This window comes from Anabrus simplex, chromosome 6 (assembly GCF_040414725.1).
Source record: "Anabrus simplex isolate iqAnaSimp1 chromosome 6, ASM4041472v1, whole genome shotgun sequence".
Lineage (NCBI taxonomy): Eukaryota > Metazoa > Arthropoda > Insecta > Orthoptera > Tettigoniidae > Anabrus > Anabrus simplex.
Window position 1 is genome coordinate 196,982,287 of NC_090270.1, and position 288,358 is coordinate 197,270,644.

The window sequence follows — 288,358 nt, forward strand, 5'->3', positions numbered from 1 at the left end:
CTTGCTTTCGAAGGGATTTCTTATTTGTTATATCAGCTTTGTGTTAATGTGTCAATCATTCATTTGAAGTTAAAGCTGCTTTGAGGCGTGAGGTTATGTTCTCAGTAACATAGTATGCCATACAAACTAGGGGTATCAAATCATTATTTACAACATAGTAAGTACTTGAAAATAAAAATATATGAATTACAATGTATTGGGCATGGAAATAGTAGAACTGCATTCTAATCGACGAATGGCAGGGGGTGGGGGGTGGGGGGTGGGGGGTGGCGGGTGGCGGGAGGATGCAGGGAAGGTGTTGGCAGGGGAAGGGAGGGGGCTTTAAGCATAACCGGATGTGCGTCACTGCGCCGGATGTTAATTCTCCGCGCTATCTGTTGATAGTAATTCTAAGGTATTGGACCAGAATGCACACTGTGGCGCTATCTCGGAAAAGAGACTAAAACTACTAGCGCCAAGTGGCTTGGAACCGAAATTTATCATTGAGTTTCATCTCTATTCTATTCTATCCTCTTTGCACAATATTGTGAACTACAACGAACACACGAGTTCGATAAAAAGAAAAGCTCCCAGGAAGAAACGACAAAATCCAAACAGGAAATGACCGCCAGATGACCTTCAGATACTGGATTGCCACGTAATCAGTACAATGATATCACCATGCGTGTTGCTTAGCTTTCGTGACTTAGTTCGCAAGCTCTCATAAGAGACAGATTCTTATTGTTATTTGACCACACGAGGCTGTGTGAACCCCACTACAGCCCTCAGTGAAGAATTAAAAACACCTAGACTGGTCGGGAATCGAGTTCAAGTTCTTCGAATAAGAAGGAGGAACGGTTCCTCCACGTTTTTATGCCATATATGTGATATAGTTTGAACATAAAATTAAAATAAATCGTACATCCTCTTCATCTTCATCTTCTTCTTCTTGTTCTTGTTCTTGTCTGTCGAAATGACTCCTAATGATTTAGCAAAACACTGTAACTAAGAGTTTCTGCTCTGTGTACAAATGCTGGCACAAGTAAGTGAGAACAATGGCAAGAGAGTATTTTAAATTATGAAGTAAAGATAACATTCAGAAAGAAAACATTTATAATCTTGAGTCTAAGAATCATCTTCGGTGTTGGTCCCATATGAAGGAAATGGTCGTCGATCTTTCTTCGCATTTTTCCAATTAACCGAGATAGTAGGCGTGCTCTTAGGGTCGCGCAGCAGTAAGCTTGCATTCCGGAGATAGTGAGTTCGAACCCCACTGTCGGTAGTCCTGAAGATGGTTTTCCGTGGTTTCCCAATTTCATACCAGCCAAATGCTGGGGCTGTACCTTAATTAAGGACAAGGCCTCTTCCTTCCCATTCCTAGCCCTATCCTATCCCACCGTCGCCTATCTCTGTCGGTGCGACGTAAAGCAAATTGAAAAAATCCCAATTACTTGGGATCCGTACAACAAGTGGCTTAATCTCAGTTTTTATGTTATTCAAAATGTGTATTAAGACAACTAGAAACACGTATCCCTCGAGCTAGGGGAACTAGATGCGGCCCGGCCTTGGGGCCCTCTGAATCGAATCCCACTACACTGACCATTCATCCAAGAAACTGAGTAAGGGAATGGTTGATTGTCGATTGTAGGTTACCACATAATAAATTGACTATCAGGGAAGTGGCTGTCCACTTCGTGAAGGAGCGAATGGCATGAACAATGTATACTTCACTGCAGACCATTCTCAATTACATGCCTAATTAATTCACCCTTCAAGTAAGACACAAGATATACACAGGTTGCAATTCATTGTGTAAATAACTTAGTGAAGAGCTTTAGTGGATATTTTTTGTTCCATTTTGCTTCCCTGGGAAAACCGCAGTTTTGTACTTACGAGAATTACTGTACTTGCGTGACTAACCAATGTCGACTTTCTTCGTATCGTTTACCTTTTCAGAGAGCCAGAAAACCAGCCACCGTTTGCCACGTTCCTCGTTAGTCATTTACTAATATCTCATTATGATTCTGACAACGAAATATAAGGATTACATAGTGGTGAACACAGCTATGGCCTAACATGGTTTAGAGTGATGTAATCCGTTGCTGGGTGGCAAGACCTTGTCCTTGACTCTCCTGACAGCGTGAACATAAAGATAATGGACATGTGCACTTAAGTTCACCTGAGATTTTGAAGTCCTAATATTGTTCATGTTTTAATAATAATAATAATAATAATAATAATAATAATAATAATAACCGTGTTAGCTTGCATTAGGTAAATGGTGGGTTCGAATTCCACCGTCGGCAGCCCTAAAGATGGTTTCCCATTTTCACACCAGGTAATTAATTAAGGCGCCTTAATTAAGGCGACGGCCACTACCTTCGCTCTCTTAGGCCTTCCTTATCCTCACGTCCCCTAAAACATTCATTGTGTCAGTGCGACGTTAAACCAGTAATAATAATAATAATAATAATAATAATAATAATAATAATAATAATAATAATAATAATAGACGTAGGGATGTGGCGACCCTATCGCCCAGTGGGAAACCACTGCAATTAGCCACCCGGGTATCGGTGGGAAAACCATAACTTGTTGGGTTTGGAGGAAATGCCAATCCAAAACCAAAACCGTGAACATCTTTGGTAAACATTGGCCCAGAGGTAGCACCTGGAAAGAGTGGGGTGGACAGGGCTCCTTATCCGTAGTGAAGGCGACCTGTCTAAGGGTGATAACCCCGAATAAAAAGCCTCCCAAGATAACAACATGGGTAGTATCTTGGACTGTGGCTCGCCACTGTCCCACGAAGAATGATTTTCGACTGAGCATATAGGAAAGTTTCGCTAGTCCGCACCGACATGCTTTAAGGATTAAGGGGAGTTTGAAAAGCCTATCCTGCCAATGTTAAATAAGCCAAGATTATGTTCCTATATTTTTGGAACCAATTAAGATACGACTCTGAATTTTTTACATCTGACACTTCTATTAAATTTATGTGGACTGAAGCAGAAGTAAAATGTAGAATCCAAAAGAACGAGATATATCAATTTTGTTTTAAGGTGCCATTTTTTACACAAAATATTTGAAGATGGACACCCCTTACTTCATGTCTATGGAAACCTGTGCTATGATTCTGCTTCAGTAAGGACAGTAAGATATAATAAAGCATCTCACAAAGTTTCATGTATGTATCACAAGTAGTTTTTCAGATACAGGAACATTAATTGTAAAAAAAAGTCATTTTGAGAAAATCAGGTTTAAAACTTGAAATTATAAGAACTCGCTCAGATTTTTAAATTAAGGCTCAAAAGTACCCCGCAGCATAGTCAGTATCCTCTTCCTAGTACCCTTCCTTCTCTAAGGACATTTTCCTTCGCGATGACCTTGCTACTTTTGTGTTGAACTCTGCTGAACGCTGTGTCATGGCAATTCTTAATTTGTCTAAATGTTGCAGTCCCTTCATAGTATGACGGCCAGGGTTGATGCTGAGATGAAATAACACCCTTATTCTTCCCAAGTTCCCACCATTAAATATTAATACAGCATCACTGAATCCCCATTTCAATTAATACATTTTTGGGTACTCGAGTCCAGATAATATCGTTGAAAGATTCGTTGGGATTCAGAGTGCGCCCATGTACACACTTTCTGAGAAGGTCTGCATGAGCTAGGTCTCTGTAGATTGGCTTTATAGCTTCCATAACTGCTTCAGGTATAGAATTATTGTGCTCAAAATACTCTCTTGTAACTTCAGCCCTCCGGATCCCAGTTCTTCAAAATGTTTACCTAATTTATATTCACTTGCACTGGTAGGGGGCGTGTTTGTCTTCTTGTTTGGTGTCACATTTTGACAATCTCTTTTTCACTGTTGGCGGGTTCTGCCTCATGTGAACCACATGGTCTTGTGTTTTAAGTAAGCTGGTTGCCACGAAACTTACGTTTCCCAAATAGACTAGCACTTATAGGCATATTTATACTTTGTTTATCAAAATAAGTGCAATCAAACTACACGGAAGCGCTTCCAGAGACACTAATTTACACGAAATTCAACACTCTTTACACAAAAACAAGCATAGCGGCAGACATATTTGAAACAGAAGAGTAACGGAAATTGAGCGCCGAGTATTCTCTGTCGATAGGCGAAAATCACAACCTTCTACGTGCATTAGTTTCAGAGATATTCGTAAATAAAGGGATGCATGTCCAAAATCAACCAGCCTGACGGATATGCAAGCAATGTTATAAAATTAAAAATAAAATACTTCTAGTAGTCACACAGAGATATTATATACCATTTTATTCAAGAAACACTAAATAATATTGTAGGACTTATTTTGAAAAATGTCAAAAAATTCACATTTTTGCCTTTCAAACTCCCCTTAAGTCGGAACATCCTGAAATCACCGGATATAAACTCAGATCAAGACGGCAAAGTTTCTTCGCAACTGCTAAAAGTGGGTAAACTGAAACATCTGACTGATTCACTAACACGATAAAACATAGTAGGGCCTACTGAAGGCAGTACAGAAAACCAGATTTACGGACGAGCATGCCTTCGAATCCCAAGGTTACAGAATCCTGAAATGAGAGGCATATATCACTGAGGTTCACTCAGCCTACACCAAAAATGAGTAACAGGCTAATTCTTATGGGAAAGGGCTGACCTACGATAGAGCTAACTACTCTATCCTACTTAGTACTGAGATTACGGTTTGTGGAAGCCTTTTCTTTCCACTCCTCCAAGAGCGTTCATGGCCTTTACTGGTGAGATTTTGCTTCTTCCGAGAAGGTAGAAGTGCACAGTCTGCAGTGACAGTCGAGCTTGCTTCATGGAAGAAATTTGTCTTGCATATTTTGTGACGGTAGCCGTGCGCACCCAGGGAGTTCACTGGTTCGCATCCGCCAATGCTCTGTTGATCATGGCTTCAGTCGAGTAGAACTCTATCTAACAAACGTCTTATGTACGCGTAGGTGGCTGTGGTACAAATCCAAGCCAGTGCCTAGGAGATTTTCGAAAAGGAATGTCACGTATGTATGGGCCATACTCCAATTAAAGCTATATTTACCGCGACTTATGATCAAAAGAATTAAAGTTAAAACAGCAGACGTGCAGTGTCTATCCCTCAGAGATATGCCTAGAGTATTTGTGACGCATCACGGGGAGAGATACATTTAAAATGTTCAGGGGAGCCAAATATAGTGTTGAAGAGTCTAGTAGTGTCGTAAGTCAATTCTGACAGACATGAAAAGATTTATCCCATTTCACATTATACAAATTAACTTGTTCGTAACACTGGTTGTGTCATTCTGTTAGAGTTAACTTTGAATAATGTGAAACTTAACACGCAATTTTCTTAAATGTTACTTATTCCCTCTTTCTAATCCTGATGGAATATATATTTTCCTTTGCCTATTTAACATCAAATACATAATTCTATACATATTTATTTTCCTATTTTTAGTAATACACAATAACTCAGCTGTGACCTGGGTGAACATAAGGTCACAGCTCTGGGTCATACATGCCTGATAAATGGGAGGATAACACAACACAATTTATATCCCGATGGCCATTTCCTATCCTCATATCAAAATTAATTGCACTTGCTCGCACACACTCAGAGATACCACAGAAATATAGATATCAACTATCTCATGCAGTAATGAATTTATTTAACAGTGAACAGTGGTAGAGACACCAAGGTCGTGAGTTCGATCTTGACCTCGCCGACCTCAGATGTGCATACAACTAGACATTATCCTTCTGTTTTAGAGATAACCGGTTCGATACCGGCTCAAATGAGTAGCATCCCCGGGATCATAAACACTACTCCAAGTCGTTAGCTTCCTACATGTTAAAGAACTGTTGCGGAACGCGTTTCTGACACCTCGACCTCCGAAAATCCATATTGGGTCAAGTGAATTCAGGGTGACGTCTATAACACGGCAGTGATTTTGTCATTAAATAAATAAATAATAACACTAATTTAAATACAACGACGGATCTCTAGAATATAAAAAGAGCCTTGCAAGGAAAATCGCAGCGATAAATTATTTCTTCCGTGAAGGATATTTCTGCAGAAGGGTAGCTAAGAAGTCAGGAGCTGAAGAATACCAGGCAGGCCAGGAAAAAGGGATGAAAACACCTTGAGGAAGGAATGAAGGCTGTAATGTGTATATGTATCCCTCAGACGCCTGTGTAAATATTAATAATGATTTGTCTCACTCTTCTCTCTCCGTGTTCCTTCCCGCTCCACTGAAATAAAATGGCTTCTCCGCATTCCCCACACTCAGCACTCAATACTTCAACGATCTTTCCTAATCCACCTCCCAACTCTCTTTAACACTATTTGAAACGGTATGTAGCATAGTGGCGAAAGTATTTATTTTTCTTCTTCTTCTTCTCCTTCTTCTTCTTCTTCTTCTTCTTCTTCTTCTTCTTCTTCTTCTTCTTCGCGAATGGGTCACCTAGGACCACGCGGAATCAACATTTATCGGCCTTCTATTTTGTCCAGTAGTTCTTCATAGTTCCCCGTGTTTGAATGATGTTTCGTATTTCCTTTCGATCTTGTAGGTTTGGTGGTCCTAATTCAGTGAGGGCTTTCTCTAATAATTTGTATGACTTTGGTCTAGTGGCCTTAAGAAATTTGTAAATTTGATTTGAAAGTCTATTAGGGTTCATTCGTTCCATATACCCTACAAATTGGATTCGTCGCATTCGAATTGCACCTGTAATTTTGGAAATGTGCTTGTATATTTCACTATTAGGTTTAGGGTAATGAGTTCCGTTTATGATTCTTGGTCCTAAGAATTTTCTCATGATTTTTCGCTCTTTAATTTCTAATTGTTCCTTTAATCTGTTTTGAAATAGGTTGAGATTTTCCGCAGCGTAGAGTGCTTCTGGTTTAACTACTGTATTGTAATGTCGTATCTTATTGTTCCATGAAATACAGTACCTTGTTTATTGTAAACGGTTCTTGTTAGTTGAATTTTTCAAGTTATAGATTTCCTTTCATTACAATTTTCTGTAATCCATTCACCTAGTTATTTGAATTCATTCACCCTTGAGATTTTGTTAGTACCAATGATAAGTTTCTGTGGTACACTTTTTATGTCAGTCATATATTTAGGCTAGACAGTCAATTTTTACACCTTTATTCTTATGTCCTAAATGCTTTCCTCCATTCTCTGACCACCTTTTCAAGAGTGTAAGTAATTTTTTTTCATTCCTTTAAAAACATAGTTTTATCAGTGAGTGCACAAAAACTCATGGAGGTATTAACTATCCTAAGGAATGGTATTAGTTGATGTATCTGATATTCGATAATATTATGAATGATTTGCACAAATGTGTACAGTACGTTCAAATATATGGTAGGGTACAAAGCTTCATCATCCGTGAGGAAATAGATATTTACTATCCAATATTAAAGTACAACAACAATAATAACAACAACAATGTAAATTCATCTACCAAATAGATATACAGCATGCCTTTAAATAACTAAACTAACTGATGTTATTCCCGATACACATGACTGGATTATTGGTGAGTTTATCAGATAATTTAAACCCTAGCAATCACAAACCACAGCTTATCCACCTTAACTCCGTACTATATTAGAAATGTTTCTAAAACACCTCTAAAAATGTAATAGTGAAAATTGTAATTCATTACGTACATTACAAAAATATTTGAGGTTGTAGGCCTAACTTCTGAAGCGAGTAACAAGTAGAGTCTACCTGCATGACGGTAATGTTATGAGGTTTGCGTAGACATTAGGGGTTCTAATGGGCCGCTTCAGTAAGTTTACATTCTAACCTATTACTGTATAAACATCCGTGCCCTAGCAACCAGCATAAATAACTTATTTCTCTCAACGTAAATTGAAAAAGACGTGGATGTCAACTCTCTTTCTTTCATGATTTTCTGCCTCCATTTCAAACTCGGGTATCACCGCAGTGATCGAGAGTGACTGCGAGAACTTCGCCCAACCTTTGCGGCCTGTGACGTAACCACGACGTCAGTGTATCTGAACAGCATAAGCTAATCGCTTGCCCGTCCGCCCGGTTACAGTGTTGAGTAGTGATGGGCTAGCGACGGAATCGAGTAGAATCGAGTAATGTGCTCTTAGAATCGGTATACTCGACTCCAGACTCGAGAAAAGCATACTAGTGTCGCTATCTGTGGACATGTCTTAGAACTATAATCTATTGTACTGGATTGCACGGCATGCAAGGTCACTCACAATATTTTTGTGATGTGGGTTGGAATATGTTTGCTGCTGATGATTGGTTTTATTGAGTCATCGGTCGTCAATAATTTTATTGTTACGATAATTATGATCACCATAAGCAAAATATTTATGACTTACTAACAAACCGTCAACCTGAAATATAGACACGTAGGAGAGAAGAGACAATTTCCACACTGTGGTGGGGACCTTTTCTAATGTCGATAACGGCAGCGTTCTATGATTATTATTATTATTATTATTATTATTATTATTATTATTATTATTATTATTATTATTATTATTATTATTATTATTATTATTATTACCTTTATTACTGTGCAGCCTAGAAGTAGCCACCAGGGATTTGTTGATAGCTATGAAATATTATTCCCGCGACGTCCTTGTAGGAAAACGTGTAGTAATATTCGGCGAAATAATGACAATATTACTGCCAGAGAATTTGTTTCAAAGATACATGTGTACGGCGTTCAGAAACATACATGTGCTGTAGTGTCACTTATTGTTATTGTCCAACTCGTTGCCGAATGGTCAGAGTACTAGCCTTCGGATCAGAGGGTCAGGGGTTCGATTCCCGGCCGGTTCGGGGATTTTAATCGCTTCTGATTAATTCTCCTGGCTCGGGTATTTGTGTCCGTCTCAACACTCTCCTCTTCATATTCACACAACACACTACACTACAAATCACCACAGAAACACGCAGTTCGGTTAGGGGCGCGCGGCTGTGAGCTTGCATCCGGGAGATAGTGGATTCGAATCCCACTGTCGGCAGCCCTGAAGATGGCTTTCCGTGAGTTCCCATTTTCACACCAGGCAAATGCCGGGGCTATACCTTAATTAAGGCCACAGCCGCTTCCTTCCACTTCCTAGGCCTTTCCTATCCCATCGTCGCCGTAAGACCTATCTGTGTTGGTGCGACGTAAAGCAAATAGCAAAAAAAAAGTACTGCTTACATCCCGCCGCTATTCTTCGACCTTCGCTCAACTTCTAAAGACTACACTCGGTTTTGTTCCTTTGCACAGTCATGTGTTGCAATGATAAGCGTCAAAACGGAGGGTGTATTTTGTTAATTGCGTTCATTGTTTAGCTAGAACAGAATGACGTTCTGTCTGATGATTTGCTTCGTTTACACACATCACATTCCGGACGCCTAATCTTAATACTCTATATTATATCTGCCGAAAGTATGATGTAAGTATAAACTATTCGCCTGTCCGCTCGGACGATTGTAGGCATACCGTGACAGTAAAAAAAAATGAATTGGCGTATGGCTTTTAGTGCCGGGAGATCCCAAGACGGGTTCGGCTCGCCAGGTGCAGGTCTTTTGATTTGACTCCCGTAGGCGACCTGCGCGTCGTGGTGGTGGTGGTGGTGGTGGTGGTGATGATGATGATGATGATGATGATGATGATGATGATGATGATGAAGCAACACATACACCCAGCCCCCGTGCCAGGGAAATTAACCAATGATGGTTAAAATTTCAGACCCTGCCGGGAATCGAACCCGGGACTCCTGTGACCAAAGGCCAACACTCTAACCATTTAGCCATGGAGCCGGGCACCGTGACAGTGATTTCTAAATAATAATAATAATAATAATAATAATAATAATAATAATAATAATAATAATAATAATAATAATAATAATCATGTTATGAGTTGGATCCCTTCCTTTTTTCTCTCTGATTAGTGTTATATAGAGGATGATTGCCTAGTTGTACTTCCTCTTTAAACAATAATAACAACCACCACTTTTACGTCCAACTACGTACATTTTTATGGTTTTCGGAGATGCTGTGGTGCCGGAATTTACTCACCTAGGAGTTCTTTCATGTGCCAGCAATTCTACCGACACGAGGGTTACGTATCTGAGCACCTTCAGATACCACCGGACTGAATCAGTATCGAACCTGCCAAGTTGGACTGAAGGCCAGAGAAGCTATCATTATAGAATATAGGGCATATTCAGTGGAATGGGTGAGAGACGCCGTGAACCGATATGTTCATACTTTATTATGCGTATATAGTTGTAGTATTATCTTTCGCAAGTCATCATCAAATTCAGATTATTTATTTTACTTACTCATTAAGAATATTTATATCGTACCGGTCCATCGCAATCCCATAAAACCTCGGTGACCACTTGTACATTATGCTCCATCCATCCAACAGCGGGCGAGAGAGCGGACGTGTGACGTCATGCTGTCATCGAGTCTTCGCAAGCGAAACGAGCCCGAGCCTGGACTCGAAAGAGTCGAGTACCGCGATTCCAGGCATCACTCGCGCACATCACTAGTGTTGAGTACCCGCGGGACGAAATGCTCAGCGTGAGCACCTCTGATGAAGACTAAAACACACAGTGTCAATTTCTAGACATCAGCCCATGTTTCAACTGAATCACACTGTTATAATTATTTGCAATGAATTGCATCTGACTGACGTCTTACATTATAACCTTGCTGTTCCATATTGTTTCCCACGCGAAGTGTTTCTTGTAAGATTATTGATCTCTCTCCTCAGGTCGCGAAGCTCTTCTCATATTCGTGGACGATGGGTGCATTCCTATGCAAGGTGGTACACTACATGCAGAGTGTGTCCGCCATCTGCTCCGTGCTTACTCTCACCGCCATGAGCCTCGAAAGGTAAGTGTAGAACTTCTGTCGCTTACATATTACTTTGAGAGTAGATAACAACAGTGATTTCCTACTCTGTTTTCTAAAGTGTTCTTTACTTTCTAGATGGTGTATACAAATTGGAGTCAAATATTTTGGCGACTTATTCTTAACAAGCAAAATATATTAAAACTTTCAGATAAACATGCTACTGCAAAAATGTTTGGTATACTTTACACTACTTCATTTCTAACAAAGAATGTAATAGTGCAATTGACACTACTAAACAAATTATTATAAACATACGAACTTATTATAAAATGTACACAAAGTGTCCTCCTGCGTTGATACATTCCCTGAGCCTACGTTCAATGCAAATTTTCTTGCACTATCTGACGGATATTTGTCCACATTACGAACTCGTTCCTCATGCTCACAATTTCACACCTCTGTCTGTGTTCCAACATATAAAATATTATTTGCACTTTTTCAGTCCCTACTGAACGTCGGTGAATTCATGAGAATGTTCATGCTCAGGGTAAATGCTTGTTAGGGTACCTTTCAGCATAAAATTCACGTATTCTTGATGCATTCGAATCTAAGTAAATATCTGTCATTTAATTCACTGACTACGGTTTTGTTTCTGCAAAATCTGTAAACAACCACAAAATCAAGAGATAAATAGGAAAGCAAATCTCCTGGTCTGCTCTAAAGAAACATGAAAGCAATTTGACTTGATTGCTAATCAAGGATCTTTGCGAGGTGAAACTTCTAGACAAACTCAAAAATTGTTTCCAGGACGAAGTACATAAAATATTTTTCAATAGTTTAGTTGTTAGGAATATGTACTCAAAATATTTGAAACCAATTTTCATACACTCTCATTATGTATAAAAATAAGTTTGTTTTAATATCATTTGCGCTTTGATTTTGGCCGATTCCTTCCTACTCAGCGGTGCATCTCAGCTTGATGTCACCATAGTGTTCTAGAGCTGAATACGATCTGGCTACAACAATATAGAAGATGGAATGGAACACACCCACTAAACACAATAGGAACCTTTCAGGGAAGAGAACCAGGAGAGGTTAATCCAGGATTTGGAATGAGGTGGCCTACCTCCTGGTATTCGCCACGAGTTAAAATGGGATACCACAGAAGGATACTTGGAGGGCGATCAAAATGAGAATTTACAATAACTTCGGTTCAATAGTTTTCACGCGCCTGAGTGCACATTGTGTCATTCTACAAGCCAGAATATTCTTTCGGGACTAGAAATAGAACTCGGTACCTTAAGAACCAAGATCTCAATGCATACAACGAAATCACTAGTTGACTCTTGGACGGACGGACGGACGGACGGATTTCTTGGGCACCGGCTAGTTCTGAGACATAGCGTGAGTAATGACGGGCTGAATTCATTGTGTTATTTCACCCACTTACTTGAACCAGGACCCTCTCTTTCATTTTACCTGTTGACCTCTTGCAGTCAACTCTTCTTTTCCAAGCTTAACAGTTTCCTGCCCTTCCTTTTCTTCTTTTAGTCAAAATCCTTATTCTTCAAGAGGTCAAATCTCTCCCTGTTTTCCAAATGGTCTGGTAACTTCGTTGTCTTCCAGTCATCATTATGTCTGCCAGCAGAAGGCACGTTAACATGGAACCATGCAGGTCAAATATCATAACGTGGGCTTTTCAGTTCGTCTGATGCAATTAATTTAGGAATTCATTGGACGGGTCGCCGGTTTAAAAAGTACACGTTGGGTACTCGTGAGCATGAATAAAATAACCGTTCTATCTGTACTTTGGCCAGAATTCATAGGAAACATGGTATTTTAGTGTCGGTCATATCAAGAAGAAATAAAATTGCACCTTCTTAATTTCCTTCCTTCCTTCTCTCTCTCTCTCTCTCTCTCTCTCTCTCTCTCTCTCTCTCTCTCTCTCTGTGTGTGTGTGTGTGTGTGTGTGTGTGTCCAGAAAAAATGGCTGAACAGAATTGAGTGAAAATCCGTATATAAGGTCCGAGTAGAAGGCACTATAGTTTATGCTATGCTGTGAACAATCTTATTCACACTCGGTGAAATAGTAGTTTAGGAAAAGGTTAGAAACTAACTACAATGAATAAACTTTTAATGTCCACCTATTCAATACAATAATAATGTTGTTTATAGATGTAATTACAACATTCTAATTATATTCAGCCGGACTGAGTGGCTCAGACGGTTAAGGCGCTGGCCTTCTAACCTCAACTTGGCAGGTTCGATCCTGGCTCAGTCCGGTGGTATTTGAAGGTGCTCAAATACGACAGCCCCGTGTCGGTAGATTTACTGGCACGTAAAAGAACTCCTGTGGGACTAAATTCCGGCACTTCGGCGTCTCCGAAGACCTTAAAAAGTAGTTAGTGGGACGTAAAGCAAATAACATTTATTATTATTATTATTATTATTATTATTATTATTATTATTATTATTATTATTATTATTATTATTATTATTATTATTATTATATTCAGTACTGGTTTCGACCCACGTTTGCGTCATCTTCATCTGTACAAAAAATCGGAAAACAGGCAAATTATATAAAACTCATGATAGATATTGAATTTTGCATGATATAATAACCCTATGAAATCTACATTAAAACAATGACACATAATAAAACTTTATTGAACAAGTTAAAGACTTGCGAGTCAAACATATACTGAATGCTGAATAACAGTTCTCAAGTTGATGCATGTCTCTGTGGATATACAGAAGTAAGCTCAATAAATTTGGTAAGCGATTCACAATAATAAAATATCTTGTGTTTTAAAACATTTCTACACCTTAATTCAACTGCGGTTCATAAACTGTGGAGTCCTCTTAAAATAATCGTGAATATTCTTGAATAAAATTTTTGTATGGCGGAATTCTTCTATATCTAAGGCCAATAAGGTCGAAACATATAAATAACTCCTTAAGATGTAAACAGGAACTATGTTTCTCAGTTCAAATATGGAACCCCACACGGCCGTAGACTGATCGTAATGTAAATAACGTGCAGCATCATAACTTATTCTAAAGCAGATTTTGAACAATGTACTTACAGTTTCACCCAGTGACGCTTCGTGATGGTACAGCCATGGTTTTCAAGAAAATACACTGGGACTAACTATTTGTTTTTACTTAAAAAGCTTAATCTAAACTAATCAGTAAAATTTAAGCGGTATTTTTTACCGTCATTGAAGTTTTATAGTTTCACCCGAATACTGAGTGTACGTGTATCAACGATAAACCAGGGAAAATATTTGACACGACGTATGACACACGTTATATTCATAAAGAATGCCACAGAACTCGCGAAACCTTCACCTGCAATCCAAGGGGAACACTACAAAAATTCACTGTATACCACCATCACAGACAACCATTCGCGCTTAACTCTGTGTTCATGCTGGGCAACTTAAATACTTTTCAGCGCCTATCGGAACACATACGCTACACGTGCCATCAATGAATTGCTCGAAAAAACTGTATACATGCCGAAACCCAAGACTAAAATATATCCTTCTATACTACAATTGATTTCATATACTGGCTCTATTTTTATTAGCAAGACAATGTGCAAGTAGCTATACTGTTAAGATGCTGATATTTTTTTTTTGCAGTCTCTAGTGTGTGGCGCGGAAGACTTCGAGTGTCAAGTATTAAAACTAACACCCTTTACCTAAGCTAAATTGCTGTCAGGGGAGGAGCCATAGCTTTGCCTCGAGGAAGCTTCAAGTGCATGCGTCACCCAAGCGACTTTAAATTTCGCTGGGGGTAGCTCTCTATCGCGCAGGCAAGGAAAAAACCCTGCTCGTTTGAGAAGCTGAACTGTGGTAGTGCGAGAGGATTGTCGAGACAGCTGTACTTGGCTTGGCTTAGATGTTCGCAATTTTTTAACAATATAAAAAGCGCTCTAAGGAATAATTAGAAAATGTTAATACAAAGTTGTTAACCCCACCAGCGCTGGGGTAGATGGGGTTCAGTGCACGCCACTCGGTAATTGATACCGATACTTGAATGATTTTCTGTCCACAAGCGGGCCGTGAGCGGAAGTCTACATGACGTGTGACCTAGGGGAGTTACCTCGTTAAGTTTAAGAGCCTCTCTGAATATTAGCGAGGAGGAGCTGAGAAGTTAGATATTTTTCTTTTTTTTAATCTTGCGATTCCTATGGGTCATACATTTCCTAATAACTACAGAATTTGACACACTGGTGCATTACAATATTAAAGCTATTCGATCCGTTCTGTAGAAATGGGGAGCTCACGCAATAAACGGAACACAACAGAGCACTCTGCACCGCTGGGTGTGACCAATTCATTCCAGCACTAGAACGTTGCACTGGTAGACCGCAAGTGTTATTTTGTTCGTTAAAAGCGAGGATCTATGTCGCTTTTCATCTGATTTTTTAATTCACGTAAACCCCGTACATGGCCAACCTTTCGAAGATAGCGATAGCTAGTACAGTTGTTAAGAATAGTGATATAAGATTTACTCAGCCTACACCGAAAATGAGTACCAGGTTAATTCCTGGGGGCAAAGGCGGCCGGGCGTAGAGCTAACCACTCTACCCCATCACGTGCCGAGGTTAACAATGGTGGAAGCCTTTAACTTCCACTCCTCCAAGGGCCTTCATGGCCTGTACGGAGCTGACTTTGCTTTGCTTTTTTGATATAAGATTTAAATTTAAGACTGTCATATTACTCAGATATACAAAACTGGTAAGCACCTGGATGGAATATTCACCAGCAAATTAGTTGATATAGGAATATTAGGCGGCCGGGCGTAGAGCTAACCACTCTACCCCATCACGTGCCGAGGTTAACAATGGTGGAAGCCTTTAACTTCCACTCCTCCAAGGGCCTTCATGGCCTGTACGGAGCTGACTTTGCTTTGCTTTTTTGATATAAGATTTAAATTTAAGACTGTCATATTACTCAGATATACAAAACTGGTAAGCACCTGGATGGAATATTCACCAGCAAATTAGTTGATATAGGAATATTGTTAGGGGGAGAATAGTAAAAGGGGTTACGTATTTCTATTTTCAAGCAATAATCTTCAAATACGGGGATAATTAATTCCAGTATTAATTATGAAATAACTAGTCATATTATTAATTACAACTGTCTACAGTATGCTTATGAATGTAGTTACTGTGGTGAGGACTTCAAGAACTATTAATTGTTGAAACAATTTCAAATTCTTGAGCGTTACTGGTTAGATAATATGAATGGTTAACTCTACAAAACAGAAATTTCTCGTGTACTTCCGTTGAAGTCTGCTACGTTGTGGCACCCCGTTGGTACCTAGGTTTAAATCCGTTGCTCCTAGCAATATCGGGCGACACAAAACTGTACGGATGTCAGGTTATTGTACTGAAGCAAGCACACAGAGTACCACAGAGGGTTGAAATTTATCGAAACCAAAAGAAAAGTCTTTATTTGTTCAAGGTTCACCATACATACTGTCTATTCATTATCGCTATGGCTATAACAGTAAAATATGTCTTCCTTTTCCGTGGCAATTCATACTGAATTTCATCTCAATCTTCCTTCGTGTCAACATATTTTTGAAAGTTAAATTTCCTCTATGGAGAAGTGTATCTCTTCGTAAACATCTGACCCAACCGGAGATACCATGAAATTCTACCATACATAACATCATCGCTATGACTTAAATCGATCAATAGTCTAACGTAAATGGACGCTCTATAGCTTCTAACATCAATAGCCCCATGTTCATTTTCATGCTTTTTCGTCCCAAGTTATTAGACATGTTATTATTTGGTTTTGTGCCATGAGAAAGGTGTTGACTGAACAGAAACTTTGTCATGTCATCTGTAATAATAGCCTGAGAACGTCAGATTTAAGGTCTACATTGCCCTGTTCTTCCTCTATCGAGGCATACTAACCAATTAGAAACATACGATGAGAGGCCCTTTGGTGACACTTTATAGTACTCTTCCATCCATCCTAAAATTATATCACCGGGTGAATTGGCCGTGCGGTTAGGGGCGCGCGGCTGTGAGCTTGCATCCGGGAGATAGTGGGTTAGAATCCCACTGCCGGCAGCCCTGAAGATGGTTTTCCATAGTTTCCCATTTTCACACCAGGCAAACACTGGGGCTGTACCTTAATTAAGGCCACGACTACTTCCCACTGCTAGGCCGTTATTATCCCATCGTCGCCATAAGATCTATTTGTGTCGGTGCGACGTAAATCCACTAGCAAAGAAAAAATATATTGCGTAGTTCGCAATATGGTCTCGCACACAATGTTCGAGAGACAAATGGAAAGAAGGTGAACATTCATCACCGTCACGTTTCTGTCAGTTTTGCAAAGCAACCTAACATGGAAATCAAAATTGTGCCAGTCAAATTTAATTTCCGTCAGCCAATTCCATTTGTTTAAGGGGTCACTAGCGCCACCCTGGCAAATATTTTATTAAAGGTGGGAGATTGTTTCCGTGATTTTACGTGACCTCTCAGGTAAAAATCCCACCCTACCATCCATTAGGGTTCGAAATTCAGCAATTGTAATGGGAAGTCTCGAAAGCTAAGCCACTACACTGATCGCATTCCCATTCAACTGGTGTTTGTAGACCATTTAATTTGCACCAGTGTATTAATATAGTCACATAGCCTTCTTTCCTTACTCAGTACACCAGCTCAGTCTATGTCATACGGTAAGTGTCAAACGTGATATCGGAACTGACGTTTCGTGGTGTTTCATCGTATTTCAATAAATATGAATATTGCATTTTTCTTCATAGCATGAATCATATCTTTTCAAATATCAATATTTGTATCATTCCCGTTACCTTTCTGTTATTCTAACAAAGATTCCTCAACTGTTTACCTAGATTTGAAACCCTGGTATATACTATCGACAAACTTTTGACATATTTCACTATTTACCGGGCGAGTTGGCCGTGTGGTTAGGGGCGCGCAGCTGTGAGCTTGCATCCGAGAGACAGTGGGTTCGAATCCCACTGTCCGCAGCCCTGAAAACGGTTTTCAGTAGTTTCCAATTTTCACACCAGGCGAATGTTGGGGCTGTACCTTAAGGCCACGGCCACTTCCTTCCCACACCTATGCCTATCCTATGCCATCGTAGCCATAAGACAGATAAATAGATAAATAGGCTAATGACTCACGCAGCGGAGATTAGAATAATTTATCGAAATGTGATCAGAAGGACTTGTCGGTGCGACGTAAAATAAATTGTAAACAAAACCACTATTTTGAAAGCAGCTTACACTTATCGAACTTTGACGTAGTATTTCATTTTTATTTTTTTTTACTTTCAAATATTCTCACTTTCTGAGTTTCAGTCAACTGTCCATAACTCTACCTTTCCCCTTTATCTCTAATAAATACCACTTTCTGAAATAGAATTGTTACTCTCATGAGTGATTTCTCAGATTTATTTATTTCGCGTATGGCACATAAAAATCATTAAATTATCATTATCAAACACATGAAATTATGCAAACGTTCCGGCTATTGAAGTATAATTTCCTACATATATTTATAGACAAATATTCAAGTTCTTTATGTAGCATACAGCATCCGTTGTAACTGTTAGAAAGTCCTTGAAGTCCCCACAATATGCATAGTGATGATTTGTATGTTTCTCAGCACCACAGTCACATTTTGGTGACGAGCCTTTTCCCCAGTGGTGGAGAGCACCTAAACATATTCCACGGCCAGTGCGCATACGACTGAGGCCTGCCCATACAGAACGGGATTGATAAAATCCTGTTGGTTTTGCCAGGATACAGGGTATGTTACGACTTCGTTCAGGGCAGTGAAAGCAATTCCAGGACTCGCCTAACTTCACCGTGGTCGCCAACACACGCTCCAAAGTTCAGAGCCTCTGGGGCCCCTTTTAGTGCCTCTTACGACAGGTAGCGAGTACCGCGGTTGTTTTTCTACCGCCCCCACCAACAGCGGGACCCAAGAGCTGAAGTTCGTAGTGTGTCTGCTGAAGATCCCCAACCAGTACCACACAGTTTATGTAAGAGGTTATTCCTGCTCCTTAATTGGCAGCCATCTTCGTAAGATGTTCCTTGTAGGAAAATGTCCTATCCAAAATGACCCCTAGATATTTAGGGCACATCTTATGATGGAGTCTGTTTCCCTCAAAGTACACATTGAGAATTCTGTTTGAAAATTTATTCGATAAATGGAAGTAGGCTACTTCTGTTTTAATTGTTTCGGGTTGTAGTCTCCACTGGCGAAAGTACTCGCCTAACGTATCCAAATCTGAAGTTAGGACCTGTTCAGTTCCTTCAAATGTACTGTACTGTTCTGAGTAGCGATGGCCCAATCATCTGCATAACCAAACTTTTTAGATTTTGTTGCTGGAATGTCAGATAAGTACAGGTTTTAAAACAGAGGGGTAAGGACAGAACCTTGAGGCAAACCATTGTTCAGTGTTTTCGGAGAGCTGACATACTTTTCGATTACTACAGTAAAATGTCTTTCATTAATCATGTTGTCAGTTAGTCGTGTTGGTTTTTGGCGTGGGATCACCTGTAGTAATTTATACAGCAGTCCATATCTCCAAACTCTACCGTTTGCAGCACTTAAGTTTATAAAGGTAATTGATTTTTGAGTTGTGAGAGATAGGACGTGATCAGTGCATCTGCGGTTTGGGTGAAAGCCAGCTTGTTCAGCAGGTAGCTTCTCCAAAACATCTTGAAAAATTCTGTTGTACAACAGCCTCATTTCCCATAAGTGATGGATAAATGATATAGTTGCTCCAAATAATAATTTTGTGGTATGCCTTACATGTAATGGTATATTGCTTGTAGGATGGATGTGCGAATTCATTTATATTTTTCTCGTTGGTATTGTGAAGATTTATTATTTTAAAATTATTCACTCAATTTACCAGCATTAAGAAAATTACCTCAGATATAGATGTTCATATTGGAAAAATGTTTTTGAAGAATTTTGTTTGGAGCGTGGTACATCTAAATAGAAAGCGAAATAAAGACTGATGCTTAGGGACGAGGATAGAAGAATGTTGAAGGTGAGGAGTGTAGGTCGGTTCACAGATAAATAGAAAAGAATCACCCTGCGGAGATTAGTAGTGAAATGTGATCAAAAGAAGAGCTAAATTGATAGGACAAATCCTGAGACAATAAGGACATATTCATTTCTGCTTCGGAGGGACGTTTGGTGGATAAGAGTAAAAGGGAAAGCCAGGAACTAAAGATTACAAACTGATTAGATTAGTTGTAACACTCGAAAGCTTAGAAGAAGTTCAGCATGAGGTAGGGTGGCTTGGAGGGCTGAGAAAAACAGTCTACGGATTCATGGCCTAAAAGACTACAACATTATCTTAATTTGTGATGAGTTTCAAGTGAGGCATATTCATACAACGCTTGACGACTGTTAACTTATATGATTTTCTTAATTTCTTCAAGTCAGAGAGAGAGCCAGAGAAAAGAATAGCGAGGGTATTTTTAAGTAATCAGTTTAATGAGTGGTTCACTAGTTTATAATTAACTTATCACAAGTACCTGAATAAACCTTACATCGCGGGAAGTTAATTTAACCGGGAGTGTTATATTATTGCCTTTGAATGGTTTGATTAATCTAGAAGAATAGTCTAAACATTACGCAAGCATGTTTCAAACCAGAAATATAGAATGGAGAATTTTGTGATATATTTTACCAGCTTATATTTTTACCGGTCTAACGAAAACAGTCTGGCACAGTGGGAGGTAGACTAACAGACAACGACATACAAAGTGAGCACAACGCCGGCGCACAGCCATGTTTGATCACAGTATTATTTTATACGTCTGTATTTCTGTTATTTGTGCAAACAGAGAAAGTGTAACGTTGATCAAATATAATCAATAGGGCAATGACACAGCAGTCACTCGAATAAAGTGCTTGGCAATAAATTTTAAAATGACGAGAATTTGAGAATTCGTGTTTCATATGTGTATCCATCAAATGTATCAAGAGTTTCAAACAAATAGAGACAGTATGATCTTTTTGAATGGGGTCATCCTTCAGGAAAATAAATTATTATATCCAAAGGAAACAGTGAACGTTGGACAAGAAGTAACAAAAATTGACGGAGCAAAACACAATTCACATGATACCATTACCGCCACGTCAGATGACCAGAAGAAAGGACTAGTATAAGAATTTGTCGAAGCAATCCTGATGTACAGAGAAGGAAAAAAAAGTCTGTGATTCGATTATTAGGAGATAATGCAGGAAATCTGAGAAGATCAAGGTGAAACGATATAGATTAGCAGGGACAAATCGTCCGGGTCCACGGCTAGCTAGTTAGCTTGCTGGCATTACGTCCACGGGGTCCCAGGTTCGATTTCCGGACATTTTGTTTATTTATTTATTTATTTATTTATTTATTTATTTATTTATTTATTTATTTATTTATTTATTTATTTATTTATTTATTTATTTATTTATTTATTGACCTTAGCAGTGGCGAAGTTAGGGCTCGTGGCCCTCTCTTACACTTAACCACATAATTGATCTACAGATAATACATATATAAAAGGAATGTACTATTCTATCATAAAATCAAAGATAAGCTAAAAATTACAGATTTGGGCAACATATAATGAAGAAAGAAAGCAGAGTTCAACGAACAAAATAGAATAAAATTCGGAGCGTATAGATAATGAGAGACAAAGTCATAATGAAAAAGTAAGATACAAACTGAAAAAAATAAGCAATGCAAAAAGAGAACACAATAAGTAATAAAGTAATTGGAAATATAAGTATGGCCATAAAAGTTATCTATGTACATGAGTAAGAAATTAAAATTATGTACATTACACTATAATAATAATAATAATAATAATAATAATAATAATAATAATAATAATAATAATAATAATAGAAATCACAATCACACAACCTATCATACGTCATCATACACACGAAACAATCACACGAGACACGAGGATTTTAACTTTCATTGGTTATTTCCTCTGGCTCAGAGATTAGGTGTTTGTGCCGTCTTCAACGTTAGATTAAATTCCATCGAGGAACCCAACCTCATAGACATGCATGCCGCCGATGGACGGAAACTTGGAAGTTCTGCACCAGGACTCTCCGGAAGCCACGCGCCATTATCCCTATTATTATTATTATTATTATTATTATTATTATTATTATTATTATTATTATTATTATTATTATTATTATTATTATTATTATTATTATTATTATTATTATTATTATTATTATTATTATTATTCCTTCGATCTGGCTAGTTTCTGACCACATGAAGTAACTTCGTGATTTTTCTTCCTCTACTTATCTCCCTGTCTCTCCAGTACTTCTTCATTCTTTCAGTATGTTCCCTCCTTCTATCCTCCGTCCGCACATATTTTTGCTTCTTCTCTTTCTCCTGGAATCTTCAAATTCCTCAATAACCTTTTTCTGAAAATCGCTGTATCAAATATCTCGTTTTGTGTGATACCCCAGTTCAGCCATATCATGTTTAACTTCGATGAACCATCCGATTTGTGTTTTGTGACATTCATAAAAATGATCAAATATTCTCTCACGTTAGCCTCTCTGGATTCATGTCCATAAAAGGTGATCCGACATTTTCTAATACTCTCACAAAAGGTTTTCAGTTTTTAAATAAAGTTCTTTATTCTTCCTTTCCCTTTATTCATTTTCATATTTTTTGACGCAAGATTTTTCTTAGATCTTTCTTCTTTTTAATTAATTAATTTAATTTCTTTCTTTCTTTTCTTTTCTTTCTTTCTTTCTTAATCTGTTTTCCCTCCTGGTTTGGTTTTTTCCTCGGACTCAGCGAGGGATCCCACCTCTACCGCCTCAAGGGCAGTGTCCTGGAGCTTCAGAGTCTGGGTCGGGGGATACAACTGAGGAGGATGACCACTGACTCGCCCAGGCAGCCTCACCTGCTATGCTGTTCAGGGGCCTTGGTGGGGGATGGGAAGATTGGAAGGGATAGACAAGGAAGAGAGAAGGAAGTGGTGGTGGCCTTAAGTTAGGTACCATCCCGGCATTTGCCTGGAGGAGAAGTGGGAAACCACGGAAGACCACTTCCAGGATGGCTGAGGGGGGAATCGAACCCCCTCTACTCAGTTGACCTCCCGAGGCTGAGTGGACCCCGTTCCAGCCCTCTAACCACTTTTCAAATTTAGTGGCAGAGCCGGGAATCAAACCCGGGCCTCCGGGCGTGGCAGATAATCACACTAACCACTAGACCACAGAGGCGGACTAATTAATTTACTGCATCCGGGAGATAGTAGGTTCGAATCCCACTATCGGCAGCCCTGAAGATGGTTTTCCGTGGTTTCCCATTTTCACACCAGGCAAATGCTGGGGCTGTACCTTAATTAAGGCCACGGCCGCTTCCTTCCAACTCCTAGGTCTTTCCTATCCCATCGTCGCCATAAGACCTATCTGTGTCGGTGCGACGTAAAGCCGCTAGCAAAAAAAATTAATTTACTATTTTAATTTAAGACCAAACATTCGTCTCAGGTATTGTGGTTTTATGGCGGTGTTGTAATGCTCGCTTTGGTGATTTCTTTGTTGTTCCATTTTTGTAACGTTGTTTCCTTTGATTGTTTGTCAAGATAATTAGGCTGAAATATTTCTCAGGGGTTCTTAAATTTGTTTAAATGAAAATCAATAAAAACATAGAGGGATTAAAAATAAAATTATAAATATTATTGTTATTAGGGATAAATTTAGTGGAGTATTATCTAACGTGATAGAAGAAAATGCCAAACTATGAGGTCTGTATGCAGGAGAAGAGGAAGAAATGTCCCATAATTAATTAATTTCGAAACAATATATCGTCGTTGCGCCAGCCCTGTGGTGTAGGCCTAGCGTGCCTGCCTCGTACCCGGAGGTCCCGGATTCGATTCATGCCCTGGTCAGGGATTTTTAACTGGATTTGAGGGCTGGTTCGAGGTCTACTCAGTGTACGTGATTACAATTGAGGGGCTATCTGACGGTGAGAAGGTGGTCCCGGTCTAGAGCGCCAAGAATAAAGGCCGTGAGGATTCGTTGTATTGACCACACGACAGCTCGTAATACTACAGGCCTTCAGTCTGAGCAGCGGTCGCTTAGTAGGCCATAGCCCTGCGGGGCTGTTGCACAATAGGGGTCGGGGGGTTATGTCGTCGTTGCGGCTGCAGAAACCAATATGTGAAATACTTTAGTTTAGAACCTTGGTCGGTAGGGTTCTGTCATTAAAGGTTCAGTATTGTGCGAATATTGTCAAGAAATTCTCGCTCGTCATAATGTGTGTGCTGCGGGTCAGCATTTCCCCAAAAATGTTATGCCATAGCGGTTTTCGCAGGCGCAACGACCAAATATGTGTATATTGGTCTACTGATCTGACATAGAACCATAGAACTGACTGAAACTCTTGACTGGTCTGTAAACGTAAGAAATACATGTAGAATGATGTACGCGACGCTGGACCCTTTGAAACGACATAAGGACATTTTGCAAATAGACGTAAAGATTAAAATTCTCCAAACTTTGATATTAGCAATGCATTTTCCACGTTGATGCAACCCGTGAACAAACTAAGAAACATTAACGAGCATTGAATGTTTGTCCTCGATTTACTTTTAAGGTGAGTTATTATGCTCACATAAACCCTAGGTACACAGCTCTTTTCTGGGTGAAACTCGAAAGGCGACGGAAGTTTGACATACTTACATTGATTTATCGAAATATGAAGTCCGGCTCCATGGCTAAATGGTTAGCGTGCTGGTCTTTGGTCACAGGGGTCCCGTGTTCTATTCTCGGCAGGGTCGTGAATTTTAACAATCATTGGTAAATTTCCCTGGCACGGGGGCTGAGTTTATGTGTTGTCTTAATCATCATTTAATCCTCATCACGACGCGCAGGTCGCCTACAGCAGTCAAATCAAAAGACCTGCACCTGGCGAGCCGAACCTCTCCTGGGATCTCCGAGCACTAAAAGCCATACGCCATTACACTTTTTTTTTATCAAACTCTGAAGGAAAATCTACCCAAATACATTTCTTCAGAATTCCATTTATTATCCTCATTCCACAATGGTAATACTAGATCTGGCATTTCCCTCGCTATTCCATCAATGACTTTTGAATGTATAATAGATCCTTCTCTGTGGCTGGGTCACGACTTTGGAATTCACTTCCAGCTGCTGCCAGGAACTATAAGTCAATATCAAAATTGAAAACTGCATGCAAATAATAATTGTTGAATACCGCTGATTGTTACGTGTGATTGGTGAAGTATGATAGGTTGCGTGATTGTGGTAAGTAGACTAGTAACACGGTTGCTCTTATAATTAATATTAGGTTATTATTATATTTTTATTTTTATAGAGTAAATGTACACAAATTTAGCTTTTGACTCTTGCATATAAGTCACTATTTACAGCCATACTTGTATTTCCCTTACTTTATTATGTATTGTGTCTTGTTTATGCATTGCTTATATTTTCAGTTTGTATGTAACTGTTTTCAGTATGATTTTTTCTCATTCATTCTTACTTTTATGCTCCAGATTTCTTCCTATATTATTTTTATTTGTTTAGATTTTCTTTCATTCTTCTTTATATGTTATCCATATCTGTTATTTAGCATAGTTATGCTTGATTTTATAATATAATAGTACATTTCTTTCAAATTGTAATTTGCGTGGTTAAGTGTAAGAGGAGGCCACGTGCCCTAATTTCGCCAATAAATAATTCTATAAATAAATAAATAAATAAATAAATAAATAAAACTGGTTTCTTAAGAATTTCTATGCCATATATACCAAATGTATATGCACATTATTGTTTAAGTCGTTTGCAATTTAGGAGCTTAATAGTCGTGTGACATCGTCTCTGTCTTCACATAGAGGTTGTCGTGGTTCACGTCTCATTCAAAGCTCGTAGGATTTTTGAATCGAAACTCATTTCCCTGTGGTATAGATTTCACGTAAAATTTGAGATCCCGTGGCTATGATCAAAATATCAACAGTCACGTTAGACTAAATGCCGCTTGGATTTTGTTAGCAAGATTTTTACTGTGAGGTTCTTCAGTTTGTCGAAAATCTTTCAGTATAGCATAATTAGAAAATACCTGTAAAAGAAAATCTGATCGTGTATAATGTGTTAATAAATGTTAACTAAGTCTGACTATGATATTTGATGATATTTGCGACATCGTTATGAATTTGAAAGACATTTTCAGTATGGAATGGGCTGCTCTCGCCCTTGGGAACTTAACTGAGAAAGGATGGTAGCTGGAAATCTCGCTCTCAGCGTTACCAGTGCTAGTTTTCCATCGGTCTGCAGTTCAGTGGAGATTGGTAGGATGACACTTAAGCAACGGACAATGAACATTTCCTTCGTAATCCTGTTCTCGAACATTTACAAACGCAGACACATCATCCACAACAGATGACATATGCTCTAACTGGACGGAGCTTTTACGAATCTAAATAGGATTTATCCATTAACGTCCACTGTTACCAGTTTTTAACAGCATGACGTTTCGTTGCACCTTGCACTATCTGGAGTAACTGTTCAGAGGCCCTGAAGAATTTTAATCCTCCCAGAAAGCTACGTGTTGACCCCTTTAAACAACGAGCATCCTCATCATAAACTAAGATTGTATTATTATACTGTACACGCCATTATAATCACACCATAGTTAACTGCGTATTTTATTATGTATTAAGCTTCATATTTTATTATTGAAACCATCCTTAAAGGCAATATTTGTCTCCAAAACATCTTAAAACCACATTATTTTTGAGAATGGTTGCCCACTTTTACTTCCTCTTGAAACAGTTATTATTGTTTCAGAAATACCATTTATACAGTTCGATTATGCATAACAAACATAACATCCTACTTAAACCTGGAAAAGAGGGCACAGATCCGAAGGATTTCACACTTATAGCGCTTTTGTGTCACCTCTACAAAGTGTTCGAAAGGTTGATTTTAAATCGTATTTACCTGCCAATAACCCATTACTAATACCACAACATTGTGGTTTTAGTCCTGGCAAGAGCTATACCGGACATTTACTGAACCTAACACAGTTTATAGTGGATGGATATGAAACCAACAAGATCACAGGTGCAGTCTTTGTGGATCTCTCAACAGCATATGATACTGCCAACATTCAAATACTTCTAGACAAGGTCTACAATCTGAAGAACGATAATAGTTTAACTACACTCATACCGGCAGTACCAGCACCACCAGTTCATGTGACACTGTTACCACGAACTTGATAAGTTACTGGTAATACTGGCAATATAATAAATCATAACTTACGTGCTACCGGAATATCTCAACACAGCTCTGTCTGTCCATAGAAACGTGTGGCGAATATGGATGACCGTATTTGTTTTGAAAGGTTGTACCATTAGAGATGAACAACGAGTTAGCGTAAATGTCTGACATATTCCTCCGACGGTGAAACCCCTAGCAAGTAGACGGACTGAATCATACTTTTCGAATGCTGGTGTCCGACTGCTGGTCAACTGACAAAACGTGTGTGAGCCTACGAAAAAAAGACCGGTAAGAGCGATTTGTGGAAAATATTTTGCATTGTAGATATTTAAACAGGAAGGACACAGGGTACGTTCGATGCAAGGTGGTGAATTGAATTTTGTAACATCGAAGAAAGAAGTAAATTAATATCACGCGTCGAAAATATATAAGTAAACAGGTAAATGGATATAAAGATATCCAAAGAGGTCAAAGAGGACATTATGATGGCGAATGTGAAACTGTGCGCAATTCGCATTCGGCCCTTTGCGAGCATCGGTAGAAGGGGGCAAGTGACGCAGAAACTGATTAACTGTCGTGAACAATATGCGTCGGGTTCAGTATCCAGCATAATTTCAAGGCGTGTCACTGTTTGTAAAGAAGACGTGGAACGAAGTATTCACAGTGATATCTGAGGTGTACGGTAATTTAATTGCTGTCAAATTATACTTATAACAATGTCTAGACTACTCTTCCCTTTCTAATTATGATTTCTCTGATACTTCGATGTAATCCGTCTCCTAGTTAAGTTCTGTGCGGGTCGAGTGTAGAAAAGGAGTACACCTACATGAAGACTGCTTGGCAGAGATATGCATTGAGCCTGAACGGGTCTCAAAACTCTACACCTGTATAAGCCTGAGAATGAGCCTCAACCAAACAAATCGACTCATACGAATCAGTAAGTGGCTTATATGGGCTTGAGTCTGTCTGACCCTGCCGACCTCGTTGAGCCAGGCTCACTGAGTGGATGGGTTAGATGAGTCCCATCGAAATGAGTTTCTGGAACGCTCGTGGGTCAGTTGTTGCTCATAGTTCTGAAATGGATTTAAACACACAGCATTGTCAAATCAAATCATACACTCAGCGCATATTAGTAGAATAGCCATCAAGGCTATAGCTAATGTCATCGTCTGGTTTATTTCTGAAAGAATTTCGATATTTCTGTGACTGTAAAATGTGCTTTATAAATACAACTCTCGGTACTTACAATTAGAAGTTGAATTGCAAGTGCAATTTTCCTTCCTTTAAACTTTTATTTTCCAAATAAAGTTGGTCTTCTCTGGTTTTTGATTACAACTTTTCAATATATTCAAGACAAGCTATAAATATTATTTAAGAGGCATTTGAGATGCGGTGCTGAAGGAGGATGGAAAAGATCTCATGGACAGAAAACTCACAAATGAAGAAATTCTTAGAATAATAGGTGGAAAAATCGTTAATATCAACATTAAAAAAGAAGAGTCCCATTAATTGGCCATCTCAACTGGCTCAATAATTTTAGCTGGTGGATTTGCGTTGCACCGACACAGATAGGTGTTATGGCAACGATATGATAGGAAAGGGTTATGAGTGGGAACGAAGCGGCCGTGGCCTTAATTAAGGAAACCACAGAAAACCATCTTCCGGGCTGCCGAAAGTGGGATTCGAACCCACTATCTCCCGGATGCAAGCTCACAGCTACGCGCCCCTAACCGCACAGCCAACTCACCCGGTCAATAGTTTTACAGTTAATGTCACGGAAGGAATGATTCAGGGCAAGAGAGGAAGAGGAAGACTTATATTGGAATTAGACAGATCAGCGAAGATGTAGGAGTAAGCTCATATGAAGAAATGAAGAGATTAACAGATTATCGAGTGGAAGAGAATTGCTGCCAACCAACATTCGGATTTAGAAATAATAATAATAATAATAACAAGAAGAAGAAGAAGAAGCTAACTAATATAAAATCATTTTGAATATGGTAATATTATTTCTCTTTCGTGTTTTGATGCTAAAGAGATCAATTAAAACTTAAAATTTTATTTAATATGTATTTAAGGAGCAAACCACATATAAAAGCATAGATATATTCATCAGGAACAAAAATATGCCTAGAAGTTAATGATCTGTACGTGCGTATATGTAATTAAATATCAGTGTGAGAAAATTAAAACTAACTGCAAAACAAAATTTGTTTCTCCATGAAAATAAGGAAAGGCTGTAAAGTTAATATGATTTTTGTGTGTGAACGCTCACGTAATCAAGTTATTTAACCAAATTCTGCCCCTTTACTAAACGATATTCTACGCGGTGCTGTTTGGGGTGATGGCAGAGGATGGGAGGTAGAATTAGAAAGTTCCAACTGTGAGTCAGTAAGGTAACCTGGAAAGTGACATTTGAGAATATTAAAATTCTTTGAAAACTGCAGAAAGTATTTGCTTGTAAGACACTGGTTGCGTTCAATGGAAATCGCAGTCAATGCTTCTTTTCTTCCCTTACCAGGCAGAGGCAACTGTACCCACAAACTGACGCACATGACATTTCTCGCGAAGCAGACCGAGATGAAGAAAGAAAGGGCACAACACCGTTCTAGTTTTGTGGACATATTCTATTAACAATTCCAAATCGGTATATATGTATACGTTGAGATTTTAGCAGTAAAACGATCTGGTTGTCATCGATTGTAGATTTCCGATGTTATTTTAAATTTGTGAAACCAAGAGGGAACCAAACCAAATGGATCGTTGCTTCGTTTTCAGCTCCCAACTGGTCATTAACTTGAAGTGAAGAAGAAACTTGATCACTTCCAGCTACATTATCGTTGTAACTGACAAGCTTCTCGCTTGCTCCGACGTCTTTCATAACGCATGTGCTCCGTGCTCGTGCACGAACAGGAGTGGACGTGCTTGCTGTTCCAGCTGGTAACTCCGTACTTGAGAACATTTTTCTATACTTTCATTACGTGATTTAGATATGCTACGATATATTTTACAGCAAGCAGTGATGCTCGTATTAACGGCACGTTCAGTTTTAATTCCTGAAAACGATATTGACAACGTGGGTGCTCCGAGGCAACCGTGTATTGTTTCGTAAGGCTTTCTTAATGTTAGAGATCTTAGAGGCAGACTCTAACGTAGAGACCCAGAGATCATTGCAGGCCAGGGTGGGGGCGTTAAAATAACACGCACGGTATACCCTGCCTGTCGTAATAGATGACTAACAGGGATCAGAGTCACTCTAGGGCTCTGAATTTTGGGAACATGGATTGGCGAGCACGGAACCCTTAGCTGAGTCCTTGCATTGCTTCCACTTACTTGTACCAGGCCCCTCACTTCTATATATGCTATCTGACCTCCCTTGGTCAACTATTGTTCGTTTTTTGTCCCCGAAGCTAATAGAGCATACGAGGTTTAGGGAGTCTCATTTCCACGCCCTTCGTGGCCCTTGTCTTTCTTTGGCAGATACCTTCATTTTTTCTATGCGTGTTATCCCTTCCATATTTTCTCTCTGATGAGTGCTATATACAGAATTGTTACCTATTTGTACTTCCTCATAAAGCAATGATCAGTACCACCTCACCTCACTGACTCTTACTCGGCTGAACCAAGGTCCAGTCATCGTACATGAGAACAACTGAAAAGCTATTTGATGGTGAGATAGCGACCTCGGCCTAAGGCTAGCCCTTTGAATTAAGAGATTTTTTTTTACACTTTTTGAGCAGTAGGGTAATTTGTAGGTCATCGCAATATTTTCTTCAGTTTTCAATCACCGCTAATACGATGTGAAGCCGTTGCAATATAGTGCCACGCGGTCTGGTTGAATATCCATGTCTCTGTGGTCATCGCGTATTGTCTCCTTTCGATACCTGCTTTTAGATTGGGATAACTTTCACCCGTATTCGATGTGTCACTTGAGCAGTACTTAGCGCCACGGTGGGCAGAATAAAACTAGTCCGGGGAAGATTTACAATAGGACTGGCGTAGGATTGACTCCTATCTATGAATATCACAGAAGATGATAAAAATATCCTCATCTGAAGAAATTAATAACTGAGGATCCGAATGTCCTGACTCCACTTCAAACACAAACCACCGGCAGAACTTAACGCATGCAAAACAGTTAATGTGTAAGGATACAGATGCAGGTCCTTTTGACAATATTTCGACACGACGAGCTCTTACTTCCCACTTGCACAGATGAAATGAAATGAAATGAAATGAAATGAAATGGCGTTTGGCTTTTAGTGCCGGGAGTGTCCGAGGACAAGTTCGGCTCGCCAGATGCAGGTCTTTTGATGTGACAACCGTAGGCGACCTGCGCGTCGTGATGAGAATGAAATAATGATGAAAACGACACATACACCCAGCCCCCTGCCAGCGAAATTAACCAATTATGGTCAAAATTCCCGACCCTGCCGGGAATCGAACCCGGAACCCCTATGACCAAAGGCCAGTACGCTAACCATTTAGCCATGGAGTCGGACACTTGCACAGATAAACGCCGTTGATATTTTGTTGGACTTCGTTCCAGGCTTTTCTTCATGCGAGCAATGTTTTCTGGCGTTTGAATTCTTTTCGGATAGTTAGTTTTATTCGCTACACACCCAGTCCCACGCCATTTTTCCACTATTTTTTTTTTTTTTTTACTGCAGACTTTGCTACAGGTTTTACCAAACGCTTCCGGTCTTAAACTTTTGCGCAAACATTTCCGCAAAGATTTTCCACGAATTGTGATTCGCATAACACTCGACAAGGAACACGCGCTCTTTTGCGTGAGTACCATTTTGTGTTGCATTCAACTGGTCACTAAACACGTCTGCTCCTCTCATTCACACAGAGCGCCGTACTCGAGAGATGCGCATGCGCAGACACGTGACAGCAACCGATTGGTGCATCAAAGTCGCGGTTTCTAGCATTTCCTGTGATGGGCAGTTCTGCCGTTCATTAACAACGGTCAGTTCCGCGTCAACCTTATAAATCAGTTCCGGGTAAAAGATAGCATTACAATAAATCAGCGGTGTCGTGTTTGGTTTTTTTTTTTTTTTTTGCCATACGTTGCACCGACTGCACCGACACAGATAGGTCTTATGGCGACGATGGGACAGGAAAAGCCTAGGAATGGGAAGGAAGCGGCCGTGGCCTTAATTAAGGTACAGCTCCAGCTTTTGCCTGGTGTGAAAATAGGAAACCACGGAAAACCATCTTAAGGGCTGCCGACAATGGGTCTCGAACCCACTATCTCCCGGATGCGAGCTCACAGCTGCGCGCTCCTAACCGCACGGCCAACTCGCCCTGTCGACATATCGCGGCTTGCTGCCAAGGCCAATTAAGAGGTTAACCAAATCATAGAAACATGGATACTTTATATTAGTGAGTGGACGGGCATCATTGCTGCAGATGATACTACGGCAGAGACGGCATGGTTTGGACTCTATGGCTACTACAGCTGCCGGTGAAAGTGGTGCGGTCGTAACCCTGGCAGTAGCCACGATGCACAACATCTATGAAATGAGAAGTACCTAAGTTCAATTTACATGTAGATGTTGCATTAGACATGACCTGTTGACTTGGTACTTTCACCGCTAACAACATCAGCATTACAACTAATCCTATATCTTCACCGTCCAACAAATGACGACAGTCCCGTCGCTCAGTATTTTCCAGTATGTATCCTTTTTTCATGGAATTTGAAGTCGAGAAGTATAGGATTTAGTGCAACGAAACATGGCCTGTGAAACTACCACACATGGAGTAACCATTTCTCTAGAGTATGACGGTCTTTTTGATAAATGAGCCGTCTATATGCCTCTCAGTCCTTGCCATCGATCAATACTCCACATCTCAGTCTGCAAGATTACATCGACCATATGTACTCTAACGCCCCTCTTTGATAATACGGCCCTCAGTTATGGCCATCCATCAATACTCCACATCTCAGTCTGCAAGATTACATCGACCATCTGTACTCTAACGCCCCTCTTTGATAATACGTCCCTCAGTTATGGCCATCGATCAGTCCTCCACATCTCAGTCTGCAAGATTACATCGACCGTATGTACTCTAACGCCCCTCTTTGATAATACGGCCCTCAGTTATGGCCATCCACCAATATTCCACATCTCAGTCTGCAAGATTACATCGACCATCTGTATTCTAACGCCCCTCTTTGATAATACGTCCCTCAGTTATGGCCATCCACCAATATTCCACATCTCAGTCTGCAAGATTACCCTACCTGCTACCATTAGGGATTTGCGTTCTCGTAGGAGATTTAAGACGGATTGCCGAAATCACTTTCTGAATACCTCTAGCTGACTTTCGATGTGTGTAGTGTGAATGAGTGCGTGAATGAGCATATATTCATAAAAATTAGAAATATATTTGCTAGTTATAGTTTTTTTTTCTTCTGTGTTTCCGTCTCTTATTATCACTAGTGTTAGTTTTATATTTATCATCATGTACACTTAGATTGTAGTGTTGTCCATTCTATAATAGTTTTTTTATTACAATCTCAAAATTTTCTATTAGTACCATATTATTTTAAAAGATCTGTTTATTTAAATATTATATGTACGTTACTCATTTTAAATATTGTGGTTAAGTGTAAGAGAGGGCCTTGAGCCCTAACTTCGCCACGAATAAAGACGAATTACTTACTTACTTACTTACTTACCATCTGTATTCTAACGCCCCTCTTTGATAATACGTCCCTCAGTTATGGCCATCCATCAATAGCCTACTCCACATCTCAGTCTGCAAGATTACATCGACCATCTGTACTCTAACGCCCCTCTTTGATAATACGTCCGTCAGTTATGGCCATCCATCAATAGCCTACTCCACATCTCAGTCTGCAAGATTACATCGACCATCTGTACTCTAACGCCCCTCTTTGATAATACGTCCCTCAGTTATGGCCATCCATCAATAGCCTACTCCACATCTCAGTCTGCAAGATTACATCGACCATCTGTACTCTAACGCCCCTCTTTGATAATACGTCCCTCAGTTATGGCCGTCCATCAATATTTCACACCGCAGCATGCACGGTTGCTAGTTAACATTGCGTCACGCATTTTGTATTACTAGTTTTCAGATGTCCCTCAGCCGAAGGACATATTTTATGCCAATAAACGAAACAAAACCCCATGGCGTAACAGCCCCAATGAGTCACGGCCTACCAAGCGACCGTTGCTCAGTCCGAAGGCCTGCAGATTATGAGGTGTCATGTGGTCAGCACGACGAATCCTCTCGGCCGTTACCCTTAGCTTTCTAGACCGAAGTTGCTATCTCAAAGTCATAGCTCCTCAATTGTGATTATGTAGACTGAATGGACCTCTAACCAGTGCTCAGCTCCAGGTAAAAATTATTGTTTTTTTTTTTCAATTGGCTTTACGTCGCACAGACACAGATCTTACGGTGACGATGGGACAGGAAAGGACTAGTAGTGGGAAGGAAGCGACCGAAGCCTTAATTAAGGAACAGCCGCAGCATTTGCTTGGTATGAAAATGGGAAACCATAGAAAACAATCTTCAGGGCTATCGACAGTGGGGATCGAACCCACTATCTCCCGAATCTAATCTCAGGGTTGTGCGCCATTAAAGGGACGGCCAACTCGCTCGGTGAAAAAATTCCATGCGTGTTGTTTAAAGGGACCTAACATCTAGGTCATCAGCCCTAAAATTCCTGACATGGCCGGGAATTGAACCCGGAGCCTCCATGTATTAGGGAGGCACGCTACCCCTACATAGTGTGTCTGGCTTTATGTCAATAAGCGACTCTGAAATTTCTTCTCTTTTTTTAAACTCGTGATTTAACGCTCGCCGGCCCCGTGGTGTAGGGGTAGCGTGCCTGCCTCTTACCCGGAGGCCCCGGGTTCGATTCCCGGCCAGGACAGGGATTTTTACCTGGACCTGAGGGCTGGTTCGAGGTCCACTCAGCCTTCGTGATTAGAATTGAGGAGCTATCTGACGGTGAGATAGCGGCCCCGGTCTAGACAGCCAAGAATAACGGCCGAGAGGATTCGTCGTGCTGACCACACGACACCCCGTAATCTCCAGGCCTTCGGGCTGAGCAGCGGTCACTTGGTAGGCCAAGGCCCTTCAAGGGCTGTAGTGCCATGGGGTTTGGTTTGGTTTGGTTTGATTTAACGCTCATTAACACGTAGAATGTTTCGGTGACGGCAAGATTGGAAACGGCAAGAATTCGGAAGGCAGCGGCGCGGTCTCAATTTAGCCACAGCCCCAGAAATTGTCTGAAGTGAAAAAGGGTGACTATGGAAAACCCTATTCAGGGCTGGTGACATTGAGATTCGAATCTACCACCTCCCGATTGCAAGTCGAGCTATGTTAACCGAAATGCTCGGTCCCGGTATAGACAGTGGTGCGGAAGCTGCGCTTTCCACTCTCATATGACAGAAGGTCAGTCCCTAATTCCTCTTCCAATAAACGCATATTTTCCCCAATGTTTCCTCCTTAATTTCAACTTTACCTTAAAATTATAACATATCCTAAAAACTCCATTGAAGCTTGTTCGTCTATTAATGTCATTCGACGCCATTTCTCCACTAACAGCTCGCAACATACCTCGTAGTCGATCAGCTTGTCTTCTTATTCTCACGTAGTCCCAGACCAAAGTTTGCAACTTTTTTACACACTAGTGCGTGATAATAGCCGGTCACGTGGTGGAGGGCTAGCGTGCCTGCCTCTCACCCGGAGGTTCCGGGTTCGATTCTCGGCCAGGTCAGGAATTTTTAGCTGGATCTGAGGGCTGGTTCGAGGTCCACTCTGCCTGCGTGATTACAATAACAGAGCTATCTGACAGTTAGATGACAATGCCGGCCTAGAAAGCCAATAACAACAGCCAGAGGATTCGTCGTGCCAACCACACGACACCTCGTAATCTGCAGGCCTTGGGGCTGAGAAGCGGTTGCTTGGTAAGCCATGGTCCTTCGGGGCTGGTGCGCCATGTGGTTAGGTTAGTTTTTTAGTGCGTGATAATTCATCTTTTGGAAACCAAATTTTTTACCGGAAATTCACTATCTTAATTCGGCTGTCTAGAGGTATTTTTATGAGAGAGATCCTCTTTAAACCGCCTTCTTTCACACACACACTCATAACTCACTGTATATTAACCCGTGGAGCTGTTTACAATAGTCGATAACCTCGCGCCCACTTTCTTGAGAAATATTGACCTGATCTCAGATTTATGAGAACACACAGCTTCGCCTAATTCACGATGTAGTGGGATACACTTTCTTTTAACATTATATGAGAATTTTATGTTTATACGTTTATTATTTGCATTGTGTCCGTTACACCTGTGCGTTTCGTGGATAATAGTTCATTCTTGTGCGTTAATACTGATTTTGAAATTGAAAATCAATATACATTTCTGAAAATATTGTACCATTTCAGTGTTTACGTACAGGGTTTGCGATAATACGCGAAGATATCACTCTATACATGCCCATTGTCTGCTCTCAGTTCGCATCATTACACCTTTTGCTGTCGCTAACTTTGGTTAACGAAATATATTTGAATGGTTGTTGATTTTAAAATATGCTGTTGGTATAGGTAGTTTGAAATTTGGTTAGGTTGGTGGAAACAAGCCAGTAGGACCAGATTTCAGGACCATAATCTTGGAGAATTTATAATTATGTAATAGTGTCTTGGGATTCCAAACTGACTGTAGCACAACTTCCTTTATAGAGCTGAAGTTCCAGAGTCAACTTGCTGCCAGTAATTGAGATTCTAGAATGTAGCCTGGACTATATACACAATGATGTCAATGAGCCTACGCCCTACAACGGCCGTACATAAATTGAAATGAATTACAAACTCCATTCCTCTGTAATACAAAACATTTTGTCTTTGTTGTATGAATGTACTTTTTAAATGACCTGTTCACATTCGGAATTAGAATGTTCACATAATCACCATGTTCCTATTATTCTCAGTCAACTCTAATGTTCTTTTTTCTTTTATCTTCAAGTAAACAGTACTTTCAATTTGAGGGAACAATAGCCTTTATTCTCAATTTTAATGTGACATAGAGTTTACGTTGGCGAGTAGCTTCCTGGTGAGCTCGCTATATAGCGATTACTTTGATCTTCAGTCCAGTGGGCAGTATATACCCACTCTTATGGCGCTAGAGCTCTGATGGACCCACCAAGCGACCGCTGTTCAGCCCGAAAGCCTACAGATTACGAGGTGACGCATGTTAAATGCAAAAAAGGAAGATAGTGAATGCAAGGTTATGAAAGTAGGTCCGTATAGTGATCCATTTGCTTCGGGCAGAATCCCGGTAACCATCACCATTTAAAGGAGGGTGCTGACTGTACATTTCATGTGTATAATGACATAACTAGCTGAGAATAGCCAGTGACGAAGAAAAGTAACCTCCAGTAGACAACGAATGATTATATTACACTAATGCACTTTGATATTTCAATAAAACGTTTGCTTCCTAGGGGGCATGATTTATTTTATAATGCTAGTGAGGGATGACAACGAAATTGATCGTTACCGCCAGAAGAAACATGTTTATTTTATTTTATATTTGTTGTTATGTACAAAAAAGACGACTATTTCTATGTTATCAATGCATACCCGTAAAAGCAAAGCAAAGTCATCTCCGTACAGGCCGTGAAGACCCTTGGAGGGGTTGAAGGTAAAGTCTTCCACTACCCATCACCTCGGCACTTGGTGGGGTAGAGATTTACTTCTTCGATGCTCCCAAAACCTCTTGGGCTGGTTTTGAAGCGTAAGGTCGTGACGAAGGAAGAACGACTGAGAAATTTGTAATTCTTGTTGTAGTCTTGGTTGATGATTACTGTCTTTTGTTATATTCCTTTTTTCAATTAGTGTACGAATCAGGCATGATTCCCCTGATTTTAGGAAGAACTACACATACAATATTTATACTGTATTAAATCGCGTCAGTGTACCTCTATGCTTATAGTTGCGTCAGAATGTGAAACGAGATCTCCTAAGACTTTTAACATCGTGTGGGTTTCGTATCTTTTCAATCGAAGTTGTTGGACAATCTTTCTTGAAATAGAATTACTCTGAGAACCACTATCAAAAATAGTTCGAACTGTATGAAACTTTCCTCCAGATCCTTGATTCTAAGGAAAGCTGTACTTAGCAACATTCGAATTACAGGTTTGGATTTTAGAGAACAAAAAAAAAATGTCCTCTTATTTCTAATCGTGTCTTTCTGAATGCAGTCCTGAGCTGAGTACATTAGTTCAAGAAGAGTGGAAGATTTAGATGTAATGGCAAATTGTTTTACGTCACAAAAGCTCTGTTCAAATATTATTTTTTTTTTAATCTAGATCATCTTGCTCGTCTCTTTCTTCTTCCGTCTCTTCCTCTTTCTCATCCTTTCTCACGGCTTCAAGTGCTGTATCTGATTCGAAAATGTGGTGTATCGTAATTTGTTCATCACTTCCAATGAAGTTCTCTGCCACGCAGGGACACAACTTGGATACTGTCGATGCTTTTTCAAGCACTTCGTTCGTTCCTCTCTCCAAACACGTGCGTCTGTTGTCCAAATTATGACATTGATCATACCAGCTCCAGAAATGCACAAATGTTTTACTACATCAGCTCCTAATATTTTCCGCGTTGTACAAGTAGATTTTAAAGAATTTTTTCATTTTTCGTTTCCGTTTCCGCGTTGAGAAGATTCCTCACGATACAAAAGTAAGAAAATTATAACACCGTAAGCATCGCTGGGTCCAAGAAAATATTCCGTAGAAGACACGTTTCCGCTTTAATCAAGTTACGCTTTGAGCACGTTTTGCTGTAGACTGATTATAAACACGAACAAGTAGGATTCGTTTCATTTAGAATTTGGTACTTAATATTTATTTACCGAGCTCGATATCTGCAGTCGCTTAAGTGTGGCCAGTATCCAGTATTCGGGGGACAGTGGGTTCGAACCCCACTGTCGGCAGTCCTGAAGATGGTTTTCCGTGGTTTCCCATTTTCACACCAGGCAAATGCTGGGGCTGTTCCTTATGGCACGATGGGATAGGAAGGAGCTAGGAGTTGGAAGGAAGCGGCAGTGAACTTAATTAAGGCACCGCCCCAGCATTTGTCTGGTGTAAAATGGGAAACCACGAAAAACCATATTCAGGGCTGCCGATAGCGGGATTCGAACCCACTATCTCTAGGATGCAAGCTCACAGCTGCGCGCTCCTAACCGCACAGCCAACTCGCCCGGTAAAGTTGCTTAATCAGAAACAGGAGTCGCATACACAAGAGACTGAATGTTTCCCCACAAGTAAAAGTCCAGGGGGTTCAAGTCAGGAGAGCGTGGTGGTGGCCAAGCAATCGGTCCTCCTCTACCTATCCAGCGCTCAGGAAAATGGGTATTCAGATACCTGCGGGCAGCAGACTAAAAGTGCGGGAGCACAATCACGCATGAAAAACATTTGTCGATGGGATGCAAGTGGCATGTCTTCCGAGTAATCAGACAATGCAGTACGCAAGAAATTCATGTAGTTCTGTCCAGTAAGCCTATTCGGAAGAACGTAGGGTCCCAAAAAGGAGACACCAACAATGCCTGTCCAGATCTTAATGGTGAATCTCTGTTGATGAGACGATTGGATGATTGCATGAGGACATGTAAATTATTATTAAAATTAATTTGTGTCACAAAGTTTGAATAAATCTGTAAGTATACGTTTTCGGATCCATATTTTCATAACCTTTTTTCTTCTATCTACGTGAGGAATCTATTCCTAAATTTTTGCCGTCGAGTTTTGGTACACCCTGTATAAATGAGGCATAGTATCTGCTGTTGAAATTCCATCTCACTTTTAGAATCTGCATTCATTCCTCGTTTGCTTCAAACGTATCTGTTTTAATAATATACACTTATTTACTACGAAGGAAACTATCACATATAGCACGTCAACTGGAACCAGTGCCCTACGGCTGAATAGTCCCATTCCACTTCAAAAACTGCAATAATGCTCTCAAAGACTGGAGTCAGATATTCATTTTGTCGCTCGCAAATGCAAACAAGACGAAAATGACTGCCTCTCTTACAAAACTACAGAAGTTCTGGAATTTCAGATGACTCTCTCACTGCAGACGCGAGTTCTCACCACAAAGAAGAGAAAACAAAGGAGTGAGAACGACGAATCCTCTATTATGCGCTCCGGTACAATTAATGACCGACCCTCATGGCTCAACATGCTTTATTAGAAGAAAAGAACAGTGGTTCCTGATTAATCACCGTGAAATTTATTGAGTTATCAAGATTACCATCTACCCTCTCTCTACATTAAAAATTGTCTTTATGAATTTACATTTACAATTTTCGTCTAATACGTAGCTTTTACCTCCAAAGAGGTGTATAACGATCAATCCGTTTTTAATTCACATATGTTTATCCGTTTTCTATTTGCTTCTCTGTGGACGTGTCACACAAAATATACTAGCGTGATCTGCAGAAAAGTTGGTTTTTGAGTATAAATCCACAAATTATTACAATGTTTAAAAGCGGTGGGGGTTATGGGGTTCCAAAGTGCTTTTGCAGTTATTTACATGAGGGTTAATTTTCGAAAAATCTGTAAGACAAATGTTGGAGGGAAAATGATTTTAGACATAATTTTATTCAATTGAGTTTCTGGCTGGAACGATAACATTTTGCATAGAATCATTTCTGACATTTCTAACATTCTTCTTCTCAATCGTCTTATTCTTATTCTTATTCTCTTACAACGTAGTTATCGCCATTTTTCGCTTCCACTGTCAGGGTTGTCGTATCGTTGGTGTTGAACCATTGTCGGAGATCCCTTGCTTAGGATAACCCTCGCCACCCATGTTCACGTTTCCCTTCCATTTGCTTTCTCTGATGTGTTGTGTCAGGATTCATTTGTTCCTTTGTAATACGTAACCAAATAGACTGCTCTCCTTGGTTTTGCGAGGATTTAGTACGATGGAGACCCTCTTCATTGGTGACGCAATCCACCTACGACATCTTCAACATTCTGCAACACATCCACATTCCAAAATCCTGCCGTTAGTTCATCGACGAAGCCTTTAACGTCCGGCCTTTGACACTGTGGTGACGCACAATATTTAACGACACGTTAACGAATTCCGAATCGGAATTCATGGTACCAAGTAGTTGTTTAAATTTCATCACTTGCAATAACTAATCGGGGTTTGATTCCTGCTACTGGTCATGATCGTTTAGACGTCTAGTATATATGGTGCGCCACACAGTTCGAACGTGACGGTTGTAGGATGTATTATTATTATTAATTATTTCCTTGGACGCTCAACGGCTTTGCAAAAGTAGTTGCATAAACAGTAGGAGGTTTAACTAGCCAAATCCCAAATACTTACTGTATGCACATTTCTTTGCAAAGCCCTCTTTTGGGCATGAAGATACTTAATACTAGTTTGTATTTTCAAATATTACTACACACAATTTCTGGTATATATAATAGATTAAGGTACCTTACTACTGTGTTTAAAATACTAGCCACCAACAGAATATTAATACAGTCGGAGAATCTTAAACTGAATGTTTAGATGAATGGATAGAGGAGACGGATTTGCATGGTTTCCTTCAAATTCTACTTTCATATGGTCAATATTCCACTACTTGTTGGTGTTAAATTGGGTTCATCATTTTCATCATCATCATTGTCGTTGTCGTCGTCATCATCAGAGACACAGAGTCACAGACCGGTATAACATATAACACTTGTCTTCCGAGTGCGTCAGTTCTGTCGATTATATGTTCGTAGATTGCTAAAGAGACCAAAACTCTTTGTTGCTTTTATAATCTGGAATTTATCCCTATTTTCTATGATGCCATTTATGGGATTCGTGCATTCCTCTTTGCTATTGGCACGCTTGGGCTTCATTTCGCCACGTCAGCCAATCGGACGCTACATCTTCAAGTTTATGAAACCAACTTTGTGCACCTTCAGTCTTTATATTTAGAACATTATTGGGTGCTCTCTTGCCTAATTACGATGTCTTTCCTTCAGTTGAAGGCGTGTACTAGGCATACAGGTGACGTGACCGGCCCATAAAAGTTGGCCATTGATATTCCTAGCCTCACTGCTAGTGGTATAGGCCTCTTCAATGTTACTGGTATTTGGTCAACGTTCATCTTCTCAGATATTCCGCAAGGTGAATAAGGTAACGAGCAAGTATAGATCCTTCATATTTGGCAGCATTTTTGCATAATTACGTTCTCAGGTTATCATCAAATTAGCACGTTTACGGTAAGATCGACTTGACCCGGTCTTGCAGAGTTCTTACAGCAAAATCTGCTCCTCGTGCCTTCGATTTTCTCTCTGGATTGTGTGATAAAACTGGAAAGTTTATAGCTACTCCAGAGTGTTCAATCACGCGGTAAACCCAAGTGATAACTTCCTGCTCTCATGTTCCTCCGCGGCCGACCCGACGCCTCCACTTGTCGCGCCAATTACTCTTGTCGATCGATGACGCAGCCTTCTAAGCGGCGCGTTCGGATTTGCCTGTCTACTAGTACACGATCTTGGAACATCTCCCAGATCTCCCCAATCTCATGCTGTTTTCTGCTGAAAGCCTTAATTTCATGTAAAAATGCAGTGTCAATAACACTTTTCACAAATAGGGTATATTCGTTTACTGTAACTATTGCGAGAAAAATATTTCATTAAAATCGTGGTTGAAGTACTTTCAGAGAGCAATATTTTTTAAAAACACATACGGAACCTCGTTGTCAGTCCTAATAAAAGAAAATAAATTTATTTGAGTCTGCACATGCTCATAGTGGGCTGTGTGCCTACTACTTCAACCTGGGCAAAGATATCTTCATATAAATTCAACTACTCACTTATGGGTAGAACGTCATAACATATTCAATCGTGAAAAATAGAATAGCATCACGGAAGGTCACCTAAATTGTTCTGGAGGTAAGATCGAGAATAAAAGGTCATTGATGGTCCAATATCAAATATTTTTACAAAATATTAATGAGATAATTAGTAAGAAGTCTGATCGAGATAGAGGTCAGATTCGATTTCGATACGAAATTAGATTTGATAGAACTCTTTCTGATAAAGGGGAAAGGTGTCCAGTTGCTGTAGTGTACCAGCACCTTCCACTCCTATACAGTGTCAGTTCACATTACAGCAGCCAACAAACTCGGTTCAAAATTAAATGCGTGCTTTCATGAATTGCGTCCTAAAGAAAAGCAGAGAATGCTAAAGAAAGTTCAATTTAATATTTGTGTTGACAAGAGTGCTTACGAATAATTAACAAGGCACCATTTTAAAAAAAGGCCCTGTTATGTGTTCGTTCCAGATGTTAAAAGAAGACACTCCACTTCTTCTAGATTCATAGTTAACATTAACAGAAAATGGAATATTTTCTGATCTAGAATTTCAGGAGTCTGCATGGCCTTTCTTTACGTATCGAAGTTATTCCACCGAATATAACAAAATTAGTTCAACCCCTGCCCTTAATTATTTTCACCTGAATCCTGTTTCATGGCCAATGAGTTAGTATACTGGATTTCGGGCCCGCGGTTTGATTCCCGGCTGGATCATGGTATACTAATTGTTAACGCTTAATTTCCTTGACTGTGAGTCTCCGTGCTTACCCCAATATTTTTCTGACTCACACAACACAATCCTTCACCACAATTATACACGGCAAGTGCCGTCCGCCCTCATCGGAGGGTCCACCTTAAAAGGGCTACATCCGACTGTAAAAGCCAATAACCATAAGAAATTTTTATTGTTATTACTAGCTACAAAATTATTATTAGTGTTGTTACGGACTTTTCCGTGGTAGGTAGAGGTGAAAGAAGGTGCGGGTGTGAATGGGTTTCAAGCTACGAAATTATAGTGCAAGGTAAAATTAATTTCAAAGTTAACAAGGTTATATTTTCTTTTCGAAAACAAAGAAATAACAAGCATGGCAGGTACAAAGTAGCAATTCAAAAGGGGTTAGTTACAATATTTACAGAATTTGGGCTTCGCGCCCTGACTTCACAATGCTTGGGCAATCAGCTCAGTTTTACCTCAATCACAAGTTTTAACAGAGGGGGAGAAAACCCCATTTATACCTAGGAGCCCTTGCCCCAAATTACACTGAAAACCTCCATGAGGCATACAACCCAGAATTTTCAAAAGAGCCACTCGCTCTCAAAATTTAAGCCTCTCCCAGGCCACACCAAACTCCACCTTCAAGTTGTCCTCAACGGACATAAACACAGGGGTAAAATACCCAATCTACTGAGGTCTATTAAAAGAAAAGCAGGTTAATTAAATGACCTCTAAAATAACAATTTGAGAGGAGGCGAACTTGCACTCCTAATACACTTTGATTAAGACCTACTTGGCACTAGGCCGTTAATACAAGGGCTAATCCCATGGTAAAGAGGTGACTTAAGAAAAGAACAATTTGTTTTACATTAACGAAGAATAGGTTGAGAAAATAAGTTCACCTCAAGACAATGTGAGTGGGAGCTCGAGAGGGTTAGCACTCTCTATCCCAATATGTCGTTTTACAAGAGAATAGATGAAAAGAGAAGTTACATTTTAGGAAAAGGTTACATGGTTGAACGCTTAGAACCCGCCCCGAAAGTTAAACTGCTGAGCTAGCAAAGAAAGAAGTTATTAATCGGCCATTACCTTGTGTCGAACGGCTGGAGAAGAAAGAGGCGCTTCCCGCCCCCTGCTATGTACTTAACACACTGAAAGATGGAACAGAAGTGGCCTAGAGACCCAAAAATCAGCAGTTTAAATACTCTCGCGGAAGTTTCTAGGCGTTAGGGGAAAGAAAACACCCTCCCACAAACTCTTTATTGGATAGGACCCCGCAACAGATTCAAGTTGGGGGAAGATACATCTGATTGGATAGAAATTAATTTAAGAAATTCGGGATTGGTTAGGTTCAACACAAGGGGAAGAAAGGGGTAAATATTGCCAACTTAAACAATGATAGAAAGAAATTTAACAAAGAACAAACTCTTGAAATTAAATTTTCTCCAAAAAAATAGTTCTTTGACTCCGCACTAGGTTGCACTATTGTAGATCTTCAGTAGTGTCCTCTAGAAGAGAAAGTTCACACTTCTTACTTCAAGCGAAACAAAAACACATCAAAAATGACACAGTTCAAAAACTCAGAATTTTCCACGTGGTGACATCTTCTGAGAAGGTAGAAAATTAATACTGTCAATAAAGTTCGGACTTCCTCCAACAGAGGAGTTTCAACAGGCGCACATTTTAAATTAGCGGAGTGGAGGTGTACCGCCCGGTACAGACCTCCCCCCCCCCAAAAGTTCCTCCAGGGATGACACATGAAATCAGTTTGAAACAAGGTCCAAGTTATTCTGTGGATATGAAGATTGATTGCAGAAGCATTTATAAGATTTTTTAATTTGGTTTGATAGAGTTTCAAAATTTTGTTGTTGCAGATGAAGTAAAGTCTTTATATTTGTAGAAGTTGAATTTCTGAAGATAACTTTTTATACTTGAAAGTGAAGGAAAAAAAAAATTTTCAAAGTCCACCAAATATTGCAGTTGAATTCCCAAGTGTAGTCATTACTTATAGTATCTGTTCATGTAGTAGATGGTGATGAAGTAGGATGGCCAGACCGGCCGTTGCGGCTTGCATCCAAAGGAGGCCGCTCGGACCCCTCAAGTACCCTGAGATACCGCTCGCCCGCACTATGAGGGGAGCAGAGGTGTTGAAGCACGCCGCGCCCGCGGTGAACATATACAGGCTGCGGGCAAGTAGCAGGTCGTGCGCCGCACATCAGCCTTGGCCGGGAGGAGAGCTCCGGCTCGCCGTGCACACGTCGTCCTCGCTGGGGCCGAGGGGGCCCGTCCTCAGCTCCAGTTGCTGCACGGCGCCGCGCGGCTGCGGGGGCACTGAAACATTAAAGCTTGGCGGCAGAATTGTGTTGGACCATCATCTTTTTTGAGGGTACAGGCTTGTGGAGAGGTTGAGGGGCCAGCGGCGTGCAAATATCCATGGCATAAATTATGCCACTGTGTGTATTGAAGCAGGAGACGGGAGCGTGGTAATGGCCGAGGTAAGGACAGGAAGGCAGTTTAACAATCGGGGAGGTTTACAAGAAATGCTTACATATAAAATAAAATAGAAGGAGCAGAATCCCTTAAGAGTGGAACTCAAAAAAAAAATATAACCTTCATATTCCTATCAAATTATATGAAGCAAGTTGACACAAAATTTACACTGGTTTCACCTGTGACAGGTGAACCCTAAATATCCTCTCGGTGGCTGGATTGCTTACTAACAAGGTAACCGGTGTAAGAAAATCGAGAATGATGCATGGCCCATGAAATCTGGGGGCAAGCTTGCCCGCGGGAACAAAATTCTTGACCATCACCTGGTCACCTACCTTCAAAGTGGTGGGTCTCCGTCCACGATCATACCTTTCCCTAACCTTTTCATGAGACACTTTAAGATTGGCTTTAGCCTTCTTCCAAAGATCTTTAATGTTATCCGGATCTATTGTCTCGGGTAGAATGTCATTCAGAGACCAGAGGTTAGAGAGCGGCGAGTTGGGAACAAACTTGAACACCAAAGAAGCTGGAGTAAACTTGTGAGTTTCATGAACCGCCGAATTCAAAGCAAAAACTATCCAATGCAGGGACGTGTCCCACCTGGAATGATCTTCATGATGATAGGCAATAAGTGCGGACCTGAGATTACGGTTAACCCGTTCAGCCAGAGATGGTTGAGGGTAATAAGCAGAAGTAGTTACATGAGAGATAGATAAGTCAAAACAGAATTTACGAAATAAATTAGATGTAAAAGCCTTAGCATTATCAGATACAATATATTGACACGGACCAAAAGAAGCAAAAATAGAATTTAAGCAGATAATGGTAGACTGAGCGGTAGCCAGCTTAGTCGGAAATAACCAAGAAAATCTGGTAAAACCATCTACGCACACAAAGATGAACTTGTTAGCATTACCCTTTGACTGGGGGAAGGGTCCTACATAATCGATATACAGACGTTCCATGGGGCGCGACGCTTGATGCGAAGACAAAAGGCCTACCTTGGTGGACATGGTGGGTTTACTGAGCAAACAAGATTTACAAGCTTTTACAAGTTCCCGGATTTCACCGTCCATACCTTTCCAGATGAACATTTCACGAATCTTCTCACGAGTTTTAAAGATTCCAAGATGCCCTCCTAATGGGGTCTCATGATAATACTTGAAGATCATAGGTACAAGAACAGCTGGAACGACAACTTTCATCATCCTATCATGCCTCGATGGGCAACATAGAACACCATTCCTCAGAACATAAGGGACAACATGTTCCCCAGAAGAAAGGGTTTCCATTATCGGAGCCAGCGTCGGATCTTCACGTTGGTATTTCTCAATATCCCTAAAAAGCATGGGAGCATCTGTTAAGATGGCATTAACACCAGATAGTATGGACTCGGGAGGTGATGAACTGTCGACCGGTTCGTGGGTCTCGATGTCGTTATGAAACATACGGCTGAGTCCATCAGCAACAACATTTTCGGTACCTCTGATATGTCTAACATCAAACTGGAAGGCGGAAATACGAATAGCCCAGCGGGCTATACGACCAGTACGACGCGGCCTACCTAAGACCCAGCTTAATGCTTGATTATCTGTCTCCAGGTCGAATTTGACGTGTTCCAGATAGAGACGGAACTTTTCTAAGGCGAATAAGACTGCCAAACCTTCGAGCTCATAGATGGAATACTTGGCTTCTTGAGCCGACAAGGTCCTAGAGGCATAGGCGATAGGTCGCCTCCCTAGTTCAGTCTCTTGAAGAAGGACTGCAGCTACTGCTGACGACGACGCGTCGGTTTGGACGATGAATTTCTTCGAGAAATCAGGCATAGCAAGTACAGGGGCATTACAAAGCGCTAATTTAAGATCTTCAAAAGCGGCTTGTTGAGAAGGTCCCCACTCGAATTTGATGCCTTTCCTACGAAGAAGGTTTAAGGGCGCCGCTCTATTAGCAAGGTTAGGAATGAACTTCCTGAAGAAATTCACCATACCAATGAACCTGGCGATACCTTTAATGTCCTTGGGAGGTTTAAAATCACGGATGGCCTGTGTTCTAGAATGATCGACTGCTACACCATCGGGTGACACAATATGCCCTAGGAATGACATAGAGGGCTTAGCAAATGCAACCTTGGACAACTTAACAGTTAACCCAGCCTTACGAAGGCGATCGAGAACTTCTCGCAGATGATCTAGATGTTCTTCAAAAGTCTCTGAAAATACGACGACATCATCTAAATAGTGATATAAGTACTCGAATTTGATGTCGGAGAAGACCCTATCTAGTAGCCTAGTGAGCACAGCTGCCCCCGTGGGGAGCCCGAAAGGCACGCGGTTGTATTCATATAAATTCCAGTCCGTGGCAAACGCTGTAAGGTGTTTAGACTCTTCGGCAAGGGGAATTTGATTATAGCCCTGATTCAAGTCCAAGATAGTGAAGAACTTGGCCTTACGAAACCATGAAAAGCAAGAATGAAGGTCAGGAAGGGGCACAGATTGCAACACCACCTTCCGATTGAGAGCCCTGTAATCAATGACAGGCCTGAAGCCTCCTTGGGGTTTCGGGACTAGAAAAATAGGCGATGAATACGCCGACTTAGAGGGCCTAATAATACCATCCTTCAACATCTGATCGATAATTTCTTTCAGAGCCTTCATTTTAGGTGGAGATAGCCTATAAGGTGGAAAACGGACAGGAATCGAATCCGTAACCTCAATTTTGTATTCAATAAGGTCAGTAACACCAAGAGTATCAGAGAACACCTCTGGAAATGACTGACATAATTTACGAATACTATCAGCCTGCTCCTCAGGTAGATGTCTAAGGTCTAACAACATCTCATCCTGGGTAGGCGAAATAGATGAACACGACACAGAATTACACTTTAATAGTGGTATTTTACAACTAGAAGCAAATTTGAATGTGCACGACCTAGACTGGAGATCGAGCACAAGACCAGTGTGAGAAATAAAGTCAGCTCCCAATATAATGGGGCAAGATAGGTGCTTAGCCACAAACAATTTAATTTTCCAAGTAAACTTAAAAATACGAATCTTGACCAGTAAGGAACCTAGAATTTCTAATGGAGATGAATTAGCCGAAACGTATTGAACAGGAGAAGAGACATAGTCCGGAAGTTTACAAACCGATTTCAATTTAGAATACCATTCAGCCGAAATAATCGAACAAACACTGCCTGAATCTAAGAGAGCTGTTATAGGCTCGTTATTTAACTCAATCTTAAGAAAAGGAACAGGTGCGGGGGTATCCGCCGCAATCCTAAGGCACTCTTTGGGGCATTCAAAAGATGTATTCGAAGACTTATCGTTCCCTGAATTCTCGACCTTTTTGCCAGGGGCTGAGCCTTGGGAAGCAGAATTAGTTGACTCAGCCGCAGCCACTAGTCACTTTTGATTGTTGTTGGAAGTTACACCAGAAGTTGAGCAGGAGGGGGTGCTATTCGAATTTGGACAATTCTTTGCGATATGTGAGAAAGCCCCACATTTAAAACAGCCTTGTGATGAACCAGCTCCATTATTTGCCCTACTAGTTTTGATCAGAGGACACTTATTGCGCAGATGGTCAGGCGACCCGCAAGCATAACATTTACGGGGGGTGACTGATCGGCGAGGTGGAGGCCGAGTATTACTAATGGAAGGCGGGGGTTCTTTCGCGACACGCAAAGAATCGGCGTATCTAACTCCTTCCGCTGAGACGGCCAATGCTTCAAGTTCCGAGAAAGTTTGCGGGCACGCCGCGAAACACAAATATGACCTATAGGGAGGTGAAATTCCCTCTACAATAGCCTGTACAATCTGATCTTCAGGAAAATGAAGGGCAAACACCCTAGTATAAAACTTAATGTCCTGTATGAAATCAGCCAAGTTTTCATCCAAGCGCTGTACACGATAATAGTACTTCTGAATAAGGGAGGACCTGGCCCTAGCCGGGATGAAGTTAGCTAGCAAATGGGCATGGAAATCCTCAATAGATGATTGCTCGGCAATGGCTCTTACGATTTTATCAGAGAGAATACCAATAGCATACGGATAGATAATTTGCAAGATTTGACATGGAGAAAGAGAAAAAACAAGGGCATGATCCTGGAATTCCACTAGAAATCTTAAAAATGAAATTACGTCACTGGTGGTATTAACGGAAAACTTAGATATACCTCTGAGCAACATTGCCAATGGATGAGGCAAGCTACTAAACCCGGGTGACATAGTAGGTAAAGGTTTCAATGGCAAGGAAGTTAATTCAGAACGGATGTTACTCAGCGATGCACGGCGTTCAGACTCGTTGTCCAATGGGGCAGGGATAGTTTGAGCAGCAACGGTTATTCTATTAACTTCTCCCTTGGGAGGCGCTTCCTCACTACCTGCATTTACTATGGTGGGTTGATCAGATTTGGGAGGAACTTCCCCAGTTAACAATTGAGTGACCTTACTAGATAATTCGGAAATATTTTCCAGGAGCGTACTAGCTTCCTTCCTCTGAACATCATTCAGTTTTAGAGACAACAGATCGTTAACCCTATTCGAAAAATGATATAGCCTGCCTTGCACACGCTTAATTTGATTAGGAGACGGATCATTTTCATCAAAAAAACTAACTACAGAAGCTAGCCCAGTAATATTCTCCGTGATCGTGGAAAGAGAGTCGTCAATTTCTTTCTCTCCCAAATTGGGGATGGAAATGGGCAAATCAAGGGACTCTCTAAGCTTGTTAGTGTCTATTGCAACCGTGCCTCCAGATTGCACATTTCTGATAGTTAATTCATAGATCAACTCCTCCTTGCGCAAATAGTTAAGAAGGAGAACATCGCGAGGGCCGGGCATGATGACAGACCAATTTTGAAAAACTCAAAAAGTTCCAGCAACTGAGAAAATAGTTAGAGTTCGGAACAAACAATATTTAGCCGTCAAAAGGGGCTAAATTGAGACCCATTCAACCACGCTCTGCTACCACTTGTTACGGACTTTTCCGTGGTAGGTAGAGGTGAAAGAAGGTGCGGGTGTGAATGGGTTTCAAGCTACGAAATTATAGTGCAAGGTAAAATTAATTTCAAAGTTAACAAGGTTATATTTTCTTTTCGAAAACAAAGAAATAACAAGCATGGCAGGTACAAAGTAGCAATTCAAAAGGGGTTAGTTACAATATTTACAGAATTTGGGCTTCGCGCCCTGACTTCACAATGCTTGGGCAATCAGCTCAGTTTTACCTCAATCACAAGTTTTAACAGAGGGGGAGAAAACCCCATTTATACCTAGGAGCCCTTGCCCCAAATTACACTGAAAACCTCCATGAGGCATACAACCCAGAATTTTCAAAAGAGCCACTCGCTCTCAAAATTTAAGCCTCTCCCAGGCCACACCAAACTCCACCTTCAAGTTGTCCTCAACGGACATAAACACAGGGGTAAAATACCCAATCTACTGAGGTCTATTAAAAGAAAAGCAGGTTAATTAAATGACCTCTAAAATAACAATTTGAGAGGAGGCGAACTTGCACTCCTAATACACTTTGATTAAGACCTACTTGGCACTAGGCCGTTAATACAAGGGCTAATCCCATGGTAAAGAGGTGACTTAAGAAAAGAACAATTTGTTTTACATTAACGAAGAATAGGTTGAGAAAATAAGTTCACCTCAAGACAATGTGAGTGGGAGCTCGAGAGGGTTAGCACTCTCTATCCCAATATGTCGTTTTACAAGAGAATAGATGAAAAGAGAAGTTACATTTTAGGAAAAGGTTACATGGTTGAACGCTTAGAACCCGCCCCGAAAGTTAAACTGCTGAGCTAGCAAAGAAAGAAGTTATTAATCGGCCATTACCTTGTGTTGAACGGCTGGAGAAGAAAGAGGCGCTTCCCGCCCCCTGCTATGTACTTAACACACTGAAAGATGGAACAGAAGTGGCCTAGAGACCCAAAAATCAGCAGTTTAAATACTCTCGCGGAAGTTTCTAGGCGTTAGGGGAAAGAAAACACCCTCCCACAAACTCTTTATTGGATAGGACCCCGCAACAGATTCAAGTTGGGGGAAGATACATCTGATTGGATAGAAATTAATTTAAGAAATTCGGGATTGGTTAGGTTCAACACAAGGGGAAGAAAGGGGTAAATATTGCCAACTTAAACAATGATAGAAAGAAATTTAACAAAGAACAAACTCTTGAAATTAAATTTTCTCCAAAAAAATAGTTCTTTGACTCCGCACTAGGTTGCACTATTGTAGATCTTCAGTAGTGTCCTCTAGAAGAGAAAGTTCACACTTCTTACTTCAAGCGAAACAAAAACACATCAAAAATGACACAGTTCAAAAACTCAGAATTTTCCACGTGGTGACATCTTCTGAGAAGGTAGAAAATTAATACTGTCAATAAAGTTCGGACTTCCTCCAACAGAGGAGTTTCAACAGGCGCACATTTTAAATTAGCGGAGTGGAGGTGTACCGCCCGGTACAAGTGTTATTATTAATAGTAATCCACGGACTTATAATCTGGTACATCTATATATATAAAATAAGAGTTTTGTCCGTACATTGCTCAGAATTTAAAAAGGATGGTATTTCTGTATCAGTCGTGCCCACAGTAACAAGGAAATGCATTTTTTACTTTTCCGTAATGTCTGTCTGTCTGTCTGTCTGTCTGTCTGTCTGTCTGTCTGTCTGTCTGTCTGTCTGTCTGTCTGTCTGTCTGTCTGTCTGTCTGTCTGTCTGTCTGTCTGTCTGTCTGTCTGTCTGTCTGTCTGTCTGTCTGTCTGTCTGTCTGTCTGTCTGTCTGTCTGTCTGTCTGTACACGCATCACGAGAAAACGGCTGAAGAGAATTTAATGAAATTCGGTATACAAAGTCGGGTAATATGTCGCTACAATCTAGGCCATAAATAATTTTATTTACGCTGACTAAAATGGTAGCTTAGGGGAAGGCCTAAAATTTAATTCTCAAATATTTAAGTTATCAGTGGCCATATCTTAATGAAAATCGGTGTACGAAGTTGGGGAATAAGTCGCTATCATCTAGGCCACAAATAATTATACTCATGCTGAGTGAAATGGTAGTTTAGGGGAAAGCCTAAAATTAAATTCTCAACTATTTGTTATTAGTGATCCTATCTTAATGAAAATCGGTATGAAAAGTCGGGAAATAAGTCGCGATAATCTAGGCCATAATTAATTTTATTCGCGCTGAGTGAAATGGTAGTTTAGGGGAAGGCCTAAAATGTAATTCTCAAATATTTATATTATTGGTGGTCGTATCGATAAATACTAGGCCTACATAACTAAAGTTATACAGTTTTAATTATCCGATAATTTATATCTTATGCATTGTTAGCGTACAGGCTATGATCATAGAGATATTCATGAATTTGGATTTTTGTTACTAAGTCCATATCAGCGCCAAGTCAAGAGAACATAGGTAAACAGAATTTAATGAAAATCATTATGTGAAGTCGGAGAATAAGGAACTACAGTCTACGCTATAAATAATTTTATAAGACGGCCTAATATCACAGAGTTGAAACAAAACTAAAGGTTAAGGCCTACAATACAGCTCATAAAACTAATCAACAATAACGTTACATTGACCATTGTTTGTTGTGGTGGACTTTGTGTCTTCTGTAAATTATGAACAATCAATCAATACTGCACCACTCCCGCGTCCAGGTGGGGATACACGAGTTCCAGACTAGCTCTTAATAACAATTTAATCTGCTAAATGTTGCTGGGTTGTGAGTTCCGCGTGAGAAAGAACACCGATGGCCTACGGTAAATCCCAACCTACGTAGATGAACGTCTTCAACACGCTATCAGTCGGTTACCGTATTTGTATGATACTGCATTTTATCGTAAAAATCAGATTATTATGGCTTGTCAAGGATTCCATACATGTCATCGTCATAATCGCAATCAGAAATATTCATTATAAGCTTATATCTAATACTTATTCTAAATAGACATTGAAAGAATTTAACGTTTTCACTACTCAGCTTTTATTAATAAATTGGTCTAAGTATGAGTTGAAATAAACGTAGATTATCTTGAAAAATTATTTATACACTGTGGCTGATTCCCTATGCAATCAGCATCTCTAAATAACGCAATTATGTTGCCTTGAAGAAAATAGGTTTAGAAAAACCTCTAATAAATAAATGAAATTAGGCCTCATTCATCTGTGTCCTAGTCCTGGCCTGTCAAAGAATTGTATCATAATTAAGTAATATCCAAGAAAATTAAATGAAAAGAAAATAAGCAAATCATATAATCAAGTAAAATCATTCAACATAATTGTAAAAGTTGGATGCATCCAAAAGATTTAAGTAAAATAAGCTATATTCCCTACTATATACAATGTTCAAGTTGAGTTTCAATTGAAAATGAGAAAACGCAAAGAAAATGGCCAATAATTAATCAATTAATTAATTAATTAATTAATTAAGATCTGGAATCTTTCAATATTAAGCTGGGTTGCTTCTTAAAATTACCAAAATTCAATCGTCTGAACCTAAATTCACATGCAATAAAAGAAATGCATATCTCTCAGCTGAAAACTTCACATCAATGTCCACGCACAGTAGAAAAAATCGTGTGAAAAGATTAATGTCTGTCCATTAGGGATTTTCTCTATTTGAGGTTCCAAATTATTTTATGTTTCATATTTCAACCTAGTTGACCTCCATATAAGCAAATCTAAGTCCACTTTAAGTCGTAAGTAATCTCAAATTAACTCCATCGTAAGGCTTATGTGGCTAAATCATTCAATTATTATTTTAATTCATGGTTAAAATTCAGTTAAAGTGCGTATATGACTTAATATAACATTACCAAGTGCATTTAATTAATCTTCCAACGAATAATACCATAGGTGGAAAAATTGACACATAGGAAGACTCTATCTTCATCTAAAATCCACATATGAAAGACTAAGTTACCAGTGATGTATTAAACTGCTCCCATAAAATCATAAGTTAATTTGCCGTAGGTGAGAATACATGAAAATAATCGTAGATATGTCAGTGAAGGCCTCAATATTGACGTAAGTGGTCTCTCGGCTCTTCTGATGATCCTACTTACTCAATTAATTCTATAGTGATGGCATTGAGATCGTATCCTAATCTGTATCATATATATATTAGGGAATAAAATAGCAATAGGAAACAGTACGTTTCAATACCTATACCTTAGCATGTGCAACCTACACATACTACCATCTCTCGAAGAAATACTATGACCAACTTCCTAAATATCAATAACTATGACCATCAAAATATACTATCAACTCATATGCTTATTACATTCACCATTTAACACTTCCATTATCACGTAGCATTTATAATCGAAGTACTCGTTTCATCAAAATACGCAACATATGTGCCATAACCTACACATATATAAATCATTATCATTACTGTCATAGTATCAAAGAACAGCACATCGTAACCTTAAAACTGTGCCACCATATTTTATTGTAAACATTCCCTAAATACGATCTTTACGCATGTTATTTTGTTAAAACCATCACGCACATAAATATTAACTTCCTCTTAATACTGTAACACTTCACTGACAACGAATTATGAAAAATATCAATCACTTCTCCACTACTATATTGACAAACTTACGAACGGCATACACTGGTATTTTTACGCCTATGTCTGGGATTTACGCTATCTTCAGATGAATACCTATTTCCTTGTAAGTACACTCGTATATTAACTACGCACACACAATGTCATAATGCACATTATATATTAACCAAAAGAATAAGGTTTTCTACTTACGACACGACTCAAATGGGGACTTAACTTTGCTTATTGGATATTGACTTCCATCTCGCTGTTGATCGTCATGGGATGGTAGGTCTCGCTCCATGGTTCGGCTTAGGTAATCAGGTTCATCTCGTCATCACAGCTGATTACTGCCCTCCTGCATCATCCATCTCGTGAAGCGTCACCATAGCCAGAGTAGTCTTTGCCTCAGCTTCTTAGAACATCATAGTGGTCTTCATTGCATCAAGGACAGAATAACACAAGGCATTAGTTGATTTATACATAGTAATCTGTTTAGTAATGCTAATGCGAAAAATATATTTGTTTTCTGGTCCGTCTAATTTGCTTATAAGACTCTAAATATCGTCTTATTTCAATTGCCTTACTCGCCGAAACGGAGTGAATTTTACGTGCTTTTAGAATTGCACTCTATTTTCCCTTTAATTCAGCTCTCTTAACGTTATGCAGTATCGGGCAAATACAATGTTCCGAGCCCAACCGTGACGTAGTACAGATCCAACTTGACGTTTCTTAACAGCTGGTCTATAATCTCACGTATATGTCAATCCCAGCTGATATTTAGCCGGTTATCGTAGATTTGATCTTATCTCCAATAACATTAAAGTATCCGATAAGTAGCTGGTTTCTTTACTCGATTCCGTCTTTCTTCAATGCCGTGCTGAATTGAGATTTGTTCTAATGGAAGACTTTTTTTTTCAATAATCGATTTAAATAATCCGCTCTCGTCATTCTTTCGCACCGCCTTCTAAAAGTGGTTCTTTTCGTGATTGCCGGTTGAATTTATTGTCTCTTCAGCTCGTACCGCTGCTAATTGCTTTATTTTAATTCTTTAATGGCTGGAGCGCCATTTTTGTTCCTAATACAGCAACTATAGAACGGTGAAATGGCACAATACTGATCTGCATTTAGGGCAGTCGCCCAGGTGGCAGATTCCCTATATGTTGCTTTCCTAGCCTTTTCCTAAATGATTTCAAAGAAATTGGAAATTTATTGAACATTTGCTCCAGTTCTGTCGCCACTCGTCTACGATATATAGGATTACTGCTGTGTACCGAGTATTTTTTTTTAAATTTACCTTACGTCGCATCGACACAGATAGGTTTTATGGCGACGATGGGATAGGAAAGGGCTTGGCCTTAATTGCAGTCCCAGAATTTGCCTGACGTGAAAATGAGAAACCACGGAATAGCATTTTCAGGTCTGCCGACATTGGGGTTCCAATCCACCGGATGCAAGCTCACAGCTGCGTGCCCCTAACCACACGACCAACTCGCCCGGTTGTGCCGAGTGTAACAGCCTGCTTGAATATTCGCGGGAAGTAACTGGAGAGTTAGATAACTTTCTTCTTTAGCATGCCATTCCTCTGGTTCGTAAATTTTCTGATACTACTGGTACGTAGCGCACTGGTTCATCATAGCATTCGAGCTATTCAATCCCTACACTGAGGCATTGATTGGAATGATCAGTGTGCATATTTAAGTGAATTATGGCAGAGGAGTGTTCACGGCTGTCTGCGGTCTGGTCATTCCAGCTCTGGAACTGTGGACTGTTAGATCGGCACCGTAGTACTGCAACAGACTATCCTCATTTTTTCCGTATTGAATAGGTGGAGAAATCAAAGTTTTATTGTTCTCCTTTTAACCGTAGTACTGTTCGTTAAAAGTGAGAAAATGTACGGGTTTTCATTTGATCGAGTATTTTATATGATAACATTGCTTTTAATCGCTACTTACAGTACCTATTGATGTTTTTGTAATGGCCTTTGTTTACTTCAGTTAGGAAAACCATAAATTCAGTCTTTCTGAGAATCCCGTAGCGAAGCACGGGTACATCAGCTAGTTATCATAATAACACGATAAATAATTATCAAGCGAAATCGTATTTCAAAAACAATGGGCTATTTTCAATATTCTTGCTGAACTTCCGTTTAGTAACTCGAGCATAATTATGTAGGTGTTGAGAATTAGAAATTAGGTAAATTGGGACCAGAAGCTTCTTCAAGGACTATTTGAAATTGTTATACACAACTGATACTACGTTTACTTGGTGCTCTCGCCACTGATTTTTAACATTCTGTGCTAATACGCTGAGTTTCTGGATGTTTACGTCATAAATTGGTTGAATGTTTAAACTATAGAACACTGCAAAATCGACCATAGAAGCATGTTTGGCAGTGCGGTCCCGTAACGTGATATCTGGTTTGTTACATGCAATATTTCTTGTTATTATCAAAATCAAACTGTCGTATCAGCACGCAATTTTTTAGTTCAGACACTAAGGCCTGAGTAGAAATTTAAAACACGCTAATCCACATATGTGTGTCGTCAAGGTAAAATCCCTGATGTAATAAAATGTAAAATAAATAGACTAAGGAGAAACGAATGAGAGAGAGTGAATGAACCTAATTGCTAGACCTTAAAAATTAAAAGGGCTGGTTGGACATGCTGTCAAGGCACTTTGGTAGGTTCTAAACGGACGTTCATCTTCCAGCCGGAGTGTGCTTGTAGTATGTGACATTGCGTCATTTTGGCGTGGAAAGGAAGATATTACTAACAGTGGTTTCATTCAAAACCTTCTATGTCATAAATAATCCAATATTTTCACGAGTATTTAATTCTAAACTGTATATTTTATGGTGATTATTAATACCATATTTCTAACAGTCAGGTTACTCAGGTCTCAATGTACTTAGCTTGTACTTGGTGCTTTCCAGTGCGTTGACCGGTTGTATGAGTAGTACTACTCTACTGATCTTGTGGCCAAACCATATTTGATGGCAACTGCATGATGTAGAAGCTTAGCAATAAGATCTGGTCTCTCCTAGTAGTCCGCGATTACCAGTATCGACTATCCAATTGCTACATGTCTCACTGTTTCTTGTTCCGCAATGCGTACCTGTGATTACGGTTACGTTACGACCTTTCACCACATACTTCGTGTGGTTTCTTGTAGCCAGCACTTGATTCTGAACAACGATTGTGTATCCTATTTTAGGGAACATTTTACCCACTGTAGAACCTTATTTTACAACTTTTGTTGACGTTTACATTGGACAGTTCAACCACAAATTTCTCAAATTTTCTGTCTCTATGTGGTGGTAATTTTCCCCTGTGTGGCTACTTTGAGATTAAATCTTGAATGATATTCAGAGTTAGGTCATTCTCATCAGCTAACCGTATTACTCATCCACTCTCCTCGTGCTACAGCCAATGAAGGGCCTTGGCCTCACCAATATCAGTCACCCACTTCATTCGATCCAGAACACTCCTTCTCCAGCCCCGGATTCGTAACTCCCCCAGATCTCTCCAGACGTTGTCCATCCATTTATTCTTGGTCTTTCCCGTCTTCGTTGGCCTCCAGGATGTTGTTCGAGGGTCCTCTTTGTTTCTCGGTACTGGTCTATTTTTACGATGTGTCCCAGATACCGCAGTCTCCTCTTTTTTGGCCTCTGCGACAATCATGAGGTCACTTTACAGGGCGCGGACTTCTACGATAGATTTGATGCGCCACTCTGCAAGATTGTGAACCGTGCCGAAAATCTTCCTCAAGATATTTCTCTCCCACACCCGTAGAAAGTTCCTGTCACGATCGTTTAGCTTCGACGTCCTACATGCATACAGCACCACTGGACAGATTATAAACCGATACACGGTGAGTTTAAATCTTCTGGATATCGTTGCGGTCCTCAGTAAAACCTGCCCACTTCGCTCTTAATTCCTCGCTGACCACGATGTCCTTAGTCATCAGGACTACCAGGCAGGGTGCGAAATCGCGGGGGGAAGGGAAGGATTTCTCCATAATTAGGAAATGTAGAACACATGCAATTTATTACTGAAATTCATGATTTTTACTGTACATATTTTCAGTTCAAATGACTTCCAGACCTTGATCAATAAAACAACGCAGCAGTGTCATCTCCGCACCTACAGCCTATTGTTTATGTTTCACTCTGGCCATCTGAAACCCGGGCGAAGTATAAATTACTTGAAGCCCTCTTTTGTCATTGCTCTAAGAAGCTCGAGCTTAGACCTCTCCTGTACTTCTTGGAGACGGTGTGTTTCCGATAGGTAACCAATAGGGCAATATTCACTTAAGCAGTGTAAAACCGACAAATTTGTTCAGCCAGAACTTATCCCTGAAAGAGGAAGTTTCCACTAATAAAGCAAAAAATCAGGACAAATCGCACCTCGTCTGGCCTTTCTTAAGAAAGGGACAGTCTTTCATAAACTTCTCGGCTGATTGGAATAACGTTCTAATGTTTATCATTCTCGTTATAACAACAAAATTCAAACAAAAAGACCTAGAATTTACATTTTTCTGTGGGAAGGGGGTAATTAAATTAGAGGAAATTTTTCCCCCTTCCTCCGACCACGAAATACTACCTAAAATAAACACTAGTATTTAATCCCTATGTTCCTCCTCCCACCTCCCACCCTCAACATTTCTTTCTTATTTCGCACCCTACTACCAGGTACTTAAATTGCGCCACTCACTTGTTGGGGTCACCTGCACATTTCAGGCCTCACAAGCCGTGCAATCTTGCTTTGTCCCAAGATTTCACCATGTATTTGATTTTTTGTTTTTTTTTTTATCTGAGAGCCCAGATGGTGTGATACCTTTTTGATGTGCTTCAGAGCTTCCGTCAGATGGTTCGTCCTTCTCACGAGCAAGACAACATCGTCAGGGAAGGCCAGCAGCTACTGGAGAGTTCAGTTGCAGATGATAACCGTATATTACTTCATGCAATATTGAGGATTTATATTTTGTTATAAAATACTGCGCACATTATCTCTCTCTGCTTTGACAAAGTTGTTTATTATTATTATTATTATTATTATTATTATTATTATTATTATTATTATTATTATTATTATTATTATTATTATTATTATTATTATTATTATTATTATTATTATTATTATTAGCCAACGGCCGTAGCCGTGTTTAAACACCGGATCCCGTGAGATCTCCGAAGTTAAGCAACATTGGGCGTGGTCAGGAGTTGGGTGGGTTGCCACGCGCTGTTGGAAGGGGTAAGGGAATGGACGAGCGGAAAGGAACTGGCCACCCTACCGCACGTAAACTCCGCCTCAGGAACACCTCTGCGGAGGTTCGGACCTGCCTTCGGGCAGAATAACCCTTACCTACCTTATTATTATTATTATTATTATTATTATTATTATTATTATTATTATTATTATTAGCCAACGGCCGTAGCCGTGTTTAAACACCGGATCCCGTGAGATCTCCGAAGTTAAGCAACATCATAATAATAATAATAATAATAATAATAATAATAATAATAATAATAATAATAATAATAATAATAATAATAATAATAATAATAATTCGCTGGGGCCATCAAGGACCACGTTAAGTCTTGTTGCATTTGACACTGAACTTGGCCTTCTTTAGAGCCCAAATTTCCCTCATTCTTTGTGAGTGGGCCTGCTTACGCTCCTCTGTCCAAGGGGCACTGTGTCTTCTCTTCGGTTGCTCGTCTCGGTTTAGCCCGTTCGTCAATATTTTCTTGCGGAAGAGATCTCTGTTAAGGGCGCCTTCAGCTGAGATATGTAGCATTTGCAGGTCTTCTTTGGTATTTCTAAACCAGGGAATTGTGGTTTTGGGGATTGAATCAATAAAGTGAATGATTTCTTTAGTTAACTTTCTTCCGTCCATTCTTTTCAGATGACCGTAAAATCGTGCCCGTCCTTTTCTGATTGTGTCGGTAATTTTCTCTGTTTTGCTGTAGACTTCCTTATTGGATCTCTTTTGATGGATTCCCTTTCTGTACTTTGATCCCAAGATTCCTCTCACAATTTTGCGTTCTCTTTTCTCCAGTTCTTCAAGGAGTCCTTTGTTGGCATTTAGAGACAGGGTTTCGGCTGCATATAGAATTACTGGCTTCAGAACTGTTTCATAGTAACGTATCTTGGTGTTTTGGGAAAGGCAGTTTTTGTTGTAGATTGTGCGGGATGTTTGGTAGGCTATTTCCAGTTTGCGTACACGCTCCTGAAGTTCTTCTTTGTCCAGTCCATTTTTCATGATGATCTCACCCAGGTATTTGAATTTGTCTACTCGGGTGATGTCCCCGTATTTTGTATGGAGTTTTGGTGGAGCCTCTTTGATGTTAGTCATTACTTCTGTTTTCTCAAACGATATCTGCAAACCAGTTTGTTTGGCAATTTCCATTAAAATTTCAACTTGAGCTCTAGCGGTTTTTATGTCGTTTGAGAGAACAGCAATATCATCGGCAAATGCTAAGCAGTCTGTTGCGATCCCCTTGGATTTGGTTCCTATTCTCAATGGACTGTAGTCGGTTTCCTGTAATCCCGCCCGCCAGGTTCTGATGATCTTTCCAAGAACACAGTTGAAGAGTATCGGGGATAGCCCATCACCTTGTCGGACTCCTGTTTTGATGTCAAAGGAATCCGAGAGACATCAGTGGAACTTCACCTTGGATTTTGTATCGGTCAGGGTGGCTCTAATTAATGCCAGCAGTTTCAAATCAACTCCAAATTCATTTAAGATGTTTATCAGGACTTCCTGGTCAATGGAGTCGTACGCTTTCTTAAAGTCCACAAAGACAGACATATACTGCTTGGACCGTAGTGTACAATATCTGATGATCGTTTTGAGATTTTGGATCTGTTCAGCTGTTGAGCGACCTTTTCTGAACCCTCCTTGGTATTCACCTATTTGATGTTCGGCTTGTGCATCCAAACGCTCCATGATGGCAAGTGATAGAATTTTTTAAATCACGGGTAGCAAAGATATTCCTCTGTAGTTGTTGATGTTCTTCGTGCTGCCTTTTTTGTGTAATGGATGGATCAAAGCTATTTTCCAATCTTCGGGTAGGGTCTCCTTGTTCCAAATTTCTTCTATTTGCTTTTTCAAGATATCAAGTGATTCCTCTGGAGAATATTTCCATAGTTCTGCTACTACTGAGTCTTCCCCCAGCGCTTTGTTATTTTTGAGACGGGCAATGTGGCGCTTGATTTCATCTCTGTCAGGTGGTCTGGAATCTGGGTACCTGAGTAAGGGTTCCTTGGTCTCAATGACGCTTTGCAGTTTAGAGCAATTAAGTAAATTCTTGAAGTAATCTGCCAGAATGCTGCAATTTTCTTCATTTGACGTCGCCAGTGTGCCGTCCTTTCGCTCAAAGCATACAGATGGTGGTTTATAGCCAGTGAGTTTGCGTCTGAAGGCTCTGTAGTACTCTCTGCTTTCATTCTTCCTAAAGTTTTGTTCTATCTTTTCAATGAGAGATTTTTCGTATTTACGTTTCTCAGTTCTGAACACCCTAGCTTCTTGGGCACGTTGGGTTTTGTAGGTTTCCCAATTATTTTCTGATTTCGTAGAGTAGTACTGTTTCCACGCATTGAGTCTTTCTTGGAGCACTGATACGCAGGTACTATTCCACCAGGCATGCTTTTTGCTTCTTTTGATTTCTGCAACGTCTTTGGCGGCCTCAACAAGGAGACTTTTGGCGTTGTTAAAGTGACAGTCATTTGGTCTAGCCTTCTCCTGGAACTCCTCGACCCTTTGCCGAAGTTTATCATTGTCGAAGCGTGTGATCTGTTTGGTTGTCTTCCGTGTGTTTGCGGGAATTGGTTTGAATTTGATAAGAGACATATAATGATCTGAGGCCACCTTGATGCCTTTCTTTACCTTGACATTCATAATCTCAGGGCTGTTTCTCCTGGAGATTGCAACATGATCAATTTGGAACTCTCCGAGAGCTTGGACGGGAGAACGCCAAGTCATTTGCTTTCTGGGTAGATGGCGAAAGTGGATCGACATCTCCTGCAGGTTGTGATTTTCGCAAATGGACACCAGTCTTTTGCCGTTGGGATTGGTTCTTTTTCGAGCAGGGTAATTTCCTATAACTTTCTTGTACTTCTGTTCACGACCTAGTTGGGCATTGAAGTCACCCAAAAGAATCTTGACATGGTGTTTGGGGATTTTGTTTAATTTTTCATCCTGTAGGTCCCAGAAATTATCAACTTCGTCTGGATCAGACTTGTTCTTATCGTTTGTAGGAGCATGTGCGTTAACTAGGGCGTAGGTTTTGTTTGCGCATTTAATTGTGAGTATAGACAATCTGTCATTCACTAAATTCGAAATTTGCAACCGATTTAAGGATCTTGATTCTAACAGCAAACGCGGTTCCAAGCATCACAGCTCCATTGAGGATTCCTCTTTGCGCTTTGCTCTTGAAAAATCGGTAGCCTTCCGATTCAAAAATCTCTTCATCTGGGTACCTTGTTTTCTGTAGGGCCATTATGGATATCTGATTTTCGTGAAGAGCTTTGGCGAGGGATTTCAGCTTGCCAGTTTGTGTAAGTGAATTTATGTTGAAAGTTGCTAGAAAGGTTTTAGATTTTGGCCTGAGTTATTACTATTATTGTCGTAAACGACCAAGTGATGACTACCCAAAACACTTCATGAATTATGAAGAAATTAATTGAAGAATACAAAAGATGGGGGCTCAATGTGAATTAAAGTAAAATGGAGTGTCTCCTTTGGGGTACAAATGCTGACGGAAAGTTACAGATCAGAACTGAGAAAATCAAGAATGTTATTGAATTAAAATATTTGGGACCAATATTGAGGCTCATGGTACAAGTCCTCTAAAATTGAGACAAGAATAAGTGAGGTCAGAAGAACTATTACGACACTAAACTCAATATTTTGTGGTAGATAAAAACAAGGAAACTCATCTACAAACCCGGGATGCAGAGTTCTTTCCTGTATGGAGCAGGAACATAGGCCATTAATAAACAAGCCAACAAATAAGCCACAGAGGCTCAGAAGAGCAGCTAGAAAGTCAAGGTTGGATGAAGTAAGGAAGAACAAAATCACAGAAATTATGGAAGGACACAAAAAGCAAAGATTAAAGAAAGATTTAAGAAAGAAGTTTAAAATAGTTCGGGCACGTAGAATGGATGATAGAAGAAAGAATTCCGAAGATGATGCTAACTTTGAAAGTATAATAATTTCGTGTGGCTATTTCTAGCCTAATGCAGCCCTTGTAAGACAGACCATCCAATGAGGGTGGGCGGCATTTGTTATGTGTAGGTAACGGCGTGTTATTGTGGTGGAGGATAGTGTTATGTGTGGTGTGTGAGTTGCAGGGATGTTGGGGACAGCACAAACACCCAGCCCCCGGGCCATTGGAATTAACCAATGAAGGTTAAAATCCGCAACCCAGCCGGGAATCGAACCCGGGACCCTCTGAACCGAAGGCCAGTATGCTGACCATTCAGCCAACGAGTCGGACGCGGAGAGTAGTAGGAAACGGGGAAACCCTATGGAACACAGAATGTCTGGTGTAGGAAATAGCATGACTGGCAGGGGCTTAAATGAGAAAATCACTGAAAATAGAGAATTGTGGGGAAGTGTATGGACCTATGGACTGTAGAAACAAAATGTTGTAGAGGATTGCTGAATAAAAATTTTCGCCTTGCATTTTAGTCATAAACCAGAGACAGATTCTCCACAGAATATTCTGATTATAAATTACACTGCAGACTATTTTGCTTAACGTGCATTCACTGTTTTTATAATCAATTCAGATCTAGTGTTTTCTTTCTGTGTATACAATATGGAAGAAAAGATGAGAATAAAACTAATACAATTCAGACCAAGTTGCGTCCTGAACAATAAGTGCACAACCGCTGTGTTCAAAACTCGAATTCGTCAACAATTTACCGTACTTAATATTGAGTAGAAGAGGTGACCTAATATTTAATGTATCTAGTACAAGTGTTACTTTTTATTAACAAAACTTAATTTCTTCACCAACCAACATCATATTTCAACGAGGCAGCTCTTCCCACCATGATAAATGGCAAAACCCTGCACAATATTGAACATTTTCCTTGTCTTGGCAACCGAACTTCAACAAACCATGAAACATACAACATCGTCTCAGATATGCTAGCGTGAAGCGACGTTCAGTCGCATATCGTTTTCCCAATTTATTGGGATCAGCAATATCACCTCCATTGTCTTCTTCAGAGAGTCATCGACATCCATAAACTCAGTGTTCATGTGTCTTCAATGCTAGTATGACACCAACACTCACTCACAGATTTGAGACTTGGACCACGGACTAAAGATACTTAAATACATCTAAAAGTACACCAGCAGTGTCTGAGAAGAATAAAATAAAATGGCGGGACGTTCGAACAAACATCAGGGCCCAATGTCACGAGCATTGATGCTATAAATATTATCGAGCATCGACCTCAATCGGACAGTCGCACTCTCTGCATGTCCTAAGTAATTGATGTACTTTTATTTGAGGAATGGACAATGCAATTAGAGAGGACAGAGAAAACGTTAGATGGACCTTCTATCTATACTCTATACCAGGGCCTCTCAAACGCCCAAACTCTCACGCGTGCATAGCGAGGTGCATAGGCTCTGTGCACTGTGCATCGGGACGCTTCGCCTCAACTCGGCTTGACTCGGATGGTGTAGTGTGCTGAGAGCGACGAAGCGTTTGGTGGTAGACGACGTGTTTATCAGTGAAATAGACAAGCGCACGACAACAACATAATAATGGAGCAACCTGTTTCGAAGAAAGCAAAGACTTCCGAAAGTCCATTTCAATGGAACTGGAAACTTTCGTATTTTTTTTGTTTGTTTGTCGTGACGATAACGCCAAATGCTTAATCTATGGGACGATAATTACGTGCGTAAGAAAATCATCTATTGAAAGACACTACAACAGACTACATTCGGAAAATTATTGTGAAATCATAGGAGACGTCAGAGAGAAAGAATTAAGGAAGTTGAAACAGCTTGAAGAAGAGCATTCTATATCCACAAATGAGTTTTGTTCCAGTAATATAGCATTTTCATTTTGGTTACGGGTTCTGCATTTTTTTAAAATTATGTTTACATTCCTCTCAAACATGTATGTGTATTTCTAATTCACTTTTTTAATTTTTTTAATAACACTGGTAACCTTGTCCCATACAACTGTGCGTCTCTGCTCACCACACGTAAACATTTCGCAGTGGGGGAGAAACAGCAGTGAAGGTGAGGAACGCGGAGACAGGCCGAACGGGGAGACAGGTGTAGGGAGAGAGGAGTGGGGGGTCTGCACTCTGGTCAACCAAGCGAAGTCGTCTTTTGCACCGTGCACAGTGCATGCACCACGCGCATGCACCCTGAGAGGCCCTGCTCTATACTAATATTATAAAGAGGAAAAGTTAGTTTGTTTGTAACGAATAGACTCAAAAACTACTGATAAGATTGTAAAAATTACTTCGCCTATAGAAAGCTACATTGCCAATGAGTAACATGGGCTGTATTTTATTTTCAAAACAATTCGAGGTAGGAGGGGGGTACGGGGGCAGATATAAAAATAATAGGCTTATATAGGCAAAATATCGAATTTATCGTATAAGGACGAGACAAAGCTCAATTTAATCCTCTTGACGCAAAGAACAAAACTCGGTTACGGGCCTGAAAACAATGTTTTAAGGCCCTAAAACTTACCGTTACGGAGATATTGGCACCACACTACCCCTGCTCTAGGAATCGGATAAAGTAATGAACTGTCGTAACCATGGTAACGTCAGCTCTAGGATTCTACAGCAGCAACATTATCTTATAAATAAAGTTGTAGGGGGTCCGCTGTCTGTAATTCCTTTTGTTTTGACAAATTTTCAAATATTTATCCGTTTTAGGTCAACTCAAGACCCAATCGGTGGTTTTTACTTTTCGTGTCTGTTTGCTTGTCTGTTTGTCTGTTCCACCATCACGTCGAAACGGCTGGATAGATCTCAGCCAAACTTCATATTTAGAGTATACTCATCCCGGGGAAGGTTTCGATATGCATATCATTTTAAAATCTTTGAAAATAAGGGGATTTTATAGGAAAACCACAACGGTTTTCATCCATTTTCTCTTATATTATTGATTTTCTGTAAACTCTGAGGACCGTATGTGAAAGATCTCTTCATTATAAACAACTTTCGTTATGTTCATAATTTACCTTACTCTTCAAATGACGAAGAAATTTACTACTTTCTGCCGACACCATGCTCTGCATTGAGTGACCGACAGACCGACAACGAATATATGGGTTACCATGGCAACGTCTCTGACTGCTTGCCAGCAGGGAAGTAACCTATTGCCATTTTCCTCATCATTCTTTTAAATTCGTGGTTGTTCCTTGGGTAGAAAGCAAGAAAGTCGTCAATCGGCCATTTTGCGGGATGTTGGCGGAATATCATTGGAGGTTATAACCGTCCTCGAATAGCTAAGGAATAACACAAATATTCATCTTCTTATCTGATTACCTAAGAATCCCTGCGCCTAAATTTCTCTCCGATTACCGCTTTCTTATATCCATAACTCACACCGGCATAATTTATTGAGGAGCATTTGATGTTCCAATACATTCACTTGGTATTTACATATTTGTCGTCATCCGGATGTCCTCAGTTATAATCCATTTTCTATTAATTTCAACTTACTAAACTGTATTATTTTCTTCCTTAATTACCACGTATGTATGCGAGTGCTAATCCCGAATGCTGGACACTCATTTCTTTGAGGAAATATTCTAAGCTATGCAAATGTATAACTTTTGGCCCAGGAAAATTCCGAAATATGGATGCAATTTTTACGACGGTGCAGACCTTCGTTTCGGGGTAATTGGTGGCTAATCAGTAAGTCGTATCACAAGTCAGAAAGCAAATGGCGTTTCATTTTGGAGAGATCCACAACTTTTGTCCTATGACTTTTCGTCGTATTTCTTTCCCTAATACGTTAAATACAGCTGTTTTTCTCGATTTCTATTTGATTTTGTACTTTTACACGTATAAGTTATCATTTGGCACACTTATAGGAAAGGTAGAATCATGACATTCGGCACGCACATTAACATGACCATTGGCCATGTTATAGCCAAATTTTATGATTCTAGCTGTCACATGAGTATCAAAAATATAAAGTAGTATGTGAAAACTGTACAAAATGTCACCCCATTCAAGGACTCTAACTCAATCTAACCCATAAATATAGGAGATACGAGAAGATGTCATAGGACCAACCATTTAGAACACTGAAAGGAGCGTCTGATGGTGAAGTCCGTTTGTAGATACGTCGTACAGTTTCAAAGCAGTAACTATCGAAATAAAGGTCTGCACTTCTAGAGTGTGTCTGTACATTGAAAATTTTGGCGAAATTTCCGTACAGTTATCCGTTTCAGGTGTAATAATGACCATCTGCATATATTCAGTTTTGGTGTCTGTTTGTTTGTCTGTTTGTCTATAACTTGGAAACTACTGGATATATTTCCACCAAACTTGATATTTAAAATACACCTGTCCTTTGGTAGGTTTTAGGGCAAATATTGTTTCTAAATCCCTGAATTGACTAGGGGATTATACGAAACCGAAACCGTGATTTTGCATTCCCACAAAATATGCACAACCTGCCTTAATGGAAATTAATTTCTAAGCCTTTTTCCTCATGAGCATCATTTCAATACGAGGATTAATAAGGGAGATATCATTAACGGACCGTTTTCAGGTATAAGTCCCACCGGACTTAACTCAAGAGCGGGTGCGTGTAAAGCGTATATTTTACAACTTGAAAACTACTGAAGATGTTTGAGTCAAACTTTACATTAACATCCACCTGTCCAACGGTAGGTGTTTATCGCCAATAATATTTCATGTTCCCGGAATGGACTGGCGGTTTATAGGGAACCGAAATGGTGATTTTACTCTTACACAATATATACAGTACAAGACCAACCTGACTGGAAATCGACCAAACTTGATGGAAATCCATTTCTAAAACTTTTTCTCATGTGCATTTTTTCGACAGGAGGATTAAGAAGGGAGATATCATAAACGGTCTGTTTTTCATGTTATGTCCAGCGGATATAGCCCAAAAGGTGTTGTACGTGGAGCAGGTTCCTTATCTATCTATGTAAATAAAATCGTAACGACTGTGTGCCTGTACATTGACTATTTTGGCGAAATTTTCGTACAGCTACACGTTTAATCTGCCAGTCAAAGAAGGATATTGAAATTTGGCAAAATTATACGTTTTAGCCTGTAACGGACGGGAAACTTCCAAGATCTTTAAATGTTTCCCTTTTTATCCCGAAGAACACCGAAATATGGAGGCAATTTTAATGATGGTGCAGACCTTCGTGAAGTATTATCACATCACCGATGGCACAATCCCCGTTCAATTTGGAGTGATCTACAACCTTGGTCTTATGACTTTTTGTCGTATTTCTATCCCTTTTAAGTTTGATTTTTCTCTATTTCTCGATGTTAAGTAAATTTGGACTTTTCACATACATAATTCATACCTTCTATCACTTATAGGAGAGATAGAATCATCAAACTCTACACGAATATTGGTCCACCCAGCAGCCATATGTGAGACAAATGCTATGTATGTAGCTGTCACTTAATTATCCGAAATGCAATGAAATGTGAGATAATTTCACACAAATTTTACCCTATTCCACGTTTCTAACTCAATCTGACCCATGAATGGATGAAATATCATAAGACCAGCAATGTAGGCCGCTAAATCCGGTGTCTTATGGTACAATCCTTTCTCGATATGATGTACCGTTTAGCAGCAGTTAATCTGTAAATGAAGGTCTGCAATATTGTAAACAAGCACATACTTTCGTATGTCGAACTATATATATTCACTGATGTCGATTTTGTAGCGATCGAGAAAGGGTGTGTCTGCTATTGTAATCAGTACTCCCCACACCGACTTTGACTGGCAGTAGGAATGGGGTCCTTCTCCAATTCCTGTGTAACTGGCATTAATAAGGCAGGCCTACCATTGTAATGAATAATTCACTTCTCGATTTGACTTGCAGAAGGCAAGGGAGCATGGGGTTTTGTTCAAAACTCCCCTTACCCGATTATGTTTGGCTGTAGGCAAGCGTTCCCGCAGTTATAAACAGATGTACCCATCTAAAATGTGACTGGCATTAGGCATATTGGCCTGCTATTTTGATGGAAACTCACCAACTTGGTGTGACTGGCAGTAATCTGGCTGGCAGTTGGAAAAGGGGCCTGTCATTATAATAACTGCACAACTCAATTTTGACTGGTTGTAGGGACGTTTCCTGCCATTATAATAAAAACTCCTCAATTTGTAATATGTCTGGAAGTAGGAAAGGGGGGCTGCCATTGTAACGGAAACTCCCCAAATCGATTGTGACCGCGCAGTAGGCAATGGAGCCTGCAATTATAATGTAAACTTCCCAACTCGATTGTGAATGACAGTAGGCAAGTGAGCCTGCCGTTATCATCACAAATCCGTAACAAGCACTTTACATTGGAAACAACGTATGGGAACCTATCCATGCTGTTTCTCGGATAACGCTAAGAGACATGCTATTTTAAAACAATGTTATTTACTGCATGTACTGTATTTACTTCAATATTCGTATACAATGCAGAATACCGTAGCGAAGCACGGGTACATTTGCTAGTCTACAATAAATCTCTAAAACCTAATATGTTACAGACATCAAAATTGATTTTTGGAATTACCTTTAAAAATAAAAGAGCACTAATATTCGTTTTCAGAAAATCCACTTAACGGGTAGGGGGGGGGGGGGTGAAAAGATGTGAATAAGGAGCTGAATTATTGATATGAGGATACGTATATCTCAAAAAATGAAGATGTTACAGACTTTAAAATTGGTACTTTGAATCTCCTATAAAAATGAACACTCTTTTTTGGAAAATCCACATAAGGGTGTGAAAAGAATAAAAAAGCGGGTGAATTTTTAAAATGAGTATCTTCTTCTATCGTATAACCCACACCTGTGTCGCACATGCGGATTTGACCCTATTTTACGGCTGTATGCTCTTCCTGACGGCAACCGTATGTGTAGGGATGTGATCTATATTTCTATACTAATATTACAAAGAGAAAAAAAATATATTTGTTTGTAACGGATAGACTCATAAACTACTGAACCGATTTTAAAAATTACTTCACCTATAGAAAAGTACATTGCCAGTGACTAACATGGGCTGTATTTTATTTTCATAATTCGAGGGGGTGACGGGGGGAGATATAAAAATATTAAAATAATAGGCTAATACAGGCGAAATCGAATTTGTCGTACAAGGACGAACAAAGCTCATTTTAAGCCCCTTGACGCAAAGAACAAAACTCGGTAAACCCCTCGGGCCCGAAAACCATGTTTCAAGGCTCTAAAACCAACCGTTATGGAGATATTGGAACCACACTACCCCTGCTCTAGGAATCGGATAAAGAAACGAACGGCCGTAACCATGGCAACGTCAGCTCCAGGATTTTACAGCAGCTAGATTATGCATGTAGTTTTGGGCATAGCAGCCAACCAAAATTGATACACATATGACTTACTATCTGGAAAAAATAAACTGTTATGTAAGACGCTCATAGCACTCCTTTGCGCGGGGATGGAAAGGGAGTGAAATTTGAAAATAATAGCCCCGGTGATATCCGCAGTATAGCGACCAGCGGTTGCCGACGGGCCTCCGTTTTTACGTACTGGCTTAGGTTTCAGCATTTTGCGGAGTCTGTTACCTATAGTTTAAACTATTTTCTATCAAATCATGGAGTTGTTGGATCACTGATGTTATAATTGTCGATATTTTGGTCCAATCTTACGATCATTTTAACCATGAAAACAACCTAAATACTGTACACAATTGTCAAGATGGTGCGCCCATGACTTGAAACAATTTCTCAATATTTTACTCATATTCCTTATATGATGTGGGACATGAGTGACAAGCCCTGCGAATTATAACTCTCGATAATTATAGTAGTTTCTTTTATGCATCGAGGATTTCCTTGATCATTTCTAATAGTTACGAAATGTCGGATCAAACAAATACATTCATTAATATTTATATTTGTGGTACTATCTAGCGGAAGTGTACTTACACTAAAGCTGCAGCTTTGTGAAGGGGTCAGGTATATCTAGGTGGGAATGAAGGAAAAACATGGTAGGAAAAGATCTTAGAGGTCGACGCTAATTAGGAACTAATATTTAGAGGCCCCCATGAAGAAAAGAAGAAGAAGATACACTATAATTCCAAACATGACAAATAATGTCTACGTACTTATGTAAATACACCAGTGATATAAATATCTAAAGAAGTCAGTCACACCGATAGTATGAGTAACTAAAGCCAGTTTCTGATAACCCGTACGAAGAACGGGTACTTCTGCTAGTAACAGATAAAGTGCGAAACAGTCTACAGAAACTGTATGTCAACGTGTTGACTACAAAGACGCGCGTCATTTTGAACGTCAACAACGGAGAAACGTGCCGGATAAGATAGATCGTAGTAAAGAACTACATAATTGGATAAAGGATGGTTAACAGGTTCTGCAGCAAAAAGGAGCTTTGGTAAATTTCATGTGTCAGCATTGTGCAGAGCTTACGGTCTGGAATTAGTCTCTGTAGTCACCCAAGGACTCGTAATCTGCAACGCTGATGCGCTTGGAAGACAATAGTTACAGTCGCTAGCGAGTTAATGACTATGATGGTTGCTGAAGTTCGTATTGTGAAAAATGTGTTCTAATCGCTTTTTAGAAAGTTTATAATATTTTTATTGAAAATGTTCCCACGTGATTTTCAGGTTTCCAGAATGACAAACAGTACCAAGATCACCTAGTTACTGTGTAAACTTATATATTGGTATATAAAACTCATACTTGAAGACTTCATGAAGTCAACCGACGTGTTACAGCCTATTTGCGTTCTACCTAAAATATGCAAATATTAATTACGTGTCTGTTTTTCAAACAAAGATATGGTTTTAATTTAGTAGACAAGTATTTCTTATTATATCTAAGCTGATTGTCATAGAGTTGCATAAAAACAAATAAAGCTAGATATAATAACATTGCATGTAATGTTAAAATAACAAAACAATAAATTATGATTATATTTATGTATCACTTTCAGAATTATCTACTTTTCTTAATTTATAAGTATATATGACTGGTTTTAACGATTCCGATCGCCGGGCTGAGGAGCTCAGACAGTAGAGCTGGGCTCAGTTTGGTGGGTTCAATTTCGTCTCAAACAGGTGGTATGTGGAGGAGTTCATATGCGCCAGCCTCGTGACGGTAGATTTACTGGCATGTAAAATAACTTCTACGGGGAAAAATCCGCTACTTCGTCATCACCGGAAACAGTAAGAGTACTTAGTGGGGCGTAAAACTAATAAGATTTTTATAATAATCATTCCGACCTACCTGAAAACTTTATCTTACATCAAGATCTCTCCTTCAAGCTACTTTGTGCTGTGATATAACCGACAGGTCCTATGGCCACTGATAGGAAGGCTATTGACACAGAAATTGTGTACAGCGAGGAGGTTTTATTCTTTGTGACGTCCATTTCAAAGTTATACATACATACACCTGATATTTTAAAAGTATTGGGACGAGAACCGTTCCCACATAATGCTGCTGTTCATTTTCAGTGCCAGCTAACTTCATGTCAATACAAACAAGACATACTCTACAGTTGGTTGAAATAAGATGTCTCTATCGCTTTAATCATCAACGACTGCTTCATGTGCTCTAACGCGCTTTAATATCGATTTCTGTGTGAATTGCCTTAAAGCAATTGAAGCAGTCGTTTGCGTTTCAACCATTAGATCACATTATATGCCTTATTTCCACAAATTAAATAGCTTACTTTGTTCTTATCCACGTGGAAGTAACTAATATAGAACACAAACAGTAAAAGTCTCTCTCTCTCACACACTCTGTGTCAGTGTGTGAGATGATAAGTCAGTAGTGTTTGCCGATTTCTTACCATGCTCTCCGATCTTTTGAGTCAGCTGTGAAGAATCGCACATGAATTTCCCACAAACATCCCCATAATGATCTGACAGGTTTTTCTCCTTGTCGTCTTCTTATTGGCACCTTCCACTCTTCTACCAGCTTATCCATTCTTCTTGAAATGTGGCCGAAGTATCTCGGGAAGGCTATATTTATCTTTTTTTATGAACCTGTCCTTCACTTCACTCTCCTCGAGAACAAAATATTTGGTCCGCTGTTTCATCCAAGATATTAGTAGAACACTTTAGAGTTCCCAAATATACTGTGTATCGCTATTCTAAATAGTCTATTTGATAGTTGTTGTATACTTTATATTCGCCTCCTCCATAGCTTTTGATCGCTGCAAAACGCATACTGCCCTGGAACCATAATCGTTCTAAGCTATACGCTTCGTTCAGGTTCTATTTGACAACACCTCAAGTCTTCCATTTTATCGACATTCATTCAACTCACTTTTTCAACTTCATCCAGATCGAGTGCTCTCAAATGACACATGTTTCTTGTCAGTTGGAAATGGTCACAGTATTATAGATATCACAATCAGACATTTTATCACGGTAGTTGAACATAAATATGTGACTGTTAATGATGATATCCTAATTTCTTAAAATATTCAACAAGAAGTTTACTTACAGCTTATTTTGGACCTTGGATAGAAATTACTACTGTATGCACTGCCTACAACTGAGAACTTCGTAGATTTTTTTTTTTTTTTGCTATTTGTTTTACGTCGCACCGACACAGAGAGGTCTTTTGGCGACGATGGGAGAGGAAAGGCCTAGGAATTGGAAGGAAGCGGCCATGGCCTTAATTAAGGTACAGCCCCAACATTTGCCTGGTGTGAAAATGGGAAACCACGGAAAACCATCTTCAGGCCTGCCGACAGTGGAGTTCGAACCCACTATCTCCCGACTACTGGATACTGGCCGCATTTAAGCGACTGCAGCTATCGATCTCGGTCGTAGAAAAACAATCTTTGGTCTTCAGCTTGCCAATGTATCAAAAAGTACGTAAGAATATTTCATCCACCTCCGAACTGAATAAATCACAATCCTGCATTTCTTTAATAAAATTTATGTAGGCTGTAAAAGATATGTCACACAGAGATGACGTTCCTCTCTCTCTCTCTCTCTCTCTCTCTCTCTCTCTCTCTCTCTCTCTCTCTCTCTCTCTCTCTCTCTCTCTCACTCTCTGTCCTTTATACCCTCGACAGCAATGACTGAAGATTTCTTACCATGCTCTGTGATCTTGAGTCAGCTGTGGAGAATCGTGCATGGATTTCGCACAAGCATCGTCATCTGATCTTGCAGGTGTTTTCAACACATTCATATGATGCTCGATACACTTACAACAATATACAGAGATATGTGTTTGAATATTGAATATTGTCAACAGACCTTCAATTACCGTTGTTTTCTTTTTCGGCAATTTACAGACAGCAATTTCATATCTCCAGTTTCACCACAGGAACGTTTCAATTCGTATCAAAAATCCGACAAGTAATGGCTGGGATTCTTACCTCAGCCTCCTTAGTGAGAAGCCATTGATAATGTCACTCGGATCTCGTGCCCCTTTTGATAAGTGAGAGTGCAATGATGGTGATTTATCACTAGCTTTGATGGTCTGATTTTATGGGCAAGCGATGCGAAAAATTTGGTGTTCGTCCAATAAAGTAAGAAAAGGGATGTATCTTGGGGAGGAATTTTACCACCTCTTTAAAAGATTGTTACATGATAAAAATAGAAGGTTTGATTGATGACGCTAGAGATCGAAGGCATGTGTCATAATACATGACGAGGAGCGTGACTGATATGAATGGTGCGAGGAATCAAAATTATTCTGCTTCCCGAATGATGTCTGTAAATTTCCGGAAAGGGAACTAGAGGGATTGAAAGTGGGAACAAGTATATACCATTCATAAAATTATATAGGTTTATAAATAACGTCTTCTGCTCATTATTTATAATTATGTTGATTTTTAAATAGTGTATTTTGCTCATTATTTATACAGATACATAATGTTATAGATGGTACATACTTGTTCCCACCTTAAGACATATTTGAGTATGAGCAGTTGTTTAAAAAAATACCGAACCCTTGAAGGTATATCGAGCATGATATGAATGTGATGCATAGTACGACAAGTTTCTTCACTTTTGTGTAACATATTTATCGATGAAGTAATGTTGTATAAGAAATATTAGGCTAAGAAATGTATTGAAGGAAGATGATTAATATCATTACTTGAGTAGCAGAATAACAAACGATGGCATACTTAAGGGCGACATAAAACGTAGACTAGCTCAAGCAACGAGTTCTGTACTAAATTAAATTTGCTCACTTCAATCATAAATGTGCATATTTTGGTATGAAGTGAAACAGGACAATGACCAGAGCTGAAAGAAATAGAATAGAAGCTTTTGAAGAGTGGTGATAAGAAAAATAATGAAGGTAATTAGGGTGGACTGGATTCCAAAATAAAGAGATACAGTGATTTTAGGAAATTTGACCAGAAGAGAGAGATGTATTTATAGAACACATTTAGAAACACTCAAGCCTTGTTCAGTTAGTCTTTCAGAAAATTAGATCAGATTATATTAGGATTAATTAGTCTGGCAAAATGAAAATATTTAACCTCTCGTCCACCTCACCAGATTATGAGATGAAAGTGATCTCGTATCCTCGTTCTCAGGTGGTGTAGCTACTTACAGGCACGCCCCCAATGGAGATAAGCTGCATGCACCATTAATTATAAACCAGCTCTCCTGCCATTCTTAAATTTCTGGCATTACGAGGAATCGAACACGGACCCCAGAGGATGGTAACTAAAGTGATTACCATTACGTTACGAAGGCGGGAAGATTATGAGGTAAAATATACACACAACAATAATCAGAAATAAAGTTACACCGATTAACTTGATGGAATACCAATACAGGTAATGATGATAATGATTGAACTGACGGACGATGATGATGATCGCGAAGCAGTAGAAGTTCTACAAACAATATTAACTTATAAAAAACTAAATTCTTATTTCACAGTAGCTACAAATAATCAGAACACTACCTATAATTACTACTGCAATTTAAGAGCGTTATAATTGTTCATTTCATTTTCCCTAAGTGTTAGTTTTCAAACTTTTCTACAGGACGATAATTTTGATCGATACTTCTCATCAAGGCCCCCCTCTCTGATGTAGTGGTTAGTGTGATTAGCTGCCACCCTCGGAGGTCCGGGTTCGATTCTCGGCTCTGCCACGAAATTTGAAAAGTGGCACGACGGCTGTAAGGGGGTTCACTCAGACTCGGACGTCAACTGAGTAAAGGGGGGTTCGATTCCCTCCTCAGCCATACTCGAATGGGTTTTCCGTTGTTTCCCACTTCTCCTCCAGGCAAATGACGGAATCGAACCTAACTCAAGGCCACGGCCGCTTCCTTCCCTCTTTCTTGCCTATCCCTTCCAATCTTCCCATCCCCCCACAAGGTCCCTGTTCAGTGTAGCATGTGAGGCCACCTAGGCAAGGTACTGGTCCCCCTCCACAGTTGTATTATCCGACCCAGTGTCTCACGCTCCGGAACACTGCCCTTGAGGCGGTAGAGGTGGTATCCCTCGGTGAGTCCGAGGTAAAAACCAACCCTAGAGGGTAAACGAATTAAAAAGGAAGTAATAATAATGTTATTTTCATTACGCCCCACTAACTAGTTTAAAGGCTTTCGGAGACGCCGAGGTGCCGGAATTTAATCCCATAGGAGTTATCTTACGTGCCAGTAAATCTACCGACACGAGGCGGACGTATTTGAGTACCCTCAAATACCACCGGACTGAGCCAGGATCGAACCTGCCAAGTTGGGATCAGAAGGCCAGCGCCTCAACCGTCTGAGACACTCAGCCCGGCTAAGAAAGAAGAAAGAAAGAAAGAAAGAAAGAAAGAAAACTTATCATCAAGATATCAAGAATAAAAGTTTGTATATACATGTATTCTTCTATATGATTTCTTGGTTACGTTTCTTCTTAGGTTACAAGTTAAAACGTTTCTACATTAATTCTTTCATACCGACTTTCAGTGTAGTGTTTTTCGAGAGTATTCTATAAACTTCATATTTCTCTTTCAAGGCTGAAGAAGGTCCAATAGTGCCAAAACATATACATTCAACGTGTTTTTGCTTAATATTTAATGTGTTGACCAAGGTGTACTAATTACACATTTTCTTTACAATCATTACTGTTAACAATTTACAATTCATGAGACGAGAATAAGTGTTCAAATGCGACTAACACTATAATTTATATTTTACTTTTAGTTGATGTCACGCAGAAATTTCAGTTGTTGTTCAGGAGAATCGTAAATCTAGCAGGGGTGACTTCTCTGACAGAGCTTCATATTGTAATCGTGCTGTAGAAACGACAAGTGACCGTGTTCCGATTTTGTGGTCGGATGACAAATCAGTTATACTGAGAATGAATATGAAGTGCAGAGGTTATAGTGAAAATTCGGTGCAGAAGGCATAAAGCATGAAGATCACAGCGTTGTTTTGTTCTAAACCAGCGAAGTTTGTCGTAGACGACGGTGATATTGTGATAATACCGAAGGTCACTTATGAAGTGCACACTAGCGGTATGAGCACATTGTAATTTGTCAGATCATTATATACTACATCAAAGAGTCGGCACCAATGCGCCTAAACCACAATAGTCAAAATGAGGGAACACTAATGTACTGACAAGCCGCTCTTGATAAACAACTAAGAGTATATATATGATGTAGTATTGCAGAAATGAAAAATTAGTACAGGATAACGTGGCAGGGAAAACTACATCAAACCAGTCAACAACACTGGCGAGGGAACACATACATGTGTTACACTCGGATTCGGTTGAAATTTGGTAGGAATATTTGTGGGAGGCAGTAGAATGCTAAAGTGAAAACTGCATGTGCCCAGTGCAATTTTAAACGCCAAAATTGAACAAATAAGTAGTCGTAAAATTAAAAGTGCCGCGGGAGTATCGGCGTGTGGCGGAGAGGTAGGGAGGAGCGAAGCAGCGGACGTGAGCCAACCGGGCTGTGTAGAGCCGCGCCAGCTCACATCCGCTGCTTCGCTCCTCCCTACCTCTCCGCCACACGCCGATACTCCCGCGGCACTTTTAATTTTACAACTACTTATTTGTTCAATTTTGGCATTTAAACTTGCGCTGGGCATATGCAGTTTTCACTTTAGCATTCTACTGCCTCCCACGAATATTCCTACCGAATTTCAACCGAATCCGAGCGTAACACATGTATGTGTTCCCTCGTGAGTACAACATTGAGTGTATCAGGTATATCAATTATTTTACTCTTCTGTATTTAAGTAAAATAGCAAGAGATTCTGGTCTCTGGTAAACAACAGGAAAAATACAAAGCGTGTGCCAGACACACTCACTTGGGGTTAAAATTTAGCTAATGGTAATAATAGACCAGAAATTTTTAACGATTATTTTGCGTCTAATTTTGTTGCACCTGTTCAGCTTCCAGATCTTCCGTGCATTGACTATGTTCTTTCTCATAGTATCAGAAATCTTTCCACATCTGAGTCAGAAGTCCATTCTTTACTTTCCTCCCTGCCATAAAATAAACCTACTGGTTCAGATGGTCTCAGTCCTGTCTTCCTTAAGAATACCACTACGACTCTTGCCCATCCTATTGCTGCTTCTTAGCTGGCTACTTTCCTGTCGACTGGAAAATCACTAACATCACTCCGGTATTTAAAAGTGGAAAGAGGTATGATGTCAGAAACTATCGCCCGTATCCTATATTACCCACCCTGTCACCCATCTGTGAAAAGATTATCCACCAGCATCTCCTTTCTTTCACCCTTCCTTATATATCGCCCCAGAAGCATGGTTTTCTTTCTGGTAGCTCCTGCCTAACTAATCTGGCTGTTCTTCTCTATCGTGCAACAACTGCTCTTAATGCCCGTTCTCAGCTGGACGTGTGCTACATTGATATTGCAAAGGCTTTTGATGCCGTAGACCACGCACTTCTTTCCTATAAACTATCAGAACGTTTTCATATCCATGGTCGCTTCCTAACTCTCCTGCAGAGCATCCTCAAAACCAGAACTCAGCGTGTGATTTTGATGGGTTCAGTTCTACTCTGGTGTCCCACAGGGTGGTGTCCTAGGTCCCCTTTTTTGTCATATTTATTGACGATCTCAGTAATATTATATCCTTCGTTTCTTGTCAAATTGTACTCTTTGCAAAAGACTGTAGAATATTCAAACAAATCGATTCTTTATCAGACAGAAACTCCTTACAGAGTGGGCTTACCTCACTTTCTGAACTGTGCTCCACATGTCATCTTCAGCCTAATCCTACCAAGTGTTCCTCTATTTCGATCACACTTCGTAAATCCCCTATTCTTAGTAAATACCCGTTCCTCGTTAACCCATTCCCATCTCTAACAGTACAAAATTACTTAGGAGTATTGTTTGACAGTAAATTGTTATTTGTCCCCCATGTACAAAAGATAACCTCACGAGCAATGTCACTTCTCGGTTTGTTCTATAGATTTTCTGACATCACGGAAATCCAAGCACTCAGAGCCTAGTATGTAGCTTGCATCCTACCGATTAATGAATTCGCGCCTCCCATTTGGTCTTTTATTTATTTATTTATTTATTTATTTATTTATTTATTTATTTATTTATTTATTTATTTATTTATTTATTTATTTATTTTAATCTACTATACCGTTACTTATGTGTTATATCTGTATTTATCGAACTGTGCCTAGCTATAGGCTTAAGTTCTTCACTTGGTTTTGTAAATGCTATTTGTTCTTCTCTTCGTCTCTTTTAAATGCTATTTGTTCGGGGCGTCGACCTGGAAAGATTTTTGTCCCTACATGCACCATTTGTTAGGAACCTGCGTCTGTTTAGAAATTGTGGAAGTATAAAGTGTTAAATGTGAGGAAAGGAACGTTAAAGACGACACAAACACCCAGTCCCCAGGCCAGGGATATTAATAATTTACAATTAAAACCCCCTGACCCTGCCGGGAATCGAACCCGGGGCCGCCAGGTGACACGTGGCAGGGATGGCCTCACTTCCTTTTACATTCAATCTTTAATTTCTCTCGTTGTTTCTTTTGCCTTTATGTTTTATTGTTAATTGTCATATCTCTGCAGTTATTTTGTTAGTTTTTTTAGTTTTTTCTTCTTTTTTTGCTAGTTGTTTTACGTCGCACCGACACAGATAGGTCTTACGGCAACGATGGGACAGGAAAGGGCTAGGAGTGGGAAGGAAGCGGCCGTGGCCTTAATTAAGGTACAGCCCCAGCATTTGCCTGGTGTGAAAATGGGAAACCACAGAAAACCATTTTCAGGGCTGCCGACAGTGGGGTTCGAACCTACTATCTCCCGAATACTGGATACTGGTCGCACTTAAGCGACTGCAGCTATTGAGCTCGGTTTTTTCTTCTACTTTTGTCATTAGATGATTTTTCCTCATTGTTCTTTCACTTATTTTTTTATGTTTGCAATGTGCTAGTATATTATAAATATTTATTTCATTTCGGAGCTATGTAATTCGGCTTCCTTATTAAATTCGTAAATAAATAAATAAATAAATAAATAAATAAATAAATAAATAAATAAAAATAGTATCAGTCATTAGTCTATCCCATTAAGGTGGTTACACAAAGTGAAAATACCGGGGCACCCGCTACACATAGTGGCAGTACTTGCGTAATTCACGACTGCGCATTTGATTCCTTTTCTCCCTGTGAGATACCTTCTCAGCTTCACCACCCTTCTCTCGCTAAACCCCCCAAAAATCATGTTAAAAATCATGTTCATAGGGTTCTTCTTACTTTACCAAAGCCTAAACTGTGCGTTGCATTTTTCTTACGTTTTTTATTTAAAATCATGTGATCGTTGCGTGGAAAGGGACCCAAAGTCTACAATGGACATTTTACAGCAGAGCTGAACGAAAGTGCCTGGGGTGTAAAAATTGCATTTCTATGTTTTGACTTCTTGCGCTACCTATGCTTCTTCTTAACAAACTTATTCAGCAGTTCGAGTTTTCGCTACTCGATGTCATGAAAACTTTGTACAATTGGTGAGAAAATTAGTGATTGCTGTAATTGCGTTTTTCTCACAGTTTACGTAATAGCAACAAGGAATATATTCCGTAGTATTGCACCCAGAAGCATGAGCAGTATAATTTTGGATGGTTCTGGTACCAGCTCCTTCTCACGCCCCTGGGAGAGGCCTCCTACTCACGGAATGTACTGAATAAGAGAGCATGTTTAACCTCACATGACCTCACTTGAAAAGTAGGGCGGTTGGCTAAGAGCGCTCTCATAACCTCACATAACCTTACCTCGGCTACGTGTCTAGGCTTAAACTTACAGACATCGGGTTCGACCCCAGGCCGAACGACGTTAATCGCACACATCCTAGTTCGAACCCTAAGAGTACAAGCTTAACCTAAGAGACTCGAAGTTCAAAACCCAAGCTAACCGCATAACAGTGTAAGCATAACCTAACAGACTTCAAGATCGATACCCGGACTAACTACATAAAAATGCAGGCCTAACATTAAGCTGACCGCGCGTTAACCTAATCTAACCTAACCTCCCAGGCCAAGTGCATAAGAGTGTAAGCTTAACAGAATTTAAGTTCGATACCTGGATTAACTGCATAAAATTGCAGGTATAACGTTACGCTGACCACGCTCAACCTAACCTAACCTAACTCACATCCTGGCAAAAAGTGCAGAATTAAACTTATGCTGACCAGGCGTTAACCTAACATGCTGCCCTTCCTTATACTAACTTAGCGTCTACACTTTGAATCAATAGAACTGGGGAGTTGGTGTAAGACTTAATACATATGCTTTAATCATAGAGGTGAAACATTGGGAAACATCTTTGGGGCTCGAAGCAGAGTGACTGCAGCGTCATTCTTCCTCCTCCTCCTCATAGACTTAGTAGCGTGGGTGCAAGCTTAAACTAACAGGTACGGATTCGACTCCAAGCTTAACTTCACAAGCCCTGGATTCAACCCTAGCTTTAACTTTACAAGGGTGTTAGCTTTACAGACTCAAGTTTGATGCCCTAAAGTGCTAGCTTAACCTAACTGCCAACGTAATTATAGACAATAGTGCTAGCTTAATCTAACAGGCACGGATTTGACGCCAGACTTAACCTTGCAAAGGCGTTACAAATTCAAGTTTAAGATTCGATTCCAGGCTTAACCTAACTAGACAAGATGAGACATGGTCCAGAGTAACTTTAGGGTGCTTTGATGTTGAGATTGGTGGAAGCTGAACTTGAAACAAGATGGCGGCTGCACATTACACTGTTGAGACTAGGGAGATGGTGTAAGACCTAATACACGTGCTTTATTCACAGGGGCATAACGTTGAAAGGCGACTTTAGGTTTTGGAGCTGAGCGACTGCATAAAGGGCAAAAGGATAAAAGGAATAAAGGTCTAAATGACAAAAGGGATAAGGTGCTAAAGGGCAAAAAGGCTAAAAGGCTAAAGTGATAAAGGGATTAACGGTGAAAGGGCAAAAGAGCAAAAAGACTAAATGTCAAAAGGGCTAAATGGCTAAAGAGCAAAAGGGGTAAATGGTACAAGGGCGGAAGGGCACTCTATAAACATATAGTAGCTTACAATATTGTTTACATCACTTAGAGATTAAAACTTTGTGTTCAGAACCTGAAAAAGTTCGTGATACTCAGTTGCGTCGTTGAGATGCAATGACTACTTTTTTAGTATAATGTTGAAACCTCGGTTCACGCAGAAGTACGTGGGTTCTAGTACTTGTCAGGAAGTCTAATAGCGAAATCTGATAAAGGTTCTGAGTTCTTGATATGTGAACTTGTGCTCGAATTAGGATGTATCTCGTCCTTTATCCAGGCTTGAGACTGACTCTACAGATAGGGGCGGAGTTAACATCCTGAAGAGGTTACTAAATAGTTTGTTAGAATATTGTTTACTATATATTACAGAAATAAGACTCAGAATTAGGGGGAATACGAGTAATATATAAGGAGGTGTTTAGGTTACTGTGCAGTAAAGAGAGATCGCTTACAGGTGACGTCATCGCTTTGAAGATCTATTATTAATAATACCCACACGATGTAATTCTTGCTCTATTTCTAAAGTGTCCGCTTCATATTGTATATAACCAGCATTGTGATAGATTCTTAGCAGTTGCAAACGTTTTAGGAGTAGGTTGCGGTCTTTGCAGTGTCTTACATCTATATATGGTAACAGAGGCTTGTTGTTAACATTGCGTTTACATGCAGACAGTTGATGTGTAGGAAACGGTAGAATTTTTGTAAAGTAGTACGTGCTTCTGTGATGGCGTTTGTTGGTAAAAGCTGAACATAGTTTAATGGCAAAGATGCGTTGAAATCTTCTTCTTCAACATTATTATCATAATCGTTATTATCTTGCTTCTCTTGTTCCTTTTGATCATCATGCTTGTGTTCTTCTCGATACGTTTGTATGGCGACATAACGTGCAATAGGCTTAGAAAATGATGTAAAATTGAAAAGGTTTGATGGTAAAGAAACGTTGAGATCTTTATCATCATCATAATCCTCCTTCTCTTTATCTTGAGATGTGTGCTTAGTAACAGACCTTGAAGCAGGCGTAGAGGAAGAATTAAAAATCTCTCGCAGAGGTATACTCTCTAAAATAAATCAGTAGCTGCATGAATACGTTCGAGCTCTCTTAATTTGTTTTCTGATGTAACTACACTATACGCGTTTCCATGACGTTGCCGGTTGTAAGAGATTTTGAGCGGTCTTCTACGGTGTTTGCATCGAAAAATAGTCTTACACGACATCTCATGGCGTCTCTTTTAATAGCTCCGGAGAAACGCTTTTCTACACTATTTGCAACTATAGAGAGGAATCGGTTGTTTCATGATAGACGAATTTCTGATAACAGACTCTCACATTACTCAAAAGATGAATCTCTGCCTGGGGGCTCCTTATCTTGGACTACAGACTAGCATGTTAACTAAATGGCTGTGCCTTAAAAGCTTGCGTTTAATTCTAACACCCGGCCTTTGAGCTGGTAAAGTCAGTTTTCTGATGAGATGTGCATATTGTCAGGACACCGCTCGATAATATATTTCGTATAATCGCGTTAGTAGTTGTTCTGTCTAGAAAAACGATATAACAAATGTTATAGAAAATTGCATTTCTAATCATTCTGCCTGGACATGATTAGAAATTCGACTCATGGAAAAACCGATTCCTATCTATAGACTTAAGGTCGCCTTTCAACGTTATGCCCCTGTGAATAAAGCATATGTATTAAACCTTACACCATCTCCCTAGTCCCATCTGTACAATGTGTAGCCATCATATTGTTTCAAGTTCAGCTTCCACCAATCTCAGAATCAAAGCCCCCTAAAGTAACATTGGACCATGTCTCATCTTGTCTAGTTAGGTTAAGCCTGGAATCGAATCTCAAACTCGAGTCTGAAGCGTCCTTGTAAGTTAAGCCTGGCGTCAAATCCGTACCTGTTAGATTAAGCTAGAACACTTGTCTATAATCACGTTGACAGTTAGGTTAAACTAGCACCCTAGGGCATCAAACTAGAGTCTGTAAAGCTAACGCCCTTGTAAAGTTAAGACTAGGGTTGAATCCTGGGCCTGTGAGGTTTAACTTGGAGTCAAATCCGTGCCTTTTAGGTTAAGCTTGCACTCAGGAGGAGGTATAGTCATAAGCTACTAAGTCTACGAGAAGGAGGAGGAAGAATGACTCTTGCAGTCACTCAGCTTCGGGCCCCAACGATGCTTTCCAATGTCACACCCCTATGAATAAAGCATATGTATTAAGCCCTACACCACCTCCTTAGTCCCATTAGTTCAACGTGTAGCCGCTAGGCTAGTATGAAGAAGGGCAGCATGTTAGGTTTACGCCTTGTCAGCGTAAGGTTAAGCCTGCATTTATAGCCTGGGCGTAGGGAAGGGCAACCGTTTAGGTTAACGTCTAGTTAGTGTCAGGTTAAGCATGCACTTTCTGCCAAGGTGTAGGGAAGAGCAACCGTTAGGTCAACGCCTGGTCAGTGTAAGGCTGAGTTTGTACTTTTAGCATGGATGTAGGGAAGGGCAACTCATTAGGTTAACGCCCCGTCAGCGTAAGGTTGAGCCTGTACTTTTAGCCGGGGTGTAGAGAAGGCCACCGTTTAGGGTAATTCCTGGTGAGCGTAAGGTTGAACCTGCACTTTTTGCCAGGGTGTGAGTCAGGTTTTGTTAAGCGTGGTCAGCGTAACGTTATACCTGCACGTTAATGAAGTTACCCCGTGTATCGAACATAAATTCTGTTAGGTTCAGCTTACACTCGTATGGGTTTAGTCTGGGAGGTTATGTAACCGCGTGGTCAGCGTAACGTTAGGCCTGCACATTTACTCAGCCCCGGTATCGTCTGTTCAGTTAAGCTTACACACTTATGCGGTTAGTCTGAGAGGTTAGGTTAGTTTAACGCGTGTTCAGCGAAACGTTAGGCTTGCACTTTCATGCAGTTAGCCCGGCTATTGAACTTGAAGTCTGCATGTTGAAAGGGCAAAAAGGGCTAAATGTTGAAGGGCAAAAATGGTTATTTGGCTAAATGGCTAAAGGATAAAAGGGCAAAAAGGCTAAATGGCAAAAGGGCAAAGGGGCTAAGGACTAAAAGGGCAAAAGTGATCCTCCTCATCCATATGGCAAAAGGGAAAAAGAGCTCCTCCTCCTCATAAACTTAGTATCGTATGACTACCTCCTCATCCTGCTCTTCCTGAGTACAAGCTTAACTTAACAGGCACAGATTCTACTCTAAAATTACCTCACAGGCCCTGGATTCAACCCTAGGCTTTACCTTACAAGGGCTTTAATGCTTAGCTTGGTGGAAGATGAAGTTGAAACAAGATGCCGGTTACACATTGTACTGATAGGACTAGGGAGCTGGTGTAATACTCAGTACATGTGCTTTATTCATAGAGACATAACTTTAAAAAGCTACTTCATGTTCTTGAAGCTGAGCGGTTGCAGAGACATAGATTATAGCGTGTGAGCTGATGCGAAACGCGCTATTGTTTTTGTTGTTTGGAACAACGATACGCTGACGACGGGTTAACCTAACTCAACCTAAGCTGTCAGGCTAAACGCACAAGCGTGTAAGCTTAAGGTAACAGACTGCAAATGGCTTATGTGCGATATGCTGATGAAGGAAGTAGCTTTGAGGCGTTGACTCAACGCCAACTTCTGGGATATGCTTACCCTCTTTCTAACCTTGCACTGCATAACGAAGTCAACGTTTCTTCAAAGTTTGATCCTTCATCAGCATATCGCACATAAGCCATTTGCATCTCGGAATCGGAGTCAGCGCGTGGCCTAGGTGAGGAGTCAAATGTTGATTCCTATTCAGGTTGACGATTTTTTAAATTTCTTCTCGCTCGAACGCTGGGTGTTTTTTAATTTAACGCACGCTTTCAATGCGCGGTCATTTACTTAACATGATACTGAGTAGTTCAAATAGAAGAGCCCTGAATTCTATTCCCAGTCGTGTGTAGTGCAAACATTTTTTTTTTCGGTTCTGAACACAGTATCTTATGCCGAACCACAAAAATCTCAAAAATGAAAAATCCGTCTTCAGGTCCCTTTACGCGCAGCGGGTTGCATACCGTATGTCTATGTTCCTAAAAACTAATTTGGTTTGTTTACAATCTGTTAAAAAAGTTAACTCAAGTTTAACAAATTAACCCACTGGTTGGATTGTAGATTTCGGCTCTTGATATTTTTTTGTTAATAAAGAAATATAATATGTGAACGTCAGTTTCAAGTGTTGGCTTAATACTGTTTTAAATAAAAGACCTTATCCATGAAGATTAAATTATAGTCTATGAATAAAATAAAATTATTCTAGCTCATTTCAGGAGTTTGAGGGCTCTAACGCAGGCCCACTTATTCCCTACGAGCAAGTAATTCTCTTTCAATATGCGGGAGAAAATCAGCAAATTTCTTTAAATTGTTTTGTAGCCTATACAGTATATCAATATCACAATATCACAATGATTACATAAGATAGAATTTTTTTTTTGAGCTTTTACTTGCTAGTATGAAAATTTCGAAATAACTGGCCTTGATTCAACCTTCTCTCTATCATAAGATATCGACTGCAAAATCGAACGAGTACCCAAATAACATGAGAACCAGTTTCGGAGTGAACGCATATCCGGGTAATGCTGTTACCCGCTTCTTATATCTCAGGTACTCTAGCTTTCGTGTCACTACCCCTATTCTAAACTTCAATTATAGATAATATTATGCGTTATTAAAGTCAATCAATATCATTATTTACGCAAATCATATCCTTATTAAGCGATGGAACATGTTTGTAACAACACAGGGTTCGTCTGTAATCATGTTTGTGCCATTATTGCATTATTCTGTGAATATTCAAAACGTATTTGTGTTTTTTCTCTTTTTTCTTTCTTACTGCTTTTCTTTTGCTAGTTGCTTTACGTCGCACCGACACAGATATGTCTTATGGCGACGATGGGATAGGAAAGGCTAGGAGTGGGAAGGAAGCGGCGGTGGCCTTAGTTAAGGTACAGCCCCAACATTCGCCTGGTGTGAAAATGGGAAACCACGGAAAACCATCTTCAGGGCTGCCGACAGTGGGGTTCGAACCCACTATTTCCCGAATACTGGATACTGACCGCACTTAAGCGACTGCAGCTATCGAGCTCGGGGCTACTGGTTTCTAAGTCCCACTGACACAGATAGGTCTTATGGCGACGGTGTGATAGGAATGGGCTAGGAGTGGGAAGGAAGCGGCCGTGTCCTTAAATAGGGTACAGTCCCAGCATTTGTCTGGTTAAAAAGCGGGAAACTATCCTCTGGCCTGTCGACAGCGGGATTCGAATCCACCATTTCCCAAATGCAAGCCCTTGCGCTGCGCGACCTTAACCGCACACCCAAGTCGGTCAGTCGTAATTGTGCCGAATAAGAGCTAAGACATTATGCAAGATATTCATTTTTACTAACACAACTGTGTGAAAAAACTTTTTCCGCGTATATTAAAAACAAAATATGTAGGATATAAATTATTACATACACCATATTCGTCTACCCTCCAGGGTTTGTTTTCCCTTCGGACTCAGCAGGAGATCCCACCTCTGCCGCCTCAAGAGCAGTGTCCTGGACGTAATACTTTGGGTCGGGGGGATACAACTTGGGGACGGGGTGGTCTCCCCTGCTATGATTAGCAGTGGGCTTAGTGGGGAGATGGGAAGATCGGAATGGATAGAGAACAAAGAGGGAAGGAATCGGCCGTAGCCTTAAGTTAGGTACCATCCCGGCATTTACCTAGAGGAGAAGTGGGAAACCACTGAAACTCACTTCGAAGTTGGCTAATGTGGTAATTGGAAACCCCTCTACTGAGTTGACCTCCCGAGGCCGAGTGAACCCCGTTTGAACCCTGGTACCAGATTTCAAATATTGTGGCAGAGCCTGGAATCGAACCCAGGCCTCCAGGGGTGGCAACTAATCACACAAACAACTACACATTAATTATTCTCATAAACTGTCGTTATTTCTGTACCATGAATTTCACCCTCTCGCCGTTCGCTTTCGCTATTTTGGATTTTACGAGCCCATGCAGTTCGCTTAATTGTTGCATTATTTGTGTGTGTTTCCTTTCTCTGTGTTCTTAATAAATAATAGTATTGTTTGTCCCTTTCGTCTTTATGGCTGCAGGTTAAAGGAAGTTTTCTTCCGCTCTGCAGTGCTCCCTTCCATTTATGTTGGCTGGCCTGCTTCTTCCTTCCATGCCCACGCTGACACGCCCCGGCACTCTTGGCTGGCCCAATGAAAGTCGGCGCGTGCTACGTATATACTGGGGTCATTGCCTCTCCGAGGCTGTTACATGTAGGCTCTTTCTTTTTCTGCCTATGTGGTTTTCCCCTGACCACAAACCTTGCCTGGTAACGCGTCTAACGTGCAAACAGGCAGGTACTCCTGTAGTACCATTCCCAGTCTTTCCTGCCTATCTCTTTTCTTCTTAGAAATGAATAGCATGCCGGAGGCAATGTAGATTGTGTCGATTGCCAGGTCCCCCCCCCCCCGCCTCCAAAAAAAATTATCCGAGGTGTGCGAGTGATTTCGCGCTTGGCTGCCAGTGCGGGCTGGACCCGCTTCCTGTTCGACCCCAGGACTCCTACGGGCGTGGAGGTAGGAAGTTGACTTGTCGAAATATTCTAGACTCAAAGGGAGGGACTATTTCTGATAATTTCAAGTTGTATCATCGCAGTGAAATGGTATCTTGGGTTGCCTACGGGCAAAACTGCTGTAAACTAATCACTCATTTGTATATCATGGTTGTGTGTTAGCTTTATTTGGGTCATTTCTAGTTGGTTCTAGTAATTTTATAATGTTTTGCTGGGTGGCTGATGCCCTCCCCCGCCCCACCCGCCCGTTTGGTATGTTCTTACTTAAGCTTTCAGAGAGATTGGGCATAGTATGTGTTTTCGCCCTTCTCGAAATAAAATGATGTATCTAAATATCTTAAGTGCTTGGCATCCATGAAAGTTGTCAAGGACTGAGAATTTCTAGAAGGTCGAAGTTAAAGCCTGTTAACTTTCCTTGACAGGGAGCCTTCCGCTTCCCGGATTTGACCTTGAGAGCTATTTGTTTTAGTGTGGCTTGTAGCAGAGAGAGATTATTTATGCAATTCATGTTCTTACTTAATCTTTACTAATGTGTTAAGTGAATGTTGGAGGTTCTCCTCCTTAAAATTTTGGGAAGTTAAACCTTTTGGTACCGAGCTCGATAGCTGCAGTCGCTTAAGTGCGGCCAGTATCCAGTATTCGGGAGATAGTAGGTTCGAACCCCACTCTCGGCAGCCCTGAAAATGGTTTTCCGTGGTTTCCCATTTTCACACCAAGCAAATGCTGGGGCTGTGCCTTAATTGAGGCCACGGCCGCTTCCTTCCCACTCCTAGCCCTTTCCTATCCCATCGTCGCCATAAAACCTATCTGTGTCGGTGTGACGTAAAGCAAGTAGCAAAAAACAAAAACCTTTTGGTTGGTTATGGAGCAGGTCCTCCTCTCGAGAGGCTATGTACCTAAAAGAAGTCAGAATCCCTTGCTGTTGTAACTATAATATGTTTTGGTCCGTTTGTATTAATAAATACTTGGCATAGCAATTAGCCCCGGTCCACGCTAATTCATCTATCACGTTCGTTGCCCTACCGGTTTATGGCCCCGATCCTTTGGGCCGCACCTTGTTTACTACCGGCAATTACCGGTGCAATTTCCTTCACTTATTTATGGTTTAACTTGACATTAAAAACCCTTCTCTCGAAGTGTCTTCTCTTCTTGGCAGTCTACTGTAGATATGGAAATGAGAAACAAAATTATTTTTGAGCTTTCTGATCAAAATCGAAAAGTTAGAAATAATAAACCTACTAGGAAATATAACGTTTAAATTTGCGTTCCGTTTATTCAATTGAACTTTATAACAAATATCATCGAATTAGTAGCCGGAAAGTGTTTAACCCTCTACACAATTACTGAAACGAAATCTACATGAAAATAATAAATATATTAGCTTACAAACCCTTTAACATCTAGTAAGACATGAGCTTTAAGTTTCGAAGGTGTTCCATGAAGTAGGTGAGTTAGCACCCACGTTTTATAGGGATGTATTATATCGTCAATCCTCATCTACGAACGAAGTGTACGTTGATTTCTACTGTTTGCACCGTATTCCGGTTATGTCATCCGGATGTGGGGGAACTATAACGTCATAAAGCTCGTAGTGTGCTTTAAGAGGAAGTCAATATGAGGATAACGGATATTTTCATTTCCCAGCAAACTATCCATGTTGTATTTCTGCTCCAGTAAATATATTTAATTAAAATGCTGGATGTTCCATACCTTAACAATCATGGCCATGCATTAAAGACTGGTACAGGTCATTTATTGTACTGTTATACACATTATACAACTTAAACAAAACCAAATCAAGATAACTTGATGTGTATGGCAGAGTTAAGTCTTGTAAAGAAGTTATATTAAAACATTTTAAATGCGGCAAATTCACAGTAAAATTTCACAGCAGACAAATTTCAGGTTCAAAGATTAAGAATGTGCAACTGAACGCGAACTATCGCCGATCTGATACGGTCCTCCCAAATGAATATTGGAGTATTTAGGGATAAAATATCCATAATGCCATTGGACTATTTCACTTTCGTCCTAATAAATTCATTGACCGAGTGTAGTAGCCGCGCGTGTTAAAGCGCTATGGCTATGGCTCCAAAATCTGTATTCGGGAGACGTGTGGGTTTCGAACCATTCCTGAGAATGGTTTTCTGTGGTTTCTTATTTTCACTACCAGGCAAATGCCGGAACAGTTCCTTTTCATATGCCACAGTCGATTCCTTCAGCCTCCTTACCAATCTGTAAATTTATTTCTAATTTATAACCGAATTAAGTAAAGTATTCTCTTTTTTACCCTCCTAATGTAACTCGTTGACTCGTGCTGAATTCATGCATGATCCTTATTCAAATATGTTTGTTTCTTTTTGTTATAATTTTACCTTAATTAGTTATAAAACTAACTAACCCCGTGGTACTACAGCCCTTGAAGGGTCATGGTCTGCCAAGCGACCGCTGCTCAGCCCGAAGGCCTGCAGATTGCGAGATCGTGTGGTCAGTGGTCAGCACGACGAATCGTCTCGGCCGTTATTCTTGGCTTTCTAGATCAGGGCCACTATCCTACCGTCAGATAGCTCCTCAATTCTTACACGTAGGCTGAGTGAACCTCGAACCAGCCCTCAGGTCCAGGTAAAAAGAACCTGACCTGGCCGGGAATTGAACCCGGGGCCTCCGGGTAAGAGGCAGGCACACTACACCTACACCACAGGGCCGTTAGTTTAATTTGTTAGACTCTATAAACAATTTAATTGCTCATTTTATATAGCTTATTATCATCATCATCATTGTCCAATAAGAGAGACTGCTGTTCAGTCAGATTAGGAAGAGACAACTTTCTTGCATGGGACATAAGCTTCGAGATGTGCTGATGGAAATTCTGGAAGGTAAAATACCAGGAAAACGCCCTAATGGAACACCAAGAAAGGCATTCATGATGACATTTCTTGTGAACTCAGTACCAGAATTTTGTCCCGCAGGAGTTCTTTTACTTACCAGTAAATCTACCGACACGAGGCTAACGTATTTGAGCACCTTCAAATGCCACCGGTCTGAGCCAGGATCGAACCTGCCAAGAAATGGTCAGAAAGCCAGCTTCTCAACCGAGAAAGTCAAAATTATAGTTCTGCAATAATGAATTCTTACGAAAATTGTTAGAAACACGTGTATGAGGAAATCGACAAAGAAAAATGTAATGTTATGTTTATTGATTTACCATCAGTTTCTCTACGAAATTATTTCCTTACCATCATGCCTGTATGACACATGCTAACGTTATTTAATTCTAATTCCTAAATTAAATGACTATCAATGTAAGAATCAGTATTAGTAACACCACAGTGCCTTCCCAAAACATATTGTTAAGGCTGACTTGGTCAATGAATGTATCACTTCTAGAAAAATGAGATAGTATTTCAGAATTATTATTATTATTATTATTATTATTATTATTATTATTATTATTATTATTATTAAAACCATCATTCTCACTATTGAGTTGCATTCATAGCTGTCATTTGTAATAATGTCCCGGAAGTTTAGAAACGTACCCATTTCGCGAACCCTGTGCAAGTACTTAGTATCAAATCAGGATGTTCAACCCTGCTAAATGACTTTCGCAGGAGAAGCCTTCCCTAAAACCATGCTGATCCTTAAATATAATTCCAGAAGAGTCCCATTTTAACCTCAAATAATCTATTAATTGCTCCATTTGATTGCATACGATTGACCTCAAAGTTGCCGGTCTGTGGTTATTAAAGTCGTTCTTTTCATCCCCTTTGTGAATAGGAACTACAATGGTTGATTTTGAATCTTCTGGAATCCCATATTGTTCAGGGATATATTAAAAATTCTTATTAAATCTGGTAGGATCGCTTCACCCCCGAGTTTAAGTGCCTCTCCGGAAATAGAATCTGGCCCACAAAATTTACTTCTTCTGAGTTTAGAAAGACCTTTACACAATAATGAAGCTTTAATTTGGAAATCATTTTTAGTTTTCGGAAAATTGTCCCTAAATAATTGTGGCGCCAGATTCAAAAGCTTTCCGTAGTGCCTATTTAATGCTTCCGCTTTAACTATATCTGATGTCGCCAAAAATTCGCCTCCTATATAAAGAGAAGGAACTGGCTCGTTACATTTAATACTGTTACATTACATTTCAGTACATTCAATACGTCAACTCAATGATACATACCTAGACAATAATGAAAGATGAATCAAGATGTATGCTGTTCGCACTTGGTGACCGAAGGAATTTAATTCAGTGCATATCGTTCAAATTTACGACAACTGCGGTGATGCATTCCATCGGAATGGCGCCATTGCCAGCAACAAGAATGCTTTGATTAATTTTCACTGATTTTATAGGGGGTAGTAAAACGTTGTTATATCAGATAACGTGCATGCCAGCAAATTTACTGAAGCTGTCTCTTCCAAAGTATGAATAGAGTCAACAAGGAAAGGACACTGAAGATTAATAATGTCGTCGAAGAACGGGATGAAATCAGTGAGAATAAGGGAACGTTGGAGCGTTAAGAATCAGAAAAAAGCGTTGACATATATTTACTAGCATGTACCCGCGCTTTCATCCGCGTGTATTAATTCAATCGTTATCTGTTTTTAAACAGTTCATTTTAAAGCAAAATAAAAATAATTATGTTTATTAACGCATATTGCTTTTATATAAATTATATGAAATACATTATTTTATTTTTGATACATTGTTACTTTCAATGCTTGAGATACCGGGTTGGTTCATGGTACAAATAATATTAAAATAATATAGAAGACCATATCATATAAAAAACAAACATATTTTTCCTTACAGAACATCCGGATAAATTATATTAAGATGATAGAGTGTTTGTCTTTCCATCTCTTGAGCAATCCACGACAACATAAGACGCACAGTTTTCGAAGGTAGAGTCCTAAAGTTTTAAGCTCCTAAAACTTGAAGTGATTGTACTTGTCCCTTGTTGATGCACATAGCATAATTCAAAAAAACGGGGAACTGCAGACGTCTAAATTGAAACGGTATATCTTAAGGGATTAAGTGAATGAAATTAATATCGGATAAGACTGAAATAACTAAATAAGTTAATTAAATAAATGAATAAATAGAACGATTATAAATAATTAATTCAAGCAGGTATTTTCCTGTATAAAAGCTCATTTAAAAATACGCCTACGTTAAAAATTTCAGGTCTCTACGTGCCGCAGATTTAGATTGGCATCGCGCACATGCAAACATATAAATATGGCTCCTCGTGTCGGGGACCGATAATGGCTTCCTACGCCATGGACTTAAAATGGCTCCTCTAATTACTGATCATAGGCTATGTACTTTGCCTAGTGACAGTGAATCTATGTATTTAAACCTGATGGCAGCACGTTGGATTTTCATATCCCAACACACGTTTTCATCCAGTTTTTCATTCAAAACTCACCAACGAACGCGAAACTTAAAACTTAAAAATCCGGCTTCGAAGTGAGTTTGGTCCCTCCTTCCATCTACCTAAGATAAAAATTCCAAATCTCTGAGTGACGTACATTTGGCTGGACATCGCGTACAGAAAGACAGACAGACAAACAAACAGACACTTCATTTTATTATTGGGCTGAGGACTGAACATATATACAGATATTCCATAAAATAATTGAGGAATTTCGTCGTTGAATTGGTGTATTAGTTATTATAAAACTCGTTCATGAATATTTCTTCTTGTTCCTGGCGTATACTACTTGGAGTTGGTAATATATGTAGATTATACCCGGTGGGGTCTGTTCGCGGTTTTTGTTCGCTCATGTGTGATAAAAATAAATGTTGTGTGATGAGGATGTATAATATGTATGAGGTATGCAACACACTGTATACTAACATTATTTAACTTTTAACGAATTGAATATCTTTGGAATTTTTGTTTGTTTGTTTGTTTGTTTGTTTGTTTGTTTGTTTGTTTGTTTGTTTGTTTGTTTGTTTGTTTGTTTGTTTGTTTGTTTGTTTGTTTGTTTGTTTGTTTGTTTGTTTGTTTGTTTGTTTGTTTGTTTGTAGTACGTTCAAATATAACTACATGTAATGTTTTGGATTACAATAAACGAATTCACTAATGCGTATTCCTGCGGTGGTTTGTAGTGTGATGTGTTGTGTGTAAGTGAAGATATGTATTAAGCTGAACACAAACACCCAGCCCTCTAACTATATGATTTAACCAGAAAGATACAACATTTCCGACCCGGCAGGAAATCGAACCAAGGATTGGCCATTCAGCCAAGGAGACGGGCCTGTTTTTGCTATTGAGTACGGTAGCTTATTTTTATATAATATTAATGTTTATAAATCTTACAATGACCTGGAAAGAAATACCTATGCAGCTTAGAATGTCCCGTTCCGGAGAGGTGGCGATGGTGGTTAATGTTTCAAGGTTATCATTAATGAGAGGAACAAATGGAAAAGGTTCATCCCTTCAAAGTATGAATATATCTGCAAAATAAGGAAAAGAGTATGAGGGGCGTGAGAATGAGAAACTCTCTAGGACTCGCATATCTAATACCATCTGGATTGGATGAGAACAAGTGCTGACCACGGCAAGTTGGACGGAAAATATGACAGTAGGGAGCCTGCCTCAAGTGGGAGCAATGCCAGAAACTAGAAGATCAACTTGACAGCCCTTGTGCGTCCCCTTTTTTAGTCCTCTCTTACGACAATCATGGGACACACTTGATGCAGTCTACCAACCCCACTCACAGAGGAACTGTTTCAGAGATTTTAAAATAATGCATTACCAACCAGAAGATTTAGATGATATTGACCTACTGTTACAAAATATTTTCTGATCATATTTTATTGAAAATCTAATTGTGTTTTAAAATTATTAGGAGCACTTCACGATCTACATAACTGAAATGAATGCACAAAATTGTCAATAATGTAAATACAAGGTATGCCTTACTACGTCCATTGATTTATTTGCAAGTTGCAAGTGATGAATTCTAATGAAAATCCTCATTGTTGACATTTATTACATAATATTGGAATTATGATGATTTTGCCACTGTATTACAGCTGCAAATGAATTACCTCGCCAAGCTTAGATGGTAGATCGCTGGCTTTCTGAGTCCATGTGGCGGGTTCTACCTGGGATCAATCCGTCTGGGCAAGTCAGGGAGACCAACTAGAAATGCAATGAATTTTGTCAAACACTACAATGGCTTAAGTTTTAATTTTCGTTGTAACATCTGCAATGATTATTTTTCACTTCGTAAGAGAGAATAGACGTTATCAGAATTTATAATAACATTAAGAGAATAGAAAAAATGAATCAAGTGATGAAGGTTTTGAGTAGAAAGAATTAATTTCTTGTACAGTAGTAAATATAGAAATGTTTACAAACCTCCTCGTGGAAGTAAATTCATTTCGTCTGTACTGCAGGCTCTTGATAAGGGGGAAGTGTTGAAACTCTCGACCTAACCTAACATGTTACTGTTTAGTCGAGCGGATGATTTACCACAGAGAGCTTCCAGGCTGCAATAAACTGTCACAGACCGGTGCAGCTATCAGCTTTGTTTTAATTGGTATGTTAGTCTTATCGTCTGCCCGAAGCTTTGAGACTGCTGCATTTGTGCTGTAGTGGTTAAAGCATTCATTAGTTCAGCACTGTTATCTCTCGGCACAAACGAAGGTTAATTATAATTCTAAACACATATGTGCGTATGGACACATGGAGAACAAGAAGTTGTGGCTCATTTTGCCGTTATTTATTTATTTATTTATTTATTTATTTATTTATTTATTTATTTATTTATGTATTTATTTATTTATTTATTTATTTATTTATTTATTTATTTATTTATTTATTTATTTATTTATTTATTTATTTATTTATTTATTTATTTATTTATTTATTTATTTATTTATTTATTTATTTATTTATTTATTTATTTATTTATTTATTTATTTATTTATTTATTTATTTATTTATTTCAAGGCTGTATATTATATATTATCGCCAGTGATCCTTAATATTTAAAGCGAATTGATTATGAGAGCTGCACTGAATAGATAGACAGGTTGATTTTGTATTGTTGGCAGAAGATATCGAATGTACGACACATGGTTGATATTGTACTCATTGCCGCGAATGACATATAAATGGCAGAGGTTCTAAACCGTGCCGCAAATGAGAACATCAATTTGTGTATGCAGATTAACATCCAAAATACCAATATGATGGTGATGGTAGTTGACAGGACCGGCAAACTGACTGAAATCAAGGCCTCCTGGGAAACGAAAACAGATTCAGAAATAGCGGTATTTTCCGGGCTTGTAGGTCGTGGTCTAGAAGCATATGATGGTCCCGACGTTTCACCGAAGACTGCGTACGGCTTCTTCAAGGGTTCCCGAATGACTTATGCCGATGACATGGTCGTAATGGCAGACTGTACTGAAAGCCTGGCACGCATGTAATATCTTTGAGCTTGAATGGAGAGGCAACGATTTTGATATAAAAAGTTAGCATTTTCAAGACTAAAACGATGTCAGTAGAGGAGAAATCTGAGAGGTTTAAATGCCCAGTAAGAAATACAAAACTGGAGCATGTGGATCATTTCAAATATTTAGGATCTGTATTCTCTCAATATGGTAGTAAGCCTATACTAAGCGAAGTCTGCGGTCGCTTAAGTGCGGCCAGTATCCGGTAATCGGGAGATCGTGGGTTCGAGTCCCACTGTCGGCAGCCTTGAAGATTGTTTTCCGTGGTTTCCCATTTTCACACCAGGCAAATGCCGGGGCTGTACCATAATTAAGGCCACGGCTGCTTCTTTCCAACTCCTAGGCCTTTCCTATCCCATCGTCGCCATAAGACCTATCTGCGTCAGTGCGACGTAAAGCAAATAGCAAAAACAGAACTAAGCGAATTTAATCAAGGTGCAGAAAAGCAAGTGAGCTCGCAGATGCGATCAAGGGTAATTTTTAAGGAAAGAATCAACTCTCAGACGGAACATCGGTCAGTTCTCAGACCGTCTTTACGGAAGTGAAATGTAAGTTGACTCAGAATATTTTATTCATAAATTGGAAGTAACGGAATGAAAGCTCCATGGGTGGATGGTTAGCGTGTTGGCCTTTGATCACAAGGGACCCGGGTTCGATTCTCGGCACGGTCGGGAATTTTAATCATCATTAGTTAATTTCGCCGTCACGGGGGCTGGTTGTATGTGTCGTCTACATCATCATTTCATCCTCATCACGACGCACAGGTCGCCTACAGGCGTGAAATCAACTGGCGAACCGAACATGTCCTCGGACACTCGCGGCACTAAAACCCATCCGCCATTTCGTTTCCAATGGAATGAAAGTACCGAGAATATTTGCAGGTACAAACATATCGGAACAATGGAAGGAGATGGAGGCTAAATTAGAAATTAACTTCATAAATGAAGCTGTACGCTATGGTGATGGTGTCATGTGAGGTGAATGGAGGCTGCTCTATTCACAGAAGTGCAGTCTTCTGTTTTACCCCATGGTCAATGCACATGTCACTGAAAACTGTCATCCTACTAACTGACCCATCGTTTAAATACATCATTGCATCCATGACACAAGTTTTTAGTGTACTGAGGTCCAAATTAACACTGGAGGTCTGTTCCTTTCTCTTTCGTACATATTTATACTTCTCGATATAGTCATTGCGTAATAACACCTATATTTGGTAGCAATTTTCACTAGTTCCAAAATAATGCCTGAGTCTACCATAATTGGTAAAACGTTAACTATGAACACAATAAGATTGCTTCCTCATTTCGAGTTCCTGTTTCAAATATCTACGACGAGTAAAACGTAAACACTGAATAAACAGAACGCTGAAATGAAGTTGTTAATAGACTCGTTTAGCACCAGGATAATCTACATCAAAAGCAATGGTCAGAGAATAAATAGAATAAAGCCAGAGAAAGACGGGATGAACACATATGAACAAATGACAGATAGAAGGAGACGTGACATAAATGTCAGTTTATTTCAAAATCCCATCACAATTGTTAATGTTCTCACACCCGTAAGAGTCCTTACTAGCAGAAGATGGACTTGTAGGCCCATGTGAATTCTGGTTGGATATCCGTAGGAGAGTTCATTACACTTACAGTTTTGGTATATCTGTTACCTGAAAACTTATCCTTATTACTAAATTTCCATATTCTGCCCTATTCGGGATCTATATGTGTAAAAATTTAACTATGAACACAATAAGATTGCTTCCTCAATTCGAGTTCCTGTTTCAAATATCTACGAGTAAAACGTAAACACTGAATAAACAGAACGCTCAAATGCTCTTCAGTTGTTACTACATTCGTTTAGCACCAGGATAATCAAAAGCAACGGTCAGAAAATATATATAATAAAGCCAAAGAAAGTCAAGATAAACACAGTTTAGAATATCCTCCCCTAATCCTATCAGGATGCATCAAGCATACAAAAACATACATATTCGTGTTTAGGGAGGACTGAGGTATAACTCAATGTAATAAAAATCGTTATTTGAACGAATTTTCACTCCCTGATTTCCTTAAATATAACTATTCGTCCACAAACAGGTTGATTTAGCAAACGAATGTTGTTTATTATATCTAAATCGGACAGCGAGTGTAATCACAGCACCTCATTGAAGATGGCTGAGCATCCGAAATTTTACTCCAGACCTTCGCGCCCCTTTACACCCCAGTGTGCGGCATCTTTCCCATCTGGAATACCTAGTCGGGGAAATGCTCTACACATTGATACCTACATGAACGAAATTCAAACTCGTAATGAATTCTCTTGTGTCTACTCTCATTGCCTGCACGCCTAGCAGCAGTAATAGTCATAAAGCGTCATCTCTTCAAAATTTGGTTTACAGATCTATTCACTCCATTATGAGGGTATTTAGGTTTGTAACAAGGCTGTAAAGGATAGGGCATATAAGTCACCGGTAAGACCCCAATTAGAGTATGGTTGTAGTGTACTGGACCCTCACCAGTGTTACTTGATACGAGAACTGGAAAAGATTCAAAGGAAAGCTGCACGATTTGTTCAGGGTGATTTCCGACAAGAGAGTAATGTTACGAAAATATTGCAAACTTTGGGTGGGGAAGACTTAAAAGTAAGGAGACGAGCTGCTCGACTACGTGGAATAGTTCAAGATGACAGCAGAGAGTTGGCTTCGAACAATATTTAGAAGTAGAGAAAATCGTAAAATAAAAATAAAGTTGGAATTCAAGAGGACAAATTCAATGAAATATTCGTTTATAGGGAGTTAAGAGTTGGAATAATTTATCAAGGGGGCTTTTTGATAAATTTCCAACGTTTTCCATATGGGTGACAGCCCTAAATGCAGATCAGTGGTAATTGATTTAAGCTAAAAGAAGAAGAAAAAGAATGTGGGTTAGGCAGAAGGACGCAACACCAACCATCCATCCATCACTGCACTTTTCACACCTCAAAGCATAATTGCCACTTTTCTTAATCATGCGGTCATTCCCCTATCGCCGTCAAATTCAAAATTCTCACCTTATCAAACTTCTTCTTCCATTATAGCTTGAAATCTAACTCATCTCTTGGCCAGAGAGTGGGTGTTACCCACTAGATGATCTGCTTTACCCGTCAGATTGGGAATGATCGTGTAGATAGGTAACCATTGAAATTTGTGATGCAGGTATGGTGAGCACGAACTCTAGATGAAACTAGCATTGATTCAACTTACTATTTCCTAACTCACCTCTCTTATCGTTTCTCTCATGCATGCATTGGTCACATCCCGTTTCCCTTAACGTTTGACGTATGGTTTTCAAAGACCAGTAAGCTTACTATTTTCTCGCCTATCATGGTCCTTGTTTTTCTTTATCCAAAGCACTAATATTTTTTAAATTACAACTCTGTATCTTCCTCAGACAATGTAATGTGGGGCCGACAATCTAGTGTTTGCATCTCAGAAAACAAAAACACCACCATCATTATTGTCTATTGTCCGTTTAAGCTTCTGAAATAGTTGTATTACAGTATTGTTTACTTTTTACAGGTACTATGCTATTGTACATCCGATGCGTGCGAAGTACATTTGCACCATAAGCCAGGCTCGTAAAATTATCTTCGGCATCTGGGCAGCGTCCTTCCTATTGGCCGTCCCCATGCTCTTCGTACAGGTAAGTGCTGGTTGTTTCGAAATATTTGACTTAAACTGACCACCACACCTTTCTGGTTCTAACTAGCTTCTATTGAAGCTTACTAGACGTTGACTAGAAAACAGGCTGAATGTAAAGCGCTGACCTCCTATGCTCAGGATGAAGCATTCGATTCCGGCACAGTCTGGTGATATTTCAACGTGCTCTACAATACGCGAGCCTAGTGAAGTTACCGGCACATAAAGAAACTCCAGAGGGACAAAATTTCCGACACCTCGGCGTCTCTGAAAGCTGTAACAAAGGGACGTTGAACAACAACAGTATTTATCACATTCACTAGAAAATCCGTCTATTAGCTGTACTACACAAAATGTCCGGACCCTTGGCTGAATTTTCAGAGTAGTCATCTTCAGTTTAGAGGCTCCCTGGTTCGATTCCCGGCTGGGTAGGAGATTTTAACCTTAAATGGTGAATGAATGTTTGTAATTTCACCATCATCCCTGCAACTAACGGCACAACACAACGTACAACACACAACTCAACTAAAATAACACGCAGTTTTATACACACAGAAGATGCCGCCCACTCTCGTTAGAGGGCCCGCCTTACAAGGGCTGCGGCTGGCTAGTAATAGCCACACGAAATTTACTAACTGCACAATATTTTTGTCATTAATTCTAAATCATACATAAAAATCAAGCATGTTTGCTTGGACGAAGGGAACCTCATCATATATTTCACGCAATATTTTAATTGCACAAGCTGGGCTGATTGGCTCAGGTCGTAGAGCGCTGGCCCCCTGAACTCAGTTTGTCGGATTCGACCTCGGTTCATTATGGTGGTGTTCGACGTTGATCAAATTCGCCAGTCTCGTGTCGGTAGATTTACTGATACGTAAAAGAACTTCCGTTGGACAAAATTCTGACACCTCAATGTTTCAACAAACCTTTAAAATACTAGCAGTTATTGAACTGTACAACGTGTCGAACGTTCAAAGCGATCCAATGTACATAGACTGAATGGCGAAGGACACATATCTGCTAAAGGGAAGATAGGAGCCCATCTTTCACCAATATACTGCACATGTTCCTCAGCAATCGTCTTACCAATCTAAAACTGTTTTAATTATATCCTTTCAATTATTTATTATCTTTATATAAATTGTGTTTCCTTAAATGTTCATATAAGTTACTGTGTATAGGTGAATGAAAATTTCATTTACAATATCGTAATATTCCTTTGCTCGGGACTTACAACTCTAGACCTGCTATCTCTTCTCCTCCTCTTCCTGCTCCTCCTCCTCCTCCTCCTCCTTCTCTTCCTCTAGAAATTTCTAATTTCTGAAAGCTGATGAATTATTTTGTTACCAGCTTTAGATGAAAGAAAGTACAGACGTACAGAAGCAATCAAATATCTCGTAATGAAGTTAATGAGGAGGAATGTTGGTCTCTAGTTTCGTTCCTGTGTTGCAGTTGTAAGAAATTAGGACACCTTATGAATACAGTAAAATATAAGGTATGTTTGACACCATTTATTATTTTAGAGTCTGTAATTGTGTTTGCAGCTGTGATGAAGATGGGCTGCTAGCCAGGGTGGTAAAAGGGTGCTCGTTCACTCGAGATGACGTAAATTCAATTTCCCGTCAGGAAGTCGAAATATTTACACAGCCTACAACAAAAATGGGTACCAGGTTTATTTCTGGGTTAAACTAAATCAATCATAGAGCTAACCACTCTATCTCGGTTAGTGTTAGTGCCGAGGTTACGAATAGTGAAAGCCTGCACTCTTCCAAGGCCATTCAAGGCCGGTTAGGAAATTCATGTTAACTATGATGAATTACATCTAAGAGTAGGCTAGGCTCATGGGAAGTATCTAAGCATCTTAGTGGAGTTCATTTGAAAAATATAGAAGTTGCGCATGGGACTACTAGAATAGTATCTCTTAAGCGCCTTAATTGAATCTCATATTTCCAACAATCCACTCTCCCCCTTCTATAGAGAGGCTCAGCTCTGATTGAGGATGAAAGAAAATTATAATCTATGTGCATTTACAAAATATTTTATAGCATGGCCATTTGTATGTGATACCCTCCTTACTTGCTTTCATTTGAGATCCTATGGTTTGTTCCTCCAAAGGCCAACATCACGGTAGGACTCAAGATTCATTTGAATTCTGATTTAATATCGTATCCCTTTGTTCTTCTGAGAGCTTTGCATTTTAATCCATTTGCTCTGGAATAATGAGCCTTGAAAGGAACTCCATTCCATTTTTCTAAGTCGTAGTAATTCTGGTGAGAAGCTTACGTTTAATGCATTCGCTTATTTGAATTTTGCACCGTTTTAAAAGTGTAAAGAAGGTCAACGTAAGTAATTTTACGACGTCCCTGAAGCAATCCAATTTAATAATAATTATTCGTTATGGATTTAAGTATATAAAATGCTGTTTGTTAGAAAGCTGCAAGTCCAAAAATTCTAGTTTAATGCCAGATACAATAAACAGTCTTATACAAATTTTATATAGTATTTTAGTATAAAATAGTTTATCTGAACTGTTTTTAAACGTTCCATTATTTGAGGTAGCAAAATGTGGCCTTAATTGACCATGAAACCTCCCCCTTATAATAAATAATGAGTTTATAGGAAAAATATTATTTTCCAAAAATGTTATATAACACGATATTTATTGAGAAAGATTATAAAACGTAAAGTAAGTGTAATTTGATACAAATAAAAACAATTATTCATTTAAGTAATCAGATAATATTTTCCTTACGAAATCAATTAATAAACCCAGTATTTATTAAACCTTTGCAGAAAACAAATTAAGCGATCAATATTATTACAATGTATACTTAGTCTTTTATTTTTACAATCTCTTAATATTATTTCATAACTTGTTCATAATGGTGTCAGTACTTTTTTAAATCATTGTCTTGTTTTTATTCTTCGATTGTGCTTTCTCTTCAGAGTAAGCTCCTAACCTTGAGTGTTGAGTGTTGATGTGAGATTCGTGATGAATGATGAATGTGTATTCAATTAACTCATGGATGGGTTGTCCTAAAACAACAGTCCCTTGGTAGTGATGGCCAGATGCAAAATGGTACGAATTACCAATTCCAAACTATAATTTCTTATCCCTTTCCTTAATATTGGCACTTTCAAGTGAAGCAGGACAATTGTGGAAGTATTTCTGCCACCAATTCTTGGAATCGTAAAGCACTGGATTTGTAGGAGCAACTTCTACAACAGTAAATTTAAAAGGAGGACTCCTTTGAATGATGAGTTTAGTGAGTTGATGAATTGTGTACATTCAGTCATGTTTTTGAGACTTAATTTGGCAATGACAGAATTTATATCACAGTCCAAGAAGCTATGGCCTCTACTTGTGAAGAAATGTTCTATCTGTTTGAATTTGTTTGTACCTGCTTTACCTAACAGAAATGTTGAGACGGTATGGTTTATTTTATGCCCATAAATGTTCTTCAGCGTATACTATTTATTTGGTGGGGTCGTGGAGCCACCCAGGCTCATTTTGATTTTGGTCGGGGGTTTGAGGCCGGATGCCTTTCCTGACACCACGTGATTTTTGAGATGAAAATCTCAACCTACTGTAGAATCGACCGTGATTCTAACCTCAGCCTCCTGGGCGGGAAGCCAGCAGCTAAGCCACTGATCTAATCACGCCCCCACCATGCCCGTAAAATTTATCACAAAACAAATACGCTTCAACTCTTTGAATTTGGACAGATTTCCAATAATGCAAAAGTGCATACCTCCCCAGGTCACTTCCTTACCTTGCCTTCAAGATAGATATAAACGACAGCTTTAATTGTTTTGTTTCTGGATGCAGAAGACTTGTACCTCAATTTAAAAATTCCTGGGCAGGAATTTTAGGCATTATTAAATTCTGCATATAATTACAGACAATGAGTAGAACATTTTTGGTACATCCTGATTTACATCAGACTTATCTTCTTGCAACATTGTAAAAATCCTTACTTCCTCTTATGTGAACCCAGATCAGCAGCTGCAACATGCTTTGCATCACTTAGATGCGTGAAATTAAGCTTCAGTTTTAGCTCTTCATAGATGAGGCAACAGTTGTGTCTGTCCTAATTTCAGGTTGGAGTTATATTTTTAAATTATTTGAAATAAGTACTTTTCGTTGAATGGTTGACACTTTTTATTTACATTCAAATAAGAACTAAGGTAATCAAATATCTTGCTATAATAATGGCTCTCTGTATGCGGAAATGACAGAATATGCTCATAAATCTTCAGTATATTCAACCTACGTATACCCCTCTCCCTTACAACTAAAATGTAGAGAAATGCAGGTAGGTAAACATACCTTTGTTTTTTCTCTATCCATCATAAAGCTATATTAGAACGATTTGTGTCTGCTTTGCTCTCCTGGATCATTTCGTGGCGTTCCCCTCTTAACATCTTCAACGTCCATCAGGATTTGTAAAAATACTTTATGATCATTCTTTGTAGAATAGTTTCTGTAGAACTTATTGAAAGCCTCCAGCTGATCCTTTACAGAGATGACAGTATCAAGGCATGCGTTATCGCGGAGAAAAAGCACATTTCGTGACAGTTATGTGAGCTTACGACATTTTAGGCATCACATTTTGTTCCCTTGCGGATAGATAATCACACTTTTTCTTCTCAATTCTATGGTAATCGTCATTATCTTCCTGATGAATAGGGGCTAGTGATCATGTGGTTTTGCAGTTTACAAAAACAGTCACGTCAACAACTACCACTTTCACCAGATCCTTACAGTGATGACTTAACGTCAGCGATGCTCACCGTAGACGAACCTGGTAACTCAAATTTAAATCAGTCAATATCTTCATTTTGGCAGCCTGGACAGTCAAAACATCTCAGATATAAGTAACTGAAAATTACATTTTTTTCTATAACCTTTTTAATTTACGCTTTTTGGACAGAAGTAATACTTTTGAATAAATTTGAATGTTTGTGAAGAAAAATAATTTCCAAAATCTATGTTATAGATCCTCTCACTTTTGTGGCGGGTATCTTGTTTATTATGATTATTATTTTTACTTGGAAGCGACATATTCACAATGTGCTGGGCCACGAGAGGATAACCGTGGATGGTACAAGGGGGAAGATTTATATAGCAATAAGTACGTGTAGTTAGGAAAGCACAAGGGCACTAGGGGATGGACAAGAATTGCCAACTTCGGATGAACAAAATAGATGTATTCAAACACAAGATAGAACAAGTTAGGACTAGCACAGCAAGAAAATGTTGGAAAATTAGAACACAATACACAATAGATTTTACACATATCAGTTACATAAATAAGACTTGGTTTTTATCCGAATAGAATAAACAAACACATGCATGAAGCAACACAGATGTTTCCCAACCAACTGTACAATGAGTAAATAAAGATTAGGGAAATGTGAAAACAATTGAATAGGAGGGTGAACCAAGGGACAACATTTTAAATTACCAAAACCAGGGATACCATAAGACTTGACCAGATTTATATGAAAATTGTATCAGAATTATATCAAAAACTTACCACACATTACAGACATGAAAATTGGTATTTTAATCCATTTTAAAAATAAAGTAGCACGTATTTTTTTTGTTCGTTAATAACACTTATGGGTTGTAGGTTGTAAAAAGGACTGTAAAATGGGATGCATTTTTTATGTGGATACTTATCTCAATTTCTGAAGAATTGAAAATTTGTATTTGGAATCCCCTTTCAAAAATAAAGACACACATATTTTGTGGCAGTGAAGGAGGGTTGGAATCAACTTAAGGGGGTGTAAAAGGAGTTGAATTACTTTTATGGGATACAAATAACAAGTGGACTTAAAACAATACACCCTAATGGGGTTTTGTCTAGAGGGGAGGAATGATGACATAAATATGCATTTATATGGAAACCGTTTGAATTAAGTTGAAATTTCAAATGATATCCTATGCATTAAATAACAGAAGGTTTGAAACAAATTTAACCGCTCAGAGAGTTGAATGGAGGTTAAGATCCGAAAACAGATATATTCGTTCCGTCCTCCGAAACGGTTTAACGTACGAAGACAAAATTCCAATTCCAAATCCTAGATATCTTTTAACATTCCAGCCCTAAAGTGTTAAATGAAATTATTCATCCCTCCAAAACTGTTTGACGAACAATGTTGAAATTTTACGACAAGGGTGTTCTTTTATATCCTATGTGTAAAATATCATACACTTCACAATATACCTTTCCTAAGGGGTTTAGAGGCTGGTTTATCCTCAAAAGCACAATATCCATTCTTCCGAAAGCCTTTCAGGCACCAACTTATTTTTTAAATGAAAGTTGGTCTTCTATACTGTATATCAGGGCCTCTCAAACGCCCAAAATCTCAAGCGTGCAAATCGAGGCGCAAGAGCTCCGTGCACTGTGCATCGGTCGCGCTCGGCTTGTCTCGGACCAACGCTTCGTCTCTGGGCTACTCGGCTAAGGTGGGCTCTACTCGGCGCAACTCAGCTCGGATTTGGAGCGCTACGGGGCAAGTGTTGAAGAGGGAGACAGGGGGAGCGAGCAAGACAGGCGTGAGGAAAGAAAGAGTAAGCGTTATTGCTCCAAATCGAGGAGTGGGGGATCTGCTCTCTGGTCAACCAAGCGAAGTCGTCTTTTGCACCGTGCACAGTGCATGCACCAAGCGCATGCACCCTGAGAGGCCCTGCTGTAGATGTTAATAAATACTTTAAAAAGTTCACCCCTTAAAAAGTGCACATTCCGCCATTACTGTTCAAAATTTCACAGGTTGGTCGCTTTTGCATTGCAGATTTTAAATAGGATAGGGCTTAAACATTCACATTCTTCCATATGGTGTTCAAATGAGTGTTAGATCAGAAAGTAAATAATCATTCCCCCAAAACGTTTGAGGTACGAACTGAGGGCGTATTTTACAGGCTCAGTTGACAGTGGACTCTCCAAATGTAAAACTTTGAATAATAATTTTCAGTTTAAAGCCGTAGCAGAGCACGGGTATCTTGCTGGTATATATGTATATTATGTGCCATCTCTGTGGTGTAGAAGTAGCATGCCTGACCCTTTTTTCAAGGCCCTGGGTTCGTTTCCCGGTCAGTTGAAGGATCTTAATTCTGAACTGATGAGTAGAACGGGGTTCACTTGAAACGAGATTTTCTCAAGCTCTTAGTTACAGGAAGAAAGCGCATAGTGAAAAGATGACGCTACTGACCTAGTATGCATAGAACGCTGGTTGTCATGACTACAACTGTGTCGGAAAAATGTCATCCCTAATTTCAGAGAGACCTTCAGCCCAGAAACATAGTCCTGTTAATACACGAAAAGTGTCACGTTACTCTCGTGTTCTCAATCACTTTAACACGTAAGAAGTTTACGAAAGTGATCTTTCTTCTCGTCATTCACAACCTTCTGTGTGCGGCTTCTCCCGTCTGCTTTCCATACATGTAACTACTAAACCTAATACCACGGCTTGTACAACCGTGAGCCCTATGTCAAGCGGTATTCACAGGTCATCGGGGGTGTATCAATAAATCGTGCGCGCCTGCTGGCAAATATTGACAGGCTATCTGTACACTAATGTACACAGTGTCCAAAACATATGTGCACGGCTTACACCAAGTGAGCAAATTGAAATAAAATTGCTTATGATATTATTCCGTCCCCCAAATTTTCACTGATACAAAATATAAATCACGTCATTTTTATTATTTACTAGTTGTTGCGTGCCAGTCGTTGAGGATTTAGGATTTGTCATTCCAGGAGTATTTAATCTAACGGAGATAAATGTCAGCCGAAGAGGTAAGGAACACTTCGACTAACAGCAGCAGTCAGGCAGTTTAATGTTATTGTTGATATGTTTTGATAGCTTAGGACATTGTAGGCCATCACAATTTGTTCCCTCGCGGCTAGGCGATCGTACTTCTTTTCCCAATTCTATGGTAATCGTCATTATCTTCCTGATGAATAGGGGCTAGTGATCATGTGGTTTTGCAGTTTACAAAATCAGTCACGTCAACAACTACCACCTTCACCAGATCTTTACAGTGATGACTTAACGTAATTTTAACGTCAGCGATGCTCACCGTAGACGAACCTGGTAACTCAAATTTAAATCAGTCAATATCTTCATTCTGGCAGCCCGGACAGTCAAAACATCTCAGATATAAGTAACTGAAAATTACATTTTTCTACAACCTTTTAATTTACGCTTTTTGGACAGAAGTAATACTTTTGAATAAATTTGAATATTTGTGAAGAACATAATAATTTCCAAAATCTATGTTATAGATCCTCTCACGTTTGTGGCGGGTATCTTGTTTATTATGATTATTATTTTTATTTGGAAGCGACATATTCACAATGTGCTGGGCCACGAGAGGATAACCGTGGATGGTACAAGGGGGATGATTTATATAGCAATAAGTACGTGTAGTTAGGAAAGCACAAGGGCACTAGGGGATGGACAAGAATTGCCAACTTTGGATGAACAAAATAGATGTATTCAAACACAAGATAGAACAAGTTAGGACTAGCACAGCAAGAAAATATTGGAAAAATTAGAACACATTACACAATAGATTTTACACATATCAGTTACATAAATATGACTTGGTTTTAATACGAATAGAATAAACAAACACATGCATGAAGCGACATAGATGTTTCCCAACCAACTGTGCAACGAGTAAATAAAGATTAGGGAAATGTGAAAACAATTGAATAGGAGGGTGAACCAATGGACAACATTTTAAATTACCAAAACCAGGGATACCATAAGACTTGACGAGAATATCGGTGCGTTGTGGCAATTCTCAAGTTCTAGAAAACACTCGATACAGCAGAGATGCATTTGGGCCAACAGAACGAAATTATCGGTCCGGATATTGAGTGTAAGAGATCTTCAAAGAAGAAAATATTTAAAGCACAGAAGTACGAAAGTTTTTTGAACGTATTGACAAAATAATATTCATCTTCACATAAATTCCAACAGCGTAAAGGAATTAGAGATCCGCTTCTCTCTTATCGATATGCGAAGTTTAGAAATGAGAAGTTTACAAGACCTCATGGTCGAATAGTAAGGTCTCATATAAGGTGAAAATTTACACCAGCATAGCACCAAGATGTTCCCCTCTCTCCAACAGCCGAAGAACGGTTCGAGGTAGCAGACAAAGAGTGCTGATTATATCGGGCCAGTTGAAAAGGGGGAGGTACAGAGTAAATCATGAAACACGGCACAAGATACGCAGAAAACGTCCATGAAGAGTGTAGAGTCGATGACGTCCTCTAGGTAATCGGCTGACAGTAGTCCCGTAGCTGTGGCAGTGTGCGGATGTCAAACATCGGAAGAAAGCAGCGGACAATTATGAATGCGGTGGAGGTAAGTTGACAATGTTACATGTTAACAAATGAAACTATTTCTCACAGAAAACGATGTAGATATTATATACTTACAAGATGCCAGAGTCAAATCAAGGACGAAAATCATTCTTCCCAAAGAGTACGTTTATGACTCAGATAGAAAAATCCGCATCGAAAGCGGTTCCCTAAACCAACTAAATAAAAGTAAACACATTGGGCTTTACTCATAAATCACAGAAAAAAATCCAAAGGAAAGCAGGTCGATTTGTTCGGAGTGATTTCTGACAAAGGAGTAGCGTTACGAAAATGCTGCAAAATTTGGACTGGGAGGATTTGGGAGAAAGGAGACGAGCTGATCAACTTAGTGGTATGTTCCGAGCTGTCAGTGGAGAGATAGCGTGGAATGACATTAGTAGACGAATAAGTTTCTGAAAGTAGGAAAGATCAAAATGTGAAGATAAAATAGGAATTCAAGCAAACAATCGTTTATAAGAAGAGGAGTCACGGATTGGAATAATTTACCAAGGGAAATGTTCAATAAATTTCCAAGGAAAGGACCAGATAAACAACAGGTAGGGAATCTGCCACCTGGGCGACTGCCCTAAATGCAGATTAGTGGTTATTTGATTGATTGATTGATTGATTGATTGATTGATTGATTGATTGATTGATTGATTGATTGATTGATTGATTGATTGATTGATTGATTGATTGATTGATTGATTGATTGATTGATTGATTGATTGATTGATTGATTGATTGATTGATTGATTGATTGATTGATTGATTGATTGATTGATTGATTGATTGATTGATTGATTGATTGATTGATTGATTGATTGATTGATTGATTGATTGATTGATTGATTGATTGATTGATTGATTGATTGATTGATTGATTGATTGATTGATTGATTGATTGATTGATTGATTGATTGATTGATTGATTGATTGATTGATTGATTGATTGATTGATTGATTGATTGATTGATTGATTGATTGATTGATTGATTGATTGATTGATTGATTGATTGATTGATTGATTGATTGATTGATTGATTGATTGATTGATTGATTGATTGATTGATTGATTGATTGATTGATTGATTGATTGATTGATTGATTGATTGATTGATTGATTGATTGATTGATTGATTGATTGATTGATTGATTGATTGATTGATTGATTGATTGATTGATTGATTGATTGATTGATTGATTGATTGATTGATTGATTGATTGATTGATTGATTGATTGATTGATTGATTGATTGATTGATTGATTGATTGATTGATTGATTGATTGATTGATTGCACAACTATACAACTCACATTTAGATTCACAAATATCTACGATAGTTTCTGTTTTCCTCCCACCTGTTCAAACACTTAAAAAGACACTACGACTGGCATACCAACATGTTTTAATTGATATAGATATAAACTGCAAAGATACCAGATGGTATAGTAAAAGATAAAGTGAAGAGATACATTAATGGGTGAGAGAAGCATGTGTAAGGACTATGGGCGTGAGTAAGAACCGAGAAAAATGAGGCAAGATAGCGAGTTATTAGACTTATAACGAAGGACAGGAATGAAGATAGATATCCCTCTGTCAGCGCACAGGGTACGGCAAGTATGCAAATGGGAAAGAATGGAAGGGAGAGAAGTTATGTAAGTAAGGTGGGCTAATTTAAGGGAAGGAAAAGCAGAGTTTAAGGGTTATTCTCAGAGAGTGGGTCCAGAAGTGGTTTCGGTGAGCAATCGGTATGAGTCACTGCAGGTGGATCGGCAGAGCGAAGATGGAGATCAGGAAATTGTTACAGAGATGGAGCGGGGCAAAAGGAAAGCGAACGGTAGGAAATAGAAAGAGTAGGAGATAGGACAAGGGAGGTGGAAGACGGTAATGATAGGGGGAGAAATGAGGAGGAAGTAGGGAGACCAGCAGAGTGGAGGGGATCTAATAAGGAGGTGGCGTTGAGGCTCTGGTTAAGGGTGACTCAGTTGTTAGGCATGTGAAGAAAGTGTTTCATGGAAAAGTAACCAGGGTAGAGTATTATCCAAGAAGTAGGTTAAGACAGATTTTCAGTAAAATATAAAGGAAGGGCAAGGAGGAATGAGCACTAACATAGTTGGGGATGTGAGGGATCTAGTTATGACTGCACGGAAAAAGTTTAAGGGAACAGAGATTGTTATCAAACCCCATGGCACTACAGCCCTTTAAGGGCCTTGGCCTTGTTATCAGCCGAAGTAATAATAATTAGATGGTGACTGGAGATATAAATGAGACTATGGAATGGGTATATGTGAAACTGGGAGTGAGATTTGTACATCTTAATGCGTGGGTAGCAGATAGGGATCTACGCTCGGATGGCCTTCACTTGAACCGCAATGGTACATATAAGTTAGGGAATTTGCTTAGAAGATGAATAGGGAGGTACATCCAGGGAAATGGGGGGGGAGTAGTGAGTGGTGGTGAGGGTATAGAAAGAATAGTCAAGTAAACTGTAGAAGTATCGTAAAGAAAGGAATAGAATTAAGTAAATTTCATAGATATATTTACATGATATTGTAATAGGAACTGAATCAGACTGAGAAGTGACGTTATGGATGTGAAAAGTTTCTCCCGGAACTGGCATGTTTATCGCAGAGACAGGTTAGGAACGATAGAAGAAAGAGTATTCATACTGACGAAGGAAGGATGTGTACGCTGAAAACATGTTAAGGATGGAAAATATTAAATTCTGGGCGTAAGACGTAGCTCTAAACCTTCTTTTATTCAAGATATTGAGACATTCCGAAAATTTGCAGGAAGTTCACAATTGTTCACCTGCTCAATCCAGTTCTGTCGCAGATATTATTATAATTATCGATATACTTCGCGTAGATGAAATGAACGACACCTTGCAGTACGTTCTATCGTGCTATTATGTCACGGTACTCGGTTAAACGGATTTTACCGAACGCTTCGAGTTGAGTGGGTACGCGTGTTACTCACTATTGCGCCATCTGAAGGTATTTCTTTGGGTAGACTCTTTACAAGAGTTATTTTAGCTGTTATGGTGTTGAAGTACCGGTAATTGATGTTCTGGTATACGCATTTTTGCGACACATGGATTTTTAGGGACCCAGTACTAGAATGGAAATATGCTATGTCAAATGGAAACAAAGTGTACTGGCAGTGTGTCTATAACGTACGAGGAGGCAGGCTTCAAGTCCACGCTTGTAAAAGATAAATTCAATCAATCAATCAATCAATCAATACTGATCTGCATTTAGGGCAGTCGCCCAGGTGGCAGATTCCCTATCTGTTGTTTTCCTAGCCTTTTCCTAAATGATTTCAAAGAAATTGGAAATTTATTGAACATCTCCCTTGGTAAGTTATTCCAATCCCTAACTCCCCTTCCTATAAATGAATATTTTCCCCAGTTTGTCCTCTTGAATTCCAACTTTATCTTCATATTGTGATCTTTCCTACTTTTATAAATTATTCGTCTACTAATGTCATTCCACGCCATCTCTCCGCCGACAGCTCGGAACATACCACTTAGTCGAGCAGCTCTTCTTCTTTCTCTCAATTCTTCCCAACCCAAACAGTGCAACATTTTTGTAACGCTACTCTTTTGTCGGAAATCGCCCAGAACAAATCGAGCTGCTTTTCTTTGGATTTTTTCCAGTTCTTGAATGAGGTAATCCTGGTGAGTGTTCCATACACTGGAACCATACTCTAGTTGGGGTCTTACGAGAGACTTATATGCCCTCTCCTTTACATCCTTACTACAACCCCTAAACACCCTCATAACCATGTGCAGAGATCTGTACCCTTTATTTACAATCCCATTTATGTGATTACCTCAATGGTGAGGTTCACTATCACACTTGAGAACAACTGAAGAGCCTGCTAATACACTGATAGACATGGCAATTGCTAACCCATTACAATAAAATCAAAGCTACTTACAACATCAGTGGTGAAATGAAAGTTATTAAATAGAAACCGCAGAAACATCATTACAGCACATCATATAGGGGACAGTCCGTGTCATTATCCAGTTTATAGAAGGACCATAAAGCAGGTCGGTCGCTGTGAAATCTGTATGTCGCAACAGAGGTAAATATGCTACTATGCTAAATGTACACTTAAAATTAGATTTCGTAAGTGTAAGTCTTAAATAAAAATGATCTCCACAAACAAGTGTGCATTGTACAGTTTCGCACTGGCCACACGCATGTCGGGCACCATGAGATATCGTTTCGATCTCGGCTGCTACGCATTGAAGGTAATCCCACCAGTAACTGGTACATCAGGGATTTATAGAATTCATACGCTTTAATCAGCGCACTGCTGACGCTACACTCCAGCAAGCCCGATCACATGTTTCCAAGAATCTTCAAGCTTTCTCCAAGACGGAACAGATACGGCTTCCTCCGAGGGATATCAGTTTTCCAGATAATTATGTTAGATATATAAGCTATGCTCTGTCGACAACTAGAACGTTAAAGTCTCCCAGCAGCACCAAATGAACTATGGACTCGCATACAAGCAGCCTGAAATGTAATTCGTTGAGAAGAGATAAATCATCCCTTTGTTTCAACGCCACGACGTAACGTATAGCAGCTCTCGTTAGAAGCTCACAGATAATTTACAAAATAGTGGTATGTGTACTAGTTTGAAATTTTAACCATTCATTTATATCAATACTAGTAACATGAAAAATACATTGGAATATTTTCTCATTGTCTCCTGCACTATACTGCAGTACGAATAACAACAATAATGACACATTGTACTTAATTTTCAGGCAATTACGGATTAATTATTAATTTATAATTTGAAATTAAAACTCTAAATTGTAAGTACGGGTGTTCTCTAGGAGTCCTTTATTAAAATAATAATATGCACTACCATTTTAACACACCATGTTAGTAACTAAGGCAAAGATATGCGGGAAAGTCGGTGTATAACACAATGTGTGTTTCTGTGACATAACACGTTTAATAGAACTTTCTTCAGCTTACCTGACTTTCCTTCGCGGATCACTGGAGCCACGACGGTGTTTTAAAATAAGATGTACTTTCAGGTGAAAATTTCACCATAAAATTCTGCGAGATTCGAGCCTGAGCCTTCTGGGTGGGAGGCAAGCAGCTACGCTGTATGATGATAATTTCGCCCGCAGACGTGGTGGTGGTGGTGGTGGTGGTGGTGGTGGTGGTGGTGGTGGTGGTTGTTAATAATTTAAGAGGAAGTTCAACTAGGCAACCATCCTCTATATATAACAATATAACGCCGATCTACGCTCCCAAGTTAAGAGCTCCTAGGACCCCCGCAGATATAGCATGCTCAGTATGGAATAATAATATCTCTTAAAGTGAGTAAATACTGTGCATTAGATAGGAATTAGCAAGGTTTAGTGAAGGGGAATAAATGCCCATTATTTTCGTGAAGGTCATGCTTGTGTTCAACTTCACATACGAGCCAATGACCACGTACTGTTAGCATGCTATTAGTTAGAGAGCAGAGTAATGTGGTGCGAACAGTCTGGGACAGACAAAGTGGCATAATTGCTGTTGATTGCATAGTTTGAGAGAGTGGTTTAGCTGTACGGCAGGTACGTGACAGTCATGCGGACATCAAGAGATCGTTTCACCCGAAGAAAGGTCTGGCGAGAGAGGCTCTGCTCGATGTGGGAATGTTCATTTCATGTGTACCAAACAAGAACGCTTTCTCTTTCACATTCTCCGGTGTGTACCAAAGTGAGGATAACAGGAATATTTTATGTCGCAACTTTTAATAATGAAATATAATTCACAAAATGTTATGATAAGGATTATGACTATTCCTGGAATTTTTGTGAACTCGTATATTAAGTTGAAAATAAATAATAATACTTGTAATGTTAACATATAATATTTTAAATGTATAATAATATTTTCCTTCTTTATCGTTAATTATATGAAGTCGGCGTTACGTGAGGAATCAGCCAGGTTTTACAGCCGTCCTCTCTGACGCCAACACTATGTGTTGCATGTATATGTGGTGGTTGGTAGTATGGAGTATTGCGTATGAATACGAAGATACGTAGTGAGACAATCACGAGCCATAGAAATTAACCTGATGTGGCTAAAAACCCTGACCGGCTGGGGATAGAACCTGGGACCATCTCTATCGATTATTATCATCGTGATTTATTTATTTATTTATTTATTTATTTATTTATTTATTTATTTATTTATTTATTTATTTATTTATTTACTTATTTATTTATTTGTTTATTTATTTATTTATTTATTTATTTATTTATTTATTCGTTTCATTAACCCGCCTAGTGGCAATGGTCGTCAAGGCGTAAATTTTATACGATCTGACACCGTGGTTAGCTAGTTTGATTCCCGTTGGTGAAAAAAAAATTCACAATCAGAATAGTGGTCGGCAAGATGGGAGAGGTACTGGTACACACATTATAATCTCTAGATTATGTGCCAAGAGACCGAATTCAGTTCCAATCTTTTCTCAGTTTTCATATAGAGCAGCGTTGACAACCGTACAATCTTGATCGTACATGTACGATTATTTGATACTGTGTACCATCGTACGATCCAACCCGCGCATCGTACGCCTATTGTACGATCCTATGAAATATCGTAAATTTTGTCTTGTTTTCTCTTTAAAATGCGTAGATTTTTGTTCCTTCTTGTATTCGTTATAGTTATGTGCTTTCACAGATGACAAGCTGGAAAGAGAGGGACAGGCTTTTCGAATAATGAGATTCCCAAAGGGAATTTACCAATTTACTCCTTTCTGAGTTACTTCACGGTCTCGCGTATATAGATCGTAGTTTCCCGTACTTTCAGATATTTCGTTCTGTTTTGTCACCCCCTCGGCTCCATGGCAATATGGTTAGCGTGCTGGCCTTTGGTCACAGAGGTCCCGGGCTCGATTCTCGGAAGGGTCGGGAATTTTAACCATCATTGGTTAATTTCGCTGGCATGGGACTGGGTGTATGTGTCGTCTCCATCATCATTTCATCCTCATCACGACGCGCAGGTCGCCTACGGGAGTCAAATCAAAAGACCTGCATCTGGCGAGCCGAACTCGTCCTCGCACACTCCCGGCACTAAAAGCCATACGCCATTGCATTTTGTCACCCCCCTCACTCGAATACTGATTGTGAAAGAAAATTCGGTTAAATTAATCTCGTTGGAAGTCAAAAATAGGAATAGGCTAAATAATTCTAAAGTGAATGATGTGTTCGAGTCACTGCTCTGTGTAAAGATTTCAAACCGTCGGAGAACATGCTCGGAAGAATGACTAAAGAAGCACAGTTGTACAATAAACAAGCAAGCTCAATTACCGGTACTTCACAACCTTCTGCTGTGAATGTGCCTAGAGGTTCCATAGAAAAGGGTGATATGAGGCAAGACACTTCAGTCACTTTATTTATATATCTTGTTGACTATTATATTTATCCTATTCTTGCAATGCAAAGTCAAAGTCATCTCAATGCAGGCCATGAAGACCCTTGGAGAGGTAGAATATAAAGGCTTCCACTATTCGTAACCTCGGCACTTAATGGGGTAGAGTGGTTAGCTATCCACCCGGCCGCCTTTGCCCCCAGGAATTAACCTGGTACTCATTTTTGGTGTAGGCTGAGTGAACCTGATGGCCATATACACCTCCGGAAGTAGAAATCTCGTTTCTTAAATTTTACGACTTCCTGACGGGGATTCGAACCCACATCCTTCCGGGCGAAACAAATACGCCTTTACCGCCTCGGCCACAGCCTCCTTTAATTCCTGATGGATCTCTTCATAACAATTACTACATCTCTGTCTTCCCTGCCAGCCTACATCCTCCAGTCGGTGGGGTAATACCTGTTTCTTTAGTACTTGTGAGGGAACGTGAAAATTTTTGATACCGGTACCTGTTAACTGTTCGACAATGTCCTCTTAGAACTGGGTAACAGATATACTCTCATTCCCAAGTTGATTGGAAATATAGATGGCGTTTACTATACTTGTGCCGATCAATATCTCTATAGCTATTTTTTGTACCATTTTACTCCGTCTCGGGGAAGTACTATGGCTCTTTTTATGATCTGATAAATCAATGTGCGGTTTGCATGTGGTATACTCTATAACACTCCGTGGTGTTTGCTCTTCACCATCCCTCCTCTGAATAGTGACCATCTTACCAGTGTGTTTAGTTGTCAAAATTAAAACGTCTCTTTTATCTGAACAACAACATCAGTGTTACTTTCCTGGGCTCTTGTCTTTCCTCTTGCTAACTTCATTTTAGTAACATCGGTTGGATTATACTTCCAATTAGATTTCAGTGTTCGAAATATAAGAGTTTTATTGTTTAGTAGTTCATGAGCTAATGAGACAGACGTATACCAGTGTGTCAGGAAGGTGAGAACTGTGCTAGGATATGTGGTGACACATTGGTCTCACGCGGCCTATACAGCTGGAAGGTAATGTCAGTGGCCGCGTGAGACCAATGTGTCACCACAATTTTGACACAATGTTATGACTACAATTTTGGCCCAAGGTGACTAAAAGGTACATTTCTGTAATAAGGTGCACTATTTTATACTCTATAGTAAAAAAAGAAAGAATGGCCTGGATGGAATTTTTCTTTACTGCATATGTGGCACTTAAGGTGTTAATAAAACTAATCTACGTCAGTTCGGATATTTTCTTCATCACCACTTCTCACCTCCGACTTTAAGGCATCCTGAGTGTCAGTATTCAAATCGGCGACCCAGAAAACTATGAATTCGACACCATTTTTGATTATTTTTATTTCTAACTCCTCGTCGCTCCCCACCCCAAAGGGGTCTGAATTTGAACTTTAAAAAATCTGGACTGACACTATTCATCTCAGTGACCACGAAATCTATGGATTCGACACCGTTTGCGATTTTTATATCTCACTCCCCCATCGCCCTCCATGCAAAGGTGTCTAAGTTGGACTAAAAAAATTCCGAAGTGTCACTATTCACCTCAGCGACCCCCAAAACTACAGATTCGGCTCTTTTTTCGATTATTTTTACATCTCACTCCCCCTACCCCAAAGGGGACTATACTTGGAATTTAAAAATTCCTGAGTCTCACTATTCATCTCAGTGACCCTGAAAAACCATGGATTTTACAGCGTGTGCATTTTTGCGGAATACCCCTTCAACTAAATTTGGTACAAATATTACTTACTGTCTGTGAAAAATGCTGTGGGGGCAGTACACCGCTAGAAAATCTGCAGGAGTGGGTTAAATAGAAATTACTGACGAAAAAGTATCCAAACACCAAGAAGGGGTTGTGTTAGATTAACGAACGTTGGTAGACGTGGTTATACATCTGAAAGATGACGTTGATTCAAATTTCCCGCAAATCGCATTAAAGTGGAACTAGTTGTATATAAATATGGACATAATGATTTGTTGGATATAGTGACAGCACATTTTTCCCTTGACAAATCTTGGAAACATTTATTCTTTGCGCTGGTTACAGCTTTCATATGTTTTTGTCGCTGCTGAGCTGTTGTTCAACAAACTTCCTCGCTGTAGGTACTGAATCAAGAAGGCCATATGCCATGCGGAAGACTCTACAGTCTAAGTTCAAATGACCAACCTGTGAAAATTTCTTCTGTTTGGACTGTTTCTTCAAAGTGCACAGATTTGTAGTGTGATTGTGATTGTAAAACACAGTTTGAATCATATTTCTTCAGAAAGTCTCATTTCTTATACTTTAAATTCATATGCAAAAAGTGTACCAATTTTGTGATATGATTGCGAATGAGACAGTTACAAATATTTTTTCTAGAAAGTTCATGTAACTTTTTTGTCCTATGTTTTCAATTTGTCTATAGGCCTAGACCCTGATATGAGACAATGAACAATGAGTACACTATACAGTACAATATTGTGTTATTTGTACACGTGACACGATCAGAAAACAATAAATAATGTCATAATTTATTTATTGTGGGTGATATATTACAGTGACGTACAGGCTACGTGGTGCCACATCGGACTCGCAAATGGACAGGCCAAGAATAGATTCATGACGTACTGGCCACCTATTTTCATTTAACATACGTTTACATGTCAAGTGTGATGACAGTATAGCACCAAGGGGCCTGAGACTTTGAGAGTGCGCGTGAGTCCACAGCGGACTCACGCGGCCCGAATGGCATTAAGCTCTGTGAGACCACGTTGGTCTCACGTGGCACTCAAGGTGTTAACGAGAAAAAATAATCTATAAATAAAAATTGAAATTAAACACACAACAATAACTCTTATACTACAAAACAGCACTTCAAATATCAGTCAACGTCACAATAAAGATATCTACAAAAATTCGCGTCACATATAATTAGCCGGTAATAAAATACTTGAAAGTAAACAATCCATAAAGTGCACGGGAAGCACAGGGTATTATAGCTAGTATTACATAAATCGTCGCATCTCCACCACTCAGAAGTTCAGCCCTACTTACTCTCCTCTCCACTTCTCGTTAAGAAGCTCAAGACTTAATCGTATCTCCGGGAAGATTCAGCGGATTATTCGTTCCGGTAATAATATCGTTCATCCCTGGCCATGTACACTGTAATTCTGAGAACTCAGGAAAGCTGCTACTAGAGATTTTGTTGGAAAATACTTCCCTCGTTGCAATCACAGTTCCCCCTCTCAACCAGCACGTTATATGTAATCCGTCAATATTTGATCTTACGGCGTCTACCGGACAGAACATAAAATATTGTATGAGGACGACCAAAGTAAATAGAGTAATACCAGTTGGAAGTAATAGGCGAGTTTTATTGACCTCACTCTCAATACTTAAGATGAGGTCCTGATCAGAGCGTGACTGAGACACCTTCCAGAGGTGGGCTACTCAATTTGGGAGCGTAGAGTGACGATCAAGAGAAATAATAATAATAATAATAATAATAATAATAATAATAATAATAATAATAATAATAATAATAAAAGGACTAACCATCAAGTCAATTGTTTACCGTGGTCGTCAGTAGGCCAAATCGAATTATTATTATTAATAATAATAATAATAATAATCATTCCGACAAAGGATGCCACATGAATTTTAAATGAACAGTTGTACCGTATGTCTCTTAAACGTGGATACTAAATAAAAATGAAAAGAACCGCCCTGAAGTCTGTGAAATATGGTGAGAGATAAGTTGTCCTACACCACGAATCTAGATGCTATGAACCACCGGAGGTCAATTCTTCGCACAATCCAGAACCGATGTCTAGTATGATCGGGTCACTCAATACGCCACTGCGGAGAATTAATGAGAACTTCGGAGAAAAGCTTTATTGAAGAAAAATAACCAAAGAAGAGATCTAGAAATACCTTCCTCAAACAAATTCCAGATATAATCCAGGCACGAAATATGTATCAATGAAGGAAGCCGCAAATAACAGGATAATCTGGAAATGTGTTATGGCAACTCCAAACCGGTTATGATAAGGAATAATTAAGTTATTGGTCATACGTTCCAGTAACTAGTTTTGTGGTTTTTGGAGACACAGAACTGAAACCTGCAATCCTTAGGGGACACGTCCCCATGGGGCAATAGGGGCCCCAAATGATTTTGTTTCAAATATCCCGCTAACCTTCCCACAGAAGAACCTCACGGACCAGTAGGTAACCCAACCACTGGTGGCTTTAGAGTGATGGAAAACTCTCCATGCCCAACTGCACGGATGCTGAAAATAGGTAACTAATCCAACGGCGGATGAAGCAAAGGAGGCACATCTTGAGCGTTCAATTGATAAACAATCATCTGGTCCAGACAGTCATTTTTTTGCTATTTGCTTTACGTCGCACCGACACAGATAGGTCTTATGGCGACGATGGGATAGGAAAGGTCTAGGAATTGGAAGGAAGCGGCCGTGGCCTTAATTAAGGTACAGCCCCGGCATTTGCCTGGCGTGAAAATGGGAAACCACGGAAAACCATCTTCAGGGCTGCCGACAGTGGGGCTAGAACCCACTACCTCCCGTATTACTGGATACTGGCTGCACTTAAGCGACTGCTGCTATCGAGCTCGGTCCAGACAATCATGAGGCGAGTATCGCGCTGCAGCAGCCTCCAGCTCTGTGGTGGGGGATGATTTGAAATGAATGGTATTGAAAACGTGGAAATGTATTCAAAATTAAGAAGTGAAATGTCAACAATAAAATTTAAAAACCACGTTGACTAGATCATTTATTTCGACAATACCTATCTCGTGGTACGCATTTTACGTTAAAACTTGCGGCGTGACCTCGACACAGCACGTTAGAATTGTGTCTTTCATTTGAACAACCCTTAATTTCAACACTAGCTATTTCTTCTCTGTTTAGAGTTAGAAGAATAATATTTCTCTCGCATTTTCGGTTAAAGCAGTAATCAGCACCGGATGATTTGGAAGCGTTTATAGTTGACCTACTACCACTAAATTACTACAAACATTTACAACCGTACGGTTGGTTGGCAGCAGTTCTCCATAGGTTGCGGTTTTGTACCATTCTCTTCAGTTCTATATAAGATTGGCAACCCATCTCCTGCACCAGATGACCAATATATTCCAGTCTAGACCTTCCCCTGCAGTTTCTTCCTTCAACAAATCCCTCCAGGATTATGTGTCCATTCCATGTATTTCTTCTCTTCATCATATTCATTGACAAGCTCGGGGTTTCTACAACCTCTTCCCATTACTTCCTAAGTAGTAACTCTATCTGTCCAAGGAATTTTCAGTATTTGTATATGGCTCCATTGTTCAAAGGCTTCTACCCTCTTCTTCTCTGCCACGCTATTTTCGAGGTCTCGCGCTCCATACATACTATACTAGTGTCATGCAAAACACGCTCTATGCTCGGTTCAAATTTGTCGAGAATGGACATGACTGAAGCTTGCTTCTCAAGGCGAGGCGAGCTATAATCGTTCGACCTTGCCCCCTTGATAAGGGCTGCCTGGCCGAGGTGGTAAAGGCGCGCTCGGTTCACCCGGAAGGACGTGGGTTCGAATCCCCGTCAGGAAGTCGTACAATTTAAGAAACCAGATTTCCACTTCCGGAGGTGCATGTGGGACTGAGGTTCACTCAGTCTATTCCACAAGTGAGTACCAGGTTAATTCTTGGGGGCAAAGGCGGCCGGGCGTAGAGCTAACCACTCTACCCCATCAAGTGCCGAGGTTACGGATAATGGATGCCTTTACCTTCCACCCCTCCAAGGGCCGTCATGGCCTGTACGGAGATGAATTTGCTTTGCCTCTTGATACTCGCACCTTCCCCCAACCCCAGCCCCACCCGTCCATCCTTGTGTATCCGTACTCTGCTAAGTTTTTCTCACGTACCTTTATCTCTCGAAACATTACGATCTGTGTCAATGGTGGAGTCATGACTGGACATGAAACTGTCAATAATTAAACTGTGTTTCTACACTGTAGGACTTACTGAGTTGTGGCTGTATCGTATGCAAGCGCAACTGGAAATAATGTGGTAAATATCACTTCCGTCCGAGAAATGGTTAATGAAGTTCACGTACTGCCACGTGTATTCCTCCAGGCTAGCGTACCTTACTGCTCTATATTCGGAAAATAAATTAACTTTATTAATGCATAACCTATATATTTCACCACTAGCCCTACCAAATACATTTTGTATCAACTGTACAAATTAACACGTCATTACAACACAAAGTTAAATTTAAACCTCAAAATTAATGATAAAAGTCATCTTTGCATTATATGTGCAGAAACTCTGACAATTGGGAAATGAATTGCAAACTGATTCTTTATTGTTATTATGATGAATTAATAACAAGTCATTGACTTGGTCTGTGTCTAACCGAATCTTACGACCCGTGAATAGCATTCCAGCTTTACTAAAGTTTCTTTCGCTGCTTACACGGGTTGCTGCAATGCACAACGTACGTCCGGCAATTACTGACAGAATAGGCAGACTGATTGTATGTTCCTTCCACCAGCGCCTAAGGTCGTCATCTTCTTCGCCAGCATTCATATGGCAGTATACCCCTACTTCGTCATCAACAGCTGAGCTGTAGCTTATCCGTACTCTGAATTTTTTCTTTTTTAAAGGCTCTTGTAGCTGGTCGGTGCATGCGCAGTGAGAAGAGAAGGATCTACAGAGAGAAAATAATAAAATTAGCCATGAAGTAACTAAATAAGGTGTTTGATGGACGTTGGAATGCAGTTACTTAAGTAACTACACACAGAAAATTATATTACGAACCTCATTAATATGATGTTTTACAGATACGTCGAACTTAGTCCATTACGGCCTTTCCTTCATCTTCTTCTAATATTTTCAAGTGACAAAACGGAGGCCATAGAAAGGTAGAGTTGAGGGTTATACCATTTCACTTAAGAGCTTGTGAGTTCTGATATTTTTCTTATGTATTTCCTGAAGGTAAAATCAAGGTTAAATATAATATTAATGTAATAAATGCATGCATATTAAGTAGCATAAAGTGAAAAAGTCAGTCATTAATGAAAACCTCACAGTCTGATTCATTGACTGAGCAGTGACTTCATGAAACCACAAGAGTACTAAGTGAATTCTTGGTGCTGTTTCATGCTCCAGGTCATCTGTTGCTTCTTTGAATGGTTTAAGAAAAACTACCATCTGTTCCGCAAACTCATAACTGAAGCCGTTCAAATTTTGGAAGGCATTAATATTTCGCAACAATGCGACAGTTTGAGCATACTGCTTAAAAACAGAGTGTAATGTCTTATATAGGCTATTCCATCTCGTAATTACCTCTTGCTGTACCGTTGTTTGAAGCAAGTAAGGTCATCCTCGCTAGTCAGCAAACTTCGGTTCGAAAATGCCCTGTCGAACAAAGAGAAACAAACTCGGGCATCTTAGCTTACACGCTCCACTCACACGTGATGGTGGTTGCATATGCAATGAGGTTTATGGTGCTCCGTCTTGGTTACCCATGTTAAGTTCGAACACTGCACGTCAGTAATATATATGTTTTCACTCATTGTTTACTCATGATTTCAAGATCAAAAGAAGACCGTAGCAGTGTTCGTGGATCTGTCATCAGCATATGACACAGTCTGGCGAAAAGGGATGATCCTCAAATTTCTGAAGTTAATCCCTTGTAAGACGTTTGCCACCTTGCTGAATAATATGTTGGCTAATAGAATGATTGAAGTACACCTACACGGCAACATAAGTAAAACTTACAAATTGAGTGACGGATTACCACAGGGATCGGTACTGGCCCCATTGCTCTTCTACGTATATACAGCAGATCTACATTCAACTAATGCTAGGAAGTTTATATACGCTGACGATATCTGTTTTGCAGCCCAGTCTGGTGATTTTGCCGGAGCAGAAACCACACTCACTAAAGATCTCTGCAGAATTGATAATTATTTTAAAACCTGGCGACTGAAACCAAACATAACAAAAACAGAGGTCACCTGCTTTCATTTGAGCAACATACAAGCCAATAATGTCCCTCGGGTTCAATTCAGAGGTCATATATTGAAGTTCAATCCTCATCCAAAATATCTAGGCGTTACCTTGAATCGATCCTTGACTTGCAGCGAACATGTACGCAAAACATCTGCCAAGATCAAAACCCGCAATAACATCCTGCACAAACTCACAGGATCAAGCTGGGGCCCATCTGCATCCACCCTCCGAATTACAGCACTTGCGTTAGTATACCCAGTAGCCGAATACTGATGCCCAGTATGGCTCAACAGTGCCCATACAAAGAAGATAGACACTCAGTTAAACGATACAATGAGGACTATATCAGGAACCATCCAATCCACACCTTTGGATTGGTTACCAGTTCTTTCAAATATTCCACCTCCTCATCTCCGAAGACAAATGGCACTGAAGAAAGAATGGGTTAAATGCTGTGACAATCCTCTTCTACCAATACATCAAGACTGCCTACGTGAAGATCTCAGGCTGAAATCTAGGAACCCTTCTTGGTTGCTAGGAAAGAGGCTAGCCCAAGATGAATTTCATACTAACACTGCCTGGCGCGATGGGTGGGCAGCTTCAAACCCTGACACATTAGGTCTAATTTCGGATCCAGTTATGCAACCTTTTGGCTTCAACTTACCCAGAAAAATCTGGTCATCACTTAATCGGATCAGAACTCAACATGACAGATGCAACTTCTGGAAACACAAGTGGAAGATTACCAGCGACCCTTATTGCTACTGCTCTGACGTGCCTCAGACCGTTCAACATATCGTCACAGAGTGCCCACTGCGAAGATTCAGTGGGACAATAAAGGACATCCACGAGGCCAGTGATGAAGCTGTGAGTTGGATAACAAAACTGGACATTCAGGTTTAGCAGCAATCCAGATATTGATGAGCTCAAATGTATAAATGTTGTTTGTTTATTACGTACTTGTTCTGTGTGTATAGATGCAACTGTTTTCGCGTAATTGTACATATTTGTAAATAACCAAATTGCGACAATGTATCCTCATGCCATACGAAATATATATATATATTGCTTCCTCATTTTAAAGCTGATGTTTATAGATGTGGAGAGCATTCTCTTTTTATTGAAGGTTATCTTTTCCTGAAAAATTTTGGTGACCAGATCAATCAATCAATTAACACTGATCTGCATTTAGGGCAGTCATCCAGGTGGCAGATTCCCTATCTGTTGTTTCCTAGTCTTTTCTTAAATTATTGCAAAGAATTTGTAAATTTATTGAACATCTCCCTTACTTCTGTTATCATCTGTTATTTTTCTTCCTAATTAAGAAACCTCTTCAGCGTTACTGATCTGGTTCCCATGCAGAGCTATCTTTATTTTTCTTTGTTGCTTACTTATCAGCATTACTTTTGTTTTTCTGAATTCGTTTTCATGTTATATCCATATGTAAAAGTGCTGTTCATTACTTCCAGCATTGTCGTTAATTGTTCTTCACTCTCCGCTATTATTGCTATGTCGTCATCAAAACGAATTGTATCTATTCTCTCCCCTTGAATGTTTACACCACCCTTCTCCTTTGCTTCATCTACATCTTTCTGAATGTATCCGATGAATAGTACTTACACTATGTCTTATCTTTGCTTCTTTTTGTTTCCAATCGCAGTTTATCACCGACACTTCTTCTTTGTAGAAACTTCAGATAACTCTCTTGTCCTTATATTTGACTCCTATGTCTTTTAGTATTTTAAATAACTTATACCATTCTACTTCATCAAATGCTTTCTCTAGTTTCGACAAAAGCAACATAGTTTTCCTTACCCTTTCTTAGACGTTTGTATAATATTAGTCTTAGCATAAGAATTGCTTCTCTCGTACCACTTCCTTTCCTCAAACCAAATTGATCTTTAGAAAGTAGGAATGAATGAACGAATTATGTTTGTTAGAATTTTAGAAGCATGTCATATTAAACTAGTTGTACGATAGTACACATTTTGTTGCCTAGACCCTTTTTTGGTATGGGTAAAAGTGTACACTTATTGAATTCTGTAGGATTGTGTCCAATTTCATAGATCATGTGTAGAAGTCCATATAACGCATCCATAGAGTGGTTTCCTGCTGCCTTAATTATTTCAGCGGGTATATTGGCAATGCCTGGCGATTTTTTTTGTTTCTTTTTCTTTTCAGTCTGGTCACTACAGCCGGGCTGAGTGGCTCAGACGGTTAAGGCGCTGGCCTTCTAACCCCAACTTGGCAGATTCGATCCTGGCTTAGTCCGGTGGTATTTGAAGGTGCTCAAGTACGACAGCCCCGTGTCGGTAGATTTACTGGCACGTAAAAGAACTCCTGCCGGACTAAATTCCGGCACCTCGGCGTCTCCGAAGACCTTAAAAAAGTAGTTAGTGGGACGTAAAACAAATAACATTATTATTATTAGTCTGGTCACTCCCAAATTAATTTAACCCTCTATATAACACTAGCCTAATCATAGAGAAAAATGGAAGGGGTCCGACACATCGAAAAATTGAATTTGCCGGCCAAAGGATTTTTTTTTGCTAGGGGCTTTACGTCGCACCGACACAGATAGGTTTTATGGCGACGATAGGATAGTAAAGGCCTAGGAGTTGGAAGGAAGCGACCGTGGCCTTAATTAAGGTACAGCCCCAGCATTTGCCTGGTGTGAAAATGGGAAACCACGGAAAACCATTTTCAGGGCTGCCGATAGTGGGATTCGAACCTACTATCTCCAGGATGGAAGCTCACAGCCGCGCGCCTCTACGCGCACGGCCAACTCGCCCGGTACCAAAGGAATGCAAGGGCCACGAAGGCCTCAAGTGCTCTAATACCGTCGGGGTCGGAAAAGAACAAGAGTTGACCAAGGGAGGTCGGATAGGATAGATGGAAGTGAGGAACCTGGTACAAGTAAGTGAAAGCAATGCCAGGACTCGTCTAAGGGCCCCGTGGTCGCCAACCCACGCTCTTAAATATAGATCCCCAGAGGCCCCTTTTAGTCGTCTCTTACGGCAGGCAGGGGATACCGTGGGTGTTATTCTACCACCCCCACCCACAGGTGGATACCGTAGGTTACGCCATTGTTAGAATTCCACACAGTTCTCATTACGTATTTTTTTTCTAGTGTTTGGTAACTACGAATACTTTCGATGAAATGTGTTTCCTTATAGAACACGATTTGTGGAAATGAAACTTAATATTGGTTAATTCGAATTCACTTGAACAATTGTACGTACATCAGCCGCTCATACTGTTTGGCTAAAAGTCTAATCTTTCAATATACTTTGATAATATTCAATACCTTGCTTGCGGTCTGTCAGCATTGTAATTACGACGTCCTGTTTCCTCTGGTGCATAATTAAATTAATGGTAATAATTTCACTGCTAAAATGATATTATGTAAACTGAATACAATATTTTAAAATCACATACGCAGATAAATTACAAATTAAAGTAATATTACTAATGATTACTCCAAACCCCATCGCACAACAGCCCCGAAGGGCCAAAGGGTACCAAGCGACCGCTGCTCCACCCGAAGGCCTGCAGATTATGAGATGTCTTGTGGTCAGCATGACGAATCGTGACCGGAGCCGCTATGTCACCGTCAGATAGGTCCTCAATTATAATCACGTAGGCTGAGTAGACCTCGAACCAGTTCTCAGATCCAGGTAAAAATCCTTGACGTGACCGGGAATCGAACCCGGGGCCTCCGCGTAAGAAGCAGGCACGCTTCTCCTACTCCGTGGAGCCGGCGATGATTAGTCGACAAATTTCAAAACGTTGTACTATCCTCTAATGAACGTTATTGAACATCTTAACTATGTATACTCTGGAGTCCTCCTCACGAAAAATGTTTTCTGAGTTCTGGTAACAGACCCTCGGGTTCTTAAGTCACAGACTTTTGTCGATCTAGTCTCTGAAGTCCTTTACTTGCTATCATCACCAATTGTAGGATTGTATAGTTATCGTTACGAATCACGTGTCCGAAATTATTTAAACTTCCGTCTTGTGATAGATAACGAGACTTTTGTGTTTTGATGTAACCAATTTATCACCTCGGTATTGTTCAATTTTTCCGTCTATGAGATTCATAATATCTGCTGCTGAACCTACATTTCAGAAGATTCTAGTTTCCTCCACAAGACCTGGGATATAACCCACTCTTTCCGTTCCACACAACATTCAGGGAACATATCCCCTGATTATTGTATCTTAATATTAATGCTTAAGGCTACTTTTCTGAAGAGGGTGCTTTGTGTTTCTAAGTGGACACCATCCAGACTAGTCTATGAATTATGTCGAGAACCAATGTTCTTGGAAAACCTGAGATTCAGCCTGACACTGCCTTCAACGACGCCTTATCAGGAACTACTGCAAGAGCATTATCGAAAAAAAGCAGAGATTTGGAGTGATTTTTACTCTACTGACGCTATGATCAGCAGAGAATGGTCAGTTTCCAACTACAAGTTACGACATCTTGTTACTAGATTTGCGGTACATGGTTTTCACCATAAAGTTTGCCACACAACCAAGTTTCATGCACCTACCGTGAACTGTGTATGCTCTCTCTGCGATAATACTTGTGATCGTTACCATCTCGATAAGTGCCCGAAGAGGAAATCTTTGAAAGAATTATGCTACTAGTTATTTATTCCTTATTTATTGTAACATATGGCCATTGGCTGCAATAAATTCTATTTAATATTAATGTTTAAGTAGGTACTTCATTTAAACTAATATACTCCCCGCGTGCCCATTACTGACCTAACATATCTGTACTGCCGAATGCGTTCTATCTTTCTTTTCCCAACTTGAGCTGGGCCTAAACTTCCTCTTACTCGTCGACTATCATGAAGTAAGTTTTCTTTATGTTCACTCGGAGACCCCAGTTATTACGCGCTATTTTGACTCTTTCCAGCAAGACTTGGAGATCTTGTGAATTGTCAGTTAACTGCATCGTACAAACTTTATTTAATACCGTCCACCGAGGCTTAATTTACCTTTTTAGATGAATTAATTGAGTCCACATACGATAGCCTTGAACGTATGTCAACATTCCAGCAATCTTTCAAGGGTCAAGCAGTACAGCTGCAGCAATCCCGGCACGATCACTCAAAACTTATTGCAAAATGTATCAGTTAGACATTGGACAAGTCGTCCAAATTCCAACTGCGGTCCCTTAAGAACCACGCCAGAGTACACTTAGACAACAATGTTCCTTTCCGGAAGTAAGGAGAGACCCCTTACGGAGAAAACATGGCGAAAGGGGTACGTAAATGAGGAGGAGATAAATGGCCCTCCTTATCGGAGTCCAGCACAATCTCTTATAGAAAATTGAGAATCCAGGGAAATACAAAATACATCAATATGAGTATGAACAGAAATTAATAAAAATGAAATGTCGTATGGCTTTTAGTGCCGGGATATCCTAGGACGGGTTCGGCTCGCCAGGTGCAGGTCTTTCTATTTGACGGCGGTGGGCGACCTGCGCGTCGTGATCAGGATGAAATTATGATGAAGACAACACATACACCCAGCCCCCGTGCCAATGAAATTAACCAATTAAGGTTAAAATCCCTGACCCGGCCCGGAATCGAACCCGGGACCCACTGAACCGAAGGCCAGTACGCTGACCGTTCAGCCAATGAGTCGGACAACAGAAATTAATAAAAGCAAGGCAGAACTGGGCGGAATGTAAGGCATAGTTTCTCCCATTCACTAACATACTCACAGAACACAGGTGGCGTCAAAGGAAGAGAAGAGTATCTTCAGCAGTGCATTCATGAAAACGGAATCTCTCACATATATCCTAGAGAACTCCGTGCGGTAGACCTGACTCATAATTTATCACAGATGTCTTATCGAAAGACGCCAACAACTATTGGAAACGTAACCTCGCAGATCACTCCATACTGAGAACACATCAATTAAAACATTTTGCTGTCAACCCCGATGGCATGATAAAGCCATTCAAAGGTACGATATATACTAGCAAGATAATCATTCCTTTGAGCCATAAGCCCCATGACCAAAACATCCAGACCCAGTGAGCGAAATAATAAATCACAAGACCACATTCACGCAGACCATATAGTTTCCAGTCATAAATGAAACGCAGGCTATGAATTGCGTAAGAGAATTTTTAGCCAGACGAACAACTGAATAATAGCATAAGGCAAATACTGTTCTTAGTTTAGACCACAGCCGACAACCCTCACACCTTCTCCGATACGAATCCCATGGCCTAAGAGGCGACGTCATCATCTAGGAGGTCCGCCTTCCCCTGTCCCGGAATCCCTGGTCATCCGTATGTGCACCTATCTCCGAAGAGTTTTTTTTTACAAAAGCAAGTTTTCATTCCTTCCCTGAAGGGGGAGGCGGGCCACCTAGAAGGTAACGCCTTCTCTCTGGCCAGGGGTATAAAAAGAAAAATAATATCGCGGCCGATGTGAGCAAAATGGGCATGACTGTAGAGTCCGCCCCGCAATGTTAGTAACACGAAGCATTACTATGTGGCGCACCCGAAGTGACTGTCCTTTGTTTAATACTTAGGTTTCCACTAGTAGCGCTGAGGTAAGTAGATTTTCTTGTCGTGTGGACAGCATGCGCCGCGGCGATAGAACAAAAGTCCCTCGAAGGGAGTGTGTGGCCCCGAAAGGGCCATTGTTCTCATGACAGAGTTTGGCCTGGGTGTGCAAAAATACATTACAGTTGCTAAATGACCTTTCTTCTCTTGGTGAAAGCCCCAAGATTAAGGGAGGAATTCAGAAAGTGTAGGTTATCATCCGATGCCATGAAACTTTCAAACTTCGCGAGCCTATTTAACCCTTTTTCTTCTGCATTGGTTGTTAACGAAATCTCTGTCTCTCCATTGGTAGGAATGACGTCTTAATCTTCGATATATCGGCCAATAACCGTGATCCTTGGCAGCAGCAGTGGATAATGGCGCCTGGACCATTGCTTTAGGCGGGTGGATTGGTCCTTGGCATGCATATTGAACACATCTGTCCTCCATAATCGTTTCTAGGTAATAATAGCAGCATTCAAATTGTCATATCATGTTATAATTCTTGCCAGACGGATTCTATATTTCTACTGCAAAAGGCCATCAGAAAAGTCTGAAACCAGAGAAGACTCTCTGGTACCACAAAGAAGCTGCATTACAAATTAAGGCCTCCATCTTCCTCCCAAGGTCACAAAAAATCCCTAGAGAAGATGAAATGTAATCCCCGATAAAAGATGGAAACAAACTAAGGAAATGTGAATTCGAGATTGCTGCAACCTGGTGAGTAAAAGGTGACATACTTAAGACGTATCACGGTCGACTTCATTCGTCGCTGTAGCTGGAGCGCAGCGAGGGATCCATTCGGCCGTGGACGTATAGATTATTTGCCAACAGAAAGGTATGCTGTTTCAAACCAATAAAATAACTTAAAAAACAAAGGGATTAGAAAAATGATTTACATATATAGCTAACTGTAAGACAGACTGGCTCATTGCCAACAAATCTCGCTGATGTGAGAGACGGCATTACCGTCTAGCAGGCCCGCCGTACCCTGTCCAGGTACTAAATGAAAATTTTTACCCCCATTAATTGTCCCATTAAGACACTCGGATGTAATTATTCACTGACAAGTAGTGTTTCTGTACTTGTTTCAGATTCACTTGGAGGTGGGAGAGCGAATAAAGGCGTACTGGTGCGTCGCCGACTCTGAAAACCTTCCTCTGTGGCGGTTCCACGAGCTCTACATGCTGCTTCTCATCCTTGTGGTACCCACGAGTATCATGGTGATGGCATACAGTGCCATCTGCTGGGAAGTGTGGCGAGTAATGCAACGTCGATATGACATGACAAGTGGACAGGCGTAAGTTACTATTCCACATTCACATCTCTACTGAATATAACTTAAGACGAATGAGGTTGTTCTTTTTGCCCTTGTTTTAATCATCTGCGGACGGTAGGAAGGAATTAGCATAGATTCGGTACGATCTGCGCCAACTCAGCTTGTTGTTATACTAATTCAGAATTGTTCGAGTAACTGACTCCAGAGCAATGGTTCTCAAACTTAGTAGCTTTAAGGAGACCTTCTATATTATCAGTGAATAAGATAAGATTTTGGGGATAAATTTAAGTGAATATGAGCCGTAATATTAATATTTCTGTTATATTTAACGAAATTTAATAATATGAATTTTTAGCTGCCAATAATCAGGACATACATGTTAATGGCAAACTGTACAGTACCATACGATACGTAGATGATATAACACTGAAAACTGAAAATGAAGAAGATTCCAGTCAAATTTATAAACGACGCCCATATTATGGTTAGGGGAACATTAAAGGAAATTTTGCAACTTCCCATGGATGTCCCGAATGATATGATATACGCTGAAATGAAATTTAAAGGTCTGGGTTTATTTTGTGTATCATGGGAAATATATCTGCAACATATTAATGCATGCAAAATTTTGAAATCTTCCAATAACATTTTTTCATACTCGACGAGAAATCAGCATGAGTCTCGCAGCATTGAATGTAGCAGAAACAGAATCTATTCGAGACAAAGGGCATGGTTTTGTAGATACAAAGAAAGTTCGACTCGAACTGAGAAGAACAGATTCTGACAACTGGAGCATGAAAGAGAATAAAGGCGAAGGTGTAGTCCTGTTTAAACAGTATACTCCAGCGAATACGTGGATTCGTGATCATAAAGCATTGTCTTGCAGTGAATGGCGTGACGCAATAAAAATGAACTCCAATGTTTCTGCTGTGCGTACTGTACCTGGCAGATCCCAGGGCGTTGCCGCAGAAAGTTCGGAACTCTGTCACATGTCCTGGGAGCCTGTCCACATGGTGAATTACTGCGCACCTCATGCCATAATGTAGCCAGATCAATTATAGCTACCGCTTTGAGAGGACAAGGTTAGAATGTCTATGAAGAAGTACATGGTCGCTCCAACAGAGAAAGCGACGTATTGACATTACTGCTTTTAAGCCATTCTGTTCTGAAGTTTTCATCATTGATCCAACAATTAGATTTAAGACCAACGAAAACCAGCCGGAAGAGGTGGGTACAGAAAAAGGAATTTATAAGGAAACGGTGGACCTCTATAAGCGAAAGTATAAGCTCACATCCATCTCTGTAAACGGCTTGATTTTAAGTGCTCGAGGAACCATACCTACATTTTCTGTCAACTTCTGCAATACCTTTGGGCTGAATAAAGGTTTCATCTATAACATCGCGATTACCACACTCAAGAATTCCATCATGATCTTCAAGAAGCATGCTTGCGGACCTCAAATAAATGTTTGACATGCCTCACTCTAATGCCTACACTTAACATCACGATCACATTATCTACTGTATCCATATCCATTATTGTTGTTAAGGTACTATTTGTCTTTGGGCAACCTGCAGCTGTTGCAGGAAGATTGTATAATAATAAATAAAACTAAATAACATTAATGGTCCGCCTCAGTGGTGTAGTGATTAGTGTGATTAGCTGCCACACCCGGAGGCCCAGGTTCGATTCCCGACTCTGCCACGAAATTTGAAAAGTGATACGAGGGTTGGAACGGGGTCCATTCAGCCTCGGGAGGTCAACTGAGTAGAGGTGGGTTCGATTCCCACCTCAGCCATTCTGGAAGTGGTTTTCCGTGGTTTCCCACTTCTTCTCCAGGCAAATGCCGGGATGGTACCTAACTTAAGGCCACGGCCGCTTCCTTCCCTCTTCCTTGTCTATCCCTTCCAATCTTCCCATCCCCCCGCCAGGCCCCTGTTCAGCATAGCAGGCGAGGCCGCCTGGGCTAAGTACTGGTCATCCTCCCTAGTTGTATACCCCGACCCAGAGTCTGAAGCTCCAGGACACTGCCCTTGAGCGGTAGAGGTGGTATCCCTCGCTAAGTCCGAGGGAAAAACCGACCCTGGAGGGTAAACTGATTAAGAAAGGTAGAACATTAATGAATTGCTACAGGAGAGGGGGGACATGAGAATAAACAAAAGGAAGATCAAGATAATGGCCTGTACAAAGGATAATTACCAAATTTCCAACATGCTGATGGATGGATAAAAACTAGCTCAAATAAAGGAATACAAATATCTAGGAAGTCTGATGACATCTGACGGAAAACGTACAAGAGAAGTAAATCCCCGGTTTGCACAGAAGAAGTGAGTTTTTTTTCAAAAAAGAAATCTTAACTAACATCTAAGACCATCTATATAGAGGTACGAAAACACTTCGTGAAAAGTTGCGTGTGGAGTGTTTTAAGTTATGGCTCAGAAACATGGACACTGCGTAAAGCGGAGTTTTAACATTTCTACTTAAGTAGTGATTATTACGCGGATAATAATCATGACCGTTGTAACATTTGTACCATCGAAATACCTAGCAAGTTGCTGATAGCGACCTATCCCAGTACCGCCATTACGGGTACGGATGGCAATCGTTTGTTACAGATGATACAAACACACAGTGGCGCCGCATTCTCTTCAGGTGTTCACACATAGCTGGCAGTAGATAAAAAAAAATCTGATTTATAGGCCTAAGTTTCTCCTCAGTCGATCAATACGTTAACATTAGCTCTGTGTCTGGCTAAACTCTTAACGTGCTGGCCTTTGGTCACAGGGGTCCCGGGTTCGATTTCCGGCTGGGTCAGGAATTTTAACCATCATTGGTTAATTTCCCTGGCACTAGGGCTGGGTGTAGGCTATGTGTCGTCTTCGTCACCATTTCATCATTATTACAACGCGCAGGTCGCCTACGGGTGCCAAATCAGAAGACCTGCACTTGTCGGAAACGCCATTTCATTAGCACACCGCCTCGTTGGTTCATTACATTTCTTCTTCTTATTCTTATTCTTCGTTACCTGTTTACACTCCAGGGTCGGTTTTTTCCTCGGACTCAGCCTCAAGGGCAGTGTCCTGGAGCTTCAGACTCTGAGTCGGGGGATACAACTGGGGAGGATGACCAGTACATCGCCCTGGCAGCCTCACCTGCTATGCTGAACAGGCGGGATGGGAAGATTGGAAGGGATAGACAAGGAAGAGAGAAGGAAGCGGCCGTGGCCTTAAGTTGTGTACCATCCCGGCATTTGCCTGGAGGAGAAGTGGGAAACCACGGAAAACCACTTCCAGGATGGCTGAGGTGGGAATCGAACCCACCTCTACTCAGTTGACCTCCTGAGGCTGAATGGACCCCGTTCCAGCCCTCGTACTACGGTTCAAATTTCGTGTTAGAGCCGAGAATCGAACCCGGGCCTCCGGGGGTGGCAGCTAATCACACTAACCACTACACCACAGAGGCGGATGGTTCATTACAGAATACTTTTTTATACGTGCGACTGTTAACTGCACCATATTGTTAGTCAATCACTCCGGGCCGGGCTGAGTGGCTCAGACGGTTAAGGCGCTGGCCTTCTAACCCCAACTTGGCGGGTTCGATCCTGGCTCAATCCGGTGGTATTTGAAGGTGCTCAAATACGACAGACCCGTGTCGGTAGATTTACTGGCACGTAAAAGAACGCCTGCGGGACTAAATTCCGGCACCTCGGCGTCTCCGAAGACCGTAAAAGTAGTTAGTGGGACGTTAAGCAAATAACATTATTTAATCACTCCGGAATAACAGCTCTGTGCAATAAACACTGCCACGGACTACGCGACACGGGCTGCCATCTTTCGAATTGGAAGAGAACTTATAGAGGAGGCATTGGAAGCGGTCAGCGGTCCGTAATACACTGCCTGCTCGATATGCATGGAATAGCTGCTTCATATCGAGCAGGCAGTGTATTACGGCATGCTCACACAGTAAACTGTGAATATCCGGCCCCGCGGTGTAGTGAGCAACGCGTCCGCCTGTCACCCGGTGGCCCCGGGTTCGATTCCCGGCCGGGTCAGGGGTTTTTAATCGTAAATGATCAATAGCCCTGGCCTGGGGACTGGGTGTTTGTCCAACGTTCCTTTCCTCACATTCAAAACTTTACACTTCCGCCATTTACAAAATACACGCAGGTTCCTCACATATGGTGCAAGTAGGGGCAAAAGATCTTTCTAGGTCGACGCCCCGAACAAATAGCATAAAAAAACTGTGAGTGGTGGTGGTGATTATTGTTTTAGTTGAAAGTTCAACCTTCGAGAAAAGAAGGTATCGGCCAGAAAGCAAGGGCCTCGAAGGGCGTGAAAGTGAAAGGCTCCCTAGGCCTCGAGTACTCTAACACCGTCGGGGTCGGAAAAGAACAAGAGTTGACCAAGGGAAGTCTGATAGGATAGATGGAATGGTACTGAAAGTTAAAGGACTAAAGGGCCCGGAAATGAATCAAATTATGAGTCTTTAATAGTTCTAACAAACTTTTTAAAAACTTCGAAAATTCACTTCCGGACTAATTGCAGTTCCAGAGAAACAGCCTAAAATCGCTTGTTTCTTTGCTCGTTTTTCTTTTTTTACTCAAATCCTAGACAAATTAACTTATTTACATAATTATTTCCCTAATGTGTTCCTTGATTCAATACCCTCAGGAGTTTTTTTGATATTTTTGAAAAATGTCCACAGCGAATGTAGTTGTAAGGGCTTAAGTGAAACTCTGCATCGACTCACATTAGCGCTCGTAGTGGTGCTTAATTGAAACTCGACATTCACTCATGTTAGCGCTCGTAGTGGTGCTTAATTGAAACTCGGCATTCACTCACATTAGCGCTCGTAGTGGTGCTTAATTGAAACTCGGCATTCACTCACATTAGCGCTCGTAGTGGTGCTTAATTGAAACTCGGCATTTACTCACATTAGCGCTCGTAGTGGTGCTTAATTGAAACTCGGCATTCACTCACATTAGCGCTCGTAGTGATGCTTAATTGAAACTCGGCACTCACTCACATTAGCGCTCGTAGTGGTGCTTAATTGAAACTCGACATTCACTCATGTTAGCGCTCGTAGTGGTGCTTAATTGAAACTCGGCATTCACTCAGATTAGCGCTCGTAGTGGTGCTTAATTGAAACTCGGCATTCACTCACATTAGCGCTCGTAGTGGTGCTTAATTGAAACTCGGCATTCACTCACATTAGCGCTCGTAGTGGTGTTTAATTGAAACTCGGCATTCACTCATATCAGTGCTCGTAGTGGTGCTTAATTGAAACTCGGCATTCACTCACATTAGCGCTCGTAGTGGTAGAAACAAACTGTTAATCTAATCGACAGAATAACGATGATTAAGAAAAGGACTGCAATTTTGGGGAATAAATAAAGAATATATTCTCGTGTTATATTTTATTTACCTAAAAATTCGTAGCTCATATCCCTAGGATGTTTTCAACATTGAGTTGCTTGCCTGAAGGACTAGAACTGTGGAGTTTTCAATGGGAATGTTCTCTGGCTTCTCTCATTCTTCTCTTTGGACTAAGTCCTTGTGCTGAGTATCATCTCCACTCCCCATTGAGTGAAGGAAACTTGTTGTCCTTTGTACTGGTTCAGGATAACATAAACATTTCTGTATCACACATTTACTTCGACTCCGTATCTTCTCATATCCTACGTCTAAAATCAAAATAAAACACAAGCGATTTTGAAACCATCTTACCCCTATTTTTTAGCCGAGAATGTAAAATTGAAAATAGTTTTACAAAAGTTAAGCGAAAACAAACATAATAGAACTTACATTTTAAAATGCAGGGTTTTTAATAAAACGTATCTACACTTAAAATATGGTTAAAATGAATTACTAATAAAAGAATAAAGAAATCTATTTTGTGAAGACTACATAGCAATCTTTAAAATGTGACGGCTTTTTGTTTTACGTAATTCGCAATCCTTCGACTGCGGTTAATACTTCAACTTCCGGAACGACTTTTCTCTACTCGCTGCTTTCTCCACTAACCGAGAAATCAGAGAAACGAGAACCTACTGTGCTCATCCTTTCGTCTTCATCTTCGTCTATGCTGCTAAATTATTCGAAAAGCCTAAAGAAAGGAGAGTTAGTAAGAATTTCCTTTCCATTCGGAGATGTTGCCATGATTGCGTTTCCCATTTTATTTTGGACTGTCAAGACAAATCTTCCAAAATTCATAGAATATGTATCTCTAGGTCACCCACTTTAGTAACCTTTCCTTTTGGAATTCCTCTGTAATTTTAAACGACGGTTAACTTCCTTATACACTTAGTACCGTATCACGCAGAAAACGCCCAAAAAATAGTTCTGCTGGACTGGCACAGGTTGTTTCATGAATATGATTTGTGTGCATTAAAAGGTAATTGCTCGGTTCACAATGACAGGATTGATATTATTTTATATTTACTGTTGTCTTGTAATTCCGATAATTAGTCTTCGATATAGATCGACGGTATAGTGACATATTTTAATTTATAAAATTAATATTTCCAGTCAGATAAATAATTTTCCGTTTATTTCCTAACAACATTTTGTGCATCATTTGTTATCAGAACTTTTGGATGTATGCATGTATGTTGAGTAGTCACCCCGAAGGCTGGTTTGATCCTCAACAATTCCACCATAAGCTGGCATAGATGGCCTAGATATCACTGAAGATACATACTAGAGAATTGAGCAGTAAGTTAGTTTTCTGTTGCTTTCTCATAGAGCCACAATTTTTTGTTACATCTCAGTCTGCCAAGCCCACTAAAATGAATGCACAACCGACCCTATAAGCGACATTTTCACACCATTCGTAACAAGACTGACTGCATAAGGAATGGCATTACTTACATCGCTTACACCTCAACCACTTTCCTACTGTCAAATCCAAGGATGAGAGTGAGACAGATCACTGAAAGTAACACATTTAATCTAGCCCGTACCAAAAGACATAGTGTACTGTAATCACTAAGTCTCACCAGAAAAGCCATCACTAATGGATATCTGACAAAAGAATTATCACTTTCCTTCAAAATTAAAGTAGTAGTAGTTGTAGTGTTAACCTACATGGGAGCAACTTCCATAAATCGAATGTAATAATCCACCATAACCAGGAACGAAATACCATCTGTCAGCTGTGACTTTTCCCCCACGGTTTACTTGACAAACTAGTAGGCTGCACAGGTTCAGGTCTCTCCCGTGCTGCAACAATTAGGCAACCAATACAATTTTTTACAGTTTTTCAGCCGCGTTTTGCATACAAGACCATCAATCTTTTCATCTCAAGCGAGTTGTAGTTTCTACGATTCCTGGATGTCCTCCATGTGCAAACGAGAGAATGCGATTTCATGAGGATTAAGGGATTAGTTGCTGAGCACCGTTCAACAATTACCCACCGGCTCCATGGCTAAATGGTTAACGTGCTGGCCTTTAATCCAGAGGGTCCCGGGTTCGATTCCAGGCTGAGTCCGGGATTTTAACTTCCATTGCTTAATTCCGATGGGCTCTGGGGCTGGGTATGTGTGCCGTCTTCATCATTATAATTCATCACAGGTAGGGTCCCATCATCATAGACGCGCAGGTCGCATCTACGGCGTCAACTCGCAAGACCTGGACCAGGCGTCTTCGGAGGACACACACCATTATTATAACAGTTACCCATCTACTTCACTCAGTTCTGATTTTATTACTACGGAAGGATAGAGACTCTTGATGCTTTTATACCTATTATTTTCGAGAAGACAGTGCTTTACTGATTCCAAAACAGGGTCAGAGTACGCAGCGCAGCATTTTTATTGCCCTTGGAATCAAATATGCCTTGAGAGCATGAACATAGTTTTCGGGGTCAAAGGAGCGCATGAGCACGTTCCGTGGGAGCTACGACGGAGAGTCTGCTATGTTCTTTGTACTAGGCTTATATAGGCCCTACCATCGTATAATGAAACGACTGGAGACGCAACAACCATCGCTCAATTCGAGCAGATTGTTTTACTCTTTTCCCATAAATTACTTTCGAAGACTATGATCTTGGCGATTACCATGTGTATGCATAAGTCTTTTCCGGTTTCTTTAAGAGATGACGCCAGCAAACAGTACTCAGCGTATGAATTTGACACATATGTCAGTTTGTTGGTCTGACATTAACCTACCAACACACACGAGTTGAATCCGCAAAGCACTAGTGTCCGTGTTGTATCATTCAGTGATCATGTCGACGTTTGTGGCTGAAAAAGAACATTTGCGGCACACATTGTTTATCTGATTTAATCAAAAGAAAAAGGCTGTGGAAAGTCATCGTTTGCTGGTAGAAACATTTGGTGAACATGCTCCATCGATTAGAACATGTAAGACATGGTTTCAACAATTTAAACGTGTGGTGATTTCAATGCCAAAGACATTGCGCGCTCAGTTTATTCTGTCTCTATTTATTCTCTTGGTGTTTCGGACTGGAAATAATCGTAACGTATTTCCTGGGTTACACTCCATTAATCACTTCCGTGTTCTTTTGCAGACTGAACTCTGGTCCGGATGGGTATCCTGTGAGATATAGTAAACGTTCCACCAACCAGTCAGCCAGCTTCCGTGAGTCTCTCAACAAGGTCAGAACAGAGGAGGAGAACAGCACTGTCAAGCAGGTAAGTCGACAGAGGACCCTTCACTCAATGATTCATGTGATTGTTGTTTAAATCCTCCGCACAAGGAGGTATTCCTTAATTATTGGCTCAGCAGTACTTTATTTTCTTCAGCCAACAACTTGCTATTCAAAGCAAATATGGTCCCGCTATGAAGATACATTACGAACTCAGTAATATAAATTTAAATGTTGAATGGTGTATCGAAACCTGGACGTCGTTGAATTAATCCATGCAACCAGTTAAGTCGTCAGACCTTCAATTAGCTATCCCGACATTCTTCGTGGAAGGGTGGCTAAGTTCCTTTCCGCTCGTCTCCAGCCAGCAGCATGAGTCCTACCCATCCAAATTCTGATCATATCAAATGTTATTTAAATTTCGGAAGCCTCACGAGATCTTTTATTTCAACATTATACAAGAAGGTAAAGTTAAAAAACAATGATAACACAATTTCATCAATTAACAACTCGAAACAAAGCAAAGCACATCATAATTAACACATATTGGAACCCGTGAGGGAGATGAACATAACCCATATTCATAAATCCATAAATCCATACTCATACACAGTCGAGGGTTAAGAGAGCTTACTTGTAAACCGTTAATTCCTTTGGTTCGTGTCTGCGTATTTATGCTGTCACCAACATTTTTACAAGTCACATACGTAACGCAACACTATCCATCGTGGTGAACCTTCGTCATATGGTGGTGGTGGTGGTGGTGGTGGTGGTGGTGGTGGTGGTGGTGGTGGTGGTGGTGGTGGTGGTGGTGGTGGTGGTGGTGGTGGTGGTGGTGGTGGTGGTGGTGGTGGTGGTGGTGGTGGTGGTGGTGGTGGTGGTGGTGGTGGTGGTGGTGGTGGTGGTGGTGGTGGTGGTGGTGGTGGTGGTGGTGGTGGTGGTGGTGGTGGTGGTGGTGGTGGTGGTGGTGGTGGTGGTGGTGGTGGTGGTGGTGGTGGTGGTGGTGGTGGTGGTGGTGGTGGTGGTGGTGGTGGTGGTGGTGGTGGTGGTGGTGGTGGTGGTGGTGGTGGTGGTGGTGGTGGTGGTGGTGGTGGTGGTGGTGGTGGTGGTGGTGGTGGTGGTGGTGGTGGTGGTGGTGGTGGTGGTGGTGGTGGTGGTGGTGGTGGTGGTGGTGGTGGTGGTGGTGGTGGTGGTGGTGGTGGTGGTGGTGGTGGTGGTGGTGGTGGTGGTGGTGGTGGTGGTGGTGGTGGTGGTGGTGGTGGTGGTGGTGGTGGTGGTGGTGGTGGTGGTGGTGGTGGTGGTGGTGGTGGTGGTGGTGGTGGTGGTGGTGGTGGTGGTGGTGGTGGTGGTGGTGGTGGTGGTGGTGGTGGTGGTGGTGGTGGTGGTGGTGGTGGTGGTGGTGGTGGTGGTGGTGGTGGTGGTGGTGGTGGTGGTGGTGGTGGTGGTGGTGGTGGTGGTGGTGGTGGTGGTGGTGGTGGTGGTGGTGGTGGTGGTGGTGGTGGTGGTGGTGGTGGTGGTGGTGGTGGTGGTGGTGGTGGTGGTGGTGGTGGTGGTGGTGGTGGTGGTGGTGGTGGTGGTGGTGGTGGTGGTGGTGGTGGTGGTGGTGGTTTTAAGAGGAAGTACAACTAATCAACCTTCCTCTATATGACACTAATCAGAGGGAAAGAATGGAAGGGATCCGACACTTCGAAAAATGAAGGTATCAGTCAGAGAAAGAAAAGGGCCGCGAAGGGAGTGAAAGTGAAAGACTTTCTAGTCCACGAGTACTCTAATACCGTCAGGATCGGAAAAGAACAAGAGTTGACTAAGGGAGCTGGGGGAACGTAGTCGCCAACCCACGCTCCCAAGTTAAGAGCCCCTCGACACCTTCTAGTCGCCTTTAACGAGAGACAAGGGATATCGTGGGTGTTATTTTAGCGCCCCCACCCAGAGGGGGCCTTCGTCAGGGTCTGTTTTACAAGGGCTGCACAAGGTTAACAATAGCCAAACAGAATTATTATTATTATTATTATTATTATTATTATTATTATTATTATTATTATTATTATTATTATTATTATTATTATTATTATTATTATTTCTGCATATGACATCCACCTCTTGTTATTATTGATGTATGACGTATTTTTGTATCTGTCTACAGACACAGTCCAGAGCAAAATTAAACTTTCATTGAAGTTTGTCTCATTTATGGCTGTGGCACCATGGGAGCTGCTGAATTATAAGTGTTCTGAGCAAGAACATTCAGATAAAGAGTAGTGCATAGGGTCAGTCATGATACAGTGGCACAGTGAACAAAGCAATGGCAAACTGCCTCACTCCTCTCGATACCTTGTACGCCTAATTCGGTTTCTAGAGTTGTCTTAGAACCGCACAGCGTTTAGTGGTGTATATAAAAATTCCATCTCCGAGCTCGATAGCTGCAGTCGCTTAAGTGTGGCCAGTATCCAGTATTCGGGAGATAGTAAGCTCGAACCCCACTGTCGGCAGCCCTGAAAATGGTTTTCCGTGGTTTCTCATTTTCACACCAGGCAAATGCTGAGGCTGTACCTTAAATAAGGCCACGACCGCTTACTTCCCACTCCTAGCCCTTTCCTGTCCCATCGTCGCCATAAGACCTATATGTGTCGGTGCGACGTAAAGCAACTAGCAGAAAAAATTCCTTCATGCTCCATGCTGAAGACTTAACAAAATTATGTCGTATCTTGAATTAGTGTATATGTTGTGTGATGGGCTGTCTGCAGTCATATTTCTCGTTAATGTCAACCGCGGTATTTTGGAAATAATGCGGTGTTGGCGTTTTATTTTTCAATTATTTATTTTTTATTTAATTTCGACTCTGAAATATAATACCATTACAAGAGTAAATGCCTTCGAGATGTGGGTGTTCTAAAGGATGTTACGGATCTCGTGAACTGGCTACGTCTCCAATACTGCCGTACTCAGACGAACGAGGAGGGAAGGAATGTTGATGTGTACAATCAAGAAATGAGAGTCAGCCTACCTTGGGAATATTATAAGGAATGAAAAGCACAGTCTACTTAAACTGATCATGCAGGGTAAAATTGATGGTCATAGAGGTCGCGTTCGAAGAAGGTCAGGAGGGTATATATAACCAGTGGTACATCCGGATGCTATGGAGGAAAAATATCCTAATCTGAAAAGCGAATACAAAGATCGAGGTGATCGACGGTTTAACACTAGGAATTTCTATGATCAGGGAAGTAGTGGGAAGTCTCGATTGTGCTGATCTAACCACTGTTCGACATTTCTAGCCGCGTGGTATGTCACATTATCTTGACGGAAGATTCCATCCACCCCAGGGCAGAAAATTTGCATGTATGTGTGTACGTGATCTACAAAGAATTCATAAATGAAGAGGTCGAGAGTGCCTTCCACATCAATGAGTGAACCCAGAGAACATTACGGAAGTATTTTCCTGAATACCCCCTGTTCCCACGGTATCCCCTGCCTGTCGTAAGAGGCAACTAAAATGGGCCAGAGGGCCTCATAACTTAGGAGCGTGGGTTGGCGACCACGGAGCTCTCAGCTAAGTCCTGGTATTACTTCCACTTACTTGCGTCTGGCTTCTCACTTTCATCTATTCTATCTGACCTCCCTTGCAATCAAAAGCTGAAAATTACAGGCCAATCAGTTTGACATGCATTGTATGTAAGCTTTGGGAAACTGCTTATATAATACTTTCGATCTTTGTATTCGCTTTTCAGATTAAGATATTTTTCCTCCAGAGCATCCGGATGTACCACTGGTTATATATACCCTCCTGACTTTGTTAAGGGTTGAATATTAAGTCCTATTCAAACATCCAAAGTGGCCAGGAAATGAAATGTGTTTATTTTAGCCTGTTACCTGTAGCTCAAGATGCTAGAGGAGTTGCTGTGAGATTTCCTGTCGGTAGTATCGCTTCAGATAGCTGTGACAACCTGCCAGCACCTTATTGAATTACTCTCAACCTGTCATGCCGCTGTCTGCAGTAAACGACTGTTACTCTGGCTATTAGTTGGTGGTCGTAGTTAAGTGACTCGACCGTGTAATTTAATCAAAGAAGGCTTTAACAACTTTAAACTGTAATCCCTTTAATACCATGCAGGACATGGTCTAAAAATTTACCCTCTACTAGGCGCCTTATTCGCAAATGCCGAAATGATATTATTAATTTGAAAATCTGTAAAATAGATTGTTGCTATTTGTCGCACCGACACAGACAGTTGTTATGGTGACGATGGGGATAGATCAGGATTAGGATTAGGAGGGAAACGACCGTAACCTTAATTAAGGTACAATCTTCCCCTGTGGTTGGGGACGGTACAATAACACCCACGGTATCCCCTGTCTGTCGTCAAGGTGGTGATGATTATTGTTTTAAGAGGAAGTGCAGCTGGGCAACCATCCTCTATATAACACTAATGAATAGAGAAATGGAAGGGATCCGACACTTCAAAATATGAAAATATCGGCCAGAGAAAGACAAGGGCCACCAAGGGCGTCAAAATGAAATACTCCCTAGGCCTCGAGTGCTCTAATACCGTCGGGGTAGGAAAAGAACAAGAGTTGACCATGTGAGGTCGGATAGGATAGGTGAAAGTGAGGAGCCTGGTAAAGCAAGTGGAAGCAATGCCAGGACTCAGCTAAGAGTCACGGGGTTGCCAACCCAGCTCCAAAATTCAGAGCTACTGGGGCCCCTTTTAGTCACATCTTACGACAGGCAGAGGATAGCGTGGGTGTTATTCTACCGCCCCCACATAATCCAGTCACTGATTACACATTTCCTTCAACTTAATATTTATACAACTTGGTGGCCCCCCACACGGGCGGAATGCCAGACACCATGTAAGGCACCACCCCTAACTAAATCTACTAAGCTGCCTCCAACATGGGCGGATGACCAGTCCACATGTTAGGACATCCTCTATACATCTACAATAACATCTTAACTAGTTATACTATTGCCTAAAACTAATCTGAAAAGAACTGGCTAGTCGTGGTATCCCCTTGGTAAGGAAAACTGCCCGTCCTGCCCGTGACACCACTCCCAGCCACGCCTCGTGGTCAGATGTCTTTCCCCACCGACAACTAGCTGACAATGTGTTTTCCTCCCATTCCTTGCGTGACAGATCACATGAGGCGGCAGCCAATCCATCCTATGACCCATCACGTTCTTGTCTACTGACCAGCTTGTTTTTATACGAGTAGCCTTTCTTTCACATTGTCAGCACTCATCCTTGCTTCTCCTGTTTCCCCACGTGTGGACATGCTTAATATTTTTACCCTTGGTGTAGGTTCGTCCCACTGCACCCTTTCACTTCTTATACCTCCCGCACCCCCTCCCGTATCTTTCAGTCTGATCTTAATCACTTACATCATATACCCCTTCTACTTCACACATACACTTCATCTACCTTATTTACATCATGTCCTCTACAATTTATACACTAACTGATCATTCTCTTAAACTATGCCATAAATTTAATATTTATACTGCTTTTTACATTTTCTCTCTCAACCTCCCGTCTCCTTTCTACTTTTAAACAGTCTTTCACATACCCCCGCTCCAAATATTACCGCCAGGCTCTTAATCCATTCCATTACCAATATTACAAATTTCTTATAATATCTACCTTGTATAAATATAACACTCATTCTACTGACTATCCTCTTGCTCAGTGCGTATCACCATTCCTCTGGGCAAGATACTCTGCCTCCTTATCAAAGTGTTGCTCAGTTCATCTTCCTACCCGACTACTCTAGATACACAACCAACATTCGTCGTCCTCTCCACAGTTCACAACACCGACCTTACAAACATACCAATAGATTCCTTACTTCTCTACTAATTTACACCGTCTTCTTACAGTTCTTCCACCGTGTTTTCTTCTTATACTCTACAACCCAGTCACTGATTACACATTTCCTTCAACTTAGTATTTATACAACCTTTTTACAGTTATTCTCGCAGCTTTCTTTCTCCTACCTAATTCCTCTTTATTACAAGGTTTTCCATCCTCACCCCTATCTAGATATTACCTACTCGTCTCTTAATACATTTTTTTACCATTATATACAAATCTCTTCATATTGTATTTACATTATATATAATATAACACATTCGTCTAAATCTTACTCCCACTTTCGCCTATCTCCTATCTTCCTCGCATCACCCCCCTGATTTTCTCACCCCCTATTCTCTTTTCTATACATAACTCCGGCCCTCCCTTCTCCTTCTTTCTTTCCATCCACTTATCCCTATCTTGTCTCTTTCCTCTTTTTATTGTCCCCTTTTCGCTCTCACCATTCTACGTATTATTCTTTCAATTTCTTTAAAAATCTGGCTCTAACCGCATTTAAATATTTTGATATATTTATTCCTCTCCCCCACTCTCTACACAACCATACTATTATCTTATAACTCCTTTCTACTTTTTCTATCTGTTTCTTGTTCAGAACTTCCTTTTTAATCTCATCTAAGGCTCTGCATTGGTTAATACATGAAGGTCCGACCAACCCTCCCCACGCAAAATACATCCATCTTTATTTTCTCGTCCTATCCACCCCCTGTTTTTAGGAACCTTCATTACCCACCAATATAAATATCTTTTATCCTTTCTGCCATCAAATTCGGTTCTCGGGTTCGTTATTCCCACCAATTTGTTCAATACTGATAACGAGTCTCTCTCCCTACATTCCATTATTAAACTCTGTCTTTCTATATCTAATACTCTCCCCTTTACCCTTTTCCATACCCATTATTTCCTCCCCCCCCCCCCAACCCGCACATCCTAACTCCCCTAACCCTAAATGTTGACGTCCTTTTTGCACTTATTTACTCAGTAACCTTCGTTTTCCTTACTTTTCTGAAATCTATACACGTCTTGTATTAATTCCCCTCTCTTCCCTTCTTCTAATCATACCCAATAATCACACTCTTAGCTATTGTAATTTCCATCGTTTCTTAACATACTAATCTAGCTCCCACATTCGCCGTACAGTCTGGAACACCCATCATAATCTTACTCAATTTCGCCACCACTTGGGTTAGTTCAATACAAGGTAACAGTAAAGAGCCCCAAATCACGATACCAACACAATCGGTGTGAGAATTTGTCATGGCAGAAAGCTTTTGGAGAAAGAGTCTGTCAAAGACGGCATGTACGTTGGTTCAGTTATCTCTGGTACACTAAAATGAGACGCTGAAATCGGAAATTGTGGGAGGCACTGACTGTGTGTCTCTCTTGACATTTACTATGCTTATCACTTACTGGTATGAGCGATAATGTCCGGTTTTCAAACAGACGCCCTGTAATCTATATAAATAAAAATGTAAATGTTCGTTTGTTCAAAATCTTTAATTTCTGAATGTTCTGTACCGATTACCTTGAAATTTTGATACAACGTTGCATTCGAAATCGGGGTTGTTTTAACCCTAGAATCATAAAGCCCCTCCAGGGTAACACGAATCATAAACTTTCGTCTGTCAGACTGCCAAAAAGAAAAGCGCTTTAATAAGCATAAACCCAACATTTTACACAAAACACAGAATATTAAACTTAAAACTACCACACATAGTGATGACAATACACTCTGGTCAGTTTTTCTTCAATAGGCACATTAAATGCACTGTTTTACCTGGTGATCAAGACAAATGTGCTTCGGCATGTCTTACAAAGGAATTAGGTTATTCTTGTTTTCTTTGATGGACAAAACGCACAAACTTTTCTTCCTTCAGCAGTACCTGATTGAGGCTCTTCAGGAATGCCATCTTTTCCAAGAATTTCAGCAATGGTCCTCTTCAGGCTGCGCCTCAAAGTTGGTGTCTGAAGTCTCTCTTGCAGCTTTGGAGCCATTAGCATTTTGGATATATCCTTTGAAAACTCTCGCCTTGAAAGTGGTTTTTGGCCTTTTTGAACCATCTTATGCACATAAATAATGTATCCATTGACAAGTGATGTATTAATCATACTATTAAAGATACACATTGGCTATCTCGTTTTTCTTGAAGAGGACATCAATGTTGACATTTCATCGAAAGTGTCCACGGCACCTTTAGTCCCATTGTAGTCTTCTGCCATATCTTTTTCCGTCTGGCTGCTATTGTTCCTACTTCATGGCATGTAGAAAGGAGGATTACGTTCTTGTTTGGTTTTCCTTTATAGGATACCAATGTTTTTATACCATCATAACAAAACATGGAGGACCCAAGCTTCCTTCCCTTGACTGTTTTCATTTCTGGTGGTATCTGTGGCTTGTCTTTTCTCATTGTTCCAATGATTGTCAGGTTATAGTCACAATGCAGCGAATCAGCCAGACGAATTGAGGTGAACCAATTGTCGGTCATAATATTCCTCTTTGATGCATGTATTGGCCGGGTAATTTCATTCACGAAATACATTACCACTAATGTTTCCTGAAGAGAGTGGTTCTCTGTCTAATTCAGAAAACACTGCCATTATCAATTCATTATCGTGCGTTAGATTTTTCCATTTCAGTATTCTTCAAAGTACAACTCCGAGCTACAACTGCACTCAATAAGGTTTTTAAGGAAATACTACAATACCTGTTTTGATTCCATTCAAGTGCCATATAAAACCTGCAAAGTGTAACATTTATACACGCATGTTCATAAAAACCAGAACACCTTGAAAGACTAGAGATAGGAAGTTCAAATTCAGACAATGTGTGCATTAGTATGTTCTGAAGAAATGGTTAGCATTTGAACCATGTCGGCCCTAACGTTCAAGGTCCACATCGATATCTCGGCACACCACGACCGACTGGTAAAATATTCCTGAGGCTCTCGTTGTCGGTATAAACCGAGCAGATATGCAGGATGCCTCGCAGCCGTATGCGAGAACCGTACCATCAAATGAGTGAATTTGAAAGAGGGCCCATTATTGGCATGAGAGAACGCGTTGCATCCATCCGGAAAATTGTTGCTCATGTGAGATGGAATGTGTCGGCAGTGCAACGGGTGTGTACAGAATGGTTCACACAAGGTCACAGAACATGACGAGATGGGTCTGGTTGTACCATCCAGACACACCCCTCCCCGCCCCCCAAAGAAGTTCGAAACCTCATACGAACTGCATCACAGGACAGATCTGCGTCCTCCTCGGCTCTGGCGCAACAGTGTAACACATGGTACAATATCAGGAGTGACAGTCCGTCGCCGTATATTACGGTCTGGGTTACCGGCGCGTCGTCCACTTCTCCGCCTACCTTTGACTAATGTGCATAAACATGCTAGACTGCAATGGTGTATAGAACGATGTCATTGGGGACAGGAATGGTAGCGAATAGTGTTTTCGGACGAATCCAGGTTATGTTTGTTTTAAAATGATGGCCACATTATGGTTCATCGCGGACAGGGGAGGGGCATCACATCGACTGCATTCGCACAAGACATATAGCGCCAACTCAAGGCCTTATGGCGTGGGGTGTTATTGGATACAACAACAAATCGCAGTTGGTGCGTGTCCAGGCACTGTGACTAGTTTGACGTACGTGCGACCCCTAGCCTAAACCTTTTCTGCACGACACCTCAGACGCCACATTTCAGCAGGGCAATGAGCGACCACATGTTGCTACACGAACACGTGCCTTCCTGTTTACACAGGATGCCAGACTGTTGTCCTGGCCCGATCGATCACCGGACTTGTCGCCTATCGACAATATGTGGGATATGGTGAAACGACGGGTGCGGCTCCGCTGTGACCTAATGCCAACCATCAAAAATGAACTGTGGAACCAGGTGAATGCAGCACGAATGGCTATACACGAGGACGCCATTCGCGCCTTATACGCGTCGATGCCATCAAGCATGGAACAAGTTATCAGTGCCCATAGAGGACCCAGTGCCTAATAGGCAGCATGACACATGCTGAACCTAGGTGACTGAAATGCTAATCGTTTCTGCAGAACATACTAACAAACATGTTATGTGCATATGAAGTTCCTATGTGAATATGAACTTCCTATCTCTAGTCTTTTAGGTGTTCCGTTTTTTAACAACATGTATGTACTTAAGATATATTAATAGTCCATTTAGAATTTCAAATTACTTTGTAGATATCTTCATGAATTTACCGAGCTTAGAACATTTCAAGCAAGCCTCGGACCTATGGGAGTAACGGAGTCCCACTCCCATTTGACAGGCGAGGGACTCCTTGGAAACAACTCGACTAACGAAATGGAATTCGATGGGGAGCTATCATTATTAATAGGGCTTATGGAAGACAGAAGTAGAACCTACTGGGTTACCAAACAGGATGCATTTGGATATCATAGGAGTAAGTGATATTCGGGTAAGGAGAGAAAACGAGGAAGAGACAGGAGATTATGAAGTGTACTTGACGGGTGTTAAAAATGGAAGGGCAGAGTCTGCGGTAGGACTGTTTATCAGGAATACCATTGCACGCAACATAGTTTCTGTTAGACACGTAAACGAGCGAATGTTGTGGGTAGATTTGGCAGATGGAGGAATTAGGACGAGAATTGTCTCAGTATATTCACCGTGTGAGGGTGCAGATGAGGATTGGAATTGACAAGTTTTATGAAGCATTGAGTGACGTCGTGTCAGGGTCAACAGCAAGGGTAGGATAGTGCTACTGGGTGATTTCAATACGAGATCTGGAAATAGAACTGAACAATACGAAAGGGTGATTGGTAAATGTGGGGAAGATATGGAAGCTAATAGGAATGGGAAGCATCTGCTGGACTTCTGTGCTAGTATAGGTTTAGCAGTTAAGAATGCATTCTTCAAGCATAAAGCTATTCACCGCTACACATGTGAGGGTAGGGGTACCAGATCCGTAATAGAGTATATCTTAACAGGCTACGAATTCAGGAAATCTGTAAGGAAGGTACGGGTTTTTCAGGGATTTTTCCATGAAACAGACCACTATCTGCTCTGTAGTGAACTAAGTATCTCTAGGACTGGTATAGAGAAAGTGAAATCTGTCTGTAAACTAATAAGGGTAGAAAATCTCCAGGACGAGGAAGTACATGGATATAATTAGGGAGAAGTTCCGAACAGTGGACAGTAACCAGGTTCAGGATATAGAGAGAGAATGGGTGGCATACAGGGATGCTCTAGTGGAAACAGCAAGGCAATGCCTAGGAACAACTGTGTGTAAATATGGGGAAAAGTGCACATCTTGGTGGAATTATCAAATGAGAGCACCTTTTAAATGTAAAAAGAAGACTTATAATAAATGGCCGCAAACAAGGGCTGATGCAGACAGGGAATTGTACGTAAATGACAGAAACAGAGCGAATCAAATAGTTAGTGAATCCAAAAAGAAGTCGTGGGAAGATTTTGGTAATAACCTGGAAAGGCTAGGTCAAGCAGCAGGGAAACCTTTCTGGACAGCAATAAATAATCTTAGGAAGGGACGGATAAAGGAAATGAACAGTGTTTTGAGCAATTCATGTGAACTCATAATAGAACCCAGCGAATATTTTGAAAATCTTTTCAACATAAAAGGAAATTATCATGGTATTTTCGCAAACAACAGAGCTCATACGGAGGAAGAAATTGATGGTGAAGTTACGCTTAAGGAAGTAAAAAGTATGGTAAATAAACTCCATTTTCATAAGGCAGCAGGAATAGATGAAATTAGATTTGAAATGGTGAAGTATAGTGGGAAGGCCGGGATGAAATGGCTTCATAAAATAATACGATTAGCATGGAGTGTTGGTAAGATACCTTCAGATTGGAAAAAAGCATTAATTGCGCCTGTCTATAAGCAAGGGAACAGGAAGGATTGCAACAAGTATCGAGGTATCTCATTGATTAGTATACCAGGCAAAGTATTCACTGGCATCTTGAAAGGGAGGGTGCGATCAGTGGTTGAAAGGAAGTTGGATGAAAACCAGTGTGGTTTCAGACAACAGAGGGGCTGTCAGGGTCAGATATTCAATATGCGCTAGGTAATTTAAAAATTCTACGAGAGGAATAGACAGTTGTGTTTATGTTTCGTAGATCTAGAGAAAGCATAAGACAGGGTACCGAGGGACAAGATGTACACCATACTGGGGGACTATGGGATCAAGAGTATATTATTAAAATCACTCAAAGGCATTTATGTTGGCAATTTGGTTGCAGTTAGAATTGATGGTAGAAAGAGTTCTTGGTCGAGCTCCTTAGAGGTGTTAGACAAGGCTGTAATATTTCACCTTTGTTTTTCGTGGTTTACATGGATCATCTTCTGAAAGATATAAAGTGGTAGGGAGGGATTCAGTTAGGTGGAAATGTAGTAAACAGTCTGGTCTGTGCTGTCGACTTGTTCTTAATGGCAGATTGTGCCGAAAGCCTGCTGTCTAATATCACGGAACTTAAAAATAGGTGTCATGAGTATAGTATGAAAATTAGCCTTTCGAAGACTAAATTTATGTCAGTAGGTAAGAAATTCAACAGAAATGAATATCAGATTGGTGATACAAAGCTGGAACAGGTAGATAATTTCAAATATATCGGATGTGTGATCTCCCAGGATGGTAATATAGTAGGTGAGATTGAATCAATGTGCAGTAAAGCTAATGCAGTGAGCTCGCAGTTGCGATCAATGGTATTCTGTAGGAAGTTAGCTCCCGGATGAAACTATCGCTACATCGGTCTGTTTTCAGACCAACTTTGTTTTATGGAAGCGAAAGCTGGATGGACTCAGGATATCTTATTCATAAGTTAGAAGTAACGGACATGAAAGTAGCGAGAATTATTGCTGGTACAAACAGGTGGGAACAATGACAGAAGGGTACTCGTATTTAGGAGATTAAGTCTAAGTTAGGAATGAACTCGATAGATGAAGCTGTACGCATAAACCGGCTTCGTTGGTGGGTTCATGTGAGGCGAATGAGGAAGGTAGGTTACCCCAGAGAATAATGGACTCTGTTATGGGAGGTAAGAGAAGTAGAGGGAGACCAAGACGACGATGTTTAGAGTCAGTTTCTAACTAATTAAAGATACGATATAGAGAACTAAATGAGGCCTCAGCACTAGTTGCAAATAGAGGATTGTGGCGACATTTAGTAAATTCACAGAGGCTTGCAGACTGAATGCTGAAATGCATAACGGTCTATAATGATAATGTATGTTGTAGATAGAAATACGACTGCCGAAGGCAGGCGTACATACTAGTGTTCCTCATATTCCAAAAGTAATTTGTTTCATAGCACCTTTGACCATTGAAGCATGTCTCTCGGGAACATCGCAGATATACAAATTGTATACAAAAGTTACAAACTTAATTATTATGTTTCTGTTGCAAGTCCATCAAACTTGTGAAGTAACGAACTTCGAAGTTTGAGTACAGTCAAAACTTTCTTTCGTGTTGTAAAGAGCCTTCCGTACATTCACACAGCTTTCCTGTGCTATAAATAGTTTTCTGTTTGCTATATAGCTTCGACAGAGAGAAGAAATTCTCAACTTATAGTCAGCATAAGCACATAAATTACAGTATATCAATTATTTTCTTAGAATTTCGTCATTATTACCAACCGCATGATTAATATCGTACAGAAATGTATTTAGTATTTTTTTTTTTTTATTAAGCGCTGTATGTTGTACCTTAGGCCTAGTTGACGGTTTAGTTCTCACACAATTGCAGCTGTATTGACATCTATCGGAAATAATTTATAATACACAAATTATCTCAACAAAGAACAGTTCTTATACTGTAATCGTTGATCAATTTTATTGGCTTAGGATACTGTAAGCCATCACATTTAGTTTTCTTCCGATTTGGTGATAGTACTGCAGCTGATATTTTTTATCTCTTTATATCATGACTCCGTTTCTCTTCTTATTCTTCTCCACGTATTACCCCTCTGGCTGGAGGCGGTATAAATACATCCACGGTATCCCCGGCCTGTCGTAAGAGGTGACTAAAAGGGGCCCCAAGTTATCTTAACTTCGGAGCTTGGGTTGGCGATCACATGGTTCTTATCTCAGTCGTTTCAATGCTTTCATTTACTTGTGTCAGGCTCTTCACTTTCATTTATCCTATACGACCTCCCTTGGTAAACTCTTGCTCATCTCCGACTTCGAAGGTATTAGGTTGCGACACCAAGGCAGTCTTTCATTTTCACACCATCTGTAGCCCTTGTCTTTCCTTGGCCGATACTTTGGACGCATCCCTTCCATTTCTTCCTCTGATTAGCGTTAATAGAGGATGGTTGCCTTGTTTACAAGACTAGTTATTTTTAAAATTTTGAATTAGCTGTTTCAAAGAGAGGTTAACGCATATAGAAATAGAATACACTGAAATGTAAAATATCACGTAAATATCTTCGATAATCTTTAAAATTATGATAAAAATCACGTGTAAGAATAAAAGGTATGGTAATCGAGAAAATCACAAATTTGGACGAAGCAAGTGACTAAAATGGCCATTTAGTAACTTACGACTTGAAGTAGTGAAGATAATCGTACCGCATTACAGAGAAAACTATAAAACCTCTACATGCCTCTGAAAGGACATCATGTCTAAAGCGCTGGGCGGAATGCTATGAACTCTAGTATAAATATTCTTGAAGGGAGCTCCCACATAACTAACCACATTTCATTTCAAAGTAGTGACGTGAAAATATAAAATTTGTGAAATTATTTGTGAAAAGTCGCGTAATAGCTCGCTCCCAGACCAGGCACCAATGTTACATGAGCATAGCAATAATTCTTTTTGACGGATACAGTTTGTGTCTTATGTCTGGCGGTCATCTTAAATTAGCGATGCAAAATGTATAACGCGATGTTACGTAGCAACCATGCAGGCTGTGATGTGAAGTATTGATCGATGACCATTACTGAGAGATGTATACAGAAGGTTTCATCAAAGAGGCCTCATCTCATCGTTCTCTAGACAACCGATTACTTCAGTGGCGGTAATTTCATAGACCGAGCCAGTTTTCCCATTTCGATACATTCTTGTCGACTCCTAATTCCATGACGATGTCTCCCGAAAACAATTTGTTAGACGCAAATAATTTAAGTGCCATCAATTTCAGTTCCATTTATTGAAAGACATATTTATGATTTATGATTTTCCCAGAAGAATATTTGACACATTTTTTTTCTATTTGTTTTACGTCGTTCCGATACAGACAGGTTTTACGGCGACAGTGGGATGTAACAGGCCTATGTTTAGGAAGACAGTGATCGTCGTCTTAATTAAGGTATAGTTCCAGCATTTATCTAGTGTGAAAATGAGAAACCACTAAAAACCATTTTCAGTGATGCTGACGATGAGGTAAGAACTTTCTACCTCACTAATGCAAAGTAAGAGATATGTGACCCGATACAAACCACGTAGCCATGAAGGCGATAGCCAGTATATTGTTAGTCTGTGGTTTACCGGGTGTGGTGAAATAACTTCGGCCTCTGTATAGGTTCCCTACACCAAAACGTATTCCTCAATAGATTATCTCTCCTAACTGACCTTAGATTTCCAACAGGGTCAATTTAAGAGCGTCAAAAGCTCTAAAGTGACACAGAAGTCCGGGAAAAATAAAGTAAAATTTTGTTGTATAATTCTGAAATGCAATAGGAATTTTAAACTGGAAACTTAGGTAAATTTGAAAAATAATTATACGGAACAAATATCTGTATAAATTAATATGACCCCGATTTAAAGCGTTACAAAAACGTTACAGATTTTAGTTAATCTTTTCATATACTAACTAGACATCTTACCCGTCGTTGATAGAATAATCTATTAACATGTGTATTATTATATTTCCGTCGAATCCTCATGTTGTTAGGGGCTGCTTGGCCGAGGTGGTAAAGGCGTGCTCGGTTCGCCCGGAAGGACGTGGGTTCGAATTCCCGTCAGGAAGTCGTAAAGTTTAAAAAACGAGATTTCCACTTCCGGAGTTGCATATGGCCCTGAGGTTCACTCAGCCTATACCAAAAAATGAGTACCAGGTTAATTCCTGGGGGCAAAGGCAGCCGGGCGTAGAGCTAACCACTCTATTCCATCACGTGCCGAGGTTAACAATGGTGGAAGCCTTTACCTTCCACTCCTCCAAGGGCCTTCATGGCCTGTACGGAGGTGACTTTTCTTTGCTTTGCTTTGCTTGCCTCATGTTGATGGTCATATTCTGAGCCACGTAGGTGAACAGCTTTTTCGTACCAGTGAATTGTTGTGATGTAGGCCTACTCGTTTCCTGGCTCTGGCCCTGTGTAGTTACGTTTGATCTCTTCTTTTTTGGCAGAAAAACCAAGCATCAGTTAAACTTTTCAAAAGTACAGAGTTCATTTAAAACGTTACCGGTATGACATCCATAGCAACTCTCCAATGAGCTACTTAGGATATAGGCTCATCGACTGTTACTGATATTTCCTTTATACTTTCACTACATCGAAAACATTTTATAAGTAATATTCTAAGTTAATTTTGTCACGAGTAATTTTCCTGTAAAAGCAAACTTAAGAAAGATACACTGAGCTTTAGGTTTCATGTTCCCTATGAAGTCCCCCTCAAGGTGAATTTTAGTGAAAAAACGTGTATCTAAGTTCCTACTCTCCCTTATCTCAAATAAATAACAAGGTTCATGAAATCTGCCAATCCGTTCAAGCTGCGACAGTTTAAAAACAGGCACCAAAAAAAATTAACCCAGCATAGGACACTGTGTTTCCCACTCGATGTAAAAACCGGGTATCAGGTCGATATTAAGGAAGTATAGACTGAGAGACGACTGTATGTATGTAGATATAACAAACAAACAAACGAACATCTGCCGGCCTATTGACGAAACTATACATCGGTTTGTTTTCACACTGTAGTATGGGAGTGAAAGATGGGTGGATTCAATATCTTATTCATAAGGTATAGGTAAGTAGCGAGAATGATTGCTGATACAAAGAAGAACGAATAACTGCAGGACGGTACTCGAAATGAGAAAATAAAGGCTAAGTTAACAACAAACTCGATGGATGAAGTTGTAGGTATCAACTGGCTTCGGCATTGCGGCCATGTGAGGTGAATGGAGGAGGATAGGTTACCGGAAAAAACAATTGGTTGGACCTTGCTGGGTAAAAGAAGTACAGGGATATGTATGGTCAGTCTCAGCTTTTAACGAACTATTTATAAGGGGTGTAAAATTAAACGATGGGTACACGGGTACATTCTGTTTTGTTTCATGATATTGGCCCGAAAATACAATATTATGAAATTATTATTAGTTAAGAATCACGTAATAGTGTGAGCCTTCGTTCTTCATTCAATCACGTTTAATTTATGGACAAATTGAGCTAAATATTGGTAAGGATATACCTGATACTCAGTTCAATCACAAACTTTTTCTAATTTTCCAATAATGAATATCTTCTAAATTGCGACCAATAATATGTAAGTATTCACCGAACTACCACATGTTTCATCCGTTAAGAACCAAAATAATGGGCAAATCGTTTATCTTATAACCAAATAAAGCCCAGCATGTGCACTTAAAATTCAGTGCTTTCGTTTTGTTTTGGAAAAGGAAGCAGGCCATATGAATCTTTCTGTACGTCCAGTAGGTCCGGCGAAGATTACTGCATAACAATTACACCTCAACGAAGTGTAGAAATGAAAATTAGTGACACCGCCAGCAATCGACCTGTCAACGATAGGTACATTTTGTTAGTTCCATAGAATAAAAATGAACAGTGAAATATCTGAACCCACCAATGTTTATCTCCCCACGTAAATTATCATATAAACTGATGACACAAACAACAACACCAGCATGCTATTACGTCACACGTTTCCATTCCGTCCCCGAAGGGGATGGCGGGCCCTCTAAACGGTAACGCCGTCTCTCAGGCAGGGAGATGTGATTCGGTGAAGGTGAGGGGGTGGACGGACGTGCCCTGTACTAGGAATTATCCCGGCATTCGTCTTAATGCAGGAGAATGAAAAACCATGGAAAACCATACTCAGGATAGCCGATGGGCCCTCTCCGTCTCCCGAATGCAGAGGTAGAGCCGTCCTCTGCTCGGTTGTTCGGTCGCTGTGCAGAGCTGTCGGGCCTCAGTTCAGCCGTGGCCTATTGTGGGCCGAAGCCCACTCTGAATCCGCCGACGTCCAACAACAACATCTGATTACTTCAGTTTTATGAAATGCTAACAGTGTTGGTGGTGGTGATTATTGTTTCGAAAGGAAGCACAACTAGGCAAACATCATCTACGTAACACTAAGCAGAGGTAAAAATGGAAGGGATCCGACATTTCGAAAAATGAAGATATCGACCAAAGGAAGACAAGAGACACGAAGGGTGTGAAAATGAAAGACTCCCTAGGCCTCGAGTGTTCTAAATGCCGTCGGGGTCGGAAAATAACAAGAGTTGACCAAGTGAGGTCGGATAGGATAGGTAAAAGTGAGGAGCCTGGCACAAGGAAGTGAAAGCAATGCCAGGACTCAGTTAAGGTCCCCGTGGTCGCCAACACACGTTCTCAAGTTGAGAGCCCCTGGGGCTCTTTTAGTCGCCTCTTACGACAGGCAGAGGTTACCGTGGGTATTATTCTACCACCCCTACCAACAGGGGGAGAAATGCTAACATATCGTTGTGTTCATATCATATTTGTGACAGTTTAGAGTGGCTAATTTTAGTAGAGTTGTATAATTCAATCTACAACACAAGAGTCATACCTCGTGAATGGCTACAGTCTATATTTGTTCCATTGCCGGAAAACACAAATGCCCATTAACGCAACGATCATTGTACAATCAGTCTAATGAGCCATACTCTTAAAATATACCTAAAATAATTCTCCACTGAAGGATCCTCAGAAAATTAGAACAGGATATCAGCCAAACACAATTTGGTTTCAGAAATGCGCTAATAGCAATGGAAGCCTTGTTTACGTTCAGTATGCTGGCACAGAGCTGTTTAGGAGTCAATCAACCAATGTATGTCTGCTTTTTGGATTATAGTAAAGCTTTCGACAAAGTTCGTTATGATTGAATCATCCAAATACTTAGGAAGAAGAACTTGGACGTGAAGCACATTCGCATCATCAGCAATGTTTATTACATTCAGACTGCTATCATTAAAGGAAGGTAGGAAGTTCTCTGAAAAAGTAGTAATAAAATGTGGCGTTAGACAGGGTTGTGTTCTGTCTCCTATGTTGTTTAACCAATGGTGGAAGAAATAGCAGGAATTAAAGTTAATAAAAAAAAACTTAAGATTTGCAGATAACTCATTATTGTTGGCAGAAAACCTACAAAGTTTACACAGACTGACCAACCGAGTCGTGGAGGCAAGTGACTGATTAGACTTAACACTTAATGTAAGTAAGGTACGTTTTATGGTAGTATCCCGAGTACAACACCAAGAGATCTTGATGATCAATAGAGAGACAGTCCAGCAAGTGAAAAAGTACAAGTATTTAGGAACAAATGTGAACTACAACATTGACTGTACTACGGAAATAAAGTCCATGAACGGACAAGCCAGAAATGCATTCAGTAAAATGAGCAGAGTGTTATGTAGCAGAGACCTTAGTTTACATCTAAAAATTATCCTTCGGAGATGGTACGTCTTCTCCGCTTTGTTCTACGGAGTTGAAACGTGGACCATAAAGAAAAGAGAAATGGACAGATTAGAGGCATTTGAGCTATGGACGTACAGAATGATATTGCGGTTGAGTTGGACAGATAAAGTCACAAACGATGAGTTAAGGAGGCGAATGAGAAAGAAGAGGGAAATATCAAATACTGTCAAAATAATAAAGCTGCAGTATCTTGGCCTATGATGCGAGGAGAGAAATATAATATGGTACTGCAGCTGCTCATTCAAGGGAAGATACAAGTCATAAGAAGACCAGGAAGAAGGCACTTTTCTTGGATTGATAATCTGAAAACTTGGTTCATCTGTTCCACTACTGAGCTGTTTTGTGTTGGATATTCTAAAGCAACAATTTCTATCATGATAGCCGACCTTCTGAGATTATGTGACACTTGAATAATAATAAGAAGAATCTTAGAGAACAGAGAAGTTGGTAAGCCGTCGACTATCTTGGTGAGTGTCGAACTCTGTTTTCATACTGTATTCTCGCTCCTTCAAGTTACTGTTGAAGGGTTTGATTACGGTGGAAAATTAACTCTGCTTACAATACGCTCTTTTGTCACTATACGATGTTATATTCCGATAGCTAAGTTGAAAATCTTATATGTCATACTCCTTTGTATCATTCCTCGCTGTGACGGTACAAAATATTAAATTCACGTTGGGTGGCAGGAAGATAGACTTACGAATAAATCTAAATGCAACAAGAAAATCAAATAAGTCACAGTTTGAATTGTGAGATCTCCGGTAGAGCCCGATAATTTGGGGTACCAACTGCAATGGTAGGCCTTCCGTCGTCCAAATCTGAAAACGTGATTTTGAAGATAGGCAAACTGGTACTTACGCAAATCAAGACAAGTGATGTATCCAAACTACAGCTTATATAAACGTAAGAGAACGTGAATATTACACTCTTATCAGTATCAGAAAATTGCTCCTAATAATGAAGGTATCCCGATTGACCTGTCTAAAGCTTTTCAGAGGGTAGATCATGGAAGACTACTGGAAAAAATGAGTGCAATTGGACTAGACAAAAGAGTGACTGAATGGGTTGCTATATTTCTAGAAAATAGATCTCAGAGAATTAGAGTAGGTGAAGCTTTATCTGACCCTGTAATAATTAAGAGGGGAATTCCTCAAGGCAGTATTATCGGACCTTTATATTTTCTTATATATATAAATAATATGAGTAAAGGAGTCGAATCAGAGGTAAGGCTTTTTGCGGATGATGTTATTCTCTATAGAGTGATAAATAAGTTACAAGATTATGAGCAACCGCAACGTGACCTCGATAATGTTGTGAGATGGACAGCAGGCAATGGTATGTTGATAAACGGAGTTAAAAGTCAGGTTGTGAGTTTCACAAATAGGAGAAGTCCTCTCAGTTTTAATTACTGCGTTGATGGGGTAAAAGTTCCTTTTGGGGATCATTGTAAGTATCTAGGTGTTAATATAAGGAAAGATCTTCATTGGGGTAATCACATAAATGGGATTGTAAATAAAGGGTACAGATCTCTGCACATGGTTATGAGGGTGTTTAGGGGTTGTAGTAAGAATGTAAAGGAGAGGGCATATAAGTCTCTGGTAACACCCCAACTAGAGTATGGTTCCAGTGTATGGGACCCTCACCAGGATTACCTGATTCAAGAACTGGAAAAAAATCCAAAGAAAAGCAGCTCGATTTGTTCTGAGTGATTTCCGACAAAAGAGTAGCGTTACAAATATGTTGCAAAGTTTGGGCTGGGAAGAATTGAGAGCAAGGAGGAGAGCTGCTCGACTAAGTGGTATGTTCCGAGCTGTCAGCGGAGAGGTGGCGTGGAATGACATTAGTAGACGAATAAGTTCGAGTGGCGTTTATAAAAGTAGGCAAGATCACAATATGAAGATAAAGTTGGAATTCAAGAGGACAAATTGGAGCAAATATTCATTTATAGGAAGGGGAGTTAAGGATTGGAATAACTTACCAAGGGAGATGTTCAATAAATTTCCAATTTCTTTGAAATCATTTAGGAAAAGGCTAGGAAAACAACAGATAGGGAATCTGCCACCTGGGCGACTGACCTAAATGCAGATCAGTATTGATTGATTGATTGATTGATTGATTGATTGATTGATTGATTGATTGATTGATTGATTGATTGATTGATTGATTGATTGATTGATTGATTGATTGATTGATTGATTGATTGATTGATTGATTGATTGATTGATTGATTGATTGATTGATTGATTGATTGATTGATTGATTGATTGATTGATTGATTGATTGATTGATTGATTGATTGATTGATTGATTGATTGATTGATTGATTGATTGATTGATTGATTGATTGATTGATTGATTGATTGATTGATTGATTGATTGATTGATTGATTGATTGATTGATTGATTGATTGATTGATTGATTGATTGATTGATTGATTGATTGATTGATTGATTGATTGATTGATTGATTGATTGATTGATTGATTGATTGATTGATTGATTGATTGATTGATTGATTGATTGATTGATTGATTGATTGATTGATTGATTGATTGATTGATTGATTGATTGATTGATTGATTGATTGATTGATTGATTGATTGATTGATTGATTGATTGATTGATTGATTGATTGATTGATTGATTGATTGATTGATTGATTGATTGATTGATTGATTGATTGATTGATTGATTGATTGATTGATTGATTGATTGATTGATTGATTGATTGATTGATTGATTGATTGATTGATTGATTGATTGATTGATTGATTGATTGATTGATTGATTGATTGATTGATTGATTGATTGATTGATTGATTGATTGATTGATTGATTGATTGATTGATTGATTGATTGATTGATTGATTGATTGATTGATTGATTGATTGATTGATTGATTGATTGATTGATTGATTGATTGATTGATTGATTGATTGATTGATTGATTGATTGATTGATTGATTGATTGATTGATTGATTGATTGATTGATTGATTGATTGATTGATTGATTGATTGATTGATTGATTGATTGATTGATTGATTGATTGATTGATTGATTGATTGATTGATTGATTGATTGATTGATTGATTGATTGATTGATTGATTGATTGATTGATTGATTGATTGATTGATTGATTGATTGATTGATTGATTGATTGATTGATTGATTGATTGATTGATTGATTGATTGATTGATTGATTGATTGATTGATTGATTGATTGATTGATTGATTGATTGATTGATTGATTGATTGATTGATTGATTGATTGATTGATTGATTGATTGATTGATTGATTGATTGATTGATTGATTGATTGATTGATTGATTGATTGATTGATTGATTGATTGATTGATTGATTGATTGATTGATTGATTGATTGATTGATTGATTGATTGATTGATTGATTGATAGCTCTTAACTTTGACGATATTCCCGTACTCGTACGAAATCATGTTTTGATAGAGAGTTCGTAACTTTCAAATAGCAGTAAATATTTTTCTCCATGCCGTTCCTCCTTTTTTCACAATCTCTTCGTTCTAAAAAGTTGAATAGCACGTTAAAAACACGTGATTAACAGCACACGAACAACTTGAAAAGGGTTGTACTGGACATTTCAATACACTGGATAACTTTTAGGGCTAATACCTTGTACTTCCAATCAGAACTAACCGCTCGTTTCCTCTGGTAAAGGTCTAGTTCAGCCATTTCATAATAAGAATAACTATGTACAGTAATTATGCTCCTGTTAAGTAACTTCAGTAGGTCATCACGTAACCACCCTACCGGCTTGATGAGACGATTCAGGAAGAACAGTCTTCAGTGAATGCTATTGCGTCCTCACGACAACTACGGGTGGAATCTTTAGCGTTCTTATGACAGCTTCTTATACACCATATCAATGATGTATTGAAAAACGCAATCACTCCAACTCACTTCCAGGTCATACATACTAACCAAAATCAAGCTCCAACAAATTTCCAGAAAATTCGGACCGAATCCAAGCTTGAATACAGTTACACTTTCCAATTGTAGGCGATAAATAGAAAGTAATAACCCTTAAAAGGCGGTTCCTGTTCTCCTATTAAAACACATCAGAACACTATCAACACGACTACGAACAACATTACTATATATATTCCTCGATAGCTGCAGTCACTTAATTGCGGCCAGTATCTAGTATTCGGGAGATAGTGGGTTCAAACCCCACTGTCGGCAGCCCTGAATATGGTTTTACGTAGTTTCCCATTTTCACACCAAGCAAATGCTGGGGCTGTACCTTAATTAAGGCCACGGCCGCTTCCTTCCCACTCCTAGCTCCTTCCTCTCCCATCGTCGCCGTAAGACCTGTCTGTGTCGGTGCAACGTAAAGCAACTTGTAAGATATATATATATAAATTAGACCTATTCATGATGCTATTATATTATGATGGGTATTACATAAATAATACGTGATAATGAGGGCTATAAAATATCGTGTCATCATAGCACTATCATATATTTTAGACAAGATTGCCATGATTTGTGCTCGAAACGAATATGGTGTATAATAATTCTCAATGAATTCTAAAATCGGAAGTAGATTAAGGCGTCTCTAAATGCTTTTATACAAACAAATTGCATATTACCTAGCTCCAAATATCACTCGAGCGAACAACGAGAAATTGCCAGGGCACATTTTAATACGTTCTTATTCAAAAATGTAAGAAAACAGGTACCTAAATACAGCAGTGTCATTGTGTTTTCTTCTGTGAGCAGTTAAGAGAAATTCATAACAAAGAGGTTTGAATTTAGAAAGCTTGAACAAAGCTCATTCAGAAGGAATGTGAAAACAAGCCAGCAGACGAAGTATTGAGCACATTTCATGATAATTACGTTAATTAGTGGGTACAGAAGAAAACAAGAGTCAGTTTATTAGTTACTTGAAAACAGAAGAGCGGAAGGAGTATTCATAATTAAAATTTCCTTAGATCATTCCCAAAGATAACACTCCGATTTATTTCCTGTTCTAATGCTTTCCGCTGTTATATCGTCGATTTTCGTCATCATAAATTAAATATTAAGCAAATTAAACTAATCGTATCCTCAGCGACAATTCTACATCTTATCCTGCCCTATTTCTTTCGGAAAAATAAATTCTACAATCTGTTTTACATTGTATGGTTGGAGACTCTCGAAACTGCCTTGTCGAGGCAGTAAAGACGTGTTCAGTTCACCCAAAAGGACATGGGTTCTATACCTTGTCAGGAATTCGAAATACTCAGAAATAAGTTTTCCACTGCTAAAGAGGCTCATGACCTGTGATTCTCACAGCCTGCACCAAAATTATTACGAAGTTAATTCCTGGCAGGAATGTCAATTGGTGTCGAGGTTACAAGTGATGGAAGCCTTTACCTTTTCCTCCTTTCTTAGTCTGTACGGAAATAGCTTAAACATTACTTAGTCAATACAAAGAAATTGGTAAATTCTGAAGGAAGATGGTTAAGAACGTTATTTAATGACATAATTCCTTGATGTTTTCTATATGTTGAGTATTCAGCTTGAAGGCTGGTTTGATCCTCAAAAGCTCCGCCAATAACTGTTGTAGATGACCCAGGCGTCACTGGAGAGTCATGCTAGGGAACCGGGGAGCGAGGTAGTTTTCCATCGCTTTCCTCGCCGAGCCAGAACTTGCTGTTACATATCAGTATGCCAAACCAACTGAAATGCACGCACCAACCCTATGAGTGACATTTTCATTTTGATATGCAACGATTTTACTATCATCGGTCATATTTCAGTCACTTTCATATCGCCAAAGCCAAGGATGAGACTGGGAGTGGTGGCAGTGGTGATTATTGTTTTAAGAGAAAGTACAACTAGACAACCATCCTCTATATAACACTAATCAGAGGAATAAATTGGAAGGGATCCGACACTTAAGGTATCTGCCAAGGAAAGGCAAGGGCTACGAAGGGTGTGATAATGAAAGACTCGCTAGGCCTCGAGTACTCTAATGCCACCGAGGTCGAAAATAACAAGAATTGACCAAGGGAAGTCGGATAGGATAGATGAAAGTTAGGAGCCTGGCACAAGTAAGTGGAAGCAATGCCATGATTCTTCTAAGGGCCCCGTGGTCGCCAACCTACGCTACCAAGTTCAGAGCCACTGGGGCTCCTTCCAGTCTTCTCTTACGGCGGGCAGGGGATACCGTGGGTGTTATTCTACCGCCCCCACCCACAGGGGGATGAGACTGAGATAGGTCAATTTGTTCTAACCCATACCAGGAAAAATGAAGTACTGTAAACACTCGGTCTCGCCTGCAAATTTCTTTATGTACAAAACGAAATTACGTCTCCCTCTCAGCCTTCCGAAAAGATATCAGTCTAAACTATTGGTGGGTGGAATCTCGTGAAATATTGCACGACATTCTCAGAGAGACCTGTTACATGACGTAACTATTCATTTCAAAAACACAGATTTGAAAATACACTGCCTGACACAAATAGTTAAGCAGCCGGAAGAAGTAATCCAATATTATTCAGTTTCGGTATACATGCATACCATTGATGTGTGAGTAAATGGTCAGGTTTACAATGATCTTTACTGTGTAGAACGCCCACCAGATTGCATTCGTGATGGCACCGTCCTGTTGTTGATAAGTTGTTACCAGTCAAATGCTGTGAGTCAGACAGTTAAGTAAAACGTGCAGATGCCTTGCAGACGCGTTAGACAGCCTATCCACCAACTGACAGCATTCGACAGAGGCCGCATTATGGTACTGAATGAGGCTGGTTGGTCATATCGTGCAATTGTCAGGCATGTGGGCCATTTAGATGTCACAGTAACCCGATTTGGACTCAGTGTGTACATTAGGGCAGGCAATCACGTCGTACAGGCTCGGGACGACCAGGATACATCACCCCGAGGGAAGACCGTCGGATGTTGCACCAAGCATTGCGGAATTCCATAATTTTGGCACCCGCCATCCGCGAATATGTACTGGAGACTCTAAAACACCCTGTGATTTCCCGCACAGTGTCTCGACGACTCACATCCGCGGGATTGGTACCCTACCGCCCCATGCGTCGGTTGCCATTGATACCACCACACCAACGCCTGCGTTTGGCGTGGTGCCTTGCCCGGGAAGCATAGACAGAGGACGATTGGCATAGTATCATGTTCAGTGATGAGTCCCGCTTCTCCATAACCCCCGACGACCATCGTGTGCGGGTTTGGCGGCGTAGAGGGCAGAAGGAATGTCCTGCCCATATTGTGGAAAGACGAACAGGCGTAATCTCTGGCATCATGGATATTGGATATGCATACGGGTCACCCGTAATAGTGCTTCGGCAGACTTTTGACGGCAGAGCGATACGTTACAGGTATTCTGGGTCCACACGTTTTACGACTTAAGGCACAGCACCCTGTGACATTGTTCCAACAAGATAATGCACGCTCACACACAGCACATGTGTCTAAGGACTGCCTAGAGCATGTTGAGGTCCTCCCGTGGCCAGCAATATTTCCGCACTTCTCCAGCTTTGAACACGTGTGGGATGACATTGGACGGGACTCCGTCCCAATCTGCGGAATCTGGAGTGACAGCTGCAACAACTGTGGACGAACTTGCCTCAGGAGAAGATCCAAAGGCTATATAACACCATTCCGAACCACATAAGGGCATGCATTGCGGCCGGGGTGGTGGTGGTGGTGGTGGTGGTGGTGGTGGTGGTGGTGGTGATTATTGCTCTAGGAAGAAGTACAACTACGCAAACATCCTCTATATAACACTATTCAGAGAGAAAAATGGAGGGATCCGACACTTCGAAAAATGAAGGTATCGGCGAAAGAAAGGCAAGGGCCACGAGGGGTGTGAAAATGAAAGACTCCTTAGGCCTCGAGTACTCGAACACAGTTGGGATCGGGAAAGAACAAGAGTTGACCAACGGATGTCAGATAGGATAGACGAAAGTGAGGAGCCTGGCACAAGTAATTGGAGCAATACCAGGACTCAGCTAAGGGCCCGGTGGTCGCCAACCCACGCTCCCAAGTTGAGAGTCCGTTGGCCCCTTTTAGTCGCCTCTTACGATAGGCAGGGAATACCATCGATGTTATTCTATCGCTCCACCCCCCACACAGGGGGGAATAACATCATTAACGGAAGGGATTGGGTTTCACTGAATTTAATGTCTCCACTTTTGTTGAAAGATCGTATGTGTTGTTTAAGGTCCATGTAAATTATACTTTTGTGCGTCTGAAATATTGCGTAAATGCATTATTTTTCAAATTAGTCTCACGGCTTAACATAAGGATAACTCTCAAAAAGTGCTCCAACTCCACAATAAATACACCTGCAGATTCTTTCGATAATATTTCAGAAATATTACGACCTATCTTCAAACAGTCATAATAAGTCTTTGATGCCTTTGCTATTAATGTGTGGTTTAGGCAGCGAAATACTTCAGATCGTACTACACCTGAGGATAGTGTTGATGTCAAATAATCCATAATAGTAGCTACTGTAAGGGTTACGAATTACATATCGGTGAATGGTAAAAAAAAATGAAAATCACCGAGTGAGTTCGTTGTGCGGTTACTGTCACGTATCTGTGAGCTTGCATACGGGAAATAGTGGATATGAACCTCACTGTCGGTAGCCCTGAAGATGGTTTCCCGTGTTTGCCAATTTTCACACCAGGAAAACGCTGGGGCTATACTTTAATTAACCCACCAGTGGTCGCTGTGTGGGCAAAATGCTTTCTGTCCTTTTTGGCATTTTTTTAGTCAACATATCCTTGGTCATATAAAAATGGTATTGTTTTCACCTCTTAGATCAGTGTTTTCGTGTCCATTTCAACAACAACAATAAAAAATGCAATACACTACACAGGCAACAGACTCGAAACTCAACTGATCGCTGTCCATTTTGTATTTCTTTGAGTGATTATCAGTATATTCTCTCAAACTATCATCAGTATGCTGTCGTTTTGATGTACAGTAGTGTGTGTTGTCCAATACGTATAGTGTAAGTTTCTAAACCAGTCTATGTTTAAATTGAACAAAACTCAAGAATTATAATTACATTATTTGCCCATTGTTGTAAAATTTACTTTTGGATAAGGCGGTCAACATATTTATTTACTTACTCTGCTTATGAAAACTTCCTGATGGAGTATATTACCGTGTTACTGTTCTTAGGAAGCGGTCGCGACTTCTAGTTGTCATCCTATAATGTTATGCGATTTACATTGGGAAAGCATGGGAAACAATTCCGCGGACGTCCAGTGAATCAATTCCAACCTGATTATTTCCCAAATCCCGCGAGAATTTTCTACAGTGACTAGTTTTCTAGCGCTTAGGCACCACACTTTGCCAGTCCTGTAAACTCCGACTTCTGTTAATCCTTTCTTGTGCTATACTATTTGATTTGTTGCCAAGTAATAAATAAGAATCGATCCTTTTAACCCGGCAGTGGTCGCGTGGTGAGTGAATCCCTCACTTCTCGAAATGAAGTGTTGTCATTGCCCGACCCATGTGCGCAGCTCCCCTCCGCTCTAGGTATTCCTCGGCCAATCCCTTATCTTCCATGCAGCATGTTCAATATGAGTTAGCCGTTCACTAGAGAAGAGTTATTTTTGTTTTTAGTATGCAGTGCGCTCGGTGAGGGATTTGCTCAGCACGCGATCACTAGTGTTACTGTTTTATTATAACTCGACAATGTACCTCTGGTGTATTGTTTTATTTGTTAGGGTGTTCTTTCATTAGTGATTTACCGAGTTGTGAACATTGTGTAGTTATTCAATGGCTAATTCACAAGAATAGCGAATCCTGCAATGGATGGACGAAGTGGAACAGGAACTAAAGCAAGTAAGAAATACGGTTGGTGAAAATGATTTGGCACAATTTGGTGATCCTTATGACAGTGAAAATGAGGGTGAGAGTGACCACGTGGAAAACAGTGATCATAATACTGATTCAGAGGTATTGGGAGAAGAGCTGGAAGAGGAGCAGCGTGTACCAGTACCTCGTTATATTGGAAAGGACAACTGCACGGTGTGGGGCATCCATTGTGCACCCAGCACGTCAAAGACTAGACACGTCAACCTTATCCTTAAGTTACCAGGCGTGAAAGGAAATGCCAAGTTTGTCAGATCACCACTTGAGTCCTGGAAATTATTATTTCCCTCTGAAACGTTACATGACATAGACTCGATGACACACATTGAAAACTTTGTATTGCTTTATATTGTATTTATGTATTATTTACATTAGTAAAATAAATACATTAGAAGTCCACTTCAAGATAATTATAACACCAAGGAAAGGATAAACAATAAACAAAACAGATTTTAGTATTGGTTTTGAAAAGAGTGAAATGCTCACCACGCGACCACTAACGTAACTGAACAAGTGAGCGAAATGCTAATCACGCGACCACTTTTGTATCAGAATGACATCATAATTCTCAGACCAGAATATTATGCTGGAAACTAACACCGTACATAATTCGTGGACCATTTTCGTTCATATTTACGTGATGGGACATGTTCGTGAACACTTCCATATCATTAACAGATGCATTTAAGTAAACTACTTATCACAATAACATAAAAATTACTGGGTGAGGGAAACCCTCAGACGCGACCATTTATGTGCCACCGACCACGCGACCACTGCCGGGTTAAAAATGTCTACTCTTCTTCCAAAGGTTTTGTTAATAGGAAAATCGAAATATCATATTGGGCCTACATAAGGATAGGTTTGAACGCTAATTTGAAATTAATGAATAGCTACTGCTCTATAATAGTGGATATCTGACTTGATATCCAATAGTAGTGTTCACTCATGTGGCCCGCTCCGAACTGTGTATTTAAAGCTGCAACGAATGTCTACACTAACATACTTTTGAACATGACCAATGCTGTTATAGGTGGTGGTGATTATTAACAGCAAGTACAACTAGGCAACTATCATCTATATAACACTAATCAGAGGGAAAACATGCAAGGGATCCGACACTTCGAAAAATGAAGATCCAAAGAAAGATAGGGGCCACTTAATCCTGAGCGCTTACACATAACACACATCTTAAACCAACATTTATACAAGAAGTTATACATTATTCTGAATCATAGGTGCCTAAGACATTTTACACCTTCACATACACATCTTCGTTCCTGTCCGCACTAGGAACTTTTGATACTAACAATGAAGTATCGTATCGTACGACCAGGCGCGGTCGGCGATTGTCAAATATTATCTAGGCCGTACAGTGTTCGCTGCGCTGACTTTGTTTCTTCCACATGACGAAGTCTCTCGTCTCACCTTAAATTTTACACTTGCAAGCTAGACACAATGCCTTCTTATAAATGCTACTGGCATCTGCCGATAATTGATATTATTGTCACTGACTTCCTACGATCTAAGGATCATCGTAAAGTTAAACTGAACTGAACACTGTTAATATCACCAACATGGCTGATCGTATTTGATTTTACAATATCCAGCTTAAGTGCAGCGCGGATAAATTTGCACGGAGCGGCAGAGATTCGACCTACAACCCTGCCCACCTGTTGTATGTCTTGTCGCTCAAATCAATCTTATTTATACGTGCTTTGCCTCCTCTTTCGGTTCAACAGAGGTCAACCCCGAGAGAGGAGGGTGGTTTTCTTAAATCGGTACTTGGAAGCCGACTTGCATGTTGTAAATTATACCACAGAACAGTCTGATAATAAACACTCACACGTCGTAATCTCATCCACATTCGATCATAGATTAATAAGATATCAATAGATTTCCGTCCTCCAAGTTTCGCGCACGTATGAGCATCGCTACTGGTGTGGTGTCGTTCTGACCAGTAGCAGTCCAGTTGGGGGTCAATTCCTAGAAATTGATACCTCAATTTATCGAACTTATTGCCAATTCCTAAAATTCCTATATTTGAAATTCTGTTGTTTGAATATTTTATTTATTAATCGGAAAGATAGCCGGATTTCATATTTATTGTTTCGAAGCTGGCTCACCTGCGGCTGATCCAGAATTTTGTCATTGGCGACAAACTCTAGCGGGTCTTTTAAATGTTCCCGTCGGCAACCTGACGACAGTATACCCCGAGGCCATGGGAAGTTTGTTTTATCATTTCCGAGAATTGGTTTCATCTTGCGAACTCTCCTTGTTCAGAAATAACCGTCTTTACTTCCTGGTAGCAATTAGCACCTTTGGTACTGTTCTCCCCATTTCACTTGTTGTAAATGAAGGGAGCGGACATTTCGTATACATTCTGTCTATTCTTGCAGGTGTTGTAATACTGTATTTCACCAGCAAGCCCCAGCTTCCAATACGTATTTCATTATTTCAGTATCTTATCAATTCATATCAATGGTATCAAATCACGATGTGATGGCCCTTCCCACACGGGTAGAGTATTAATGAATTAATCTTAAAGGATAATGTTTTCAATGAACTATTAATTACTGCTATAATAAATACTGCTAAAATAAATATTTAATAATATTGATTGGCTGTAAGAACGTTATCCTTTGTCTAAGATCAATACTATCGATATCACGTTGGAATGGCATTTAAGTATGATGTAGCTATATGGTGTACGGGATATAAATATGACAGTTCTTTAAGAATCTTGCAGGATTGACATTGAGGTCCGAAACGGGGGAGGAGCTTACGGTCAGCTGTTTCCAATATGGCGGCGAGATAGTGATGGGAAGTAAACACGACAGTGATCGGGTGTGCGTCTGTAGGATTTATTAAGTGTTCAAAATCTCTTTGGTGTCGTATGCGCAACTGTTGAGAGTTGTCGGAGATTTCACGCGTCCATTAGTGCAAGGGGAAGAAATATTCAAGCGTAATTACTTGATATGTGTAGGTAAAAAGTTTGAAACAGAAGAGGAAACTGGTGTTGTAGCGTTGTGTTTGCAATCATACCACATCGATTCAAAACCGCACAAAGTTAATGTTGTCTTGAACAAGGGGGTGAAAATGTGAAGCTACTGTAATTTTCCACTATTAGAGGTTATGGAGTAATTTCTTGTTGATTTGGTCCATGCCAAAGTCTTAGCCAGGTGACGGGGGAGTTACCTGTTTTGTAAACTGTAATCTTGGGGAAGAAAGAAAATAATAATTCTACTAAGTAAATGTTGTAAAGCAAATAAATCCTAGGCTTTATACAGGCTTGTGTTGGAACAGCCCACATAAACTTAATGTTCTTCCATTTTTACCATCAGCACAAAATTTAGAACTTACAATCGACAACAATAAGTATAAAAATTATAACTACCTACAGAATATGCAGAGCAAAGTTGGAAAATTATAATTTAAGAGTACTATAACCTCCACAGTCACAGCTGTTTGGGGTTGAAGAATACTTGGTTTGTCCAATTCTACCAAATAATGGCTTCTAATTTAAGATGACCGGGCGAGTTGGCCGTGCGGTTAGGAGCGTGCAGCTGTGAACTCGCATCCGGGCGATAGTGGGTTCGAACCCCACTGTCGGCAGCCCTGAAGATGGTTTCCCATTTTCACACCAGGCAAATGCTGGGGCTGTATCTTAATTAAGGCCACGGCTGCTTCCTTCCCATTCCTAGACCTTTCCTGTCCCATCGTCGCCATAAGACCTATCTGTGTCGGTGTTACGTAAAACAAATAGCAAAAAAAGCTTATGATGGCAAAATACTACATATTTTCTTTCTTTGATAGAAGTATTTTATAGGCAATTTAAATGCAGTGCTTAATTACTACCAGTTAAAGATATTACTCACATGTAGATAGTTAATTTACTGCCAGCTGTTACACATATGAAGAAGTTTACAAACAGCGGATTACATTCTATGTGCGGCACAGAAGTATTAGGCTTCAAGTTTATCAGTATTTTTGATGTAGCTAAATCTTTGTGAATACAAATTAGAGACAATAACTATCAATGAGTACAATAAACAGTACCGGTACCTACGCTGTGGAAAGAAGTCGTCTTCACGAGAATGCAGACTGCACAGTGTCATGTATCGCGTAACGCGTTTTCCAATTGACAGCGCGAAAACCCATCTTTCTCTCTGAACTTTCTGTACAGGAATGTAGTGAACAGATTTCGCATCCGTTTTATACGATTTGCAACCGTATACAGAGCAGTACCTCCTCAAATTTGACAATTTTCTTTCTGTTTCCACCATGACGTCAATGCTTCGCCATGTAAATAAACGTCACCAGTCACTATGTTGCAGCTTCAACATTCTACCGCTTGGCTGCGCCATCCAACTTTTCTGACGTCAGTAGTGGTGTGCTATTCTAGAGGTTCACGTTTCATATGAAAAATTTCTTTGCAACTCTCTTCGACAGTATGAAGAGCAATCACTATTTTTAGTTTCTTTTCTATGTGATTGTGTGTATGTTGTGCTGCTGTTCGACTTCCAGCCCTTCTAATGGAACTATGTTCATTTTTATCAAATATAGGTAAATTGGTAAATGTATTCTGCAGAGGACTTACATTTTATCGTTTTAACTTCTGCTTAGTTGTGTGTAGTATAAACTTTAGAATGTCTTACTACCCTTTCTAGGAAGCATATTTCCTAACTGTTTATTTCCTTCTAACTACAGTGCAGTAGGATTGGATTTCTGACTACGTAAACCTTACACCTTACCCCGTCTATCTTAAAAGCCACGAAATAAATAAGGAGCTTAAGTAGTTTCCGTACTGTGACCACAGCACACTGCACACGTTAGCAGAACAGAGGGATTTCATATGACTGAAGTATTACTGGACAAAGCAACATGTGGTGTTAAAACGTTAAAGGAGCTTAATTATACAGAATTAAACTGGTTTCGCTACACTAATTTAAACGGCAAATAAATCAACTCCTTGGATGTTCTCAACTGTTTATGTACCGCAGTGGCCGCACATCAGCAGGAACGGGTGACTTAATGAGAATACTGGCCTTATACCATCGAACGAGTTCCCATTCATGCTTCGCCACTCACAACCGCAATCAGCTATCTCAAACCACCCCGCAAACACCCGCTCACAACTTTTCCCAGTTATTGCTGCTAAATTCGGTAACGAAGCACCGGAATTAAGGGATTCGCCACAAAGTATCTAAGTAAATGTTACAATATTGTCGTAAGTATAGAAATGTCTTCAAATCAATTGAATCAAGCAAATATCCTCCCCGTTATCAGGAGGCAGAAGACAGTATAAGGTATATGGTCCCACCTTTCGTCAACCAATTGTGTGCCTTCAAGGGGCCACACAAGGGAATCACTTAACGAAATATGACTAACTGACACAAGGAGGGAATATTGGAAGCCTGGGGACCCATCTCTTTGAGTGATATCGCAGGACAGACTGTAAGTATCCCTCCTTATATTATTTCCAAGGAAAAAGAAGGCAGAAATCAACAAAGTTCATTTATTTTTTTAATAAAGTTTCCCCGCTCATGTCCAGTGCACCCTTTAATCCATCAATTCCTTTTTATTTACTTCCTTCCTTTCTCAATCCGTTTACCCTCAAGGGTTGGTTTTTCCCTCGGACTCAGCGAGGGATCCTACCTCTACCGCCTCAAGTGTAGAGTCCTGGAGCGTGAGACGTTGGATCGTGTGGATACAACTGGGAAGGAGGCCCAGGCGACCTCACTTGCTGTGTTGAACAGGGGTCTTGTGAAGGGGTGGGAAGATCGGAAAGGATGGACAAGGAAGAGGGAAGGAAGTGACCGTGGCCTTAAGTTAGGTTCTATCCCGGCATTTCCCTGGAAAAAGAAGTGGGAAACCACGGAAAACCACTTCGGGAATGACTGAGGTGGTAACTGAACCCCCTCTACTCATTGACTTTCCGCGGTTGAGTGGACTCCATTCCAATTCTCGTACACTCTTCAAATGTCCTGGCAGAGCCGGGAATTGAGCCCGGGACTCCAAGGTGGCAGCTAATCACACTAACCACTACACCACAGAGGCGGACATTTATCTTATTTTATTTTATTTTATTTTATTTTATTTTATTTTATTTTATTTTATTTTATTTTATTTTATTTTATTTTATTTTATTTTATTTTATTTTATTTTATTTTATTTTAATTTCGCTCCAGAACACTGTCCTTGAGGCGGCAGAAGAGAGATTGCTCTCTGAGTCCGAGGGAAAACCAACCGTGGACGGTAAACGTATTAATAAATAAATAAATAAATAAATAAATAAATAAATAAATAAATAAATAAATAAATAAATAAATAATAAATAAATAAATTTAAGTATGTGAACAATAGGTAAGATATACATGTTTATTCGTGTCTACTGCGTGTTGCTTCTGAGCTCAGTTCACCAATACATGTTCTGAGATATTTTCTAGTCTGGAGTTTTTTTGCTAGTTGCTTTACGTCGCACCGACACAGATAGGTCCTATGGCGACGATGGGACAGGAAAGAGCCAGGAGTAGGAAGGAAGCGGCCGTGGCCTTAATTAAGATGCAGCCCCAGCATTTGCCTGGTGTGAAAATGGGAAACCACGGAAAACCATTTTCAGGGCTGCCGACAGTGGGGTTCGAACCTACTATCTCCCGAATACTGGATACTGGCCGCACTTAAGCGACTGCAGCTATCGAGCTCGGTCTGGAGTTTTTAGGGTGGATCTTTTTCCTATATAAATTACTAGTCTTTGAAATTCTTTATTTAAACTTGTCACTACCCTCATTTCTTTCCTAAATGAACCAACCTTGCCAATGCAACATAAATGGAGAATATATATATACATATTGCATCAAAACTAGGTCAGCGATGCGAATTCCTCAATACTTCATTGACAGGGTTTAATATCTGTGACTCCTAAAATGACCCCATTTGGCTTAATGAATCGTGTTCTAGCGTGAGAATTGGCTACACGGAACGGGACATGTAGTTGTTAGTTTTAATTCGAGAGATGATGGGTTAGAACCCCACCATTGGTTCCGGTAGTACTCAAGACGAACTTCTGTTTCCCTGTTTTCACACCAGGGGATTTAACCTAGGTTTTCAACGTACAGAGCAGGCAATCTGGGCAAGTATGTAATAATATCTGAAGCTATAAAATAAGGCCAAACTTGTATCCACATATTTTTCTTTCTTTCTGTCTTTCTTTATTAATCTGTTTACCGTTCAGGGTTCTTTTTTCCAGGGACTCAGCGAGGGATTTCATCTCTACCGCCTCAAAGGCAGTGTCCTGGTTCGTGAGATTTTGGATCGGGGGATACAACTGCGGAGGTGGTGGTGGTGGTGGTGGTGGTGGTGGTGGGGGTGATTATTGTTTTAAGAGGAAGTACAACTAGGCAACCATCCTCTATATAATATTTGCCTCAGAGAAAAATGGACGGAATCCAACACTTCGAAAAATGAAGGTATCGGTCAAAGGAAGACAAGGGACACGAAGAGCGTGAACATGAAACACTCCCTAGGCCTCGATACTTAATGCCATCAGGGCAGGAAAAGAACAAGTGTTGATCAAGGGAGGTCGAATAGGACAGATAAAAGTGAGGAGTCTGGTACAAGTAAGTGGAAGTAATGCCAGGACTCACTTAAGGGCCCCATGTTTGCCAAACCACGCTCCAAAGTTCAGAGCCATTGGAGCCCCATTTAGTCGCCTCTCACGACAGGCAGGGGATACCGTGGGTTTATTGTACCACCCCGACCCACAGGCGGACAACTGGGGAGGAGGACCATTACCTCCCACCTGCTATGCTGAACAGGGGCCTTGTGGGAGAATGGGAGGATCGGAAGGGATAGATAACGAAGAGGGAGAGAAGCGGTCGTGGCCTCCAGTTAGGTACCATCCCGGCATTTTCCTGGAGGAGAAGTGGGAAACTACGAGAAACCACTTCGATAATGGCTGAGGGTGGTATCGAACCCCCCTCTACTCAGTTGACCTCTCGAGGCTGAGCCGACCGCGTTCCAGCCGTCGTAGCACTTTATAAATATCGTGACAGAGCTGGGAATCGAACCAGGGCCTCCGGGGGTGGCAGCTAATCGCACTAACCAATACACCACATTGGCCGTATCCACATATATTTTAGCAAAACATTTTAATCCTCTCTACAAAATTAATTAATAACTTGGAATACGAGGTATGTTTTTGGCTAACGTGGGAGGATTTAGAGGTTAGAACACAGCTGGCAACTCGACAGCACTGCATACAGATATGAAATGGGCAATATTTTGGATGTAAATTAATGCAGTTCAACCATGTGCTCACTGATTAAATTAGATGAATAACGATGCAGTCAGCTGTCCAATATCCAAGGTTAATAACGAGAGATTCAGAGAACCGCGTTACGCTGTGGGTCTGTATGGCCCACTGGTAAAATGTAATTTACCAGACACACTTGATGTATAGAGGCTGCCTAGCTCAGGTGGTAACAGCGTACTCATTTCGTGCGAAGGAGGTGCATCCTGTTCTCAGCCAGGGATTCGAAAAACTTAGAAACGAGATTTCCAATTCTGATAGGCACATCCATCGCCTACTTAGCCTGCACCAATTTTATTTATTTATTTATTTATTTATTTATTTATTTATTTATTTATTTATTTATTTATTTATTTATTTATTTATTTATTTATTTATTTATTTATTTATTTATTTATTTATTTATTTTGCAAGTTGCTTTACGTCGACATAGAGACACAGATATTTTTACGACGACCATGGGACAGGAAAGGGCTAGGAGTGGGAAGGAAACAGCCCTGGTCTTAATTAAGGAATTATGGTACAGTCCCACCTTTTACCTTTTGTGAAAATGGGAAACCACGGAAAATCATGTTCAGGGCTGCCAACAGCGGGGTCCGAACCCACTATCTCCCGAATGCAAGCTCACAGCTCAGCTCACAGCCAACTCGCTCTGTTGAAAGTCGTTTATTAACTATCGTAGAAATGAGGACACGGTATTCATGTTTTGTTTTTTGTTTTTGTTTTTTTGCAAGTTGCTTTACGTCGCACCGACACAGAATAGGTCTTACGGCGACGATAGACAGAAAAGGGCTAGGAGTGGGAAGGAAGCGTCCGTAGCCTAGCAGCTCTAGCCCTAGCCCTAGCATTTGCCTGGTGTGGAAATGGGAAACCACGGAAAACCATCTTCAGGGCTACCGACAGTGGGGTTCGAACCCACTATCTCTCGAATACTGGATACTGGCGGCACTTAAGCGACTGCAGCTATCGAGCTCGGTATTCATGGACTAGGCTGCCGTGAAATGTCCATGGATGGTGCATAGAGACGTTCATAGAGTTCTTACTGCCCATGACACGATGAAACTATCCTGCCTGGTGGTGATTCGCCGGGGTCGACGTGTGTGTATCCTCATGTTCCCATTGTGTGCAACAACGACGCTGTCAGAACGGTTCATGTGGCGAACAATGCTCGGAAACGTCCAACTTGCCTCTCTTAGTTTGACGGTTCGGCTCCTTTCATACGTATCTAGCTGGTCAAATGCTTGTCGAATGTGCCCTCGGATCATGCTGTGCATGGCTCACACTGCATATAAGGCCTTATCCAGTGTCTTGTAACTATGAATGAGATAAAGATATGTACGCCCCCTAGTGGCACGTCCGTGCTAGCAATCAGCAGGGGTGGATCTACCATAAGGGCCAGAGGGGCCGGGCCCCACATTTGTAATCCTTCGTAAATTATTATTTGTACTTTTTATTGCAAACACTATGAAGCGAGTATGATATTCAACGCTAATAGTCTGTGAACGGCCTTGGTTCTGTGTGAGGCAGGCCTCAACCACCTCGCCTCCCACTTGCTCTCAGCGGCGACTGTACACACCTTCAGTGTTGCCAACTTAGCGGATTTTCTGCTAAATTTGGCGGAATTAGAAGACTGTTGGCGGAGAAATATATCATTTAGCGGACAGCGGATTTTTTGGCGGAATTCTAGATTTATTATAGCGGAATTTAGTGTTTGATCCATTTTAAGATTTTTTTCAATTTGTACTCCAGTCTGTCTCCGAGCCATTCCGTATTTCTTGTCAGGAGCTAGCAGTCACATACGGAAAACATGTTATTTGGGTTTGATGTTATGAGATCATGGTATTATAAATTTGTAATGCGTGGTGAATGGGTACTTATCTGTTAGTGGACGAATGACGACAGATAATGAAACTGTGAGAGAGTAGCATTTATATCTATGCTATGAGGTATGAGTGATGCTAGTAATACCATTCTTTAAGCAGCCAGTCCCTGTTATGAATGGTGTGAAAATATCGCTCATAGGGTCGGTCGGTGCATGCATTTCAGTGGGCTTGGCAGACTGATATGTAATAGCAACGGCTGGCTCGGTGAGGAAAGCAACGGGAAACTACCTCACTCCTCATTTCCGTAGTACGCCTCCTTAGTGACGCCTAGACTATTTATGACAGCTGTTGGCTGAGCTGCAGAGGATGAAACCAGCCTTCGGGCTGAATACCCAACATATATACATGAAGGAAGACCGTTTAATGAAATGGCCTGTTCTGTGTGTGGCCCTTGAGGTAGGGGATTCACCTAGTTTGCACCCGGCACTAAAATGTCTACAAGTTTTAGCTCACCGGTTCGCAGGCAGGGGGTTAATCCCAGTGAAACTCACATATCAGGTGAGTGAAGACATTTACTTTTTATTATTATTATTATTTATATTATTAATATTGATCATTTTTTGCTCATCATTTGAGATCGGATTTCTTGGCGGAATTAGCGAATCTTGAAAATATATGTTGGCAACACTGCACACCTTATGTAAGAACTACTATCTAGCTGGATCATAGTGTAAATAATCCAATTAACATTATTATTGTCACAGCTCACATGATTGTATTTACCGTATACATGTAATTATAACTATCTGATTGTTGCAATATTGTAAATAGTCCAAATTCAACATTTATTTTAACTTTTTATTGTAAAACTCCTTTCATCCCATCTCATTGTATATACTGTATTCAAGTAAATGTAACTCTATAATTGGTATCACATTGTAGAAAGTCCCATTACAACATGGGTTCTACTTCTATAATGTAAATTCCTCATCACCCCTTGTCATTGTACATACGGTATTCATGTAATTATAACTCCCAAGTTGGTGTCTTATTATAAACAGCCCCTATGACATATGTTCTACATACTGTATATGTGAAAACTCTTATCTCACATCATTGTATATATCATCACTTGAATTCACCAGTCGCAAATCGTAATTTGTAAATAGTAAATGAAACGTTGTAAAAGTCTGATACAATAATTGTAAAAGACCCAAGATGTAAATAAAGCACGCAGCCAGAGAAAAATTCCCCCCACCTCCTGCACCATGCCACGATTAACATGAACACAGGCATGTGAAATAAGGAACAACTATTAATGCAAAACATTCCTACATAATAACAGTGTTCCTCAAATATATTTGTGAATGAGTCTTTGTACAGAGTTTTCAATCATATTCACAAGTAAACAGGAATCGGCCTACGAATTTTTGGTGTTAAGGTAGCAATCCACGATGTCTGTGTAGGATGGCCACGCTTCTTGACATTAATTTCACGGAACAGTGTACTCTTCGCCCTTAAAAATAAAAAATAATGTCCATTTTACAACATGTTTATGAAACATATCGTATTACTAATTTAATATTAATTCGATATTCTGTGCCGGCTCCCCTAAATAATAATATCAATTATTATTATTTAATTAAAGTAATTATTTTTCTAATATTTTTTACATTCTGGTTAATAGCTACATTGAAGTGCATACCCGATTACACCGGCGTTTACGTTTAGCCCTTTTACTCAACTCCGGTGTTTGCTGCCGCCATCGACGCCTTCCATTCTTAGCAGGTGAGATGGATACCTCTCTAACAACGGGAGCTAAGTCTTCATCCTTGCAGAAGAATAAAGAATTAAAAATTCATAGCATGAACCTATGAAACTACACTGAACAATACAGCAGTTTAACAGCTATATGATGGCAAGCCACAATAACCCCTATGGAAGTCACCTAATGATGCCCATCTTAGTCCAACAGTCGTTTATGGTTACTTGGCTCCATATAAATATCTTAGAAATAATAACATACTTCCATTAAATATTACCTTTATCTCACAGTACTACATGCACTGCATTGTCATGATAAGCCACATTGTCACATGCTATAATATGGCATACCACATAATAACATTTTGTTGATGCTTACATCTGATGTTGATGAGATATTTCATGGATTTGGCTGATAATCCACATCTACAACACTGTCATCGCACGAGGATTCACTCTCAAGACAATCGGCTTCCGTCTCGGTTCCAAAATGCATTTTTTCATCGAAACAACAGCTCACACTGTTTCCTCTGCAAGACGCCATCTTGCTGTGGCTTACCATACTAAACCACAAAAATGATATGCTGTGTCTTGGTGCAATACATAAGAACAGAGCGTGTGCTGCCATCTCTTGGTTTCTTCAAATACCACTCCTCCAGTGGCTTGCCATCCTCTAGCGGATACAAAATGCATACAAATCTCAATATTGCTCAATGTGTGGCTTACCATTATCTAGCCCCGAGCACCTCATTTAACATCTTCAATCCGTTTCTATTTTAGTACTGTTGTTAGTCAACAGTTGATTCCACTCATAGCTCGGCGTTTCACCTATTGGCAGGGATACGACACAGGATAATATGTATATTTCGGTTTAATAAAGGTTTCATTTTCCAGATAAGATGTATGTTTCACTCCAACCATTCCCGAAAAGATAATGTAGGTGTTAAAAATGTTTTCCCTCTAATTATTTTGAGCAGTGTATAAACCTGGTGCCCAAATGGGATAAGAATTTTACGACACGATTCAAGAAATTGTAGACAGCATATTTTTAAGCATTTGCTGGTGCTGAATAAGTCATTACAGTTTTTAATATACGTTTGATTGTCTTCAGGTGATCAAGATGCTGGTTGCTGTAGTGGTCCTCTTTGTGATTTGTTGGGCACCTCTCTTGATCTACAACGTGATCAAGGCGTATGGTTTCATCCCTAACAATGCTCCAGGAACCGCGAAACACGTTGGTACTGCTTTCCACCTCATGGCTTATTTCAACAGGTATGTAAACTTCCTGAAACTAAGAACTTGTTTGTTTACAATTTTAGCGAATGACTCCAGTGAAACAGGTTTGAAGAATATATTGGGTAATAATTGTATGTAAAGTTGGTGCTTGAGGAATGCAACGAAAATATGACTGCCTTCGCTATTCAAACCGGAATCTGCCAGTCTTTAAAAATCTAGTTTCGGAGGACAGTTGAATGGATGCAAACCATAATGGTATAAGTAGCAGTTTGATCATTCAGAGAAAAAGGCATTTAAACATCTTAACATCCATATAAAGCATGCTATTTGTAGTTATACCACCCATTATTAGAGCGCAGAATATTACCGCTATCACTTGTATTTCTTTGCTGGTGAAAGGATACATACTCCTGGAGTTACATCCTGCACTTAACTCATTTTTTTAAGAAAATGTCACTTATACCGTTATGGTTTTCATCCATTCAGTTAGTCCTTCCATTTATGACGACCTGTTAACACTTAAGTGTTGGCCATTGGCCATAGAATTATCCTGTACATTACCAGCTCTTGTACCCGTCGTTGGCTGTTCAGTATTTGACGTGACAGTGTCTATAAAATCAGGCTAGCTATACAGTATATATATATATATATATATATATATATATATATATATATATATATATATATTTATTTATTTATTTATTTATTCTAACCTTAGCATAAGGAAATCACATGCTAACATTAGGGCCTTCAGCTCCGAAACTAAACATTAAATCCGATCCGAATCATTCAGGAAGTATTTCATTGAAAATTTGAAACGTAAGAGGAAATATGACACACAGTCTGTCTCAGTAAAATACATGGAGATTTGGAGATGATTTGGTTTCTGAGTAGTAACACCGCAACTAAAACATATGTAGATGATTAGAATGCCTGGTGGTGGTGGTGGTGGTGCACCTAGGTAATCACCCTCTCTGAACAAATTAAGCGGAAAAATACATTTATAATACAACAAAATTATTTATTCGACGAAAGGATTTCGAAAACAAGTACAAAATAAAACAAAACGAATTGTAATGAGCCAAAAAGTCCACTAACGAATCAAAAGAGAACGTGAGTTCCCTGAGCAAAGGAACACTTGCAATTTAAGTACTCTTGATTGATGCGCTGTCGCACATAAAGCGGATGATATCAGCAGGAGTCGCGTCATCGGCTAGTATGCGTTCGAGTGCTTCCTGCAGGCCGAGGCTCCGTCTTAGGCCAGAGAGATCGAAGCACTCTGTCAGAATGTAGGCCACGTTGAAGTCGGAACGACAAGAACACACTGAGGGCTCTTCCCTCTTTAGGAGATAAGTGTGCGTAGATCGTCCATGACCTATCCTCAACCTACACAATACTATGCCCTATATCCATGAAGACCGGAAAGAATACCGCCACACAGTAATTGTCTTCTTAATTATTGTCAGCTTGTTTGGAGTTCGGATAGCTATGCCAAGTTGGTTCGACGTAGCTGAGAACAAATACCTTTAGCAGGTACTGCACCCTTGCTTACCGATTGTCAATCTGCCTCTGGCTCTTGTAAATGTAGACTCTTCTGTTCTCAGTGCTTCCGGGTTTTTCAGTCACTTGTTGATATGAATCGGTTGGTTGTATAAGGAAATCTAATAATTAATTGAAATAATATTCAAGAAATATGCTTAAATGGATTTAGTATTCATTTTTTAATAAGTTCAATAGATGTGAGTCATAAAATAAATAAATTGTCATTAACGAAACAGCTGACAGAAATTTGTCAAAAATGTGGATAAAATGAGGACCACAAAAATATCGGTTCTGTTATTACCGGTACTGTATTGATTCAAGTTAACGTAAATTGCCATTGCCAGAATAGAACTCAATAATAATAAAAAATGAAAAGATAAAAACCTTGAAAATTACTACCGAATTACATGTAACGCCGTTGGTTGATTCTCTTGGTCCGTGAAGATTCAGTTTCCACAACTGAACTCCGAATTTTCCTTTAACTAAGGTTATCCACCGATTATAAAATACCACGTAGGATATCATCAGCCACCGAATGGTCCTTTAATTGAATCGAAACAAACTCCGGTTGTATTTGAGCCGATTATTTATGCATAAAAAGCGAATTTATTTCACACCTTAACTTTCTCCTTGGCAAAGCATGGTGTTCCGAAATTCAGTATTATCAATAGCTAACCACTCTGTAAAAATATACGCTCACACCGTGTTGTGTCACAACCTGACACCCGGCATTTATAATACTTTGATAATTAATTATTTTAAATTATGTAGAATACTGTTCCACTGAACTGAAAATTTAGAAAATAAAAATCCTTGAGTTTATATTTAAATTAAAACACAAGTAACGTTCAGGTAATGTAGGTTTATAATAGACTAATTTAAAATGAATAACCAATAAGTACGGATAGACGAAAATTAAAGTTCTCGCTTCACTGAGTAACGATCGGTTTATGAACGATACCAACAAAGAAAAATAAATGAAAAGACTAACCTGAAGTAATGGCGTCATAATAAACATCACCAGATTATCAATAGGAACTAACGCGAACTTATATTAAACAAATGGCGTTCAGCAAAATGTGGAAAACATAGTTCATTACAATAATCTTTACTAATACTGTGGTAGGAAACAAAAGTGATACACCTCACTCATATAAAATGAAGATTAGTTGTTCGGTTCAGTAATCACCACCATCATCATGACCATTGGAGAAATGTACTACTCAAAATCTATGATCAGTACTATCATAAACAAAATTAAATTATATCTTGAACATTTAACTTCAGTGATCAACACCAATCAAATCAGCTAATGCAATATCATTGCAGACTGAACTGATCGTGTAATCATCAAAAAAGTATTAATTATCACTGGAATAAACTAATCACTGGTCCTTGCAGACTGAACTAATATCGCTAAAACAACTAAGCACTTATCATTGCAGATTGAACCGGGTGTCTAATTTGATTAACAGACATCCATAAAAACAAACTAACTACTTACCATTGCAGACTGAGTTTACTATCTGTCTTGGATAATGATTAACACTAAAAATAAACTGAGAACTGATCATTGCAGACTGATTTGTCCAAAATTAGTAACAGTTATCAGCAGAACTAAACTAACATTGTAAACTAGTGACCTCTCCAGTGCTGGATGTTAATTCATAAAACATGGAATAATGACATGATAAATCATTCTTGCGTCGTTAAGTCTCTTAACCCTACATTATTCCAACATTATTGCAGCAAATTATCGCGTGTGGTCGGCTAACATCTAACCATCCTCATATAAACACATGAGAGTCAAAGCCACACTCACTGTCACACGTAATGATACGAACACTAACAAAATTATACAAATTAAATCTCATAATGAATATAACGAATCCACGAAACCAAAGAAGAATTGGAGCAATTCGATAACTAAAGAAAATCCCAAATAGTTATTCCAATATTAAAAAAACTCATTTTCTTCCCAGTCACAGCTATTGTCCTCAATAAATGTCGCAGCTTTAATTTAATTTAATTTTATTTTATTTTATTTTAATCCCAAAACGACAGTGCTACGTTTAAAGAACGCTACAATGTAATATTAAAATTTCCTGTATATCTCCTACGAGCTTACGGAATAATATTTCATTTCAGAATCCCAGAGTGTGCTCGCTCCCCTTGCTACGCGAACCACTGACCTGAACACCTATGTCTGATTGCTTGTCTGCGGTAACTTTAATACACTAAAAATCCCCTTGAAACAAGCCATATTTCTCTCGTCCACCTCATGATGGAATCATTCTCCCAATAAATTTCGTCATATGTGAATATCTGAGATCGCATAGTTATGTTGCAATACTCGCTCGAGCCATGAAATACATTTTTCGCTCGGAATCCGAAGCACAGTTATCATAAATGCCACCTCTGGCATCCCACAACATATTTCCACGGGGCATTACTTCTCAGACTTCCGAATCATATCAGGGGGTATTTTTGTCAGCAATGCCTGAATAATTCACACATAAATTACATTCTACCTATTTTCTTATACATATATTTCTGCGATTCAGTTTCTTCACATTCGACTCCATTGGTTTCAAACGCAACTAATCGACCTCAGGTAGTTTCTCAAAAGGTCTTAAATGACCTGTGTTAATTTCACATATTACTCGTACATTCAACATCATGCCTTCTTTATTAAGATTTATTAAACACAGTGTGTACATTACAGAGCTTTACAGGAAGTTGTTGTCCTCAGCGTAAAATCATAATTAGTTTGTCCTTGCTATGCACTCGAGTAAATGGTACTGGTCACATCGTTGTCCACATAGTGTACAGATGCATTGGCCTGATGCTTGGTGAAACCCTCGTTTGATGAAGATTCTCTAGTGGAAGCCATGAACCGCCACTCTCGTATGAACGTGTCGCAGTGAGAAATTCGGTTCCTTCCGTTCGTCTGTATTCATGGCTGGTGTGAGATAAAATTCGTTCTCAGTTTCATTAGCCTTTTCTTCCCTTTCTCTTATATGGGTTTCATATGCAGGTGTTTAAGGCAGGTTGTTCTTTATCACTAACTCTCTGATGAAAAAATCTTTGGCGGCCGGGCGATAGACAAGTCTAGACTTTGCTGTTCGTGAGAGTCTAAAGGCTCTACCTAGATAGGTTACTTTGACTAACTCTTTTCTCCTGAAGTGTGCGAGAGTGAGGTGGGCCCAAATTTGGGTAATTGTGTAACAAGGTTTCGGGGCAATCTTGATGTGAAATAAACTTAAGGCTCGCTCAAGTGATAATTTTTCTAAATTCTTAATTGCAAACTAGCGAATGTACCCGTGCTTCGCTACGGTATTCTACATTGTATTCGAATATCGAAGTAAATAGTGTACATGCAGTAAATAAGATTGTTTTAAAATTGCATGTCTCTTAGCGTTATCCGAGAAAGAGCATGGGGAGGTCCCCGTACGTTGTTTCCAATGTAAAGTGTTTGTTACGGATTTGTGATATAACGGCAGGCTCACTTGCCTACTGGCATTCACAAACGAGTTGGGAAGTTTACATTATAATTGCAGGCCCCATTGCCTACTACGCGGACAGAATCGATTTGGGGAGTTTTCGTTAAAATGGCAGCTCCACTTTCCTACTTCCAGACCGATAACAGTAGAGGAGTTTCTATTATAATGGCAGGCAATTAACCTACTATCACTCGAAATTGAGTTGTGCAGTTATCATTATAATGCCAGGCCCATTTTCCTACTGTCAGCCAGCTTACTGCCAGTCACACCAAGTTGGTGAGTTTCCATCAAAATAGCAGGCCACTATGCCTAATGCCAGTCGCATTTTAGATGAGGACATTTCTTTATAATGGCGGGCACCCTTGCCTACTGCCAAACACAATCGGGTAGGGGAGTTTTAAACAAAACTCCATGCTCACTTGCCTTCTGCAAGTCAAATCGAGAAGGGAAGTATTCATTACAATTGTAGGCCTTCCTTACTAATGACAGTTACACAGGAGTTGGAGAAGGAACCCTTTCCTACTGCCAGTCAAAGTCGGTGTGGGGAGTACTGATTACAATATCAAACCCACCCTTTCTCGATCGCTAAAAATCGACATCAGTGAATATATATAGATCGACATACGAAAGTATATGCGTGTTTACAATATTGAAGACCTTCATTTACAGATTAACTGCTACTAAACGTACGTCATATCGACAAAGGATTATACCATACGACACGCCGGATTTAGTGGCCTAAATGGCTGGTCGTATGATATGTCATCTATTCTTGGGTCAGATTGAGTTAGAAACGTGGAACAGGGTAAAGGTTTTGTAAGATTATCTCACATTACATTACTTTTCCGATAATTATGTGACAGCTACATACATAGCATTTGGCTCACATGGCTACTGGTTGGGCAAATTTTCGTGAAGAGTTTGATGATCCTGTATTTCATATAAGTAACTGAAAGTATGCATTATGCAGGTGAAAATTCCAAATTGACTTAACATCGATTAATAGAGAAAAATCAAACGTAAAAGGGATACAGATAGGGCAAAAAGTCATAAGACCAAGGTTGTAGATCATTCCAAATTGAACGGAGATTGTGCAATCCGTTATGTGATAGGAATTTCCGAAGGTCTGCACCATCATTAAAATTGCCTGCATATTTCGATATTCTTCGGGGATAAAAAGTGAAAAATTTAATGATCTAGGATGTTTTCCGTTCGTTACAGGCTAAAACCTATATTTTTTTTCAAATTTCAATTATCTTCTTTTTCTTCTTGGAGATTATGCCGCAATCTGGATTTTGGGCGAGGCGGGTAAAAATTAGGACTTTCAGGAAACTAAACCAAAAATTATGGAGATGGTCATTATTACCCCTTAAACGGAAAGCTGTACGAAAATTTCGCCAAAATAGTCAGTGTAGAGGCACACAGTCGTTACGATTTGATTTATATAGATAAGGAATCTGCTCCATGTAAAACACCTTTTGGGCTATGTCCGCTGGACTTAACCTGCAAAAGTGACCATTCATGATATCTCCCTTGTTAATCCTCGTGACGAAAAAATGCACATGAAAAAAAAGCTTTAGAGGTGGAATTCCATCACGTTTGGTCGATTTCCAGTCAGGTTGGTCTTGTTCTGTATATATTGTGGAAGAGTAAAATCACCATTTCGGTTCCCTATAAACCGCCAGTCCATTCCGGAATATGAAATGTTATTTACGTTTAAAACCTACCTTTGGACAGGTGGATGCTAAATATAAATTTCTGTTCGAATGTCATCAGTAGTTTTCAAGTTGTAAGGAATACGCTTTACACGCACCCGCTCGTGAGTCATGTCCGATGGGACTTGTACAGAAAAACGGCCCGTTAATGATATCTCCCTCATTAATCCTGGTATCGAAATGATGCACATGAGAAAAAAGGTTTAGAAATTAATTTCTACCAAGGTAGGTAGATTTCCATTAAGTTTGGTTGTGTATATTTTGTGGAAGTGCAAAATCACTGTTTCGGTTTCGTATAAACCCCCAGTCAGTTCAGGGATTTGGAAACAATATTTGCCCTAAAACCTATCAAGGACAGGTGTATTCTAAATATGAGTCTTGGTGGAAATACATCCAGTAGTTTTTAGCACTCGCGTACATACGGCGTAATTAAGGAAGAAAATAATACAGTTAAGAAAGTTGAAAGTAATAGAAAATGGATTTAAACTGAGGACAGCCGGATAACGACAAATATGTAAATGCCAAGTGAATGTATTGGAAAATCAAATGCCCCTCAATAAATTATGCTAGCGTGAGTTATGGATATAATAAAGCGGTAACAGAGGAGAAATTTAGGTCCAGTGATTCTTAGGTAAACAAATAATAAGAAGATGGCTAATGGTGTTATTACTTAATCTATTCGAGGGCGGTTGTAAATTCCAACGATATTCCGCAGATAGGCCGATTGACGCCTCTCTTGCCTTCTACCCAAGGAAAAACCACGAATGTAAAAGCATGATGAGGAAAATGGCAATACGTTACTTCCCTGCTGGCATGCAGTCAGAGACGTTGCCATGGTAACGTGTAGGTTCGTTGTCGGTCTGTCGGTCACTCAATGCAAAGCATGATACCAGCGGAAAATTGTAAATTTCTCCGTCATGTGAAGAGTAAGGTAAATTATGAACAGAACGAAAGTTGTTTATAATGAAGGGACGTTTCACGTACGGTAAACTAAGTTTACAGAAAATCAGTAGTATAAGAGAAAATGGAGGAAAACCATTCTGGTTTTCCTATAAACCCCCGTCTATTCAAGGATTTTAAAATAATATCATATCGAAACCTTCCCCGGGATGAGTATACTCTAAATATGAAGTTTGGTTGAGATCTATCCAGCCGTTTCGAAGTGATGGTGGAAAAACCTTTCAGGTTTTCCTATAAACCCCCCGTCTATTTAAAGATATTAAAATGATATGCATATCGAAACCTTCCTCGAGATAAGTGTACTCTAAATATGAAGTTTGGTTGTGATCTGTCCAGCCGTTTCGACGTGATGGTGGAAAGAACATTCTGGTTTTCCTATAAACCCCCCGTGTATTCAAAGATTTTAAAATGATATGCATATCGAAACCTTCCCCGGGATGAGTATACTCCAAATATGAAGTTTGGTTGAGATCTATCCAGCCGTTTCGACGTGATGGTGGAACAGACAAACAGACAGACAAACAGACAAACAAACAGACACGAAACGTAAAAACCACCGATTCGGTCTTGAATTGACCTAAAACGGATAAATATCTGAAAAATTGCCAAAACAAAAGGAATTACAGACAGCGGACCCCTACAATTTTATTTATATAGATATGGTTTTGATAGCAGTTGTGCATCTCTCTTCTATATGCTTCGTGAACGATTTTCTCGTGACTTGCAGTGTTAGTCCTAGGTATTTGTAAGATTTTATCAGCTATAGTTGACTATTTCCACAATAGAAGATATCGTCTTCGAAATGATTCCCCCTCTCCTGAATTTCGTGACTTTAGTTTTGTTGGTATTGCCGTCTCGTTGACTGCTTTGTGTTCAAGAGTAAAGCATGTTCAGTCCTTTCCTTAGGGCCAGAGTGCTTTTGGAAAGAAGAATCATGTCGTCCGCATAGAGAAGCATTGTGATGTCTTCAGATGCAACTTCATTTACAACGTCGTGGGTAAATATATTGAATAGAAACGGGCTAAGAGGGTCACCTAGGAGGACTCCGTTAATTTGGACCATTGGCCTTGATTTGACTCTTTCTGAGACATTAAACTTCATTATGCTCTCGATTAGTAGCAGCAAATCATTTTGTATACCCTAAATAGTAGTTTTCTTATCAGGATGTCCCGTTTTATATTATCGAAGGCTTTAGTAAAAACTACGAACGCGGAAAATAAATGTCCTTTTATTACCTTGGTCGCATCCTATATGTAGGACAGTACTTTCTCTATGGCTTTTAATGTGGACTAACCGGTTGTAAAACTGTGTTGTTCCTCTGGAATGTGTACCATAGCCTGTGGCTGAATATGTGTTAGAATGATATCTGAGAGAACTTTAAAGGGACCGCATTCGACTGCAATTCCGTGACAAGCGTCGGGGGAGTCTTTCAGTCCTTTTCCTTTGTATAAAATTTGGATTATATATTCTCTCCTCTCTCCGGGGATCTGGTGTTGCTTGATGCACTCGTTGAATAAAGTCGTCCAGATCCCGATAGTAGGTGGTAACTACTTTCCAAATATTGCGTTAGTCAGGTTATAATGTCATGCTGCTTTTCTCCTTTTGCTTCGCAAGAAGATCGACCGAACCTCCTCTGCAGTAACTGTTAGTACAGTGTCCCCTGTACCAACGGTGTACCTCCCTTCATGCAGTTGTAATTGGTTAAATTTCTTGGTAAAGTGTTCTTCCCATACCTCCACTGGGATTTGTGAATTTACCGTACAGCGTATGGATTCCAGAATTTTGTAAGGGGTATTAACCCCTTCCAATATAGTTTCTAGTTCCTTCTTTCTGACGAATTGGAATCTTTTTCCTTTCACTTAAATTCTATACTTTCTTCTTTCCTCTACGTACCCCATCAACGATTCTTGAGATTGGATTTGTCTCCACTTACGTTGTTTGTTTAGTGTCGATCTTCTGTGAATGTAAGTCTCTTCGTCAAACCATGGTTTGCTTACTTTGTTCTGGGATTTCTCTCTGGTTGACATCATAAGCGAAGTTGTAAGCATCTAAGATGCTTTATTTATGTTGCCTCTTTCGATACAAACCATGATTCCTACTTTATTCAGATTTTCATTGAGCTTTATTATATTGATTTGGCATGGAGACCAGCATTGTGCAGTTCTCCTTGGTTTTCTGATGTCTATAATGTACCCGCTCAAAGCCTGAGTCCCAACCAGCATTTATCTCAGGGAGTGTTACGGTCCGAATCTATCGAAACTCATAAACAATAAAAAAATATTTTGAGATATAAGATCTCAAACTAAATGTAAGGGCGCCATCCAATCAGTACTACAGGGTTGAACGGGACACTCTAATCTTTATCTTTAAGGCTCATCATAAAACACACATATTATATATATTCAGATCAAAGGGAAATTATGAAGGCTCCGTCCTAGGAATGGGGACGGATATTTAAACGGTCACCAAGGGTTTACTATTCTACAAGAACAAGAACCTGGAACTGTTTCCTTGCAAATGCTAAAGGAGCATTTTATTTAAGTAAACAAATGAAATTTTATACACAATCAAAATCTGTTGACCCTTGATTTGCCGGTAATTTGGCAAATTATTCCTGAAAAATGATTACATAATATTTATCACTTTTGACCACCCTTCCATTTGGGTGGTGGAACCGTTGATATCTGAAGGTATCAGATTTACCTTCGTTAACACCATGACCCTATTTGATCACGGACCAATTACCTGTTGGCTAAGTAGGCGCGATCACATGGACCATGTTATCGCCTCCACTTTGGTTGAGATGAGACCAACCCGGGAAACTACAAACTCTCCCCGGGTTCCTAACCAAGATATGCTAATCGTTATTTGAAGGAATACGACAAAGGGACTCTAACCTAATGGTCCAGATGTAGGGATTTGCCTTCATTTTACACATATTAACTTAACTTATTATTTACAACCAATTGACATTATTACGTTAATTCGCCAGCTGACTTCCCTAGTATCATCCATCATCATCATCCGAATAATAAGAAAAATAAATAAAATAAAAAATATTTTATTAAATATTATTATTATTATTATTATTATTATTATTATTATTATTATTATTATTATTATTATTATTATTATTATTATTATTATTATTATTATTATTATTATTATTATTATTATTATTATTATGTTTTGTAGAGATCATGATTATCGTAACCCGTAATCATCCTCGGAATAATATTTCAACTTTTCGCGATTTTTATTTTCATCTGAAATAAATAAAAGTAGCTTCTTTGATTATTCTTCTTCTCCTTCTTCAAATATTCTCATCATTATTATTATTATTATTATTATTATTATTATTAGTTAAAAATCTCAAATTTTTCATTTCAACTCCCAACATCATTATTATGTCCAAATTTTAAAAAAAGTAAATTCTTCTTCACAAAAAGTAGTTTTTTATTTTTATTTATTATTATTATTAATTTTTTAAAAAATTTAATTTTGCCTGTTACACGGTAGTCCACTCTTAATATGTTTAACCTCTTTCACAATTTCGATTTATTTTGGCACTAATCAATCCAGATATGATTTACTTGGAATATTATTATTATTATTAATAGTATTATTATTCTTTCGAGAATCTTTATTTTTATTCCCCATCTTTATAATTTAGTCACATACGTTCTCTCCCAAACAGAAATCACCAAGATCCGAATTCACATCGGTCGGGCCATAATAGTGTTCGAACCCGCAACCTTATTTTCGTACTGTCGTCAATTCATGGAGACCATATGCTCCTAAGACAATTCTCAAATCCCATAACACCTCGCAGTTGGGCAAATACCTCCAATCTCTGCAAGTGTTAAATTATTCTTCCTTTCTGCAACCTTACCAATCAGAAAACCAAACATTCAAAAGAAAAGCACAAACATCAAGAAGAAAACAAGCACAATACTTACCGAAAGGCAGTAGCATAAAATATGAAGCGTGGAAGGCAAAGCGAGAATTAAAAAGGCCAGGATCTTACATAACTTTGACAGGTTGCCAGGTAAACATTGCTAGCTACTAAATGACACACCAGATAAATTTGAAATGAAGAAAATTTACTAAGCAAATATAATTTGAAAATGGTATAAAATAAGAACAATAATAAAAAATATATATATAATTCTTTTTCTAAAATTTAAAAATGCAATCAAACTAGATGAGGAAAACAGTACTTTAAAATAAAGTTGAAATTAAGGAGAAATGAAGCTCACATTAACATAGGCTTCCGCCGAAATTAAGGTTTGAAAATTCATTAATAACTCATTACCTTACATACAGGAAATAATATTATTTTAAAATTGGTTGCAACCGATATGCGGGCCCGCGATATAAAATCACTTTAAAACTGAAATCTGCTACACTACAAGATACTAAGTTACAAGACGCACACAAGGACACACGAAAAAGAAGAAAATTTAGTGGCTCCAACCGCGAATAAACATTACACAAAAGAAACGAGCTAGATGAAAACACAATAAAATAATAGTGCACAGCAATCCCAACAAAATGAAGTATTTTAAAGGAAAATTTACAATTAACGGTGCACTCATAAAAAAATAAAGAATACTGAAGCACCCAACAAGAGCTACCCGTTACCGACGCGAAGCCAAGATCCCATAATAATCATCAAAGCCACCCAAAATATTAACGTATCATCAGATTAGATAAGAAGGGGTGACATGACGTAATAAAGACAAAAGCAAGGAACCCAAACAATGGGAGAAAAGATAATAAGACAACGAAAGAAAACTCCCATTATTAAACTTAATTTCGACCAGCAAATTTCAATTTTAAGATTGTAAGTTATTAAAATAATATTAATAATAATTATTATTATTTATCCAAGAGGTGATAGAACCAGTTTACATTAGCCTTACTTAATCAATCACCAGCGATTTACATACTTTAGAACAGAGGGGGGCCGTGGAATGCACTACGATGCGAATATGAGGTGTCATTAATTAAGGCCCGTAACAACGCGATAATCATTACGTACAGATAACCAGCCACGAAGGCAATAGGACAAAATCAGACAGCAATTACAACCAACCAGGACAACACTAAGGGAGAAAACACGCACCGAAATGAATTACCAAAAAATAAAAGTAATAATAATAATAATAATAATAATAATAATAATCGTCATCATAATGAACATCAGGAAACACAGTTGGGAATAATGGACCCCGACAAAAACGTAAGACAAAATCACTTACACAAAATATCACCTCATAGATGCATAACTAGCGATCCCGAGCTCCCTACATTACATTAAATTTTCTTTTTCCAACCGGTTCGGTTCAAACAGATATCAAATTTTGCTTACAAGGTTGCACTATACCAAAATTGTCGTTTATAATGTTGCTCATGTCCGCGATGAAATTACTCACACTGGTGCCTGAACGAATGGGATCCCTTCAATAAATTATAATTTTCAGTACTTACTTGGAGTAAAGATATCCAAACTTACAAGACACTTGAAACTTTTCATACCGATAACGGTTACACACTGCACCAAGTTTACATGTTACATTAGGAAAATATTAAGGTTGGAGCACACTGAATAACTTCAAAAAAAATAACACAGGGCCTAGCCCTCACATTACACTTTAACCCCCGGAGTCAAGCTCCATTATAATAGCTTTCCCTTTTCGCCAAGCCGTCTGCTTGGGAGCTTCATACAACACAGCCATCTTGGAGAGTAACGGGGAGCTGACTGCTGCAGACTACTGAGCTCACACCGAGCTAGCGATAGGTCAGTCCCATAATTCAATGCGTGCACCGCGAAAATGCGCAGAAGTTACAAATGATAATTCGGCGCATTACAGAGTCCAGTCAAATGCCTGACAATAATGGATAGATAACTTGAATTAAATTGGTCTGGTAACTTCCACAGTTAGGAAACAGTTCCAACAATGGCCGATAATACAGATAACGGCTGGATACACAAGTCGACATGACAGATGAATAAATAAATACACTTAGATGCTTTGATGTAATAATTCAGTTATGTCCAGTAAATATTAGTTCCATTTTCACATTACAGTTCTCCCCTCCCGAAGCCAGAACACAGGGGAGGCACAAGTCCAAAACAATGGATAGCATGCCAATGGTATAATTTCAATGTCCAAACAAATCTTCATACGTTGGATACAGGAAGAGAGACACCAAATTTTTTTTTCAGGTTCAAATAACAAGGAATGGTCTTACTTGGTTGCAGGAATGTTGATCTTCACACAATACTAGCAGACTACATGTTGAGTGTGAACAGAATGGGATGCAACGGGGCCAGCGTCTCATCACGCACCACACAAGTTGACAGTACATTATTCAGCACATTGATCACACCAGTACCGAGCGCAGTAGGGAACCACAGATATCACACACATTAGATCTCCGATCAGCAGATGCATGGGTGCTCGCGCGCGCAAATAACTGGAACACCACACACAGGAGCAGAAAGAGAGGGTCCAAGTGTACATAGCAGACCATAATAAACGGAAATGATTCAACCACAAATGTTAGGGACCACAAAATTTTTCCAACTAGGTTTCCAGGACACCTTAGCAATATTTCATTATGCTTCGAGGCGTTACACAAGTTCCACATGTCCAAATTTACCAGCGATAATAGTTCAAATTTTGCACCCGAGTTAAACACATAAGTAACACCGTTAACGTCATTATAGCAGACCACATAGTTTGCATCGGCATTTGAAGAATTACCAAAATAATTTAGTTATTTTACATCTTTTGTTGGCTAGTAAGCAAACATACACAAATTTTTGAATTACCAATTCATGAGTTCTAGTATTATCCATCCAACCTTTGAATAAGACTTACATATTAAGAAAAGTGAAAAATAACTCAACTGAAATATTCCAAGACTTCAATATACTAATATCGAGACTAATCACAAGAGATCAGAAATGTAATTTTGAATATTTAAGGTGGCTCATGGAATCCAGTGGCAAGTTACAGCGGTTTTAGTCCCAGCAAGTTAAGTAAAATTTGATAGACTCAACAATTTGATAGGTCGAAGACCATTATAGATTATACATTCTTTTACATGAAATACTAGCATACTTCCACACATTACATAATTCCACAGGACAGTACAGATACCAGAAAGCTCCTTAAGACCAAGAACATGAAAGATAAATGACCAGGGTGTACAGGGAGGTAACAGAGCAAAAGATATTACTAAATGGAGGCAGCAGAGCACATACTGACAACCCATGTACAGAAAACAGGTAGCCCAGAACATGAAGATTAGGAAAACAAGTGACGCAGAGGCAGAAACTTTCACAATAAACACAACCATCCGCAACCATAACGTAGCAATCACACAGATAATCGACCAAGAATAAGAAGCAACGATGGCAATAACTGGAGACTTAACCGGTATAATCATAGATGGTGGGGTGTACACAATGTGTGTCCGCAAGAGATCACCATGCAACCATTACCGAGGCCAACAACCACATGACAGCCAAGAATTACAGTCAGGACGATAGAGAACAACTGAGAAGACATGGAAAAGATATTACGTCCACCAGAACCAGCTCAACGCAGCATAACAAGGGCCAAAATTCAGGGAAAGTTACCTCTCCATATAAATAATCTTTGAATATACTGAGCACAGGTGTATTATCACAACCATCAAGTGTTCGGAAGAACCTCTGGATAACCCAGGACTAATAATATGGTGGCAAAACAACAGTCCACCCTGTGTGATTAGGCCAATCACCACAGACACCCTACCAGCCAGTCGGAATACACGGGATATAATAAAATATAAACGATGAAGAAGTGATAGGTTACACGATGACAAGGCGCATAAGTTGATGGAGAAGAACCTTCAGTCAATCAGTTGGGTCCCATACCCCAACGACGGACAAGGAATTTTAGCGACAGTTCCGGATTTACCCCAAATGATCCCATACTCACTGGAATAGAACCCAGAACAGTCAGATGAAAACCAGGCAACAATATACTGTTGCAAAAACATGCAGGGTAGAGCTAGAAGCGACAGAGTTACAAGGGGTTACCTTACTAAACCAGATGAGGAACTACGGAAGGCACGAACAAAGGAATACCTTATGTAAATAAGATAAAACGGAAGACGTTACACAGTGACGGGCACCAGGTACAAGGAAAATTTCTCGTACACAAATTTTTCACAATAACAGCAGATCACATATAGCATCTGATCCACGGATACAAATCAAAAGCGACATAAGCTCTCATACCACTAGACATCAAATGAAGACATGATCAGGACAGTGTACATTCACAAAATGACAAGATTTACCAATTACACTCCCATAACCCATAGAAAATAAACAGGAAGGAAGATTTACTACAGAAGGTTAATTTCAGAACAGATTCCACCATAATTAGATAAAGAACGCCACCAGTAACACCACAACAATTGCGAAACTCACAACCAAAATCCCAACATGAAGACACAGTAAAAACGAAGGGTCGTTTAGCTATAAGCTAGCTGTACTCCACACCAGAACTCAGAAATGAACCCACACAACCACCATGAAGTACCAGTAACAACACATGGGTAAAGCGACAAGAGATAAGGATGATCAGGAATCAACACATGGAGCAACCAACCAGGACTAGCAATGAAAAATCAGGAAGAATGAAAATTCACTCAAGCACATGGCCAAAACTTATATCATTAACCAGCACCAGAAGATCACACACATGCGTGACACTAGTCACACATAATGAGCAGCAGAGAATGAAACCCAGAGCAAGAGTTTAGTACACAGACACCTGACAGAAAATATGCAAGGGGAAGAAGCTAATACACAATGACTACAATTAACCAGGTCAAATAAACCACAGATTCACAAAGAAATTAAGACCACACCTCATTACAACAAGACCACATGAGTGAAGTACATGCACACAGCAGGAGAAGGTGAATAACAGGTGATGAGTAGTACCAAAAGGACTAAAACATAAATAACATCAGGTACCGAAATTAATCACTCCACAACAGAACTGACAGAGCTACCTGACATGGACACATCAAATTAAAAAGATAATACCATCTCAGATGAACCATACAGACGTAGCCTATCACCGTTCAATCAGGAATAGCTTTTCAGAGTATATGACAATAAGAAGACTGCCCAAGGTTACACAAATAGCATTAAACACAACAAATCCAAGTGAGATTCCCATCAATACACCATAATCACATGACATAATTATCCAAGAGTTCAATACAGACCTACAACAACACCATATCAAGAACGGGAACATGCACAAGACCACACAAGGTAAAATAGGAAGAAATCCCACAGCACATGACCCAGATACGAACCAATATAGGCCTACATAAGCAAGAATCACCAACACATGAGAACTCACCACATTAAATAAACTCAGAATAATAACACATGACACATAGTAACCTGGACAAGGCAGAACAGTAAAATAAGGTGGAAGGAGAGAGTCACCATGGGTCAAGATTGTGAATCAATTTCACATGTTCAGGCCAAACAGCGAGGTGGGTACACAGTCACTGCAAGAGAAAATTTTATTACAATACAACTTCATATCACACATTCTGGACCATGGATGAAACTGGAATAAAAACACTTAGAATTTAAATCAGGGTCACAACAACAGTTCCAAAACCCAACACAAATTAATCCAAGTAAATCCCACCAAGGACAGGCACAGCAATTCCAGCAAGACCTATAGTATACCAAGAAGCTGCAGATAACAAGGTCAAAGAACATCACATCATTAAGGTAAAATGTGGAAGAAACTTTCAATTATTAAAATCAGAAAGCAGATTAAGTAAATACTTCAAATTAATTATTAATAAAGGTGAGAATGGTCTTCAACTTACCCCTACATGGCAGGTATAGTATAAGCAGACCCCAAAACCAACAGGATTCCATGACCACGGAACATGGTAAATAAAACAAGCAGCAAGTGCACAGATACAGAGCCACGCCATACTCCAAGGCCAAGAAGGCAGCAACAAGCAAGTCTCGATTAAACATGAAACATACATAGGAAGGAATTATTTTGGTCCATTTCAGTTTTACAATTTTTTAGTTTAAAAGGTTGGTCACTTTTAGCAGCCAGCAATACTGACCCGGGCAACTTATAAGGTTGTTAGAACAACAACAACAACCACAGCGAATGCTACCACTCACTACTGCAACCTTACCAATCAGAAAACCAAACATTCAAAAGAAAAGCACAAACATCAAGAAGAAAACAAGCACAATACTTACCGAAAGGCAGTAGCATAAAATATGAAGCGTGGAAGGCAAAGCGAGAATTAAAAAGGCCAGGATCTTACATAACTTTGACAGGTTGCCAGGTAAACATTGCTAGCTACTAAATGACACACCAGATAAATTTGAAATGAAGAAAATTTACTAAGCAAATATAATTTGAAAATGGTATAAAATAAGAACAATAATAAAAAATATATATATAATTCTTTTTCTAAAATTTAAAAATGCAATCAAACTAGATGAGGAAAACAGTACTTTAAAATAAAGTTGAAATTAAGGAGAAATGAAGCTCACATTAACATAGGCTTCCGCCGAAATTAAGGTTTGAAAATTCATTAATAACTCATTACCTTACATACAGGAAATAATATTATTTTAAAATTGGTTGCAACCGATATGCGGGCCCGCGATATAAAATCACTTTAAAACTGAAATCTGCTACACTACAAGATACTAAGTTACAAGACGCACACAAGGACACACGAAAAAGAAGAAAATTTAGTGGCTCCAACCGCGAATAAACATTACACAAAAGAAACGAGCTAGATGAAAACACAATAAAATAATAGTGCACAGCAATCCCAACAAAATGAAGTATTTTAAAGGAAAATTTACAATTAACGGTGCACTCATAAAAAAATAAAGAACACTGAAGCACCCAACAAGAGCTACCCGTTACCGACGCGAAGCCAAGATCCCATAATAATCATCAAAGCCACCCAAAATATTAACGTATCATCAGATTAGATAAGAAGGGGTGACATGACGTAATAAAGACAAAAGCAAGGAACCCAAACAATGGGAGAAAAGATAATAAGACAACGAAAGAAAACTCCCATTATTAAACTTAATTTCGACCAGCAAATTTCAATTTTAAGATTGTAAGTTATTAAAATAATAATATTAATAATAATTATTATTATTTATCCAAGAGGTGATAGAACCAGTTTACATTAGCCTTACTTAATCAATCACCAGCGATTTACATACTTTAGAACAGAGGGGGGCCGTGGAATGCACTACGATGCGAATATGAGGTGTCATTAATTAAGGCCCGTAACAACGCGATAATCATTACGTACAGATAACCAGCCACGAAGGCAATAGGACAAAATCAGACAGCAATTACAACCAACCAGGACAACACTAAGGGAGAAAACACGCACCGAAATGAATTACCAAAAAATAAAAGTAATAATAATAATAATAATAATAATAATAATAATCGTCATCATAATGAACATCAAGAAACACAGTTGGGAATAATGGACCCCGACAAAAACGTAAGACAAAATCACTTACACAAAATATCACCTCATAGATGCATAACTAGCGATCCCGAGCTCCCTACATTACATTAAATTTTCTTTTTCCAACCGGTTCGGTTCAAACAGATATCAAATTTTGCTTACAAGGTTGCACTATACCAAAATTGTCGTTTATAATGTTGCTCATGTCCGCGATGAAATTACTCACACTGGTGCCTGAACGAATGGGATCCCTTCAATAAATTATAATTTTCAGTACTTACTTGGAGTAAAGATATCCAAACTTACAAGACACTTGAAACTTTTCATACCGATAACGGTTACACACTGCACCAAGTTTACATGTTACATTAGGAAAATATTAAGGTTGGAGCACACTGAATAACTTCAAAAAAAATAACACAGGGCCTAGCCCTCACATTACACTTTAACCCCCGGAGTCAAGCTCCATTATAATAGATTTCCCTTTTCGCCAAGCCGTCTGCTTGGGAGCTTCATACAACACAGCCATCTTGGAGAGTAACGGGGAGCTGACTGCTGCAGACTACTGAGCTCACACCGAGCTAGCGATAGGTCAGTCCCATAATTCAATGCGTGCACCGCGAAAATGCGCAGAAGTTACAAATGATAATTCGGCGCATTACAGAGTCCAGTCAAATGCCTGACAATAATGGATAGATAACTTGAATTAAATTGGTCTGGTAACTTCCACAGTTAGGAAACAGTTCCAACAATGGCCGATAATACAGATAACGGCTGGATACACAAGTCGACATGACAGATGAATAAATAAATACACTTAGATGCTTTGATGTAATAATTCAGTTATGTCCAGTAAATATTAGTTCCATTTTCACATTACACTTTCCCATTTTGAAGTCCATTTGTCCATTGGAACTCTTCAAAACATTTTCACTAATTAACCTTCGGTGTGTGGACTCTATTCTGCCACTCAAGACACCGGTATATAAATACAACCTCTATGCAGGCCTTAAGATCCATCTATTTCTTCATCAACATCAGTACAATTCACTTTCATTTCGGGCCGGATTTCTGTCCCACAAAACTCCAAATCTCCACCTTTGGCTCAAATCCCTCTGGATCTCAAACATAGCGTGACCATATTATAAAAGTGCCTATCTCGTTTCTACCAAAATATTTATGATTATTATGGAGTCCAAAAACGTTAAATCAAAAATTGGTGTTAAAACCGGATTCACTGCACAAATTATAATTATTCACGGCACATGTGATCTCCACATTTAAATTACTTTAATTTGCAATCATTCTATCCAACTAGGCCCGTGCCTTTATTCTCAAAGATTATTATTAAACACGCCTTTACACATTACCAAATTTTAATGTACTACTTCGACACTTGTACAGATTATTATTATTTTGTCCACTGGCGAACTTCGCGATATTTACAAACAAATCAATGGACTTCATTCCGTCCCACAACAATTTAAATCACTTGGCAATCCTACCTCTGGATTATCTTAACAACATGCCTTAATATCTATAAAAGTTCCGATAACGGAAAAACACTTTGGAAGCACTTATAAATGAATATTAACATTATCTTTACGTGAAACGTGCTCCATTCATATCAAACAACTCAAGCACTTGAATGAACAACTCAACCCTACTATACTCTATTTAATAATCAAAATTATGATGAGTGCTCGATCTAATCTACATATTAATTTGTCCCTTTGTCTATCTATCTTCGAATTTATACGAGCCATAAACGGCTCGTTTCACAATCAAGTTACCATGATAAATTAATATGATTTCCTCCCCCTAACGATAGCAATCTACAAATATGTTAAAAGGTTACTCAACTCTACCATTGTAGTCTGCTAAAACCGGACGAGAAGCCATAGCCCCTCCGGATTTTAGCAATGCATTCCACTGGTATTCATGCCAGCTTGAAGAATTAATCCTTGACCCTTTTCAACTTTACACATTTTGAATAAAAACAAATAAATTAACTGTTGCACTTTGGAATAATTTCCACCCTAAATTCTACTCACAAATTTTACACTCTCGGCCTTGTATCTAGCCCACTTAATGTAGATATACATTCTTCATTCCTTTCCCGGACACTAGGAACATGGGATACCTCGGGATTCCCTTTACAACGGCCCGTGCGCGCACTTGAATTTCCCGTCTCACGTTCGTGTAGCTGACCAGGTATCAGTTTAGAATCGACTGTTTACTAGGTGACATAAACACTCGTGACCGTTCTCATGTAACGCACTTCCTAATCTGTTGGTAGAATCTCACACTCCGTAAGTTATGCTTTACTGAGTCCTGTCTATTTGAAACACTTCATACTAGTATACTGCTCAAGACTGTAATATGAGCTACATCACGTCATGAATCACTGTACTATGTAACAATATAATACTTCGAACCCTACTCCACGAGTAAGTACACACTCGCACCTCTGGCGTAATCACGGCTCGAACAAAATATCAGAAGTTGTCACGCACCCCTAGCGTGGTGACCGCTCGAACGCTTTGTCAGAAGTAGTTGCGCACCCCGGGCGTGCTATCAGCTCGAACACACTGTCAAAAGTAGTTACCAGTCCTTGTCCACGACCTCATATTTATACTTGTATCCCCTCTCTTCCGAGTTCAACGGAGTTCATCTTACGACGCGCAGTCCCGATATCTTCATACGACACTTTGCGGTTTGGCCCGTGGCTTTAATATATGATCCAATGATGTAATTATGTTCTCAAATGCTCTATACCAATTCTCAACTATTATCGTTCGCTGGTAATGGATATATTCGCGAATTTAGCTGCCGTATCCCGGCTCGGGATATCGCGCTCTTTTGTGGCTTCCTTTGCCTTCAGCCAATCAACGAATAGCGTCCATGAATTCTCAGAATTACACCATGCAATCTCCCGCAATTATTAACTTTTTATAAGTTTTATAATATAGTAAGGCTCCTAAATTCCATTTTATTCTGAATCGATACTTCACTTCCTTCTATCAGTTTAATCCACGGAGTTAGCCTCGCTAGTACTTCTTACAATACGAAGTTGTCGCCTTGCTTTGGTCAAGTGAATTTTTCCATTGGTCCACCTTAACCACGTGACCGGGAAGGCTCATATTTTTTTCTTCCAGTGCCAACCCCGCGTTCAACTCCCGCTAGTTACATGGAGATACCCCTACGTCATTTCTCAGAAATTTGCACTCGGCTCTCTGCGCTGTTGCTACTACCAAGACTGCCCGGGGCTATGAAACTTTGGCAACAAGTTATCCTCTCTCTTTCCTCGTTGTCACAATTTCTCAGAATTCTAATTCTGTCACTCATTGTGTTTGTTAATCTCAATGGAGACAACAGTCTGTGGTATGGTGAAACCTGCCATCTCGGCCTGGCCTGTTCTTACTGTATGTACAGTAAGATACTATTTATTGTGAAAATGAAATATATATTCCTCAATAATTCATCATAATTACAATTGCATGACGCTTATCACACCCCCACCAGGGTGCAATAAGAAAGTTTGTTTGAATCGGTATGTGCTTCCGTATGGATGTTTATAGATGCTGCTGTTTCGTTAACGTTATCTCCTTTCCCATGAAGAATGTTAGATCTATCGTACTGAATCCATTATGAGCGATGTACTTAGGTAGGTCGTGCCACGAGAATCCTTCTTCATCCAACAATTCGAAAAGCTTTCCTGTGAGACTTATCTTTACGGCAGTTAAAGTCTTCACCTAATATTACAGAAATGTTTTTGTCAATTCTTTTCAGTGCCTGTAAGATGGTTTCTGTAACGATTTCGGTTGTAGCCGTAGTTTTATGTACATCCCGATGACTGCTAATTGCTTAAAGGAGATGATCACAGAATTTTCTTCGATATGTTTGCTGATTACATTTTCTAGGGATGATTTGTAGGAGGAGGATCTCCCCTACTGTCTTGCCTCTGCAAATACATAAACGGAGTAATAACCGTCAATGTTTGTTGGTTCCAGAATAAACGTTTTTGTGGCTATTAAAATGTCTTGGTTGATCTCTTCCACATTCCCAAGAAGGAGTTTCAACTTAGTATTGATGAAACCGAAAGGGCAAAAGAAACCACATTTCGTGGCCATATTTCAGGACTGAATGCCTTTTCCTTATGCCTGAATGGTACACCAACTTTAAGGCTTTACTGGTACTTCTTATGTTTATCATTTCTCACTCGATAATCTCATAGATATTATTTTCTCGAGGTGTTCATTTAACACTTTTGTGTTTGAAGTCTTTGCTCACTTAACTTCTTTGCTTTGCATGATGTTACTTGGTTGGGCGAGTTGTTGACTTGTGCTCATAACTCATTATTTAATGTATTTACTGGTCCATGGTACAAGCTATTTTTCTTTTAACAATAATTATGATTGTGTTATTTACGATATTATTTTCAATTTTATTTTCCCGTCTGAACTGCCCGCGCTAGTAAAGATAGACAAAGATATTAAGAATTCACAAACACAACACTTCCATTCATCGATGCTAGCCCAGGACATCAAGAAGGAATCAAAAAACGGTACGATGAAGCGGAATGCCGCAGAAGAAATAGTCGCCGTAGTTACGAATCTATAATTCTCCAGTAATAATGACATTTATTAATTTACCGCTAATTTTACTGATGGTCCATGGTGTGGGTTACTGTAGTCACGTCCTACTTGGTGAACCACAGGCCTAGTAAGTGGTCCTGAGAGTCAGGATACCAATTGCTGCGGAATAGGAGTGGGCATCTCGGATATATTCTGAGTCATGTCCCTCCTTTCGGTCAGGTGGCTAGGGCTATACAAGCCACCGGTGTTCCCTAACCCGTTAGAGGAGAGATCCTCACTTGGACTATGTGAAGGTAGGCCTGCTTTATGAATATACCGAGGTCAGAACATTTCAAGCAAGCCTCGGACCTATGGGAGTAATGGAGTCCCACTCCCAATTTGACAGGCGAGGGACTCCTCGTAAACAACTTGGCGAACGAAATGGAATTCGATGGGGAGCAATAATATTAATGGGGCTTATGGAAGAAAGAAAGTAGAACTGGCTGAGTCAGCAAAGAGGTTGCATCTGGATGTGCTAGGAGTAAGTGATATTCGGGAAAGGGGAGATAACGAGAAAGAGATATGAGATTATAAAGTGTACTTGACGGGTGTTAAAAAGGGAAAAGCGGAGTCTGGGGTAGAACTGTTCGTCAAGAATGCTATTGCACGCAACATAGTTTCTGTTAAACAAGTAAACGAGCGAATGATGTGGGTAGATTTGAAAGATGGAGGAATTAGGACGAGAATTGTCTCAGTGTATTCACCATGTGAGGATCCAGATGAGGACGAAATTGTCAAGTTTTATGAAGCATTGAGTGACATCGTGGTCATGGTCAACAGCAAGGATAGAATAGTGCTAATGGGCGACTTCAATGCTAGAGTTAGAAATAGAACTGAAGGATACGAAAGGGTGATTGGTAAATGTGGGTAAGATATGGAAACTAGTAGGATTGGGAAATGTTTGCTTGACTTGTGTGTTAGTATGTGTTTAGCAGTTATGAATACATTCTTCAAGCATAACGCTATTCACCGCTACACATGTGAGGATAGGAGTGCCAGATCCATAATAGACTATATTTTGTCTGACTTCGAATTAAGGAAATCTGTTCGGAATGCACGGATTTTTTCAGGGATACTTCGATGCAACAGACCACTATCTGATCTGTAGTGAACTAAGTACATCTAGGCCTAGGATAGAGAAAATGAAATATGTCTGCAAACGAATAAGGGTAGAAAACCTCCAGGACGATGAAATTAGACAGAAGTACATGGATATAATTAGTGAGAAGTTCCGAACAGTGGACAGTAAGCAGGTTCAGGATATAGAAAGACAATGGGTGGCACACAGGGATGCGGTAGTAGAAACAGCAAGGGAATTCCTAGGAATAACTGTGTGTAAAGATGGGAAAAGGCGAACATCTTGGTGGAATGACGAAGTGAGAGCAGCTTGACAACGTAAAAATAATGCTTATCAGAACTGGTTCCAAACAAGGGATGATGCAGACAGGGAATTGTACGTAGATGAAAGAAACAGAGCGAAACAAATAGTTGTTGAATCCAAATGTAGTCATGGGAAGATTTTGGTAATAACCAGGAAAGGTTAGGTCAAGCAGCAGGGAAACCTTTCTGGACAGTAATAAAGAATCTTAGGAAGGGAGGGAAAAAGGAAATGAACAGTGTTTTGGGTAATTCAGGTGAACTCATAATAGATCCCAGGTAATCACTGGACATGTGGAGGGAATATATTGAAAACCTTCTCAACGCAAAAGGAAATCTTCATGGTGGTGTCGCGAACAACTAAGCTCATGGGGAGGAGGAAAATGATGTTGGTCAAATTACGCTTGAGAAAGTGGAGAGAATGGTAAATAAACTCCATTGTCATAAAGCAGCAGGAATAGATTAAATTAGACCTGAAATAGTGAAGTAGGCCTATAGTGGGAAGGCAGGGATGAAATGGTTTCACAGAGTAGTAAGATTACTATGGAATGTTGGTAAGGTACCTTCAGATTCGACAAAAGCAGCAACTGAACCTATCTATAAGCATGAGAACAGGAAGTATTGCATCAAGCATCGAGGTATCTCATTGATTAGTATACCAGGAAAAGTACTCGCTGGCATCTTGGAAGGAAGGGTGCGATCAGTCGTTGAGAGAAAAATGGATGAAAACCAGTGTGGTTTCAGACCACAGAGGGACTGTCAGGATCAGATTTTCAGTATGCATCCCAGGTAATTGAAAAATTCTACTAGAGGTATAGACAGTTGTATGTTTCGTAGATCTAGAGAAAGCATATGACAGGGTACCGAGGGAAAAGATGTGCACCATACTGGGGGACTATGGGATCAAGCGTAGATTATTAAAATCAATCAAAGACATTTATGCTGACAATTGGGCTGCAGTGAGAATTAATGGTAAAATGAGTTCTTGGCCCAGGGTACTTAGAGGGGTTAGACAAGGCTGTAATCTTTCACCATTGTTGTTCGTAGTTTACATGGATCATCTGCTGAAAGGTATAAAGAGGCAGGGAGGGATTAAGCTAAGTGGAAATGTGGTAAGCAGTCTGGTCTATGCTGACGACTTGGTCTTAATGGCAGATTGTGCCGAAAGCCTGCAGTCTAATATCTTGGAACTTCAAATTAGGTGCAAGGAGTATGGTATAAAAATTAGCCTTTCGAAAACTAAATTGATGTCAGTAGGTAAGAAATTCAACAGAACGGAATGTCAGATTGGTAATACAAAGCTGGATCATGTAGATAATTTCAGTTATTTAGAATATGTCTTCTTCCAGGATGGTAATATAGTAAGTGAGATTGAATCAAGGTGCAGTAAAGCTAATGCAGTAAGCTCGCAATTGCAATCAACAGTATTCTGTAAGAAGGAAGTCATCTCTCGAACTAAATTATCTTTACATCGGTCTGACTTCAAACCAACTTTGCTTTACGGGCGCGAAAGCTGGGTGGACTCAGGGTATCATATTCATAAGTTACAAGTTTTTTTTCTTTTTCTGCTATTTGCTTTACGTCACACCGACACAGATAGATCTTACGGCGACGATTGGACAGGAAAGCCTGGGATTGGGAAAGAAGCGTCCGTTTCCTTAATTAAGGTACAGCTCCAGCATTTGCCTGGTGTGAAAATGGGAAACCACAGAAAACCATCTTCAGAGCTGCCGACAGTGGGGTTCGAACCAACTATATCCCGGATGCGAGCTCACAGCTGCGCACCCCTATCCGCACGCCCAACTCGCCCGGTAAGTTAGAAGCAACAGACACGAAAATTGCAAGAATGATTGCTGGTACAAACAGGTGGGAACAATGGCAGGAGGGCGCTCGGAAAGAGGAGATAAAAGCTAAGTTAGGAATGAGCTCGATTGATGTATACATAAACCGTCTTCGGTGGTGGGGTCATGTGAGGCGAATGGAGGAGGTAAGATACCTAGGAGAATAATGGACTCTGTTATGGAGGGTAAAAGAAGTAGAAGGAGACCAAAACGACGATGGTTAAACTCTAACGATTTATAGATGCGAGGTATAGAACTAAATGAGGCCACGGCACTAGTTGCCAATGGAGAAATGTGGCGACATTTAGTAAATTCGCAGAAGTTTTCAGACTGAACACTGAAAGTCATAACGATCTATAATGATTATGTATGTACGTGTATGTAATTTTACTGTTGATTTGTTTGAAAACAGTTACTATCCTCCATTTAGGAGAAATATTACTATGAAATTTCATGGATACGATTCGTTCACATAACCAGCACGCAAGTCCCCACACCCTCGTGAAAGTCTTGGTGTCCCTGGATGAGGTTCGCCGCTGAAAATCGAAAACCATGTTGAAGGGCCCAGCTGTAGCTCTCCATCCAGAGCTGTATTGTAGAGCTAAAACGTCTCATAAAGCAATGGAACACCTGCGGGCGCAGCACGGCAACTATGCCGTTGGTTGCGATTGCGTACAGCCTTGCAGTCAGCACAGATCACTGTTTTACTCCATTTTATTGAGCACAATATTCAGAAAATGCATTGCCTACTCCGATTCGAAAGAACCGGAGGGACATGCAAATATATTTTATGTCATGTTCAGTGGTGGTGGTGGTGATTATTATTTTCAGAGGATGTACAACTTGGCAACCATCTATATATATAAAAATGAATGTTTGTATGTAAATGACACATCTCCTCCTAAACCACTGGAGCAATTTCAATTAAATTTTGAACACTTATTATTTGCTATCCGGAGACGAGCACTGGGTGGGTAAGCCACCTCTAGCCCCCTTAGGAGTGGGGGGTTAGGGGGGGTCAGGTAAAAAAATAATGGAAAATGGTGTCGAAACCATAGTTTTTGGTGTCGCTGATGTGAATACTGACACTCTCGATTTTTTAAAAGTCAAAATTCTGCTCCACTTTTGGTAGGGGGTGAGGGGGGACTGATGATGAATGTATGTGTGTAAATGACACATTTCCTCCTAAACCACTGGAGCAATTTCAATCAAATTTTGAACACATATTATTTGCTATCTGGAGACGAACCCTGTGGGGGTAAGCCAACACTACCCCCTTAGGGGTGGGGGGTTAGGGGTGTCAAGTAAAAACATAATAGAAAATAGTGTCGAATCCATAGTTTTTGAAGTCGCTGAGATGAATAGTGACACTCCCGATTTTTGAAAAGTCAAAATTCTGCTCCCATTTGGGTGGGGGCGAGGGGAGACTGATGATAAATGTATGTGTGTAAATGACACATTTCCTCCTAAACCACTGGAGCAATTTCAATCAAATTTTGAACACATATTATTTGCTATCTGGAGACGAGCACTGTGGGGGTAAGCCACCACTACCTCCCTTAGGGGTGGGGGGTTAGGGGGTTCAGGTAAAAACATAATCGAAAATAGTGTCGAATCCATAGTTTTTGGGGTCGCTGAGGTGAATAGTGACACTCCCGATTTTTTAAAGTTAAATTTCTGCTCCCATTTGGGTGGGTGGCGAGGGGGGACTGACATATAAAATTAAACGAAAATAGTGTCGAATACATAGTTTTCGGGGTTGTCGAGGTGAATTGTACACTCCGGATTTTTAGTATCAGGAGACAAACCACGTGGGGTTAAGACTGCCAAGGAAAGCTTAGGGGCGGGAGGGGGCAAGGGGGTCAGATATAAAAATTAACGAAAATAGTGTCGAATCCATACTTTTCAGGGTCGCTGAGATGAATAGTGACACTCAGGGTTTTTTAATGTCCGAGTTGAGCCCCCTTTGGGGTGGGGGTGAAGGGGGAGTGATATATAAAAATAAACGAAAATGGTGTCGAATACATAGTTTTCGGGGTCGCCGAGGGGAATTGTACACTTCGGACTTTTAGTATCAGGAGATAAACCATGTGGGGGTAAGACAGCACAGGAAACCTTAGGGGGGGGAGGGGGTCAGATTCACAAATTGACGAAAATAGTGTCGAATCCATACTTTTCAGGGTCGCTGGGATGAACAGTGACACTCTGGAATTTTTTAAAGTCCAAGTTCAGTCCCCTTTCGGGTGTGGGCAAGGGGGGAGTAATATATAAAATTAAACGAAAATAGTGCCGAATATATAGTTTTCGGGGTCGCCGATGGGAATTGTACAGTCCGGATTTTTAGTATCAGGAGACAAACCACGTGGGGGTTAGACAGCCCAGGAAACCTTAGGGGCGGGGGTGGCGAGGGGGTGAGATATTAAAATAATCGAAAGTAGTGTCGAATACATACTTTTCGGGCTCGCTGAAACGAATAGTGACACTCCGGAATTTTCAAATGTCCAAGTTCAGCCCCTTTCGAGCTGGGGGGCGATGGGGGAGTAATATATAAAAGTAATAGAAAATAGTGTCGAATCCACAGTTTTCGGGGTCGCTGGGATGAATAATGACACTCCGGATTTTTAGTATAAGTAGACAAACCACGTGGGGTAATACACCTCAAGGAACCTTAGGGGCAGGGGGGCAAAGTGGCTCAGATACAAAAATCATCAAAAGTAGTGTTGAATCCATACTTTTCGTGGTCGCTTAGATGAATAGTCACACTCCGGAGTTTTTTTAAGTCCAAGTTCAGCCCCCTTCGTGGTAGGGGACGATGGGAGAGTGATATATAAAACTAATCTAAAAGAGTGTCGAATCCATAGTTGCCGGGGTTGCTGAGATGAATAGTGAGACTCCGGATATTTTATAAGTCTAAGTTTATCCCCCTTAGGGGTGGGGGCGAGGGGGGAGTGATATATATTAATCGAAAATAGTGTCGAATACATAGTTTTCGGGGTCGCCGAGGTGAATGGTACGCTTCGGATTTTTTGTATCAGGAGACAAAAACGCGTGGGGGTAGGACACCCGAGGAACGCTTAGGGGTGGGGGGGCGAGGGGGTGAGACATATATATCATCGAAAGTAGTGTCGAATCAATACTTTTCGGGCTCCCTGAAATGAATAGCAACACTCCAGAATTTTTTAATGTCCAATTTCAGCCCTCTTCGTTTGGGAGGGGATGGGGGATTGATATATAGAAATAATAGAAAATACTGTCGAATACGTAGTCTTCAGGGTCGCTGAGATGAATAGTGCCACTCCGAAATTTTAGTATCAGGAGACCAACCACGTGGCGGTAATACACCCCAGGAAATATTAGGGGTGGGGGGCGAGTGGCTGAGATATACAAATCATCGAATGTAGTGTCGAATCCATATTTTTTGGGTGGCTGAGATGAATAGTGACACTCCGGAATTTTTTAAGTCCAATTTCAGCCCCCATCGTGGTGGGGGAGATGGGAGAATGATATAAAAAAATAATCGAAAATAGTGTCGAATCCATAGTTGTCGGGGTCGCTGAGATGAATAGTGAGACTCCGGTTATTTTACAAGTCCAAGTTTATCCCCCTTTGGGATCGGGGGCGAGGGGGGATTGATATATAAAATTAATCGAAAATAGTGTCGAATACATAGGGCCGATTGCAGAAACGATGACTAGTTTTAAGCCTTAGACAGCGTCTACATAATCAACGTCTAAATCATTCACGATCTTCCATTGCATAAACAATGTGCAGTCGATGATTAACTAGACATCAATTAAACTTTCAATTTTGGTTTGAAAATGGAGACAGAAGTATCTTTCATGCAACTCTTTGCTTGTCGCAACCAATGAAATTCGTCGGTGCGTGCGCCGAACGCCAGTCAGCTGTTTGTCTTCCTACACATTACTCGCTTTCGGTGGAAATTAAATCTCATAATATTATCGTCACTAAAGTGACACGCCACCGTATGGGGAAGTGTAGCTTTGCTTATAGCGTTGTTACAGTGAGTGTAATCTACTCATAAATACGGTAGCTTCGACGAAGGGAAGATGAAGCAATAGTAATGTGTAACCGAAAATGTGTTGTACGGGCCATATAGATATAGCTTGCATTCTGGAGATCGTAGGTTCGAAACGCATCATCGGCAGCCCTGAAGATTGTTTTTCGTAGTTTCCCTATTTTTACACCAGGCAAATACTAGGGCTGTTATTATGGCCACGGCTCTTCTTCCCCAGTCCTCTTTAAACGATAATCATCACCACTTGTCTTTTCCTATCTGATAGTTGCCGAAAACTTATACGATTATATATATAAAAATCCCATACAACCCACTTTTTTAGTTTTCACTATTATGTGTGTTTACTTGGCCGTAAATATAAGTGAATCCGTACCGGTTGATGTATGTGACAGCCCTCGGACGATCGGGACACGTAATTGTGATATGTATGTTGTCGAAGTGACCTATAATTCCATGGAAATTACCCCATGTATATAATAAAATATATCGATTGCCAAGAATTTATTCAAGTTGACAGTTACCGGACTGTCACTTAGTCAGTCTCAAGAAACAAGTCTCTCGTAAAGCGAAACCTTATTTTATGATCATCTTCCCGTGGATGTCAAACGAATTGCTGCGATTTATCAGCGGGCGACCCACAGAGAGACCGTCGGACTAACTTTTCTTCCCGGAATCGTCTCAACATGATAATACAAATTACATATTTCATTGTACATAACCTCTGATTGTGCTTCACCCCTATCATTTGAGGTTAAACAGTGCTCTCGGCAGTGTTTAAACATGACCGGTTGAACATCGGCTTTAGACAGTGTCTAAGTGATAAATAACGTCTCTGCAATGCGGCAGCCATACTTAGGCATTGTTTAGCCGTAGACATCGTCTAAATACCGTTTTTACAATCGGCCCATAGTTTTCGATTTCGCCGAGGTGAATTGTACACTTCGAAATTTTAGTATCAGGAGACAAACCACGTGGGGGTGGGACACCCTAGGAACCCTTAGGGGCGGGGGGTGGGCGAGGGAGCTGAGATATAAAGATCATCGAAAGTAGTGTCGAATCCATACTTTTCGGATTCGCTGAGATGAATAATGGCACTCCGGAATTTTTTAAAGTTCAGCCCCATTCGTGGTGGGTGGCAATTGGAGAGTGATATATAAAAATAAACGAAAAAAAAGTTGAATCCATAGTTGTCGGGGTCGCTGAGATGAATGGTGAGACCCCGGATATTTTACAAGTCCAAGTTCATCCCCCTTTCTGGTGGGGTTGAGGGGGATTCAGATTTAAAAATAATCGAAAATAGTGCCGAAGCCATAGTTTCTGGGGCCACTCAGATGAATAGTAACACTCCCGATTTTTTAAAACTCAAAGTTTAACCCCATTTAGGGGGAAGGGGGAGTGAGCTATAATAATAATCGAATATACTGCCTATTCCATAGTTTTCGGGGTCGCTGAGATAAATAGTAACATTCCGGATTTTTAAAGTCCAGCTTCAGGCCCCTTTGGTATAGAGGGTGAGAAAGGGTGAAAAAATAAATTGTCAAATATGCCCAAGGTAATAGACGTGGGTATGTTCCAGTATGACTTTCAAGTAACTTATGACTTACTACCTGGAAAACACACTGTGGGAGTAAGAGGCCCCTAGAACCACTTCGGAAGTGGGTGAAATATACAATCCGTATTAATAAATAGAAGTCAGTTCGGCGCGATCTATATATACTGTACTATACATATATAAATTAAGGCATAAAAATGAAAACAGGCGTGAATATGTGAGACCACTCTAGGCATCCTAGAAACTTAAAACTTGGTACCAGACAACCTGATGACTTCAGGATCCCTAGAAAAATCTAAAATTCTCAAAATTCTCTAAGAGGGACACGTTGGGAGTTTCAAATCTGCATAAGAACACAGTCAGTGATATTTATCCTGGACTATGACCTATACGTTTCATGGGCTTAAAAGTTTCCTGAAAGTCCTAATTTTTAACCCCCTCCCCCTTATCAAGATGGCACCACAATCTCCCAGACGAGTTAGTAAATAGAAATTTGGCAAAATTATAACTTTTGGCCTGTATTCGTTGGATGATTTACGAGATGTTTAAAAAATAATTTTTTGCCCCCAAAAAATATCGAAATATGGAGGCAATTTTAATGACGGTGCAGACTTCCCTTTCGAGGTATTTGGTGGCCAAACGGTAAGTGGTATCACAAAACGGATGGCACAATCTCTGTTCAATTAAGAGTGATGTACAACTTTGATGCTATGACTTTTTGTTGTATCTCTATCCCTTATGTTAAATTTGGCTCTATTTCTGGATTTACCTAAATTTTGCACTTTGTACACGTAAATTGATGGTTTGATTCACTTATAGGAAAGATGGGATCATCAAATTCTACACGAATATTGGCCCACCCAGCCAAATTCTGTGTTTGAAGCTGTCGCATACGTATCTGAAAAGTAATTCACTGTGTGAAAATCTTACACAAATTTCACCCTATTCAACGGTTCTAAAATAATCTTGCCTTTAAATAGATGAGATGCGAGGAAATATCATAGGGCCAGCCATTTAGATAGCTAAACGAGGCCAGAGTCGTCTTTTTATACAATCCGTTTTTCAATATGAATGCACCGTTTAGCAGCAGTTATTCTGTAAATTATGGTGAACATGCATATACTTCAGTATGTCGATCTACATTTATTAATTTAAGTCGATTTGTAGCGATCTAGAAAGGGGTGTGTCTTACATTGTAATTAATACTTTACAAATCAATAGTGACTCTCAGCAGGAGGGCGCCTGCTGTTGTAATCAGTACTCCTCACATCGACCTTAACTAGCAATAGGAATGGGGTAGTTCTCCAACGCCTGTGTACCATTGTAATGTACAATTCCCTTCTTGATTTGACTAGCAGAAGGCAAGGGAGCCTGCATTTTTTTTTTTTTTTGCTAGTTACTTTACGTCGCACCGACACAGATAGGTCTTATGGCGACGATGGGATAGGAAAGGGCTAGGAGTGGGAAGGAAGCGGCCGTGGCCTTAATGAAGGTACAGCCCCAGCATTTGCCTGGTGTGAAAATGGGAAACCACGGAAAACCATTTTCAGGGCTGCCGACAGTGGGGTTCGAACCTACTATCTCCCGAATACTGGATACTGACCGCATTTAAGCGACTGCAGCTATCGAGCTCGGTCCTGCATTTTTTAAACTCTTTCACCTGATTCTCTTTATCATTAGGTATAGGTGCCCCCGATTATAAATTTACCCATCAAAATGTGACTGACGTTACGCATAGTAAATTGCGACAGACAAGTGGACCTGTCGTTATCATCACAACTCTGCAACTCGCACTTTACATTGGAAACAACGTATGCGGACCTCCCTATGCTTTTTCTCAGATAACGCCAAGAGACATGCAATTAAATTTTTTTATTCACTTCATGTACAGCAATTTACTTCGATATCCATATACATTGTAGAATAGCGTAGCGAAGCACGGGTACATTTGCTAGTATTCTATATAACAGTAATCAGAGAGGAAAAAATCGAAGTGTTTTCAACACATCGAAAAATGAAGGTACCGACCTAAGAAAAAGAAGGGCCACGATGGCCGTGAAAATAAAAGACTCCCTAGGCTTTCGTACGTAATACTGTATGGGTCAGAAAAGAACAAGTGTTGACCAATCGCTTGAATAATAAGGCAAGTGGGAGTCATGAAACAGAGGAATACTCCCTTTACATTAGGTGCCCTAATGTCGCAGAGTCGGAAGAAAACTAAATGCGAAGGTCTACAATATCGAAAGCTCATAAAATTAATCAACAATAACATTGCATTGACCATTGTTTTTGTGATATGCTTTGTATCTTCTATTGCTACTCATCTCCGATAGATGGGAGGTGGCGGTGGTCGTGATTATTGTTTTAAGGAGAAGTGCAATTAGGCAACCATCCTCTATGTAACACTATTCGGAAAGAGAAAATGGAAGGGATCCGACAGTTCGAAAAATGAAGGTATCGGCCAAAGGAAGACAAGGGCCACGAAGAGCGTGAAAATGAAAGACTCCCAATCCCTCGGAAACCTAATAGCGTCGAGGTCGGAAAAGAACAAGTGTTGATCAAGGAAGGTCGGATAGGATAGATGAAAGTGAGGTGCCGGGCACAAGTAAGTGGAAGCAATGCCGGGACTCAGCTAAAGGCCCCGTATTCGCCAATCCAGATCCAAAGTTATTGTGTTATTGTGGTGGAGAATAGTCATGTGTGGTGTGTGAGTTGCAGGGATGTTCGGGACAGCACAAACACCCAGCCCCCTGGCCATTGGAATTAACCAATGAAGGTTAAAATTCCCGATCCGGCCGGGAATCGAACCCGGGACCCTCTGAACCGAAGGCCAGTATGCTGACCATTCAGCCAACCAGTCGGACACAGGATAAGATGACGCTTCACGTTCTCTAATTCTCTGAGTTATATTTTCTAGAGATTTAGCCATGCATTCAACCACACTTTTGTCTAGTCCAATAGCTGTCATTTTCGTGTGAATCTCCCATGATCTACTGTACCCAACGTCTTTGATAGGTCAAAAGCGAATCTTGAATCTAAAATATCTGCCATACTTTGATGGAATCCTGCAAGTTGAGTTTCACTGAAATAACCTTCTGTAAACCAGATCTGCCTTGTATCAAACCAGTTAGCGATTTCGCACACGTGTCTGATATAATCAGAAAGAATGCTTTTTCAGAGCTTAGAGGCAACAAAGGTCAATGTGATTGGTCTGTAATTATCAGATTTTTGTCACCTTTTCTCTTGTACACTGGCTTTACTGTTTCGATTCTCCATTCATTTGATATCGCTCCTTCATGTAAACAGTAACCAAATAAGTATTTCAGATATGGCACTATATCACTGTATTCCAAGCCATAGCCTTTAATATAACCCCCGAAATCTTATCACTCCCAGCTGCCTTTCTACCTTCGAACATTTTTTTCTACATGTTTTAATGTTATGCTGAGTTGTGTGTATAATTCCCAGCCGACAATGAGCCGAAACCAGCACCGTTTGAACTAAATATTAATATAAATAATAATAATAATAATAATAATAATAATAATAATAATAATAATAATAATAATAATAATAATAATAATAATAATAATAATAATAATAATATCATTTATTTTATTCCTTCTACCATATTCCTCTGCCATAGTCTTTGATTAATCTAATGACCTTGCTGCCTACTTCACAACACACAGACGTATCGGTATTCAGGGGGCTAGCGCATAGTGAGCCATCTGGTGAAGAAGGAGAGAACCAATCCTTTAATCCGCGTCCCGTTCACGAATATTTTCTCTAATTTATCCTCTTGAATTCCAACTGTATCTTCATCTTTCTTACTCTTATAAGTTCCCGTGATGCTAATTCGTGTACTGAAATGAAGTGGCGTATGGCTTTTAGTGCCGGGAGTGTCCGAGGACATGTTCGGCTCGCTAGGTGCAGGTCTTTTGATTTGACACCCGTAGGCAACCTGCTCGTCGTGATGAGGGTGAAATGATGATGAAGACGACACATACACCCAGTCCCCGTGCCAGCGAAATTAACCAACGATGGTTACAATTCCTGACCCTGCCGGGAATCGAACCCGGGACCCCTGTGACCAAAGGCCACCACGCTAATCATTTAGCCATGGAACCGGGCATTCGTGTACTAATGTCATTCCACGCCATCGCTCCTCTGACAAGTCGAAATGTACCGCATAGTATTTTCAAGTACAAACCGTCATTTTCTGCGAAGTCTACCTCGCGGAGAGACGTGCTTTCTCTTCTGAAGAATCACAACAGATAATTATATCTATCAATAGCCTACGTCCCACTAAATACGTTTACGAAACAAATAGTGCATACTATCACCCAAAACAAAGAATAGTCTAGGTTTCAAGTTCAGATTCTCCCATAAATATGGATAGATTAGGACAGGTAACTGGAAAGCTGAAAATAATTGAAGAAGGAACAACATTTGAGTACACCCGAATACAGTAGCTGCGATTGGTAACTGGGCGGGGGGGAGGTTTCGGGGGCAAAGAATTATACACTACATTTGTAGAGTAGATTCGTATATCTCTCCAAATTGAGCAACGATTGTGTTATCGGTTTTGTGATACGACTTACCGTTTAGTCACCAATTACCCCAAAATGAATGTTTGCACTGTCATTAAAATTCCATACTTTTTCCGGGGCCAAAAGTTATACATTTGAACAGTTTGGAATTTTTCCTCAAAGGAAAGAGTGTCCAGGTAACGGCATTACTACTCGCATGCATACGGGGTAATTAAGGAAGAAAGTAATACAGGTAAGACCGTTGAAATTAATAGAAAACAGCATTATAACTGAGGACAAATATGACAAATATGTAAATATCAAGTGGATGTATTGGAAAATGAAATGTCCCTCACTAAATTGTGATGATATGAGTTACAGCTATAAGAAGGCGGTAACAGAGAGGAAATTTAGGCGCAGGGGTTGTTAGGTAAACAGATAAGATGACTTACGGTGTTATTACTCAAGCCTAAAAGAGGCAAGGCAGAGGCAAAAAATTAAAGCGGAAAACAGAGGTAGATGAGTAATACACTAAAAATTATAGCAAATGCCAGAAAACAACTTACGCTGTGAAATAATGAGCTACACTCCGCGGTACTGTTCACATATTAACAGCCCCCCCTTAGTACTATTCGAGGACTATTGTAATCTCCCAACGGTATTCCACAAATATCCCGCAGTATGACAGCTTGACGTTTTTCTCGCTTTATACGCTTTCCTGCTGACAAGCAGCCAGAGACGTTGAGATGTTAACCGGTAGGTTTGTTGGTCTGTCGGTCACTCAAATGCAGAGCATAAACCCCGCAGAAAATAGTAATTTCCTCCGTCATCTGAAGAGTAAGCGAAATTATAGTCACAACAAAAGTTGTTTAATATAAAGGGATGTTTCACATATAGTCCACGGATTTTACAGAAAATCAACAGTATAAGAGAAAATAGGAAACTGTTCTGGCTTTTCTATAAACCCCCAGTCTATTCAGTGGTTTTTAAATCATATGCATATCTAAACCTTCCACTCGATGAGTATACTCTATACTGGTAATAACGAAAGTTGGCGTTTGGCATTTCTTAGAAGGAGGTCCGTTTACTGTCTGCCGGGGCGGGATAAAGGGAGTGGCAGTATGGTTGCCATAGAAACGAGGGTGGGGCGAATGCGATTGCCATGGAGATAAAATTTCTGGGCAGCTCGTCTTGCTGGGAGTTGCCAAACCTGTCACTTCACTTGTGAGTTAGATATTGTCGCAAGCAGTTCAGTGTGAGTGGCTTTCTATTTCTGTTTTGTGGCCGATATGAAGTTTGTATTTAAATACTATTTACGTACGTACGTACAATCATTGTATTTTTTTTTCTATTTCGAGTACGATGAAACGCGCCAGGTATTCTACCGCTGGGTGGTGTGGAAAAGAGTACACATGATTTATGATCCCCGTCCTCCCCGCACCTCCTTTTCCCCTTGAACTCACTTTTTCTTATTTGTTTTACGTCCTGTACTTATGCCAATAAGGTGCACAAAGTATAGGACAAAGGACATGCTAAAGTACAGTATTTGTCAGGCTATAGGTACCACCCCTGTTAAAGAATAATAATGTTATTGATTTTACGTTCTGTAGCACTTTCAAATAGCATCGGACTGAGCCAGGATCGAACCTGCTAAGTTGGGATCAGGAGGGCAGCGCCCTACTGTCTGAGCTTATCAGGCTGGTTCCTGTTAAAAATAACGCAACATGAGACCAAGTCAGTCACAGTCGCAGCAAAATTTGTCCCAATTGCGATCACTCCCATTACAGTGGAAAAAAAATTATGTGAAGAAAGACCTGATCATGTTACTGCGGACAGAATGAAGGAGGGAACAAGTGAGCCGGAAGCGCGGGGTAAGAGAATGTAGAAAGGAATACTGGAATGTGGCAACATCGTGAAATGGCACGTGCAATGCTCCTCCCTCCAACCTTACCTGTCATACGCCAACTTTAGTTAAATCTAGTATAAATGTAAAGTTTCATCGCGATATATCTAGCCGTTGCGCCGTGATGGTGGAACAAACAGACAAACAAACATGAAAGCTAAAAACCACTGATACGGTCTTGAGTTGATCTATAACGGATAAATATCTAAAACAATAGGCAAAACAAACGAAATTACAGACAGAGGAGGTTTTATGAGAGAAAACAAACCGTGCGAAACAGCATGGCTTTGTCATAAAAGATTGTTATCCGCGTGTGCCAGTAAAATTATAAATTACAAGTGGCAATAGCGTTTTAAGTGAAGCAGCCCACCAGTGTGTACCTAAGGTCCGTGGGATTCTCAACCTCCTGTTGCTCATACTCTGTGCGAGGCTACATGACAGGCCCACCTCTTGATGGGTAAGGGTGTATTCTGCCCCAAGGCAGGTCCGAACCTCCGCAGAAGTGTGCCTGAGCCGGAGTTTACGTGCAGTGGGGTAGCCAGTTTCTTTCCGATCCTCCATTCTCTTACCCCCACCAACAGCGCGTGGCAACCCATCCAAATCTTTACAACGCCCAATGTTGCTTAACTTCGGAGATCTCACGGGATCCGATGTTTCAACACAGCCAGTTTCAATGCCAATTACAAGACTGCGCGCAGCTCCGGCTGGCACTAGCAGTTGACTTTTTCTCACAATTCCGATTACATTTTCAAATACAAAGTTCAAAAAAAATAGGGGAACATGTTTAGGTAACGTCTGGTATGTGAACGTTAATTTGGTAGATGGGGTTCCAATGGGCGTACTGCATACCTTGAGACCTTAGCTACTCTGGGTATGTCAAATCAAAGTTATACTCCACCTGTAGGCGTAGCCGTGCATTAAACTGTCAAGTGATCCCTAAAAACGAAGTGAATAGCGGTGTGTCCGTGTGTCGTTGTGAGGTACACAGACTACTGCGATCATTTTAGCATGTTGTACGTAAACCAGCACATCCCATGAGAAATCTTAACGAGTTTCAAGTCGCAAGGGCCGTCCCTTTGATCCAGTAAGGATGGACTTTTCGTCGTAATGCTGTGGATCTCAATGTCTCTCCGTCAGTTATTCAACGCTTATGGAATCGCTACAGTGAGACAGGCCAGTTCACAAGGAGGGTTGGACAAGGTCGTGGACGCATATCATCCCCACAGGACGAATGATATCTGAGCATCTGTGCGTTGCGGCATCGTTCAGCAACTGCCAGAGAACTGCAACAAGACCTCAGGAGGGTCACTAGAGTCACGGTGGTTTGCCAGGCAGTAAGGAACAGGTTGAGAGAAGCGTCCTTACGACCCAGACGTCCTGTTCGAGTGCCCCGTTTAACGCAGCAACATCGCGCAGCTCGCCTTCTGTTTGCCCGTTCCCATGTCAACTGGCAACTTCGCCAATGGAGACCTGTCTTGTTCACAGACGAGTCCATATTTCCCCTGACACAGCGTGATGGAGACGTCGCGGTGAGCAGCACATGCCAAATGTTTTCCAGGAAGGCGACCGATTCGTACAAGGGTCTGTGATACTGTGGTGTAGCATCAGTATTGGTGGCCGTACGGATGTTGTCGTCGTCCGTGGTAATCTTACCGCTGCGGGGTACATCGAGCAGATACGGTGTTGGCCCTGAATTCGTACTCATGCACGACAATGCCAGGGCTCATGTAGCGCGCATCACCAGAGCTGTCTTGCGAGAACTGGACTTTCAAGAGATGGAATGGCCAGCAGTGAGTCCTGACCTTAATCCCATCGAGCATGTGTGGGATAGGCTAGACAGAAGTGTTCGCGGGCGTCCTGTTCCACCACAGACTCTCCAAAACCTCGAACAGGCTCTCATTGAAGAGTGGGACCACATACCGCAACGTGACTTCCGTCGACTTACACGAAGCATACCACGTAGGTGCCAAGCTGTGATAAATGCTCGTGCAGGACATACACCATATTGAAGCTCTCCAACTGTGATAAAAATCCAACCTCGATGACTGTTATCCCTTTGTTTTCGCCCCTATTTGGACGTTTCCGTTTGTATTCTGAAAATTAACTTGAATCCATCGATGTTCTTTTGTATACTTTAACGGTAAAGAATAAAGGTTTAGCTGGTAATATATCTGGGTGTGAGATATTGTTTTGTGGAGCATAGCATACGTTCAAAGACATGCTCCCCTATTTTTCTGAACTATGTATCTACAGTCGTTATATATGGGTAGGGTGGGCATTATCCATTCAAAAAAGAACTGGCCCGGTTCGTGAGTTTTGAGACTGGGCCAGGTAAAGAAACCTACGCTTACTAATCATCTTCTCGGAATTCGTGAGTTTTGATACCCGTGAGTTTTTTAAGACTCATGAGTTCAGAGACGAGATAGATATACTTCACCATGATCAATAGAATGCCCACCTAAATATCAGTAACGAGTACTCTGGTTTGGACTGCTCTGTTTAACTCCAAAGCTACTGGCAATTTCCTGTCATTTTCGTTTACAAGGTTAGTTTTGGAATTGTTTTTAGTGGCCATTCTCTAAGGTGTTGTTTAGTGTGGTAATTACATTTTAGAGGGAAGTAAAACTATATAACAGTCCCTATCTAACCTTAATTAAAAGAGAGAAAATAAGAGATGCGTTCTTTCAAATAAAGGTAGTACTGACAAATATAGTAAAGGGACCACGAAAGGCGTAAAAACACCTCTCCTAATAGGCGACTTAAGGAGAACCCTTCCCAGACCAAATATCGTTGGAGTAGGAAGAAAAGTAGACCAAGTGAGGTCAGATTGGAAAATGCACTTGAGGAATGAGTGGGAGGAATAACAGGGTGGGCATTATCAATTCAAGGAAGAACTGGCCCGGCTCATGAGTTCTGAGGCTGGCCCAGGTAAAGAAACCTGCTCTTACTAATCATCTTCTTGGAATTCGTGAGTTTTGTTACTCGTGTGTTTTTTAAGACTCGTGAGTTCTGAGACGACACGGATCTACTTCCTCATGATCAATATAATGCGAACCTAAATATCAGTCAGGGGTCAAGTGATCGTAACCCCACGCTCTCAGTTTGACAGACCCAGAAAGTTCCCTTTTAGTCACCTTTTACGAGATGTATTCCATGGCTGCACCCAAAGGAGGACGTTATATAACGTGAGAAGTGGTTGATTAATTCAAACACTGCCTAGAAGCTGTCCTTATGAACTCAAGTTGGCCGGTTTGATCTGAGCTCCGTCCAGTGGTATCTCAAGGTGCTTTAATACGCCAGCCTCATGTCGATAGACTCACCAGAATGTATAGGAAATCCTGTAGTATAAAATGATGGTAGCTCAGCATCTCCGAAAACCGCCGAAGTAGTTAATGGGACGCAAAACGAATAACATTATTATTATTATTATTATTATTATTATTACTATTAAGGTGTGGGAACTGAAAACTTGTCTACCCTCAGGGAAACTGCTCCTCCCAACTGTCTGGATAGGAAATTCGTTAATCAATAATGCTAGAGCGGTTGACAAGCTGATACAGAATTGGTTCTCTGAGGAGATATCCACCGGAGAAGGATTGGATTTTTATCTCTCAAGAACTACAATATATTTCTGTTGTAAGAACTCTTTCTTTTCGTGCCCAGGGTGTGGATTGAAGAATCTTTTAACTTCGATTCTTTCTCAGGATTTCAATGCCTGTATGGATATGACTCTGCTTATTATTTTTTCTTTCTGTATCTGTTTACCCTCCAGGGTTGGGTTTTCCCTCGGACTCAGTGAGGGATCCCACCTCTACCGCCTCAAGGGCAGTGTCCTGGAGCGTGAGACATTGGGTCGGGGGATACAACTGGGGAGGATGACCAGTACCTCGCCCAAACGGCCTCACCTGCTATGCCGAACAGGTGCCTTGCTGAGGGATGGGAAGATTGGAACGGATAGACAAGGCCGGCCGTGGCCTTAAGTTAAGTACCATCCCGGCATTCGCATGGAGGAGAAGTGGGAAACCACGGAAAACCACTTCCAGGATGGGAATCGAACCCACCTCTACTCAGTTGACCTTCCGAGGCTGTGTGGAGCCCGTTCCAGCCCTCGTACCACTTTTGAAATTTCGTGGCAGAGCCGGGAATCGAACCCGGGCCTTCGGGGATGGCAGCTAATCACGCTAACCACTACACCACAGAAGCGGACTTTAATTTTTAATATAGCTTTAAGATAATGGCATTGTGAACTGAATTTGAATGTTTGTTTTTAATTTTCGATACTATTTCGTGCTGATTCTCTATTTCAGTTGCATCAATCCGCTGGTGTATGGCTTCATGTCGAAGAATTTTCGTGAAAGCTTCTACAAGGCGCTGTGTCGGTGTTGCTACCGTGGAAAATTGAAGAACCGCTACCCATCTATATCACAGACAAGAACAACTTCTGTCAGGTAACAAGATTTATGGTAGACACTTACTATTCCAATATTGGTGGTGAAACTACAGCACGGGTGCCAAAGCTTGCCCGTTTCGTGCTGGAAATACCTGTACACAAGGGCACAAGTCGCTTCCACTTACTCGGCTTGTACTTCCCCACGTCGTTGACTCCGGACTGTGCACGCCTACCTGTTATTGGCACCAGTTACGTGGTTTGGTTTACAAGTAATGGTAGAAACATACAGCTACAAAGGCTGTGGCTTAAGGATCGACACAGTAATTTGTTAGTTTGTGTTTGTGTTTGTGTGCTTCTCTATCAACATTGCTTCTTGAAGAAATACTACTTTTATCACAGCCTATTTTACTTTGTTTAAGTTTATAAAAACATGACGTTCAGCTACAGAAGCGATGAAGTAGCGGCGTAGTATTTGGTATTATTCTGCTTCATAATACGAGGTATTTATTGTTCGTAGAAGAGTTGAGCATGTTAAGTACGTGAAGTGTAAATGACTTTTATTTTGTACGCCATTGCATACCAATCACTCAATCAATCACTACTGATCTGCATTTAGGGCAGTCGCTCAGGTTGCGGATTCCCTATTTGTTATTTTCCTAGCCTTTTCTTAAAAAATTGCAAAGAAATTGGAAATTGATGATGATGATGCTTGTTGTTTTAAGGGGCCTAACATCGAAGGTCATCGGCCCCTAATGGAACGAGATGGACGACATGATAGTTAAAATTTTAAAATGTATCCACTGACTAGATTTAAAAAGTGGTGATAAATAAAAATAAGTATGAGATTAAAACAACCAGTGGATCTAATTCGCAATGCCTTATTTTCTAATAAAATAAGAGAAAATACAGGAAACAAAGCAATGAGGCAAATTTGAAATTTGTTGAACATCTTCCTTGGTAAGTTATTCCAATTCCTAACTCCTCTTCCTATAAACGATCATTTGGCCAAATCTGTCCTCTTGAATTCTAACTTGATCTTCATATTGTGATCTTTCTTACTTTTAAAGACATCGCTCAAACGTATTCCTCTACTAATGTCATCCCACGCCATCTCTCCACTGACAGCTCGGAACATACTACTTAGTCGAACAGCTCGTCTCCTGTCTCCCAAGTCTTCCCAGCCCAAACTTTATGTTAAACTTTAAAATAATTATTAAATTTCCTGGTGCACGGTGAGTGCAAAGCATGTTATTCGTCATATTTTATACAAACGCCGTGCTGAACACATTTCAATATGTACGCCCTTTTATGAAGGAATACTTCAGCGAGTACCGTAGTTGTGAAAGTGTAATGTACACCCCTCCAAGCTTGCGCTATCTGATAACGTCCTGGGCTGGCGCTCGTGACAGCTGTTTCTCGTGCACGCAGAGTTGTCAGTCAGTTCGTGACCTTGACATGCCTGAACTACAGGAACAGCTATCTATTATTAATACAATCTTCAACAGCCTCTGTCAGATCTGTACAAACTAGTTCCTGTACCAATGATTGCGATGATAATATTTCACTGCCAACACCATTGTTTTGGATCCTAAAATAGACAACATTTTAGGCAGTTTCGGCTCACCGAGCTCGATAGCTGCAGTCGCTTAAGTGCGGTCAGTATCCAGTAATCGGGAGATAGTGGGTTCGAGTCCCACTGTCGGCAGCCTTGAAGATGGTTTCCCGTGGTTTCCCATTTTCACACCAGGCAAATGCCGGGGCTGTCCCATAATTAAAGCCACGGCCGCTTCCTTCCAACTCCTATGCCTTTCCTATCCCATCGTCGCTGGAAGTACAGTATGTTAATATCACAATAATATGAACGTTCCTCTTATACGCAGTAGCATTGAGCCACTTTGAAATATTTTAAAAATGAAAAAATCCTCAGCCTTTTTCCAGTCATTTGACTGGGTCAGGAATTGAATTAATGAAGACCCCATCTAGCGGCGAGGATCGGAATTGTGCCGGCTGCCGAAGCCTGTCGCACTCCTCTGGGGCAATGATTAATGACTGGCAGATGAAGTGAAATTATATTGGTAGTATATGGGGAGTGATGCTGGAATTAAAGGTCACAGGGAAAACCACGTTACCCGGAGAAAAACCCATCCCTCCTCTGCTTTGTCCTGTACAAGTCTCACATGTAGTTTCCGGGATTTGAACCACGGAAACCACGCTGCTGCCTAAGCCACGGAGGTTCTATAATATTTTAAAAATATTGTCGTATTTTTTTGTAATTCTTGCAGTCGATGATCTGCATAGAAAACGCCGTATATTCCATGATGAATAATAAAGAAATACGCAAAGGTGAGGTAAGGTACTGTATATAATATTGTTTTCAGTATAAATAGGTACGTAGAAAACAACGATACACCGTAATATCATTAGAAATATTGTTCCAATAACGAGATGCGAACGCTGTGAAGGAGTTGATAGTTCTGAGGACCTGTAATGCAAGGAGGGTGGTGTTACATGCTTCGATACTTCTCTTAACCCACTGAAGCGACAATAAATGATTACATTGTTGACTGTGGAATCAGATTTAATTTGCCCGCAAGTAGTCTGAATGTACCTGTCACACGAAACGTGCATAAAAGACTAAAAAGAAAATTCGTTCAAATTTCGCATTCATGCCAATGAAAGTTATGACTTACTCATTCTTCATTCCTTGAAAGTCTGCGGGATGCGGTACAAATGTTTCATTTGAAATAATTTCCAAAAGAGTGGAACCGTATTCTGTAAAATCACCCCAAATTCGTAGGGTGTGAAGACTCTAAATTTTTCATATTTGTGAAAAACCGCTGTATCCTGAGCCTTTTGGTGAATCTTCTACCTGGCACACTGGCAAAGTCAACAGTAACTTAGAAGACAAAATACTGTGTAGTCGACATACTTTGTCCTTGTGGCAGCCTCCGCATGGGGGAAGTTGTAATAATAGTAATAATAATAATAATAATAATTGGATCTATATCAGAATTATTGTCTTTGTTCTCCAATTTTCAATCACTTCTGTACTTTTGTGTCACTGGTCTCACGCGTTTGGAAAAACCTGACGCAACATTTTCAGTCTCACTTTCTTCAATATCCTTTGCACTCGAATAACTTCCACTGTTGTTATCACCCTCGAACTCGGATTCCTTTTCCAAAACGTAATTATTGCCGCAATCGCCATATTTCTTTCTTTTTTCTTTTTCTAGTTGTTTTACGTCGCACCAACATAGATAGGTCTTATGGCGACGATGGGACAGGAAAGGCCTAGGAATGGGAAGGAAGCGGTTGTGCCTTAATTAAGGTACAGCCCCATTTGCCTGGTGTGAAAGTGAGAAACCACGGAAACCCATCTTCAGGGTTGCCGACAGGGAACAGAGGAAGAGGAAGACCCGAGTTTCTTATTTTCAGAACCTGCTTCAGAGAATGAGGGGCTGCCTGGCCGAGGCGGTAAAAGCGTGCTCGGTTCGCCCGGAAGGACGTGGGTTCGATTCCCCGCCAGGAAGTCGTAAAAATTTAAGAAACGAGATTTCCACTTCCGGAGGTGCATATGGCCCTGAGGTTCACTCAACCTACACCAAAAATGAGTACCAGGTTAATTCCTGGGGGCAAAGGCGGCCGGGCGTAGAGGTAACCACTCTACCCCATCACGTACCGAGGTTAACAATGGTGGAAGCCTTTACCTTCCACTCCTCCAAGGGCCTTCATGGCCTGTGCGGAGGTGACTGCTTTTTTGCTTGCTTGCTTCAGAGAATGAACTGCAAGACCTACGCCAAGTTGTAAAGACTGGCTCAAGATAGTCATCTACGGCTTCGGTGATGATGATAGTCAGGATTCCAATTCCGTAGCTTTTCCCGTGCATGAATAAGATCTATGAGTACTTCGTACTTTTAAATTCGTTTCCAGAAGGCATATGGTCTAGTGACGTAGTCAGAACATGTCGTGCAATTAGCGAGCAAGGAAGAACCACTTCCTGCGTGCACTGTGGGGACGACACAGAGCGGCAAATTTACGGTCTTCCAACTAGGTCACAAGAAAAGGGGTGCCTGGTTCAATGGGCTATCAAACTAAGTTTCGCAATAGCATAAATGATATTCCAAAACAACCTAATAAATAAATAAAATAAATAAATAAATAAATAAATATTAATAAGGAGTAACCATGTCCATATTCTTGGAAATTGTCCGTCTCCTTGGCTGAATGGACAGTGAATTGGTCTTCAGTTCAGCGGCCCCCGGGTTCGATTCCCGACCAGGTCGGGGAATTTAACTTTATCTGGCTAATTCTTCTACCTTGGGCTGTGTGTTTGTGATCATCTCAATGCACGTTCATTTACACGCAATAGTGAATACATCCCTCCACACAGAATTGGCGTCAGGAAGGTCATCCAGCCGTAAAAATAGGCGAAACCCATACAAAGTGCTGAACCGAGGTAATCGTGAAATTGTCAGGAAGAATAAGATCCATTCTCCTTGAAACGCCACTGATGTCATCTATGGGGTGGTGGTGGTTACTGATTTTTAAAGAGAAAGTATAACTCGGCAACCACCGTCACTTGACACTAATAAGAGGGAAAAATGTGAGAAAGTCCGACCCTTCTAATACGTTCTAGTGCTCGCAAGCCTAATACCATAGATACCAACGTGGGATCTAACACAAGTAGAAGCAATGAATGAAATGGCGTACGGCTTTTAGTGCCGGGAGTGTTTGAGGACAAGTTCGGCTTGCCAGAAGCAGGTCCTTCAATCCAACCTTTCAGGCGACCTGCGCGTCGTAAAGAGCATGAAATTATGATGAAGACGACACACACACCTAGGCCCCGCGGCAGAGGAATCAACCAATTATGGTCAAAATTCTTCACCCTGCCGGGAATCAAACCCGGGACCCCTCTGACCAAAGAGCAGTTCACAGTTTTACTTTATGTCGCACCGACAGAGATAGGTCTTATGGTAACGATGGGACTGGAAAGGGCTGGGAACGAGAAGGAGGCGGCCGTGGCCTTAATCAAGGTACAGTCCCAGCATTTGCCTGGTGTGAAAATGGAAAACCACAGAAAACCATATTCAGGGCTGCTGAAAGTGGGTTCGAACCTACTATCTCCCGGATGCAAGTTCAGTGCTGCGTGCCCCTAAACGCACAGCCAACTCGCCCGGTGACCAAAGAGCCAATCGTATATAAATCTATACAAAAAGCAAAATCAAACTCCGTGTTGCAACAGCCCCAAAGGGACTTGACCTGTTCAGCCCATAGGCCTGCAGGTTATATGGTGACGTGTGGTCATCAAGACGAGTCCTCTCAGCCGTTATTCTTGGCTTCCTAGAACGGGGCCGCTATCTCACCATCAGATAGCTCCTCAATTGTAATCACGTAGGCAGAGTGAGCGTCGAACCAGCCCTCAGATCCAGTTAAAAATCCCTAACCTGGTCGGAAATCAAACCCGGGGCTTTCGGATAAGAGGCAGGCACGCTATCCCTACACCGCCGGGTCGGCATATATTTATATACGGTTGGCTCATTTTTGTATCCCTTAAGATCCTACATTAAGACAGCGTAACGTATTTACTGCAGATAGAACTAAAACACTCCCGTAGTACACACAACCCATTAAGTTTCATAACGTGTCAAGATGGCCTGCAGGTATTGGGGTGTCATATACTCACCGTTACGATATTCTTAGCCTTATTGCTTGGCTTTTTTACCGGTTCCAACGCCTCTCGCATCAGCCAGCTCCTCAGTTGAACTTACAAGATTGAGTGACCTCCGAGAGAAACTAGAGCCTCTGAGTAAAAGGTCCACATGCTACGCTTATTCTACGGAGCTGACTCACTGTAGATAATACTTTAAAAAATTAGAATAGTACTATAGACGGGGTATAAAAGTACGGCACATTAGGTCCCCATAAAATCAGAGAGTTCTATAGGACCCAGCAGTGGCGCCGAGTGTAGAGGAGGAAGGGCGTCTTCTGTCCCCCCTCCAAATGAACTTAGGGGAGCAGAGTGCTAAGGCATTAAATTTGAAGAAGTTGGTAGAAGGTTTTACATCAAAAAATGAGATTAGAATGCGGGCATTCCTTCAGAGAACTACATTTCCCAATGAAGACTGTTCGAGCAGTACATCTGGAGGTAGAGATTTTCACATTTCGTATCATGGAATGCATGACATACAAGAATAGGACGTTTATTGAGAAAATATATTTATGAAGCAAGTTCTATTTCCTTCTTTTTACTTATGATTATTTTTGATAGCTTCGTACATCGAAGATTCCTTCAAAATAATTATGAATCAAGGTCTATTTTTCTGTTTAAGGCCTACTTGTCAATATTATTGAAAACTCCGCACATAAGACTCATCAATAATGTACTTGAGAAACAGCCTGTATTATCGTTCTTTTTTTCCCCTCTTTGTGAATATTGTTATTATATAAGAATGTTCACATTATTAGTAGTTCCTCATTTCGCATGCCTGTGTTCATGTTAATCATGCCACCCCCCCCCCCCCCCGAATAAAAACCCCATGGCACTAGAGCCCTTGAAGGGCCTTGGCCTACCAAGTGGCCGCTGCGCAGCCCCAAGGCCTGGAGATTACGAAGCGTCATGTGGTCAGCACGACGAATTCACTCGGCCGTTATTCTTGGCTTTCAAGAGCGCCCCCCCCCCTCCCCTTCCACCAACAATAATGAACCCGAATTAGGTGCGCCTGGGACCCAGCCTACTTATTTCTGCTTAACCAAATGATGGCAGTATTGAGAGGGAAATAGTGTCGATTGGGACATTATCCTCTTCTATTAAGAAATGTTAAGATGTTAATAGTTAATATTAATTCGAGTAAACAGCTTGTTCAACTTCAGAAGAAACAAATTTCAGCGTGAATTAAGATGACAACTATCATCATGGTGAAACCATATTATTATCTTCTTTGCACAACAACTCTAAGCTAGAGAGGTCTTGAAAGTGTTCTCTGCTTATGGCCAAACATACCCAATCACGGGGTATACCGCATACAGTGCAACTGCACTACCGACAATGGTAACAAGAAGCTGTAGTCACACAATTACGTCTTCAGGGAGATTAAGTATCTGTTGGTATCCTGATTCCGCAAGTTATTCCCATAACAAAACGGCCCGATCTTGCCGGCCAAGAGAAATATTCCCCTCAGTTTTAGTAACTGCGTTGAGGGGGGTGAAAGTACCTCATAGGGATTACTGTAAGTACGTAGGAAAAATCTTCAGTTTGGCAGTCACATAAACGGGACTGTAAATCTGTGATCGTTCAGGTCTCTTAATATGGGTGTAAGGGTATACAGAGGTTTCAGTAAGGGTGTAAAGGAGAATTCATATGAGTCATTAGTAAGACCACAATTAGAGCATGGTTCCAGTGTATGGAAAGCTCACCTAGATTATTTGATTCGAAAACTGAAACAAACAAAAAAAGCAGTGGAATTTGTTCTGGTGATTTTCGACAAAAGAGTAGTGTTTCGAAAATGTTGCAAACGCTTGGCTGGAAGGACATAGGAGTAAGGAGACGAGCTGCTCGACTAAGCAGTATGTTCCAAGCTGTCAGTGGTCAGATTGCGGGGAATGACATTAGTAGACGAATAAGGTTGAGTGGTGTTTTTAAAAATAGCAGAGTGTGAAGATAAAGTTGAAATTCAAATATTTGTTTATAGAAAGAGGAGATTGGAATTGGAATAATACCAAGAGAGGTATTCGATAAATTTTCAACTTCTTTGAAATTATTTAAGAAACGATTAGATGAATAACTGATAGGTAATCTGCCATCTGGGCGACTGCCCTAAGTGCAGATCAAGTTGATTGATTGATTGATTGATTGATTGATTGATTGATTGATTGATTGATTGATTGATTGATTGATTGATTGATTGATTGATTGATTGATTGATTGATTGATTGATTGATTGATTGATTGATTGATTGATTGATTGATTGATTGATTGATTGATTGATTGATTGATTGATTGATTGATTGATTGATTGATTGATTGATTGATTGATTGATTGATTGATTGATTGATTGATTGATTGATTGATTGATTGATTGATTGATTGATTGATTGATTGATTGATTGATTGATTGATTGATTGATTGATTGATTGATTGATTGATTGATTGATTGATTGATTGATTGATTGATTGATTGATTGATTGATTGATTGATTGATTGATTGATTGATTGATTGATTGATTGATTGATTGATTGATTGATTGATTGATTGATTGATTGATTGATTGATTGATTGATTGATTGATTGATTGATTGATTGATTGATTGATTGATTGATTGATTGATTGATTGATTGATTGATTGATTGATTGATTGATTGATTGATTGATTGATTGATTGATTGATTGATTGATTGATTGATTGATTGATTGATTGATTGATTGATTGATTGATTGATTGATTGATTGATTGATTGATTGATTGATTGATTGATTGATTGATTGATTGATTGATTGATTGACCATTTAAGCCTCGTTTAAACTGACGTCTAACTACATCTTGAAGCTAAACTGTAATTAGGTGTTATCGAGTTATTTTGCAATTGTGTCACGTATCGTATAGCAAAATTTACATCCTCCAGAAGAACAAGAAGTGCATCCGAGATAAGTGTACTGTAAGATATCTTAAAATGTGATGGACTTAACGTGTGGATTTCACGGGCCCAAATATGAGAATTGTGGTTGTGTAACATACCTTCGCAAATATAGAGCGCTTCGCATTTCCTTAAGATATAGTGAAGGAAGTTTGTGACATTTCTATTTCCGTGTAATATCTGTTGACAGAACTCTACACCACAGCAACCATCAATTGGTAGTAAGTTCTGAATGTCTGTTTAGTAATACGTGTAAAGTCTATCTTCATAAACAATCAAATATATTGTTCCAAAGGAAATGCAAAGACGACTAGTAACTTCACTTGACTGAGACCAACATTGTCTGTGAGTAGCATACAGTAGGGTTCACTGAAAATGTGGTGGATATTTCCGCAACAATGCTGGCTGCAACGTTTTCGCCTTCTCTCTGATGTGTCTCGATGATAAGGTCCAAGATGTGCTTCCCCTCTTGCTCAAAAGACTGCAAGACCTCAGATGAGCTTTGTCCATTTATTTGGATAGGATACTCACGTTCGTGTCTCCTATCCGAAATCAATTCGTCAACTCTTGTTTTCTTCTAACCCCATCAGTATTACACATGTTTGTGAGGATTAATCAATTGAAATCCTCTCATAGCCTACATTCACTCTTCAAAGGGTTAGAATTCTTCTTCTTCTTCTTCTTCTCATATGGTTAACAATAAAATAAAATCCACAGTTCTATTTCTTCAGACAAGTAACTCAATGTTGAAAACGTCATAGGGATGTGAGCTAAGAATTTTAGGTAAACAAAAGTACGAGAATATATTCTTTATTTATTCCTAAAAATTACAATTCTTTTCTTAACCATCGTTATTCGGTCGATTAGATTAGCAGTTTGCCTTTTTCTACAACTACGAGCGCTAATGTGAGTCAATGCAGAGTTTCACGTAAGCCCTTATAACTACATTCGGTGGGACATTTGTCAAAAAGTCTAAAAAAGCCTGAGGGTACTGAACACATTACAAAAAGGATTATGTAAACAAGTTAATTTGGCTATGATTTGAATCAAACAGAAAACGAGTAATGAAACAGGCGATTTTAGACTTTTTCGGGGACTGCATTTAGGCCGGTAGTGAATTTCGACATTTCGTCGTTGCCGGGACAAAGCCTCCTATGTGAACAATTTTAGCTTAGAACATTGGCCGATAAGGTTCTGTCATCTAAGGTGCAATATTGTGTGACAGTTGTCAAGGCATTCTCGCTCTTCATAATGTATGTGCTGCAGATCAGTATATCTTCAAAAATATTACCACATAGGAGGTATCCTCCCGGCAACGACGATTTGTTTTTTTAGTTTGATAGAGCTATACAAAACTCACAGTTTGAAGCTTTTCTTGGACCCTTAGTCCTTCAGCTTTCGGCACAATTGAGGAAATTGCTGAATTTTACGGTTTTCGTGGTATGGGGATCCCTACTTTGTCTGCTGTTGTCAACATTAAAATAATCAGCGTCCACCTCTATGGTGCAGTGGTTAGTGTGATTAGCTGCCACCCCCCCGGAGGCCCAGGTTCAATTCCCGGCTCTGCCACGAAATTTGAAAAGTGATACGAGGGCTGGAACCGGGTCCGTTCAGCCTCGGGAGGTCAAATGAGTAGAGGAGGATTCGATTCCCTCCTCAGTCATCCTCGAAGTGGTTTTCCGTGGTTTCCCACTTCTCCTCCAGGCAACTGCCGGGATGGTCCCTAACTTCGACCGAATATGTATCGATACTAAAGATCATTACTGCTTGGCTGTGTCCAACTATATACCCTTCCCCCTGTGCTGTGCGGGTAGCCAGTCAAGGAATGTTAATTTTGGGTGGAAGGCTGGATCGGTGTTCACACCTCCTCGTGAAGGAATTGTCGAGCTGTCTCATACAAGAGCCAATGGACCCTGTGCACACCACTAAGGAAGCCAAGCAATACGATGGAGAAAATCGTTACGTTGACCACGTGGATCTCAAGTGTCTGCAGGCAATCTGCCTGACAGCAGCCGTCTAACGGCTCTAATGGACTGTTGTGCAGAAGGTTTGTTTGAAAACTTAAATCATAATTATTGTAATATTTTTTATTTGGAATGTATTCAGTATTTTGTACCCGTATTATAAACATCTAAAAGCGAGCCTCCGTGGCTCATGCGGCAGCGCACTCGCCTCTCACCGCTGGGTTACGTTGTTCAAATCCAGGTAATTCTTTGTGAAATTTGTGTTGGAAAAGCGGAGGTGGACAGGTTTTTCTCCTGGTACTTCGGTTTTCCCCGTCACCTCCCATTCCAGCAACATTCTCGAATATCACTTCATTTCGTTTGTCCCAGAAGAATTCGACAGGCTTCGGCAGCCGGCACAATTCCTATCCTGGCTACTAGGTGGGGACTTCATTTCATTTATGATCCGGTCGAATGACTGGGAGCAGGCTGTTTATTTTTCATTATAAGCATTTCATTATGAAATCTAGCATCAAATATCAATACAAAATCGAGGATAAACCACTACGCGTAGTTAGTATGTGATCTAGGTGTTGAATTTACCTGTGATCTAAATTTTAAAACTCATATAGAAAATATTATCAGCAAGGCGGATAAATATATGGGATGTTTTTATCAGGAATTCCATAAGATTTATTATAGGACCTTGACAATATGGTATAATGCTCTTGTAAGATCAAGACTAGAATATGCCTCGATTATTTCAAACTAGTACACAGTGAAATATATCGATCTAACTGACAAAGTCAAAAGAAATTTTATGAGATATGTTCATTACAAGAGGTTTGGTTACTATTCCTACTACGAATCGTACGCCCTAATACTCAAAGCTGTTGATGGTACGGAACTACCTTAGAGAAGAAATTTTCAGGGTATTTACTTCCTTCATAAAGTAAGAAATAACAAAATTGATGATAGTAAAATCAGAGAAAGAAGTGACATATATGTTCAAAGTGTAACTCCCAGTAGACTCCGAAATATATTATTCATACCGAACACTAATGCAGACTCACAAAAGAACGCCCCTTTGTACAAAATTACGACTCAATATAATCTAATACACCATCTTGATATAGACATCTTTATCATGTTGGAAAACCAGTTTGTTACATCCCCTGACAAAGTGCTACAGTCGTTGTAAGATAAATGGCGCCTTGGTGTAACTGAATGTATACAATATTAATGTTATTTCTTATTCTTCTTCTATTTCTTTCCTTTTTAATTAAGTTGTATTATTAATTCAAACCATTGATTTACTGTATTACTTGCTGATAATATTAAAAGAGTAGTGAATAGTGTAATGAAACCTGTAATGTTCACAACAATCTGTATATATAAAACAAGTGTTTTGTCTGTACTTTGTTCAGAACTTAAAAAAAGAGGTATTTCTGTACCGTTCGTGTCCACGGTAACAAGGAAATACACCGTTTAATTTTCCGCCATGTCTGTCTGTCTGTCTCATGTACGGTCATCACGAGAAATCAACTGAAGGGAATTTAATAAAAAAATCAGTATGTAAAGTCGGGGAACGAGGCACTACAATCTAGGCTGTAAATATCTTTTTTCTCACGCTGAGTAGTGAAATGGTGGTTTAGAGGAAGGCTTAGACTTTTTTTTCCTAGGGGCTTTACGTCGCACCGACACAGATAGGTCTTATGGCGACGATGGGATAGGAAAGGCCTAGGAGTTGGAAGGAAGCGGCCGTGGCCTTAATTAAGGTACAGCCCCAGCATTTGCCTGGTGTGAAAATGGGAAACCACGGAAAACCATTTTCAGGGCTGCCGATAGTGGGATTCGAACCTGCTATCTCCCGGATGCAAGCTCATAGCCGCGCGCCTCTACACGCACGGCCAACTCGCCCGGTACTTAGAATTTAATTCTCAAATATTTATTATTAGTGGTCCTATACTATAATATATAACAAAAGTTATAGACAATTAAATTTCCGATCATTCATGTCTTATACATTTATATCGTGCCGGCTATTATAACAGAAATTTTCATGAATTTCAATTTTTGTTGCTAAGTCCATATCATCACCGAACCACGAGCAAATGGCTGAAAAAAATTAATGAAAATTGGTACATAAATTCTGGGGATAAAGTACTACAGTCTAGGCGTCCAAGCTATAAATAATCTTTAATCATGTTGGATGAAAATGTAGTTTAGGGGAAGACTCCTAAAATATAATTATTTAAATATCTATGTTATTGGTCCTATAGAAATGTATTACATAACAAATGTTATAGAGACTAACATTTCCAGTCGCATATGTCTTGTACGGTTTTACCGTACGGACTATGATGATACTGTATAATTAATAAATGTAGACTTTTGTTGGTTAGACCACATTAACGCCGAGCATTGCTAACAAGGAAACAATGTTAAATCGCGTTAACTGGCAATGGTTTTTGTCACGATTATATTAAGATGTAAAACCACGTGGCCATTCACCCGTATCGACAAGGAAAATTGTGATGATGATTATAAAGAATGATACAAATCGTAAAGGAACGATCACTTAAAGATTAATCATAATCATAAACCTTTATTTTCTCCAGAGCTGTAGAGTTAAAAATCTAATGGATCTATTTGGAGAAAGTACAGATAAAAATAACAGTGCAATAAAATACCATTAATAGGTTAACTAAAATGTCTACTTACTCTATGCGTGTGTCAGCGTGGGTGTTACCTCCTACCCTCCATCGCGGATGACTTGCAACCTCGGGCATGTGCTCTTAGTCAATGCTGATGAGTAAGTCGTTCGACTACCGCAAGGTGATGCAGATCACGAATTAGAGGGAGAAGAATAGCGGTGATAACTGCCGGTTGAACGTGGTGACGTAGGTCACGACGAAGAAAAGGAGGAGTTGGAGGTACTTCAAGAGTGATATTAATCACGAGAAGTTAGGTGTTTACCAGAAGCCCAGCGATAGCCAGACGGGTGAGAGGTCCGTACGTGACAATCATGTGCTTACTCAGGCTCCCACTCTTCTTCACTTCCTCCCACGGATAACCAACTGTTCTCCACCTGACCCATCGTCTGCTCCGTTGAGTCAGGCAGCTGAGCGCTGACCGAGGACACCCAATTTAACACATCAACTTTCTCCCCCCACTCGGGGAGACCTTGGTACTCTGCTGCTGATCTGCGCACCTCTCCCTGTTTACTTCCCATTTACAACAACAAGAATGTATATCACACTAAATACCTTATTTCTATTAAATTCCACTTCCGTTAAAGTCTCTATATATCGTTTTCTAACTAGATCTAAAAACTTACCTATATTCCCGGTGTTTTTGCATTATTTCATTACCCATTCTATTATCTTCTGTTCGTTACCTAGTTGTTTCATGACTTCTAACTGTTTCTAACTCCAGTATATCAAATCTCCATTTTAATTTCCTTGCACACTTTAAACAAGTGAAAATACTTTCTTGTTTCTCTGTACAATATACATATCGAAATGTCTTTCATTCTTGTTCATCCCTCATTCTTATATATACCCGTCATCCACCAAATTAGACCTCTTCTCTCTACCCTATTCACATTTCCCACTCTTATATTTACTACTTGATAAATTCTATTAAATATGATGAGGGTCGCCCTCTTCCTGCAGTCAGCCCCAACTCTTGTGCTTGAATATCTTTCATCCCTCTTTATAGTATTCCTCCAACACACTTCATTCCACCTTTCCCACTCATTCCCCCAATAGTTTCCTAAAACCCACCTAACAATAAGACTTTTAACCTTATCTATCCAGTGATTCCCATACTTACTCTTATTTTGGTGCTGGTAAGCCGTCTGCAGGAGTAGGCCACCCCTACCCATTTTCAATCTTCTCCAATGACTCAACACTCTCTTCATAATATCGACCTCTATGTCCCGGTACTCATTACACATAACTCTAGCAGCTGCATTAGACGTGCAATTGGGAAGGCCCATTACAGTTTTACTAAATCTGCTAACTATCTGTTTTAGTATATTACGTTCCCTTTCAACTCCCCATATTTCTACTCCTTATAGCACCCCACTCATTACCACTGCTTGAAACACCATTCTATGAATATTATATTTGATACCCGGGAATTTATTTTCCAATATCATTATTACCTGAATGTGCTGCTAACCCCTTCCACTTCGGTTGTTAAATTTGCTCGGACTATTTACCATTCGTAATTATCCAAGCCCCCAGATACTTTAGTTCATCAGTCTCCTCTATTTCCTCTCCTTTCATCACCCATTTCTTCTTTGTCTTCCTTTTCCTACATTTCCTGCATACCATCACTTTTGTCTTATTAATATTTGTTCTCATTGACTATTTACTAGCATACACTGATACCTCATTTATATTTTTTATAAAACCTCTCCTGTCAGCGTCATCAATAAGATATCATCTGGAAATATCAAGCCTGGGATTTCTTGTTCTCCCAATATAGAACAAGACAACTTCTTCTCCCAATGCCCTCCTAATATGCCATTTATAAATATCAAAAACAGAATTGGGGATAATTTACAACCGTGTTTTAAACCTGTATTTGACTCAATTAAACCGCTTACAACCCCTTCCTCTATTCTAGTGCTACAGTACACTTCCTCATACATGGCCTCAATCGCGCGTCTCATATTTTTTGAAATTTTCACCCTCCTCACACACTCAAACAGCGCCCTCCTGCTCACTGTATCAAAGGCCTTTTCAAAATCCACCGCTGCTGTATACACATGACTTCCTTCCTTCCTCACATATTTATCTTTCATTGCCTTCCACTATCCATCGTCCTCCATCCTTTCCTAAAACCACTCTGGTAAATCGATAGTATGGAAAACTCTTCGGCCTAGTTTCTCAGCCTGTTCGCTAATATCCCTGTATACACCTTGCTCAATGCGTCTAATAAAGTTGTGCCCCTATAATTACTATGATTATTCCTTACTCCTTTCTTTTTATAAATAGGACATATAATACCATTTTTGCCACTCCTTAGCAAATTCGGCACCTCCGAACACCTTGTTAAATAACTTCTCTCAAATAGCTTCTCTCAAAAACACATTTGTTATTTAATTCCCACTCCCTGCTGTCCTATTTTTCGCTTTTCTAGCACTTCCAACACCTCATCCCCTTTTATTTCGTTATCCAGCTCATAGCTCCCTATTACAATCACACTTCCGATCTCCTTAGCTCCTTTCTGTTCCTTCTACCCATCGTTCCCTCCTAAGAGTTTACAAAAATATTCCACCCATGTTTCGTAGTCAAGTTGATGTTTTTACATAACTCTTCTCTCCCTTGTTAATTTTGTTAATTCTCTCCTATACTTTCTCTCCTTGCTTGTTTTTACAATTCCTGTTAATCTCCCCTGTTTGTTCCATCTTCCACACCTTTTCCCTTTCAATTATTTTTGCCTTGTACTCCCTCCTCAGCTTAAAAATTTCTCCCTCTTGCCCCCCCCCCCTATGCTTCCTGAACTCTTTTAGCGCCCTCAAGACTACTTTCCTCAATGTATTTCAATGCCTATTATACCAACCCCCTCTCCCTTCTTTCTTTTTCCCTCTGTTTCTTTTTACCTCTGTACCCTATTAATGGGGTATTCTAGTAGTTCTACATCTCTATCCACATTATTATATCTCAAGGCTAATTCACACCCTAACTTAATAATTTGGAAATCCTTTTCTAAATAATTATCTAGTTTCACTTTTACCTCCTCTGTCCATTTTTATTTTGTGTCTCATACCCTTTTCTCTACCCCTCCTTCCTAATCCCTCCCCCTCTCAGGTTAATATAATAATAATAATAATAATAATAATATAATAATAATAATAATAATGTTATTTGCTTTACGTCCACTAACTACATTTTTAAGGTCCTCGGAGACGCCGAGGTGCCGGAATTTAGTCCCGCAGGAGTTCCTTTACGTGCCAGTAAATCTACCGACACGGGGCTGCCGTATTTAAGCACCTTCAAATACCACCGGACTGAGCCAGGATCGAACCTGCAAAGTTGGGGTTAGAAGGCCAGCGCCTTAACCGTCTGAGCCACTCAGCCCGGCTTCTCAGGTTAATAAATACGGGGGCATGGTGAGATTCAAACCAGTCAACAACCTCAATCTGATTTATTTTTCCCAACATGTCCTCTGAATTGATTAAAAAGTCAATAACACTACCTCCTTGCCTCGTAATGTAAGTCAACTTCCCATCCCTTTCCCCAGTCCACCACCCATTCAGAATGTACAGATTACCTGCCGAGCATAGTTCCAGCAATTTCTGCCCATAAAAAGGTCTCCCTATATCTTAACTCCGTCCCTCTCCCTTCAATATTTCCTTCCCCTCTTTGCTGTACACTGGACTTTAACCACCTATTCTTGCATTCGAGTCTCCCATCAGTATCATACCATCCTCATACTTCTCACTGATCCCACAAATTTTCTCAATCAGCTCCTCAAAAAATTTATCATTGGCGTATGTCGATCCCCTCGGGTGGTTATACAGAAAAGGCAGGCGTACCTCTTTTGCCTCCCCATCTTCCATCTTAAACTTAATCCAAATCACCTCCTCCATCTCGTTTTCTATTTCTCCAATAAGTTCGCATATTTCTTCCTTTATTAGTAATGTTATGCCAACTGGATTTCTTCTCCACTTTCCCTGTTTCCTTTTCGTTCTGTTCCTTACCACAAACTCTTTCCACGATAGACTCTTCCTGTCTTCTAACCACTAATTTTACCACCTTCTCGTTACCCAACTTGCGTATCACCCCTTCAGTATTTACAAAACCTATCTTCCAACACAGTTATTTATTCCCTCTCCGTCTTATCCCCTTCCCCCCATATACTTGTTTCCTTCTGTTACTTTGGTCGATTTACTTCTTGTTACTTTCGCTTCTTCTCTTTCGGCTCCCATTTCCTCCTTTCTGACCATTTTTCCATTCTCTTTACCACCCTTATCGTCCTTCACTTTATTTGTTTTACCCCACAAGTCTTTTAAACTTAGGCTTCTTCCCCTACCCAGTCCTTCTCGTCTTCTTCTTTCTTCTCCTTCCATTGCTCCGCTTGCATGAGTCACCTCCAAACCATCCTCCCTCGTTGTTCTTCTTGTTACCCCTTCCTTCTCTGTGCACTGGACTTCGTTAACTTCCGCACTGCTATTCACTGCTCCGTCATCACAATCTGCACTTATCTCCACCTTCCTTTCACTTTCACGAGCCGACTGATCCCCAACCTGCTGATGTTTGCCATCCATTTTCTGCAGCGTGTACACCGACCACACACGTGACCATCTTCCGTTCCCAACAACCAGCTGCTGACCTGTAATATATGCTGTCAGGCCTTGTTGCCTAGCTGCCCATAAATGCTTCCTTAATATTCTAAATTCTTTACATGTTTCACTACCCATATCACTCTTCAGCCACACTTCTTCCCCTTTTAAATTTCCTACGTTCTTTATCACAATATCCGTCATCAGGGTGGATAATAGCGAAACTTTAATGGGCCTATTGCCCTTCCTTCCCCTTATTCTATACATATCGACTATGTCCACCTCACTAAAATTATTCTTCATTTAATTTTGCACCACATCCGTCACCTTATACACTAGATCCACTTTATTTTCTCTTACACCTTATTGCACTCCATGAGTAAGAATATTCTTCCTTCTTCTTTCCTGATCACCATTAGCTCCTTCCCTCTTCACCTTAACCAACTCCTCCTCCAAGTTTTGATCTTCTTCCTCAGTATATCTATCTCTTCTTTATTGCTCTCTACCTTCACTTTCGGCTCTTTCAGCTCCTCTTTGGTGCACTGCTTAATATCCTTTGACTGCTCGTTTATTAACTCTCTTACTTGTTCCATTTGACATAACTCCTTCACCACCTCTTTTATCGCCTCAATTTCCTTTCATCCAAGAGAGCCCATTGGGCCTGGACCTGGATTCATCTCCACACCCTCTGTTGTTAGCAACACTGCCACCACCACTGCCACAAGCAGAGCTGCCAATATCCCTTTTTTCACATCCTTCACCTTCTTATTCCTTACCTCTTTACTCTTCCATCTGCTCTGCCAACTTCCTATTCAATGTGTTCCCCATTCCTCAGCACTCACTTAGCACATCCGTACTCTTTGCTTGCTGAATCGAGACCAGCTTGAAGAACAAGACAAGAGGGAGTCTTAAAAGAAGGAAGGGCTGCTTTTACATTAGATGATCAGATATCTCAGAGTCGGAAGAAAGTAAATGTGAATGCCTACAATATCGAAAGCTCATAAAACTGATCGACAATAACATTACATTGACCATTGTTGCGATGTGATTTTTCTCTTCAGCTGCCACCCATCTCCGATAGATGGGATTACTACTGCGTCCCGAGTAAAATAGCATGCCTAAATATTGGCGCAAAGTATTTATACGATTGTCCCAACATCGACTGGTTCTACAGTTAGTACTCAAATAAATAAATAAATAAATAAATACAGAAAGAAAGAAAGAAAGAAAGAAAGAAAGAAAGAAAGAAAGAAAGAAAGAAGGAAAGAAACATCTATCTTCATGTATTCGTAATCATTACATTAAATTTCATAAGCTTTCTCCAGTTATTGGTCTTCGTGGCTAGGACAGAAGAGTCTTACATTCATTTACGTAATCAAGTCAGTAAATGTTTATGCCGAGAGCTCCTTGCGATACGTTTAATATTAATTAAGCTGAGCACCTTTAATAATTTGTCGGTCGTAATCATGTGTCACACGGAGATAGACGATCTGGCGTCAGCACTTGTAAATGTCTCTCTCTCGGAAGTCGTAAAAGAAGCCATCATCTCCTTTACGTCTCCCTCGAGATTCAGAAATTTAGACACTACGGGTCTTGTCGTTAAATAGTCCATTGCGAGCTTATACGTGTAAAGAGAAGAAGACGAGTTAAATCTGATATACATTATAAGAACTTAAGATGAAAGCGATGTTCCATTTTTAATTTCAGATATTTCCCATCGTAAATACGTAACTACTTTCAGCAAAACGTTAGTAACATAGACGACGCTACCGCAACAATCCTTTATCTCTGAGAGCAGTATCAGAGTTGTGATGTCAAAACATCTAGCAGAATATTTTAATTTTATATGAGATATCCCATTATAGCTTCTTAGGTATGGACTGTAAAAGATCCAACGTTTAGTCTGAAAATCTCTGTGAGTAAACTTGTGATGATGATTATTAAAAAATGAGACAAAATCGTGAAGGAACAATCTATTTTCCCTTCAACTGCCACTCATCTCCGATAGAGCCTCTACAGCTATCTTACCGGGCTGAGTGCCTCGGACGGTTGATGCGCTGGCCTTCTAACCCTAACTTTGCAGGTTCTATCCTGGCTCTGTCCGGTGGTATTTCAAGGTGCTCAAATACGTCAGCCTCGTGTCCGTAGATTCATTGGCGCGTAAAAGAAGACCTGCGGGACTAAATTCTAGCACCTCGGCGTCTCCGAAAATCGTAAAAATAAATAACTTTATTACTATTATACACTCTCGAATATAATTTTTTCTGTCAGTCACTAATCATTGCCTGAGAGGAGTGCGACAGGCTTCGGCAACCGGTACATTTCCTATTCTCGCCGCAAGATGAGGCTTCATTCATTCACTCCATTCGTGACCAGGTCGAATGACTGGAAACGGGCTGAGAATTTTAATTTACGTACACGCTTCTTAATTATGATCGACAATAACATTACATTGACCATTGTCAATTATGGATTGTAAAAGATCCAACGTCAATTTTCAAATTGCTGTAAATGAACTAAAAGCTCTACGCTCTAGTTATATCTTCTGTTGTCTCATTTACTTGCAGATCTTTTACCTATGAATTATTAAAAACCGAGCTAACTATCATTGCCATTTTCTACTTTTGCTTCTCTTACCCTTCATGGTTGAATCCTTCTTTTTGGTAACCTATCTTAGTATCTGCAGAGCACATGACCACCCTGCCATAGTCGCTTCACATGCACATACAATTCCTTCCTAACTTAGCCTTTAATTACTCATTGGTAGTTCTACTGCCACCGGTCCTGTCTGATAGTAGGCTACCAGCAATTTATTCTCTCTGCTTTCAGGTCTGTTGTCCGGCTCCATAGCTATATGGTTAGCGTGATTGCCTTTGGTCAGAGGGGTCCCGGGTTCGATTCCCGGTAGGGTCGGAAATTTTAACCATCATTGGTTAATTTCGCCGGCTCGAGGGCTGGGTGTATGTGTCGTCTTCATCATCATTTCATCCTCATCACGACGCGCAGGTCGCCTACGGGAGTCAGATCAAAAGACCTGCACCAGGCAAGCCGAACATGTCCTCGGACACTCCCGGCACTAAAAGCCATACGCCATTTCATTTCAGGTCTGTTACTTCGAGCTTAAGAATAAGTTGACATGAGTCCACAGAGATTTCACTTCTCCCATAAAGAGAAACAAAGCAAGGCAAAGTCAACACCATACTGGCCATGAAGGTCAATATAGAAGTATTTTAAGGCATCCACTATCCGTAACCTCAGCACTAAGTGGTGTAGAGTGGTTAGCTCAAACTCGGCTGCCCTTTTTCCCAAGGGTTATATGGTATTCACTCTTCCTGTATAGCCGTGTGATTCTGCAGAAGTAAAATGTTCTTTTCTGAATTTCTCGCCTTTCTTACGGGAATCGAACCCTCGTCCCACTGCGTAATTAGTCAAGCAAGTTGGATATGTAGCAAGGCCCATGTAGGCTTGCATTCGTAAGATAATGGCTTCAAATTACATTGTCTACAGCCCAGAAGATAGTTTTCCATGGTTTCCTATTTTATACAATTCATTACTAGCCCTTTCGCATACCAATGTTTCTGTTGCTCTTCATGTATCAGGGCACCGTTAAAGCGCTGGCAATATTGCATTGTTATCGTTATTATTATTATTTCTTTTTCTTAATCTGTTTATCCTCCAGGATTGGTTTTTCCCTCGGACTCAACGAGGGATCCCTCCTCCACCCCCTTAAGGGTAGTGTGCTGGAGCCTGAGACTTTGTTTTGGGAGATGTAACTCAGAAATTGGACCAGTACCTTGCCCAAGCGGCCTCATCTACTATGCTGAACGGGGGCCTTGTGGGGGGGGGGCATGGGAAAATTGGAAGGGACAGACAAGAGAAAGGGAAGGAAGTGGCCGTGGCTCTTGAGTTAAGCTCCATCCCGGCATTCGCCAGGAGGGGAAGTGAGAAACCATGGAAAATCACTTTGAGGATGGCTGAGGTGGGAATCGAACCCCCCTCTCCTCAGTTGACCACTCGAGGGTGAGAAGACCCCGTCCCAGCCCTCGTACCACTTTCGAAATTTCGCGGCAGAGTCGGGAATCGAGCCCTGACATCCGAGGATGGCAGCTAATCACACTAACCACTACACCGCAGAGACGGAACTTTATTGTTATTATTATTATTATTATTATTATTATTATTATTATTATTATTATTATTATTATTATTATTATTATTATTTGATTTCAAAGTATAAGTATATATCTAAGTCAACATTCCTGTATGATTACTAGATGTGTGTACTCCATCAGGTACCTGTGGATTTGTGTTTGAGTGAATTTTTTAACTAAGAGTAGTTGGAATACCTTTTCTGAGTTATGTAAAACATTGCCTATTATTTCCCCTCTCTCTCTACAACATCTGATATTAGAACTTTTACTTTTATCTCTCTCTCTCTCTCTCTCTCTCTCTCTCTCTACAACAGCCGGGCTGTAGGAGCTCAGATGGTTGAGGTGCTGGCTTTCTTACCCCAACTTGGCTGGTTCGATAGTTTTCTTTTTTTGCTTTACGTCGCACTGACACAGATAGGTCTTATGGCGACGATGGGGCAGGAAAGGGCTAGGAGTGGGAAGGAAGCGGCCGTGGCCTTAATTAAGGTACAGCCCCAGCATTTGCCTGGTGTGAAAATGGGAAAGCACGGAAAACCATTTTCAGGGCTGCCGACAGTGGGGTTCGAACCTACTGTCTCCCGAATACTGGATACTGGCCGCACTTAAGCGACTGCAGCTATCGAGCTCGGTCGTTCGATAGTGGCTCAGTCTGATGATAATTGAAGGGGCTCAGGTACTATAGGTTGGCCTTGTATCGGTAGATTTACTTGCATGTAAAAAAGCTCTTCTGGGTCAATATTCCAGCTCCTCACAGTCTCTGAAAACCGTACAAATCTTGTTAGTGGGACGTAAAACTAATTTTTTTCTACGTCTGCTACTATAATTTTTATTTTTTTTTAATTTTTGTTTTTCTCTCTGTCTGTTTAACATCTGCTACCCTGTAATTACATTGCAATTTGTTCAGTAGTTTGCGGTTCAAAAGAAAAATATCAGTTGCTTGAAGCTGAGATCAAAGCCATTCAATGTGAAAATTTACACATCCAAACTCTGATTTACAAACCAAATATCAAACTTCAAGCAGCGTTACTTGTTATGGTAATGCTACTAATGTAAGAGAGGAAGTTCACTCCGCATGTTAATGTGAACCACAGCTTTCTATGCCAAGTGGTATTGGAAATAGAGGAGATCCAATACAAGAATGTCCAAAATGGGATTGTTTTTAGATATAACAGAATTCGTGATTACAGTACGAGGTTCATAACAGGTAATACACCAGTTCGGCTAGGTTAGGTTAAATTATTGTTGACCTAGAATACGTCTATATAGGTGTCCTAAAAATGTGCACACACTTTCTCAGTGTAAAACTTTTTTCCAGGCGAAACTGATTAAAGCATTGGAAGACTATGTCTGTCTAGTGTGACGTCCCACTAACTACTTTTACGGTTTTTGCAGACATCGAATTGCCAGATTTGTGTCCTGCAGGAATGCCTTCACGTGTCGGTAAACCTACCAGCATGAGTCTTGTGTATCTGAACACCATGCGACGGGGGTTTTCTGCACTCCATTATTTGTTATTATGCGTCGAGGTACTCATGTAAATTAATCATCCTTGGTCAAAGAACAGTATTAGGCGTTGCACTTTACCACCTGGCAAAAATCACCACAATCATCCTAGAATCAAACCCAAACTGACTGGACGAGAATCTGTCATGGTAATCCGCAGACCGCGACAGGGTCTATTACCGATGTTGTAGAACTCTAAATATAAATGATCATAGTACGAGGTTCTTCACAAGTAATATATCAATTGGCACTCCTGTACGTAGAAAAAAGTATTGGGGGACGCTGTAACAGTGAAGAGTTTTGTGTGGGGAAAACAAGTGACTGCACACCCTGAGTATGGCAAGAAAGGGAAGTATACTGACTGCTTTGTTATCGTAGCACAGATTTCGTCCACAAAACCTGCAAATATATCTAACATTGAAGTTTACCTAATGTTACCCACAATGTAATTGATTAGGCATAACTTTATTAAGTGCACTTATATTTATTTCTCGAATTCCGTTTGCAATGGTATTCTTTAATTACAGTGCACTGGGATTTATCTTCATTTTCTATGCTCTCAATTGAGTTCGACATCAAATATTACAAGCAACCAGATATACAAAAGTAATTTCATAGCGCTAACCATTTGCAATGGGAGTAGAAAAAATTCACTTACAAAATCTAAAATGATATTTTGCAGATCTGTTACAGTTAATTAGCACTGAAAATTGATGATCAGAATTCTAAAGCGTTCTCTGACATATTGACGAGAAGTTCACCTTGCCCGAAGCCATCAGTGTGGTAGAATGAAACGAGATAGTGAACTATGGAAGTTAATTAAATCCCTGCAATTAGAGATTTACGTACAAAAGAAGTGTTGAGGGACAGTGTAACGCTGAAGAGTTGTGTGTACGGTAAGGGCGGGAAGGGAGGATTACATTGACTACTTTGTCAATTAGTTATCGTAGCACAAATTTCACCCACATAGAATGGAAATATATCTACCAAATGTTACCCAGAGCTAGAAAGATACGTGTTTTTAATCCTCTGAAATACGATTATATTACATACTAATGTTTTAAAATAGCAGACAGATATTCAAAAAGGACAGACAGAAAGATGTCTTCGACAGTCGAAATTGCTATCTCTAAAGTAACTGAAAATTTTAAATGGACTATTAATTTACCTCTTCTTATTATTATTATTCTTCTTTTTAATCTCTTCACCCTCCAGGGTCGATTTATCCCTCGGACTCAGCGAGGGATCCCACCTCTACCGCCTCAAGGGCAGTATCTCGGAGCTTCAGACTTTGGGTTTGGAGATACAGCTGGGGAGAATGACCAGTAACTCGCCCAGGCGGCTTCACCTACTATGCTGAACAGGGCCTTGTGAAGGAATGGAAAGATTGGAAGGGACATCCAAGGAAGAGGGAAGGAAACGGCCGTGGCCTTAAGTTATTTACCATCCCGACATTTGCCTGGTGGAGAAATGGGAAACCACGGGAAACCACTTCCAGGATGGCTAAGGTGGGAATCGAACCCACCTCAACTCAGTTGACCTCCTGAGGCTGAGTGAACCCCGTTCCAGCCCTCGTATCACTTTTAAAATTTCGTGGTAGAGCCGGGAATCGATCCCGGGCCTCCAGGGGTGGCAGCTAATCACGCTAACCACTACACCACAGAGGCGGGCGATTTTTTTTAAGTACAAAAGTCTTCGTCGTGAGAGGTTCATTGTATCATCTTGTAAAGAAGACATAACAATCTATAACTGGTACCAATTTCAATTGTTGAAACATTCACGTCTTCTCAATATCGTTGTAAATGAGAGACAAAATTAGGGATTTATATATATAGTAACTTCTCTACTCATTGTTGACGGTATGGTCATTTAACATGTGCATGATTACATTTTTGTCTACCCACCAAGTTATTGCCGGGATTCCATTTAAAAATGCTGTAAAAAACTACTAAGTAAATATGATTTTATGGCTGAATGACTATTTCCTTTAATTTCATTTATTAATTGATCATCCTGCCCAGTTTATTTCGGTTTAATCAAGGCGGAGCGGACCCCTTGTGACTGGAGAATCACATTAGCCAAGGCCATATTAGTGTACAATATGTTTACAGAGCCCATATCCAAATACATGGAGTGCAAGTGATGTATGTCTATCCGCACTCATGTGCTAATGGGGACAATGCATACGAGCACCATTAGTTTCATGACAAGAAGTCAACAAACATAGAGATAACGTTTAATGTACATGAAGTCACTAACCATTTCACTTGTCCTTCCATTTATTTATTTATTTATTTATTTATTTATTTATGCCACTATTTTAACGTTGCACTATCACACAGAGGTTTTTGATGACCTGGCCTTGGCCTTAATGGAGGTGCAGCACCACAATTTGGTTGGTATGAAATGAAAAATCAAGCGTAAACCAAGTTCAGGACAGCCTATCATGGGATATGAACCCAGTCGCCTTTTTTTTCTCCAGTGTGCTTTTTTTTTGCTAGGGGCTTTACGTCGCACTGACACAGATAGGTCTTATGGCGACGATGGGATAGGATAGGCCTAGGAGTTGTAAGGAAGCGGCCGTGGCCTAATTAAGCTACAGCCCCAGAATTTGCCTGGTGTGAAAAATTAAAAACCGGAAAACCATCTTCAGGGCTGCCGACACTGGGGTTCGAGCCCATTACCTCCAGAATTCAAACTCGCAGCTGCGCGACCTTAACCGCACGGCCAACGCGCTCGGTCCTAATGTAATCCCACAGGCTCCTTTATGTCGAGTTAAAGCAGCCTTCGCTGGTATTATAGTACTTAGGATACAAAACGAGCAAATCGACCTTAGTAGAGACGATTAAGTGAACTCAAAGTGCGTCTCAATGCAAACGATGTTTAGACGCTGCAGTATCAGAGTTGGCTATATGAAGTTCAAATTACCATCCGCATTTCATTCAGTCATAATGTTCATTTAGGAGACCTTGCTCATAGATAGATCGTTAAATAATGACTCAAAAATAAAGTTGTATGAGCGATTCAAGCTAATATCTGAGGACCAAGTACTACACATTTGCAAAAGTACCTACAAGGTGCTTATTTTCACGTAAAGAGCTGGGACATCTCATTCATCAGTCCTGTGTACGCAGGTGAAGTCCTATAACTGTGCTACTGTGGTATCTGCACTGTGTGTAAATTTAGAAATGACTGGAGTGAGGAATGGGTAAGATGATACCATATTTGTTAAGTAATATCCTCACATTCATCTGGGTTTGAAATAGAAATCCAAAGAAACACATTTAAGATAAAATTGACAGGGAAACTCAGAAAAATGCAAAAGTTGTTTTCTTCTATTTTCTGGCTTCTGGGATAACATGTTCCTTCTGAAATGACACTGGATAACCTTGTAATACGTGCTTGCAAAAGCCTTGTAGCTCCCGAAGGATGCTAATTAAATAAAACAATATTGTGTGCTAGGTTTTATTTACCTTTCGTGTTTACATTTCACATTACGAACGATATGCTCTGAACACGTTTTCGTACTTAATGTCGTTGGCTTGTTTACAGCACCGCTCATTCATCGCCTTTCTCGTTGACGTATCCGGAACCTGATTCAAATAAACGTAGTAAAATCTTTCTCGCATATTAACAGTTAATCAAATGTGTAACTACTTAGTTCGCACACATCGAAGTAAATTTCCAATTATGCTGGTAACATATTTTAGAGGAATTATGTGAAGGTATATCAATTTTGTCAGTAATGTCAGTAGGTAAAAATCGAAAAACTCTCATTTTGAGATGACACTTGTGTCCTATTCCGTCCAGGTATTCAGGACAATTTTAGAAAATGGCGTAGTTACAATATTCATTCGTGAGAGGTTTGGTAAACTGAGCCATCCTATTGGAAAGGTAGTTTCTTTGCTCACACTAGGCTATCTGAAAGTAGAAGACTTAAAAATTATAAGTTTAATTTTTGTATTAGTGGAATAATATAATTAGCTCAGTAATTATACTACTACTTCAAAGGCAAGCCGTGACATTATATCTGATGCAAAATGCAACGTATATAAACTAATTCATATTCAGGAATATCGTTACTTCCCAAGCTTAGGAATAGAAAGCGTTGGCTCATCATTTACGAAATACGAATAACAGTAGAATCACCTATCGACAATCTTCGCAGGGAAGAGCTCTCAATACATATTCTCCCAAATTCTCGTAGAAATTCATGAACGCTAAAATCGCTAATAACTTAAGATACTGAAAATATTTCTGTAGAGAGGGTATTATGGATCGTGCAGGAGCAAGCTTGTGTCCGGGAGACAGTGAATTCGGACCCCACCGTCGGCAGATCTGAAGCACGTTTTCCATGGCTTCCTCACTTTCATAACAGAGAAATGTCTCAGGTGTAACTTAATTAAAGCCACGCTCGCTAAATTCCAATATTATTATCTCTTTGTATCTCAGAATCCTGAAACTCCGGAGCTGGCCCAGGTTCTAATGGGCAAGATGGCAGCTATACATGGGCTCTTATGGGACTAACTCCCGGGAGCTGACCCAGGGGCTACTGCGCAAGATCGCGGCTATACATAGGCACTTATGGACGAAGCTGGCCCAGGGGAGACACAGGACTTACGGAAATGGCCTAGGGACGATTGCGCAAGATGGCGGCCGTGTACAACTTCCTAGTGCTAGGGCCCCCGAGGCAAGATGGTTGCTATACATTGGTTATATGCGACTAACTTTAAGGATATGGACCAGGAGCTAATGGCGATACATTGTTTTTATAGGCCTAACTCTACAGAGCTGCCTCAGGAGCTCACAACTTGCAACTTATGAGCTATTAGTTTGATCAGCCTGTCTGTATTATAAATAGTTAGAAGAAAATTTTCCATGTTGTGTAGATCTCTAGTATTAAGCTACAACGAATGACAAGTAGGCCTATGTATCCTAAGATAACCTGAACTCTAGATAATGTTTATTAGTGACTAGGTGATGTACCCGTACTTCGCTACGGGAATTCTACATTATATACAGAATCGCATATCTCTTTACGTTACCCCAGAAACGTGGTAGCGAAGTCACCAAACGTTGTTTCTCATGTGAAGACTGGGTTAAGGAATGTTCACCGCAATGGTAGGGCCTCTTGCCTACCATCAGTCACAATCGATCTAACAGTCCAAAGTTCCAGAGCTGGAATGACCAGGCTAGAGACAGCCGTGAGCCGTGAACAACCCTCTGCCATTATTGCGTTAAGTGTTCACACTGTTCATTCCAGTCAGCACCTCAGAGTAGGGAGAGAATAGCTGAAATACTATGATGAACCAGTGTGTTACGTACCAGCAGTATCAGAAAATGTGTGAACCAGAGGAATGCCATGCTAAAGAAGAAAGTTATCTAACACTCCAGCTATTTCCTGCTAATATTCAGGCAGGCTGTTATACTCGGTACAGCAGCAGTAATCCCATCCATCGGAAATGAGTGGCAGCATAAGAGACAAAGAACATCGCAACAAACAATAGTAAATGTAATTGTTGATCAATTTTATGAGCTTGCGATATTGTTGGCCTTCACATTTAACTTCTTCCGGCTCTGAAATATCACTGTTATCATAACTGGTACGATAAATTTGAATAAAACATAAATGATCGGAAATTGTATTCTCTATAATTTTTATTATGTAGTACTTTTCGATAGGACCAATAACATAGGTATTTCAAAATTAAATATTGGTGCCTTCCCCTAAATTACCATTTTATCCAAGGTGAATTCAATTTATTTATTGCCTATACTGTAGTTTCTTATTCCCCGATCCTATATACGCCTTTTCATTAAATTATGTTTACCCATTTTTCTTTTGGCTCGCCGTTAATATGGACTTAGCAACAAAATTACAAATTCTCGAATATCTCTGTTACAGCCGCAACAATAAGAATATATATAACATAATGGAAAATTTAATTCTATATAAGTTTAGTTATTTATCGGCAGGACTGCTAATAACGTAAATATTTTAGAATTAAAATTCAGTCCTTCCCCTAAACTACAGTTCCAGTCAGAGTGAATAAAATGATTTATAGCCTACATTGTAGCGGCTCATTTTCTAATTTTGTATATCGATTTGCATTAAATTCTCTTCAGCCATTTTCTCGTGATGCGCCTACATACCTACATACAGACAGACAGACAGACAATAAAAAAGTGCATTTTCTTGTTACGTCCGATACAGAAATACCATTCTGTTTAAATTCTGAGCAATGTACAGACAAAACTCTTATATATATATATAGACAGATAGATAGATAGATAGATAGATAGATATGATATAAATTTCAAATATTCGAATGGTTATGGTGGTGTTAATTGAGGTAAAAACTGAAATATTTTTAAATGTTTGATCAGATCAGAATCAGATTTTCAAAATGCGCCAGGTAATTAAAATATTGCACGAGACGAATAGACAGTTGTGCTTATGTTTCATAGATCTAGTGAAGGCATATGACAGAGTACAAAGGGAGAAATGTTAGTGATCGAGCAAGTGGCTGCGGGATTTGGGTCACGTAGCTCTCATATTTTATTCGGGAGATAGTGGGTTCGAACCCCACTGTCGGCAACCCAGAAAATGGTTTTCCGTGGTTACGCATTTTGCACCAGGCTATTGCCGGAGCTGTACCTTAACTAAGGCCACGGTCGCTTCCTTCCCACTCCGAACCCTTTCCTATCCCACCGTTACCGTAAGGCCTGTCTGTGTCAATGCAACGTAAAACAAATTGTAAATTAAGAAGAATAAGAAGAATGTTAGCCATACATAGGAAATATGGTATTATAGGTAAATTATTAAAAGCAATCAGAGTAATTAATGTTAACAATTGATCTACATTGAGAATTGATGGATGAATGAGTTCTGGGTTATAGAGTTATGCTATAATCTTTCACATTTGTTGTTTCAAGTTTATGTGGATCATATCCTGGAATGTATGAAATGCCAGGGAAGGATTCAGTTAAGTAGCAATGTTGTAAGCAGTTCGGCTTATGCCAACGCATTGATCTTAATGGTAGACCATGTTAAAAGTTTGAAATCTAGTATCTTGGAATTTGAAAATAGCCTTTCCAAGACGAAAGTGTTGTCACTATCAAAGAAACCTTAGAGAACTAAATGTCAGGTTGGGAATTCAAAACTGGAACACGTAGATTATTTCAAGTATTTACATTGTGTATTTCTTCCAGGATGGTATTACGGTAAATAAGATTGAATCAAGATGCAGAAAAATGCTAATGCAGTGAGCTCGCAGTTGCGATCAAGAGTATTCTGTAAGAAAGAATAAAGCTATCTCTGCACCGGTCTGTTTTCAGACCAACTCTTCTGTGCGGGTGCGAAAACTGGGTGGACTCGGGATATCTTATTCATAAGCTGGAAGTAACATACATGAAAATAGCGAGAATGATCGCTGGTACGAACATGTGGGAACAGTGGCAAGAGGGTACTCGGAATGTGGAGAGGAAGGCTAAATTAGGAATGAACTCAATTGATGAAGCGAGTGGCTTCAGCGGTGGGGTCATTAGAGGAGGATTGATTACCTAGGAAAATAATGAACTCGGTCATAAAGAGTAAGAGAGGTAAAGGTAGACCTAGAAGAAGACGGTTAAACTCAGTTTCTAATGATTTAAAAGTAAGTGAAATTGAGGCAACGCAGGTAGTTACGAATAGAATAAATCGTCGTTGCCGGGACAAAACCTCCTATGTGATAATATTTTTAGAGATACACTCACCCGCAGCACAGACATTATGAAGAGCGAGAATGCCTTGACAGTATTCACACAATATTGCACCTTAGATGACAGAACCTTACCGGACAAAGTTCTAAGCTAAAATATTTCATCACATAGGAGGTTTAGTCCCGGCAGCGACGAAATAGAAGAAAGCCGCCTCTGTGGTGTAGTGTTAGCGTGATTAGTTGCAACCCCCGGAGGCCCGGATTCGATTCCCGGCTCTGCCACGAAATTTAAAAAGTGGTACGAGAACTGGAACGGGATCCACTTATCCTCTGGAGGTCAACGGAGTAGAGGTGGGTTCGATTCACACCTCAGCCATCCTCGAAGTGATTTTCCGTGGTCTTCCACTTCTCCTCCAGGCAAATTCCGAGATGATACATTAATTAATGCCACGGCCGCTTCCTTGTTTATCCCTTCCAATCTTCCCATCCTCCACAAGGCCCCTGTTCAGCATAGCAAGTGCGGCCGCCTGGGCGAGGTACTGTCCTCCTTCCAGTTGTATCCCCCGACCGAAAGTATCACGCTCTAGGACACTGTCCTTGTGGTGGTAGAGGTGGGATCCCTCGCTAAGTCCGAGAGAAAAAACAACCCTGGATGAATAACAGTTTAAGAAGAAGAAGAAGAAGAAGAAGATAAATAGAAGATTGGGAAGGCGCTTAATAAATTCGCACAGAGATGCAGACTGAACGATGAAAGGTATACCCGTCTATAATGCAAGTGTATGCGTGTATGTTTGTAAAATGGTTCAAAAATAAGATTATGTTGAAACACGAAATACTTCCAATATATCAAGAAAACCAAACAGTGGCGTAGTTAAATGGCATTAATGTATTACGAGGCATTATTTAATAACTCTTTTAATGTAACGGCACAGCCATGATGCATCATTGCCAGAACATATGAAGAAAAATTGAGACCTAGAATTACTCTCTCCCTCCGCTTACGAATCGACCGTTCAGAAGGTCTGACGGTCAGATGAGCGCAGACCTGTAGCAATCATAGTAGCGCGCTATAGGAACGTCGCAAATTGGTTATCGGAGCCTTAACAGATGAAACCTCGTAATTGCTCTTCTTTCTACCGCTTCAACTATCGCAGCGTCCTAGGTCACCGATTTTCATTTCCAAAACCCGTAGAGCCTAACACACGATGGGATCGATCTCGCGCAGGCAGTGCTGTAGAGACCGACCTGCAGCACATGGTCCTCCTGAGTCCATACTGAATACTAACCCGCAGCACATTTTCAACCTCCGAGAATCACGACTTGCGGGTCTGTATCCTTCAGCCTGTAACAATAGGGACGTATCGAATATGTATGGTGATCCCTGAATTAAATAATAATAATAATAATAATAATAATAATAATAATAATAATAATAATAATAATAGCCTAGCTCAGAGAATTCAAGTAATTCTTGAAGACATCTGGATTACGGAGAAAATTCCTCAAGAGTGAAAATGTGCCCTTATTCACTCACTCAACAAAAAACGGGATAAAACAGAGATTAATAACTACAGAAGAATATCCTTACTATCAGTCGTGTCCAAATTCTCTCCAAAGCCCAACTCACAAGACTTGAAAGACAAACTGAACACCTAGTTGGCAAATGTAAGGCAGGATTTAGAAAGGGAAGGTCCTGTGTATAACAAATTCTCAATCTCTAAACCATCTTGTAAATCCGTAAAACTAGACAAACAGTGATCACTTTTGTAGACTTTAAGAAATCTTATGACTCAGTAGACCGACACACACTATTCCATATTCTAGAAGAATTCAAAGTTGACAAGGAAACGAGAGACTTAATTCGTAAGACGCTGACTGGCACAACTTCAAAAGTTAAATTTCATGGTGAAATTTCTGACCCTTTTGATATTACTTACTATCAGTCGTGTCCAAATTCTCTCCAAAGCCCAACTCACAAGACTTGAAAGACAAACTGAACACCTATTTCTACAAGGAGATGGCTTGTCCCGGTTATTGTTCAATCTTATGCTTGAAAAAGTTATCAGGATATGGGAAATGTACGCAAAAGGAATAAATATTGGTCAACTACTCAAAAATAAAATTAATATACAGTGCTTGGCCTTCGCAGATGATCTAGCTATTCTTCCTAACAACAGACAAGAAGCAGTTCAGGCCCTCGAAAAACTTAATAAAATTGCAGCTAAGATTGGGCTCCAAATATCGTATGAATAAACGCAGTACATCGAAGGATCGGCTCATTTTCTAGCTGGGAAATCTCTGAAAACTACATTCGGCAAAATTAATCAAGTGAATAAATTCAAGTACCTAGGAGAAGTGATTCAGCCATCAGTCTTGAATCGTGAAGCCAATAAGGAGAGGATCTCAAAATTACAGAAGGCCTATAGACTCACCTGGAACAGATATAACAAAAAATCTCTATCCGGGAACGCAAAATTAAGACATTACAACTGAGTTATCACCTTGAAAACCTTGATCATTGGAGGCAGATCACTTATTGAAGACATAGAGACACAGGAGAGGAAAATATTGAGGAAAATCTTTAGTCCAGTCTGCTGAGAGGGAATCTGGATGAAACCGAAATCCCGGGATCTTTATCAGCATTCTGAAAAGATCACCTACAGCATCAGGAAAAGGCGATTAAAGTTCTTTGGCGAACTTCTCAGAATGAACAATGACAGGCTCATCAAAAGGATTCTCAACCTTGCTCTCTCAATGAAAGTCAAGAATAATTGGTTTAGCGAAATAGAAAAAGACATACAGGAAATTGACATCCGACGGGAAATTGTTCAAGATCGATTCTAGTTCAAGAAAAGCAATCAACAACCATCATTTTGCTGAGAAAATGAATGCCAGGACCAGTAAAACATGGACCGAAGAACGGAGGAAGATGTTCAGTGCCCAGATTAAGAGATTTGGGGAGAAGAAGAAATCAACATCAGCTGTATAAGTTCTATCGCGCTCCATGTGGGCATAACGCTGTAAAAAATAATAATGATATAAGTAATGGCAGGTGGCCTCCGGAGAGGCCTGGTGCATGTTTTCGAGTAGACTCCGTATGGGCGACCTGCGCGTCTGTGAGGATGGGCCCTACCTAAGATGAAATCTAATGCTGAAGACGCCGCAAACACCCAGCCCTCGAACCGTAGTAATTACGTCATGAAAGTTAAAAACCCCAGCCGACCAGGAATCGAATCCGGGACTTCTTGAACCAAAGGTCAGCATGCTATCCATTTAACAATGGAGCCGGACATAATAATAATATGAAATAAGTTGTAGTGTGAAAGCATTTTAATTCGGTGCCGTTTAGTTGCGTGCACGACAGTTTGAAAGTTCATCTTTTACTCTACCTACTGGCAAAGTAACCGGAATTCAGTGGGGTAAGACATTACTGACAAGATAATGCTCCGAAAATGCAGCTCGCAATTGAACATGTAACCTAATTGGAATGACTCTTATAGGTATTCTGAAAATATTGTCACCAACCGAGTTATCCGTGCAGTTAGGGTCTTCGAGCTGCGAGCTTTCATTCGGGACATAGTGGGTTCGAGTCCCACCGTCAGCAGCCCAGAAAATTATTTTCCGTGGTTTACCATTTTTACACCATCAAATGTTAGGGCTGTACCTTAATTAATACCACGGCCACTACCTTCCCAATTCTAGCTCTTTCTCGCCCTTCCACCGCCGAAAACCTTTGATGAGTTAATGTGATGTTAAACAATATCCACACACAAAAACATACTGGTTGACAATGGCATGCCGACAAATTCAAGAAATAAAAGGCTGCAAGCAATTTGCAGCAAATAATAATATATTAATATGTTCTATCAAAATTCACAGTATTTGGACCTGAATGATTCTTTTTTCGGTGTTTAATAATCCTTTCTAACATTCCACATGCACTGCAGTAATTAGGTAGTAGTACAAACAGAAAGTACATATATAGCCTACAGTAAGCAATCTAAATACCCTTAATCCATTACTCATTGAACAATTTCCGCCGGTGGAAGTCTCAAGAATTGTACTTAAGAAGTGTTTGAACCCTTCTCAGTCTTTCGTCCAGGAAACCATAGGTGTAGAGAGCAAACTTTCTTAACGGCTTAAATTATTCTGACATAAACGAATAATAAGTTAAAGCTTCATGCTGCGGGAAATTCTGTCAGAGAAAGATGCTGAATCTGGTGGTTGACAGGCCAAGATCTGTCACATACTTCAGAAAGATATTATGCGGTCTGAGGAAATTGAAGTCTAGAGCAGGGGTTCTCAAAGGGCGTGCCTCGGCGCACTACTATGTCGCGTAACCTCTAGACTGTCCCGCGAGAAATTTTGTTCATGTTGGATAAGTGTGAACACATAGAAATGGGCTTGTGCATTAAATATTTCAGTAGTGTTATTTATTAATCTGAGATAACTGAAAACACTTGCAATATTTTGCAAATGAAGTAGGTTTGAATTCATGATAGCTGACACATTTCATCAGAAAAAGTTGTGATAAATTTTCTCATAGAGCTTCCATACATTTGGTTACTAGTTCGTCATGTGATTCCTCTCCTTGATCACCTCCACGCACTCAACGACTTGCTTACTGAATGAACACAACAAAATGCATTAACTAATGAAGAATTACTTTGCATAGTATTTTCGCTAAATGATATCGTTTTCCATAAGCCATTGTTATTATTATTTTATTTTAACATTAGTCATTTTATACATTGGTTCCTTTCTTTTGGCAGCATTTCAGATAATTAGATTAACTCGTTGTTAATCATCAGCATATCCGCCTCTGTGGTGTAGTGGTTAGTGTGATTAGCTGCCACCCCCGGAGGCCCGGGTTCCGTTCCCGGCTTTGCCACGAAATTTGAAAAGTGGTACGAGAGCTGGAACGGGGTCCACTCAGCGTCGTGAGGTCAAATGAGTAGAAGTGGATTCGATGCCCACCTCAGCCATCCTGGAAGTGGTTTTCCGTGGTTTCCCATTTCTCCTCCAGGCAAATGCCGGGATGCTACCTAAGACCACGGCCGCTTCCTTCCCTCTTTCTTGTCTTTCCCTTCCATCTTCCCATCCCCCCGCAAGCCCCCTGTTCAGGATAGCTGGTGAGGCCGCCTGGGCGAGGTACTGGTCAACCTCCCCAGATGTATCTCCCGATCCAGTGTCTGAAGTTTCAGAACACTGCCCTTGAGGCGGTAGAGGTGGGGTCCCTCGCTGAGTCCGTGGGAAAAACCGACTCTAGAGGGTAAACAGATAAGGAAGAAGAAGTTAATCATCAGCATAGCTCCGTATTGCAACCAAGTTAACCAGTATATGTGTTAGTGTGTGTGGTATTTGCTTTACGTCGCACCGACACAGATATGTCTTACGGCGACGATGGAATAGGAAAGGCCTAGGAACTGGAATGAAGCGGCTGTGGCCTTAATTAAGGTACAGCCCCGGTATTTGCCTGGTGTGAAACCACGGAAAACCATCTTCAGGGCTGCCGACAGTGGGGCTCGAACCCACTATCTCCCGATTACTGGATACTGGCCGCACTTAAGCGACTGCAGCTATCGAGCTGGTTCAATGTTAGTAATACTTAAGGTTAATCAATGTATATTATTCATACATAGTTTATATTATAAAGTTTAAGTATGCCCTTCTGATATCAAACTTCAGATTTTTGTTTTATTTTCTACTTCGTCCTTTTTCTTTCTGTAGTAATTGTTCTGTGTATTATTTTCAATGCAGGTGCTACATAAAGGGACTCATTAGCCTCAGTGGCAAATTATAATAAAAATTCTTTTCAAATTCAACCTCCATCCGCCCGCCTGGATTGCGACTCTAGAGGGGGAAACAACACAGAAATATAAAAGTGTAGGTAATTTAATTTCTAACATTGATAAATATTAATCGAAGAATATTTTTTAAAAACGTTGAAGAATGTAATAAATGCTTTACTAAGCAGATTCAGGGAACGAAAGTAATGGTGTAGCATTATAAGTAGAAAGTCCTATTAAGATTTCATTACATTATGTATATAATGCGGTAGAAAATGTATCTAAAACAATGATTCCTGAATTACAAGAGTGAATATGGGTGCAGTTATATTCTCTTTGTGTGTCCTTTTTTCTTTCTTGCTGTTGGTTTTAAGTCGCTCTCATTCACACAGGTCTTCTGGTGTGAAAACCGAAAATCACTGAAGTCCATCTTCAGAGCTTCCGACAGTAGGTTCGAATTCACTATCTCCCGAATGCGAGTCACAGATACGTGACTCAAACCATGTAGTTAACTCGCTTAATCAACTTAGGATTCACGCGTAGCACGTGTTTTGTCTTCGTAATTGGTGATTCACTCGCATAAGGTAACCTATGCCCGGAGAGTGAAGGGTGTTTGAAGACATTACATTTCCTCGAGACGTACTTGTCAGATCTTGAAATTATTACCAGCTTGAAATTTTAATTTCCTTTACTCTAATGTTTGGTGTAGTAAACAGTATATTTCTGTTAGTACCGTTATCTGGACAGATATTGACACCGTTGAAGATTACTATAAGATCGATTATGGGACTTCTTTTATCATAGTCGAAGGTGAAAAATCTTCGATATCTTAAACAGATTGTGAATTATTTGAGCTGAAAATCTTGACTGAGTCACTCCGTATATGTTTCTTATCAGTGAAAGCATTAATCACTGGTACATATTAGTTTTGAAGGCCTATATAGCAGCGAAAATGCTAATTGAAAATAAAATTGTTGTGGAGGATGAAAACGATGAACCTACTTTCTTAAATGAACGGTATTGATGAGCATCTGTAGCGGTGGACGAAAGTTTTATTACTATGCATTACTTCCACTACCTACTAAATTTACGTAATCTGGAACAAACTCATGTGCGTATTTCATCAACTCCCTGGCGGCTACCATGTATATCTCCGACCCATCAACTCTTTAGGTTTCTCTTTCTTCCTCTATTTTACTTCCTTGCTGTTTATCCTGCATTTCACTTCCGTGATCTGTTTCGGTTTTACTGCCGTGGCCGAAGGAATTATCGAACGTTTTTCTCTGCTCGAAACCGAATACCGAGTAGACATGTCCTAATAGTTTATGAATGTCCCGCTAGATGGCACAGCTATCCGGTGAACGTACGACGGTAATATGTTACTCTCATTCGCTATTCAAACAGCACCTCAATGCAGAGTCCTCTCGTGGACGTCGTGGAACTGCGAAATAAAGGTGTCGACTGGATGGCATCCACCGTCCTCCATTTGACCACTATTTATCATTTATTGCATACAAAACTGCCTCTGCCCTCAAACAACATAATAGCGTATCTTCTCAATTCTTTGTTCACTTTTCTAATGGGCTCTCAATTTCAGAGCGTGGTAAGAAGACCACAATATCCTTATGCCAGTCTAGCATTGCTTCTACTTACCGACATTATTACGAGGCATGTTTCCTATCTGATTTCTGTACTTCCTCTTAAAACAGTAATCAGCACCAGTACCACATATCCGATCTCCCTTGGTTAACCCTTCTTCCTGAAAGTGTTAGATTTCATTTCCACACCTTTCGAGCTGACTTCTTGTTACTTATATCGGCATAATGACGAGGGAATAATTACCAATTTTTATTTCTGCTTATAACAATAATCACTACAACAACTGTGTGAACATTGAAAATAATAATCGAACATAATCGCGTATTTCTCCTCGTCGAGCAAAGATCGTCCAGGAAAACTCTCCATTCGGTAAGTTCTGCAGCGAGAGCTGTTACGTCATCCCATGTTTTCCCAATTCCAATCAGTTCCTTTCTAACCATTCGCCTCCAATTGTTCCTAGGTCTTGTACGTTTCCTCTTTCCTATCGGGTTCTATTCCATGGCACATTTTTCAACCGTGCCGTCCTGTTTTCTTAACGTCTTAACGTATGTCCTATCCAACCCCACTTACTTTTCCTTATTTCTACATTAGTAGGTTTCTGGTTGGTTTCCTTCCACAGATTGTCGTTTATGATCAGAGTGTTCGGAAGTTTTTGAGCTAAATAATTACAAAATATGCAAATAAATATGCCCTAAAAGTAGCTAAATATGACCTAAAGGGTAAAATATGACTTAAGCATTTTAGAGGGATGATATTGGCTTTACGTCGCAGCGACACAGATAGGTCTTATGGCGACGATGGGACAGGAAAGGGCTAGGACTGGTAAGGAAGCGGCCGTGGCCTTAATTAAGGTACAGCCCCAACATTTGCCTGGTGTGAAAATGGGAAACCACGGAAAACCAACATCTGGGCTGCCGACAGTAGGGTTCAAACCCACTGTCTCCCGAATACTGAATACTGGCGAGTATTTTAGGAAAAGGTAGCGAGTATTAGAGTATTTCTAATATTAAACGTGCCAAAAAGTGATTATTAATAAAACAGCAGACACAATCACGCAGACTGACAGAGCTTCAACAGGTACGTCAAACCTTTATACATGTATTCATTATCTTAGCTCTGAGGTGCGGTTTACACTCTGTTTCCTTTAAATACAATAAACACGAAAGAATCAGAGTATTAGCATGCTTTTTGGTATCTGTTGGCGTACGTTCAAGGTATCCCCTTCTCGGAATCATGTCTTCTAAACATGTTACCTATATTTTTCTGGAAAAGAATGAAAAATACATCTACTACAGTATTTTGAAATACTGTGGTTGAAACTCGCCGCAGATAACATGTGCCTTGTTAAAAACGACGTCTATTTAAACAAAAATGTTCAAAATATAAACAATCATGACCTTATATTACTAAAATGAGCAAAATAAACAATAAAAATGGCTGAAATATTTATTTATATGCAACAAAAACTTGCTTTAAACTGGGTTAGGGACCCATTATACACAGTTATTTTTCAGATTTCTGGTAAAATTAGTTCAGGAAAGGAATAATATTTTTCCTTAACATCCGAATCTTAGTGATTCCTTCAGGCCATCTTATATTAATGTTATGCTGCAGATAGCGATTGACGAACACTTGGAGTTAGTGTGCGATTTGTTTAGTGACCTTCCATGATTCACAGCCGTGAAACGTCGGATCTTGGTTTTTCATGAGAGTTTACTGTTTTTTTCAAACAGGATATAGTAAAACGAATGAGCTGTTTGCTTTCCAGATTCGAGCCTTGACGTCTTCCTCTGCGCCGCCAGTCTTTGTCATTGTGCTTGCTAGGAAGACAAAAGAACTGACTCCCTTTCTTTGCTTGCCAGATACGGTGAGCTAGTTGTTTGCAGTACCATTGATTCTCATCTCCTTTGTCTTCGCAGAAAAACCGCTATGTGGTAATATTTCAGCTTAGAACTCTGGCCAGAAAGGTTCTGTCATCTAAGATTCAGTATTGCATGAACTGTATCACAGACTTTTCGTTCTACTCTAAGATATACATGTGCTGCGGGTCACTATTTCTCCTCTCAACATTGTCACATTGCGGTATTTCGAGGCGCAAAAACTATTTATTTTAAGCCCGACTGCTGTTGCTTCTTGTTTTAACTCCAACAGCTTCGCCTTCATATCTTCAATGTTCTTGGACAGCAGGCAGACATCACCAGCAAATTCTAGATCTTCAAGGAAGCTTTCTTCGTCCCACTGTATACCTCTACTTTTCCCCTCCACGCCACTCCTCACAAGGCAATCCAACAGGAGTGAGAACAATGTAGGATAGAGGACGTAACCTGGGCGAACACCTCAGATGGTGATAGGCTTGGTTACGTTTCCTTCGTAGACGATCGTACATCACACAGATTATGTTCGATATTTTATTTGAAATGCCATATTCATTGAGCTTATTCCACATTGCGTACCAGTTCACCAGGTCAAATGTTTTATCAAGATCTTCAAAGGTGAGATATAGTCGGCTCTGCTATTCTACACTTTGTTTTACAATGATGCGAAGAATGTTTATGAGATTGTTACAGCTGAGATTTTTGTGGAATCCAGCTTGTTCTTTGCGCAATTTCCGATCGACTGCGTCCTTAATTCGACTTAGGATGATTCTTGATAATAATTTGCAGGGGATAGACAACAGTGTGATGCCTATCCAGTTGTTGTAATCCGCAGTATCACCTTTCTTTGAGACTTTAACGATTAGTCCTCCTTTCCAGTCCCTTTGCAATTTCTCTTCCTGCTATTCCTTTACATACACTGACTGACAGAGCAAATGCAACACCAAGGAGGAGTGGTTCGAAAGGGATGAAAGTTGGGGAAAAAACAGAGACGGCACGGACGAATAATTGATGTTTATTTCAAACCGATATGCAGGTTACACAATGCGCACGGCATCGACTCAGTAGGATGTAGGACCACCGCGAGCTGCGATGCACGCAGAAACACGTCGAGGTACAGAGTCAATAAGAGTGCGGATGGTGTCCTGAGGGATGGTTCTCCATTCTCTGTCAAACATTTGCCACAGTTGGTCGTCCGTACGAGGCTGGGGCAGAGTTTGCAAACGGCGTCCAATGAGATCCCACACGTGTTCGACTGGTGAGAGATCCGGAGAGTACGCTGGCCACGGAAGCATCTGTACACCTCGTAGAGCCTGTTGGGAGATGCGAGCAGTGTGTGGGCAGGCATTATCCTGCTGAAACAGAGCATTGGGCAGCCCCTGAAGGTACGGGAGTGCCACCGGCCGCAGCACATGCTGCACGTAGCGGTGGGCATTTAACGTGCCTTGAATACGCACTAGAGGTGACGTGGAATCATACGCAATAGCGCCCCAAACCATGATGCCGCGTTGTCTAGCGGTAGGGCGCTCCACAGTTACTGCCGGATTTGACCTTTCTCCACGCCGACGCCACACTCGTCTGCGGTGACTATCACTGACAGAACAGAAGCGTGACTCATCGGAGAACACGACGTTCTGCCATTCCCTCATCCAAGTCGCTCTAGCCCGGCACCATGCCAGGCGTGCACGTCTATGCTGTGGAGTCAATGGTAGTCTTCTGAGCGGACGCCGGGAGTGCAGGCCTCCTTCAACCAATCGACGGGAAATTGTTCTGGTCGATATTGGAACAGCCAGGGTGTCTTGCACATGCTGAAGAATGGCGGTTGACGTGGCGTGCGGGGCTGCCACCGCTTGGCGGCGGATGCGCCGATCCTCGCGTGCTGACGTCACTCGGGCTGCGCCTGGACCCCTCGCACGTGCCACATGTCCCTGCGCCAACCATCTTCGCCACAGGCGCTGCACCGTGGACACATCCCTATGGGTATCGGCTGCGATTTGACGAAGCGACCAACCTGCCCTTCTCAGCCCGATCACCATACCCCTCGTAAAGTCGTTTGTCTGCTGGAAATGCCTCCGTTGACGGCGGCCTGGCATTCTTAGCTATACACGTGTCCTGTGGCACACGACAACACGTTCTACAATGACTGTCGGCTGAGAAATCACGGTACGAAGTGGGCCATTCGCCAACGCCGTGTCCCATTTATCGTTCGCTACGTGCGCAGCACAGCGGCGCATTTCACATCATGAGCATACCTCAGTGACGTCAGTCTACCCTGCAATTGGCATAAAGTTCTGACCACTCCTTCTTGGTGTTGCATTTGCTCTGTCAGACAGTGTAAATTGTCTTGCTAGGTCCAGGAAAATGTTGACTCCTGGTGCCTTTCCCTTCCTCATTTTGGTTAGTGCTACTCGTATCCTTAGAGTAAATAGTAATGATAATAATAATAATAATAATAATAATAATAATAATAATAATAATAATAATAATAATAATAATAATAATAATTTAAAAAGCTGGGCTCAGTGGCTCAGACTGTAGAATGGTGGTTTTCTGAGTCAAAGTTGGCGGGTTCGTTCCCGAGCCATTCAAGTGGCAGTTCAACGCGCTCAAATATTTTAACCTCACGCTTTTAAATTTACCGGAACCTAAAAGAACCCTTGTGAGAGACAATTATGAGTAGAGTCCGGATTTTTAGGTACTGATAGGTTAGAATGCAAACTTACATAAGCCAGTAACAAGTATACCCTACACTGCACAACGGTTATGCTATGAGATTTGCATAGACATTAGGGGTACAGCCTATAGAACTGCTTGAATTTATGCTACTCTTCCTACATTGTGGTACAACGGGATGCATCACACTTCCTATAAACCAAATTACTTTGCATTCTAACCTATTACCACCTAAAAATCCGAGGTATAGTTATGAGACTACATCCTGTCTTCACGTCCGGAGGAGCTGAAAAATGTCAAATTATTATTATTATTATTATTCAGATATGCCCAATTGATACAGAAATTTGTAATTATAATCATGTACATTACAAGGATACGATACACATTCTACTGCACTGTGAAACTTTATTAGATACATATTTTATTTCATTGTTGTTTGTCGGGAAAGGCTTATCCTCAGTGCTCAAAACTGAATGAATCATGGCAGGGTGATCATATCATTAGCACTCCACTAATGTACAGTATGTAGTAAATCGAACGCGTGCTGTTTGTTTATGCGCATGATTTTGCGTATTTCCATTAGATTTTAGTTGTCTGTTGTCAGTTTGTTTCAATGCATAGTAGCATCATTGGTAAAATTAATGATATACGCGCCGAAATGGAAGTGTACGCTCTCTGACACAAAAAATAATGATCTGCTGGTAAGTCCTCCACTACAACCTCGACCGAAAGGAAGTAGTATAATATCTGGAGTTATAAAACGAGAACTCATGAATTTATTTAGAGAAACTCTAGTACTCGAGTTGTATTTGTTTTGATTATTTAGTGAATAAATACAAAATTAAAGAAGTAATGATAACAAACGTGGGTAAATATAAAACAAATCAAATACATATAAATGTACTGCTTTATTCTTGCATTTAAACTCGTTGGGTCCAGTCTCCCAATATGTCGGCTGTTGGCTTCACCAGAATAACACAGTTACGTCAAATGTATTATTGAAGATGTTTCAGTGCGCTACTCTGATTAATTAGTATAAAAGCAAGTGCACTTAGGTGTGATAAAATAAAAGTGACAATACGAAAACCATAAGGAACTTTTTTTTGCTAGGGGCTTTACGTCGCACCGACACAGATAGGTCTTATGGCGACGACATAAGGAACTAATAAGGACCCAAATACGAGATCCTGCCCTAATTGTCCTAATCGGAGATTGCCTTAGTTAGTGATTAAAATATTCGTAATATAGAATAACATAGCAACCATTCGATGCACGTAAGCAAACAACACATGCACTAACATATACTACTTATAAACGCAGAAAAAACACAAGGCACAATCTAAACCACAAAACATACTTCAAAGCATCATCAGGACCAGAAGTTAATAAGAAACATGAATATTAACCGTAAATAAATTCAAAATATCAAGATCAAGAAGTGTGTCTTGACTATTAAGTCACCGCCAATCCTAGAGGGTTATGAAGTCCGAAAGTGTAGGCTATACTTCCGTATCATCGTTACAGTGTAGGCCTATTAACCCTAGTCATTACACATAGGCTGTTTCTAGGTCGTGTATTACCAATGAAACAATTCTCTATTGTTACTGTTATCTCTTAATAAAATCAGTAATTTTTGTTACCTTCCTAAAGTATGTGTAACTTTCCCTTCCCACACACAAGTTTGCAGATTTTCATCACTTGGAAACCAGAAATACTGGCTTATTTGCGTTACAGTTGGAGACACAACATTTATCTGACTTTTCTACGGTGCCAAAACAGTCATTTCAGGAAAATTAAAGTTTTAAACATGAAGAACAACATGTAACGATTTCCTTAAAAATCATATTATATAGCCTATACTAAAGCATACTCGTCAGTGTGTCCTCGATTAGGGAATTCATTTTTGTTTTATATCACTCATCATTTATACTCACCTGTAGGCTACTATACACATTATTTAATCGTGTCAAGCATAACAATGTACAATAGATGGTGAACAATTTTGTGAAATCAACGAGAAGACTTCTTCGTGTTCCCACCTCATAGAGAGGCAAGCGTATGACTGACTGACATGTTGCCAAGTTCCAGTCTTCCGACCTTTTACTAAGTCGAACGTGGCTGAGGGAGAAAACCCTCAACCTGGCAACATTCTAAAAGGCATCGGTATTCAACGTCATAAGCGTTTTTACTTCACGAGAAATAGTCGATGTGTACTTTATATTGTTTCAACGATTGTTAATATCCTGCTATAGAGGATGGATGAAAGCTTTAAATGCGATTCTGTATGCATTTAGGGTAGTATGCATGCACTTGAGCGATGCTGAAATGAAGCACCACTACGAAAATAACAGAAAATGAGAGTAGACAACTGGGGAACTTCATTAGACCTGTTTCGTATGCCAGTTACCTCTCGATATTCATTATAATGCCAATGGTCTCTTAATTATGAGCTACTAGCTGGTGTACCCGTGGTTCGCTACGGAATTCTATATTGTATACAGAATTCTAGGTTAGTTAGAGTACACGTTGTGAATATGTATTGCATAGTTCTTAAACGTTAAACCCAGAAACATGGCGGGGAAGTCGCCAAACGAATTTTCTCATGTGAAGACAGGGTTAGGGGATTTTCGTTGTAATGGTAAACCCATTGCTTACCATCATTCACAATCAAGTTGGGAAGTTTTCATCATAATGACATACTCTCACTTTCCATCTGCCCTTTTACCTCGTAGGAAAGGCTGGTTTTCCCAACTGAAATCAACATAGGTCATTACAATGACGTCAGTTTAAAACCAATGTTATCATATGAAATACTCGCTCAAATATAAGGCACACACATTTTCTCACTTTTAACGTACAATACTACGCTGCCGATCTTATAGTCCAAAGTTCTAGAACTGGAATGACCAGACCACAGACAGCCGCGAGCCGTGCTGCCATATCTCGTTAATTGTGCACACTGCTCATTCCAATCAACGCCTCAGAGTAGGGATCCAATTGCTGGAATACTATGATGAACCAGTGTGTTACGTATCAACAGTATCAGAAAATATATGAACCAGAGGAATGGAGTGCCAAAGAATAAAATTATCTAAATCCCCAGCTATTGCACTAATATTCAGGCAGGCTGTTATACTCGGTACGCAGCAGTAATCCCATCTATCGGAGATGAATGGCAACATAAGAGACAAAGAGCATCACAGCAAACATTGGTCAATGTAATATTATTGTTGATCAATTTTATGAGCTTTCGATATTGTAGGCCTTCACATTTAGCTTTCCTCCAACTCTGAAATTCCATTATTATCATAATTGGTACAGTAAAACTGAATAAAACATAAATGATCCGAAATTTTATTCTCTATAACTTTTGTTATGTAGTAGTATTGGATGGGACCAACAACGTAGGTATTTAAAAATTACTTTTTAGGCACTTTCCTCTAAACTACCTTTTCATCCAAGCTGAATAAAATGATTTATAGCCAAGACTGTAGTTTCTTATTTCCCGACTCTACATACCGATTTTCATTACATTCCGTTTACTAATTTTCTCGTGACTCGGCGTTGATATGGACTGAAGCAACAAAAATATGGTACGGTAAAAATGTATAAGACATAAATGATGGGAAATTTAATTCTATATTACTTTAGTTATGTAGTATTTATCGATAGGACCATTAATGATATAAATATTTGAAAATTAAATTTTAGGCCTTCCCCGAAACTACCATTTCAATCAGCGTGAATAAAATTATTTATAGCCTAGATTTTAGTGGATCATTCCCCGACTTTATATACCAATTTTCACCGGGCGAGTTGGCCGTGCGTGTAGAGGCGCGCGGCTGTGAGCTTGCATCCGGGAGATAGTAGGTTCGAATCCCACTATCGGCAGCCCTGAAAATGGTTTTCCGTGGTTTCCCATTTTCACACCAGGCAAATGCTGGGGCTGTACCTTAATTAAGGCCACGGCCGCTTCCTTCCAACTCCTAGGCCTTTCCTATCCCATCGTCGCCATAAGACCTATCTGTGTCGGTGCGACGTAAAGCCCCTAGCAAAAAAAAAAAAATATACCAATTTTCATTAAATTTTCTTAAATATTTCCACATGATACGCGTACATACATTCATACATGCATATTGTGACATAGGGGTGTCGGATGGCTACGTTAAGCTCCAGATATCCCAAACAATAGATATCAATGAGTGGTGAATGCCTCAAATAATGTCACACGAAGTCATCATGCGCAACCAATATCAATCATACGGCGGCATCCTAAGCAAACCTGGTTACTATCATAATAAATATATATACATATTAAATGTAATTAGATCTGAATTATTGTCAATATATATGCAGGACGTCACCCAATAACTCTAATAATACATGTAAGGTTTTCGCATGACCACGTAAATACAGCATAATAACTCCAGCTAGATATGAGATACTGATCTCGTAAGGGTAGTTTCTCACGACAGATAATCACCACTTATTAATAATAATAATAATAATAATAATAATAATAATAATAATAATAATAATAATAATAATAAAACCTGAGACAGACAGGCATCTTGTGCACTGGCAGTAACTTAATATAAATGAAGGGATATGAAAGGATTCCCTATATTTACAAATAATACGATATAATATGGGATGGCTGGTTTATTGACATACTTCTTGGCATTGTTGTAGAGGCGCAACATTACATTTTTGAAGTGATAATAGAAAAGTTGGCGATAATGGCGGTATACTGATCTCTAACAATTACATACTCAAAACAATGACAATAACATGTCCGTTAAATCTTAAATTCAATTCACAAGTAATTATAATAGTAGTTAGTCCTTGTGAAAAAATAAAATAAGTCTTTACATTAACTTTAAATCAATGAATGATAAATTGTAATACATAAAAATCTTACAAGAAAATGACTTGAAATACCATTTGAAAATCATGGCTTGAAAATTATGACATGAAATATAAAATTTAAATATATGACTATGAAAGATATGACTTGGTAACTTATGGCGTCCTTCGCCCGCGGTTCTAAAGCAAAATCCTCACATCAGTATCAGCATTCGCTTTCAGGTTGTTACCATTTTAACAAATATAAAATTAATATTACATCAATGGCAGTACATCGGGATATTCATTAAAATATGAAAGAGATTTTTCCCTCCACCAAATCCCGTATTTCAACATAAATGTGGATATCTTGAAATTGAAATGGCTCATTTTGCAGATATGATACGCAAATATGACATCATCTCAAAGTAATAACATAATTATACACCAACATGCGAGCAGAAATAACAATAAAGTGGCGTTGGCTTGTTCCCTATAATGGATAAAAATACGGTACATACCAAAATCTCGAGGATTAACCCATTTTTAAAAATGCTATTTGCTCGGAACGTCGACCCTTGCGGATCTTTTCTTTTTTTGCCCCTAAAATTAACCCATAAAATAGCTTTAATACAGATATCTGAGACAAGGGTAGACATTTTTTTTTGCTAGGGGCTTTACGTCGCACCGACACAGATAGGTCTTATGGCGACGATGGGATAGGAAAGGCCTAGGAGTTGGAAGGAAGCGGCCGTGGCCTTAATTAAGGTACAGCCCCAGCATTTGCCTGGTGTGAAAATGGGAAACCACGGAAAACCATCTTCAGGGCTGCCGATAGTGGGATTCGAACCTACTATCTCCCGGATGCAAGCTCACAGCCGCGCGCCTCTACGCGCACGGCCAACTCGCCCGGTGGTAGATATTTTGGTAGTCTACAAACGCTATTAAGACTAGAGTTAAAACGACAACATTCACATTGAAGCTAGAATGTTAGAAGGCTATGAATTCCGTGTTATGACGTAACTAACTACATATATGTTTATTTATATTATATTTGCGCAAGACATGGCTCTCCTGATGTTCTAAGAAGATTTTGGCGAGAGGAGAAGGCTGAGCTGAGGTGACGGCAAAGGAACCTTACCTATCCCAGAACATCCTGATGACCAGTGAGAAAAGGTAATTACCGAACCCGAACCACAGATATCCTGGAGCATCTAATTCAATCCCGGTGGAGCTGGCGGAAAAAGATAAGTCTTATTTCTTGGCGCAGTAAGTTAAATAAATCTTGCAAATTGTAATATAATCGTTAATATTTGATGGTGAATAGATGGTTAATCATTGTGATCTTCAAACCAGCTCAGATATCTTAGATTCTTGCGAATTAACATAATATTTGTGTCAGAACACAGGGATCTGAATAATACAACCAGTCCTTGACTAGGAAATGTGAAGTGAACAATACGTAAGTGCCAATGCAGTGATATCTAAGCATGTGAAGAGGTTATTATACTGTATATGAATTATGAGATCCATATCGGTAGAATAGTTCAGGTTATAAGTGAGTGATGGTAGTATGATTGTAATATGAAGATTAAACAGTGCCATATAAAATCAGAATCCCGGGCGAGTTGGCAGTGCGGTTAGGAACGCGCAGCTGTGAGCTTGCATCCGGGAGATAGTGGGTTCGAATCCCACTGTCGGCAGCCCTGAAGATGGTTTCCCGTGGTTTTCCATTTTCACACCAGGCAAATGCTGGGGTTGTACCTTAATTAAGGCCACGGCCGCTTCCTTCCCATTCCTAAGTCTTTCCTCTCCCATCGTCGCCATAAGACCTATCTGTGTCGGTGCGACGTAAAGCAAATAGCAAAAAAAAAATCAGAATAGAATTATATAGGAATATGAAAGCAATATAAAATGGTAATTACGAACAAATGGATTAATCAAGTGAATGAATGATAGATAGAGAATTCCAAGCGTCAAATTAAGGTATAGTTAAGTATTTGGAAGATAAAGAAGGGATATGATAATAATACATGAAGAAAATGATGTTGGAACATTATAAACAGTGTTTTCTTTTCTTTTCTTTTTCATTCAGAGAAAACTGACACATTATAATTTTTGTTACAATCTACCTTACAAAGGCACAGGGTTTAAGCGTACAAGTTACGATTTACAACTCCTTGGATGGAAATAAGCCGGCCCCGTGGTGTAGGGGTAGCGTGCCTACCTCTTACCCGGAGGCCCCGGGTTCGATTCCCGGCCAGGTCAGGGATTTTTACCTGGACCTGAGGGCTGGTTCGAGGTCCACTCAGCCTACGTGATTAGAATTGAGGAGCTATCTGACGGTGAGATGGGGCCCCGGTCTAGAAAGCCAAGAATGACGACCGCGGGGATTCGTCGTGCTGACCACACGACACCTCGTAATCTGCAGGCCTTCGGTCTGAGCAGCGGTCGCTTGGTAGGCCAAGGCCCTTCAAGGGCTGTAGTGCCATGGGGTTTTGTTTGGTTTTTGGATGGGAATAACAGTATTTCCATTTTAAAGGTAAAATTCTTGTTATTCATTAAGCTAAAAGTGATATAATTACATAAACCTGCAATGATTTTGCACAGTGTTGTATTGTTGTGTGACTTTCTCTGAAAATATTATTTAAAATGTAACAGGCGTCCGATTATAATAGCTAGCCTCCAAATGCCGAGAGGTAGTTTCATCATGAGTGAGATATTTACTGCCCAAGATTAAAGTACAACAACAATGTAAATGTATCTAACAGATACATGTACAGAATGCCTTCAAATAAATAACCTCACCGATTTTATTCCCGATAAGCAAGATTGGATTGTTGGTGAGGTTATCAGACAACCACAAGCCATAGCTTATCCACCTTAATTCCGTATTATATTACAACTGTTTCCAAAGCATCTCTTAAAATGTAATAATGAAATTTGTAATTCATTACGTACATTATAAAAAATATTTGAGGTTGTAGACGTAACTCTTTATTGTATCCGGTCAAAATACATAAAGTGCAATGAACATATTTCTTACAACGTAAATTGAAAATGACGTCCCTCTTCCTTTCAATATTTTCTGCCTCCATTTCAAACTCGGGTATCGCTGCAGTGATCGAGAGGGACTGGGCGAACTTCGCGCAACTTTCATGGCCACAACGTCACTGTAGTTGAATAGCATACGCTGCGCTCATCGCCTGCCAGTCCGCCCACTTACAGTGCTGGGGACCCGCGGGGCGGAATGCCCAGCGTGAGTACCATATATTCCTTGTTGAAGTCCGGCTCTAAATGGTTGGCGTGCTGGCCTTTGGTCACAGGGGTCCCGGGTTCGATTCCCGACAGGGTCGAGAATTTTAACCATCATTGGTTAATTTCGCTGGCACGGGTATATGTGTGTTCATCATCATTTCATCCACATCATGACGCGCAGGTCGCCTACGGGAGTCAAATCAAAAGTCCTTCACCTGGCGAGCCGAACATGTCCTCGGACACTCCCGGCACTAAAAGCCATACCACATTTCATTTTTTTCCTTGTTGAATTCTACACATGTATCTTAGTGCAGATGTCCATAGACAAACCTGAAGTTGGGAACTTTAGACCATAATTTGTGTATCAGGGGGTGTTACAATATGGCAATAATAATCACAGAATACATAAAAAGTTATCTGTGATTTATTGGAAAACTAACGACAGTTTGTCAAAGTGCAGCTTTGTTCTCCCATTTACTACTCCCGCAACATGTTATTTTAAGTGTTTAAAAACGCGATCCCCTCTTGTCATTTGTAACATTTCAGATTGGACTGTATTTTTTTAGATTGTCTTCAATTTTCTAATAATTTACAGATAATTGTCATTCCCACGTGATATGTTTTTTTTTGCTAGGGGCTTTACGTCGCACTGACACAGATAGGTCTTATGGCGACGATGGGACAGGAAAGGCCTAGGAGTTGGAAGGAAGCGGCCGTGGCCTTAATTAAGGTACAGCCCCAGCATTTGCCTGGTGTGAAAATGTGAAACCACGGAAAACCATTTTCAGGGCTGCCGATAGTGGGATTCGAACCTACTATCCCCCGGATGCAAGCTCACAGCTGCGCGCCTCTACGCGCACGGCCAACTCGCCCGGTACGTGATATGTTCTGAGGTATGTTGGGTTGAATTCGACATCTGACCACCTGGCATGAAGTATATATATCCACTGAGTCCCTCAACTTTTGGAACAGCAAATACAGTCTTAAAACCAATAAGAGAAATGCTAGGCCAGAGCGGGCGTTTTAAAGGAGAAACAACTCTGAGCAAATGGATTTTAACTTTGATAATGTCACCAGTGCGGACAATATTGTTGTTTCAGGATAGCACTCTACAGTAACATAACTGCCCATAGATACGACTAATGGTATCTGAGGAAGACATTCATACTCGTTATCAAGTAATAGTACCGTCATCATCATCATCATCATGTTGGGTTAAACTGGCGCAGAATTTAAGAAGGGATATGCTCCTAGAACGATGCACATTAAGTTACGACTAACGTATATGAGTATATTTATTGTATTATTGTATATTTCATATGCGTCCGAGGGTTCCGTGATTCAAATCCCGGTCACTCCATGTGAAATTTGTGCTGGACAAAGCGGAAGCGGGACAGATTTTGCTCAGGACACTCCGGTTTTCCCTGTCATTTTTCATTGCAGGAACACTCTCCAATATCATTTCATCTGTCAGTCATTAATCATTGCCTCAGCGCAGTGTGGCAGGATTCAGCAGCCGGTACAATACCTATCCTCACCGCTAGATGGGTGCTTCATTGCTGGCCTGGTCGAATGACTGGAAACAGGCTGTGGATTTTCATTTTTTTAAATTTCATATTTTGCATCTGTCAGACATTCTGAAATCTTCTTTTGCCGCCGGGATGAGTGGCTCAGATGGTTGAGGCGCGGGCCTTCTGACCCCAACTTGGGAGATTCGATCTTGGCTCAGTCCGGTGGTATTTGAAGGTACGGTACTCAAATACATCAGCCTCGTGTTAGTAGATTTACTGGCACGTAAAAATACTCCCGCGGGAAAAAAATTCCGGCACCTCGGCGTCTCCGAAAACCGTAAAAGTAATTAGGGAGACGTAAAAGCAAGTACCATCATTATCTTCTTTTGCCTCCCTTATTTCAATTACTAGGCATATAAAATATACGTAGATTAAGCCCACTTTTACGATTGGATGCCTCCCTTGATGCCAACTCTATATGGAGCTACCTATTCACCTTTGCGCATCTCAATGAAATTGGGTAATTAGACGAATACAAACACCCACTCCCCAAGCTAGAGGAATTAACGAAACGTGGCTACGAACCCACGGCCCTCTGAACTTACAGCCGCTACGCTGACCATCAGCCAAGGAACCGGACTTCTTAAATAGAAATGGCAATTAAGAGCAATAGATCTAATAAATTTTATATTAGAGAGAAAGGGATTGACCGGGCAAGTTGGCCGTGCGGTTAGGGGCGCGCGGCTGTGAGCTTGCATTCGGGAGATAGTGGGTTCGAATGCCAGTGTCGGCAGCCCTGAAGGTGGTTTTCCGTGGTTTCCCATTTTCACACCAGGCAAATGCTGGGGCTGTGCCTTAATTAAGTCCACGGCCGCTTCCTTTCCACTCCTAGGCCTTTCCTATCCCATCATCGCCATAAGACCTATCTGTGTCTGTGCGACGTAAAGCCAGTAGCAAAAAAAAAAAAGCGATTGAAACTTTCTTGAAAAGCAAGGTGACCCTTACAATTAGATCACTCAGTAAAGAAGGTTTAATATGAAGTGAGATAATTGCATCATAGCAGCCAGCCACATGGTGGTGAATAGAACATGGAGAATATAATCTATTTAGCCAGATACCTGGACTGCGTTCTCACCACTCAAAGGGACTGCGTCGTGTTATATCCATGACCCCATGTGTCGGGTACGTGTTAGACTGTTGAATAGTTTCAGTTCTCTCACTGAAGCGGAATAGTGAGACACATATATCGTTAGGTCTTCTTCTAATATAGAAAGATAATCGCTGTAAAAGTACTGAGTTAACATAACGGATTTTAGACTGCAAGAGATGGTTAAATTGACATTTTTTCAACTATGTAGTAAAGCAATATTACAAAGTTCTAGTTGACGCAACACTCAAACACAAACTTTCCAAGATTGACATTACACACTTAAACATTTCTGCAGTGATATTTAAGAAACAGTGATCGCCTCAAATATATCGATGTATACACACATCAGTTTTCAATTTTAGGGGTGCTCTTTAAAGTACAATACTTTTATCGTACCATCCACTATAGTCTGCTTGTTTAAATGATAATCCAGGATAATCTGAAAAGATGTCTAATTTAGATGTGGCAGATGGAGTGGTAGGCTTTTATGATCATTATACAGCAAATTTTCTTGTAGACAAATGAATCAAAAACGGTGCAGGAAGTCTGTGTAAGATACCTTGCGTGGTTTCGGGAAAAACTGGCCAGTTTACTGTTGCATGTTTTGTTAACGACGCTCTTTAAGTTTTGTGACTAGAAGCAGACAACAAATATAAATCATCCTTTATTTTCAAACGTTGCATCTGACACACTATTTACTTCATTAGATTTGAAAGCACTTTATCCAATATGACAGTAGAAATAATTTCTTTAATATCGAGGAGTTTCCAAAGTCTCCTACTGAAGTGAATATTTACAGGGGGAAATTATTACTACTTCTTATATTACCCTCTCAATCTATACTACGCGCTGGTGTTGTAAACCACCTTATTTTCATTCATATCATTGCCGTTCTGTTAAATAAGTTGCTCACAACCTCAGTCAGAATGAAGCTCTGTCAGTTCTAAGTTGCCAGAAGATATTCAACAGTGACATATTACCGAGGGCTCTGGCTCCAATCAAAGTAAATTTTGCAAATCTTCCTTAAGCAATAAAGAAAGTAGAAATGTCTGGTTTACTTCGTAGTGAATATCGGCTCTTGAGGAAGTGCGGTGTAAGCTTAGAAACATTTGCCAGCCTCACTTCACTACTCGTTTGTCTCACGTCTGATGGTAAAAGTACCGAGATGGAGTCCCTGTTTATTTCTGAATTGTGTAGGGGATCAAGAAATTAGACGTAATTTCTTTCATGCGGAAAGAAATTGTTTACAGCAGTAAAACCATCATCGGAAAATAGATATGTTATTACTCTCTTGCAAAGCACAATGAATTCTTATCGAACAAATGTAATTGAAAAATACATTTTTGTTACGAAGGATATGCTCACACCCTTCAAATTCCCGGCCGGGTAAGGAATATTAATCGTGTCTAATTAATTTCCCTGGCTCGGGGACTAGGTATTTGGGTTTTTCTCAACACTCACTTCTTCATATTATGACAATACATCTCACTACCAATCACCACCGAAACACGCAGTAGTGATTATATCCCTCCACATAGAGTTAGCGCCAGGGAGGGCATCCGGCCGTAAAACAAGGTCGAATCCAGTCTTGCTACCTACTTCGCACCCGCGACACCCAGGTGTGGGAAAAGCTGTAAAATAATAATAATAAGAAGAAGAAGAAGGGTAGGTTTACCGCTAAAGATTTTATCAGAAACCTTACCTAAACTCTAGTTTTCATTGCTCATCAAGTGAATTATACTCCCGTTCAATTCACAGAAGCCGGCCCCGTGGTGTAGGGGTAGCGTACCTGCCCCTTACCCGGAGGCCCCGGCTTCGATTCCCGGCCAGGACAGGGATTTTTACCTGGTCCTGAGGGCTGGTTCGAGGTTCACTCAGCCTATGTGATTAGAATTGAGGACGGTGAGATAGCAGCCCCGGTCTAGAAAGCCAAGAATAACGGCCGAGGGGATCCGTCGTGCTGACCACACGACACCTCGTAATCTGCAGGCCTTCGGGCTGAGCAGCGGTCGCTTGGTAGGCCAAGGCCCTTCAAGGGCTTTAGTGCCATGGGGTTTGGTTTGGTCAATTCACAGAACTCATATAAACTTCTTCAAACTTGATCATTTTAAAATGACCGCTTTAAACAGTATGTAACATATTTTAATTAATATTTTGGAGCAAAATAATAATAAGCGTATGGTCACAGCTACAGTATGCAAACATTTCAATCTGACGCCATCTGGCTGTCTGCTCGTCAATTTCGACATTCCGTTTTACACTAGGCCTACAAGATAGCAGAATAAACCGAATCTCTCTCGGGCGTCTATGGCTGAGTTTTAATGAATTTTGTCGGGTGAACTCCAAATGTGTCGCCAGAGATCTTTTACAGGCCAACATCATTCGACATGGAGAGCCGAATGGTCTTTTCTTCCGCCCTTCAAAAATCCACCAAGGGTTTGAAGCCGCTATCCCGGGATCTGGAGGCCGACACTCTGTCACTGATCCATTGAGATAGCTCTTTAGAGACAGTTAACTTCTGTGTTTATAGAATACTATTTATTGCTACCGAGGAATTATTGTAATTCTTCAAACAAGCTCTCAAACAAAGTTCCCAATCGGTTTTGCTGGCGAAGATTGTATGGAATGTATACGTGCATGGAAATGGGCCGGATGATTTTAGGTGAAAGATATTTCATTGAGAATGCAACAGCTCGTCAATTTTGCTTCGGAAGAAAGTCGAGCACATATTTCTGTGGACATATTTCCGTTTCCATTTCGTCAGTTCGGCATTTCTTTTATAGACCTATTTCCGTGACTATTTTGGGGTGATCAACCCCTGTTTTGTCGGACAATGCGTATTCTTACACCAAAAGCTTTGTCTTTTTTCATACAAATGTGCATTTCACACCACAAATGTACATTAATAAGGTTTGCAATGGATTTTTTTTGTTAAAATTGTATTCCTATTCGGAGAAATCACTGTATGATTTTAGGGATTGCTAGCCCCTAAAAGATGTTTTTCGAGAAAATATAAATAAGGCTTCGTTTTTATTTGATCGTGTGAAGCAATATTTTAGTACACTAAACAGCAAAATGTGAGTCTTTCTTATAGTAAACTCGTGTCCTCATCCCGAGGTGGTGCAGCTATTTTCAGGCACACCCCCACTGGAGATAAGCTGCATGTACCATTTCGACCACGTACCAGCCCTCCTGCCATTCTTAAATTACTGGCAGTACCGAGAATCGAATCCTGCCCCCAAGAACGGCAGCTAATAACACTAACTGTTACGCTAGGGAGGGTCATGGTAATACCACTATTGTATTCGAAATGATTGTATTTTTCTATGTGACACAGTAAAATCACCCCTGTCTTTCAGAGGATATGTGAGTTTACTTTTTAATATGTTTTTTCGCATATAAGAAATGCATTCATGCACGCATGTCTTACGTCGTGACCCCCTGCAATATACTCAAACTCAGAAAAATTAGACGATAACTCGGTACCTTCCCTTGTGAGTGTTTCATTTCTAAGGTAGCGTTACCATCCCGAGCTCTCTTCGGATATCCTCAGGACATTCTAAAACGTTAAGACTTCACCTATTTCATCCATCCGTTTGTGGTCTTCTTCGTGATCTGTTTCTTTCAATTCTCCCTTAATGATCTATTTCTCCAGCTCGCCTTGTAATTTCTCCAAAGAACTGGAGTTGCTTTACATTGATGCGAAAGGGAGACATTTATAAAATATTCTGCTCCTTGAGTATGGA

The 288,358-nt window shown here is 40.1% G+C and overlaps 1 protein-coding gene across 1 annotated transcript; it reads left to right on the forward strand.

The window, feature by feature from the left end:
- The first annotated feature begins 7,513 nt into the window (after positions 1 to 7,513).
- LOC136875931 (pyroglutamylated RF-amide peptide receptor-like) lies at positions 7,514 to 230,738 on the forward strand. Its single transcript, XM_068228261.1, has 7 exons — positions 7,514 to 7,528; positions 10,757 to 10,878; positions 103,142 to 103,265; positions 135,752 to 135,957; positions 144,467 to 144,590; positions 186,984 to 187,144; positions 230,594 to 230,738. The coding sequence occupies exons 1-7, from the start codon at positions 7,514 to 7,516 to the stop codon at positions 230,736 to 230,738; spliced, it is 897 nt and encodes a 298-aa protein (XP_068084362.1).
- The last annotated feature ends 57,620 nt before the right edge of the window (positions 230,739 to 288,358 follow it).

Bases quoted from the DNA above. Each gene is read 5' to 3' on its own strand.
- LOC136875931 (XM_068228261.1), top strand. The intron at 103,266-135,751 runs GTAAGTGCTGGT...TACTTGTTTCAG, and splicing joins TCCCCATGCTCTTCGTACAG to ATTCACTTGGAGGTGGGAGA. The intron at 144,591-186,983 runs GTAAGTCGACAG...GATTGTCTTCAG, and splicing joins AGAACAGCACTGTCAAGCAG to GTGATCAAGATGCTGGTTGC.